At 51.4% G+C, this 275276-nt stretch overlaps 13 protein-coding genes and 3 long non-coding RNA genes across 30 annotated transcripts; 10 read left to right on the top strand and 6 right to left on the bottom strand.

The window, feature by feature from the left end:
* Positions 1–37972: 37972 nt before the first annotated feature.
* On the bottom strand, positions 37973–59949 carry PNPLA1 (patatin like phospholipase domain containing 1). Its single transcript, XM_066335579.1, has 7 exons — positions 59748–59949; positions 56627–56859; positions 54578–54643; positions 52982–53194; positions 52510–52559; positions 40147–40198; positions 37973–38065 (listed from the first exon to the last, which is right to left on the bottom strand). The coding sequence occupies exons 1-7, from the start codon at positions 59947–59949 to the stop codon at positions 37973–37975; spliced, it is 909 nt and encodes a 302-aa protein (XP_066191676.1).
* Positions 59950–64040: 4091 nt separating this feature from the next.
* Positions 64041–68922, bottom strand: LOC136371432 (protein BNIP5-like). The gene is made up of 6 exons (XM_066335524.1): positions 68701–68922; positions 66916–67637; positions 66261–66386; positions 65750–65811; positions 64750–65007; positions 64041–64523 (listed from the first exon to the last, which is right to left on the bottom strand). The coding sequence occupies exons 1-6, from the start codon at positions 68730–68732 to the stop codon at positions 64479–64481; spliced, it is 1245 nt and encodes a 414-aa protein (XP_066191621.1). The 5' UTR covers positions 68733–68922; the 3' UTR covers positions 64041–64478.
* A 3741-nt stretch (positions 68923–72663) lies between these two features.
* Positions 72664–78973, bottom strand: ETV7 (ETS variant transcription factor 7). 2 transcript variants are annotated; one of them, XM_066335641.1, is made up of 9 exons: positions 78617–78973; positions 77084–77288; positions 76753–76870; positions 76310–76474; positions 75958–76065; positions 74918–75097; positions 74513–74655; positions 74069–74169; positions 72664–73624 (listed from the first exon to the last, which is right to left on the bottom strand). In XM_066335641.1, exons 2-9 carry the CDS (start codon positions 77150–77152, stop codon positions 73513–73515), a joined length of 996 nt encoding a protein of 331 aa, XP_066191738.1. In that variant the 5' UTR covers positions 77153–77288; positions 78617–78973; the 3' UTR covers positions 72664–73512. The 2 variants fall into 2 exon arrangements, with proteins under 2 accessions (XP_066191738.1, XP_066191739.1); XM_066335642.1 differs by lacking the exon at positions 77084–77288.
* Positions 78974–79653: 680 nt separating this feature from the next.
* Positions 79654–110057, top strand: KCTD20 (potassium channel tetramerization domain containing 20). 4 transcript variants are annotated; one of them, XM_066335992.1, is made up of 9 exons: positions 91605–91764; positions 101055–101251; positions 101892–101926; positions 102029–102171; positions 103193–103295; positions 103796–103916; positions 104841–105038; positions 105493–105603; positions 106902–110057. In XM_066335992.1, the coding sequence occupies exons 1-9, from the start codon at positions 91754–91756 to the stop codon at positions 107192–107194; spliced, it is 1212 nt and encodes a 403-aa protein (XP_066192089.1). In that variant the 5' UTR covers positions 91605–91753; the 3' UTR covers positions 107195–110057. The 4 variants fall into 4 exon arrangements, with proteins under 4 accessions (XP_066192087.1, XP_066192088.1, XP_066192086.1 ...); XM_066335990.1 differs by lacking the exon at positions 91605–91764 and adding an exon at positions 79654–79812 and having other exon boundaries at positions 101892–102171; XM_066335991.1 differs by lacking the exon at positions 91605–91764 and adding an exon at positions 84390–84464 and having other exon boundaries at positions 101892–102171.
* Positions 110058–110871: 814 nt separating this feature from the next.
* On the bottom strand, positions 110872–126371 carry STK38 (serine/threonine kinase 38). Its single transcript, XM_066335988.1, has 14 exons — positions 126176–126371; positions 124314–124446; positions 121778–121829; positions 121511–121633; positions 120924–121007; positions 119925–120048; positions 119374–119528; positions 117695–117797; positions 117097–117158; positions 116443–116560; positions 115964–116087; positions 115191–115286; positions 114849–114943; positions 110872–114034 (listed from the first exon to the last, which is right to left on the bottom strand). The coding sequence occupies exons 2-14, from the start codon at positions 124442–124444 to the stop codon at positions 113904–113906; spliced, it is 1398 nt and encodes a 465-aa protein (XP_066192085.1). The 5' UTR covers positions 124445–124446; positions 126176–126371; the 3' UTR covers positions 110872–113903.
* A 12448-nt stretch (positions 126372–138819) lies between these two features.
* On the top strand, positions 138820–144899 carry SRSF3 (serine and arginine rich splicing factor 3). The gene is made up of 6 exons (XM_066335613.1): positions 138820–138955; positions 139725–139932; positions 140791–140925; positions 143150–143188; positions 143749–143835; positions 144101–144899. The coding sequence occupies exons 2-6, from the start codon at positions 139727–139729 to the stop codon at positions 144126–144128; spliced, it is 495 nt and encodes a 164-aa protein (XP_066191710.1). The 5' UTR covers positions 138820–138955; positions 139725–139726; the 3' UTR covers positions 144129–144899.
* Positions 144900–153219: 8320 nt separating this feature from the next.
* On the top strand, positions 153220–154424 carry LOC136371495 (uncharacterized). Its single transcript, XR_010745352.1, has 3 exons — positions 153220–153359; positions 153569–153709; positions 153887–154424. It is a non-coding gene; the product is annotated as an uncharacterized lncRNA (long non-coding RNA).
* Positions 154425–158849: 4425 nt separating this feature from the next.
* Positions 158850–161217, top strand: CDKN1A (cyclin dependent kinase inhibitor 1A). The gene is made up of 2 exons (XM_066335611.1): positions 158850–159263; positions 159986–161217. Exons 1-2 carry the CDS (start codon positions 158858–158860, stop codon positions 160033–160035), a joined length of 456 nt encoding a protein of 151 aa, XP_066191708.1. The 5' UTR covers positions 158850–158857; the 3' UTR covers positions 160036–161217.
* Positions 161218–161653: 436 nt separating this feature from the next.
* RAB44 (RAB44, member RAS oncogene family) lies at positions 161654–178170 on the top strand. Of its 5 annotated transcripts, XM_066335608.1 has the most exons (18): positions 161654–163684; positions 165072–165314; positions 165398–165512; positions 165749–165920; positions 166145–166288; positions 166785–166875; positions 166988–167083; positions 167371–167561; positions 167903–167951; positions 168086–168142; positions 168248–168342; positions 168811–169892; positions 173148–173690; positions 174175–174256; positions 174587–174701; positions 175514–175615; positions 176462–176538; positions 176989–178170. In XM_066335608.1, exons 1-18 carry the CDS (start codon positions 163478–163480, stop codon positions 177074–177076), a joined length of 3549 nt encoding a protein of 1182 aa, XP_066191705.1. In that variant the 5' UTR covers positions 161654–163477; the 3' UTR covers positions 177077–178170. The 5 variants fall into 5 exon arrangements, with proteins under 5 accessions (XP_066191705.1, XP_066191707.1, XP_066191706.1 ...); XM_066335610.1 differs by lacking the exon at positions 168086–168142 and having other exon boundaries at positions 168811–169190; XM_066335609.1 differs by lacking the exon at positions 168086–168142.
* Positions 178171–181663: 3493 nt separating this feature from the next.
* Positions 181664–205784, top strand: C25H6orf89 (chromosome 25 C6orf89 homolog). 3 transcript variants are annotated; one of them, XR_010745361.1, is made up of 8 exons: positions 181664–181763; positions 185141–185347; positions 186721–186886; positions 198385–198539; positions 198854–198975; positions 200077–200169; positions 200871–200994; positions 201378–205784. XR_010745361.1 is itself a non-coding variant. In XM_066335710.1 (8 exons), exons 2-8 carry the CDS (start codon positions 185159–185161, stop codon positions 201461–201463), a joined length of 969 nt encoding a protein of 322 aa, XP_066191807.1. In that variant the 5' UTR covers positions 181664–181763; positions 185141–185158; the 3' UTR covers positions 201464–205784. The 3 variants fall into 3 exon arrangements, 2 of the variants coding, with proteins under 2 accessions (XP_066191807.1, XP_066191809.1); XM_066335710.1 differs by having other exon boundaries at positions 200043–200169; XM_066335712.1 differs by lacking the exon at positions 181664–181763 and adding an exon at positions 184229–184797 and having other exon boundaries at positions 200043–200169.
* Positions 205785–205888: 104 nt separating this feature from the next.
* On the top strand, positions 205889–214197 carry LOC136371564 (peptidase inhibitor 16-like). The gene is made up of 6 exons (XM_066335713.1): positions 205889–206222; positions 209578–209815; positions 211038–211250; positions 211832–211941; positions 212215–212303; positions 213240–214197. Exons 2-6 carry the CDS (start codon positions 209663–209665, stop codon positions 213368–213370), a joined length of 696 nt encoding a protein of 231 aa, XP_066191810.1. The 5' UTR covers positions 205889–206222; positions 209578–209662; the 3' UTR covers positions 213371–214197.
* Positions 214198–217919: 3722 nt separating this feature from the next.
* LOC136371562 (peptidase inhibitor 16-like) lies at positions 217920–226098 on the top strand. Of its 4 annotated transcripts, none has more exons than XM_066335707.1 (6): positions 217920–218642; positions 221030–221248; positions 221499–221608; positions 222400–222488; positions 222884–224401; positions 224756–226098. In XM_066335707.1, the coding sequence occupies exons 1-6, from the start codon at positions 218490–218492 to the stop codon at positions 224893–224895; spliced, it is 2229 nt and encodes a 742-aa protein (XP_066191804.1). In that variant the 5' UTR covers positions 217920–218489; the 3' UTR covers positions 224896–226098. The 4 variants fall into 4 exon arrangements, with proteins under 4 accessions (XP_066191804.1, XP_066191803.1, XP_066191806.1 ...); XM_066335706.1 differs by having other exon boundaries at positions 217924–218642; positions 224753–226098; XM_066335709.1 differs by lacking the exon at positions 222884–224401 and having other exon boundaries at positions 217939–218642.
* Positions 226099–228769: 2671 nt separating this feature from the next.
* On the bottom strand, positions 228770–231631 carry LOC136371496 (uncharacterized). Its single transcript, XR_010745353.1, has 2 exons — positions 230673–231631; positions 228770–230597 (listed from the first exon to the last, which is right to left on the bottom strand). It is a non-coding gene; the product is annotated as an uncharacterized lncRNA (long non-coding RNA).
* Positions 231632–248721: 17090 nt separating this feature from the next.
* On the top strand, positions 248722–253415 carry LOC136371608 (uncharacterized). The gene is made up of 2 exons (XR_010745377.1): positions 248722–249370; positions 251662–253415. It is a non-coding gene; the product is annotated as an uncharacterized lncRNA (long non-coding RNA).
* Positions 253416–253467: 52 nt separating this feature from the next.
* Positions 253468–265469, bottom strand: MTCH1 (mitochondrial carrier 1). Its single transcript, XM_066335791.1, is given in 13 exon segments — positions 253468–255103; positions 255532–255607; positions 256301–256368; positions 256561–256608; positions 256951–257044; positions 260120–260179; positions 260965–261016; positions 261765–261822; positions 262099–262176; positions 262579–262685; positions 264014–264098; positions 265229–265402; positions 265404–265469. Coding segments are annotated over 13 exon segments (1041 nt in total). The 3' UTR covers positions 253468–255028.
* Positions 265470–266871: 1402 nt separating this feature from the next.
* Positions 266872–274616, top strand: FGD2 (FYVE, RhoGEF and PH domain containing 2). 2 transcript variants are annotated; one of them, XM_066335620.1, is made up of 16 exons: positions 266872–267180; positions 269043–269274; positions 269349–269429; positions 269736–269884; positions 270191–270347; positions 270469–270607; positions 271120–271178; positions 271519–271665; positions 272043–272135; positions 272442–272521; positions 272598–272628; positions 272732–272824; positions 272991–273116; positions 273305–273451; positions 273833–273976; positions 274101–274616. In XM_066335620.1, the coding sequence occupies exons 1-16, from the start codon at positions 267116–267118 to the stop codon at positions 274332–274334; spliced, it is 1977 nt and encodes a 658-aa protein (XP_066191717.1). In that variant the 5' UTR covers positions 266872–267115; the 3' UTR covers positions 274335–274616. The 2 variants fall into 2 exon arrangements, with proteins under 2 accessions (XP_066191717.1, XP_066191716.1); XM_066335619.1 differs by lacking the exon at positions 266872–267180 and having other exon boundaries at positions 268500–269274.
* Positions 274617–275276: the final 660 nt, after the last annotated feature.

The raw sequence follows: 275276 nt of genomic DNA, 5'->3' as shown, positions 1-275276 counted from the left end.
CAGGTTCCCAGAGCCACTCACTCTTCTGCAGCTGTTTTCTGCCCTCTTGTGAAGCTCTGCAGAAATCCACAACTCTGCTGAGCCACATTCCCTCATTTCCCAGGCAGAGACGAGAAAAGATGGTGACTGGCCCCAGCTCACATCACTAAGGATTTCCTGAGTGTGAACAACGGCTTTAAGGACCTCTCCCAAAGACGTACATTGTTCCCACTTCTGCAACAACCCACACTGGCTCAACCCTGTCTGAGCTGCAATCACCACTTTGCAAAGCCCTGAGCAGATTCCCCCTTGCACTACTGGCCTTGGCAGAGACAAAGCTCTCATTCTCTCCATCCAGCACAAGATCCCATGGGAATAAAGGATCAACAATCCATGAATTCTAAATGGCTGAGCATCTCCACAGCTCTTACTGCCAACAGCTCCTCAGGTGCACAGGCCAGCGCACTGCAGGGTTCATCCCTCCCTCCCCTTTTCCTGACCTTATTTTGGGAATCACCTCCATAGGACACTGGGACCTGGTGGTTTGTCCCAGGGGACAAGGCTGGGAAAGGACAGGGATGCAGTAGGCAGCCTGAGGCTCAAAGTGTTCCTGTCCACTAAAGACAACAGTCATTTGTTCAGGAGGAGCAGGAACCTTTGGCTCTGATCCACATTTGGTGCCAGTGTCGGTTGAACCAGCACTGCCCAAATTTCTGTTTCTACCCTGTATTTCCCCTCTTGGCTCCACAGAGGGACAGACGGGATGTGACTCATGCAGACACTGAGAGCACGGACAGAAGGGGAAGTTGTGTCTTGCTGTGCATGTTGCCCTCCAAGCACAACCCCTCCATCTGAACCTTGCCATCTGATCAACAAGTCATCTCCTTGTCCAGGGAAAGCAGGACAGCTTGGACAAACACAGTCCAGCCAGCCAGGTCCCTCCATAAATCCATAGCTGCAATTCCCTTTGTCTCAAACCTGCAGTACTGCCCCCCTAAAGCAGCAGAACTGAGGCACAACAGGGGCTGTGACACAAAAACCCCCGGCCCTGTTAGGGACCAGCAGACTCACCCACACGCTGTGGCTACAAAAGCCCCCCAGGTCAAATCCCACACAGCATTCTGTGCTCTCCTTCTCCAAAGTGCCAGTGACAGATGCCAAGGCCTCCCTGGGGTCCCTTTCATCTTGCCCAGGCATGTGATGCTCTCACAGATTGTGACTGCTCCCATCAATTCCTTGACTCGGGCGGAATGACGCGGTACCAAGCACCAGCTGCACAGCCCCCTGGCTCCTAAACGCCAGGGACAGAAGGAAAACAAACTCCATTTGCTCTGCTCCAGTCACTTGTCACAGCCATTGCAGGACTGCTCCTTAAACGCAGTTTTTCTCCTGGATTGTGTTTGTATCTAACAGCACAACACCACCACACTGAGCCTTTTTCCTTCCACGAGCTGCTTTTCAGCACTCGGGCTCTGAACCCCACAGGTGCTGCCAGGGATCTGCTTGTGTCGATTCCATTCCAAAGCTGACAGTTGGATCCAGGGAGTCCAGAGCCACTTGCCAGATGGCACGGCCACCCCGTTCTGCTCCCAGACAGACACTCAGCCACGCACAGCCCAACCCACTCCGACAAGTGAGACAGGAGGAAGGTCAAACCATCTGTCTGCCGAGGGCTCAGTGCTCTGTTTAAGGACAAAGTGTATAAAAACTGGAAATCGGATCTTAGATTTGCCCGTTACACAAGTGCTTTAGTCTTGCTTCTGCCCAGTCTCAGAGAACTGGGAATCTTTTGGGTGCTAAAGAATAGGAATAGGCCTCAAAATGCCCTCAAACCAATGCTCCCTCTTGTGCCATATGATAGTCAGACTCAACTCTATTCCCAGAACAGGAAAAAATATTCTGTTGTTTTTTACAATTTAAGTTTCTGAAGCTCTTACTGCTAAAATATTTTGAATATTTTCAAATATTCAGTTGACATCAGTTTCCATCCATTCCCAGAGCAGCAGCTGGTGCCTCTCATTACAAGCAGCTGGATTTCATGAGACTGTAACTGTTGCCAAGAGTTTGGGGAGCTCTGAGACACATGGACACATCCACTCAGGCTTATTAATTCCTTCTGCAATGGAGACCTTTATTTTTCCTTTAAACCTCTAGCTTCTACACAGCTAAACCATATCTTGAGTGCCCTGGTTTGAACTCCCAGCAGAGAGTGCTTTGAACTAGACAGCTGGACTACAAAACGTCCCTCTGAGCTCTCTCATGGTCAATTTTCCTAAGTTTCACTAAGTTCTCCAGCCACACTGGAGTTCCCTGTGCTCCCAGCTGTGCCTGCATCCCACAGGGCTCCTGCCTGGCTCTGCTGTGTATTTATTTCAAGACCAGTTTGGACAGGGCTTGGGGCAACCTGAGACAGTGGAAGGTGTCCCTGTCCATGGCAAGGAATGGAACAGGATGAGCTTTGAGAGACCTCAAAGTTTTCCCACCCAAACCATTCTGCAGTTCTGTGATCTGCTTTTCAAGGGTCTCTCTGGCAGAACAGGGTGATCCTAAGGGCCCACATGGGCTAAGGAATCTCTTCTAGGATGAAATGAAGTCGTGCCTGCCCAAACACCTTCCAGCTGAAGGGGATCTGCTCTAATATCTCCTTGTCATCACCCTATAGCAAGAAGCAGAATGAGATGAGCACTGAGGCCTCTTCCCACCCAAACCAGTCAGGGATTCTCTAAATGCTCCAGGATGTGGGGCCACCAGCACATGGGGATGTTAGTGACAACAGGCCTGGCTTCATCATCTGTGTCAGACACGGTCTGGGCTGTGCACAGAGAATGTAATAAAAGAGGGGAAAAAATCCAAAAAGTTCTTGATCGCAACTGAGACAAATTACAGAGCGCCACCCGCACATCCCAAGGCCCCGGGGCCGATGCGCAGGGCCGCGGGTGGCCGCAGCCGCCATCTTGGCCAAGGGCAGGAGTGAGGGCAGGAGGCCCCGCCCCTCGCGCGGGGCTGGGGGCGGGAACGGCCGCGCCTCAGAGCCGGGAACGGGAATGGGAACGGGAACGGGAACGGGAATGGCTGAGCCTCAGAGCCGGGAACGGGAACGGGAACGGGAATGGGAATGGGAATGGGAATGGCTGAGCCTCAGAGCCGGGAACGGGAACGGGAATGGGAATGGCTGAGCCTCAGTGCCGGGAACGGGAATGGGAACGGGAATGGGAATGGGAACGGGAATGGGAATGGGAATGGCTGAGCCTCAGAGCCGGGAACGGGAATGGGAACGGGAATGGCTGAGCCTCAGAGCCGGGAACGGGAACGGGAATGGGAATGGCCGAGCCTCAGAGCCGGGAACGGGAATGGGAATGGCCGAGCCTCAGAGCCGGGAACGGAACGGGAATGGCTGAGCCCTCAGAGCACCAGGAGCAGTTGGCTCTTGGAGCGCTGAGGACAGTGGGCCCTCACCAAATGCACCTGAACCCAGGAAAAAGCTATTAATCCAGGGAATAGTGATTAATCCAGGGAATAGATATTTGCCAGGAGCACCTGAAGCAAGGCCAGGCTGGACAGGGCTTGAAGGAACCTGGTCTAGTAGAAGGTGTCCCTGCCCATGGCGGGGGTGGAATGAGATGAGCTTTAGGGTCTCTTTCAGGCCAAATTATTCCATAACCGTATGATTCCACAATTCTTTAGGAGCATCATCCTCCTGCTGCTGAGCAGCAGCCCCTGCACCAGAGACTCACACTGCCACTTGGGTGTAAAACAACTTGGCTGAGCTTTTTCCTTTTTTCCCGAATGTCCTGGAGTGACTTTATGATGCTGAATTGTATCCTCATTTGTCTGTTTTTCCTCCCAAATTTGCCCTAAACCAGAACGCCAAGTCACCCCGCAGTCCAGGTGTGCCTGTATACCTCAGGGCTCTCACTTGGCTCTGCTGTGTAACTATTTCAAGGCCAGCTTGGATGGAGCTTGGGGCAACCTCGGATAGTGAAGGTGTCCCTGCAATGGAAGGAGTGAAACTGGATGAGCATTAAGGTTTTTCCAGACTAAACCATTCTGAGATTCTGTTCTCCACTACTGACATCTCATAGTGATATAACAGGGTGATCCTAAGTGTCTGGCTAGGCTAAGGAATCCCTTCTGCCCAGGCTGAAATAAAGCCATGCCTAGCAGAAGTCCTTCCAGCTGAGGGACATCTACTCCAACATTTCTTCGTGCTCTCAGCCCAGGGGTGCAGCTGAGCAGGAAGGTCTGTCCTGCAGAGCCTTTGGCTGGGAGCACAGGGCGCTGCTCCAGAGGCAGGTGAAGTCACCGTGCCGAAGTCACTGTTCCATCAGTCAGGGCAGCTCACGCTGCTGTCCTGGGCAGTGACATCATCGCCTCATGTCCCTGGAGGAGGTGTTTGTCATGGGAACAGGGAAAAGGTTTCTCTCTCACTGCTGAATGTAGCAGGAATTCTGGAGAGGGCTCTGTGTGTGGCCTGAAGGAGCTCAGCCCCTCCTGACTGCTGCCTTTTGCCCTGAACCCTGGCCAGCTAAAGCTGCCTCAGCCAGGGAGGTGCATTTTGAGCAGCCAGACACTGTCTAAGGGGACCAAAGCTGTGGCTGTGTGTAAAACCATCCAGGACATGGCTTCTCCTGCTTTCCTCAGGTGCAGGAGATGCTATTTCTGGTGCAGGGGGTCTGTGAGGGCAGCAGCACATCCACAGCTCCCGGCTGTGATCCTGCCTGCACAGCACCAGCTCCTCCCTGCCCACGGAGCTGTTGGTCGAGGTCTGTGCCAGTGCTTGACGTCTGACAGCTGCACGTTGGGTTCTGGGCTGATTCGCTGTCCCACAGAGACAAATCCCTCAAAGTCTTTCTCTTGGGAGGATTTGCACATCAGAGGTGTAAGGGGGTTAGCAACGCACTGCATTCCCAGAACGGAGCTGCCCCGAGGTCACAGCTTGGTCATTGCAGCAGATCCCTGAGGGAAATGCTTTGGTGTCAGGTCACTGTTAACTACTCCTCCTCGGGGAGGTGAGAGAAGCTCCTGGCAGGTGCCAGCCTGTCCCTGCTGTGTCCTGGCTGAGCAGTGAGGTGGCTCCTGGGTCACTGGAATCCCGCAGGAGGAAGACCCTCGTTGGGCTATTGCCCTGCATTGTCAGGCACACAGATTGCTTTGTTTCATTTGCCTCATGGAGCTTCACAGTGGCCCACACGAGGTGGTCTCTTTGCCCACGGCCAAGCTCGGCCTTGTCCCCAAAGGTGGGATGAAGAAACGAGGGACAGATGAGCAGGGTCCCTGTGCTCGCAGTGGTTTCTGACCCGGTGAAGGGGAAGTGCCAAATGCCAGGAGGCTGCTTGGCCTGGTGAAACAAGAGACTGCAAACACAGGGCATCACTCAGGGACACACACAGCCTGTGTCCCAGCCTGGGCCAGGGCAGAGAGGGGCCAAGAAAGAGCTTCTGCATTTCCACAGCAGCATTTCCCAATCACAGTTTATGCCACCTGGGTCACTCCTACTCAGATCACCTGGGCTGCTTCTTTCCAAGCCCCACCTTTTTGGAGCCCAGGTACCTCACTCTGACACAAACTGCACCCAACTGCAATTTTTTCTAACTCCTTGCTCCTTTTGGAAGACACCAGGGACAGTCCAAGGCTTTGAACGCCAGGGAGACGTGGCACTACCTGCTAGGAGGGAATAAGCAGGTGCAGCCTTGGCTTCCCTCTGCTTTTCCATCATAAACACTGTTTCCTTCTTGGTGCTGCAAGATTGGGTAAGAAGGTAAAACAAAGGGATCTACAAACTAGCTGAGTATTACAGAGGTGCAATTAAGAGTAAAACATGGCCTGTGTGGCGTGATCCATGGGTTTGCTTTGGGATTGGAGTGCCGCAGGTCTCCAGCTGTATTTGGAAAGCAGTGCAGTAATGTGTCACATTACTAGTTCCCTCCTGTGCTGCTGCCTGAGGGCAGGAGGCCTTGAACCCAAGCCTTGAAGCACTGGGAATGCAGCTGCTTCTACAGGACCAGCTCTGGTGTTTTCCCCAAGCCATGGAAGTGGGCAAAAAGGTTTTCCTTCCACTCAGGAGTTTTGTGTGCCTCACCCATGGGTTCCAAATGCCACTTCCCTCCTGCACCAGAAGCTGCTTCTGAAGTTGACTCTTGTCATTGCAGTTACTTCCTAGGGGATCTTTGCACTAAAGAGTAGATGGAAAATTATTTGCAGTGCATTTGTCCTCTTGATTAGGCATGGAAAATCTTCCTTCCTCTTGTCTCGAGTCTTCGAGTTTTATTTTGCTGCTCAGCAGCAGGATGTGCAAGGTGTGTGCAAGGAGCTCGGTGCCTTGGCTCCTGGCTGGTGGTAGACACTGCTCCCGGGTGGAATTGGGGCTGGATTATCCCTGGGCTGGCGCTTTGGGGTTAGTGGAGCCCACAGCCCTGCCAGCCCCAGCGTGTCCCGCACAGCGGCTCCGTCATCCTCAGGGCTGTTCTGCAGCCCCCTCCCAGAGATCAGGGCTGTGTCCAATCCCTCCAGCACTGCCCCAGCACACAGCAAGAGGGAGAGAGGCATCTCCTGGTGCCTTTGGAAGCATTTTGCCAGAAGATGTTGGGTAGATTTCCGCGTTTATCGGGAGAGGGGTGTCCAAGATGTTGTTTGTGCTGGTCACTCGCCTCTGTCTTGCCCAGCTCTCAGCACTGCTTTTCCCACGAGCAGCTTCCCGATGTCACACCCAGCTGCAAAGCAAGGAAGGCTTTGCATTTCTGCGTGGATGCCCAAAACATCCCTGTGTTTGTCAGAGTTTTTGCCTCCTTCTTTCCTGCTTCATCCACCTGTTGCTCTACTGAAACCTCAGCCATGTAGCAGGCAGCTGATACCAAGAGTTGTTGCTTGGACTCTGTATTTTTATCCTTTTGTAAGCAAACTCAGGCCCCAAAATTGTGAAAGAAGGAAAACAACTTGGGTGGTGATTTCTTTAGTAACCCAGTCACCATCTCCAAATTCTGTTGTGATTTCTTCAGTAATCCAGCCACCTTCTCCACTCCCTGTGATGGGCTTTGGCAACCTGCCGCAAATGGGGCAAGAGAGTTTTGAGCAGCAGCTTGCAAGGCTCTTGTGTACCAGGGAATATTTGCAGAGTCCTAGTGGCCAAGAGGCTGGAATTTTGTGCTGGAACTCCAGGGTGTCACTGCAGCAGTTCAGCACTTTGAGAAGCAGATTTCCCTGCCAAGGACTCAGTCTGGGGGCTCACAGGATCCCTGGGCTGCTCCCCCAAAACATCCGTGTGACATGTGGCTGTCCCCATTGCCTGGGGCTGCCACCGCTCACCTCAGGCACCCTGCAATGCAGTAATGTTGTTTTAATGAGCATTAGGACATCACATCATCCACTTCTGATACTGCTCCTGTTATTTGGGATTGTAGCGCAAGGGATTTATATTAAACAGAGGCATATAAGACACTGAGCGTGTGGTTGGAAAGAGAACCACAGCGGAGGGTTGGCTGCCTCTGGAAAACCCACTGAAGCTGTTGGGCAGCTCTTTTCTTCTTGTTGCAGTGCTTGGAGTTAGCAGAGATGCTGAAAATAAGTGGAAAAGAGGGAAGACCTTACTCTATACTGTTTAGAGGCTGTAGTTTCTTGATTGCATACGAAGCTGGAGTGTTTTCTGCTTTGCAGAACTTGTCTCCTGACATAATGAAATCTGCATCCAGGATCTATGGATCATCTTCAGGATCAGCTGTAGCTACAGCTGGCTTGTGTGGATGTGATATGGGTAAGGGCTACAGATTTCTGTTTATTTTGTGTCTAAAGAAATGGACTGTCTGGGAATTTTGGAGTTTCAGATATTTCTGATTCATTATCAGAGGTTAATTCCTCAGAGTTTTTTCTTTATTGGCTTCTCGAAGGGTGGAAAACATGGGTAAATTAAGCAGCACAGAGAAAACAGAGTAGATATAGTCATTGCATCTTATTAACTGGAATTAATGGCAAGCATGTCTAATAGGCAAAAGAGAAGTCCTCTCTCTGATAAGGCATTTGGGATTGTTGGTAGATTCCCAAAACAGTGAGGGGAAAGAAATCACATTAGCTAGGCATAGACACAGAGCCTTTGAGAAAATGTTTTACAAAGGATTCCTGTCAATTTTCTCCAGTATGTCCAACAACTTTTAAGATGCCTTGTGCAGAAAATGGGGAGAAATGGGGAAAGAAAACAAAATACTTCTGCCTCCTGCAATATTGAAAGTCCTAGGGAAAGTTGGGTCAACACATTGGAGCCCTAATGACAACAATGGCTCTGAGGGAGCATTCAGCAGCAGGATAAAGTACCCCTTTCCCAGGTGGAAGTGTAGCTCAGAAAGTACTGAAATAACAATATAAGGGATGTAGAATGATGGTTTTGCTTTGCTTTGATTTCCTTCAGATGAGGTCACAGAGTATGTATTCCGTCATCTGAAACCCACTCTCTGGGGACTGGCCCCTGGAGGAGGGATACAAAGACTCATAAGGGACACCTTAGAGAAATTCCTGCCTCCAAATGCCCACGAGCTGGTGTCTGGAAAGCTGCACATTGTCCTCACCCGCCTGCACGACTGGAGAAGTGTGACAGTGTCGGAGTTTGCCTCCAAGGAGGAGCTGATTCAGGTGGGAGCAGCCACAGCTCCCCTCATGAGGGAGGAGCTGGGGGACATTTTCTGCCTGGCCACGTCCCACAGCACTAAATCACAGAATGGGTTGGGTTGGACTGGGCTTTGAAGCTCATCCAGTTCCAGCCCTGTCATGGGCAGGGACATATTCCACTGTCCCAGGTTGGTCTCAAGCCCCATCCCACCTGACCTTGGACACTTCCAGGGATCATTACCCAGTGGTGCCCAATAACCCAGCTGGGAGGTCCTGTTTTGGCATTCCCAGCTGAGCCACCACTCCCAAAAGCAGCAGTTTCCCTGGCTCTTCTGTCACCTCTGTCCTCCCCATCTCACCCACAGGCTGTGCTGTGCAGCTGCTTCATCCCGGTGTATTTTGGCTTTTCCCCTCCAGCGTTCCGTGGGGTGGTGAGTAGCTTTGTGGTCTGGAGACCGTGTCCCAGCTCAGGCCCAGGGCCCCTCCGGCCTCTGTCCTTTCTCCAGTGGTGGCATTAAGGATGTTTCCAGCTGTGTTTGCCACCAATGTAGCTCGAGGCTGGCTTCCCCCAGTGTCTGCAGAGGGCCCCAAAATCTGACCTGGCTGCAGACAGGACTGAGCTTCTCACAGAGCTGTCCATCTTCTCCTGTCCCTGGGGTTGCCTCAGCTCCCTTCTGCTGCACTTTCCTCCCAGATTCCTTGCAGTGTTGTGGCTGGAAGGGAGGAGGCCGGCTGTGCGCCTGGAGCAGGGGAGCAGCGGTGGGGCTGTTCCCTGGAAGGGGATCTCTGGAGCCCCAGGAGCTCAGCCTGGGGTGCGCCTGGTGGGGCACAGGGCCCACATTTGCCCGTGTGAGCAGCACTGCTCTCTCTGCAGAGGGGCAGGCTCAGGGCTCCCTGTTGTGTCCCAGCGCTACGTGGACGGGGAGCTGGCCATGTGGAGAGCCGACTTCGTGTCCCGCAGCACCATCACCATCTCGGCCTTCGCCGGAGAATACGACATCTGCCCCAAGGATGGCCCAGCTGCCTTCTTGACCTTCCAGCTCTCTGACTGTATCTTGCAGATCTCAAAATTGAACATCTGCCGCTTACTGTACATTTTTCAGCTTCCCTCACGTCAGGTGAGCTGCTCCTCCGGGTGGGCAGAGCCACGAGCCCCCCGCAGCAGCCCGGCTGCCCTCAGTGCCACCTCCCCCACAGGTCTTGGAACGCTTTTATATCCAGGGCTACCAGGACACGGTCTCCTTCCTCAAAAGGCTGAGTAAGTGGCTGGGAGTGGGGACAGGGAGGTCGGGGCTTCCCTTATGTCGTCACTGGTTTGCTGACACAAGGTAAGAGATGCTGCCCCAGAGTGACTGGGGCAGAGAAATGTCTGTATTCGAGGATGACTTGACTCCTGGCCTCTCCTGAAGCTCCCTCTGGAGCCACACTCCCCTTTTCTCTGCCACACTGGGCATGACAGAGCTTTTTCCCAGGGAACTCGGCTCCCAGGATCTCTAGACAGAGGCACGGGCTCAGGTGCCCTGGGTGGGGTTTGATAAGCCCCTGATGCACAGAGCAGCAATGTCTGGTGATCCCTGAGCCCCGGGGTCACCAGTATCCCTGACCTACAGCCAGCCCAGATCATGCCTCACACTGCTGCAGACCTGGCAGTTGAGCAACAAGCAGTGAGAGCTGGAATCTCTTCCCACCAGGGGATTTCCAGGTGAATTACTTCGAGGGCTTCACCCTTTGCTTGGCCAATGAATCAAATCAGGAGGAGGAGGAGACCCTGCACCTGAAGCCACAGCGGAGGGTTCTGCACTCCAGAGCCACGGATCATGAGGATGACACCCAAGGGAATCCAGGGATCAGCCAGGCAGGGCATGAAGAAGAATAGGAAGCCCCACGCCACCTTCTCCACCCCCAGGAAGGTGAAGAAGCAGCACTTCCTTTACCCCATCCCTTTTCAAGTGACACTTGCCCTGTCAGGGCTGTCAGTGCCCAGAGAGCCTCTGGGGCAGGTGGGAACATCAGGAATGGGAGAAAGTTCCCTCTCAGGTCAGGGGTCACGAGTGAGGCCTCACACTGGGCCCTCACCCTGGATTTGGGTGAGCACTGAGGACTTCACTTGTGGCTGGGTCAGAAGGGCTCTGTGGAGAAGGAGCTCTTTCCATGGAGAAGGCCATGCACTCACTCACCTTGTGAGGTAACAACAGGTTCTGCCCACACATCCCTTCATGAAGGGTGTCTCAAGGGTTCAAGCTGCCTTTGCTGTGCCAGCCAAGTCCAAACTTCTCCTTAGCAACTCTGACTGCAGCCACAGAAGTTCTTAGTGCATGGAAAGCAGATTGTAGCTGAGGGTAAACCTCTTGCTGTATCATTTTCAAGCAACACAAGGCAGGTGTAAATCCAAAACCTATCGTTTTCCTGCAATCCTGTGCAAAGTTGTGCCTGCTCTCATTTTAGTTTTGCATGGAAAACCAGTGAGTCCTCAGCATTTCACTTTGCAGTTTATTGTTAGTAGAAAATACAAAGAAGCTTCTGATGAATTGCAATATTTCATTTTAATCTTTATTTTCTCTTTCCTTCTGACCCTTTCAACATTTCAGAGTTCATCAGCTTAAGAAAGATTATGAAGCTTTCTCAACATGACAATTATTTAAAATGCAGCCACATAAATTAAATGAAAAGTGAAAAATGACACAATCTGCTATATGTAGGAAGCCCACAAGAGATGAGGAGTGGAAAGGGGAAAGAATAGGACCATTACCATTCCAGATCTGAAAAGAAAAGCTTGGAAAACATCAAGTGGAAGCAGGAAAGATGCTTCCTTTGAAAACAAACCCACTCTAGACCCACTAAGAAATGCAGTACAGTGTTAGGCTGTAGAAGTTGCTGCCCTGGTTGCTGGTTTTAAAGGCTCCATCAGTCTGAGCTCCGTGGAGCTTTTGGAAGCAACAAGGTGGGAAGGAGCTTTCTTTGGATGTTGGGCAGCTCTGGGCTCTCAGGAGTCTCTGTCTTTGTTTTTGTCTCTGGGCTGCAACGTTTTTGACCAGCCTCAGGTGCAAAATTCCTCCTGTGGGAGGAATCAAGTCTCATTTGTAAGGGCAGAGAGCAAGCAAGGGGCGAGTCCAGGCTCTCAGCCTCCAGAGCAGAAGCACATCAGATTTTCTGGTTCTGGGAAGGAGAAGCCCTGCTGGTGAAGGCCAGGAAAAGGCTCTTTCCCAGTTTGTCTGTGCAATGCTGGAATGTCACTGATGCTTCTAAAGCAGCAGGGGGATCAACTTGTGAACAACTTGTTCCTGGTTTCTTGAACAAGCGACATGTCCTGAGGACAAGTGTCTGGAGCCTGCAATCCCACAAGGCTCAGGCTGCATTAGCAGGTTTTCCACAAGGCCTTGCCTCTTATCCATGTGCCCAGCAGGACACAATTGCACGAGGAATTGCACCTTCCTCAGCAGCCAGACTGCAAAGAGAGGCTGGCATAAAGAACCTGCAGCCACCAGCCAGAGGCACAGGCAGGACTGGGCACGTGCTTGGCTTTGCTGGGCTCACTTCCATGGATCAGACTCTTCCCTCTCCACCCGCAGTGGCATCCAGCTCCAGAGGGAGCTCTGCTCTCTTGGCTTGTCTCCAGACTCTCATCCCATCCACCTCAGGCTGCACATTTCTGCTGAGTTTGAAGCAGAATGAGACAAGCAACAGGACAGGGCTACAAGGGTAATATTTTGAGGATTCCAAACCCCACTGCCCTTTAGACAACGGGAGGAAGGGAAGCAGCTCTGACCAGGCACTCGAGTCCAGTTTGTCCCACAGGAACTGCCAGAGGTGTCTGTCCCACTGACCAAGGTGGTTTTATTCCCTTTAGGGCCAGCTCGGCCACAGAGGAGCATTCCTGACCCCGCTGCTGCCTTTGGCCCCGGTTCATGCTTTAAAGAGGCAATGAGCAGCTTGGAAGCCAGCCTGAAGGCTGAGCCTGACCTGCCCCGAGGAGCACATGGACTGTGGCAGCAATGTCACAGCACAGGCAGGGCCACAGCCCCCACGTGATGCCCATGAACCACCCCTGGAGGAGACTTTCCAGGCCGCTTCTCTCCCGACTGGCTGCAGCTGGCCTTCCCACTTGGCTTCCTGGGGCTCAAACAAGCTCCTGCACAAGAGGATTCCAAGCAATGCCAACCTCTGCCTCTATCCATTGCCTCTGCCAAAGCCTCCATTGCCATTGGCTCCAAGCTCTTGTCTCCAAGAGGAGACAGCTCCTGCTCTGCTTGCTTGAAAAGATGGGGGATGAATAAAGCCAAACCCAGCTGCTTTGAGTATTGAATCTTAAATTCTTATTTCTTGCTCCTTCCAGCAGGTTCAGAGCAGGCAGGTGCTGTGCTGAAACTGTTTTAGTTTGGGGGCTCCTTGCAGACTGATGTTTGTTAAAGTTCTCAAAGTTTTACTCCCTGTTTATGATCAAGCACCACACGGGGCAGGTGGGATACACTGGGCCCTTCAAACTGTGGCTCCTCTTTGTGGCTGAGGTTTGCAGGTGCATTTAGTGGATTTGGAAGTCCAATTGCTGGATGAGAAATTTCCCGGGGGATTTCAATGCCCATTTGAACAGGGTACCTGCCTCAGGCTGACTGAAATGGTAATCTGGTGCCTGGAGGTGGGGATGGTGCTTGCAGCAGTCTGGAGGAGCAGCTGTTGGATAAGTGGCAGGGAGCAGAGGTGCAAAAGCAAATGCTGGGCTCATTGTCCCTGCCTGGGGAGGGCTGGCTGTCTGCCAGCCTTCCACTTTGCCCTGTGGCAGAACAGCTGGATTGGAGCCACCTGGCTTTGGCTGCAGGGCTTGAGAGGCATAAATCCATCCAGATGGATGGAAGTCAGGAGGAGACAGGACCCAGTGCAGAGGGGATCCATCAAAATGGGCCAGAAAGTTTTAACCGGACTGGAGCACCTTCCCTATGGAGACAGGCTGAGGAAGCTGGGGCTGCTGAGCCAAGAGAAGAGAAGGTTGTGTGGAGACCTCCCAGTGCCTGCAAGGATCTGAAGGGGCTCCAGGGAAGCTGGAGACGGACATGACAAGGCTCAAGGGCTTCCCACTGCCAGAGGCCAGGGCTAGATGGGATATTGGGAAGGAATCCTTCTCTGTAAGGGTGAGGAGGCCCTGGCACAAGGTGCCCAGAGCAGCTGTGGCTGCCCCTGGATCCCTGGAAGTGTCCAAGGCCAGTTTGGACAGGGCTTGGAGCAACCTGGGACAGTGGAAGGTGTCCCTGCACATGGTAAGGGATGGAACAGGGTGAGCTTTAAGGTCCCTTCCCATGCAAACCATTCTGGAGTTCTGTGATCTGCTTTTCAAGGGTCTCTCTGGCAGAACAGGGTGATCCTAAGGGCCCACATAGGCTAAGGAATCTCTTCTAGGATGAAATGAAGTTGTGCCTGCCCAAACACCTTCCAGCTGAAGGGGATCTGCTCTAATATCTCCTTGTCATCACCCTATAGCAAGAAGCAGAAGCAGATGAGCACTGAGGCCTCTTCCCACCCAAACCAGTCAGGGATTCTCTAAATCCTCCAGGACGTGGGGCCACCAGCACATGGGGATGTTAGTGACAACAGGCCTGGCTTCATCATCTGTGTCAGACACGGTCTGGGCTTTGCACAGAGAATGTAATAAAAGAGGGGAAAAAAACCAAAAAGTTCTTAATACCAACCGAGACAAATTGCGGAGCGCCACCCGCACATCCCAAGGCCCCGGGGCCGATGCGCAGGGCCGCGGGTGGCCGCAGCCGCCATCTTGGCCAAGGGCAGGAGTGAGGGCAGGAGGCCCCGCCCCTCGCGCGGGGCTGGGGGCGGGAACGGCCGCGCCTCAGAGCCGGGAACGGCAACGGGAACGGGAACGGGAATGGGAATGGGAATGGGAATGGGAATGGGAATGGGAATGGGAATGGCTGAGCCTCAGAGCCGGGAACGGGAACGGGAACGGGAATGGGAACGGGAATGGGAATGGCTGAGCCTCAGAGCCGGGAACGGGAACGGGAACGGGAATGGGAACGGGAATGGGAATGGCTGAGCCTCAGAGCCGGGAACGGGAACGGGAACGGGAATGGGAACGGGAATGGGAATGGCTGAGCCTCAGAGCCGGGAACGGGAACGGGAACGGCAACGGGAATGGGAATGGCTGAGCCTCAGAGCCGGGAACGGGAACGGGAATGGGAACGGCTGAGCCTCAGAGCCGGGAACGGGAACGGGAACGGGAATGGGAATGGGAATGGCTGAGCCTCAGAGCCGGGAACGGGAACGGGAATGGGAATGGGAATGGGAATGGGAATGGGAACGGGAATGGGAATGGCTGAGCCTCAGAGCCGGGAACGGGAACGGGAACGGGAACGGGAACGGGAACGGGAATGGGAATGGCTGAGCCTCAGAGCCGGGAACGGGAACGGGAACGGGAATGGGAATGGCTGAGCCTCAGAGCCGGGAACGGGAATGGGAACGGGAATGGGAACGGCCGCGCCTCAGAGCCGGGAACGGGAATGGGAACGGGAACGGGAACGGCCGAGCCTCAGAGCCGGGAACGGGAACGGGAATGGGAATGGCTGAGCCTCAGAGCCGGGAACGGGAACGGGAACGGGAACGGCCGCGCCTCAGAGCCGGGAATGGGAATGGGAACGGGAATGGGAATGGCTGAGCCTCAGAGCCGGGAACGGGAACGGGAACGGGAATGGGAATGGCTGAGCCTCAGAGCCGGGAACGGGAACGGGAATAGGAACGGGAACGGCCGAGCCCTCAGAGCCCTGGGAGTAGCCATGAAACCCGGGAATCGCGGTTAATTGAGGGAAATTGAGGCTCACCGAGTAGCGCCTGGAGCGAGCCCAGGCTGCACAGGGCTTCAGGGGAACGTGAGGCAGTGGAAGGTGTCCCTGCCATGGGCTGGCGATGGAATGAGATGAGCTTTAAGGTCCCTTCCAGCCCAAACCATTCCATGCTCGCGTTGATTCCCAAGGCAGTGACATCGCCTCATGTCCCTGGAGGAGGTGTTTGTCATGGGAAGAGGGAAAAGGCTTCTCTCCTCAGTGCGGAATGTAGGATAGGATGAAGTTTGTGTGCCACACTCCTGACTCCTGGTCGAATGAAAGAAAAGTGCGTTGGGACGTGCTCTGGGAAGTTCTTAGATCAAAGCCACAGAAATACCAATTAGTGAGGCAAGGTCCAGGGTGCATGACTCCCACACTTTTCTTTCCTACTTAAAACAAAGGCTGTCAGTGATACCAGGGGCAGAAATGTCGCTCCTGTTGTCACCTCTGCTAAACCCTGTGTCCTGGTAGGAGGGCAGGGCTGGCAGTGTGCTCCCTGGGCCAGTGTCAGCCCTTCCTGCTGAGGAGACAGCGACTGGGATGTGGTGAAACACTGAGCAGCCAGGACACACCTGAGGGCCCAGGTGAGCACACCCAGGTGAGCACGGCCCCAGTGTGGGCAGGTTCAGACCCCTGCCAGGGCCACTCCTTCATTCTGCTCCTCTTCCAGTGCACTGAACTGGGGAGGTGCCATGGAAATCCCTTGATTGATCACGAGCTCTTCAGACACAAATAATAAAACTCAGCTTTCATGAAGGAGGGAAACAAACTGGGGTTTGCTAAGATTAGACTCTTATGTGAGAAGATTTCAACCCAAAATAGAACTGCTGTTTTGGCTTTCTGCATTGGTGCCTTTCTGCCCCTCAGTCCATTTTCTCCCTGTGCTGCTGCTGTAGGGAATGGTCAGATTCCCTGTTTTGGACCCTGCAGCACCTCAGGGTGTTTCCAGTTTTCCGTGGGAGCAGGAGGCACTGAGGGCAGACTGCTGTGTGTGGAAGCAGGACTGGTGAATCCTTTGGTGTTGGCAAAGTCGTGCTGATGGAAATGTGAAGGCAAAGCACCCTTTTGTTCCAGGAGTTATGACACAGAGGATGCAGCCTAAGGCAATCCCTGCTGACTGGGAGAGGGATATTCTGCCCCTGTGCTGGAAATCTCCCAGGAGCTTTGCTTTCCTGGCATCCACAAGCCTTCCCCACTTGACCAGCTTGCAGTCAGCAACCTTTTCTCCAAGTGCCTTTTGCATCAGGCGTGTCAGGGGACCAAATTCTTCCTGGTCTGTGGGGACCTTCTCAGTTGTCCTGGGGCTTTGAGATCCCTATTGGGCACTGCTACAAGTATGGCTGGAGCAGGAATTCTGGAGAGGGCTCTGTGTGTGGCCTGAAGGAGCTCAGCCCCTCCTGACTGCTGCCTTTTGCCCTGAACCCTGGCCAGCTAAAGCTGCCTCAGCCAGGGAGGTGCATTTTGAGCAGCCAGACGCTGTCTAAGGGGACCGAAGCTGTGGCTGTGTGTAAAACCATCCAGGACATGGCTTCTCCTGCTTTCCTCAGGTGCGGGAGATGCTATTTCTGGTGCAGGGGCTCTGTGAGGGCAGCAGCACATCCACAGCTCGCGGCTGTGATCCTGCCTGCACAGCACCAGCTCCTCCCTGTCCACGGAGCTGTTGGTCGAGGTCTGTGCCAGTGCTTGACGTCTGACAGCTGCACGTTGGGTTCTGGGCTGATCCGCTGTCCCACAGAGACAAATCCCTCAAAGTCTTTCTCTTGGGAGGATTTGCACATCAGAGGTGTAAGGGGGTTAGCAACACACTGCATTCCCAGAACGGAGCTGCCCCGAGGTCACAGCTTGGTCATTGCAGCAGATCCCTGAGGGAAATGCTTTGGTGTCAGGTCACTGTTAACTACTCCTCCTCGGGGAGGTGAGAGAAGCTCCTGGCAGGTGCCAGCCTGTCCCTGCTGTGTCCTGGCTGAGCAGTGAGGTGGCTCCTGGGTCACTGGAATCCCGCAGCAGGAAGACCCTCGTTGGGCTATTGCCCTGCATTGTCAGGCACACAGATTGCTTTGTTTCATTTGCCTCATGGAGCTTCACAGTGGCCCACACGAGGTGGTCTCTTTGCCCACGGCCAAGCTCGGCCTTGTCCCCAAAGGTGGGATGAAGAAACGAGGGACAGATGAGCAGGGTCCCTGTGCTCGCAGTGGTTTCTGACCCGGTGAAGGGGAAGTGCCAAATGCCAGGAGGCTGCTTGGCCTGGTGAAACGAGAGACTGCAAACACAGGGCATCACTCAGGGACACACACAGCCTGTGTCCCAGCCTGGGCCAGGGCAGAGAGGGGCCAAGAAAGAGCTTCTGCATTTCCACAGCAGCATTTCCCAATCACAGTTTATGCCACCTGGGTCACTCCTACTCAGATCACCTGGGCTGCTTCTTTCCAAGCCCCACCTTTTTGCAGCCCAGGTACCTCACTCTGACACAAACTGCACCCAACTGCGATTTTTTCTGACTCCTTGCTCCTTTTGGAAGACACCAGGGACAGTCCAAGGCTTTGAAAGCCAGGGAGACGTGGCACTACCTGCTAGGAGGGAATAAGCAGGTGCAGCCTTGGCTTCCCTCTGCTTTTCCGTGATAAACACTGTTTACTTCTTGGTGCTGCAAGATTGGGTAAGAAGGTAAAACAAAGGGATCTACAAACTAGCTGAGTATTACAGAGGTGCAATTAAGAGTAAAACATGGCCTGTGTGGCGTGATCCCTGCATTTGCTTTGGGATTGGAGTGCCGCAGGTCTCCAGCTGTATTTGGAAAGCAGTGCAGTAATGTGTCACATTACTAGTTCCCTCCTGTGCTGCTGCCTGAGGGCAGGAGGCCTTGAACCCAAGCCTTGAAGCACTGGGAATGCAGCTGCTTCTACAGGACCAGCTCTGGTGTTTTCCCCAAGCCATGGAAGTGGGCAAAAAGGTTTTCCTTCCACTCAGGAGTTTTGTGTGCCTCACCCATGGGTTCCAAATGCCACTTCCCTCCTGCACCAGAAGCTGCTTCTGAAGTTGACTCTTGTCATTGCAGTTACTTCTTAGGGGATCCTTGCACTAAAGGGTAGATGGAAAATTATTTGCAGTGCATTTGTCCTCTTGATTAGGCATGGAAAATCTTCCTTCCTCTTGTCTCGAGTCTTCGAGTTTTATTTTGCTGCTCAGCAGCAGGATGTGCAAGGTGTGTGCAAGGAGCTCGGTGCCTTGGCTCCTGGCTGGTGGCAGACACTGCTCCCGGGTGGAATTTGGGCTGGATTATCCCTGGGCTGGCGCTTTGGGGTTAGTGGAGCCCACAGCCCTGCCAGCCCCAGCGTGTCCCGCACAGCGGCTCCGTCATCCTCAGGGCTGTTCTGCAGCCCCCTCCCAGAGATCAGGGCTGTGTCCAATCCCTCCAGCACTGCCCCAGGACACAGCAAGAGGGAGAGAGGCATCTCCTGGTGCCTTTGGAAGCATTTTGCCAGAAGATGTTGGGTAGATTTCCGCGTTTATCGGGAGAGGGGTGTCCAAGATGTTGTTTGTGCTGGTCACTCGCCTCTGTCTTGCCCAGCTCTCAGCACTGCTTTTCCCACGAGCAGCTTCCCGATGTCTCACCCAGCTGCAAAGCAAGGAAGGCTTTGCATTTCTGCGTGGATGCCCAAAACATCCCTGTGTTTGTCAGAGTTTTTGCCTCCTTCTTTCCTGCTTCATCCACCTGTTGCTCTACTGAAACCTCAGCCATGTAGCAGGCAGCTGATACCAAGAGTTGTTGCTTGGACTCTGTATTTTTATCCTTTTGTAAGCAAACTCAGGCCCCAAAATTGTGAAAGAAGGAAAACAACTTGGGTGGTGATTTCTTTAGTAACCCAGTCACCATCTCCAAATTCTGTTGTGATTTCTTCAGTAATCCAGCCACCTTCTCCACTCCCTGTGATGGGCTTTGGCAACCTTCTGCAAATGGGGCAAGAGAGTTTTGAGCAGCAGCTTGCAAGGCTCTTATGTACCAGGGAATATTTGCAGAGTCCGAGTGGCCAAGAGGCTGGAATTTTGTGCTGGAACTCCAGGGTGTCACTGCAGCAGTTCAGCACTTTGAGAAGCAGATTTCCCCGCCAGGGACTCAGTCTGGGGTCTCACAGGATACCTGGGCTGCTCCCCCAAAACATCCGTGTGACATGTGGCTGTCCCCATTGCCTGGGGCTGCCACCGCTCACCTCAGGCACCCTGCAATGCAGTAATGTTGTTTTAATGAGCATTAGGACATCACATCATCCACTTCTGCCATTGCTCCTGTTTCTTTGGGATTGTAGCGCAAGGGATTTATGTCAAACAGAGGCATATAAGACACTGAGCGTGTGGTTGGAAAGAGAACCACAGCTGAGGGTTGGCTGCCTCTGGAAAACCCACTGAAGCTGTTGGGCAGCTCTTTTCTTCTTGTTGCAGTGCTTGGAGTTAGCAGAGATGCTGAAAATAAGTGGAAAAGAGGGAAGACCTTACTCTATACTGTTTAGAGGCTGTAGTTTCTTGATTGCATACGAAGCTGGAGTGTTTTCTGCTTTGCAGAACTTGTCTCCTGACATAATGAAATCTGCATCCAGGATCTATGGATCATCTTCAGGATCAGCTGTAGCTACAGCTGGCTTGTGTGGATGTGATATGGGTAAGGGCTACAGATTTCTGTTTATTTTGTGTCTAAAGAAATGGACTGTCTGGGAATTTTGGAGTTTCAGATATTTCTGATTCATTATCAGAGGTTAATTCCTCAGAGTTTTTTCTTTATTGGCTTCTCGAAGGGTGGAAAACATGGGTAAATTAAGCAGCACAGAGAAAACAGAGTAGATATAGTCATTGCATCTTATTAACTGGAATTAATGGCAAGCATGTCTAATAGGCAAAAGAGAAGTCCTCTCTCTGATAAGGCATTTGGGATTGTTGGTAGATTCCCAAAACAGTGAGGGGAAAGAAATCACATTAGCTGGGCATAGACACAGAGCCTTTGAGAAAATGTTTTACAAAGGCTTCCTGTCAATTTTCTCCAGTATGTCCAACAACTTTTAAGATGCCTTGTGCAGAAAACGGGGAGAAATGGGGAAAGAAAACAAAATACTTCTGCCTCCTGCAATATTGAAAGTCCTTGGGAAAGTTGGGTCAACACGTTGGAGCCCTAATGAAAACAATGGCTCTGAAGGAGCATTTAGCAGCAGGATAAAGTACCCCTTTCCCAGATGGAAGTGTAGCTCAGAAAGTACTGAAATTACAATATAAGAGATGTAGAATGATGGTTTTGCTTTGCTTTGATTTCCTTCAGATGAGGTCACAGAGTATGTATTCCGTCATCTGAAACCCACTCTCTGGGGACTGGCTCCTGGAGGAGGGATACAAAGACTCATAAGGGACACCTTAGAGAAATTCCTGCCTCCAAATGCCCACGAGCTGGTGTCTGGAAAGCTGCACATTGTCCTCACCCGCCTGCACGACTGGAGAAGTGTGACAGTGTCGGAGTTTGCCTCCAAGGAGGAGCTGATTCAGGTGGGAGCAGCCACAGCTCCCCTCATGAGGGAGGAGCTGGGGGACATTTTCTGCCTGGCCACGTCCCACAGCACTAAATCACAGAATGGGTTGGGTTGGACTGGGCTTTGAAGCTCATCCAGTTCCAGCCCTGTCATGGGCAGGGACGTATTCCACTGTCCCAGGTTGGTCTCAAGCCCCATCCCACCTGACCTTGGACACTTCCAGGGATCATTACCCAGTGGTGCCCAATAACCCAGCTGGGAGGCCCTGTTTTGGCATTCCCAGCTGAGCCACCACTCCCAAAAGCAGCAGTTTCCCTGGCTCTTCTGTCACCTCTGTCCTCCCCATCTCACCCACAGGCTGTGCTGTGCAGCTGCTTCATCCCGGTGTATTTTGGCTTTTCCCCTCCAGCGTTCCGTGGGGTGGTGAGTAGCTTTGTGGTCTGGAGACCGTGTCCCAGCTCAGGCCCAGGGCCCCTCCGGCCTCTGTCCTTTCTCCAGTGGTGGCATTAAGGATGTTTCCAGCTGTGTTTGCCACCAATGTAGCTCGAGGCTGGCTTCCCCCAGTGTCTGCAGAGGGCCCCAAAATCTGACCTGGCTGCAGACAGGACTGAGCTTCTCACAGAGCTGTCCATCTTCTCCTATCCCTGGGGTTGCCTCAGCTCCCTTCTGCTGCACTTTCCTCCCAGATTCCTTGCAGTGTTGTGGCTGGAAGGGAGGAGGCCGGCTGTGCGCCTGGAGCAGGGGAGCAGCGGTGGGGCTGTTCCCTGGAAGGGGATCTCTGGAGCCCCAGGAGCTCAGCCTGGGGTGGGCCTGGTGGGGCACAGGGCCCACATTTGCCCGTGTGAGCAGCACTGCTCTCTCTGCAGAGGGGCAGGCTCAGGGCTCCCTGTTGTGTCCCAGCGCTACGTGGACGGGGAGCTGGCCATGTGGAGAGCCGACTTCGTGTCCCGCAGCACCATCACCATCTCGGCCTTCGCCGGAGAATACGACATCTGCCCCAAGGATGGCCCAGCTGCCTTCTTGACCTTCCAGCTCTCTGACTGTATCTTGCAGATCTCAAAATTGAACATCTGCCGCTTACTGTACATTTTTCAGCCTCCCTCACGTCAGGTGAGCTGCTCCTCCAGGTGGGCAGAGCCACGAGCCCCCCGCAGCAGCCCGGCTGCCCTCAGTGCCACCTCCCCCGCAGGTCTTGGAACGCTTTTATATCCAGGGCTACCAGGACACGGTCTCCTTCCTCAAAAGGCTGAGTAAGTGACTGGGAGTGGGGACAGGGAGGTCGGGGCTTCCCTTATGTCGTCACTGGTTTGCTGACACAAGGTAAGAGATGCTGCCCCAGAGTGACTGGGGCAGAGAAATGTCTGTATTCGAGGATGACTTGACTCCTGGCCTCTCCTGAAGCTCCCTCTGGAGCCACACTCCCCTTTTCTCTGCCACACTGGGCATGACAGAGCTTTTTCCCAGGGAACTCGGCTCCCAGGATCTCTAGACAGAGGCACGGGCTCAGGTGCACTGGGTGGGGTTTGATAAGCTCCTGATGCACAGAGCAGCAATGTCTGGTGATCCCTGAGCTCTGGGGTCACCAATATCCCTGACCTACAGCCACCCCAGATCATGCCTCACACTGCTGCAGACCTGGCAGTTGAGCAACAAGCAGTGAGAGCTGGAATCTCTTCCCACCAGGGGATTTCCATGTGAATTACTTCGAGGGCTTCACCCTTTGCTTGGCCAATGAATCAAATCAGGAGGAGGAGGAGACCCTGCACCTGAAGCCACAGCGGAGGGTTCTGCACTCCAGAGCCACGGATCATGAGGATGACACCCAAGGGAATCCAGGGATCAGCCAGGCAGGGCATGACGAAGAATAGGAAGCCCCACGCCACCTTCTCCACCCCCAGGAAGGTGAAGAACCAGCACTTCCTTTACCCCATCCCTTTTCATGTGACACTTGCCCTGTCAGGGCTGTCAGTGCCCAGAGAGCCTCTGGGGCAGGTGGGAACATCAGGAATGGGAGAAAGTTCCCTCTCAGGTCCGGGGTCACGAGTGAGGCCTCACACTGGGCCCTCACCCTGGATTTTGGTGAGCACTGAGGACTTCACTTGTGGCTGGGTCAGAAGGGCTCTGTGGAGAAGGAGCTCTTTCCATGGAGAAGGCCATGCACTCACTCACCTTGTGAGGTAACAACAGGTTCTGCCCACACATCCCTTCATGAAGGGTGTCTCAAGGGTTCAAGCTGCCTTTGCTGTGCCAGCCAAGTCCAAACTTCTCCTTAGCAACTCTGGCTGCAGCCACAGAAGTACTTAGTGCATGGAAAGCAGATTGTAGCTGAGGGTAAACCTCTTGCTGTATCATTTTCAAGCAACACAAGGCAGGTGTAAATCCAAAACCTATCGTTTTCTGCAATCCTGTGCAAAGTTGTGCCTGCTCTCATTTTAGTTTTGCACGGAAAACCAGTGAGTCCTCAGCATTTCACTTTGCAGTTTATTGTTAGTGGAAAATACAAAGAATCATCTGATGAATTGCAATCTTTCATTTTAATCTTTATTTTCTCTTTCCTTCTGACCCTTTCAACATTTCAGAGTTCATCAGCTTAAGAAAGATTACACAGCTATTTCAGCATGACAATTATTTAAAATGCAGCCACATAAATTAAATGAAAAGTGAAAAATGACACAATCTGCTATATGTAGGAAGCCCACAAGAGATGAGGAGTGGAAAGGGGAAAGAATAGGATCATTACCATTCCAGATCTGAAAAGAAAAGCTTGGAAAACATCAAGTGGAAGCAGGAAAGATGCTTCCTTTGAAAACAAACCCACTCTAGACCCACTAAGAAATGCAGTACAGTGTTAGGCTGTAGAAGTTGCTTCCCTGGTTGCTGGTTTTAAAGGCTCCATCAGTCTGAGCTCTGTGGAGCTTTTGGAAGCAACAAGGTGGGAAGGAGCTTGCTTTGGATGTTGGGCAGCTCTGGGCTCTCAGGAGTCTCTGTCTCTGGTTTGCAGCTGGGCTGCAACGTTTTTGACCAGCCTCAGGTGCAAAATTCCTCCTGTGGGAGGAATCAAGCTTCATTTGTAAGGGCAGAGAGCAAGCAAGGGGCGAGTCCAGGCTCTCAGCCTCCAGAGCAGAAGCACATCAGATTTTCTGGTTCTGGGAAGGAGAAGCCCTGCTGGTGAAGGCCAGGAAAAGGCTCTTCCCCAGTTTGTCTGTGCAATGCTGGAATGTCACTGATGCTTCTAAAGCAGCAGGGGGATCAACTTGTGAACAACTTGTTCCTGGTTTCTTGAACAAGCGACGTGTCCTGAGGACAAGTGTCTGGAGCCTGCAATCCCACAAGGCTCAGGCTGCATTAGCAGGTTTTCCACAAGGCCTTGCCTCTTATCCATGTGCCCAGCAGGACACAATTGCACGAGGAATTGCACCTTCCTCAGCAGCCAGACTGCAAAGAGAGGCTGGCATAAAGAACCTGCAGCCACCAGCCAGAGGCACAGGCAGGACTGGGCACGTGCTTGGCTTTGCTGGGCTCACTTCCATGGATCAGACTCTTCCCTCTCCACCCGCAGTGGCATCCAGCTCCAGAGGGAGCTCTGCTCTCTTGGCTTGTCTCCAGACTCTCATCCCATCCACCTCAGGCTGCACATTTCTGCTGAGTTCGAAGCAGAATGAGACAAGCAACAGGACAGGGCTACAAGGGTAATATTTTGAGGATTCCAAACCCCACTGCCCTTTAGACAACGGGAGGAAGGGAAGCAGCTCTGACCAGGCACTCGAGTCCAGTTTGTCCCACAGGAACTGCCAGAGGTGTCTGTCCCACTGACCAAGGTGCTTTTATTCCCTCTAGGGCCAGCTCAGCCACAGAGGAGCATTCCTGACCCCGCTGCTGCCTTTGGCCCCGGTTCATGCTTTAAAGAGGCAATGAGCAGCTTGGAAGCCAGCCTGAAGGCTGAGCCTGACCTGCCCCGAGGAGCACATGGACTGTGGCAGCAATGTCACAGCACAGGCAGGGCCACAGCCCCCACGTGATGCCCATGAACCACCCCTGGAGGAGACTTTCCAGGCCGCTTCTCTCCCGACTGGCTGCAGCTGGCCTTCCCACTTGGCTTCCTGGGGCTCAAACAAGCTCCTGCACAAGAGGATTCCAAGCAATGCCAACCTCTGCCTCTATCCATTGCCTCTGCCAAAGCCTCCGTTGCCATTGGCTCCAAGCTCTTGTCTCCAAGAGGAGACAGCTCCTGCTCTGCTTGCTTGAAAAGATGGGGGATGAATAAAGCCAAACCCAGCTGCTTTGAGTATTGAATCTTAAATTCTTATTTCTTGCTCCTTCCAGCAGGTTCAGAGCAGGCAGGTGCTGTGCTGAAACTGTTTTAGTTTGGGGGCTCCTTGCAGAGTGATGTTAGTTAAAGTTCTCAAAGTTTTACTCCCTGTTTATGATCAAGCACCACACGGGGCAGGTGGGATACACTGGGCCCTTCAAACTGTGGCTCCTCTTTGTGGCTGAGGTTTGCAGGTGCATTTAGTGGATTTGGAAGTCCAATTGCTGGATGAGAAATTTCCTGGGGGATTTCAATGCCCATTTGAACAGGGTACCTGCCTCAGGCTGACTGAAATGGTAATCTGGTGCCTGGAGGTGGGGATGGTGCTTGCAGCAGTCTGGAGGAGCAGCTGTTGGATAAGTGGCAGGGAGCAGAGGTGCAAAAGCAAATGCTGGGCTCATTGTCCCTGCCTGGGGAGGGCTGGCTGTCTCCCAGCCTTCCACTTTGCCCTGTGGCAGAACAGCTGGATTGGAGCCACCTGGCTTTGGCTGCAGGGCTTGAGAGGCATAAATCCATCCAGATGGATGGAAGTCAGGAGGAGACAGGACCCAGCGCAGAGGGGATCCATCAAAATGGGCCAGAAAGTTTTAACCGGACTGGAGCACCTTCCCTGTGGAGACAGGCTGAGGAAGCTGGGGCTGCTCAGCCAAGAGAAGAGAAGGTTGTGTGGAGACCTCCCAGCGCCTTCAAGGATCTGAAGGGGCTCCAGGGAAGCTGGAGAGGGACATGACAAGGCTCAAGGGCTTCCCACTGCCAGAGGCCAGGGCTAAATGGGATATTGGGAAGGAATCGTTACCTGTGAGAGTGGGCAGGTCCTGGCACAAGGTGCCCAGAGCAGCTGTGGCTGCCCCTGGACCCCTGGAAGTGTCCCAGGCCAGGTTGGACAGGGCTTGGAGCAACCTGGGACAGTGGAAGGTGTCCCTGCCCATGGCAAGGAATGGAACAGGGTGATCTTTAAGGTCCCTTCCCACCCAAACCATTCTGGAGTTCTGTGATCTGCTTTTCAAGGGTCTCTCTGCCAGAACAGGGTGATCCTAAGGGCCCACATAGGCTAAGGAATCTCTTCTAGAATGAAATGAAGTTGTGCCTGCCCAAACACCTTCCAGCTGAAGGGGATCTGCTCTAATATCTCCTTGTCATCACCCTATAGCAAGAAGCAGAAGGAGATGAGCATTGAGGCCTCTTCCCACCCAAACCAGTCAGGGATTCTCTAAATCCTCCAGGATGTGGGGCCACCAGCACATGGGGATGTTAGTGACAACAGGCCTGGCTTCATCATCTGTGTCAGACACGGTCTGGGCTGTGCACAGAGAATGTAATAAAAGAGGGGGGAAAATCCAAAAAGTTCTGAATAGCAACAGAGACAAATTACGGAGCGTCAGCCGCACATCCCAAGGCCCCGGGGCCGATGCGCAGGGCCGCGGGTGGCCGCAGCCGCCATCTTGGCCAAGGGCAGGAGTGAGGGCAGGAGGCCCCGCCCCTCGCGCGGGGCTGGGGGCGGGAACGGCCGCGCCTCAGAGCCGGGAACGGGAACGGGAATGGGAATGGGAACGGGAATGGCTGAGCCTCAGAGCAGGGAATGGGAACGGGAATGGGAACGGGAATGGCTGAGCCTCAGAGCCGGGAACGGGAACGGGAATGGGAATGGCTGAGCCTCAGAGCCGGGAACGGGAACGGGAACGGGAATGGGAACGGGAATGGGAACGGGAATGGCTGAGCCTCAGAGCCGGGAACGGGAACGGGAATGGGAATGGCTGAGCCTCAGAGCCGGGAACGGGAACGGGAATAGGAACGGGAACGGCCGAGCCCTCAGAGCCCTGGGAGCAGCCGTGAAACCAGGGAATCGCGGTTAATTGAGGGAAATTGAGGCTCACCGAGTAGCACCTGGAGCGAGCCCAGGCTGCACAGGGCTTCAGGGGAACGTGAGGCAGTGGAAGGTGTCCCTGCCATGGGCTGGCGATGGAATGAGATGAGCTTTAAGGTCCCTGCCAGCCCAAACCATTCCATGCTCGCGTTGATTCCCGAGGCAGTGACATCGCCTCATGTCCCTGGAGGAGGTGTTTGTCATGGGAACAGGGAAAAGGCTTCTCTCACCAGTGCGGAATGGAGGATAGGATGAAGTTTGTGTGCCACACTCCTGACTCCTGGTCGAACGAAAGAAAAGTGCGTTGGGACGTGCTCTGGGAAGTTCTTAGATCAAAGCCACAGAAATACCAATTAGTGAGGCAAGGTCCAGGGTGCATGACTCCCACACTTTTCTTTCCTACTTAAAATAAAGGCTGTCAGTGATACCAGGGGCAGAAATGTCGCTCCTGTTGTCACCTCTGCTAAACCCTGTGTCCTGGTAGGAGGGCAGGGCTGGCAATGTGCTCCCTGGGCCAGTGTCAGCCCTTCCTGCTGAGGAGACAGCGACTGGGATGTGGTGAAACACTGAGCAGCCAGGACACACCTGAGGGCCCAGGTGAGCACACCCAGGTGAGCACGGCCCCAGTGTGGGCAGGTTCAGACCCCTGCCAGGGCCACTCCTTCATTCTGCTCCTCTTCCAGTGCACTGAACTGGGGAGGTGCCATGGAAATCCCTTGATTGATCACGAGCTCTTCAGACACAAATAATAAAACTCAGCTTTCATGAAGGAGGGAAACAAACTGGGGTTTGCTAAGATTAGACTCTTACGTGAGAAGATTTCAACCCAGAATAGAACTGCTGTTTTGGCTTTCTGCATTGGTGCCTTTCTGCCCCTCAGTCCATTTTCTCCCCGTGCTGCTGCTGTAGGGAATGGTCAGATTCCCTGTTTTGGATCCTGCAGCACCTCAGGGTGTTTCCAGTTTTCCTGGGAGCAGGAGGCACTGAGGGCAGACTGCTGTGTGTGGAAGCAGGGCTGGTGAATCCTTTGGTGTTGGCACAGTCGTGCTGATGGAAATGTGAAGGCAAAGCACCCTTTTGTTCCAGGAGTTATGATACAGAGGATGCTGCCTAAGGCAATCCCTGCTGACTGGGAGAGGGATATTCTGCCCCTGTGCTGGAAATCTCCCAGGAGCTTTGCTTTCCTGGCATCCACAAGCCTTCCCCACTTGACCAGCTTGCAGTCAGCAGCCTTTTCTCCAAGTGCCTTTTGCATCAGGCATGTCAGGGGACCTAATTCTTCCTGGTCTGTGGGGATCTTCTCAATTGTCCTGGGGCTTTGAGATCGCTGTTGGGCACTGCTACAAGTATGGCTGGAGCAGGAATTCTGGAGAGGGCTCTGTGTGTGGCCTGAAGGAGCTCAGCCCCTCCTGACTGCTGCCTTTTGCCCTGAACCCTGGCCAGCTAAAGCTGCCTCAGCCAGGGAGGTGCATTTTGAGCAGCCAGACACTGTCTAAGGGGACCGAAGCTGTGGCTGTGTGTAAAACCATCCAGGACATGGCTTCTCCTGCTTTCCTCAGGTGCGGGAGATGCTATTTCTGGTGCAGGGGCTCTGTGAGGGCAGCAGCACATCCACAGCTCCCGGCTGTGATCCTGCCTGCACAGCACCAGCTCCTCCCTGCCCACGGAGCTGTTGGTCGAGGTCTGTGCCAGTGCTTGACGTCTGACAGCTGCACGTTGGGTTCTGGGCTGATCCGCTGTCCCACAGAGACAAATCCCTCAAAGTCTTTCTCTCTGAAGGATTTGCACATCAGAGGTGTAAGGGGGTTAGCAACACACTGCATTCCCAGAACGGAGCTGCCCCGAGGTCACAGCTTGGTCATTGCAGCAGATCCCTGAGGGAAATGCTTTGGTGTCAGGTCACTGTTAACTACTCCTCCTCGGGGAGGTGAGAGAAGCTCCTGGCAGGTGCCAGCCTGTCCCTGCTGTGTCCTGGCTGAGCAGTGAGGTGGCTCCTGGGTCACTGGAATCCCGCAGCAGGAAGACCCCCCTTGGGCTATTGCCCTGCATTGTCAGGCACACAGATTGCTTTGTTTCATTTGCCTCATGGAGCTTCACAGTGGCCCACACGAGGTGGTCTCTTTGCCCACGGCCAAGCTCGGCCTTGTCCCCAAAGGTGGGATGAAGAAACGAGGGACAGATGAGCAGGGTCCCTGTGCTCGCAGTGGTTTCTGACCCGGTGAAGGGGAAGTGCCAAATGCCAGGAGGGTGCTTGGCCTGGTGAAACAAGAGACTGCAAACACAGGGCATCACTCAGGGACACACACAGCCTGTGTCCCAGCCTGGGCCAGGGCAGAGAGGGGCCAAGAAAGAGCTTCTGCATTTCCACAGCAGCATTTCCCAATCACAGTTTATGCCACCTGGGTCACTCCTACTCAGATCACCTGGGCTGCTTCTTTCCAAGCCCCACCTTTTTGCAGCCCAGGTACCTCACTCTGACACAAACTGCACCCAACTGCAATTTTTTCTAACTCCTTGCTCCTTTTGGAAGACACCAGGGACAGTCCAAGGCTTTGAATGCCAGGGAGACGTGGCACTACCTGCTAGGAGGGAATAAGCAGGTGCAGCCTTGGCTTCCCTCTGCTTTTCCATCATAAACACTGTTTACTTCTTGGTGCTGCAAGATTGGGTAAGAAGGTAAAACAAAGGGATCTACAAACTAGCTGAGTATTACAGAGGTGCAATTAAGAGTAAAACATGGCCTGTGTGGCATGATCCATGGGTTTGCTTTGGGATTGGAGTGCCGCAGGTCTCCAGCTGTATTTGGAAAGCAGTGCAGTAATGTGTCACATTACTAGTTCCCTCCTGTGCTGCTGCCTGAGGGCAGGAGGCCTTGAACCCAAGCCTTGAAGCACTGGGAATGCAGCTGCTTCTACAGGACCAGCTCTGGTGTTTTCCCCAAGCCATGGAAGTGGGCAAAAAGGTTTTCCTTCCGCTCAGGAGTTTTGTGTGCCTCACCCATGGGTTCCAAATGCCACTTCCCTCCTGCACCTGAAGCTGCTTCTGAAGTTGACTCTTGTCATTGCAGTTACTTCTTAGGGGATCCTTGCACTAAAGAGTAGATGGAAAATTATTTGCAGTGCATTTGTCCTCTTGATTAGGCATGGAAAATCTTTCTTCCTCTTGTCTCGAGTCTTCAGTTTTATTTTGCTGCTCAGCAGCAGGATGTGCAAGGTGTGTGCAAGGAGCTCAGTGCCTTGGCTCCTGGCTGGTGGCAGACACTGCTCCCGGGTGGAATTGGGGCTGGATTATCCCTGGGCTGGCGCTTTGGGGTTAGTGGAGCCCACAGCCCTGCCAGCCCCAGCGTGTCCCGCACAGCGGCTCCGTCATCCTCAGGGCTGTTCTGCAGCCCCCTCCCAGAGATCAGGGCTGTGTCCAATCCCTCCAGCACTGCCCCAGCACACAGCAAGAGGGAGAGAGGCATCTCCTGGTGCCTTTGGAAGCATTTTGCCTGAAGATGTCGGGTAGATTTCTGCGTTTATCAGGAGAGGAGTGTCCAAGATGTTGTTGTTTGTGCTGGTCGCTCACCTCTGTCTTGCCCAGCTCTCAGCACTGCTTTTCCCACGAGCAGCTTCCTGATGTCTCACCCAGCTGCAAAGCAAGGAAGGCTTTGCATTTCTGCATGGATGCCCAGAACATCCCCGTGTTTGTCAGAGTTTTTGCCTCCTTCTTTCCTGCTTCATCCACCTGTTGCTCTACTGAAACCTCAGCCATGTAGCAGGCAGCTGATACCAAGAGTTGTTGCTTGGACTCTGTATTTTTATCCTTTTGTAAGCAAACTCAGGCCCCAAAATTGTGAAAGAAGGAAAACAACTTGGGTGGTGATTTCTTTAGTAACCCAATCACCATCTCCAAATTCTGTTGTGATTTCTTCAGTAATCCAGCCACCTTCTCCACTCCCTGTGATGGGCTTTGGCAACCTGCCGCAAATGGGGCAAGAGAGTTTTGAGCAGCAGCTTGCAAGGCTCTTGTGTACCAGGGAATATTTGCAGAGTCCTAGTGGCCAAGAGGCTGGAATTTTGTGCTGGAACTCCAGGGTGTCACTGCAGCAGTTCAGCACTTTGGGAAGCAGATTTCCCTGCCAAGGACTCAGTCTGGGGGCTCACAGGATCCCTGGGCTGCTCCCCCAAAACATCCGTGTGACATGTGGCTGTCCCCATTGCCTGGGGCTGCCACCGCTCACCTCAGGCACCCTGCAATGCAGTAATGTTGTTTTAATGAGCATTAGGACATCACATCATCCACTTCTGCCACTGCTCCTGTTATTTGGGTTTTTAGATGAGAGATTTATGTCAAACAGAGGCATATAAGACACTGAGCGTGTGGTTGGAAAGAGAACCACAGCCGAGGGTTGGCTGCCTCTGGAAAACCCACTGAAGCTGTTGGGCAGCTCTTTTCTTCTTGTTGCAGTGCTTGGAGTTAGCAGAGATGCTGAAAATAAGTGGAAAAGAGGGAAGACCTTACTCTATACTGTTTAGAGGCTGTAGTTTCTTGATTGCATACGAATTTGGCGTGCTTTCTGCTTTACGGGACTTGTCTCCAGACATAATGAAATGTGCATACAGGATCTATGGATCATCTTCAGGATCAGTTGTGGCTACAACTGGGTTGTGTGGATGTGATATGGGTAAGGGCTACAGATTTCTGTTTATTTTGTGTCTAAAGACATGGACTGTCTGGGAATTTTGGAATTACAGATATTTCTGATTCATTATCAGAGGTTAATTCCTCAGAGTTTTTACTTTATTGGCTTCTTGAAGGGTGGAAAACATGGGTACATTAAGCAGCACAGAGAAAACAGAGTAGATATAGTCATTGCATCTTATTAACTGGAATTAATGGCAAGCATGTCTAATAGGCAAAAGAGAAGTCCTCTCTCTGATAAAGCATTTGGGATTGTTGGTAGATTCCCAAAACAGTGAGGGGAAAGAAATCACATTAGCTGGGCATAGACACAGAGCTAGCAAGAGGAAATGTTTTACAAAGGATTCCTGTCAATTTTCTCCAGTATGTCCAACAACTTTTAAGATGCCTTGTGCAGAAAATGGGGAGAAATGGGGAAAGAAAACAAAATACTTCTGCCTCCTGCAATATTGAAAGTCCTTGGGAAAGTTGGGTCAACACGTTGGAGCCCTAATGAAAACAATGGCTCTGAGGGAGCATTGAGCAGCAGGATAAAGTACCCCTTTCCCAGATGGAAGTGTAGCTCAGAAAGTACTGAAATTACAATATAAGAGATGTAGAATGATGGTTTTGCTTTGCTTTGATTTACTTCAGAGGAGATGACGGAATATTTCTTCAGTCATCTGAAACTCACTCTTTTTGGACTGGCCCCTGGTGGAAGGATACAAAGACTCATAAGGGACACCTTAGAGAAATTCCTGCCTCCAAATGCCCACGAGCTGGTGTCTGGAAAGCTGCACATTGTCCTCACCCGCCTGCACGACTGGAGAAGTGTGACAGTGTCGGAGTTTGCCTCCAAGGAGGAGCTGATTCAGGTGGGAGCAGCCATAGCACCTCTAATGAGGGAGGAGCTGGGGGACATTTTCTGCCTGGCCACGTCCCACAGCACTAAATCACAGAATGGGTTGGGTTGGACTGGACTTTGAAGCTCATCCAGTTCCAGCCCTGTCATGGGCAGGGACATATTCCACTGTCCCAGGTTGGTCTCAAGCCCCATCCCACCTGACCTTGGACACTTCCAGGGATCATTACCCAGTGGTGCCCAATAACCCAGCTGGGAGGCCCTGTTTTGGCATTCCCAGCTGAGCCACCACTCCCAAAAGCAGCAGTTTCCCTGGCTCTTCTGTCACCTCTGTCCTCCCCATCTCACCCACAGGCTGTGCTGTGCAGCTGCTTCATCCCGGTGTATTTTGGCTTTTCCCCTCCAGCGTTCCGTGGGGTGGTGAGTAGCTTTGTGGTCTGGAGACCGTGTCCCAGCTCAGGCCCAGGGCCCCTCCGGCCTCTGTCCTTTCTCCAGTGGTGGCATTAAGGATGTTTCCAGCTGTGTTTGCCACCAATGCAGCTCGAGGCTGGCTTCCCCCAGTGTCTGCAGAGGGCCCCAAAATCTGACCTGGCTGCAGACAGGACTGAGCTTCTCACAGAGCTGTCCATCTTCTCCTGTCCCTGGGGTTGCCTCAGCTCCCTTCTGCTGCACTTTCCTCCCAGATTCCTTGCAGTGTTGTGGCTGGAAGGGAGGAGGCCGGCTGTGCGCCTGGAGCAGGGGAGCAGCGGTGGGGCTGTTCCCTGGAAGGGGATCTCTGGAGCCCCAGAAGCTCAGCCTGGGGTGGGCCTGGTGGGGCACAGGGCCCACATTTGCCCGTGTGAGCAGCACTGCTCTCTCTGCAGAGGGGCAGGCTCAGGGCTCCCTGTTGTGTCCCAGCGCTACGTGGACGGGGAGCTGGCCATGTGGAGAGCCGACTTCGTGTCCCGCAGCACCATCACCATCTCGGCCTTCGCCGGAGAATACGACATCTGCCCCAAGGATGGCCCAGCTGCCTTCTTGACCTTCCAGCTCTCTGACTGTATCTTGCAGATCTCAAAATTGAACATCTGCCGCTTACTGTACATTTTTCAGCCTCCCTCACGTCAGGTGAGCTGCTCCTCCGGGTGGGCAGAGCCACGAGCCCCCCGCAGCAGCCCGGCTGCCCTCAGTGCCACCTCCCCCGCAGGTCTTGGAACGCTTTTATATCCAGGGCTACCAGGACACGGTCTCCTTCCTCAAAAGGCTGAGTAAGTGACTGGGAGTGGGGACAGGGAGGTCGGGGCTTCCCTTATGTCGTCACTGGTTTGCTGACACAAGGTAAGAGATGCTGCCCCAGAGTGACTGGGGCAGAGAAATGTCTGTATTCGAGGATGACTTGGCTCCTGGCCTCTCCTGAAGCTCCCTCTGGAGCCACACTCCCCTTTTCTCTGCCACACTGGGCATGACAGAGCTTTTTCCCAGGGAACTCGGCTCCCAGGATCTCTAGACAGAGGCATGGGCTCAGGTGCCCTGGGTGGGGTTTGATAAGCCCCTGATGCACAGAGCAGCAATGTCTGGTGATCCCTGAGCCCCGGGGTCACCAGTATCCCTGACCTACAGCCAGCCCAGATCATGCCTCACACTGCTGCAGACCTGGCAGTTGAGCAACAAGCAGTGAGAGCTGGAATCTCTTCCCACCAGGGGATTTCCAGGTGAATTATTTCGAGGGCTTCATCCTTTGCTTGGCCAATGAATCAAATCAGGAGGAGGAGGAGACCCTGCACCTGAAGCCACAGCGGAGGGTTCTGCACTCCAGAGCCACGGATCATGAGGATGACACCCAAGGGAATCCAGGGATCAGCCAGGCAGGGCATGAAGAAGAATAGGAAGCCCCACGCCACCTTCTCCACCCCCAGGAAGGTGAAGAACCAGCACTTCCTTTACCCCATCCCTTTTCAAGTGACACTTGCCCTGTCAGGGCTGTCAGTGCCCAGAGAGCCTCTGGGGCAGGTGGGAACATCAGGAATGGGAGAAAGTTCCCTCTCAGGTCAGGGGTCACGAGTGAGGCCTCACACTGGGCCCTCACCCTGGATTTGGGTGAGCACTGAGGACTTCACTTGTGGCTGGGTCAGAAGGGCTCTGTGGAGAAGGAGCTCTTTCCATGGAGAAGGCCATGCACTCACTCACCTTGTGAGGTAACAACAAGTTCTGCCCACACATCCCTTCATGAAGGGTGACTCAAGGGTTCAAGTTGCCTTTCCTGTGCCAGCCAAGTCCAAACTTCTCCTTAGCAACTCTGGCTGCAGCCACAGAAGTACTTAGTGCATGGAAAGCAGATTGTAGCTGCGGGTAAAACTCTTGCTGTATCATTTTCAAGCAACACAAGGCAGGTGTAAATCCAAAACCTGTCGTTTTCTGCAATCCTGTGCAAAGTTGTGCCTGCTCTCATTTTAGTTTTGCACGGAAAACCAGTGAGTCCTCAGCATTTCACTTTGCAGTTTATTGTTAGTAGAAAATACAAAGAAGCATCTGATGAAATGCAATCTTTCATTTTAATCTTTATTTTCTCTTTCCTTCTGACCCTTTCAACATTTCAGAGTTCATCAGCTTAAGAAAGATTATGAAGCTTTTTCAGCATGACAATTATTTAAAATGCAGCCACATAAATTAAGTGAAAAATGACACAATCTGCTATATGTAGGAAGCCCACAAGAGATGAGGAGTGGAAAGGGGAAAGAATAGGACCATTACCATTCCAGATCTGAAAAGAAAAGCTTGGAAAACATCAAGTGGAAGCAGGAAAGATGCTTCTTTGGAAAACAAACCCACTCTAGACCCACTAAGAAATGCAGTACAGTGTTAGCCTGTAGAAGTTGCTCCCCTGGTTGCTGGTTTTAAAGGCTCCATCAGTCTGAGCTCTGTGGAGCTTTTGGAAGCAACAAGGTGGGAAGGAGCTTTCTTTGGATGTTGGGCAGCTCTGTGCTCTCAGGAGTCTCTGTCTCTGTTTTGTCTCTGTTTTTTCTGTCTTTGTTTTTGTCTCTGGGCTGCAACGTTTTTGACCACCCTCAGGTGCAAAATTCCTCCTGTGGGAGGAATCAAGCCTCATTTGTAAGGGCAGAGAGCAAGCAAGGGGTGAGTCCAGGCTCTCAGCCTCCAGAGCAGAAGCACATCAGATTTTCTGGTTCTGGGAAGGAGAAGCCCTGCTGGTGAAGGCCAGGAAAAGGCTCTTTCCCAGTTTGTCTGTGCAATGCTGGAATGTCACTGATGCTTCTAAAGCAGCAGGGGGATCAACTTGTGAACAACTTGTTCCTGGTTTCTTGAACAAGCGACATGTCCTGAGGACAAGTGTCTGGAGCCTGCAATCCCACAAGGCTCAGGCTGCATTAGCAGGTTTTCCACAAGGCCTTGCCTCTTATCCATGTGCCCAGCAGGACACAATTGCACGAGGAATTGCACCTTCCTCAGCAGCCAGACTGCAAAGAGAGGCTGGCATAAAGCACCTGCAGCCACCAGCCAGAGGCACAGGCAGGACTGGGCACGTGCTTGGCTTTGCTGGGCTCACTTCCATGGATCAGACTCTTCCCTCTCCACCTGCAGTGGCATCCAGCTCCAGAGGGAGCTCTGCTCTCTTGGCTTGTCTCCAGACTCTCATCCCATCCACCTCAGGCTGCACATTTCTGCTGAGTTCGAAGCAGAATGAGACAAGCAACAGGACAGGGCTACAAGGGTAACATTTTGAGGATTCCAAACCCCACTGCCCTTTAGACAACAGGAGGAAGGGAAGCAGCTCTGACCAGGCACTTGAGTCCAGTTTGTCCCACAGGAACTGCCAGAGGTGTCTGTGCCACTGACCAAGGTGGTTTTATTCCCTCTAGGGCCAGCTCAGCCACAGAGGAGCATTCCTGACCCCGCTGCTGCCTTTGGCCCCGGTTCATGCTTTAAAGAGGCAATGAGCAGCTTGGAAGCCAGCCTGAAGGCTGAGCCTGACCTGCCCCGAGGAGCACATGGACTGTGGCAGCAATGTCACAGCACAGGCAGGGCCACAGCCCCCACGTGATGCCCATGAACCACCCCTGGAGGAGACTTTCCAGGCCGCTTCTCTCCCGACTGGCTGCAGCTGGCCTTCCCACTTGGCTTCCTGGGGCTCAAACAAGCTCCTGCACAAGAGGATTCCAAGCAATGCCAACCTCTGCCTCTATCCATTGCCTCTGCCAAAGCCTCCGTTGCCACTGGCTCCAAGCTCTTGTCTCCAAGAGGAGACAGCTCCTGCTCTGCTTGCTTGAAAAGATGGGGGATGAATAAAGCCAAACCCAGCTGCTTTGAGTATTGAATCTTAAATACTTATTTCTTGCTCCTTCCAGTAGGTTCAGAGCAGGCAGGTGCTGTGCTGAAACTGTTTTAGTTTGGGGGCTCCTTGCAGACTGATGTTTGTTAAAGTTCTCAAAGTTTTACTCCCTGTTTCTGAGCAAGCACCACACGGGGCAGGTGGGATACACTGGGCCCTTCAAACTGTGCTCCTCTTTGTGGCTGAGGTGTGCAGGTGCATTTAGTGGATTTGGAAATCCAATTGCTGGATGAGAAATTTCCCAGGGGATTTCTATGCCCATTTGAACAGGGTACCTGCCTCAGGCTGACTGAAATGGTAATCTGGTGCCTGGAGGTGGGGATGGTGCTTGCAGCAGTCTGGAGGAGCAGCTGTTGGGTAAGTGGCAGGGAGCAGAGGTGCAAAAGCAAATGCTGGGCTCATTGTCCCTGCCTGGGGAGGGCTGGCTGTCTCCCAGCCTTCCACTTTGCCCTGTGGCAGAACAGCTGGATTGGAGCCACCTGGCTTTGGCTGCAGGGCTTGAGAGGCATAAATCCATCCAGATGGATGGAAGTCAGGAGGAGACAGGACCCAGCGCAGAGGGGATCCATCAAAATGGGCCAGAAAGTTTTAACCGGACTGGAGCACCTTCCCTATGGAGACAGGCTGAGGAAGCTGGGGCTGCTCAGCCAAGAGAAGAGAAGGTTGTGTGGAGACCTCCCAGCGCCTGCAAGGATCTGAAGGGGCTCCAGGGAAGCTGGAGAGGGACATGACAAGGCTCAAGGGCTTCCCACTGCCAGAGGCCAGGGCTAGATGGGATATTGGGAAGGAATCCTTCTCTGTAAGGGTGAGGAGGCCCTGGCACAGGGTGCCCAGAGCAGCTGTGGCTGCCCCTGGATCCCTGGAAGTGTCCAAGGCCAGTTTGGACAGGGCTTGGAGCAACCTGGGACAGTGGAAGGTGTCCCTGCCCATGGCAAGGAATGGAACAGGGTGATCTTTAAGGTCCCTTCCCACCCAAACCATTCTGGAGTTCTGTGATCTGCTTTTCAAGGGTCTCTCTGGCAGAACAGGGTGATCCTAAGGGCCCACATAGGCTAAGGAATCTCTTCTAGGATGAAATGAAGTCGTGCCTGCCCAAACACCTTCCAGCTGAAGGTGATCTGCTCTAATATCTCCTTGTCATCACCCTATAGCAAGAAGCAGAAGGAGATGAGCACTGAGGCCTCTTCCCACCCAAACCAGTCAGGGATTCTCTAAATCCTCCAGGACGTGGGGCCACCAGCACATGGGGATGTTAGTGACAACAGGCCTGGCTTCATCATCTGTGTCAGACACGGTCTGGGCTGTGCATAGAGAATGTAACAAAAGAGGGGAAAAAACTCAAAAAGTTCTTGATCGCAACCGAGACAAATTACGGAGCGCCACCCGCACATCCCAAGGCCCCGGGGCCGATGCGCAGGGCCGCGGGTGGCCGCAGCCGCCATCTTGGCCAAGGGCAGGAGTGAGGGCAGGAGGCCCCGCCCCTCGCGCGGGGCTGGGGGCGGGAACGGCCGCGCCTCAGAGCCGGGAACGGGAACGGCAACGGGAATGGGAATGGCTGAGCCTCAGAGCCGGGAACGGGAACGGGAACGGGAACGGGAATGGGAATGGCTGAGCCTCAGAGCCGGGAACGGGAACGGGAACGGGAATGGGAACGGGAACGGGAATGGGAATGGGAATGGCTGAGCCTCAGAGCCGGGAACGGGAACGGCAACGGGAATGGGAATGGGAATGGGAATGGCTGAGCCTCAGAGCCGGGAACGGGAACGGGAGTGGGAATGGGAATGGCTGAGCCTCAGAGCCGGGAACGGGAACGGGAACGGGAACGGGAATGGGAATGGGAATGGGAATGGCTGAGCCTCAGAGCCGGGAACGGGAACGGGAACGGGAATGGGAATGGGAATGGGAATGGCTGAGCCTCAGAGCCGGGAACGGGAATGGGAACGGGAATGGGAACGGCCGAGCCTCAGAGCCGGGAACGGGAACGGGAACGGGAACGGGAACGGGAATGGGAATGGCTGAGCCTCAGAGCCGGGAACGGGAACGGGAACGGGAATGGCTGAGCCTCAGAGCCGGGAACGGGAACGGGAACGGCCGCGCCTCAGAGCCATGGGAGCAGCCGTGAAACCAGGGAATCGCGGTTAATTGAGGGAAATTGAGGCTCACCGAGTAGCACCTGGAGCGAGCCCAGGCTGCACAGGGCTTCAGGGGAACGTGAGGCAGTGGAAGGTGTCCCTGCCATGGGCTGGCGATGGAATGAGATGAGCTTTAAGGCCCCTGCCAGCCCAAACCATTCCATGCTCGCGTTGATTCCCGAGGCAGTGACATCGCCTCATGTCCCTGGAGGAGGTGTTTGTCATGGGAAGAGGGAAAAGGCTTCTCTCCTCAGTGCGGAATGCAGGATAGGATGAAGTTTGTGTGCCACACTCCTGATTCCTGGTCGAATGAAAGAAAAGTGCGTTGGGACGTGCTCTGGGAAGTTCTTAGATCAAAGCCACAGAAATACCAATTAGTGAGGCAAGGTCCAGGGTGCATGACTCCCACACTTTTCTTTCCTACTTAAAATAAAGGCTGTCAGTGATAGCAGGGGCAGAAATGTCGCTCCTGTTGTCACCTCTGCTAAACCCTGTGTCCTGGTAGGAGGGCAGGGCTGGCAATGTGCTCCCTGGGCCAGTGTCAGCCCTTCCTGCTGAGGAGACAGCGACTGGGATGTGGTGAAACACTGAGCAGCCAGGACACACCTGAGGGCCCAGGTGAGCACACCCAGGTGAGCACGGCCCCAGTGTGGGCAGGTTCAGACCCCTGCCAGGGCCACTCCTTCATTCTGCTCCTCTTCCAGTGCACTGAACTGGGGAGGTGCCATGGAAATCCCTTGATTGATCACGAGCTCTTCAGACACAAATAATAAAACTCAGCTTTCATGAAGGAGGGAAACAAACTGGGGTTTGCTAAGATTAGACTCTTACGTGAGAAGATTTCAACCCAAAATAGAACTGCTCTTTTGGCTTTCTGCATTGGTGCCTTTCTGCCCCTCAGTCCATTTTCTCCCCGTGCTGCTGCTGTAGGGAATGGTCAGATTCCCTGTTTTGGATCCTGCAGCACCTCAGGGTGTTTCCAGTTTTCCTGGGAGCAGGAGGCACTGAGGGCAGTTTGCTGTGTGTGGAAGCAGGACTGGTGAATCCTTTGGTGTTGGCACAGTCGTGCTGATGGAAATGTGAAGGCAAAGCACCCTTTTGTTCCAGGAGTTATGATACAGAGGATGCAGCCTAAGGCAATCCCTGCTGACTGGGAGAGGGATATTCTGCCCCTGTGCTGGAAATCTCCCAGGAGCTTTGCTTTCCTGGCATCCACAAGCCTTCCCCACTTGACCAGCTTGCAGTCAGCAGCCTTTTCTCCAAGTGCCTTTTGCATCAGGCGTGTCAGGGGACCAAATACTTCCTGGTCTGTGGGGACCTTCTCAGTTGTCCTGGGGCTTTGAGATCGCTGTTGGGCACTGCTACAAGTATGGCTGGAGCAGGAATTCTGGAGAGGGCTCTGTGTGTGGCCTGAAGGAGCTCAGCCCCTCCTGACTGCTGCCTTTTGCCCTGAACCCTGGCCAGCTAAAGCTGCCTCAGCCAGGGAGGTGCATTTTGAGCAGCCAGACACTGCCTAAGGGGACCAAAGCTGTGGCTGTGTGTAAAACCATCCAGGACATGGCTTCTCCTGCTTTCCTCAGCTGCAGGAGATGCTATTTCTGGTGCAGGGGCTCTGTGAGGGCAGCAGCACATCCACAGCTCCCGGCTGTGATCCTGCCTGCACAGCACCAGCTCCTCCCTGCCCACGGAGCTGTTGGTCGAGGTCTGTGCCAGTGCTTGACGTCTGACAGCTGCACGTTGGGTTCTGGGCTGATTCACTGTCCCACAGAGACAAATCCCTCAAAGTCTTTCTCTTGGGAGGATTTGCACATCAGAGGTGTAAGGGGGTTAGCAACACACTGCATTCCCAGAACGGAGCTGCCCCGAGGTCACAGCTTGGTCATTGCAGCAGATCCCTGAGGGAAATGCTTTGGTGTCAGGTCACTGTTAACTACTCCTCCTCGGGGAGGTGAGAGAAGCTCCTGGCAGGTGCCAGCCTGTCCCTGCTGTGTCCTGGCTGAGCAGTGAGGTGGCTCCTGGGTCACTGGAATCCCGCAGCAGGAAGACCCTCGTTGGGCTATTGCCCTGCATTGTCAGGCACACAGATTGCTTTGTTTCATTTGCCTCATGGAGCTTCACAGTGGCCCACACGAGGTGGTCTCTTTGCCCACGGCCAAGCTCGGCCTTGTCCCCAAAGGTGGGATGAAGAAACGAGGGACAGATGAGCAGGGTCCCTGTGCTCGCAGTGGTTTCTGACCCGGTGAAGGGGAAGTGCCAAATGCCAGGAGGGTGCTTGGCCTGGTGAAACAAGAGTCTGCAAACACAGGGCATCACTCAGGGACACACACAGCCTGTGTCCCAGCCTGGGCCAGGGCAGAGAGGGGCCAAGAAAGAGCTTCTGCATTTCCACAGCAGCATTTCCCAATCACAGTTTATGCCACCTGGGTCACTCCTACTCAGATCACCTGGGCTGCTTCTTTCCAAGCCCCACCTTTTTGCAGCCCAGGTACCTCACTCTGACACAAACTGCACCCAACTGCGATTTTTTCTAACTCCTTGCTCCTTTTGGAAGACACCAGGGACAGTCCAAGGCTTTGAATGCCAGGGAGACGTGGCACTACCTGCTAGGAGGGAATAAGCAGGTGCAGCCTTGGCTTCCCTCTGCTTTTCCATCATAAACACTGTTTCCTTCTTGGTGCTGCAAGATTGGGTAAGAAGGTAAAACAAAGGGATCTACAAACTAGCTGAGTATTACAGAGGTGCAATTAAGAGTAAAACATGGCCTGTGTGGCGTGATCCCTGCATTTGCTTTGGGATTGGAGTGCCGCAGGTCTCCAGCTGTATTTGGAAAGCAGTGCAGTAATGTGTCACATTACTAGTTCCCTCCTGTGCTGCTGCCTGAGGGCAGGAGGCCTTGAACCCAAGCCTTGAAGCACTGGGAATGCAGCTGCTTCTGCAGGACCAGCTCTGGTGTTTTCCCCAAGCCATGGAAGTGGGCAAAAAGGTTTTCCTTCCGCTCAGGAGTTTTGTGTGCCTCACCCATGGGTTCCAAATGCCACTTCCCTCCTGCACCTGAAGCTGCTTCTGAAGTTGACTCTTGTCATTGCAGTTACTTCTTAGGGGATCCTTGCACTAAAGAGTAGATGGAAAATTATTTGCAGTGCATTTGTCCTCTTGATTAGGCATGGAAAATCTTTCTTCCTCTTGTCTCGAGTCTTCAGTTTTATTTTGCTGCTCAGCAGCAGGATGTGCAAGGTGTGTGCAAGGAGCTCGGTGCCTTGGCTCCTGGCTGGTGGCAGACACTGCTCCCGGGTGGAATTGGGGCTGGATTATCCCTGGGCTGGCGCTTTGGGGTTCGTGGAGCCCACAGCCCTGCCAGCCCCAGCGTGTCCCGCACAGCGGCTCCGTCATCCTCAGGGCTGTTCTGCAGCCCCCTCCCAGAGATCAGGGCTGTGTCCAATCCCTCCAGCACTGCCCCAGCACACAGCAAGAGGGAGAGAGGCATCTCCTGGTGCCTTTGGAAGCATTTTGCCTGAAGATGTTGGGTAGATTTCCGCGTTTATCAGGAGAGGGGTGTCCAAGATGTTGTTGTTTGTGCTGGTCACTCGCCTCTGTCTTGCCCAGCTCTCAGCACTGCTTTTCCCACGAGCAGCTTCCCGATGTCTCACCCAGCTGCAAAGCAAGGAAGGCTTTGCATTTCTGCGTGGATGCCCAGAACATCCCCGTGTTTGTCAGAGTTTTTGCCTCCTTCTTTCCTGCTTCATCCACCTGTTGCTCTACTGAAACCTCAGCCATGTAGCAGGCAGCTGATACCAAGAGTTGTTGCTTGGACTCTGTATTTTTATCCTTTTGTAAGCAAACTCAGGCCCCAAAATTGTGAAAGAAGGAAAACAACTTGGGTGGTGATTTCTTTAGTAACCCAATCACCATCTCCAAATTCTGTTGTGATTTCTTCAGTAATCCAGCCACCTTCTCCACTCCCTGTGATGACCTTTGGCAACCTGCCGCAAATGGGGCAAGAGAGTTTTGAGCAGCAGCTTGCAAGGCTCTTGTGTACGAGGGAATATTTGCAGAGTCCTAGTGGCCAAGAGGCTGGAATTTTGTGCTGGAACTCCAGGGTGTCACTGCAGCAGTTCAGCACTTTGGGAAGCAGATTTCCCCACCAAGGACTCAGTCCGGGGGCTCACAGGATCCCTGGGCTGCTCCCCCAAAACATCCGTGTGACATGTGGCTGTCCCCATTGCCTGGGGCTGCCACCGCTCACCTCAGGCACCCTGCAATGCAGTAATGTTGTTTTAATGAGCATTAGGACATCACATCATCCACTTCTGCCACTGCTCCTGTTATTTGGGTTTTTAGATGAGAGATTTATGTCAAACAGAGGCATATAAGACACTGAGCGTGTGGTTGGAAAGAGAACCACAGCCGAGGGTTGGCTGCCTCTGGAAAACCCACTGAAGCTGTTGGGCAGCTCTTTTCTTCTTGTTGCAGTGCTTGGAGTTAGCAGAGATGCTGAAAATAAGTGGAAAAGAGGGAAGACCTTACTCTATACTGTTTAGAGGCTGTAGTTTCTTGATTGCATACGAATTTGGCGTGCTTTCTGCTTTACGGGACTTGTCTCCAGACATAATGAAATGTGCATACAGGATCTATGGATCATCTTCAGGATCAGTTGTGGCTACAACTGGGTTGTGTGGATGTGATATGGGTAAGGGCTACAGATTTCTGTTTATTTTGTGTCTAAAGACATGGACTGTCTGGGAATTTTGGAATTACAGATATTTCTGATTCATTATCAGAGGTTAATTCCTCAGAGTTTTTACTTTATTGGCTTCTTGAAGGGTGGAAAACATGGGTACATTAAGCAGCACAGAGAAAACAGAGTAGATATAGTCATTGCATCTTATTAACTGGAATTAATGGCAAGCATGTCTAATAGGCAAAAGAGAAGTCCTCTCTCTGATAAAGCATTTGGGATTGTTGGTAGATTCCCAAAACAGTGAGGGGAAAGAAATCACATTAGCTGGGCATAGACACAGAGCTAGCAAGAGGAAATGTTTTACAAAGGATTCCTGTCAATTTTCTCCAGTATGTCCAACAACTTTTAAGATGCCTTGTGCAGAAAATGGGGAGAAATGGGGAAAGAAAACAAAATACTTCTGCCTCCTGCAATATTGAAAGTCCTTGGGAAAGTTGGGTCAACACGTTGGAGCCCTAATGACAACAATGGCTCTGAGGGAGCATTGAGCAGCAGGATAAAGTACCCCTTTCCCAGATGGAAGTGTAGCTCAGAAAGTACTGAAATTACAATATAAGAGATGTAGAATGATGGTTTTGCTTTGCTTTGATTTACTTCAGAGGAGATGACGGAATATTTCTTCAGTCATCTGAAACTCACTCTTTTTGGACTGGCCCCTGGTGGAAGGATACAAAGACTCATAAGGGACACCTTAGAGAAATTCCTGCCTCCAAATGCCCACGAGCTGGTGTCTGGAAAGCTGCACATTGTCCTCACCCGCCTGCACGACTGGAGAAGTGTGACAGTGTCGGAGTTTGCCTCCAAGGAGGAGCTGATTCAGGTGGGAGCAGCCATAGCACCTCTAATGAGGGAGGAGCTGGGGGACATTTTCTGCCTGGCCACGTCCCACAGCACTAAATCACAGAATGGGTTGGGTTGGACTGGACTTTGAAGCTCATCCAGTTCCAGCCCTGTCATGGGCAGGGACATATTCCACTGTCCCAGGTTGGTCTCAAGCCCCATCCCACCTGACCTTGGACACTTCCAGGGATCATTACCCAGTGGTGCCCAATAACCCAGCTGGGAGGCCCTGTTTTGGCATTCCCAGCTGAGCCACCACTCCCAAAAGCAGCAGTTTCCCTGGCTCTTCTGTCACCTCTGTCCTCCCCATCTCACCCACAGGCTGTGCTGTGCAGCTGCTTCATCCCGGTGTATTTTGGCTTTTCCCCTCCAGCGTTCCGTGGGGTGGTGAGTAGCTTTGTGGTCTGGAGACCGTGTCCCAGCTCAGGCCCAGGGCCCCTCCGGCCTCTGTCCTTTCTCCAGTGGTGGGATTAAGGATGTTTCCAGCTGTGTTTGCCACCAATGCAGCTCGAGGCTGGCTTCCCCCAGTGTCTGCAGAGGGCCCCAAAATCTGACCTCGCTGCAGACAGGACTGAGCTTCTCACAGAGCTGTCCATCTTCTCCTGTCCCTGGGGTTGCCTCAGCTCCCTTCTGCTGCACTTTCCTCCCAGATTCCTTGCAGTGTTGTGGCTGGAAGGGAGGAGGCCGGCTGTGCGCCTGGAGCAGGGGAGCAGCGGTGGGGCTGTTCCCTGGAAGGGGATCTCTGGAGCCCCAGAAGCTCAGCCTGGGGTGGGCCTGGTGGGGCACAGGGCCCACATTTGCCCGTGTGAGCAGCACTGCTCTCTCTGCAGAGGGGCAGGCTCAGGGCTCCCTGTTGTGTCCCAGCGCTACGTGGACGGGGAGCTGGCCATGTGGAGAGCCGACTTCGTGTCCCGCAGCACCATCACCATCTCGGCCTTCGCCGGAGAATACGACATCTGCCCCAAGGATGGCCCAGCTGCCTTCTTGACCTTCCAGCTCTCTGACTGTATCTTGCAGATCTCAAAATTGAACATCTGCCGCTTACTGTACATTTTTCAGCCTCCCTCACGTCAGGTGAGCTGCTCCTCCAGGTGGGCAGAGCCACGAGCCCCCCGCAGCAGCCCGGCTGCCCTCAGTGCCACCTCCCCCACAGGTCTTGGAACGCTTTTATATCCAGGGCTACCAGGACACGGTCTCCTTCCTCAAAAGGCTGAGTAAGTGGCTGGGAGTGGGGACAGGGAGGTCGGGGCTTCCCTTATGTCGTCACTGGTTTGCTGACACAAGGTAAGAGATGCTGCCCCAGAGTGACTGGGGCAGAGAAATGTCTGTATTCGAGGATGACTTGACTCCTGGCCTCTCCTGAAGCTCCCTCTGGAGCCACACTCCCCTTTTCTCTGCCACACTGGGCATGACAGAGCTTTTTCCCAGGGAACTCGGCTCCCAGGATCTCTAGACAGAGGCACGGGCTCAGGTGCCCTGGGTGGGGTTTGATAAGCCCCTGATGCACAGAGCAGCAATGTCTGGTGATCCCTGAGCCCCGGGGTCACCAGTATCCCTGACCTACAGCCAGCCCAGATCATGCCTCACACTGCTGCAGACCTGGCAGTTGAGCAACAAGCAGTGAGAGCTGGGATCTCTTCCCACCAGGGGATTTCCAGGTGAATTACTTCGAGGGCTTCACCCTTTGCTTGGCCAATGAATCAAATCAGGAGGAGGAGGAGACCCTGCACCTGAAGCCACAGCGGAGGGTTCTGCACTCCAGAGCCACGGATCATGAGGATGACACCCAAGGGAATCCAGGGATCAGCCAGGCAGGGCATGAAGAAGAATAGGAAGCCCCACGCCACCTTCTCCACCCCCAGGAAGGTGAAGAACCAGCACTTCCTTTACCCCATCCCTTTTCAAGTGACACTTGCCCTGTCAGGGCTGTCAGTGCCCAGAGAGCCTCTGGGGCAGGTGGGAACATCAGGAATGGGAGAAAGTTCCCTCTCAGGTCAGGGGTCACGAGTGAGGCCTCACACTGGGCCCTCACCCTGGATTTGGGTGAGCACTGAGGACTTCACTTGTGGCTGGGTCAGAAGGGCTCTGTGGAGAAGGAGCTCTTTCCATGGAGAAGGCCATGCACTCACTCACCTTGTGAGGTAACAACAGGTTCTGCCCACACATCCCTTCATGAAGGGTGTCTCAAGGGTTCAAGCTGCCTTTGCTGTGCCAGCCAAGTCCAAACTTCTCCTTAGCAACTCTGGCTGCAGCCACAGAAGTTCTTAGTGCATGGAAAGCAGATTGTAGCTGAGGGTAAACCTCTTGCTGTATCATTTTCAAGCAACACAAGGCAGGTGTAAATCCAAAACCTATCGTTTTCTGCAATCCTGTGCAAAGTTGTGCCTGCTCTCATTTTAGTTTTGCATGGAAAACCAGTGAGTCCTCAGCATTTCACTTTGCAGTTTATTGTTAGTAGAAAATACAAAGAAGCTTCTGATGAATTGCAATATTTCATTTTAATCTTTATTTTCTCTTTCCTTCTGACCCTTTCAACATTTCAGAGTTCATCAGCTTAAGAAAGATTATGAAGCTTTCTCAACATGACAATTATTTAAAATGCAGCCACATAAATTAAATGAAAAGTGAAAAATGACACAATCTGCTATATGTAGGAAGCCCACAAGAGATGAGGAGTGGAAAGGGGAAAGAATAGGACCATTACCATTCCAGATCTGAAAAGAAAAGCTTGGAAAACATCAAGTGGAAGCAGGAAAGATGCTTCTTTGGAAAACAAACCCACTCTAGACCCACTAAGAAATGCAGTACAGTGTTAGGCTGTAGAAGTTGCTGCCCTGGTTGCTGGTTTTAAAGGCTCCATCAGTCTGAGCTCTGTGGAGCTTTTGGAAGCAACAAGGTGGGAAGGAGCTTTCTTTGGATGTTGGGCAGCTCTGGGCTCTCAGGAGTCTCTGTCTTTGTTTTTGTCTCTGGGCTGCAACGTTTTTGACCACCCTCAGGTGCAAAATTCCTCCTGTGGGAGGAATCAAGCCTCATTTGTAAGGGCAGAGAGCAAGCAAGGGGCGAGTCCAGGCTCTCAGCCTCCAGAGCAGAAGCACATCAGATTTTCTGGTTCTGGGAAGGAGAAGCCCTGCTGGTGAAGGCCAGGAAAAGGCTCTTTCCCAGTTTGTCTGTGCAATGCTGGAATGTCACTGATGCTTCTAAAGCAGCAGGGGGATCAACTTGTGAACAACTTGTTCCTGGTTTCTTGAACAAGCGACATGTCCTGAGGACAAGTGTCTGGAGCCTGCAATCCCACAAGGCTCAGGCTGCATTAGCAGGTTTTCCACAAGGCCTTGCCTCTTATCCATGTGCCCAGCAGGACACAATTGCACGAGGAATTGCACCTTCCTCAGCAGCCAGACTGCAAAGAGAGGCTGGCATAAAGCACCTGCAGCCACCAGCCAGAGGCACAGGCAGGACTGGGCACGTGCTTGGCTTTGCTGGGCTCACTTCCATGGATCAGACTCTTCCCTCTCCACCCGCAGTGGCATCCAGCTCCAGAGGGAGCTCTGCTCTCTTGGCTTGTCTCCAGACTCTCATCCCATCCACCTCAGGCTGCACATTTCTGCTGAGTTCGAAGCAGAATGAGACAAGCAACAGGACAGGGCTACAAGGGTAACATTTTGAGGATTCCAAACCCCACTGCCCTTTAGACAACGGGAGGAAGGGAAGCAGCTCTGACCAGGCACTCGAGTCCAGTTTGTCCCACAGGAACTGCCAGAGGTGTCTATGCCACTGACCAAGGTGCTTTTATTCCCTTTAGGGCCAGCTCGGCCACAGAGGAGCATTCCTGACCCCGCTGCTGCCTTTGGCCCCGGTTCATGCTTTAAAGAGGCAATGAGCAGCTTGGAAGCCAGCCTGAAGGCTGAGCCTGACCTGCCCCGAGGAGCACATGGACTGTGGCAGCAATGTCACAGCACAGGCAGGGCCACAGCCCCCACGTGATGCCCATGAACCACCCCTGGAGGAGACTTTCCAGGCCGCTTCTCTCCCGACTGGCTGCAGCTGGCCTTCCCACTTGGCTTCCTGGGGCTCAAACAAGCTCCTGCACAAGAGGATTCCAAGCAATGCCAACCTCTGCCTCTATCCATTGCCTCTGCCAAAGCCTCCGTTGCCATTGGCTCCAAGCTCTTGTCTCCAAGAGGAGACAGCTCCTGCTCTGCTTGCTTGAAAAGATGGGGGATGAATAAAGCCAAACCCAGCTGCTTTGAGTATTGAATTCTTAAATACTTATTTCTTGCTCCTTCCAGCAGGTTCAGAGCAGGCAGGTGCTGTGCTGAAACTGTTTTAGTTTGGAGGCTCCTTGCAGAGTGATGTTTGTTAAAGTTCTCAAAGTTTTACTCCTTGTTTATGATCAAGCACCACACGGGGCAGGTGGGATACACTGGGCCCTTCAAACTGTGCTCCTCTTTGTGGCTGAGGTTTGCAGGTGCATTTAGGGGATTTGGAAGTCCAATTGCTGGCTGAGAAATTTCCTGGGGGATTTCAATGCCGATTTGAACAGGGTACCTGCCTCAGGCTGACTGAAATGGTAATCTGGTGCCTGGAGGTGGGGATGGTGCTTGCAGCAGTCTGGAGGAGCAGCTGTTGGATAAGTGGCAGGGAGCAGAGGTGCAAAGGCAAATGCTGGGCTCATTGTCCCTGCCTGGGGAGGGCTGGCTGTCTGCCAGCCTTCCACTTTGCCCTGTGGCAGAACAGCTGGATTGGAGCCGCCTGGCTTTGGCTGCAGGGCTTGAGAGGCATAAATCCATCCAGATGGATGGAAGTCAGGAGGAGACAGGACCCAGTGCAGAGGGGATCCATCAAAATGGGCCAGAAAGTTTTAACCGGACTGGAGCACCTTCCCTGTGGAGACAGGCTGAGGAAGCTGGGGCTGCTCAGCCAAGAGAAGAGAAGGTTGTGTGGAGACCTCCCAGCGCCTGCAAGGATCTGAAGGGGCTCCAGGGAAGCTGGAGAGGGACATGACAAGGCTCAAGGGCTTCCCACTGCCAGAGGGCAGGGCTAGATGGGATATTGGGAAGGAATCCTTCTCTGTAAGGGTGAGGAGGCCCTGGCACAAGGTGCCCAGAGCAGCTGTGGCTGCCCCTGGACCCCTGGAAGTGTCCAAGGACAGTTTGTACAGGGCTTGGAGTGGATGGTCCCCCTGCCCAAGGCAGGGGGTGGAACAGAATGGTCTTTAAGGTCCCTTTTAGCCCAAACAATTTCATGATTTTATGGAATAAGCCTCCATGGTTTTTTTAGGAAAGTTATTCCAGAGACACTATTCCCAGGTCACTGATTTCAACCAAAGATGGCAGAACACAGGATACTGTTGTTTCACACAGCACTCGTGGTTAACTTTGAGTCTGCTTGCATAAAAGCTCCGTCCCCCTACTCCCCACACTCATTCCTGCAGTCTCCATGGCCTTTTGCATGAAACTTCCCTCTGTTCCATTTTCCTTTGTGTAATTTATCAGGTTATTTACTCTAATAAACAGCTGCTGCTGTTGAGATCCATTTGTTGGCTGTAAGGAACCACCAAACAGGGCAGACACAGCTGGGGCAAAGCCAACCCACAGCCTCTGATATGCAGCATGGATTTGGGATAATTAAGAGTGCTGCAAATCCATTCTGTGTGCAGACCAGTGACACAGCGTGTCTTTGCCTGGGCCATGCTATGTGTGTGGCTGTGAGTTACAGACAATTGCAGGAGAACTCGTGTATTTGTGAAATGTCAGCAGATTCAGCCTGCAGGACTTGGGAATAGGGGGAAGTTGATCTTTAGTTTTCTCCATCCTTCTTCACAGCTGCGAGTTCTAGGGGGATCCAAAAGCACTCCCACCTCCACAGGCAGGAGAAGCAGGGCTATGGAGAGGTGTGAAGCTCAACAATTGATAATTGTTAAAAAACCTTAAGGGAACTATAGAAAAATTAGTTCCTGCCCAGTGTGATGCTCCCTAAGGCTTCTCTCTCTCTCTGAGGACTCTCTCTGGAAGTTTTTGAGTGGGAGGAAAACACTTAAAACATGGCATTTCCTGGCAACTGCCCACCCTGTAATCTGCATTAAAGCAGGGAAAGATGCTGCTGGTGGGGAGGAGATGGAGTGGGCAGGGAAAGGGCTGGGCTGTGAGGTCTGCAGGTGAAGCTGCCCGTGGCCCCTGCTGTCTAGGGTGGGTCCCAGGAGCAGCACTGGAGCTTTGCCTCAGCCATTGTGGAAAAGCAGGTGAGGCCTGAGTAGGGGCACTGCAGTGGCAGCACTGCAGGCAGAACCAGACAAGTTCTGAAGGAAAAAACACTCCCCAAAAATTCCCTTGAGAACCAGCAGCCATGCTGGTGTGTGCTGGTGTTGCCCACCACCAGGGCCCCACCGGGACAATCCTTGTTACCTGTGGGAACAAGGTGAGAGCTGAGACAGGGCTGAGGTACTGACAGGGATGAGCAGCCCCAGGAATGTTTGACTCCAAAGGGTTTTCTCACAGCTGAGGAGTTTGCAGCTGCCTCACGGCGGAATCATTTCGAGTCTCTTGGGCAGCTGCACAGGAGGGAACTCACAAGCAGATTTTGACGGGTTATGCCTTAAATCCCTGAGAGCTTAGTGCCAGAACATCTCTCGGGATCTTGGTGAGTGTGCCTGGTGTCCTGCCAGGACAGAGCTCAGCAGATAAATATCTGGAACACAAACGTGTTGCAGTAGGGAGGTGGCACTAAGCTGGTTTGTAACTTCTTTGAGATATCAAAATAATATCACGGGGATAAAAAACCAGCTACTTTTAATGTGAGCTACTCCACATTTGGAGTTTTTAGTCACACTCAGCATCAGTGACCTGGTGGGTGAAGTTCCCAAAGGTTTCCCTGCTCTGTCCCCTGCTCTCTTTATGCTGAGGGTCTGCAGCCCCCCTAGCCCCTCACCTCCTCCTGTCCATGGCTGTCTTAAGCAAACCAGGCACCAAGGTTTGGAGGAGCTTGTGGAATCGTTGTACCAGGGAGCTGACACCTTCCAGCAGCCCCCACACCTTCTTCACCCTGCAAAAGCAAAGTACATGGGCTGAGTTTAATGATGGCTATAGGCAGCAAGGGGGGAGGGTGTTGATGGTAAATGCACACTGTAATAGTCTTTTCCATAACCAAGAGATCCTGTGGCTTTCCCACCAGCCTTACCGACTCTCCCTCGGATCCAAGGGAACACCAAATCCCTCCATGTGTCCCTTCAGCTGCCCTGCCACTGCTAAAGGCACAGCCCCTGGTTTGTGTGTCATTCCCTAAGGCCTCTGTTGGGAAGTCCTTACCCCTTCCTGAATAAGGCTGGGAGCCTGTAAGGCTGCAGCAGGACCTTGGCCAGTGGGTCCTGCAGTCCGTTCACCTGCTCCTTCTTCCACAAACCTGCACCAGGAATGACAGCACAGAAGGAAATAAAAAGCAGTAATTACAAACAATGAAATAAATGCAATAACTCCTCTTGTCCAGGTACTGAAGCCCAGGCCAGAGTCCAGCTGGAGCCATTCTTACAAAGTCTTTTTGCAACAGAAATATTTACTCTAATAAATAACTCAGTAATGTCCTAAATATAACACTGCTGCTCTTGAAGGCTGCACCAGCCCTAAACCCAAGCTGAACACCTCAAATCCTCTACCTGGCAGGAAGTAGGGGGTCAGGCACTGAGGGACCCTTTTGTACAGGCCAGGGTGTGTCCCATTGGGTTTTCCAGAGTCATTCTTCCCGCAGGTGCTGCCGAAGCGGAAATTGCCATCGAAGTAGTTAAAGCCAAAGGCATCTGGGAGACACAGAGAGAAAGGGATGATGTTTGTCTGTGTCACACCGAGGTGCCCCTCAGGTCCTGGGGTGCCACTTACTGTTCCTGTACAGGAAAAGGGCAGTGTCCTGGTACCCCTGGGAGAAAATGTCGTTCAGGACCTGCAAGGAGAAACACTTGAGGTCACTAAAGAGCCCTGACCCCAATACTACAGGATCTATTCAGAACTGTTTGGCTGTGGAGGGTTGGGATGGCCCATTTGGGAAGGGAGCAAACACTGGTTGGTTTCCAACCACTACAGCACCAGTTAGAGAAGCACAGAATATTTGGGGTTGGAAGGGGCCTTAGAGATCACCTGGTTTTGTCTGGTCCTTTGGAGGTTGTGGACCTCATCCCCAGCTGGCCACCCATCAACAGTGTCCTTTCTCCAAAATGTACTGCAAAAACAGCGGATGCTGCCCCCTCCCTTTGAAATCCCATTAATTAACAATGGAGATTGAGCTGAACCTTAAATCTTGAGAAGGCAGGAGCAGCATTAATCTTTTCACCAAAACTAAGCTGGGAGAAGTCGTGGCGGGCTCACCATGGTGCTGGGTGGAAAGAGAGCATAGCTGATCCTGCACAGGTTCTCTATGGAGATCTGGATGCTGCCATTGAAGATCTGGAAGCAGAAGAAGATGGCGGGGCAGTCGCGGGGGCAGATGTCCAGCTCTCCGGTGAACGGGGACACGGTGATCACGGGCTCCTCCAGGCTGGACACGGGCTGCAGGCCTGTGAAACCTCCGTCCACGTAGCGCTGGGGGAGCAGCACAGCGAGGGTTGGCTTTGGGGACCTTTGCAGTGTCACTGAGTTGGGAGCCAGCAGCTGCACTGGTGACACTCCTGTCATGAGCCCATCCCAGCTTGTCCTCCCTTCCCACTTCCAACAGCATCTTGTCCCACCTGTGCTCTTTATCCCTTTGCCAGCTCCTTCCCCTGCCCTGCCTGTGGCACCCAGCCAGCTCCTTGACCAGGCACTGTAATCCACAGCAGTCATTAAAATGGAAATGTAATTATTTTCATTCATAAAGCTTTGTACAACAATTTTTGGCAGTCAGGAGCCAATTCAGACATCACCAAATGCACAGTGTTGTATAACTTCCAAGTCCTGAGCTTGAGCAGTAGGGCCCTCACATTTAATAATTGCCTACAGACTCATGGGGGATTACTCACAAGGCAAGGAAAATGTCAATTGCTCTATTCCGAAAGGAATCTGGATTTACAACCCACCTTAGTGGGATTGGAAGTTGCAGCTGATGGAATTAAATGTTGATGAAATAACATTGCAGAGGGGCATCACAGAGCAATCACAGACATGGGGATGGGTTGGGTGGGAAGAGGCCCCAAAGCTCATCCAGTGCCACACCCTGCCATGGGGAGGGACACCTCCCACTGTCCCAGGTTACTCCAAGCCATGTCCAACCTGGCCTTGGACACTTCCAGGGACCTTAGAGACCCTTCCAGTGCCTGAAGGGGCTCCAGCAGAGTTGAAGAGGGGCTGTGGACAAGGGATGGAGTGATACAAGAAGAGATGGAGTGATGTAACAAGGAGCAATGGCTTCCCACTGCCATTAGGGTTAGATGGGATATTAGGAAGAAATCCTTCCCTGTGAGGGCTGTGAGGCCCTGGCACAGGTTGCCCAGAAAAGCTGTGGCTGCCTCAACCCTTGGAGGTGGATGCACTGGAAAACACTGAGCTCCTCCTTCCCTTCCCTCAGACAAGCAGAGCATGGAAATGCTCAGGGCTGGGGGAGGATCCTCCCACGAGCTCCGAATGTCTCAGCAGTGCAAGTCAGCACCTGAGCCAAGGGGTGAACCTGCACTGCAGACGGGCCCTGCCCGGGACAACTGGGTTGTGTCTCAAGGCCCCACTGTGGGTGTCCTCTTATCTCACTCAGACATCAACAACAACAAGATCCACACTCTGTCCATGGGCAAAGCAGGAGAGGGCTCTCCAGATGGCAATTCCACCCAGCTGTCGTCTTAGGATGAGGTGAAGAATAAGCTGAAGGCATTATCATCTTCCATCAACTAAAGGAAAAGCCTGGATGCACCTATCCATGCCTGGTCAGAGGAATGTAAAGTTCAAATCCAAGAACACCCCTCTGGGACCATGTGTTGTAGTGGAAACATCACTCACCACTCCTCGGTAGGATGGAGGGATGAATCCACAGTAAATTGGAAGAAAGCAGCTGCAGAGGAGAGCCTGGGGAGAAGAGGGATGGCAGAAGTCAATGTTCCTGTCAAAGTTCTTCTGGACAAAAGCTGTTGATTTGGTGCCTGAAAATTCAGCCTTGACAAAATCTGGAACCAGGCTGTTGGTGCCACCTGGACTTTGCTGGGGACTGTGGCAAGAAAGGCTTCAAGAAAGGGAAAACATCTGATTTCATTGATGTGGAAACACTTCTTTGGAGCAGGGCACAACGCTGCCTTTTTTTAATTTTATACCTGCCAGAATTAATAGTTGTAAATAGACATGTCTATGTCTGTTACAGTTTACGACAGGAAAGAAACGACACTCAGCAGTCAGGTTGTGAAGTGAGCAGGGAAAGAGGAAGTTTATTATGATTTGGGGTTTAAATAGGATTTGGAATTTGATGAAGGATTGGGAGATGAGAGGAACACCTCTCTGACCCCAGTGGTCAACTCAGAAGTCCATCACAGGGAGAAATATGAAAACAATCTACTTTGTTTATGTTACATGTGTGAGAAACTCCAGTTCAAGAATGAAAATCAAGGTGGCATATGTCCAACACTGCCCTTTGGTGGTGGCAAGCTGAAGCTTTGGGGCCAATTTTCCATCTTTACAGGTTTTTGGACAAAACCAAGACACCCTTGTTGTCCTGATTTTTCAGCCTTCTGATTGTTTTTCATTTCTACTGTAGTTTCTCACACTTGTGACAAAAACACTGATATTTTGTAAACAAAATGCTCTTTCTAGGGGGAAGGACAAATTGATAGACTTCTGAGTTCACCACTGGGGTCAAAGGGGTGTTCCTCTCGTCCCCCAATCCTTGACCAAATCCCAAAAACTATGTAAACTGACATTCCCATAATAAAGTCCTTTTTCTCACTCTCAAGCTGACGGGTGAGTGTGGTTCTTTCCGTGTCCTCTTGCAACATACCCTCACAAGGCATCCTCACCCTGCTGGGATTTGTCAGTGGAAATGCCACTGCTGGGGCGTTTGCAGCCATTTCCCACCAGTCTTATCAGCTGGGAATGAGCACCCTGGGCTCTTGGGCTACCTAGAGGAGGCACCATGGGGTGAGTTCCATCATCTCCATGGAGTTTCCATCCTCTACTGTCTCCCTGGGACAAGGGACCCAGGACCTCATGGTCAGCTCTGTTAGGACTTTACCCCAGGATTCTCTCCCCAGCAGATAATTTACTGGTTAATGAGCTGCTTGTTGTTCAGCAGCAGCTTTGTCCAGCTCTTTCCTCCCAGGAAAGTGCTGAGGCAACAAGGAAAACCATTGCCAGATGGCTGAGGAGAGACCTGTGGGAGAGCTGAGAGGTCACATCAGCACTGACAGAACTCTTTGCAAAGTCATTATTAAAGCCCCGACATCAGCTCTATAAGGCTGGAAACAAACCTGCTGCTTTTTTAGCATGATTTATTCCATCTGATCCTGGAACTCCAACCCTCCTCCTTGCCCCTAAACCCATGGAGCCCACTGTGGTGGGACCACAGCTCTGGCAGAGCCTCCTGGCTCCCTTCCCATCTCGGGTAGAGAACAGTGCTATTAAAGCCACCAACACCTGGGATATGTCACACAGAATCACAGAATCATTAGGTTGGAAGAGACCTCCAGGATCATCGAGTCCAACCCAACCCTAACCTCAACTGCCACATCCAGTCTTTCCTTAAACGCACACAGGGACGGTGAATCCACCACCTCCCCAGGCAGACCATGCCAATACTTTATTGCCCTCTCTATAAAAAACCTTTTCCTAATATCCAGCCTGTATTTCCCTTGGCGCAGCTTAACACTGTCCTGATGTTCTGTCAGTGCTGCCTGGAGAAAGAGGCCAGCCCCACCTGAGCACAGCCACCCTTCAGGGAGTTGTACAGAGTGAAAGGATCACCTCTGAGTCTTCTCTTCTCCGGGCTAAACAAGCCCAGCTCCCATGTCCATCCCAGGCCGTCAGCAGAGACCTTCCCACGGCACCAGAGGAAGGTCTCCCTACCTGAATGAGCTCCTCCTTGGAGCTGAACTCCGAGGCCATGACGTTCTGGCCGTCCACCACCCGTGTCAGGGAGATGTGCAGCCTCCCCGAGGCCAGCAGGTAGGAATCCTCTGGCAGCATCCTCTGCAGGACAGTCTTGAGATTGGCCAGCAGGCTGCACTTGGGAGAGAGGGGGCCCAGGATGGTTTTCCTGACCTCCGTTGCCAGTGCAAAGAAAAATTCCTTTAGGTCATCTGAAACAGAGGCGAGGGAAAGATGGAGACAAAGTCAATATCCCTGCTGCACTAAGAGTGTATTTTAAATCCTATTTTTAACACTCCTCACCAATAAAGTTTCTTGCAGCCCCTCTGTGTTACCCCAGGATGATACTGCTGCTACAGTGCAGGGCAGGAAGGGGGCCGTGACCCCCAAAATGTCTCCAAACATCATATCTTTGTGTGACCCCACTGGTGAAATCCCCACCTGCACCAGAGAAGGGGCCTCAAGATGCTCTTGGTTGGGATTAGGGAAAGGCTCCAGAGAGCCACAGGAAGGGGGACACTGAGTTATCCATGACAATGAAGGATTGGGAGATGAGAGGACACACCTCTCTGATCCCAGTGGTCGACTCAGAAGTCCATCACAGGGAGAAATATTTAATATGAAACACGACTTGCACAGCAATTTCCTGCCTTCCACCTCTGATTTTCCAAGTGGGCAGCCCCAGGCTTTACAGGGAACTGGGCTGACTCCGTGGTGAGGATGAGGGGCACCTCTTCTGCTCGGGGCTTTGCTGCAAGCTGGGTGTCCTGGCTCCACATTGCTGGGATTCCTGGATTCCTGGGTCCCCTGGAGACCTCCGGGGAGGTGTTAGTAGCCATGATATGTGTCTGCACATCCCAGGAGCTGGGTTAAAGCAGCAGAGCCCTGGAGCCCCGGCCGAGAGCTCAGGAGACTCCAGGTTTTAAAGATTTCACAATGATGGGGAGGAAGAGGAGTGCAGCAAACTCTCTGCAGGCAGCCTGATCCCACAGAGGGAATTTGGTGCCTTTGCTGACATGAGGGAATATCCCACCCTGGGCGAATATCCCACTTGGGGGTTTAAACTCTTGCAGTGAAAGCTTATCCAGCACCAAAGAGCTGTCCTTGGACCTGGCTGGGCGCCCTGGGACCAGCAGGGGCCACGGGCCTGGCTCAGCACCAAGGCTCTGCAGGGGCAGAGGGTTCCGTGCCGTCTCCTGGGATTGTGTGGACGGACAGACGGATTAGGTGGAGTGTCCTGAAGGCACCTGGAGCAGCCCGGGCATTAAGAGGGGTTATGAGAGGGATGCTGAGGCCACGGCGGGCAAACGATTAGCGCTGGGCGGGTTTGCAGAGAGGGGATGCTGAGAGAGCCGGCCCTGCAGGGAGGTGGGGCACGGCCAGGTCACTGTCTGGCTGCTCTGTGTCCTGGGAACGGGGGAAGCGTGGGGAAAGTGCCGGGTGAGAGGTGAGAGCCCAGCCCAGCTTTGTGGGGTTGGCTCTGGACGGGGTTTGGACTCGGAGGAGTGAAGGATGAGCCTGGCAACAATGTGACTGTCCCTGTCTGAACCAGCTTGGTGACAAGCGTGTCCCCACGAGGTGACTGGTCACGGAGGACAGACAGCCTGGCTCTGGGAGCTCAGAGCTCCTCAGCCAGCCCGCGGCAGGGCACGGGCACCTGGCTGCAGCCTCCCCAGGGACAGCAAACACACCCAAACACTTCTCACCTTCCCTTTGCCCCTGCGGTCCCCATAGGAAAATGACAGAATGTCTTACATCCATTTTCCTTGTTAGAAACCTGACCAGAGGCATCACTATCCAAAGTCCCTTTTATTCCTCTAGGGAAGATATTTTGGGCACAAGGTCACCTCAGCACCTCTAAGTGGATGGTGCCTTCCTCCTCCAGGGAAGCAGATGCCCAGTTCAGGACTGGGCCTCCAGGAAGAGCAGTTGCCAGATGTATTTTTACTGCTGGACAGCCCCAGCTCCATCCATTACAACAGCAGGAGGAATCAGAAATTTTAGGGCCCTTGCTTGTTTGTGGAGGAGTTCATCCCCATGTGGGCAGAAATGTTCCTTTCTGCCTTGTCTAAACATATTTGCCAATGTTTTGAATTATTTTTAGCTGCAGAAGAACAGTTCCAGCATCCACCAGAGGTTTCAGGAACCGTACGTTCCCTACCAGCTTCCTCCATCATTTTTTGGTCCCAAAAATCTTCTGCTCCTCCTAAATGTCCCTATTGCTTAAAGCAGAACTTGGATCAGGCTTTAGAGCCTTAAGTCTTGTGTACACTTGTTTACACATGGACACTAATTGGAAATATGGGAGGATGTGATTATTAAAAGTGGATTAACTACTCTGAATTAATTCTACACATGGAGGATCTTGTTGCTAGAGAGGCCTGTTTCCACACTGTTGTAAGAGGGTCAGAGGAAAACCCCTTTAGCAGCAATAGGAGGAATCCCAGCCCTGGGCTGGAGCAGACTGCTGCTCCTCCAGGAATGTCCTGCTGACAAGGCCTTGGGCTTTAGCCACAGGGAAAGGTGCACCCGGAGCTGGGAATCACACAACATCTCCCCTTCTTCTGGAAAGGTTGAGTGGGATAAACCAAAGTGACATGCAGACAAGGCTGTCAGTCTATAGATACCTGTGGGACAGCCACTTGTGTCCCTTCATAGCTACACATCCCAAGAAACCTGATCCATAGGGAAAAAAGGGGCTTTGCATGAGCAAATCCAGCCCCTGCGGCCGCACAGACTGGCTTTGGGCCCCATCTCAGCACCCCTCAGACCTCAGAGCAGGAGATCTGCTCCTCCAGCAGGAGCAGGAAAAGGAGCCAATGGAATACAGGTACATCCAGCTTCCCCCCTGTAATTTCTGCCCACCAGCTGAGGCAGGGAACACTCAAGGCTGTAAGAACCGGCTTTTTCAGCTCACACCTCCCAAAACTGCACCGCGCCGGCTGCCAAGGGTGGCACCACCTTGGGTTTCTGTAATGCCTCCTGACAGGGCGAGGAGAGTTCCAGCAGCCCCACCACCCCTCCGGCACCCCGGGGCATCACCCCAGGGGTTGTGGAAGCAAGGAGCTCCCGGGAGGACTCGGGGCCGGGGGTCTCTTACCCAGGCCAACCCCACACACGACGGCAGCGGCGATCAGCGACCCGGCCGAGGAGCCGTAGACCTTGCAGGCAGACTTGAGGAGCTCGGGAGCCAACTCCAGCAGGGACTGCACCACCCCGACCTGGTACAGGGCCAGGAAGCCACTGCCCGAAAAGGAGAGTGAGAACGGGGTGCTGGAAGCCCGGAGATCCTCCACAGCCATCTCGGGATCCCGGCAGCGGATCTGGCTCGAGGGCTCAGGTTGTCCTTCTCCACCAGGTGAACCTCAGGCTCTCTTCTCCTCTGCTGCTTCCAGGCTCATGTCTGGCTGCAGAGGAGTCCAGAAGACGGATTTTCTGCCTCCTTTTATGACAGCTCCCCGAGGCGTTGAGATTCGCGAGCTATTTTAATTGCTGCCTGTGCTAAAAACAGAAATTTTCCCCTGATCAAAACAGCTCTTATAATCCTCAACCACAGCCAGCTTGGATGCTCAGGGCTGAATCAGGGCTCCCCTCTCATGCCAACGAGTCTGCAGTGCCCCAGGAGCCCTCCCAGAGAGGGTTCTGATGTTGTTGTGCTCGTCACACTTGGAAACGTCTGTGCAAAAATTCCTCTTTGCTTCATGCTTTCTTCATCAAAGGGTGTTTTCCTAAATTGGATTCTCCATCAATCCCGGCTTAGGCACAGCTCAGTACTGAGTGAGTAAAGGCTTGTATAAGACACTTAAAGCCAGAGGGTGTTACACAAGGGGTGGATGCAGGGCGTTACGTTAGGTTACATTTGGAAATATTCCTCACACTTGCTCCCTGTTGGAAGGGGTTTGCCCCTTGCCTGACTCTTGGACATTGTTTGCATGGGGCAAAAACCAAAGACCTGGATTTGTCTTTCTCTCTCCTCTCAATGAGGCCTTACAGTAGCACCATGTTACCCAAACCTGTGGTTATTGAACCAGAATCAAGCTGCCTGTGGGCTGTCTGCATTGCCTGGGGGATAGTTATAAAACCAGGGAGAAATGCAGTGGATTTCTTGTCTTCTCAGCCTTAATGATCCATTGCTGCTGCCAACATACAGAATAAAAATTGCCATTTTAACAGATGTATTTATTAATTACTGGTAAATATTGTGTCGTTTCTGTTGTCCAAATCCATCGAGCCGCACACTGAGAGGAAACATTCCGTGGGTTAGAATTAGGGCTGTGTATCCAACACAACGTGGGCATGTGGGTAAGAACAAGGCTCTCCTTCCCTGTGTCCACACACCAGCCTGGCCAGGACAGTGCAGGGAACCACAGCATGGTCCAGAATCCTGATACCACCTTTGCAGTGCTGTTTCACCCCCAATTTTCATACCTTTCCCCTGCCTTCTCCAGCCATGACTGTGTCTCCAAGACAGGAATTGGAGCAGAGTCCCCCACACTGACATTCAAGGTGTCCTTGGGTTGAAGTGTCACCAGGAGCTGCCCATCAGCAGGTGGACATCACCTGGAACCCCCCAGGTAAATGTCACAGCGTGGCCAGGGCTGGTCTCTGGTGCTCCCTGGATGTCAGGACACACAGGAGGAAGTTGCCAGCTCCAAGATATATCTAATAATGAGTGGGATTATTCTGGAGGCGAACAGCTGCTGAATTAGGGATTTTAGATCCACAGCCTTAGAGGAGCCCCTAATTTCGTGTCTTTCCAGTATCTGATGTTTCTCATGATCCTCTCGCTGGGTGAGTCTCCCACACACCCCAGCCTCTCCACCAGCCTCCTGGAGATATCAAAGCTTTGATCTGTGTGATTCATGCCACTGGCTCCTCCAGCCCTTGGGAAAGCAAATCCCTTCATTTAGAGGATTTTCTTCCAGCACTGGCAAGTTCATTACAGATAAAACTATCACCTGTTGCTGTGACTGGTCCAGGCACGCCAGGGCACTGGAAGTGCAGAGGGTTTGTGCTCTGGAATGAGTTGTTCCCGTGTTCCCTGTGCATTAATTGTTCCTATTGTTTGCCTCAGGCCCCCAGGGACTCCGACAGGTTCTGCATAAAGAGGTGTAGGATGCTCCTGCTCCACTCGGCCCTTGCACCTCTCAGCCCTGACTGCCAAGGTTTGTGAATGGTATAAATGATCCCACGGCAGCTGTGGGAGCACACTGCTCTGTCCACACAAAGCTCTGTCCTGCACTTCAGTCACGGGGCTCCTCCAGGAGGGCCAAGGTGCCAAACCTCCCCTGCACCCTCCGAGCTGCCAACACCAGGAGACAGCATCCAGGAGGCATCGTCCTGCCTGGCTCAGTTCCGTGCTCCCGTGAGATGAAACCTTGTCATCATCCTCTTAGTGACAGCAAATTTTGCATTAATTGGCTCATTAAGTGGCGGGCTGATTTGCTAAGCTGCCCTGCCCCCCCGGGCACTCCAAAGCAGGATTAGTGGGGACTGCCAGCTTGGGAGACAGGATCCCTGCAGCAGCCGGGGCTGGTTTGGGGAGAAAGGCTCACGTGAGCACTGGGTGGGCTGGGGGCTGTGCAGGGCTGTGCTTTGCCCAGGCAGGATCAGAGCCCAGATGGCTGGTGTCCGTCATCCAGGGATTGTCGTGCAAGGCGATTGCGGTGGGAAGCCACCACAGGGTGTTTAGGGAAGGATGAAGGTAATGCTGAGAGCTGGAAACAGCTCAAACCCCCAGGACTAATAACTTGCCCTTCTTAAAAACCTTCTTAATATCTTCAGGGGCCACAGGCAATCGGGTCCCAATTTTATAACCAGGAGATTAGTCCAAGGTGCTGGAATTTCTCATAGGAGGGGACCTGGGCTCCAAAAGCCACCAGCCCCGGGGTGCTGCACTGAGGCAGCTGTGGCTGCTCCCAGCCTCATCCCACCACACCCAGCTGGAGCAGCATCCCTGCACACTAGGTTGGATTTTTTGGGAGCAGGACCCTCTTGTGCAAGGTGCTGGGGAGGTTTGGCTCCTCGCTCCCCCAGGCTGCCCCAACAGGTGGGAAAAGGTCCAGTGAGCTGAGAAGAGTGTTTGGTTCAGCTGAGGTATTGGGGATAGCACAGGAGAAGGGAATGGGAGTTTTCCTCTCTGATGTTTCACCTGGCAGGTCCATCCCACGTGCTGATGGAAGATGATATCCTCTGGGACACAGGATATTTGACTTTCCATCAGGAAGTCAGTGAGGAGACAGAGCCCTTTTCTGCTCCATGCAAATCCCAACCCATCCCTGGCAAAACAAACTGGGGCATCCTGTGACCCCGTGAGCACATCCCCAGCACATCCCCAGCACATCCCCAGCACAGCCCCACGGGCTCCGGGCAGGGAACGGGAATGTTGGGACTGTTGCAAATGGACGAGGGCGGTTTCAGCCTCTCCCACAGTCAAATCTCCTGGGCTGGTTCCCAGCCAAAAGGGGTTGTGGTGCTGACACTGCACTTGTTGTTGGCAGGACCCAGGAGTGGGATTTAATATTTTCCGCACTCCTAATTACCCCGGGCAGAATGAGACAGAGCCGTGCAAGGTGTCCCCCCTCCCTCAGCAGGCAGTGACTCAATCCTGTCAGACTGTGTCAAACACAGCCCTGGAGGCCTTAGGGACATGCACCTGGGTGGGGAAGGGCTGCCTCTGTCCTGCGAGGGCTCTGCTTCCCCATTTTCATTTACTTTGGGTTTTACAAGGACCAAGAAGCTCAGCTCCTCTAGGACAGGAGGTGCTGGACAATTTGGGGAATTGTCACCCCAAATGTGGCAGTGACACAGACCCACACATTTGTTTGTCACCACCACCAGCTTCAACACACTAGAACATCCCTCCTGCACAATGCAAACCCCAAAACTTCATCTCCTTCACCCCAGGCCAGGTCCAACCTTGCAGAGGAGATGCTCCTGCTGGTGCCACCACACCAAGCTCTGGCAACCCCACCCTGCCTGAGCTGCCTTAATCCATGGCCCTGCTTAGGGGTCTGGGCAAAGATCAGCTGGAAACATTCCCAGTGATTAGGGTTTAAATCGCTTTGGCATTTCTCATCTCCTTAGAGCTCACAGGTGAGACCCCGGCAGCTGTAAATCCCCTCAGTCCTCCAGGATGTTACAGCTCCTGCACCACTTGGGAATGAGCTTTACCCAGTTCTTGGTGTCAGATCAGGCTGCTCTGGGTAGTAAATCTCCTTCTGCTGGAAAGGGAAGGCCTGTAAATTGTAAAAATGGCAGGACAACACTGTGTATCTGCTCTCAGAGTCCATTGTGCCACTTGGAATCTGGCTGGAAAGGAGCAGCCCACAGCAGCTGGAGCAAAACAAACATTATTTTGTCTATAACACGACTCCCAGCAGACAAGCCTGGCTGGCATTTAGGCACCAATTTATTTGAGTTTTAGAATATTTTTTTTTCCAAACTGGATTCTTGGCTGGTAGCAAACTACAAAATTATTATTACTACAAAAATTACGTTCACAAATATTTTGAGAAAAAGAGGTGAATAAATACACATGTACAAACAGCAACAACCCCTGAGGTTCAACACAAGCACTTGGCAGGACCTAAAATACAAATACGTGGTGAAATTTGGGCTCTGTTTGATTTACAGACTCTTCGCCCCCAGCCAGGTGGGGTTCAAGCATTTCACACTGCTGGCGGTGTCATGGGGGTTTTCCTTCAAAGATTTGAAATCCACAGCTCTGAAGTTCACCCCACGTCCAGGTCACCACCAGGGATTGTCCTCCCACCATTAAATGTCCATCCTTGAGTTCCCAGGCACCACAGGCCCCTCGCAGCAGCCGCTGTCAGTCCGGGCTGTCACAGTGATCTGTCCTGAGCTTTTCTCTCTTCTGCTGAGACAGAAGGATACATTCTTAGAATACTTTGGATTAGAAGGAACCTTTAAAGCTCATGCAGTTCCATCCCCCTTTCTTGGGCAGGGACACCTTCCACCACCCCAGGTTGCCCCAGCCTGTCCTGGAGCTCCTCCCCAGATGGCCAGCCACAGCCTCCTGAGGCACTTGCTCTGACTTGCTGCTGGGAGCTCAGCCCCGGGCTGCTCCTCCTCCTCCTCACCTGGAGAATTTTGCCGTAGGGCGCAAGGGAATCGTCCAGGTAGCGGCTGCCGAAGCCCATGATCCTGTTCACTGCCTGGCTGCAGATCCCCGCCACCGTGGCCGTCAGATGGACCGTGTAGGCAAACTGCATCTCCTGGGGGTTCACGTTGGGCCTGCTGGCTGTCAGCTCCCTCTGGACATAGGCATCAGCCAGGTTCTTGAAGGAGCTGTAGGACATGTCCCTGAAGAACAGCTGCAGCCGAGCGTCCTCCCTCACCTGGGTGGGACACAAGGGAGTGTAGCAATGGGCTTTTTTTGTCTCCTTTGGAAAAGCTGCTTGGGGAGAATTCAGGCAAAGCAATTGAGCTCACGTGTCACACACAACACGGCTAAGGTCAGCAGAGAGGGGCAAGAAGGGCCTTTGTATGACATCAGTTCCAAAGAGGTTTATTTCAGGCACTGAAGGGAAATCAGGAATGAAGACCAGGCCGTGTGCCTAATGAAGATAGGCCTTAATAGGGGTCAGGAACCAACGGTCTGAGGGCAATACAAGGGTCAGGGCAAAGGTCAGTGACCTGTAGGGAAAACAGGACCCGGAGTACCACAGCCAGTGGGGAAATGGGGAAAGGAGAAACCAGGACACCCAGAGCCCAGGGCCAACCGCAGTGTGCAGAGAAAGGTCCTTTCTTTCAGTCCAGACAGGGAAACTCTGTGGTGTTTCTTTCCAGGGGAGGACCCTGGGGAATGGCCCAAGGGGTTCCCAGGACTCCACAGGTGAGTGAGGGAACAGCTCCGTGTGCCACTCTCATGCTGACACCTTCACTGCACACCAGACTGCAGCTGGCGGAGGCCAGACAGCCAGGCACGGTTACACCCAGGAAAGGAATTAAAAGTTGCCATTTCCTGGATTTTTTTTCCTGCCCCAGGGAAATCGATGGTGTGGCAGTATTTATTTTACAGCAGGGCAGAGCCTGGCCCAGATTCCCTCAGCCCCATCCAGCTGTCCACAGCTCTCTCACCTGCCTGTCCAGCTCATCTCCTGCACTCCGGAGCAGGGCAACGATTCTCCTGATGGCTTCATCTGGAGAGAGAGACACCAGGTTATCTGCAGCCCTTTCCCCAAGCCTCACACAGCCAGATGCTCTGTTCAGTCCCCAGGGAAAATTCCTTGAGCAATGTTTATCCACCTCCATCCTTCCAAAACCCATTTCAGCATATTGCCAAGTGCCTTGTTACCCTCAGCCAGCAAAAATACTCTCTGCTTCTGAATTTTGTCTTTTGTGTGGCGTGGTGGAAGGTGTCTCTGCCCATGGCAGGGGGGCTGGAATGAGGTGTTCTTTAAAGTCTTTTCCAACCCCAAAACCATTCTGGGATTCTGTGACTCTCCCTCTCCCCCAGTCAAACCCTGAAAATCTCTCACAAAGTCTTCCTCCCCCTCTGGGGGTCAGGAAAGCCCCGGGCTCAGGACTGGAGCGGGGCTGGATCCCATGGAGGGGACAACTCTCGTTTGTTTCCGAGGCCAACACTCACCGACCCCTTCGGTGCTGGGGGGCTGCGGGGACTCCCCACGTTCTCCTGCTCTGCCGCCGTGGCTCTCGCTGTCCTGCCCGTCCTCCTGGGCCACCAGCGTGTAGCATCCATCGGGCTGCTCCGCCTCTGCCGGGACACAAACACACAGCCACGGTGAGGATTGGTTTGGGCAGCATTGACCCACACGGGGCAAAGCCTCCTGGCCCGGGTCTGCGCATCCCGGGGGTGAAGGAGGCGGCAGAGCAGCCACCACCTGCCCCAAACCGGCCGGAGGTGCTGGGAAATGGCCCAGCAGGGTTTTGGCATGGAAGGGCCAAGCTGGGCACGGCTGTCCCAAGGGCAAAGCCCAGGCAGCTTAACGCTGGCCCTAGAGTGGCTTAGGATCTAATCTCAGGTCTCAAACACAGGTTTTAATTAAACCACCGTGACCCTTGGTTGCCCGAGGAGGAAAGCTCGTGTTTGGGTGACAACTGCCGACAGCTGATTTGGGGTGAGCTGTGCTCAAAGCACAGGCAGAGCGACCCTTCCTGCGGCAGCAGCTTGGCATTGGAATCTCCAAACCCTGTCCCTAGAAAACCCCGGGAGAGGGTCAGAAACCATGGGCCCGATGGATTCCCCCAGGGCAGCCCCAGGTGGGTGGTGGCTGGGCTCTCACCTGGTGCTGCCGGGGCCAGGACGTGCCGCAGCGGCAGGCAGCTGGGCCGTTTGCCCCTCGGGCCAGAGCCCGGCTCTCCGCGCTCCTCCTCGCCGTGCTTCTTCAGCGAGAAAACCTTCTTGAGGCTGGGTTTCTTCTTCAGGGCTCTGCCCAGCGCTGGGGACGTGCTTGAGTCTACTCTGTGTTTTTTAGCTCCTTCTGGTTTGGAGTCCTGAGGAGCTTTGACATCTTTGTCCTTTGCTTTTTCCTTCTGGTCCTCGGGGCTCTTCTTGAAGAGATTTAAGAAACCTTTCAGCCAGGTTGGTTTTGAACCCGAGTGTTGCGATTTGCTCTGGGAAGAGTTTTTTGTGCTTTTCCTCTTGACCTTCAGCCCCTCTTTAGGCACCTCGTGGGGAGTTTGGCTGTCGTCACCCAAAACCTCCTCCAGGTCTGGTGCTTTGAGTCTGTCCTCCTGCTCCTTCCTGGGGCTGGGTTTGGCACCTGAGTACATGGAGAAATCACTCTCGGACCTCTGTAGCCCATCCGTTTTCCTCCCTCGCCCTCTGTCCTTGTCCTGAAGGGTTTTTTTGGCCACCAGTGAGTTTTCATGGCAGCTCAGGGAGCGCTTGACATAAATCTCCAGCACTTTCTTGGCCTCTCGTCTGTCCAGAGAGAGGATCTTGCCCAGTGGCTCCCTCCCCACATCCCACTGAGGCATCTCCTCAGCCGGAGCTTGTGTGGTGCTGTGGAGAAAAGCAACATTTTCAGTCTGGTTTTTGCCTTCCCCAGGCCACTGCACAGTCGGGTTGGGCTGGATGGAAACCTCCCCCACACTGGCACCCAGGGGTGCTGTGGGTGCCCAGGGTTGTTTATGCCCCTGGTTAATGAGCAGACAGTTTTATGGTGGTTATCTGTGTGCTCCTGATGCAGACAGCCCACATGGGGTTTTACAGCCACAGACTCTTTGATAAAGGAACCGAAACTGTGGAGAGGGGGGAGACAGGCTGGGTTTAGAGGAGGAGCCTGGTCGTCACCCAGGGGGGTTTATCCAGCAAGGACATCCCCCAGACACCATCCCATTATCCCATGGCAAGGTGTTCCCACATGGCAACGAAAAGCAGCATCCCAGGAGCAGCCAGTGAACCACAGGACCCAGAATTTAGAATATTTCCCCTTAAAGTATTGGCTGCTAAAAATCCTTCCAGCCCCTGGAGAGGCCAAGGGACGTGTGCTCTTGGAAATGGCCTTGGACACCTTGTGATGACACAGCCCTTCTGAGAGCTGCCACCAGCACAGGGCTGGGAATGGAGCTCAGGGCACCAATCCCCTCCTTTCCCACCACCCTTTTCCTCTACATTTACAAGCAAAATTCAACCAAAGGCGCTGCTATTGGAAAACCAGAGAGCCATGATGGTGTCTTGCGCTGGTTTTACCTCCAAAACCAATTTCACCCTTCAAAGAACCAAACCCAAACCAGACTTCTCCAGCCCTGAACAGCACACAGGAACCAGCAGGGAAATCTGGCACACTCGGCTGTACAAAGCACCCTGGAGCTGGGAATCAGCCCCTGCTCAGTCCCAAAAGTCATCATCACCACACACAGCACCCCCACCCACCCCACCTCGGCCTCCTGTTGGGATCAGAAAGGCAAGTTCCCTTCACCCAAGCCAACACCAAAGCCCACCAAACACTCAATAAAAAAATCATTCCACTAAATTTAATCATGGCAAAGCCACGACCCCCATCCCACTTTGGTTGGTTCCTACATTGACCACAACTCTGGTTATTTGCTGGTTTGATTTTTACCTTTCCATCAGTATTTCTGCTCCTTTGGACATAGTTCAAGACCAGCTCCTGGGCCACGGGTGCTGAGGGATCTCAGGCTCTCCTGGGAGGTGCCTTTTTATACTCGAGCTGGTGGCTGAGTTAAGTCCTATTTTTAGCAGCCATTCAGGTAGGAGAGCAGCCAAAGCTTCCGCCTGGGATCCCCAATATCACCGCCCTCGTGGTGGAGACCAACGGGCGTGAGTTTCACTGGAGGAGAAAACAACTTCCTTATGACAAGTAGCAGCAAAACAACATAAAATCACCCGTCACCTGCTGTAAGCACTGCCCTTTGAGACCAGCTATCTCAGGCAGCTGTTTGCCTTTCGGTGTGGTTTGGTTTATTGTTTTTTACTGGGTGTGATGCCCAAAATGAGCTCTTATGGGTTGTTTCTATGAGGGGAAGTCACAACTTTCTCTCTCGGATGAGTGAGGTTTCAGTGCAGGATGCAGAGTGCCCTGCTCACATCCCTGGAGCTCCCAGGCGGCTCCTGTGGGACCACAGACACTGTGGGACACGGTTCTTGCACGACCCTGGGCACGGCTGGGCTGGAACATCCCTGGAAGCCACCCCGAGGTCCTTCAGACAGCCCGTGCTTCCACCCTAAAACAGGAATGAGCTCTTGCCCCAAATCCTTCCCACTCCCGTGGCTCCTCACCCAGGGATGGGAAATCTCCCACCAGGCAGATCTGCCCCACCCAACACCTACAAAGTGCAAATCCGACACCAAAAGCTCCGTTTGGCCACCCTGGTGCCCCCTCCCGTGGTTGTGGCATCCTCGGGCAGGTGCTTCCCACTGTTCCCCATCGCTGCTTTGCCATCTGATGGCTAAATTCCGCACTGCAGCTCTCAGGGATGGGGCCGGGCCGGGCGGCAGCTGCAGGCACACGGGCTTTGGAAAACCCTTTTTGGAAAACCCCTCGGGAAGGTTTCCACCGGAGCAGCGCTGCTTTCAGCTGGAATGATGCTCCGCCAAGGTGTCTCCTGGATAAAAGAAAAATTTTGTTTTCCTGATACAGAGTTCAGCTTGCAGTCAGAACGTGTTTAATTGCTCTTTCTATAAATCCTCCATGCCGTAATCTCCTGTGACTGGGAGAGATCCAGACCACAGCTTTCCATTTTTCCTGAGCCCACACGGCTGAGTCAGAGTTTATTGATTAGGAATTACTTGGCTCAGTTTTTCAGCAGTCCCATCGACTAATCAATGGGTGAGGAGCTTCCAGGCTGCTTCCCAGCTCTTGTCCGTATCCTTCCACAAGCAAGTGGATTCCAGGGGGTGAGGAGGAGTTTCAGAATCTATTTTGTTCCATAAAACAAAAAGCCACATCCACTCTGGCCATGGGAATCAGTTTGGCCATTTCCAGTTTGGAGATGTTTCCACTGGAGATTACCCAAGGCTGAGTCCAGACACCTGCTCATGATTCAGCTGGAATCAGCATTGATGTGTGGCCTCTTCCAGACACAGGCAGAAGATGGGAGAGCCAAACTCCGGGAAAAATCTTCACCTGAAATGTGGTTCAGGATCAGGACCTTTATCCAAGTTCTGGGATTTGGGACGTGTTCAAACCTAACGAGAGAGAGGCACAAGAAAAAGATGCAGGAGGCTGAGATAAACCAAAATCCCACTACCAGAGTGGGGAAAGAGATCTGGACCCAAATTTTTCGTCCAATTTTCTTATTGGTGCTGGGAGAAAATGAGGAAGCCAGCAGGAAATGCAGTTATGGGGGAGGAGCACCCAGTGCTGGGGTTAGCATCTTCAGGCCGGTGATGTTGGGGGAAAAAGCAGAACTAAAGCCATGGGAACACAGCAGGGGATAACCAGCTTCCGTGCCAGAAATTGCCTCAGAAGATGGAAAAAAAAAAAACCCAAGGGAGTGACATTCCCCACGTGGAGCTGCGAGGTGCAGAGGGCAACAACAGGCAGGGTTCAAAGCACCCGGATTCCTTGGAAAGGCACACGATGAGACTGAGCATCAGGAAAACTCAGCAGGAAGCTGAGACTATCTCAGATGCGTGTCTAGAGGGGTTGGGAATCACCCACCTTGGAGGTCTTCTAGGCTTGGCCAGCCAAAGCCAACCTGACCTGGTGTAGGAGGCCACTGGGGTTTATATTCACCACAAAGGTCCCTTTGAGCCATCAAGCAGCCACCTGGGCACAAAACCACAGCAGCTGCAGGTCTGATCCACGATGGTGGCGTGGAGGGAAGAACCTGACCCATGGCAGGGGTGTGGAGGGGAACATCTGAACTGTTGTGGGGATGCTGAGGGGAGAACCTGACCATGGCAGGGTTGTAGGGGGCAGCTCCCTGCCCCAACCCACACATGACCACAGTGGAAACCTCTCAGCCCAGTTCTGCAGTTCCTCTGATCCAAGAGGGTGGTGGGCACCAGCCCCAAAGCCAATCCTCTTTTCCTCCAGCCCTGGGTGTGGTTTGAGCTGCTTCCCCCAGCAGATGAGCTGTGTAAAACGCCCTGCCTCAAACAGCAGCAGATGTGGGGCTGCTGAAGGGTGGCTGATGTTCTCCAGGGAATGAAGCACCTGGAAACCTCTGGGGAAGCCCACAGGAGGCACCTGTCTGTGTTTCACAGCCCCTGAACTCCAAAAGTCCCCGGCAGCCGTGTGCTGCCCCTCCCCACACCAAACTCCCTGGCACAATCCATGTTATTCCATTGTTTACTGACAGGGATGGGTTCCTGTTCCAGGAAAGCTGCAGGTTTACAGCCCTCCTGCCCCTGTCACAGGGAAAGACAAGTATTTCTTCAGGAGGTACATTAAAGCTTCCTAGGACAAAGCTCCTCATTCCAATCTATCCTTACAAAAGTGCCCTTGGATTGTCACCCCCCAAGACCCCTCTGGAGCTGCTCAGGGAGGCACAAGGGGGGTTGAGGGCTTTTGGCAGCTCCCCAGCCAGGAAAGGAAATCCCCAGCCAAGCCCAGAGTGATCTTTAGTCATCACAGTAAACACAGGTGAAGAGAGGTCACATCGCACACTCCCTGCGAGCACAGCACAAGAACCAGGGCCACCAAATGTCACCTGCTCCAACAGAACAAACACACAGGTGGAAGAGGCAGTGGGATCCTCAGGAGCCGTCAGGGCTGTTTCTGTTGCAAGAAAGTGGAGTGGAAAGAGGAGATCAGGAAAAATGCACTCACAGGTGCCTATCCCAGGAGTGGAACAGGCCCCAGATGTTGCAGTCCCCAAGGAAGGAGATCTGCTGTCCCACCAAAGCTGAAGGATTTCACCCAGAGAAAGATTTGGTTTGACTCTTCCCTGGGACAAAAAGCATCCTTTGTGGAGGCAAGGATGAGGTTCGGGTGATTCACTGCACCTTCCTGCTGTGGAGCATTCCCAGGCTGCTGGGTGCTGGGTAACCTTTAGCCCCTCTTAGCAGGGACTGTGGCCTCTGCCTCGCCAGGATCTCCCCCAGGCTGTGACCTCACCCTCATTTGCCCCACTAGAGCTCCTCCTTTCCTTCTCCTCCACCTCGCAAATTTTCAAGCACCTCTGTTCTGCCAATCAGCTGGTGATTTTTTTTTTTTCTGGAAGTGAATCTCCTCAGCCAGTTTTCCAGAGATGTTGCACTGCTGCAGCTTTGCCATGGATGGCCACCACCCATCCCACCACTGTCCTTTACTGACTAAAGCCCACTGGCATCTCCAGGCTGCAGCTGTGAAGTAGTTTTACAGGACCAAGACCAGTTACAGCTAAAGGGACTGCAATTTCAGGTTGGCAGTAACCAGTTTTGGTGGAAACCTCATGGTGCAACCATGTGTTTGTGCTGTGCTCACCCGTCAGCTGCTGAGCAGCTCAGACTGGTGACCTCTGGCTTAGGAGCTGCCAAAAGACGTTGGGGACGAGATCTGGTTGCCCACAGGAGCTGGTTTTAAATGAGGAAAGCTTGGATTTCCCCATTCCAGACTTTCAAACTGCAAGAAGTGACGTTTTCAGCCTCAGCATTTTATTTCCTCTGTGGAAAGCAAAGTGAAAATAGTAGTGGGTATTTTCTGTTTTCACACACACAGAGAAACTCTGTTAACTTCAGGTATTCCCGCTTCAAACTCAAAGCAAATAACCACATATCTGACCACGGGTAGGCTCATATTTGTTACTGGCTTTGTTTCTTTTCACATTATTTAATCCCAAAATAATTACAGAAGCCATTACCTGGAGGGAAAGGAGTTAAAGTGAGTACCAGCTACGGGCAACCTTAGAGCCTGGAGCTTCAGCCAGGCCTGATCCAGGCAGCTATTTCAGCACACTCCTGACCTTAACACCAGGAGCAACCTCACAGGAGACAGTGAGATTGCAGCATGCACCATATTTGCAATGCCAGTGCATGTTCAAGCTGGGGAAAGGCTCAGGTTCAGAGCAGGACACTCACAGCTGGGGACAGCACTCGCTGCCAGAGCAGAGCAGCAGATGCTCAGCCTGCAGCTTGTGCTCTGCTCTGCTCAGCATGAAGAACAGAGGGATCTTTTCCACAAGTTTAGACCTTAAAGACAAGCGTCAAAATTTCAGAGCAAAAATATCACATTCTCTCCTGAAGGCCAGGAAAGGAACCAGCAGAAGAGCAGCCCACACGTCCACCTGCACTTTAGGAGCTGGGGGACAGCTTCTGGGTGTGTTTTGCTAATGAAGCCCCAGACATGTCCCAGCTTTGGCTCTCAGCAGGGTTTGAAATCCAGGCCAACTCTGTGGCCTTTTGTCCAGGAGAGGCAAGAGACACTAGCACTGCCCAGCAAAGCACAAGTCTCTCTGTGATGCACTGAAGTGAAGCCTCCAAAGATTTACTATGGTGAAACCTCCAGTGAGTCTTCCTTCAAATCTTCATGGTCCTCATTCTCCAGCTGCTCCAGTTTACTGGATTTCTCATGGACAACCTCCCCAGGAGTCTTCAAAAACCTGAAATATGTTTTTGTGATGACTTTAAGGGCACATCCAAACCCAGCCCCAAACCAGACTGTAAATGCTGGAGCCTTTGCCCTCAACAAGGCCAGGTTGGATGGGGCTTGGAGCAGCCTGGGACAGTGGAAGGTGTCCCTGCCCATGGCAGGAGGTGGAATGGGATGAGCTTTAAGGTCCCTTCCAACCCAAACCCTTCCATAATTCTGTGATCAGCCGAGCTCTGGAGCTCAGAGGGGATTTTCCATCCCTGGGCTTTGCTGAGGATCCCAGGAAGCAGTGAGGTCCTAGCTGGCACAGGACAGAGCCTGGACACAAACCCACTGGGGTATCTGCAGGAGAGGATGCTGCTGGATGAAGCAGCTGCCAACATCTGGAGCTCATCACCTTTCCATGCCCCATCCACGCTGTCCTGGACTCCTCATTTCTCTGCTCTGCCCTCACCTGAACAACAGCTTCTGCCCTGGCTCCTTTTTGATGATGTTGAGTTTGTAGTAGTGTCTGAGCGCTCGTGACATCTTCTCATAGGTCATGTTCATCCGGTTCTGGAAGAAGAACAGAACCGTGGGGTGTTGACCAAAAGTGAGCAACAACACTTGGTTTGGGTCTGTGTGCAGCAGGGCCACATTTGAGGTGGTTTGGGGCATTGGGGGTCTGTAGTGTGGGTCCCTGACCCAGGCTGGCTTCATGCTTTGCTTTCCAAGGGATGAGAAAGTTTCTCTTTAACCACCAGGCTGGGATCACTCACTAACCCTGCACCCCCCATGTCCCCCTCCCCAGCCCCTGGGCCATCAGCTCTAGGGAACAGGTCATGAAAGGGACAAGCAGAAGCCCAGGGATGCCAAATTAATTCCCAGGGATGCCAGACTCACTCTCAGTTGCAGTTACCTTGTGGTTGCCCCAGAGCTGGGCGAGCCCGTTGGGGTTGACGACGCGGAAGACTTTGGCCTCCCTGTCCTCCCACCTGATGTAGGGCTCGTAGCGGCGGTCAGACAGCAGCTGGTACACGTATTCCCACAGCAGCCTGCAGTCTGAGCACGGGGAATGGTGTGCACAGAGCCCCCACTGTGCCCAGCAGCAGGACCGCACGTTTAGCGGTGACAATAAATGTGAGCAGAACCCAGAGCTCACACGCGGCGCTTTTACCGTGAGATCTCAGAGCAATTATGGGTTTTTCAGGTGGGGGAAATTGAGGTGGAAAAGCATGGAACGAGGAGAAGGGAGACAGATGGGCAGACAGGACAAAGCACCAGCTCATTTCCCCAAGGAACAAGGCTATAAATTCATAATTACCTGCAATTTTCCCATCCACTGGGGCCGACAGGGTGGTAGGAAAAGAGCAGATGGCACCTGGCCTGCAGCTACTCTCTGAGCTGTGGTGGGAGAGGTTCAGTGGCTGCGTGTGCCTGTGGAACAGGGGCTGCTCTGCACGGCTCAGCCACGAGGAAACAACCTCAGCACTGCAGTCTGCACCTGCAAAAAAACCCCTAATAAGCACCCTGTGGCTCATTACGGCAGCTCCCAGGCCTTGCAAAGCCCTGAAACAGGAGGGGAGGGACAGCCTGGGGTGGTTATCAGCCTGGGACCAGCTCAGGCAGAGGAGGAGGGTGCTGAGGAAAGCCTGGGATTTTCCTAAGGCTGGAGCAGCAGAAAGTCCCGGAGGGTTAGAGGAGATGCCAGGTGAGGTAAGGGTCAGATGCAGAAGAAAAACTGGAACAGGAAAATGCCCCAGAGCACAGGCACCCCCTAGTAAATTATTGTGGGGACTTAATATGTTCATTACCTTGCACATGAACCAGCAGAAGAGCCCAGGAAAGTGCTCCCAGATCCTCCTCCACACACATCCAGCCTCTGACACAATCCAACCCCACCCTGACTCCTACCTGGGCCCCCGAAGGGCACAAAGAAGCCTCACTGGCCCACACCAGCCTCACTTAGGCCCTCTCCCCACCCCACCCACTGACCCAGAAGCTCTGTGTAAGCTCAGCCCTTTCCCAGCTATGTTGCAGGACTAGTCTCCAGCAGGGCTGTGCCTCTGCCTGGCTGTTGACCCTCCCTGATCCAAATCTCAACCTGCAGGCAGACTTCTCAGGGTAGTCATAGCCCTGCCAGTTTGCCACAGACCCCCTGGTGCTGCCTAGCATTGGTTCTGACCTGCTGCATCGCTTCAAACTTCCCAGATGACCTGCACTTTGCTGGGCCTCTCAGCTGGTGTGGGATGGTTTCAGCAGCCTGAGCTCCAAGGCCCAGGTGTGTGCAACCCACTGGGGCTGCAGGCAGGTTCTGCCTGCTGGATACTGCCCTTCTCCCAGGGTATTTTTCTCCCAACATACCTTCCTTTGTGCTCCTGGCTTCCCTGAAGGGTGAGTTCAGCAAGGGGCTACGCACCAGAGCTCTTCTTTGAGTCTTAATGAACTGGAGTATTTCATAAAGCACATCCCCTACAGGGAAGGAAACTCTGCTCAGACAACTCTGGATAATAATCCCTCTCAGGTAATGTTGCTGAGATTCTGAACTACACAGGATGGGGTTATTCCCCATCCCACAGCCTTTGCAGTCGAGATGGACCAGAGAAAGGAGGAGCTGTCCTCATCTCCAGCACAAACCCTGGTCCCATCGAGCCCTCTGAGCAGAGCACACCGTGTGCTGGGATGATGCTCACAAACCCCTTGCCCTGGGTCTGACCTGAGCTGGGAGCTCGGTGTCTGAAGTCATCCTTGGTGAGGATGCACAAGGCTTTGCCGTTCATTTCAAACTTGCTCTTGTCTGTGGGCCGCAGGGAATATTCCTTCTCAGCCCATTGCAGCCAGTGGGTCACATCATCCTTGCTCCACAGGGAGGGCTGGATTCCTGAAACCAGCAGCAGCCTCTGAAACAGCTCTGTCTCTGTCCTCAAAACTGCTGAGTGACAGGGTGGGGCTTTTTCTCCATCACCAAACTTTCCCTGTGTATTAAGCACTCACAGGTCAAAAGCACCAGAAAGGGAGAAAATGAACCCTGACAAAGCCTTGTCTCCCTTTTGCCAGCAGGGAATGGCCCCTGGGTGGGACACTATGGCTGTACCCACCTTCTCCCACCCCATGGAAATTCCTTTTTGAGCAGAATTGACTTGCTCAACCTCTACTCACTCAGCCTCCCTGGAAGCCTGAAGATCTCCCCAGTGCTGATGGGTGAGGCTCTGGCCTGGGATGGGGGTGGTAAGGACACTGCCACCACGGGGCTGGAAGAGCTGATGGCCACTTTGCCCTGGGGAAGAGATCAGATACATCAGTGGGGCAAATTCCCACCTCTGGTCCTGCCTTTGCTTTGGTGATGCCTCCACCTGCTCCAGCATTTCCTAACTGGTTTCTCATAGCGATATGCTGTGCTGTGCTGTCTGCAGCTCTTCCTCACACTTTTCCTCATCCCAGCCCCAGGATGAGTCCCTGGTTGCTCAAGTCAGCACTAGTAGGCAGAGACCCCTCTCTTTCTCCAGCTCTTTAGCACAGGAACCTGCCCTCCTTCAGGCTCTGGGTGGGGGTTATCCATCCCCACGGCTGCAGGGAAGTAGAAGATGGAGCTAAGACAGAGCCTGCAGTGCCTGTGCTGGCTCCCTCTTCCTGCAGGATCCTCTGATGCTCAGTGGATGCTCAAGGTTTTAGGAGAGCACTTCAGTTCTGTAGAGCTGTGAAAATAAAGCTGGCAGCAGTGCTTTGATTTTATCTTGAAAACAGCATATGGAGAGAGATCTCTCACTCAGTCCCCAGTGATCAGTTGAGCGTAATTGGAAAAGGTCATCCCATGGTTTAGGGAGATGCAAGCTCCTCTTGCTCACTGTCCATGGAATTCTGGCCCCTCAAGTATTCCCTTTCCCCCTCAGAGCATGTGAGCCAGAAGGGAGCTCAGGTCTTGCTTCCAGCTACATCTACATCTTGAAATATTACTGGCAGCCAAGCAGATAATGTTTCCCCTTAAAAACCTATTAATGTGAATCCCAGCAATTTCTCAGCTTCACTCACTGGAAAATTAACAATTTTGCTGTCAAATGGTATTTTCTGAAGCAGTTACCAACGCTGAGCACTTCAGCCTCAGGTGGGGTTTTGCAGGTGATTTAGAGCAGCCACCCCTCGACTGTGTGTGTGGGCAGAGGAGTTGAGCCCTCTGAAAGTGAGGGGGGAGGAGATGGGAGTTGGACACATGTAAATGCAAAGCTGAAACTCTCAAAATCAGGAGAACAGGAGACAGGAGCAATACAGTGCATCACTCCAGGGAAAAATGCTTCCCTGGGAATTTCAGCAGGAGGAAGGCAGCAGGCTGGTGATGGGGCTCTTCAGCAGAAGGACAATTTGGTGGTCACTGGGTTGGATTTAGCAAAGCAGGCATGACACTGCACAAGGAGAACAGTGAGACTCCAGAATAAACTCTGAGCAGGCTTTGCAGCAATGCAAACTGTCTTTCAGATTCGCTCTAAGCAATAAGCTATGGGGAAAATAAAAGTGAAAGAAATCAGCAGTGTATTTTGTCTAGAACTGTCTAAAAGTTATTTAATTTTCTCCCATCGGCGTGACTCTCTTACAAACGAGATTTACAGTAGAACCAGAACAAATCTGGTATTTTTCTTGCTTCCAAAGATTTCTAGGCCTTGAGATACATTCTGAATTTTTATTACGTTATACTAATTTTACATTCTTGCTTTTATCCCTGCTTAGCTGCTTTCAGACTTTTCTGAGATGGCTTTTCTTTGCTTCAAGAGGAAATGCTATCCTTGGGGTTTTTCGAGTGGGAACATGAGAGAAAGGGGGATGAAAAGGAACCCCCAGATGTGTGAGAGCAGCTTTTTGCTCAGAACCAAACGGGGCGAACAGAGCCCCCGGCCGCTCCGGGCTGTGCGGGGCCGTTCGGAGGTGGGCTTGGGGGTCACCCCGCAGGACACGAACTCCTAACTGAGCAGGAGAAGTCCCGAGGGGGGACGGGGAGCGGGGAGGGCCAGGGCCGGGCCCGGGCGGCTCCTACCTGCATGGCCGGTGGCCGTGGGCGGCCGCTCCCCGCCCGGTGCCCGCCGGAGCCCGCGGCGTCCAGAGCGCTCCGGTGCCGTCCCCGCGGCCGCTGCGGCGCGATCCTCGCTAAAACCGAAATCGAAAGGAGCCGGAGCCCCGGGAGGCCGGAGAGCGCCGGGGGCAGCGCCGGGGGCCGGGCCGTGCTCCCCCCGCCGCTGCCGGGGCCGTGACCCCGCGGCTCGGCCCGCTCCCGGTTCGGCACCGGGAAACCTCCTTCTGCCCGGCCCCCGCGGGCGGACAGGCGGCCGGGGCACGGAGGGATCCCGGGACACGCCGGGAGCCGCTCCAGCACCGCCGGTCATCCTTTTTCTCGGCCGGGGCAGCGCTGCCGCGGGAGGGGCCGGGCGGGGCGGGGGAAAGCGGCGCACCGGCCCCGGAGCCGCGGGAGGAGGGAGCGCACCTGGAGCGTGTCCACCTGCCCCCGAGCACACACTGATGGTAGACACACTCCTTGTGGGGGACTGGGAGGGGATTGGGTGGGCTTTGAAGGGACTGAGAGGGATAAAAAGTATACTTTTACCAAGAAAAAGGGCACTGGGAGGGCACTGGAGCGACTGGGGGAGTAATGGGGTAGACTGGGATGGACTGGGAGTGGAATAGAACTGGAGGGCATTGGGATAGACTGGGATGAGCTGGGGGTGACTGGTATAGACTTGGAGGGGATTTGATGGGATTTGAGAGGAATTGGACAGGACTGGGGAAGACTGTGAGGCACTTTTACGGACAAAAAGGGCACTGGGAGCGGACTGTTAAGGCACTAGGGTAGACTGGGAAGCGCTAGGACAGGATTGGATGGGACTGGGAGGGACAAGAGGGGTACTAGGGCACTTTTAGGAACAAAAGGGGTCTGGGAGCCACTGGGGGGCACTGGCATGGACTGGGACATACGGGGCTGAACTGGGAGGAGACGGGGCTGGACTGGGACATACGGGGCTGGACTGGGAGGAGACTGGGCTGGACTGGGAGGGCTCCGCTCCCGCCGGCACCGCCTCCTGGCGCCCCACCCCCTCACGTTCTCTCCATTCCCATTGGCCAATTGGGGAGTCAATCACGGATCTAGTCCAATCACGTGGCGGTGTGGGCGGTAGGCGGGGCTAAGCGGCGGGGCCCCGCCCACCTCTCGCCTGAGGGAGCGGCCGCGGCGGGGACGCGGTGAGTGAGGCCTGGGGCGGCGGGGGGGAGGCCCGGGACCCTGCGGGGCTTTGGGGGACGCTTCCCACTCTCCTCTGAGCTTCTGGGGATCTTCTCCGTCCTCTCTGTGCTTTGAGGGCGGTTACGGGCCTGGGGGCGCCCGCAGTGCGCTGTGTGTCCGGAAAAGGGGGTTGGGGGGGTGTTTCCCGGCCCAGCGGGCATAGAGGAGGGTGTGGGGCCGAGAGGGGCCTGGGGGTCACAGGAACTGTGGGGAACGGGGCTGAGGGGCTCGCTGCGGGTCGTGGGGGGCTCCGGTGTTGTGAATGGGCTTTGGAGAGGGCTCGGGGTATCTGTGGATCACAGGGGACTTGGAAGGGTGTCAGAGGACATGGATGAGGGGGTTGGGGAGGGGTGTCTGGCCCTCACAGGGGATGTGGGGCTGAGGAGGTGTCTGGGGGTCACAGAGGATGTGCCTGAGTGGGCTGTGGGGCTGAGGGGATGTCTGGGGGTCACAGAGGATGTGCCTGAGTGGGCTGTGGGGCTGAGGGGATGTCTGGGGGTCACAGAGGATGTGCCTGAGTGGGCTGTGGGGCTGAGGGGATGTCTGGGGGTCACAGGGAGCTCTGCTGTTGTGAATGTGCTTTGGAGGGGCCTGGGGGCTGCTCTGGGGATGTTTGGGGATAGCATTTTGTGTGCACTGGCCGGGGGTATCTGTGGGGATGGGGCTTCTGCCATCTTTCTAGCGTTTACTTGCACAGGGAGTCTTTGGAGTGTCTCCGACCCTGTGTTTAGCAGGGGGCTGGGATTGTTATCCCTAGGTTAGCAAGAATCCTCGTTTCCCAGCCACATTCACCTTTTCCTGGGCTGTGTGTGGGGCAGGACTGTGCCCAGTGTCCTGTGGGGAGGCTGCTGCTGTGCCCAGAATGGAACCAGCCTCCCCTTGGGGTGCTGGCTGGTCACACAGCACCCTCCTACACCTGTTCTGGGGCTGTAGGCTGGTGCAATGTTATCCTTAAACATGTTTTTAGGCTTGAGTTAGCTTTCCTTTTCCTGCCTCCTTTCTGGCCCCACTGCTTTGAAAGGAGCAGGACTTTCTAAGGGGTTTTCCCCCAAATGGGTGAGTGGGTGAGACCTGAGCTCATCTCAGCTCATAGGCACATTTTTGTGTCTTCTGTGATCCTGCCTGTCTCTGTACTGCCATCTCAGTCCCCTGAGGCTCTTCAGGGAAGGGGTGATAATGATGCAAACAGTCTTGGGTATGAGGTTTAATAAGACCAAGGTCCAGGTGCTGCATCAGGGTCAGGTGAACCTCCAGTATCAATCCACAGGGGTGAAGAGCTGGAGAACAGCTCTGGGAGAAGGGCTTGGCCATGGGTTGCTTGGCCATGTCCTGGTCACATGCATTGAACCCAGAACCCCCAGAGCCCTGGGCTGATCCCCCAGTGTGGGCAGCAGAGGGGGGATTCTCCCCTTTGCCCTACTCAGGTGAGATTCCACCTGCAGACCTGCCTCCAGCCCTGGGGTATGGCACAGGAAGGACATGAAGCTGCTGAAGGAGACCACCAAGATGATCAGAGGGATGGAGCAGCTCTGCTGTGAGCAGAGGCTGAGGTTTGGGATGGTTCAGGCTGGAAAAGAGAAGGTTTGGGGTGGCCATTATGTCAGGAGCTGAAGGGAACCTGCAGAAAGATGGAGAGAAACTGTTTACAAGGGCCTGGAGTGACAGGACAAGGGAGAATGGCTTCACCCTTACAGTAGATCTAGGTAGGATATTGGGAAAAATTTCTTCCCTGGCACAGGGTGCCCAGAGCAGCTGTGGCTGCCCCTGGATCCCTGGGAGTGTCCAAGGCCAGGCTGGATGGGGCTTGGAACAACCTGGGACAGTGGAAGGTGTCTCTGCCCCTAGCAGGGGGTGGGACAGGATGAGCTTTAAGGTCTCTCCCCACCCAAACCATTCTGGGATTCTGTAAACCTGAGAGGTTGAGGACCTCTGTAGGGAGAGTGTTTTGAATTATTTTGCCAGGGTTGCTGTAACCCAAGTAGTGTTGTAGCTGTAGATTATGGCTTTAAGCCAGAAAGTTCACCTGTGGTCCCTGTGAGAGCCTTATCCTCACCTCAGTCCCTGTCCTTCCTGCTGGCATTAGCAGCAGTCACACACAGTTCATTGGAAGGAAGTTGTGTCTGGGAATCAGTGGGAAGGCTGAACTTTCCCTGTTCTGGTGGGTCCTTGTTTACCCTGTGCAGGGGCTGAGAGGCTGCACTGCTCAAGGCTTTGAGGGTTATAAATACCTCAGTGCTCAGTTCTCAGAAGTGTTTCCAGTGATCTGAGCGTCAAAACAGTGAATTATTGGGGTCAGGAACTGTGGGGTAGTGTGTAGGCAAAGCTGCTTGCTTATTATTCTCCAGACTGATTTCCATGTGCCTTTGTTATTACTCTGTTTAGGGAAGCAGTCACCTTTTGCTAAAATAAATACACCATTTATAGCATAACTCTGTATTTACATCACTAACAAATGCTCTTCTGCAAAGCAGGTTGTAGAACAATTGTCTTTATTTCCCATAATAACATCCATGTTCTGATCTTATGGCTGAGTGCAGCAGTTGATGTAAACCAAGTGAAGCCTGTGCAGATGACTGTGTCTAGACTAACTTCAGCTTATCTAAAAGCACATAAGGACAGGTTAAAGTAAGTTCTGCTGTCCTGGAAAAAGAGGTGTGCTGATTTATTGGTGTTTGTTTCAAGACAGACTAATTTGCAGCACATGAAATGCTTTTTTGATATCTTTTGATTCTGCTGCCAGAATCAAAGGGGTTGAGTGTTTGTTTGATGTGAGCTTGAGAGGAATGATCTTTCTGGTAGGAGTTGATTACATCATTTTGTTTTGGGGGAGCTTTCTGTTTTGTAGTTACTCTACAGATGAGTGGAGTTCATGAGCTCAGTCAGGCTGCAGGGGCAGCTGGAAGAAGCTGTAGATGAAAGAACCAAACTGGTTATTTCTCTCCTTCTTAACAGCGGTGAGAAGCAAGTAGCAAAGTCATTTGAGCTGTTTGATGCTCAAAAGTGCATGTACCTACAGGCAGAGAAAGTGGTTATGGGGTTTTCTTGGGGTCGTTTATTTTCTGGAAAGGTTTTGAGCCAGTTCTTGAAGTAGCAGATAAGGTAGTGATTCCAGAAGCCTCATCACTGGCTGTGCTAACAGAAATGTATCATCTAAGATCCATCTTGGGTTGTTGGATGTGTCCAGTATAAAATCACTCAAAGTTACAGTTTGTTTTCCTGTGCTCCAGAGGTGGCCTTACCTGAGCTCTACACACCAGCAATTGATATTTGCATCCCCAAAGTATTTTTAACCATCAGACTTGAGAAACTCTCTTACTTCAGCTGATTTGATCATAAATCTGATCTTACCTCAGTCTCTTTGAAGTACCTTCATGTTTTGGCATGCTCAGTCCTGCCTTCTCAGAATCCAAGAGGTTTCATAACCACTTGCTTGGAGTTCAGGATATTGTAACATTTTTTCTGTGGTGGCTCAGTCTGTACAGGTCATGAGAAGTCAGAATCATCATTTCATTTTATTAGCTGATGCTTTCAGCCCCGAGTTTGGGCCATGCCAGGATGTGTTTGTCACTCGACCTCGTCTTGAACTCATTCCATGTGCCCCTGACAGGCAGCCAAGTGTTCAGTTCACTGTGTAGCAGTAACAGTCAGGAGAATCAAAGCATAATGTTGCCTTAAAATCTTGCTATTAATTCTACTTAAACACCTGAAAACCCATTAGGAGAAAATTTGGGTGTAGGGACAAGTAAATAACATTTGACCCTGTGTAATGAATTCGCTGTAAGGTTGCAGTGCTGTAGTCAACAGCACCTTTGTCCCCCTTTGCCAAAAGCTGTGATCACCAAGGGACATTGACCAGGCAGTGGGACTGGATTAATAATTGCATCACAGAGTTGAAGAGTGTGTTTGGAAAGTCACTGCACGATGAAAAGGCCAACTCAGCAGCCAAATAACTGGGGGAAGGAGCCTTGCAGCACTGCTGACATAGCACCTGTGTGCTCTGGCTTTGGGGCCTGTGCTTGTCAAAGCCACTGTCAGGAACTCTTCCTCCTTCTAGGAAGTCAGATCCTGCCTAATAAATACCAAGTGAGTCTCCTGAAAGCTTCAGCTTGGGGTGGACTCTGGAACTGCTGTGTTCTGCTTGGAGATCCCACAGGAGTGTGGGGATAATGAGCTCTTTCTTTACAAGAAAAATGCTGAATTGGTGCTTGCTGATAAAGGTCACTTGGGCTGTCTAAAGGATCCCTTGATTTTTAAATGAGTTTCTTGATAAAAAGTGAATTTAGCCAGAGGATCAGTGCATTACTGGCTGATTTAACCCACATCCAAGCAACATGACAAACACCTTTCTGTGGGCCAAAATGTGAAAGGATGGGGAGCCATCAGCCTTTTTTTTCTTCACTTTATTCATAAATAGCATAACCAGAGCTAACATAAAGCTCAGAAATTACCTGTTTGGTGTCATTAATATTTTGTGGAAAGTGTGAAGGCAGTGTCTGGTGAGGCCTGGCCAGGCTGCTGCTGAAAGCCCCTCTGATTCCAGGTTCCTGAGCCCAGTGTCCCCTCGGATCCCATCATGACAGTCGGGTAGCGCCGCTGGAGCGTCTTTGCCAAGGTTGGTACAGTTTGGGCTCTGGCTTTTGGATGGCCTTGCCATGTGAATTGCTCACTGAACAGCCTCCCTGTTGTGAGCCATGACAGTGCAGAGAAACTGGGGTTTGTAACCCAGCCACTGGGGAGGGGATGTGTTTTGGGAGTGTTACAGAGCAATAATCACAGGTACTGAAGGAGCTGAAGTCCTGGAGCCTGCCTTCTCTGTGTTATTTCATGAGTTTTCACAACCATTTCTCCTCCTGTGTCTTGCTCCAGTTTTAATTTGCAGTCACAATGTGTCCTCCAGCCTCAGCAGAGACTTCAGACTGGCCCCTGTGGACTTTGGATCCACTTTTTGGAGCACAAAAGAGGACTAAGGACTTTTGAAGGGCAGCTGGTCCATAAGCCTGAAACTGAGAAGGAAAATCAATGTCTGTTAGTCTTGGAAGCAGCATTTGAACATGGGCTGTAATTGCTGAAGCTCAACGTTCAGTAATTTCTTTTGCAATTTGTGATTGGTTTTTTTTTTTTTTTTTTTTGTTTCTTGTTGCCCTCAACCTCAAATGTGTTACAGGCAGCTATTGAAAATGGTGTTAATCCATGAATTGCTCCTGGGAGGAAAAATGTTCAGCCATTGCTTTGGTTTTTGCTCCTGAACACACAAATACAGAAATACCCTTGCGAACTATAAAATGTAACAGTCATATGTATCCCACTGTCAGAGAGACTGAGAATTACTCAGCTTTTTACTGCGAGAATAAAAAGCTGCCTGAGATTCAATACAGAAATAGCCAAAACAAGCAATAAAAAAGAGATGATGGAAATGGACTGAAGACAGAGAAATGAGAGTACAGCTCTGTGTCAGGTCTGCCTCTGCAATTTGTGGACAAATAGTCTAGATTAGAGTGTATTAGTCAGCCCTGCTTTCAGTGACAACAGCATGTGTTCCAAGAACTGAGGAATGAATGCATTTCCCCACCAGCTCCCATAAAACAGTGCTATGTCCCTGACCCCTGTGGGGTGTCACAAGTTTAGTCCATTGAATCAGGAAGTTTTCAGAAGGAGGCAGAGTTTGGCAGCCATAAAAACAGAACTGACCCTTGTACAGTGGTGAGAAGCAGTGTGTAACAGTGAATGATTGCTGCTGCCACGTGGTTTGTATGCAAAGTTTTGGCTACACAGCTTTGCAAAACAGATGAGGAAGATGTAAATAACAAGGTCATGTTGAATGAAAGAGGAGTTTTCAATAAATGTAATTCCTGGACTGGGAAGCATAGCTGAGTGCCTTGGAGCCCAACGCTGTGGCTCACTGTGCTGGTCACGTTTGCTGCAATGAATCTGTGAGTCCACGTGATGCCACTGGATCTCCTGTAAACTGTGAGGATTAAGCATCTGCCCCAGTTTGAGCAATATGCTCAGTTTAATAACCATTCACATTCCTTTTTTCCAAGTGGCGCCTGTTTTATAACTGAATGACTGCAGTTCTCAGGTTATTCTGGTAATTTGGATAAACTGGAGTGAGAGGTGCACAAAAGATGTGAGCAGGGAAAAGGCAGGAAGAGAGAAACTGATGGCAGCAGCAGCAGAGTTTCTGGATGGACTGGAGATGAGCAAGGTGCATTTTCCAAATCCCTCAGTTCATGTGCTCAGTATCGTCTGGTAGTTCAACATGACTGGAACAAACAGCGGAGAAAAACAGAATAAGGTAGCTTTAACCTCTGTGAAAGTGAGCTCATTTCTTCTTCCTCTGGGCAAGTGGCTTAAAAATCGTGGTGTTACATAATCTCTACCCACAGAAAAGCTTCTGTCTGTCTGGAATGTTATCTGCTGTGGCAGTTGGTGGTTATGAATGAGTTCCCAAATCCATTGACAGAAATGCTCCAGCAGGCACTTGCAGATTCCCTGTAGCCTAATGCTCGCTGAGAAGCCCTTGGTCAGATGGCAGGGGCTGATACAGCCTCAGGAGAGGGATGTGTACATAGCAAAGGCCTTTAAACTGACAGGGGTTTTGGAAAGAACGACTTTACTGCCTGTGTTGGGGAAAGGAATCCAACTAAGGAATAGAAAAGAAATAGAGATTATTAAAATCTCAGATTTTGATTTGCTGTTCGAATTTCATTTCTTAAATCCATGGAGTTTCTCTCATATATATGAGCACAACCTCGCCTTTTTCTATAGGATCTAATTTTCCTTTTTCCTTTCAGACTCACCAAGTTACACATATGAAAAATCATAAGATTATTCAGTCATGTGCAAATCAGATGATTCAGGTGCATTTGAGAAGTGGTTCAGCTTTAACCATAAGGTTTTGCTCCATATCCAGGCTTTGCTGAGATCCATCCTAAGCATGTGTAAATTAGCTAATGTTTGAGTCACTTGGGAGAGGCCGGTTTTAGCTTTTACTCTAAATGCTGCTGATCTCTGGGCTCAGCTGTGCTGCCCAGCCATTTCCAAGCTCCCCCTGAGTGCAGTCGAATCCATCGATTTGGATGCTGCACTAATGGAGAACAATATTGATCATGAGCATTTCTTGGGCACGTGGGAGAGGAGCTTTCTCATTCCCAGCATTCTGTCCTGTTTCACATCCAGTAATGGGGTGGATGTGTCTGTCCCTGCCCAGCTCAGGCTGGGGGTGAGGCTGTGGTGGGGAGGTGCTGGGACAGCTCTGTCCCTGCTCTGTGTTCTGGGGGTGGAAGTCCCCTGGCAGGGCTGAACCAGGGGAAGGAAAAGAGCAGGATGAGTGGATTTGATGTTGATGTGCAGGTTTGTTGTCAGGCCCAAGGAGTGATAAACTGGGCTAGAGGTCAGCTGGGGATGCTGTGCACAAGATACCGAAGTGAAATCAGCCTAATGATTTCTGTTACCTTGTGCTGGCTGAGCAAGGGGGAAACTGGGTTTGTTTATTGAAAACTGTAAAGCTGTGGAGAGCTTTTTGCATTAGTGCTGTGCCATATTTAAATGGTGTCCTGTTTGTCAAATGTCCCTATTACAAAATGTTCTTTGCCAAGATCATGGGTTCTCCTTTTTAAAGTTGGTTTTGAAAATCAGTTGTTTTCAGAAAAATGGTTAGTATGCCATAACTGTGGCACCTTTATGTGTCTTGACTTTGTGCTGTTAAGTCATTCCAAGAGCATTTTAAAGGTGGTATGAATAGCTATAGGAAATGCCACTTCACCACTTGGAGAGTGGAATGATTGCATTTCTGAGAGGTGAAACAATTCTTAATGCAGAAAATAGAGTGTTCTCCAGCCTCTCACCCTGTGTGCTGAAGACACTTAGTGCTAGCTTTAATTAGAAGGCTGTCACAGCTGAAGTAAAAATAACTCAAAACAAAACCTCCCGTGAACCAGACTCAGAGCCATGAGCCTTAAAGCCTTTACTTGTGGAGCAGCTGGAGCCCTGACAAGGAGCATTCCAGCCCCTGGTGCTGCCCAGGCCGTGTCTGGCACATGGGGCTGGAGGAAACATTAATGTTCCCCTGCTGGGACTTCTGCTTAGGGGAGAGGTGCTCCAGGTTTAGCAGCAAGAGGTGATGGATGTCTTGTGTCTTCAGCCAGACTGACAAAAGCCTTCTCATTTCATGCAGGCCATCTTAAGAGCTCTAAAATGTCACAGTGTGCTCACCTCTAGCCAGGACTGAGTTGAAATCCTTGGGTTAGAGGGGACTTCTTTTGGGATATTTATAGACCCTTTAATTAGCAGACTCTGCAGGAAAACCTATCTTCTTGTTAAGGATTTATTAAAATCACACATGAGCTCTACTGCTGGAAGATGTTAATTAGTATGAGAATCTCTTGGATTATTCAGCAGAAGAGTGAATATTCCTCACAAGGACAGGCTTTGAAGACCATTTGCTTGAAATAAGAAACTTTTTAGAAGTCTTGGCATTTCTTTTGCATGTTACCTTTGAGATAAACACAAAACCAGCTACAGTTTTGGCTAGAATATTGCTGGGTTCTTGCTTGTCAAGGTACAAACAAGCCAGAGAGGCCTGTTCTGGAATGCACTTCAATTCTAGAACTTTCTCTTTCAAGAGTGACCTTACCCAGTACCCAAATGGGCATCTTACCACTAACATCTCATTATGTGTGTTGAAATAGGCATCTTCTCTGCTTTTTCGATTTTGTTTTGGTTTTTTTTTTTTTTAGTGGTATTTTCCCTTTTTTTACTCAGTCAAAATATGGCTCCAGTTCCTGGCTAGTTTTGCTGTAGCACAGCCCCAGCCAAATATTTTTGTGGAAGAATTGTTAGTCATAGAAGGAAGAATGTAATGGAATATTCTTAGAAAGTGTTATAACTATGTGTGACATGTAAAATATTTATCCAGGCATGTAAACAAAGCAAGGGGTGTCTTGCCAATGTCCCCTTGTCAACCTTGGCTGGTTTGAAATCATGAACTGTTTTTCAGTCTTGAAAATAAGGTATCAGGTTCTCTGCTGACATGAATTACCAGAGTGCTAATGGTTGGCCTCACCTAGATGAAATTGTAGCCCCTGCTCTTGCCTTCCTCAAAATAAATCAGGAGGTGTTTTCCAAAGAGCTGTAATTGTGCTAAATAGAACTCCTGTGTTTATTTTGGTTTCTGATTACTCAGTATTACTTACAGTTACTAATGCAGCTGCACCGTGAAAGGAGCCTTATGTTTGTTTTGCTTTTTCTTATTGTCTGTATCTTAATGAGAATTAAACCATGTGTCTGATTTGGAGAGCTCTGTTCTTTCTAAGGACAACACTGATAATGTTCTCTTTGTGCCTCAGCTCACAGGAGCATCTCTGCCCTTCAGCAGGAAAATTCAGCTGTGCCTTTATCCGAACAGGCTTCCAGCACCTGCTGTGGTGAGATAGGGCAGTGCCCCGTGGGATGGCAGATAGTGCCCCTGGCAGGGACCCCGAGCCAGCCTGAACCCTCCAGAGCTGGGGGAAGGTCCCCAGTGCTGCCTGAGGACTCCTGAACCCTCCAGAGCTGGGGGAAGGTCCCCAGTGCTGCCTGAGGACACCTGAACCATCTCAGATCCAGGGAAAGGTCCCCAGTGCTGGCTGAGGACTCCTGAACCATCTCAGATCCAGGGAAAGGTCCCCAGTGCTGCCTGAGGACACCTGAACCCTCCAGAGCTGGGGGAAGGTCCCCAGTGCTGCCTGAGGACTCCTGAACCATCTCAGATCCAGGGAAAGGTCCCCAGTGCTGGCTGAGGACTCCTGAACCATCTCAGATCCAGGGAAAGGTCCCCAGTGCTGGCTGAGGTCACCTGAACCCTCACAGTGCTGGGGGAAGGTCCCCAGTGCTGGCTGAGGACTCCTGAACCATCTCAGATCCAGGGAAAGGTCCCCAGTGCTGGCTGAGGTCACCTGAACCATCCCAGAGCTGGGGGAAGGTCCCCAGTGCTGGCTGAGGTCACCTGAACCATCCCAGAGCTGGGGGAAGGTCCCCAGTGCTGGCTGAGGACACCTGACTTTGCCAAACCTGGTTCTGCCCTTCCACAAACTGCTGCTGGACCTGGAGTCTCAACCTGTTTCTCAACGTGGCAATATTTCCTTGCAAATTTAATTGCATGCCATTGCAGCCTCCGTGCGTTTGTTTCTTGAGTTTGCTTGGAGTTTTTCATTGTTAATATTTTGAAAGCTCCTGTAACTGCATCCAACTTTCAAAAATGTGCCACCTATTGTTAGTTTGCCGGGCTGCTGCCGTGTAATTGGTTGGAAATGAATGGCAGTTGTAGGGCAGAGTTGTAGCCGATGAGCTGGGAATGAGTGAGCAGTTACTTGTTGGGATCCCTTCCAGAGAAGGAAGGTGGAGTTTTGAGCTGCTCGCAGCCTTTCTAAAATAAGAGTCAGAGGAAGTAGGTGCTCTTTGCCGTGGGTGAAATGTCAGATAACTTTTTGTAGCAAACCAAAAGCTCGTCAAGGAGGAGAGGAATTTTGGTTTAAGGATATTGTCTCTGCTGAATTTTTGATTTTTATTTGATTTAAACTTACATAATTCAAAACACACTTTTAATACACCACTGCTCATCTTGAGAGATCCACAGTGGACAGTTGCTGTGCTAAAAACAAACATGAGCTTTAAAACAAACATTAGCTCTAAAAACAAAAAATAGCTTTATAAAAACGAATGTATCAATTATACATATGCAAGTTATGTAAATTACATATAAAAACATATCAATCTATTCTTTCTCCTGGTGGTTGCCACCAGCCTGACTTGGTGTGGGACAACACCTCTTGGTGATAAGAGGTTCTTGCTGTTTACCTTCCCCCAGCCTCTTTTCCAGGCCACAGGTGCTTTATTGTACCTGTGTCTAGACAGATGTGAGAATTGGGCATTAGAGAAATCAAATCTTGCCCCCAAACCAAAAGTAAAAACAAGTTTTTACATACAGAAGTTAGTAAATTAGTGACTTGGATGCTTTTTCTATGTTGAATTTTTTTCTATATTGTTGTGCTTGCGTTGTTTTTAATTAAGAGCTCTCTGAAGGCATCTTTCATTCAGACTTGTCAGGACATGTGCTTTATCACTGGCATGAGTCAGAAGGAAAATAGTTTCCTGCCTGTTTAGACTCTCTTTGCATTAAAAATTATATATTATTGATGATATGTGATATATTTAATTCTGTTGTTTTGTGAAATTGCGTTTGGAGCAGTCTCTGAGCAATCCAGCTGTATCTGAGGGAAAAGCAGTAAGAAATAGAATGGACTGATTTAATACTTGAGCTGACCGAGGGGAACATTTCCAGGTGCCATAAACGTGTATTGCCATGGCACTGGAGCACTGAGGGAAGGTGTTGGTTCCTATTGAGGCTCTTCAGCAATGCTCTGATGTGTCACAATAACTCATTTTATCCTCAGTTGCTGTCAATTTGTTTGGGCCCAAGTCCTCGGGCTCCTGGGCTGGGGAATCTATGTGCACATACTTTATGTACATAACCAAAAATTCTGGTGGCTGATTCCCCTCTCTGCCTGTCTGAGGGATGTGTGGCAGGAGAGCGTTTCACCAAATGGCCTCAAGGGTTTCATAAAATTGAGCCTTTTCTACCACACAATTCTTGCAAGAACGTTCTGAATGAGGAATCTGGAGAGAGAGAAATATTCGGGAGGCTTTTACTGGAGACTACCTCACAGATTAGATTCCAACTTTCCATGAATCAGCTGGAGGGACTTTTAACCTGAAATATTTACATGAATCAGCCGCCGGGGCTTTGGGGGAGTGACCAGCGCTGCTCCAAGAGTTTAAACTGCAGAAGCTTTGCTGTGCCCCGGTGTTTCCCTCTGCTCCAGCAGGATCCCGGGGTCGTGGTGCCGGGAGCACTGAGCACGGATGAGCCGGCAGTAAGTGAGGGGTGCTTGGCACAGGGTTTGCTCCAGAGTTACACCAGCAAATGTGGGTGATCAGTTCTGCTCAGAACTTCTGGTGGTTGCAGGTGGATCAGATTCTCTGCTAGAGCTCCCTCAGAAATACTCCTGTCCTTACGCTGTTCGTTGCAGTTTATAATTGGAAAACTGGACTTGTCATGATATAAATGCAGCAGTTGAAATCGTGGGAATTTGGAGCCAGCCATTTGATTTAGCTGCCTAAGAACAAAAGTTGAGAAATAAAAGCTTTTTTTAATTCCAAAGGGATAAGGCAGCTCTTGCTTTTGTGCTTTGCTGAAGTGAGTGGGATTTTTTGAGAGCTTTATAAATACTTTTGCAGCAAATGGTAGGACAGAGAACACAGCCAAACTCTGTAGTCTGCTGCACTTATTCCTGTTGCAGACTTTCACCTAAATATTTGTAGCTTAATTTAGCATAGGTGAAGAGAAAGTGTAACTCACAGGTGTCAACTGCCTTAAAACTTTATTTAGCTCAGTATTGTTTATTTTGGCAGGGAACATTTGTTTTTCCTGTCTCTGGACAAAAATACCCTGCAACAGCTCATCTTTTGCCACATTTTTTTCCCTTCTCTCTAATCAGATCTGCACACTCCAACTTTCTGCCAAGGAAGGAGGTGTGTATTCTATATGGGCATGGCCAGCTTTATTAAAAGTGCTGAGTTTAATCAGATAGCACTGGCAAAGCTGCCACTGCCAGAGTGGCAAGAAACTCTTTATGAGGATCAAATATAATTTTTCAGATGACTGTCTTTATTCCAGTGTTGTGAGGAAATACCCTCTCCAGTTTGCTTGGGTTTGTTCTCTACCATGAATACCCTGGGCCTCAGAGGGAGGGAAATAAAAAAAGCAGTAAATTGTTGCTGTGGTGAGGAATTTTGCTCCCGTGGCAAATGCTGGATGCATTTCATCTGTTCTGTTGATGAGGCTGTCATGGTGTGACCTTCCTGTTTTGGGAAAGTTTGTAATAGGTTACATCCAGTTAATAAATCTCCATTATTTTTCTGCAGGTCTCAGTCTTGGTGATTGTAAATGGGCAAAAGAAAAGCTGCTGTCAGTGTGGGGCACTGAGGAGGGGTCAGTTCAGTGCATAGACTGAGCCCTGGTGGTGGCAGGAGGACCTGATGACCCCCAGGTCTTAAATCAAGGTGTGCAAGTGCAGTGTTAAACCCTTAGACCCATACTGCCAACTGTAGTTTTGAATTACATTTGTAGAAACAGTGGATTTTTGTTGAGCCTCAAGTAAATGAGTAAGTCAGTAAACTTTGCTAACAGTGCAGCACTATGCACAGAATGGGAGAAACAATCAAGCATTTCATCAGCCTCCTTGCTGTCTCTTGCCAACATTTTCGGGCTGTCCTGCAATTGCATCAGGCCTGCTGGCCATTATTTTCCATCTATCATTTGAAGCCAGATGGAAAATGAATCCTCTGTATATTGATAGAGTTATTTCATAACAAGGGAAAAGCTTTTTGTCATGTGCCTGTGCTGGTTCAGCCTATAAATCAGCTTTTATTGTCTGCCTGTGTTTGTGTTGGGAAAATGAAATGAGGAGCAGTAGGAGGTTTGTGAAAAGCATGTGAAGGCTACAGTTAGATGTTTTTCTCTCTGGTGCAGTCCAGGTGAATGCACTTTTGTGGTGTTCTCCAGTGCACCAGGTGTATCTACAGGTGCCAGGGAGTGCCAGCCCCACACCTGCCAAGTCTCACCTTGCCCTGAGCATCTCTGTTGGTTCAGGTGCACAGGGCAGTGCTTGGGGCTCAGCCTGGAAATGCATCTCTGGTTGGGAGAGACCTGAGGAGCCAGGCTGGGAGAGTTGGGGATGTCCAGCCTGGACAGGAGAAGGCTCCAGGGACACTTAGACCCCCTACCAGAGCCTAAAGGGACTCAGGAGAGCTGGAGAGGGGCTTGGGACAAGAGCCTGAAGTGACAGGACAAGGGGAATGGCTTCCCACTGCCAGAGGGCAGGGATAGATGGGATGTTGGGCAGGAAATGTTCCCTGTGAGGGTGGGGAGGCCCTGGCACAGGGTGCCCAGAGCAGCTGTGACTGTCCCTGGACTCCTGGGAGTGTCCCAGGCCAGGCTGGATGGGGCTTGGAGCAGCCTGGGACAGTGTCCATGGAAGGTGTCAGTGCCTGTGGCAGGGGGTGGCACTGGGGGGGATTTAAGGTCCTTCACAGTCACCGAATGAACCATCTGATCTAAGTTTTTAATAGAGGAGAACATTTCACTTTTTCCCTTTCTTTCTACCAGTTGAGTTCCTATCAGTCTGCACACCCCCCTGGAATGCCTCCCAGCGACTGGGAAGCTTTTATTGCAGGTGAACTGAGCTGACAGACAGAATTGTTTGGTTTTTCTCTTTTTCTCTCTCCCTGGGAAAGTGTTCATCTGATAATCAGAAGCAAATAGTTACTGGGAAAATTAGAAGTTGGATTGCTGCCTACTTGCCAATATTATAATTGTTTATACCAAGTTTGATGTCTGCTTTTTTATTTAACCACTGTTACCCAGCCCAGGGGAGATCCATTATCTCCATGCTGCATTCCCTGCTGTGGTTTATACCTTACAGTGATTCCCCTAATGCTTAGGTACAGGAAACACTTCTCCTTATTTACCTTAGCCCAGGAGATTGCCCTTTTTCTCTCCAAAGTAGAAAGTCAATCGTTGCTAATTTCTTTCTCTGCTTTTATGTTTAGAAGAACTTTCGGTATATTCTAAGGTGACCTTTTAAGAATTTATGCTAGTTTTGGCTGATATAAAGTTAATTTTCTTCCTAGTAGCTTACAGGGGGCTGTGATTTGGATTTTTGCTGGAAAAAAGAGATTGAGAACACAGGGGTGTTTTAGTTTTGCTGAGCAGGGCTCTCACAGAGCCAAGGCCTTTTTTGCTCTCCACCCACCGTTGGGCTGGGGGTGCAGAGGAGCTGGGGGAGCACAGCCAGGCCAACTGACCCAGGGATGGATATTCCACTCCTTTTGGCATCATGCTCTGCATATAGAGCTGGGGAAAGGAGGACCAGGGGGGATATTAGGAGTGATATGTCTTTATTCCCATGTGTTGGAGCCCTGCTTTCCTGGGCATAGCTGAACACCTTCCTGCCAATGGAAAGTGGGGAATTAATTCCTTTTCTACTTTATTTGCATGCACACCTTTTATAGAGCTGTAGAATGTCAGAATGGTTTGGGTTAGAAGGAACTTTAAAATTCACCATGTTCTACCCCCTGCCATGGGCAGACACCTTCCACTGTCCCAGGTTGCTCCAAGCCCCATCCAGCCTGGCCTTGGACACTTCCAGGAATCCAGGGGCAGTCACAGCTGCTCTGGGCACCCTGTGCCAGGGCCTCCCCACCCTCCCAGGGAAGAATTCCTTCCCAGTATCCCATCTAACCCTTCTGGCAGTGGAAGCCAGTTCCCTTTGTTGTGTAACTCCAGTTCTTTATGAGCAGTCCCTTGGAGCCCCTTCAGGGGGCATCCTAGAAGCTGCTGTGAGGTCTCCACACAACCTTCTCTTTTCCTTTACCTGTTCAAATTGTCTGGATCTCAACCCGCCATTTACGCCTCCGGTTCTCTCCCCACCCCAGCAGGGAGCAGTGAGGCCATGGCTGTTTGGGGCTCAGTTGCCATCTGGGGTTAAAGCAGGACACAGATTGAAGCCAGGCTTTAGCCACTGTGGAAAGACGTGCAGTTCCATTAGAAATCCATCTTGTCCTCAGTGTAGGACTGCAGAATTAGGTCAGGCACACCCTGCGTCCGCGTGTTTCCTGCTTGCTCATATTTCTGAGAATAATTGGACATGGGAATGTTTTTGTAGACTTAAAGCAGTGTTGTCACCTTAAAAATGAGTTGTTGGGAGTTTTATTTCGGTCGTGATGGTTAGGCTGTGGTTTAGGAAGACGGGAGGATTGTTCAGCAGCTGATTCACTCACTGCTGGTCCTTCCTCACCGTTTGCAAACCAAATGGTGAAGTAAACCCACTCATTTCTACTATTTTTACTCTCTTACGCCTTCTGTCTTGCCCTGCCAGATAACACTGAGACCCTGTATAAGCTGTCAGGTCCTGTAGCAAGGGCTTTACTCCTCAATGGATTTTGGCAGCTAGGCTTTTCATGATTTTTCTTCAAAATTTTTGTGAAGTTCTTCACACCTAAAATACTCTATAATGGCCCTTGAAAAAAAATTTCAGTGATAAGGAGGATATCTTCATAAAAATGATAAAATATTGTGTTTATGTAATACAGTAAATAAAAAGTAGAAACCAGCACATTTGTATTGATGCTTTTGTTTTCTCTTGCTTAGTAAATGTGCTGTATCTAAATGCTTTTTCTGTTCTGGCTGCATTGCAGTATTTGAGTTTCATTTCCCAGCACACATCACCTTGTTCATGGTGCTCTGTGCAAGTGAAGCCATTCAGCTCTACCAGTAATGGGGTGAGACTGTATGCATTGGGAAGTGGCTTTGGATGTGCTTTAGATTCCTTAGGGTGGGGAAGGATAAAGTGCTGAAGATGTCTCAGCCTCTTTACATTCCAGAGCACTTCCTTAAGGATTGCAAAGAACAGGGATCAGCCTCTTTATCTCTGCAAAGCATTTGCAGCATGAATTGTTTGTACCAATGGTGCATTGCAAAATTAAAGGGTTTCCATTTTGTGATTGAAAACAATTTAAATGTGACTTCCATGTTTTTCCTTCAACAAAAGACAAGGCTCTAGACAAGTTCGAACAGAGATGATTTCATTGAGACCACCAGCACAGGGTCTGGAGAGCAGAGATGTTTGTGCAGTTGCACAGCTCATTCTTGACATTGTGTTCCAGAGGAAGGAGGGGCTCACGTGCTCCAAGTATGGCAAAACCAGAGCCAGATGGGAATTCTGGTTTTTTTTGATTCTGATACTGATTTCCTTTAAAAAAACTAAAATCCCAGCCTTTCTCTGGCTGGAGAAGCTCTTTCTCTGACCTTTAGTGCTGAATGTGACGTGGGGCTTTTGCTGCTCCTGAGTGTCCAGCTCCCACAATCCAGTGTGAGGCTTCAGCTCTTCTGTGGACTGATCCTTCAGGATCTGAGCACACAAACAGGTCCTATAGAAGGGTGCCTGTTCTCTACTGAGCCATTCTGTGGTACCAGCCAATTTACACTTCCCAGAGGGTGGAAACGTGCATGGAAGGAGTCCTCTAAGGAGGATGGTAACCTGGGAGTGTTTGTTCTGCTAGCACAGGGCAGCTGCTGGTGCAGGGAGCTGAGTAGGGAACGTGCTCCAAGTCAGAGTAATACCTGAGTAGGCAGTGGGCTGCTCTGATCCTGGGGATTAGGTCTGTGCCTCTGTGTCCCTGTTTTCTCTCATAAAACACTTCCCTGCAGTGCTTCCCAGGGCTCTTAGGAGCAATGAGCAGTTAATATTTGTAAAAAGCTTTGAAGCTGAATGGTGCTAATTATTATTTATAGGCATTCATTCTCACCACGGGTAGTTCTCCTTGATCCTGGGTATGAAAGGAAACCAGGACATTTGTAAGCTGGTCAGGCAGGAGTTTGGCCTTGAAGTCTTTATGTACTTGTTTCCCCACTGGGTTCTGGGTGTGTTTGCAATATATTTGTCACGTTAAACGACCAGTTTGGGGATTTATTGTACCAGCCAGATGTGCCAAAAGATCTTTTCTCATTTCCCTCCATTCTGCTGACACACTATGTGCAGGATTTTGGCATGCCAGGAGAGGCCAGGAGACAGGGAAATGCCATCAGCCTGAGCTGGGTCGGATGATCAGCAGGACTGGATGTTCCATTTCCAGGAAAGAGGAAAGTCAGATCTTATGCTCAGGAGAGCCACCACATTGCAAGGAGCAGCTGTTTTCAGCAGGTTTTCTTGGTGCTCAGCTTTGTGTAATAGAAAAGGAGGAGAAAGATGTCAAACAAGGTATTTTTCCCTGACAATCCTGCTTAGCAGATTAAGCAGCAGAAGGGGGGGAATGGCAAGGGAAAATTGGTGTGTTGTAGTTCCTGTGTCACTGGTGATAGTTCTGTAAATAATTTCTGAGCTGCTGTAGTTAAGGACTCTGCATTAATTCAGGGCTTGAGGTGATGAACAAAGATTTCAATATTCACCCCACCCAGTTTGGTTGTTGTGAAATTCAGTCTGTTGCTGTTTCCTGCTATTTGACATCACTTAAATGGGGCTTGTAAGGCAGAGCTCTGGGGAAGTTATGGAGTCTAAGTGTCCCTGAATAAAGCTGCTCTTTGCCTTCATATACTCTGCTTATTCATCTGATTTCCTGCCTAATTTCTCCTCTCTGCTGAGTAATGCATTAAATAATCAAGAGATTGTTCAGGGGAGGTTGTTGGCAGAGCTGCAGCAATTGAGCACTCCTGGAAGAAAGAGGCCCAAGAAGTAAATTTTATGCTTATCTTGTTTTTCTTAATGGAGTTCTTGTCAGGTCACAGAGTCAAATTCTGTTCCCTGGTGAGTGTGGTCACACCAGCTTTGTCAGGGATATTGTTTCAACATAGGATGGTTAATGCAGGGGGAAAAGAGTTCCTGAGCCACAGCCCAGTGTGGTGTCTGTTCCTCTGAGCAGCCTGGGCTACTGGGAAGTGTCCCTTGAGATGCTTTAAGGTCCCTCCAACCCAAAGCATTCTGAGGCTCCTCCTGACAGCCAGCAAATCTCAAGAGTGACTCCCCTTAAGGGCTTTCCCTTAGGGTTAGGATTATATATCTGCTTGACAAGGGTATCCTTTTCCTCATCTCAAAGTCCTTTTCCCTAAGTAAATCAAACTGCATTTTAAAAAACAGGTTTTGGCTTTCAGTGCAATTACCAAATTTTAAAGCATTCTGGCTCAGATTGCAGACTGCAGAATGTTCTGAGTTGAAAGGGACCCACAAGGATCATTAAGTCCAGCTCTTCAGTGAATGGCCCATGCAGGGATTAAATGTCCAGCCTTGGTGTTATCAGCATCATGCTCCAGCCAACTGAGCTAATTTCAGGGTCAAAACATACAATGTAATAATTCAGCAAATGTGTTTGAAATCACAGTATTAGTTTTGTAAATACTTTAACATTTTACAGTCTTGAAAAATTCCATTTCCTCACAATAGTTGCAGTCCTGTGAAACAGGGGAATAGTTGACATTGTCAATTTTGGAATTGATTTAAAGGCTTGGGGGGACAGGGAGGGTTGGGCTTTTTTTCTCCTCTAGGGTGTTTCAGAGTATGTAGGTTTTCATATTTAGATTTCCCACCACACTCCTGTGTCCCACTGCCTGGCACTGCTGGACTTCCTACCACCCCTTTGCTGCTCTGACACAGGGGAGAAGAGGTTGTTCACACAGAGTTTGTGTTACTTTTGTTCAGGTAAAAGACTTGTTCAGGTGTGACCACATCCATCCCACTGAAGATGTGAGGAAAGGTTTTTCCCCCAGAGAGGCTGGGCCCTGAACAGGCTCCCCATGGAATGGGCACAGCCCCAGGGCTGCCAGAGCTCCTGGGACAGGGTGGGATTGTTGGGCTGTCTGTGCAGGGCCAGGAGCTGGACTCAGTGATCCCTGTGGGGCCCTTCCAGCTCAGGATATTCCGTGATTGTCCCTGATCACACAGTTCAGTTGTGGGTGATCCTGTGAGCAGCAGGGAGGTGAACTCTCATACTGATGTTCTCCTCCAACTCAAGATATTCCATGAGTCTGTCCCCAGGTACAAGGCAGCATTCACAGGAGTTTCTGGTGGGACTGCTGAGGGCTTTCTCCAGTGTCCAGGCAGCCAGGACAGGAAAGCACTGGAAGGTGTGGGGAGGGGGAATTTTCCCACACTGGGTATTTTGGTGAGAGCACAGGCAGTGCTCTGGGTGCTGTTCAGGTTGCTGGGACTGAGATGACCCTTGGGGGCTCCTTGTGTCACTGCACTGCCAGCCAGAGCCTTTAAAAAAAGAACTGGATTTGTTGTTGCCAGAAATCTTCCTTTGAATGACCATCACATGATGTGTAAGCAGCAGATTTTCTAAAAATATACAGATATAATAATGCTAACAACTTAAAATTGGGTTTACAGAACAAAAGGAATGAATTGTTACTCCTTTTTCCAATTCTCATTAAGAATAAAATGCTTAATTCAGACTGCCAGTAACAATGGTTTGAAACCCACCACTGAACTGCTCATTAAAGCTTTCACCCTCAGCAGGTGCTGGCCAGAAAACTCAGCAACTCTGACTTGGCATTTTGCTGTTTTATTAGTGCTGTTTTATGTGCTTTTTCTCTGCCATGGCAGTGTTCTGCCAGGCGTCAGAGATGGCACCCACAGGCCCTGCAGTCTTCATTCAGCCAAGGGAAAGACACAGGACAATTGTTCTGCAGGGGGGAAACTGGAAAAATTCATTAATGAGGAAATTGGTGTTTTATGTTTGAGAGAGTGAAAGGAAAACACTTGAAGCCAAGAGAGGAGAGCTGGTTCTTATCCAGGGCAAAACAAATGCCAGAGACAATGAAGGAAAGAGACAGCAAAGAGATCTGATCTGTTAGGAGGTACAAAGGAGTGAAGTGGGTCTTAAAGCCAGAAGGAGGAAGGAATTGTACTTGGAATAAAAGGAAGCCTGTCTCTGCATTTGCAGGAAGAGCATTCCAGATCTGAGGGGCAGTGGTTAAAGCATCGTGTGTGGGGTTCCAGCCATGGCTGTTCTGCACTGTCCAAGTGTTTGTTGTGGGACTGTAGTGGGTTAAATACTGGGGGGAGCACTGTGTGACAGCATGGCATAAATCAAGAAGGAAGAACCAAAACCAAGCAATGACTGGGAGCAGGGAACCTCCTGGTCAAACCTCAGAGTGGTTAAGAGGCAATGCCTGAGCTGTTAGCTGGGAAAACGTTATATTTCAGGCTGTAACTGTGTTATACAGCTCATTTGGCCAGCACTGGGAGTCAGGAATGTAAACATTTTTAAAAGGCTGTAGAGGTCTGGAGGAGTTGCATGAAAGGTATTTGCAGGAACACACATGGGATCTAAAGACATCAGTGGCTTTAGACTTAGCTTTAAAAAAAATGAAAATCTATAGATTAAATAGATTTAATAGACTCCTGATTACTTTAAAATCTTATTTTTTTGCCTCTTCCCAGGTGAGAGTAGGGGAACAACTAGCACCATAAGCCTCTGAAACACATTAAATAACTTAAGAAATGCCTTTTGAGCCTGAGGGACCTTGTGTGTCTTACCAGATACAGGGATTTGAACTTCATTGCTTGGGAGTTTCTTCCAAAACTAACAACCTGCATTCTCCCTCCAGCTCTTCTCTGAGGAAACGGCACCAACTCCTCACAGCACGGAGGCCCAGCATGAATGGCAACTGTGCTGGGGGCCCAGACTGGTTGAGAAATCCAGACTCCAGTTGTCCTGTGGAAAACAGAACTCTAGCAGCCCAGGAGTCAGAAGAAAGTTCTGTGGTGATAGGAGGTCACAGCCCTGCAGTTCCCAGGACTGAGGGTAAGGATAATGCCCTCAGCCTTGTAATCTTGAAGGGAGATTATTTTTTGGGCTTTAAGGGGTGTTTTGTTTTGGAAAATGTTCCAGTATCACAGGGCAGTTTGCACCGGGGAGTATGTGCCCTGCCTGTGCCAGGCTGCTCTAAAGGACACAAGTTCACAGCAGAGTTCAGCATCTTGGCAAGACCCACGGGAGAGCCCTGGCCAACCCGGGGCTGGCCCTGATCAGATTCACTGCAGGCATCTGGGCAGCCCTGTGTGCCCACCACAGATGGCACTGGGCACTGCTGCCTTACACCACTCTGGTGAGGTGTGTGCTGCTGCTCAGCTTCCTGGGGCAGTCCTGCCAGCAGGCTGGCTCTGGATTTCTGGCCTTGTTTGATTCCTGTGCTCCTGCCCTTTTCACTTGAATCCATCTTGCTTTAATGAGGAATGTTAAGCACCTTGGCTCACCAAAACATCCAGCTGCTGGTTCAGTTCAATAACAGCCTAGTTTTGTGTCATATAACATCACCCTGACAGTTATGGCATCCTTAATTATTGCATGACTCAGTTTTCTCATTTCAGTAGGAAGTGTTACTATGAATTTATGTTTTTCAATAAATTCTGTCCTCCCTTTGCCATGTGTTTGTGTCCCTCAGGTTCGGAGTCTGAATGCCGACACAACACGTGCCCAGTAAGTCCCCAGATCAGTAGCATGCTGTCTGCTCCTGAAGAGCCTCACAACTGCCATATCCCAGATGGAAGCAAGAGACAGCTGGAATATTTTAATACCCAGGAACGCCATGGATGCTGTGCATTGTCTTCAAGCAGCAGTTCCCAGACAGTAGCTCCAGAGAAAGTGACCCTGGTGGTGGATGGCACCCGCTTTGCAGTGAATCCCCAGATCTTCACTGCTCACCCTGACACCATGCTGGGAAGGTGGGTCACTTCTGTTACCTTCAAGGTACCTCAAGACAGTCTGCATTTTTTTTAATGGAATAAACATGTTTGTTTTGTGATCTCACCTGTACACACGGTGACCTCAGCCAGAATTTGGCTGGGAGTGAGGCCCAGAAGACCTGACCAGATGGAGAGTTGGTAATTCTCCAGATAAGTCTCCCTTTGGTGCACGTCCATCAAAAAATGCACACTTCTAGCCAAAGATGGTCTCCTTTTGCCTTCTCCCCAAGTGTTTGCCTGGTCTGTAAGCTGTACATCTGTCCTCAGCTGATAACCTTCCTCCTGAATGGGGAGTATGATAATGCTCCATTCCCTCCCACTGCCAACTCTTGATACTCTCCCAAAAGAGAAGTTACTCAGCTCCTTCTGAGTGGTTGAAGCCTGTTGCTGCACCAAGAAATCCTTGTGGGCCGTATTACCAGCACTTTCCTCCCTCTCTGACCAGAGGGTCACTGACCCTTGCATGGGTTATTGTGTAAAACAAGACACCTAAAGCCACGTGGAGTTATCTGGTGTAGGTCAGTGCAAGGACTTTATTGCCAGGGGATTCTCTGCCCCAGGACTGAATGATCTGTTCCTTTGGCTTGTTCCTTAGAGTGCAGTAGTCATAGCAACAGGGGCCAGGCCTCCCTGAGCCAGCTCTTGTCCTTATTTACTGAGGGGGAGATTGGAGGTTTAAGTTACTGTATCTCTGCCACTGCTGGCCTTCATCGCAGAATCATGGAATGGCCTCAGCTGCAAGGGACCTTAAAGCTCAGTTCATTCCACTCTCTGCCATGAGCAGGGACAGCTTCCACTATCCCAGGTTACTCCAAGCTCCATCCAGCCTGACCCTGGACCCTTCCAGGGCTGGGGCAGCCACAGCTGCTCTGGGCAGCCTCTGCCAGGGCCTCACCATCCTCACAGAGAAGAAGTTTTTTAACCTCAGTGCACCTGTTTGTCTCTGAAATAAATGCATTTCCATGTTCTTGTGCACTTACACAGTTCTTTACCTCTTCAGAATGTTTGGGCCAGGCAGAGAATACAACTTCACCCGGCCAAATGAGAAGGGCGAGTACGAGATCGCCGAGGGGATCAGCTCGGCCGTGTTCCGCACCGTGCTGGTAAGGGCAGCCCTGCAGCTGGGGAGAAAGGAGAGAAACTGTTGGTCACATGTGCACAGCTGAGCCATCTCCAGCCAGCTGCACTCCCTGGGACATTCTGGTTTTACGTTTTGCATTGTTATTTCTAAAAGAAAAATATAAAAAGTCCATGTTTCAGGTATTTGCTTACGTTGCCTTTTACCTTTTCTGTGTCCTGCTGTTGTAATTCTTGAGCTGTGTCCTTACTTTGTGTTTGCCTATAAATACATATTGCATATGAGATGTTATGAAACCCTGTGCCATGGGGAAGTTTTAACTGGAGCTCATCATTTATCAGACCTTAGAGGATCTGCAGAAAGATGTCAATTCTCAGACAAGCAGGGCTGTTTTACTGTGCACAGAGCTAGAAATAGTTTCAATATCTCTCCAATATTAGTAAACAAAATAAATAAGTAATTAGGAATTATCATAGTCCAAGGTGTTCTTAATTTTTATCTCCAAAACCTGTCCTTTATTAACAGGATTATTACAAAACTGGAATCATTAACTGCCCTGATGGGATTTCCATCCCTGACCTTCGAGACACATGTGATTACCTCTGCATAAACTTTGATTTCAACACGATCAAATGTCAAGATTTAAGTAAGTATGGAGAGAAATCAGCTTTTAGGAGATGATCTCCAGGGTGTTCAGCACTCTGATCCTGATTCAGTGCAGTTCTTAATCTTGTGCTTTAGTTTAAGCATGAACATGGGGATTTCACTGAGGCTCAACATTTAAACAGCTTTCTTTTGGCTGCTTCAATCCAAAGTGAAGTGGCCGAATCCTTCAGAACACAGGCACTTTGCTCCTAAAGCAAATTCCAAACATTTTAGTCTCTTTTTTCTAACAGAGGCTGAGCAGAGCTTGCTGTTACTTCCAACAAAAATGAAGGCTAAAAGCAGGATTATAACCCCTATCCAAAATGTTCAAGAGAATCATGAATAATTTAACCTAAAGGCTGATGGGCAGAGCAGGAACCAGGGATACCAAATCTGGAAAGTAGTAGAATTCCTGGTAATGAAAGGATTTGACTGGGAGCAGCTTTTTGGTGGGCAAGAAGAAGTACTTTTAACACAGGCAGATCTGTGAAAGGCACTTTACTGAAATGGGGTGTGTGGTATCATAACACAGGCTGTGGGTGGAATTTCCTGCCCTGTTCTCTGGTGAGTGATCACAGAGAAGGCAGCAATATGTATTTTCAAGGGCAGAGGTTGTTGCTGGAAATTCAAGTACCATAATGAATTAATTATTCAGTCTGTTACTGTTTCACTGTATTGATTGGAGCTTGGTGGGTTTTTAATGGGAATGGAATGGTTCTGCAGTGCAATTTGCATCCCATTTGAAATGCAGCCTGCACTTCTGACTTTGCCAGTTCTGGATCTGGAGGCTGTCGATGTGTCTGAACATATGTTGAGCATTTTGTCTGAAGGAGTGTTCTGGCTGTGCTCTTGGATGGATCTGGGAAGTGCAGAGCTGAGATATTTTCATGCTGTAGCAAAGCTGCTGTGCTCTGTGTCTCCTCAGGTGCTCTGTTACACGAGCTCTCCAATGATGGGGCTCACAAGCAGTTTGACAGCTACCTGGAGGAGCTGATCCTGCCCATCATGGTGGACAGCGCCAGGAAGGGGGAGCGGGAGTGTCACATCGTCGTGCTGACCGATGAGGACACCGTGGACTGGGATGAGGATCATCCACCTCCCATGGGAGAGGAGTATTCACAAAGTAAGGGCTCTGCACTCTGTTCCACACACACCCAGCCATAAGGAAGGGACACATTCCCAAACTGGCATTCTCCAGGAGGAGATGCTGGCGTGTGGAGCCCTGATTTGTGTGCTCTGTATGAGCTGGGTGCTGCTGGAGGCAGGATGCCTGGCTAGTTAGAACTGATTCCAGCACACTGCACTTTTCCTTCTGTTTCTGCCTCCCCCTCAGCCCTTTTCTGGCTCATTAGTGAAGGAATATTCTTTGCTTTACACTCCCATCACCACCCAGTCTATGGAGACTGTGATGTGGCTCTCTGCCCTCTCACAAAGAAGAGCAATTAATCTCAGTGAGGAAAACAGACACCTGAAGTAATTCTTGGAATCCACACCTGGCTTTTGGCACAGCAGGACATGTCAGAAGCAGGGAGAAGGTTTGTCTTTGTAGATTCTAATCACCTCTTTTATTTCTCCAGTCCTTTACAGTTCCAAGCTGTACAGATTCTTCAAGTACATCGAGAACCGGGACGTGGCAAAAGCTGTGTTAAAGGAACGGGGCCTGAAGAACATTCGCATTGGCATCGAAGGTAAAGTGCTGCTTCAGCAAGGGAGGTGCATAACCAGGGGACTGCACAGTCAGTAAAGCCTGCTTTCTTCAGGACTCCAGGCATTTCCTGTTTACTCTGTATTTTACATTTATCTTTTCGAAACTAGTTAAAACTCAACATATTTTTACTTTATCTCTACCATGTTTCACTGAAATTGGCCAGGGGGCTTAAAAGTTAAAGGAAAGTAAAAGGTACATGGATGAGAAAGATTTGTCTCCTTAGGAATGAGTAAACAGGAAACAGGAGTCAAATATTTCCACCTGCTGATCCAAGCATTCCCATAGGGAGCTTAGGGAATGCTGGGCTCTGTCCTGGGAGACTTATTGTTATAGTAGCTGTGTTTGCTGACAGAATAGCTGGTGTTGTGCAGCTCCTGCAGACTGACTACACACAGTGCTGCACTCTCTTGTCAGAGAATCATGGAGTTACTTAAGTTAGAAAAACCCGCTGAGATGATTGAGTCCAACCATTAACCCACACTGCTAAGACCACCACATCCCCAAGTGCCACATCCAAACATCTTTTAAATCCCTGCAGGGATGGTGACTCTACCACTGCCCTGGACAGTTGCTGGTGAAGAAATTTTCCCTAGTATCCAATCTAAACCCCTCCAGCACAGCTTGAGGCTGTTTCCTCTTGTCCTGTCCCTTGTTCCCTGGGAGCAGAGCCTGATCCTGTCCTGTCAGGGAGTTGTGCAGAGCCAAAAGGTCCCCCCTGAGCCTCCTTTTCTCCAGGCTGAGCCCCTTTCTCCCATTCCCAGCTCCCTCAGCCACTCCTGGTGCTCCTGACCCTTCCCAGTTCCAGAACTGAACACAGCAGCACCCAGCACAGGGGGACAATCACTGCCCTGAGCCTGCTGGACAGACCATGGCTGGTACAGCCCAGGTGCCCATGGCCTTGTTGTCCACCTGGGCTCATGTCCAGCCTTGACTCCTCATTTTCTCCTCACATAACCTCATGACATCCTCAGAGTCCTGATTTATCTGCCACTTCTTCCTTCTCATCCTCTCTGGCTCATCTTTTGGCACATGGGGATGACCTGCTCCTGGAGCTTTGTTTTCCTTCTTGAAGGATGTCCAGTCTTCCAGGACTCCTTTGCAGGGGAAAAGAGAGCAGTCTTTTGCAAGCCAATAATGCCAAATGTGGAATCTCCTGAGCTCTGTGTGTGTGTCCCACCCTGACCCCACAGTCACTGCTACCTGGATGTTCTGGGATCCCATTGTCCCTTTGTGAGTCAGAGAGGTGCAGTGGAACTGAGGAGCTGTCTGTGCTTCCAGGGTATCCCACCTGCAAGGAGAAGGTGAAGAGGAGGCCGGGTGGCCGCTCTGAGGTGATCTACAACTACGTGCAGCGGCCCTTCATCCAGATGTCCTGGGAGAAGGAGGAGGGCAAGAGCCGCCACGTTGATTTCCAGTGCGTTCGGAGCAAATCCCTGACAAACCTGGTCACCGTGGGGGATGATGTTTCAGAGGACCACGAGGTGATAATGCATCACCCCCCACAAGTGGATGAACTGGACAGGCTGAACGCCCCCTTCTCCCAAATGGTTGTTAACGATCTACCGGATTAGTGTGGCTCAGGGGGGAGAATCCTGCTGGAAGTGGGAACCTCTCGCCGTGGTTTCATCCCAGGTGATGGGACACAGACTCCTGCAAGGTGCTTTATCCTCCTTCATGCTCTTAACTACGTTGTCGTATTTCAAGCATGTTAATAAAGAGCCACACTCCATAGTCTTAATTGTGCAATCAAAAGCAACGTCTCCTCAGACAAAAAGAAATGACTTGTTGTTTCTACTACAAAGGCTTCTGGATTGTGGGTGCTGAATATTTTATCTAAACTTCTGAAGGAAGAGCACAAGTGTGTAGAAACGTCTTGTTTGACATGAGAGAGGAAATTCTGGGCCTGTCAAGACAAAGCCGTCCTTTACCATTAGGCACGGCTTTGTTTTTGTGAGTTACAGAGGAGTGAACATCAAAGCAGGACAGATGATATTCTGTATCAACCAGCAGAAATGTAGCACAGTGTGACAGCAAAACCCTGAGCGTGGAGGAATCTGTTTGCACTGCCACCTGGCTTTGGATCCAGCATGGTGTACTACTGCCCTAGGGAAGGAGGAACCAGTTCCATAGGAAGTATATGCCTGCTCACAGGAATTCCCCATCTGTATTTCTCCATGAGATGGAATCATTGTTTTTAGGGATGTTTTCTCTTATGTTCAGTAAAATGAGTAGATCGTGCTGAAGGAACACCCAAAAGTGACTGTAGCTGTTCTTTTACCAATAAAATAAATCTGTTAATAGCCAAATAGATGTAAGAAGCTTTCTAGAGGTGACTGTGCATGCTGAAGACTTTGTCTTCTCCATCCCCCTGCTAAGACAAAGCCAGTGGAGGAGCTCCCAGTTTACTACCTGAGTAAAATCCTTGGTCTCATCAGCCTTAGTCAGTGAAAATTGCTGTAGACTCTCCAAGGAGCTGCTGCTGCAGCTTTAAAAAGCCAATTACTTTCTTCCCAATTTGGAACTGACTGGACCATTTTGCTGTTAGGCAGGTAAGAAATACCAATAGTAAACCAACACAGTAGAGAAAAATGCACATATCTGGGAACAACTCTCCTTTGCTGCTCTGAGTGTATTATCCTGATCTGTGTAAGGCTCTGGGAATTTGGGTTCAGGGCCAACAAAGCTGTGTCTCTAAGAACAGGCACACTCCAGGCTGGTTTAGCTCAGGTGGGTTGGAGCCTCACTGGTCCTGCTCCTGCAGCTCTGAGTTCCCTGTGGGAGTTACATGTGGGAATTCCCTGTGGGAGTTCTGTGTAGGAATGGCTTAACCCCTGATGAGCACACAGTGAGTTCTGCACTGCCCCAGCTGAGCTGAGGGCACCCACAACAGGGGTGCCTCATAAAGCCATCCCTTCTGATGGCTCTGTAAAGGTTTGTACCCAGAGATTTTAAACGTGGTGCTTGTGCAAAGAACAGCTGAAACCATCCAAGAAGAAAGAGGGACAGAGCTCCTCACAAAGCTGGGCAGGTCAGTGCTGCTCTGGCAAAGGTGTTGATACCTGGATTGCATGGGTGTAGAGTTACCTGGTCAGACTTGGCAAAATTGAGCTGTGGGTATCAGCCTGGCCCTAGAAAGTTTAATCCTTTTTTGGCAAGCCTGCAACATCAAGCAAATTTGTGGTGTTCTTCTCTTGACTGCCAAGAGCATGGTGGATTGAGCAATGAAGTTTGCTGCTGGTTGCTGGTTAATGTTTGTGGTTTTCAGTGCAAGTAACATAACAAGATCAAGCAGAAATTTTTGGTTGCAAGTAACAAATCTCTGCCAAGGCACATTTTAGTTTCCATTAGTATAGATACAGGTTCCATTCTCTCGGTGTTATTGTTCTTAGTTTGTTTCCCAAGTGCAGCAAATTGATCTCATCTAAAAAGAAGTGCCTATGGGAAGATTTCAGGACCTCCTAAGAGTCCCAGGTGTTCAGATGCCCAAATTCCACTTGACTGCTTTTGAAAACTCCTCCCTCTGTGTTACTGGGTCAGTAGAGAGAAGTGTCCTTTGGTGCCTGCACAGAGCTGGGGTGATGTGCAGACACTCCATTGTTGCTCCAGATGAATTGCTATTCATGTGGCAGAGAAAGGAGGAGACATGGACCATGAACCTCCACCAGGGGCCAGACCAGCCCCACTCCTTGCCTTGGTGTTGAGCTGTTCCTCAGAGCCCAGCAGTGGTGGAACTTGTCCCCAGGCTCTGTGATTATGTTTTCCAGTGTGTATTTACTTCCCCAGCAGTGTCAGGTTTAAGTCAGTGCGTGTTGGTATTGCCCAGCTGAGCTGGAATTGGAGGTTGCACACATTCTGCTCTAAGGACTGAAATGTGGCTGTTGTCAGGACTGTGTCAAGGCAGCAGGTGCTGAGAATTGCAGCTCAGTGGCACCTTTTGGGATCTGACAGCTGAAGTACCATATCCAGCCAAACCAAATCCTACCCTGTGTGTCCCTGAGCCCAGGGTCAGCTCAGCCTCTGGAAGCCTCAGGCAGTTTATTAAACTGCACCAGACCCTCTTGGGAGTTACAGACTGTCAGTGCCTGTAGGAGCTTGTGGTTCCCTGTGCAATCAACTGGACCTTCAGCATGGGATGGGCATTATCCAGCTCCTGGATAAGGATTTCCATGCAGTTTTTACCACTTACCCACTGTAGTTCATTGGCTTTCCCAAGTAGTCATTCATTTTGGATTTAAAACTTTGTTAGTAGAGGGAGTTCCATTGGAACACTGAATCAAATTTTAAAAGTGTTTGCTTTTCCTCCTCTCACAGTCACCTACTTCAAGTACAAGGTCAACTTTTGTCTTACTCTAGATGTACTGAAGTGCTCCTGTGCTGTGTATGAACCCCAGATGTATGGTTTCTTTTCTGTATTAAAGTATAAATTATATGTGACTTGTTTGGCTCCTTTAAAAATTGTTTTAAATGTGGAGTAGAAGAACAGGCAGGGCATAGAGAGCTACAAGGCTTTTCCTTGCTTCATTAAGTTCAGGTTGTGATTCCAAAGTCTTAGGAGTAGTTTGGTATCAGAGCCTGGTTTGGCAGGGAAGTGTTCCCACCATTAGGGCTGAGAGGACCTTAAAGTTCGCTTCATCCCTACACCTCGTTGCAGTGATGTTCTAAAGGCAGCACAGACACTCCTTGACCCACAAACTGCAGCATCTCTGACCAGCCCCAGTATTTTTAGTCAGTGGTGTGAAAAGTGCTCTTCACTTCTACCTACTTGTCTTCAGAAGAAAACAGCTTTGGAGCAGATCTGATTTCAATTTCCATCTTCAGCCTTGGATGTACTTCCAAGATGAAGTTTGGGAAGAGTTTGAACAAGGTGGGATTTGTATGAAGACCTCACAGCACCTTCCACTATCTGGAGGGGCTACAAAGAAAGTGGACAAGGACTCTTCATCAGGACCTGGACAAGGGCAATGGCTTCCCACTGCCAGAGGGCAGAGTTAGATGGGAGATTGGGAAGGAATTGTTCCCTGTGAGGGTGGGCAGGGCTGGCACAGGATGCCCAGAGCAGCTGGGGCTGCCCCTGGATCCCTGGCAGTGCCCAAGGCCAGGTTGGATGGGGCTTGGAGCAACCTGGGACAGTGGGAGGTGTCCCTGCCCATGGCAGGGGGTGGGAATAGATGAGCTTAAAATCCCTTCCAACCCAAACCATTCCAGGATTCCCTGATTCCTGTTTGTAAACACAACGTACCAACAAGAGTGTGTTTACTAAGAGGATTTTATTTACACATGACAATGAGATCGCTCCATAAAAAGTGGACTACACCTGCCAAATTGTACAGTGCAATTTTGTAACAGCTTTTAAATATTTACAGAACGCTTTTTCAACTTAGAGGTTAAGGCAGAGTCAGGGCACAGTGATAAGAAACACTTAGTGCAGCTTTGTGCTAGGCATGATACAGAAATGAACTGGCAGAATAAGGTATTCAGATCCACTGGAAATTCAGATTGGAATTACTTCTACAAATCCAGCAAATACATCTTATTAAAACAAACAAACAAACAAAGAAAAAAAAGGAAAAGAGGTTAAAGATACTAACAACTTCAAAACACAAAAAAATGTAAATGTAAAAATGTTTGGCTACTGTGGGAGATGTAACAGGCACACAAAATCCTTGCTGTTAGCAGTGAAATGTGGATCCTGGGAAGGAGACACTGTAGGAGACACTTTTTTTTTTCTTTAATGTTGGTAAAAAAGGAAAAGGATGCAGGCTTACAATGCACCTGGGATACAGAACCTCCCACTGCAAAGGTGTGTCCAACAGCACTGGATTCAAAGCCATCCAACTTTTGCTGGAAGACAACAGGAATGAGGTACCCAACTGCTCCTCGTGCCTTTGAAAACTTCACCTTGGACTCCAGTGCCACACATGAGGGGTCCCACTTCAAACACAGCACTAAAAATGCACAATACAAAGTACTAGAGAGTTGGTTTTTTACAGCAACTTATCACAACTAAAAATTGTTTAGCTTCTTCATCTTTGGTATTTATAAATAAAAATGCTGGTCCCTTTCAGTAAAGGGCTAAGAATGAAGCTATTATCTCAAAATCATTTGTTTCTAATCCACAGCAGTTTCAAAGGATTTTGATTTTTGTTTTTATTTTAAGGCAGTAACTAAGCTGTTAGGAATCGAAAAAAAAAATGGTCTTACATTAATTCCAATGGTTTATAAGGCAACATTTTCAAATGGCTAGAAGAAACTTCAGGATAAGGATGGAACAGTTTGAGAAGGTGGTATCAGTCCTTCATGCAAAGTCCAAAGGGAGCAGAATGTGATCTAGGGACGAGTTGATGAAAGCCTGATCCTCTAAGTCATTCCTTCCGTTAGCCCTTATTCATCTGAGGGAGCCCTTCAGACTACAGAGATCCTGGGACTTGTAATTAAGGCTGGTTTTGCACTTCAGCTTGGTAGGATCCAACTGCTGTCTGAACTGCTTATGGCAAGTTACAAACTCGTAGGACATGTCCAAAAAGCACAGGGGTGGTGAGGGGAGGACCCTGACGAGTTCTGTACAGTGCTGGCAGTCCCCCACCAGTCCTTCGGATGGCACTCGAGACAAGAGACATCTAGGTAAACATCCCCTAAAAGCACCTATATAAAAAAAGTTCTACTACAAATCCATTTTGTTTCATTTTTCTAATCAAGAAAGTCAGGACTAAACAGACCTGGAAGCCTTTTTTTTTTTTTTCCTGTGAGACATCACTGGACCTTTGTCTTGTCTGTACTCTGGAGTTGAGTGTCCAGCACCAAGAGAAGTTTGCAGGAATCCAAGACAATTCGAATTGAGACACACTTTTAGAAACCTCATTGAATTGTATTTTTAATATCTGATAGTAAATTCCAGACTGGAACCATGCAGGCCAGAGGGTTAATGCCACCTGCTACTGGAAGTGCAGAGTTAACTACAAATGGGCACAAAGTGGAGCTTGTGGTTAGAACAAGGAACTAGGAAAAGCTCAGCTGAGGCAGAATCCTCCCTCCCAAAATGCTGTCATGTTCTGACAGGCTGAGGCAGGGAAAGGCACTATGGGGCTCTCCTGGAGAGACCCTGATCAGAACTGAATGGACATTTTTATAAATTAGAGTAGGCAACAATCAACAAGTGGACACAGTGGGGTCCACTGCCCGAAAAGTGACCCCATGAGGCAGCACCCATGGAACACTCCAGGTACAGATGGTACAGCATCACAGCAAGAGCAGCTCTGTGAGGGAACACCAGGCAGGCCTCCATCAGCAACATTCTGATCCTGTCCTGCTCAAAACCACCAGCAAAAAGGCCACAGAAGATGGGTTTTGGCCTTTAAGCCACTGAAGATGCAGCAGAGCTCAGAGAAACAGCTAAGAAACAGCAGCAGCTGGCCCAGCTGTGCACAACTTGCCGACCAAGGATCCGGTTCCTGGCATTTCCCTCCCTCTGCTCTAATTCCAGACCCACTTATGTGACCAGCTGTAGTTTATCTGCATCGTTTATGGATCCATCCTGACCTGCAGTAACCAAAAACTCAGTACTCAGTTGAAGAAATGGCCCATTTCTCCTCTATTTAGGAAAGAAAAAGTGTTACAAAATCTTTTAATTTAGAAAAAAAGTACTAAATGGCTTGAGGGTCACTTAGTACCAAAAGTAAAGTGCACCAGAACTGGAGGCCACAGTGACAGAGCTGAGAAATGCCATTGAAGAGGCTTCCAAGGAGCATTATAAAAACTACAAAGTAAGGTTAAGGCAATCTGAGTTGTGTCCTTCTCCTAGACAGTTTCCTGGAGAGTTGTCTGTCTCAAGCTTCAATTATTGCTTTGTTTCCTCTGTCCTGGAGTCCTCAGCCACTGGGCAAACAGTGCTGGCAGAATTGGCAGAGTGAGTTTGTCACTTAATGCAGGACTGGATGCAGTCCTATAGAATCCCGTGCTTTGCAATGCCAAAGGGAAAGTTTGCTCTCACCTCCCAATGGACTGGACAGTCTGGCAAAGAATATAAAAAAAAACCTCTTGTTCCTGAAGCAGCAAAAGGTGCTGGCAGCAGAGATGATACAAACGTGGAATTTTTCAATGGTGCAGGAAAAAAAAAATCCTTAGTAACAACCAGGTGTGTAACAAAACGGAGTCCTGAAGTCTTCTCCAAGAGTTGATAGCCCTCAAGTTTTCTTTCATAAAAAAGAACAAGTTCTTTTATGGGTATAAACCCAAAGTACAGCAACAGAATTCCACGGCTCAGAAGTCCCAGGTAAAGCTGTGTTACTTCCCTCCTTTCATATAGGATGGAATTGCTCCTCGGGCCGTGAGGCCCTCAAAACGCTTGTAGGTGTAATTGATAAAAACCCAGTCTTTGTTCTTGTAGTCAGTCTCTGGGTGGTTGCTTGTTGCCACTGGGAAGACATAGAAGAAATAGAATTATCCTTTGGAACTGCAGAGTTTATTTTCATTCAAAACACTCACTGGATGAATGTTTCTAAAGGTACAAAATATCCTAAACACGGGATGCAGCTTCATGCTTCAACCCCAGGAAAGAACTGCTGGGACACAGGACATGGCACAAGCATTTTAAGCTAAAAGAGAGTAGATTCAGACCACATAGAAAGAAGACATTTTTTTACAATGTGAGCTGTGAAATACTGGCACAGGTTTCCCAGAGAGGTGGTGGATGCCCGAATCCCTGGAAGTGTTCCAGGCCTGGCTGGACAGGCTTGGAGCAACCTGGGCTAGTGGAAGGTGTCCCTGCACATGGCAGGGGTGGAATGGGATGAGCTTTAAGGTCTCTTCCAACCCAAACCAGTCTGGGATTCTGTTTTTAAACTCATGGAGCAAATATGTGACTATGCTGTGGTCCTTCAAAGATTCACACCAAAACATCCCCTTCAGTTCCACCTTTCCCTACCCCTACTCCACGTGCCAGCAGGAATCAGCACCGAGGGGAACTTGCAGCATTGGGCTCTCAGGCCCTGCTGAGATTTGAACTTTCTGGAAGCTCTGAGAGCTGCCCTTTCTCAGGCAACTCCCACATCATTTATAAGCCTGCATCTCCTGGAGCCCAAATTCCAGTGTGCACCCCCTGCACCACAAGGCTTCCAACCTGTTTGGTCATGACAGAAAAAATCTGCATGTAGTAAGATCTGACTAACAGGAAGGAATATTCTACAGAAGAGGAAGGTTTACACAGAGAATCAAACAATCATCATTTACCTGTTGGTTTAAGGATATCAGATTCTGGAAATTCATCAAAGTTTGAGGTATCATCAATGCTTTTAATTTCTATTGAAATCGCAGCAGGTCTCTCTCTGCCAAGAAGAGCAGATGGAGCATTGAGATTTCAAAGGCATACAAAGCAGCATTCAGCCACCTTCCATTTCTTAACATAATCAAGACTGAAGGTACCTAAATCTCAACACGCTCCAGGTATAGAGCAAAATGCTCTCCCCAACAGCTGGATATGGTAAATGCCAGTCAGCTGCTCCCTGCTGCAGACCAGGGCTGGCCTGAGCAGTCCCTAGAGAAGAGCAGTTGCTTTTCTGGAAAGCATCTTACCTGATGTGCTCCCAATCAACCCCTTCAAAGAATGGGTTACTCTTTATTTCCTCCACACCAGATGCACCAATTCTGTGCTCCCATTCACAGCAAAATCTGGGATGGAAGGAAGAATGAAAATGAAGGGAGAATGAAAAGGAAAGCATTCCATCCAGAAATGGAACAGCTTTCTGAACTGATACTGCTGCAGTTTGTTAACATATAAATGGAGCAGACTAAGAACTTCCACTGGAAAACCAACACACAAAGTTATGTGCAGGAATGTTGTGTCCAATGCCACAGTTAAGATGTGCTAGTCCTTCACAACAGGATAACGTGACCTTTCTATTTCAGGACCAGAGTAGAGCAGGAGAACATATAAGGCCTAAAAAGCCAAACATTTATACTTCTGTCCTGAGAATAGATACTGAAGTACAAATGAGTCAGCCAGCACTGGGATACATTTGTATGCTCCAGTGCATACAAAGGCAAAGTCATTACTGTTGCAACAAGTCAGCTCTGTCAAAAGGATTGAACTTGTGTCCTTCCATGAGAAGCTTGCAGGCAAAATAAGGAGCAGAAACATTTTGCCAGAGTAGCAGCACTTCCATGGGAGTTCCTTTTTAGCACAGTTTAGTCAGAGAACCACTAAATGGCCTGAGAGACGAAAGTGATGCATTTGATGTAACTGTAGCATCAGGGTTTTTCCATGTAAAACAAGCCATGAGGGGCACAGAATACAGAGACAAGACAAGAAAATTAGTGCTGTATTAACCAAACCATGGAGCTGGCACCTTAAAATAAGATCCTTTGCTTTATCAGAGATTGGAACCTCTGGAGGAAATGTCAGCGTCTCCTTCCAGTTCATCACTTTCTTATACGTCTCTTGAGGAGTCTCGGAACAGAACGGTGGATAACCTGAAAAGAAACAAAAATACAACCTTGGATCAAGCAGAACTAATTCCTGAAGTCAGAACACACCTCAGAGACCAGGCAAGGAGTGGATGCTCTGAGAACTTGACCCCAAGCACAGAAATAAACTGCCCAGAGCAGTTGTGGCTACCTCAGCCCTGGAAGTGTCCAAGACGAAGTTGGACAGGGCTTGGAGCAACCTGGGATAGTGGAAGGTGTCCCTGCTCATGGTAGGGATGGGACTGGATGAGCTTTAAGGTCCCTTCCAACCCAAACCACTCTGGTTTGAATACAGCTATGAATACAGCTGCTGTCCTGCTCCACCATTCCCACCTACAGACCTGCCCTGCCTGTTCCTTACCAATCAACATCTCATACATGATGACCCCCAGGGACCACCAGTCACACAGCTTGTTGTATCCAGTCTGCATGAAAACCTCAGGAGCAATGTAATCTGGAGTTCCCACCGTAGAAAAAGCCTGGAACAAACACCATCAGTTATGCATCTGTAGGGAAAACTGCCTGACATGGACATGGGAACTTACACAATAGCAGTTATTTTGAGAAAGACACCAGATTGTCTCTGAGATCCTTTAGCAAAGGTGTTTAAAGCCTTTCTTCCAAGATATGTAGAGACAAAAATCAACATCGTCATGTGAAAGAGTCTTAAAATAGCATCAGGAAAACAGGGAAGGGTATCACTGTCCTGGAATGGGTCACTTAGGGCTGCTGACCCATTCCATTGTGAGACTGGAAGTGGCAAGAACTGATGGTTTTGGCAGAGAGACTTCAGATTTCCATGTAAATAATTATGGCAGTGCTATCTCTAGCACATATGTCACCAGCTGTTCAGCAGATGGATGAAGGACAGACTAAAGTCATTCCTTTTCTTTTTAAAAACTGCCTGAATCTTTTCCTGTCAGGATTGTCCAGAACTCAGATACATTAAAAACTTCCATGTAAATCCATGTTCCACCTCAGCAGGAACATTTCCAAGCAGGTGGAACCTACTCACCAACTGCCGTCGATTCCTCTTCCACGTCTCTGCTTTCCTTTTGGAATTCATGTTCTGGAAAGCTGAAGGAGATTCAATAGCTGTCACTGAATCCTGCTGCTCATCCAATATATTTTTTACCCCCAAATCATTACACTAAAGATCTCATTTAAGATGTGTGTCAATACCCCAAATATAAACCTCTCGGCAACTTCCAAACTTTTGAAATATGGGCAGCATCTAATCGAGCCTTTTTTAGCAAACCATGCCTTCAGGGTTGATGTAACTCCTCAGAGAATAATCCTGGATGTCAGAGACTGCTGGTTTATTAATTTCAGCAACACTTGAGATGCAGCCAGCAGCTACCAACTCACTGAGTTCTCATTTTATTACACATGCAAAGGGCTACAGCAGAGTCTGTTTCAGAGACAAACTTCTGGAAATCAAAATGGGTTTAAAGTAACTGAAATTATTTTTATTTCACAGAAAATGAAAATACACCTCAGGATGTACAGTTGATTATTAGACTCCCCACTGCAGCCACACCCTCACACTGAAATGAGTTGTGTCAGGACCCAAGAGCAGCCAACCAGATATCCTTTGGAGCTAAAGAACTTACTGAAGTCACTGGGAAGACTGTGATTCAAGTTCCTGTAAAATTCTGTCCTGTGGGCTTTCTTCAGTCCAGTACACAGACCAAAATCTGAGAGTTTCACGTGGCCCTAGAAATAAACAACAACAACAAAAAAAATTCCAAACCCAATATAAGACATTATCACAGTAAATCACAGCATCAGCAAGGCTGGAAGAGAACCCAACACCAGCATCAACACCTCTAAATGATGTCCCCCAAGTGCCACATCCAGATGTCTCTTGAATACTTTCAGAGACTGTGACTCTGCCAACTCCCTGGGAACTTATTCCAATGCCTGACCACTCCTGCAGTGAAAAAAAAACCAATGTAGTATCTAATCTGAACCTCCCCAGCACAACTTAAGGCCAGTTCCTCTCATTCTTTCAACTGAGACATGGCAGAAGAGCCTGACCCCTACCTGGCTGCACCTTGCTGTCAAGGTGAGCAAGAAGATCCCCCCTGAGCCTCCTTTCCTCCAGGGTGAGCCCCCTCAGGTCTCTCAGCTGCTCCTGGTGCTCCAGACCCTTCCCCAGCTCCATTCCCTTCTCTGGACATGCTCCAGCCCCTCAAAGTCTTTTGCCTTCTTTGTTTAAACCTAGCACTGGATGTGTACAGGGAATGAAGCCATCAATACTTCCATTGCTACCCACAGAGAAAGCCCAGTGACAATTTACTTCAGGAAACCTTTGCTCTGCAAGTTCCCAAACCCTTCAGCATGAAAGGAAAGAGAGGCAGCTGCAGTCCCTGGGTTGTGTATTGACCCCAAGAGAAAAAACCACCTTCAGTTCAATGACTGAATCTGTCCTGGTGCATAACGTGACCACACTGACTATGTGCAATTTTTAGAAGTGTATATATATAATATACTTCCTTTTTAAAATCCTAATGTGTTCATGTCTAGATGTAAACATTCTGAATTGGACAGACTATTTGGAGAAGCTGTGGCTGCCCCATCCCTGGAAGTGTTCAAGGCCAGGCTGGACAGGGCTTGGAGTAACAATGGGACAGAAGCAGGGGGTGGAACAGGATGAGTGTCAAGGTTCCTTCCAACCCAAACCATTCTGGGATTCTGCAGTAATTCCAACAGTGCATTCCACAGCGATGGGAAAGTCATTATTTACTGCTGGCAAACTCTTTCCAAGAAATCTTGATTTTAGGCAAACTTGGAGCGAGCAATAGGAGGACACTGAAACAACCAGGCTTTCTGCAAAGTGCCTGCAATAAGCAGGTAGCCTGGGCAGCCCTCAGGAGTACACCCTGATCCTGAGGGAGATTCTCCACTCTCAGCCTGGCTACTGGACACAGCCCCTGTCCTTCACATTTGGTACGACCAGAGCTGGCAAGTGGGAGTGTAACAGATGTGAGAGGAAAGGGAAACAGCTTTGCCTAAGAGGGAACTGAAACCATGTGCTTTAAACTGCATCTGAAATAGCCCAAAATAGTTTAAACAGCTGTCAGAAGAGCTCAAGGTCTGAGTGGAGCTGGGGTCTTTCCTCGCTTTTGGGGATTTTCCCCTGGCAATTTGGCAGATACGCCCTCAGAAGGAAAGAACAGGGCTAAATACAGAAGCACCATCTTCTTCCACAACTGTCAACACCCCTTCAGGTCAGTATGAACAATCACAAGGCCTCTCTGCTCCTCCCCAGCCAGTGGCCAGCCCATACCTTGCTATCCAGGAGGAGGTTGTCTGGTTTTATGTCCCGATGGATGAATCCCAGCTGATGGATGGAGTCAATGGCAAGCACGGTCTCAGCAATATAGAACTGTGTCTCCTCTTCTGTCAGAGTGTCCTTCTTCATCAACAGTGTCATCATGTCACCTGAAAAGCCCTCAGAGGTGAACACACAGGCTCCACTCTCACGAAGTTTGAAGATATTTATAGAATAAATTTCTGCTGCATTCAGCTAAAACCAGCAGGTTAGAGGTTGCCAAACGTGGATATGCTGGGGCTCTATAGACAGCCAGGGCATAGCAAAGATAGGAACTAGAAGAATAAAGTTTAAATACCTGCAGCTTGAATACACAAACAGGAAACCTCAAGCCTGCCAAACACCTCAGTACCCTAAAAAGCAGAAATCTGGTTCCCTCCCAGATGTACAGTACAAACAGCACTGCAGGGTACCCACGTGCACTCTAGTCCCAGACTGCATTTGTAATGGAGAAATCAGCAATTCCCAAACAAAAAGTGAGCAGCCCTTGCATTCCAGAGAGTTACCTCCAGGCAGGAACTCCATGATCAGGTAGAGGTTTAGCTTGTCCTGGAAACTATAGAACATCTTCACAACCCACAAGCTGTCTGCCTCCACCAGGATGTCCCGCTCTGCACGGATGTGGCCAACCTGGACACACACAGGGCACTGGGTCAGTTTCAGTAAATGCATTTATTTCACAGGCACTTCAATTATTATCCTGAACAACATCAAATATTGTGAAGACAAAAGTCAAATTTTTCTGCACAAAGGTGGAAACACTATCAGAACTTCAACATGTGGTTGATTATATACATATATTTTATACCTAATATATATATACACCTAGTATATAAAAATTATATTTATATATACAATAAATAAATTATATTAAATACACAATATTTATACATTCGTATATATTGTGTACATGTACTATATATAATATATATTGTGTATATACGTATAATGTATATATTTTTATATATACATATATATGTGTATAAATACTAAAATGTGTATATTATATAAATCCTATATACAAAAATCTCAATTCTTTACAAATATATCTAATCATTAGATCTCTTTTTGAAAACACAAGAGCTTCATCCCAGTGCTGAACACATGACTGTCACACATCATTACATATCCAGAAGTACTAACAAAATAAAGCCTTAAAAATGTTATATGCTGCTCCTTTTTGTCTCTGAGTCTAAATTCCAGCAGTTGTATCTCTTATGTTTATATCTGATCCTGTAGGTCAGAAATGTAGTAAAACACTGGCCTTGAAGTGTGCACTGAATGATTTGCACAGGACTCTGTGTTGAAAGAGCCAACTAGAAAAGAAGTCCTTGTGATTTCAGAGATTTTTCAGACTTATTTCCTCTATAAGAAAAGCCCAGTATAAAATACCCAGAATTTTTAGCTTCTAAACTAAAGCACAGATGCTTATTCCTCCTCTGCCCACACCACAGTGATCTCCCAGAGTGATCCATGGTACAATTCCTGCTCAGGGTGTTCCTCACCTGCTCCTTCTCCAGCATATCAGCCTTGCGTAGGATTTTCATGGCATAAACGTGCCCCGTGTCCTTCTTCTGGACCAGCCGCACCTGGGGACACACAAAGCCTGGATCAAACCCAGCACAGCTCTTGACAAAGTTGCCTTCCATTTCATGAAATTGTCTCAGGTTATTAAACATGAGAAGCATCACATAGAGCACAGGAAAGTCCGGTTAATACTAGGAGCTGTTATTTTAACAGAGAGGACACTGAGAGATTCACACCTAAAGCAGCTGGTCCAAAGCCCCTTCTCTGAAGGCCACCAGAAGAGACTTGGCAAGGCCCTCCACCTCTCTCTAAGTCCAGCCCCAGAAGTTCATCTTTAAAACCCACTTCAAACCTGTACTCAGCTGGTCCTTTTCAACATCACTCTGTTTCCTTTAAGCACAGGATGTCTTGAGCATTTATTAGGTAAAAAACCAGCTGCACCTGACTGTTCAGCTAAAGCAAATCTGTGGTTGTCACACTTACCTTTTGCTTGTATAAATGAGCAAGTCTCTAACAAACACAGAGCCAGTTAAAAACACATGGAGTCATTTTTTTCTGGACTCACCTCTCCAAATGCTCCTCTGCCTATTACTTTTAGAGACTCAAAGTCCTCCAGTCCAAGCCTGGTTCTCTTCAGGCGAAGGAACTCCGTCTCCTTTTGTGCATGGGCTGACCTCCTGATTCTTTTCTAGAGTTTAAGAGACCCCAGTGAGAGTTCTGCAGGTGGGTTCCACAGGGACCACAGCAATTCCAAGGAAAGATCCCAGATCTCCATTTAGAAAAGAAAATTTCTTGTATTTAACCATTAAGATAGTTTTTCCATATTCATTACCTCTTCATCTTTTAGGCCTTCTTCTTCCATCATTTGTTCTAGTTTCTTTTGTCTAGAGCAGGGACAAATTAGAAAAATAAAGGTTGAATCATTAACCTTGCTTTGTAATCAAATTAGAAAAAAGCCCAGGTTGAATCATTAACATTGGTTCTTAACAAGGTACCCATGTCCATAACCTCTGGTCTGTGCCAGCAAGTTACCAATGGAAAGATGGACAGGAGAGACTCAGACAGGAAATTAATTTTGAAGAATCTACTATCCAGTTTTATAATTCCAACCTTGTCCTCTCTGGTTTTAATAAACGAAACCTGCCTTGAGTTTCACAAGTTATTCAAGTGTACATTTTTGCTGTACACAAATACAGATCTAGGTTCTCTTCTTGTCCCTCTCTGACAGCTGGGCAAAGTCACTTCAGGCCAGAGCCATAAGAAGCATTTAAACACCAAAATTTCACTTATTCCAGGGAGAAGTGGTATTCAAACACATTAAAATTTTCTCTGCATCTCAAACTATTCACATGTGAGATGAGAAAAGTTATTTCAGATTTCCTAATCCCTGAGAAACTCAAAATATTTGGGAAGAGGAAACTTGTCTGTACACATTCTCCCCCTTAAAGAATCAGAAATATTTACAGCCTTAGTACAAAATGATTCTTTGGGAGAAAAAAAAGGAGGAAGCAAGATTTTAGAAGGGGAATGACTTGAAGGGACACTTATAATGATTATCCTCTGGGAACTTTTTCCCAGTGCCAGTCCTATTAACAGCTGGCTGAACTGGGACTGGTGGTTTGGGACATTACAAATGTACTAAAAAAATACTTTCTCTTTCTGCAAGTCATTCTTTGCAAGATCCTCTTCCTGTCTCCTGGGGCTCTCCACGGCTGCTGCGACATGATAATATTTGGGGTTATCACTTCAGAATCAGTCATAATGAAAATGCCCTTTCAAGTTCCAGTCCTGCCCAGTCATCCCAATCCACACTGAAACCAGCAACTCCAGTAGCAAAAGCTGTGCAATGCACAGAATTCAATGGCTCAGCAGGACTGAGTGGTGCCAAAGCCATGCTGAAATTCCCCCAAATATCCCTAATAGGGTCAATCTGCACTTCAGGGTACAGTGTTAACACTATTTAAACTCCAAATTACACACCCACAGACATCTGTTGTTACAAAAACATGTAAGTTATAAAGTCCAGTCTGTTTGTTCAGACAAGGTCTTGATCCTAAATAGAAAAAAAAAATTGAGATTTTGGGAGTACAGAACAGTGCTCATAATAAGTAAATAAATTTTAAAGGCAAGAGCTGTGTGACGAGAAAGAAATTAAATAAATCAGTGATATTTTCTGCCTGAACTGGACCTCAGTCTCTCTTTACTCATTTGAAGCTTTGAAAAAAGTATCTTTGCACATTAATATTTATTTTTAAATTGCTTCCTCGTTTCTGTAAATCTTATAGTGAAGAGGCATTGGGAAGCTGCTCAGAGCTTTGGCAGCAGAACCAAACCAACACTGAACCATTTTCCAAATTCTGGTTATAAACTCCATGGCAAGCTGGGAGAACAGCAGGAGTCCCTTGAGGGGACTTCTTATGCTGCAACTTGAGGATATTCAGCAAATTAGAGGGTTCCAGCCAAAGGAAAGTCCCACAGCTCAGTCCAGGCCTTTGTTATACCGGACAGGGGAAGTTAAAGAGGTGCCCCAGGTTGAGGTCAGTGACAGGAGCACTGAGTGACTGCTCACAAAACCCCCTCCCTGGCTCCTTGCATTGTCTCCTCTGAGTCCTGCCCATGGCTCGGGGCAATCCCAGCACAAATACAGAGAAAGGATTGGGAGCAGCCTTGGGAGAAGGAACTGGGGGTGCTGCTGAGGCCCAGCAGAACATGCCCCAGTCCAGACCCCACTGAGCCCAGGGTGGGCAGCAGGGCAGGGGGGATTCTGCCCTGCTCAGGTGAGACCCCACCTGCAGAGCTGCCCCAGCCCTGGGACCAGCACAGGAGGGACCTGGAGCTGCTGCAGCCAGGCCAGAGGAGGCACCAGGATGATCAGAGGGATGGAGCAGCTCTGCTGGAGTCAGGCTGGGAGAGCTGGGGGTGTTCAGCCTGGAGAGGAGAAGGCTCCAGGGAGAGCTCAGAGCCCTGCCAGGGCCTAAAGGGGCTCCAGGAGAGGGACTGGGGACAAGGGATGGAGGGACAGGACACAGGGAATGGCTTCTCACTGCCAGAGGGCAGGGTTAGATGGGATATTGGGCAGGAATTCTTCCCTGTGAGGGTGGGGAGGCCCTGGCACAAGGTGCCCAGAGAAGCTGTGGCTGCCCCAGACCCCTGGAAGTGCCCAAGGTCAGGCTGGATGGGGTTAGGAGCCTGGGATAGTGGAAGGTGTCCCTGCCCAGGCCAGAGGATGGAACTCAATGAGCTTTAAGGTCCTTTCTAACACAAAGCAGTGATTTTATTATTTCTGCTTTGGCTCAAGAAAACGAAATTCATTCAATATAAATTCTGGCTCTTCTCCAGCATGGAAGGGAAACAAGAAGGATTTTTACCTCATCTCTCGCTCCTCGTGCTGGGCAATGAGGTTGCTGTAGAAGTTTTCCAACGTCACCTTTGTCATCGTGACTCTCTCCTTGGTGTGGTTACTCATGGATGAACACGGCGTCGGGCCTGTCATGGCCATGGCTGGTAGCAAAGGAGAAGGGAGGAACAGCAAACATTATAAATGACAAATAATCCTCAAGCACGTGCCCAAACCCATTAAGTGATGCTTAATCGCAGAATTCAGATTTTAACAACAAATATCATCGCTCTAAGCTAAGCAGGGAAAAGTCTTACAAAATAAAAGGTACAAGTCAAACTTCCTGTTTTGAACATTTTTGATCTGAAATTAGAGGGAAGGAAACTTAAGAAACTTTGTGCCTCAAAAACCACAATTTCAGCCAGTACTGCAAAGATGTTTATTGCTCCCACCACATTTTATCTTTAATGGATGTTGAAAATTCAGGAATATCACACTGAAGCATCTAATACAGAAGTTATTCTTCCCATAACCCCTGCAGAAATAATTCTACCAGTTGCCTACTGGCTCTTCTGCTCTGAAATTTATCTAAATCCTGAAAGTCATCCCAATAAGAGACCAACTGAGGAATGAGCAAAGAGGGCATTTAGTTGCCCTTAAGCACTTTCACTAGATGTTTTCTCACAGAAATTTGGCCAAATCCAGAGGATCACTGCCTTTGAGCAAGCTGTAGGTTAAAACATAGAATCCAAACCCTAGCCTAAGTATGTGACATATTTATTTCTAAGATAGATATACATAAAGTAATATCCTTTCTGTTTCTGAGAATACAGTAAATAAATATTGGAGCGTAGCTCCCCCAATCAGTAGCAGTTTCAGTGTATTTGCCACCCCAGCTCCTATTCCTGATATGCATAAAAAACCCCACAGATTTCAAATGTACAACTACACTTTACCCTGGTCCTCCTGGGCACCACGTAACTCACAGTAAGGTAACAGAGTTTTGCAACTATTACTAGAAATTGCAGACAAAGTAGGTGAGACAGTTCCCATTTTCACAACCCCGGGCACTACCAACACACTCAAATGACTCTTTCTGTTCACTTTTTGCAGATCTTTACGAGGCATCACCACGGGGCCCTGCAAAGCACCTCCTTCCCAGACAGCAGCTCCGTGTGTGCTGCCTTCACAGCTTCCTCGGGGGACAGGAGCTGCTGAGGATCCCGAGATGGAATTATGTCTTTATTGAGGTGGGTTCACAGCTTTATGGAAGAGCAGCTCGGAGTGACACCCAACGAGTGAGGGGGTCACACTCCCTGGCTATGGGGTTACACCCCGGAGGTGAGTGGTTACACTCCCACAAATGAGGGGTTGGACACCCAGAGATGGGGGCTCGCAGCCTGAGGTGGTGAACGGGACGTGTAAAAGCCATGGGCGGTTTTCACTTCCTAAAGAACAAACCAGGAAAATTATCTGACAGAATGGGGTGGGGGAAAAAAAAAAAAGGAAACGAGAAAGTATCGGTGCCAAACCACCTGTGGGTGCTGGGGGGCCGTTCCCCGGGGATGGACGCTCCGAGCCCACCCATCCCCGGGGGCCGCGGGACGGAGCGGGGCTGGAGCTCCCCGCACCGAGGCTCGAGCGGGGAGGTGACAGCGGCGTGGCACCGGGGTGGCGGCCCCGCGGCGGAGGGGCCCGGGAGCGGACAAAGGGGGCCCGAGGCAGCAGCAGAGGAGGAGCCGGGGATCCCCACCGCCCCCGGGCCCCGGAGCCCGGCCGCCCGCAGCCCCACCGCAGCCCGGGGCAGCAAAGGGCCCGCGGGGACGGAGGGAAAGAGGAGGGCGGGGAAGGGATGCGGAGGGCGCCCACGGGAACGAGGCGGGAGCGGCTTACCCGGAGCCCCCGGGAGGGGCGGCAGGAGCCGCAGGCGAGGCGGGGTCCCGGCGAGGCGGCTGCCGAGAGCCGGCTGGGGGGCTCGGGACCGGCGGAGCCCCCGCGCCGCTGCCTCCGCCCCCGGCACCGACACGGACCCGGCCGGGACGGGCGGCCCACGGACCGCTACGGCAGCGCAGGCGCCCCGCGGCCGGCCCGCCCCGCCCGGGAGGAGCCCCGCGCCCGCCCGCCCCCGCCGGCAGCGCCTGCGCCGGGAACCGCCGGGCACCGCCGGGAACCGCGCCGGGCACCGCGCCGGGAACCCCCGGGAACTGCCGGGAACCGCGCCGGGAACAGCCGGGCACCGCGCCGGGAACCGCGCCGGGAACCGCGCCGGGAACCGCGCCGGGAACCGCGCCGGGAACCCCCGGGAACTGCCGGGCACCGCCGGGAACCGCGCCGGGCACCGCCGGGCAGCTGTGGCCACCGCTGGGCACTGCTGGGCAGCTCTGGGCACCGCATGGACGGGACAGCGCGGGCACGGCTGGAGGGCTGCTTGGCACACAGCTGTACGGGCGCCGGGTGCGCATCCACACCAGCCCTTGCTCCCCCCGGTCCGGGCAGAGGCAGCGGCGCTGCGAGCTCTGCGGTGCTTCTAGGATGGTGCTGGGGTAACTCCTCCCGGCCTGGCTGCCTTCACAGCTTACCGCCTTCCCACAGTGGTGCTGTGACCTGCAGCCTCCCAGCACACGGCCTGAGGAGGTTGGTTTCTTCCATCCCCATAGAAGTTATCACCCAATGCTCACAGGAGCAAGGCGTGCCCAGAGGCCACCGAGCCGCCAACAGTCACCTCTGCCTCCCAGGGATCAAGGAAACAGCCCCTGAGCCCCAGAGGAAACTGCATCTACAAGGGCAGAGAGGCTGATCCACTGTGCGCTGGGTAGGACAGGATCATTTCCCAGAGCTCTGAGCTGGCACATCAAGTCTTCGGGGCTCCATCCTCAGACTCCTGATGAGGAAGAGCTCCCACATCCCAGCTCAGCAGACTCATTGTACAGTTTGGGCTCTAAAACCCGTTTTAATCTCACTCTTTCTGGCTCATTGGGAATATCTGAAACCATTGGCTTCAATAATGGTTTGACTGGCCCTGGGAATCTCATAGGGAGCTGTGAGGGATGACATAACGAAAGAAATATGATCCCATACTCACCCCAGATGTGTGGAGACATTGGGAAAACGCCTTTTTGCTTCATTTTATTTACATTTCTGCCAAAAAAAGTGCAATTAAGAGGGTGAAAAGGTGTTTTATTATTGATATTTAATCACTGAGGACTGCAGTCAACACAGTTGAACTCTATCAGCAACAGAGGCATTTCCAGATTTAGAACAGTGTATAGAGTCCCTACACGATGGAAATGCTGATATATTTTTAACACACATGACAGATTTCATTTCTGAAAGACTGACTTTACAGTTAAACTGGACCTTGCTTTGCTTAGACAGAGATGGTCAGTTTGTTATCAAAGGTGAACAGCAAAATCCAGCGGTCCCTCTCAGGAAACACAGGTAGCCTCATCAATCTGTTTTCCTGCTGCTGTGGGAGCTCTTGGAGAGGATTTCACCCGAGGAAAGAAAAGCAAGTCTGGAACAAAAGGCTCAAAGATGAACCCTGAAAGCTCATGCTCACCTCTTCCACCAGCAGAACAAGGTGGATGTCTGGGGCTTTGGCTGAATGGGGATCACATGTTTTCCCAGCTTCTACCTGGGAAAACAAAGGAAAACCTGAGAGTCCGAGATGCTTAAAACAGTCTGCATGCTGAAGGAGCAGGAAAAACCCTTTGTAACTACAGTATGAGAAAAGTGATAACTAGAGCAGAGTGTGGAACTACTGCAGGCAGGTGCGAATGGAAGAGAACCTGTATTCAGAGGTAAAGTTCTTCGAGAGTCAAAACATTAGGCTGTGAATGAGCTTGTGAATGTGCAGATTAATGACCCAAACTTCCTGCTACTGTGAGCTCCAGGAGCTGCCTGCGGCATCCCTGTGTCACTGTTAGGGACACGAAAGGACGAAGCAGGCAGCAGGAGATCAAGCAGGAAAACTCTCTACTTTATTTTCTGACTCCATCTTAAATACCTTTTACCAGCAGGCCAAAGGTTGGCTACACAGGTAGCCACCTCTTCGACCTCGTTGGTGAACATCACCATCAATCCTCTTTCTCCTCCCAGGGGAGAAATGTGTAAACAATTTTTAAAATATACATAGTTGACTTGAAGCTGCGTGAGAACAAATGCAAACAGTAAAAAGCAGGCAAACTCGAGGCAACATCCCTTAAGACATCCAAGACACACAGGGAGGGAAGAGAGGGGACCCATCCCACAGTCCCAGTGCCCAGATGGGAGAGGACATGCTCTGTGTGAGGCTCTCTGAACACCTGCAGGACTGAGGGCAGTTTAGGGTTTTCATTTTGCTGTTCACCTTTGCTCTGGAGCTATTAAGCAAGGGACAGACGGCAGGGCTGACACTGCTGAGAATAGTCCAAGGGGATCAAAAAGGTGCTGTGGGTTCCAGTTACCTTTTGGGATCCTCTCATCCAGCTGCTTCAGCAGGAGGAAGCCTGAGCTTCCATCGGTTCCAGCAGCTGCTTCATCAGGCTTGAAGCCTCGTCGCTGTTGAAATCTGAGGGATTTTGGCTGTTTTGCACATCCCACCCGGGATTTGGGGCTGGGGTATCCCTGCTGCTGGGCTGTGCACGGCCCCCAGGGCGTGGGGCAGCCACACCAGGGACTTCAGCCCTTGGACCACCCTTCCTTTGTCCTTTGTGAGCTGGTCACTGCCCTGCTGCTGCAAGGGAAGGAACACGGGGTCAGGATGGGAGATGCTGATTTGCATCCACAGATCCCAGGTTCTTCTCTGCACTGAGGAAGGAGCACTGGAAGGCCTCAGGCTCCAGCAGCCTGTCAGGAAGTCTAAAGAATCCTGCAGATGGGAAGCTGAAATGCTGTGCTATTCCCAGAGGTGTACCTTGAATCTCCTCTTTTTAAAGAAGGGTAAACTGAGGAGATTGACAATTTGGTCTTTCTCAAATTTAGATTCTTTTCAAAAGTTTCAATAGCAGAATAAAGCTCCCTTTCCACCACCTCAGTGTTACGACACTCTTGGATTTGTTTCTTTCCTTCCAGAGTTGTAACTGGGGAGTAATTTACCTGAAATCACTGATGCCTGTGAAATAAAACCAAACTCCTTTTTTCTTCAGATACACCAGAATTTTTGAGTCAACTCTTGACTGAGCAGGGCAGGCTAAATCTCAAATGCAAATGTTTCAGAATTCCAGGCTGCTCAGATAAGATCTAACCACAGCTATAGGCTCCCACTGCAGATTTGGATCTGAATGGGAACCTAAATATGGAATTTCAGCCTGTGCCATCTCCATGGCTTCTGTTGAACATCCTTATGTGATTTGCTACACTGTATTTCAAAGTGACAACTGAAATGGTCCATGTTACACATCTAAAAATGCAATTGGTCTAATTTTATACTGCAGAGAGGCTGAGATAAAATGATGCTGTATCAAATACATGGAATTTTTCTTCTGCCATGCCTGGAGTAACCAAGAGCAATGCAGAACACAGCCCATGAAATCAAAAGTGAGCAGTTTTCTGATGATAGCAATGAAGTAAAAAGGTAACATTGCTTACTTTTCAAGGTCTTAGCACATTGCAAAACAGGCAAAAAAAAAAAAAAAGAAAAAAAAAATTGCCAAAAATGTAACTGTCTGCAGAGATCTCTGGGGCAGGAATATTTTCTCTCTTCTTTAAATCAGCTCCACAGGACCAGAAGCTGCTGTGTGATCAGAAATCTTTCCCTTTGTTCTTGCTTTCACCTGACAAAATGAATTTCAGCCTTTAAGCAGGGGTGAGAGTGGAGCTCCATGCTGTGCTAAAACATCCCAGGACCACCCACATCATCCCAGACCTGTGGATTTGTAACATACACAGGAAAGGATGGATAGGACTCACAGGATATTCCTACATTTCCTTGCTTGGAGTCCTAAATCTCCTTTTGCACTGTTGCCTCTTGATACAACATTTTGAACTCTTGTGCATCTTCAAGCACAGAAAATTATTTCAGGACTTGGAAGAGACCCTCCTGATAAAAACAAAAGCTTCACAGCAATTTGACAAAGATCAGGATTGCTGAAAATCATGAAACCTGGAAGGTATTTAAGGCTGGAGCAGGAATATCAAGTTAAAAGGTGTTCACAGCCCTGGGGTTTGGGCCTTCAGTAACCCCACCTCTTCCATGCTGACACCCAAATATCCAGAATTATGTTAGACTGATGCTGGATTTATTTTTTGTGGAGATGTGAATTTCTGGCTTAGGGAAGGGACAAGTAGAAGATCTAATTGTGCAATGATTATTTTAATCTATGTTACAATTTCTTCCAGCTCTATATCTGCTCATGGCATTGGTACACCCATACCTACCCACCCCTTCAACTCCATCACATCTTTATTGCCAGGTCTAGCCCTAAAATTTCTTCATTTTTTGCACTAATAAATGTTTTAGGATTGGCTCCAGCCCTTTAGCCCTTTATCCATTTACCAGCAAATTCTGTATTAATTGTTACCTCAAAACCTGGAGGGACCACAAAACAAAAGTTGCAGCATGTAAATTGTTATGTAAGAGTAGTAAAGACAGGTTCTTGTACAATTTTTTTTGAAGGAATAATTCTTTCTGTGCAGAAGAAATTTGGGATAATAAAAAACTCAACACCTCAAATGATTTGTCTTCATACTAACTTGTGTATTGTTAGTGGCTGGCTAAAAAAGCAAATTATACTTCAATAGAACATAAATACACAGCAATTCCGCATTTGCTTGTAACAAGCTTGTTCTTAATAAGCCTGCCCCAGTAATTTGTGAGTAATTTTCTTGGGCAATACGTTGAAATCAAACTAGATGTGAAATAACAAGTGGGTATTAGTTCTGATGAAAAACGTGTATTAAATGCAGATACATGCACATAAATATACATAGAGATGTGTGTATTGAATGCTGAAGGATATTTTAAGTTATGCTAATGCAGAACTGCTCAGACACAATAGCAAAATGACACTTTGCTGCCCTGATCAATAATAAACTCTACATTAATTAAAAGCATCTCCCAGTTACAAAAGGAGCATTGTCCACTTACTGCTGGTGGAGTTTGGATCCCAGTGAAGTCCTGACCTGCAGAGTCTCCTGCCAGCCCCGTGGAGATGCTCCAGTGCAGTGACACCCAGTGCCCTTGACCACCTTTTAGAGCAGCCCAGAGAGCTCAGGAACAATGGGAATGGGCTCCACAGCACTCTGTGACTAAGACCTTGTGCCAGGGAAATGAGGCAGCTCCAGCAATAATAAATCTTGGATTTTAAAATATTCAGCTGTGACTAAGGAAAAGATCACAGCTTTGCAGGCAGATTCTTCTTCTTTTGCAGTCTCTCCTGTTTTGTGAAGACTTTTGATCCTAACACAGCTTTCCTGTGCCCCAAGATGATGGGCAGGGGATATCCAGCTGTGCCAGGGTTGATCAGGAAAAGTGTCTCTGGTGTGGCGATAGATTTTCTTCCTTTCCTGTACTTATGGCTCAGGTGTGGGACCCTGAGTTGGGTCGGAGGAATCTAAATTAACAGTACTGGTGACCCCTGCAATGTACAGTCAGCAAAACCCAGTTACAGAATCACAGAATCACTGAATGAACTAGGTTGGAAAAGACCTTTAAGTTCATCTTGTCCAACTTATGAGCTAACACCTCCTCATCAACTAAACCACGGCACTGAGTGCCATGTCCAGGATTTTTGGAAACACATCCAGGGATGGTGACTCCACCACTTCCCTGGGCAGACAATCCCAGCACTCAGTCACTCTTTCAGTTAAGAATTTTTTTTCTGATGTCTTAACATAAACTTCCCCTGGCTAAAGTCTGTGTTCTCTTGTGTCAGCAGCTGCCTGGGAGCAGAGACTGACCCCAGCCTGAGAACAACCATTATTCAGGGCATTGTAGAGAATGATAAGGTCACCCCTGCATCTCCTTTTTCCAGGCCAAACAACCCCAGCTCCCTCAGCCATTCTTCATAGGGTTTGTGTTCCAAGCCCTTCACCAGCCTTCTTGCTCTCCTCTGGACATGTTCAAGCAAGTTCAAGTTACTCACAGAAAATCTCAGGAGCTGGTATAAGTAATAAATCCCAGAATAGTTAGACTGGAGGGAACCTTAAAGCCCAGCATCCCACCCCCTGCCATGGGCTGGGACAGCTCCCACCATTCCAGGTTGTTCCAAGCCCTGTCCAACCTGGCCTTGGACACTCCAGGGATGAGGCACCCACAGCTTCTCTGGGCAACCTAAATAAGATCTCACTGGATTTTAGTGTTCAATACAAATTTAATTTAAATCTGTTGATTGTACCTTGAAGAAATTTGTTTGAAATCTTGGAAAATAGGAGAAACATTAAACAATAAAAGTGCAAACGGTAGTACAGGTAAAAAGCCAAATTCTGATATGCTTTGAAACCATACAAGCTGACAACACACAAGGTTATATATTCACTATATGATCTCTGAGCAGGTAATTTCAGTAGAATTTGGATAGTCAGGTTGTGGCTGGATCATTTGGCTGAAACTGCTTAAGAGGACCAGTTCCTGCTTCTCAAAGTGAAAGACAGCGAATGTATTTGTCATCTCTGAGGAGCAATTCTCTGGGAAGATATGAAAGATCATTTGCTCAGTGTTTTCTGAAGCCACAGATTCCTTTCCCAGAGGCACAGGGCTGTGTTCCTGATAAAGCCAGGCTCAGGTGGATGCAGACATTGTCCTGCACAGACAGGCCCCTTGCAGGGCTCCACAGCCTGGTCTGTTCTTGCAGCTTCCATGGATACCAAATTGCTTTTCATTATGTTCCTCAAGGCAGCTTATCTGAGCCCTGCTATGTCTGAGACACCCAATAAACATTCCTGATTTCATTACCTGAGTCCTGATCGTTAAGAAGAGTGTCACCATTAGAGTGTGTCACCAATTAAAGCTGACATTCATTAAATATTGGTACCTCAGGGCCCAGCTTCACGTCTGAGTCTCCAGGGCAGCACTTACGCTGTGGTTATACCAAATTATCCCCTGTGGATCCCTTGGTTACATCTTCAGGGATTAATAAACATTGACTAAAGTCCTGTGTAAAACAAATCTGGGACAATTCATCCATGAACTTTTCAAGTCTCCATTGTACAATGGGCTTTCATCAGATGCAGTTATTTGTAAGAAAACCGAGGGACCCCTATAATAATATGGAGCTGGACAGAGCAATGACACGTCCAGACTGTTGCAGTCATCATGTCCTTCTCCCCTTCTCCCACACTTTTTATGCATCTACAGCAAAGCTGACATTACAGGTCACACAAAATATGTAAACAATCTTGGTCTTAAGGTGGCTAAAGTATCAGAGCCACAGTTCTGGGTATCAAACCTCATTATTGCCCGGAACACCTTAATGTCAGAAGTTAAGAATTTCTTCTGTGCCACAGAGGCCTACAGGCCAAAGGGCTCAGTCTGGAATTGCTCAGCCTCCAATAAATCGTGTCTTCATTCCTGCAACAGTTATTGGCATCTCCACTGGAGGAACATCAGCTGAGTGACCACAGCAGAAATGGCAACGTGGGATCAGGGCAGGGGCACTTGGAGAGTGTTCTGGTGGTCACACCACACTGCCAATTCCACTGGCCATTCCTTCCACCCAAGGGCTTGGGAGAACTCAGAATAACCATGGTCCTCACTTTGTGACATCTCTCCGAGGTGGCACTGCCGGGGTTACCCTGTATCCATGAGAGATACAATTTTTTAAAGCATAAAATGTTCCAATCACACACTCCAGCCAGGCACCCAGGAGAAAATGTTCCCGGCTGTAATGGGGTCAGTGCTAATGTCACAAAGGAAAATTGTACCACCGGCGCTCCCAGGTGATATTTTTAGCTGGGATGAGTTAAAATCTGTGAGAGCCCTGGGCGGTGCAGAGTGGAGTAGGAGCCCGTTCTGCCGGGGAGGTAACCGGGGATGTGGGCAGAGCAGAGCTTGGTCCCCTTGGGGCCTCTCTCGCAGCGTTCTTGGAGCCATCAAAGGTTTCAGCCTTGGCTTCAAAGCCTTCGCTCCCTTCCTCTGGCTCAGCCTGCTCTCTGCATGGGAGGGGCGCTCACTGTTACCTTCAGCGGGAGTTTTGGAGCAGCAGGATTGTGCCAATTATAGTTTCCCAGGGAGTAATTCTTTTGTTTTGCTTTCCAGTGCTTTCCCCGGGGAGCCAGGTGGGGGAGGAAGGGAATACGGCCTGCTGCAGAGCAAGAAAGAAAAAAGGGAAGAGAAAGCCTGGAGGCCCAGATGAGGGGGAAGAAGGAACTGGGGGAGGGAACAGAAAGCAAAGCAAATGTGCAAATAGCCTCGTTAGGTAAGGGGGATCCTCTGGCCTGGGATTTGAAAACTTAATTAAACAAAGACTGTGCTACATCAAAGGGATCCTCTGTCTGTAGGGAGACGAGCTGAGAGACCTGAGGAATTTTGGGCTGGGAGACCTGAGGAATTTTTTCCGTGTACTATTCTCTGTTACTCACCAATAACAGGAGGGTGGGCTCCAGAACTCTTCCTGTTTCCCTGACGAAAACATCAGCTCTTTTATTTTATTATTATTATTGAGTTGCGGTTTGTTGGGTTGTTGTTTTTCTTTTCCCGTTACTGCTCTTAGCCCAACAGACCCCAAATCCTGTGAGCTGCTGTGCCGTGTTGGAAAGGCGGGCACCGCCCTGCCCAGAGGAAACGCTCTGACCACACTCACAGTAAATAGAGCTGCTGGAGGAGCAGCAGCTGCCGAAGGGCTGTTTGCTCCCTGGCCTCCCTCGCTCCGAGATGGGAGGAAATGACATGTCACAGCAAACCACGAAGATTTTGGCACCATCACACTTGCACTCGAGGTGGGACAGGGGCCTCACCAGCTCTCTGTCCCTGGGGAAGGAGCCAGCAGACCCATGGCTTCCATAACCATTCTAAGAGGTGACGTTCAGCTCCCAGGAGTGAGTTCCAGGATTCCCCTCCCTCTGGGTGCTTTTAGCTCTTCTGTGTCACCTGGGGACAGTCCTGTGCCATCTGGAGAGGTGCCAGCAATCCCATTTGGGAGGGGGGCAAACTGTTCCAGGAGCAGTTTGAAATCCTGGCCCCTGTGCACTACGTACTGCGTCATTCCACAGAAAACTCCCATCTTCCAGGGAATTAAAATTAGAGTTGAACAGCAGTGACTCAGGCTCACTGTTTTCATTTTCTATTTTCTGATTTCAAGCCAGATCTACAGAAGCTCTTGGGACTCACAGCTCTGCCTGAACATGGTAGCAAGGGTGAGTGTTTTGTCCTCCAAAACCTATCCTGAAGCCAAGACTGGGGCTGATTCTCTTTTCTGCCCAAAATAGTCTCCAGACGGAATATTTCATGTGTGCAAAACAAATTCAGGTGAAGCTGAGACAATGCCTCGGGTCCCTTTTTGCTGCTTTTGTAACACCCAGAGAGCTCTCTGAGCTTATCCCAGGTTCCACAGTGTTGCAGAAGTCTCCTGAAGACCTCACCTGAGTTAAGACAAGGGATGTCTCCCAGTGCCATGGACCCTGCTCCACGAAAAGGAACTCTCTGGGATCTGCCCCTGCAAGAGAATGTCACTGTGGTGCCAATAGCTTAGACATGAGACCCCAAGTGGGTTCCTCTTTTTGTGCTAAGCAGTGGCAGAAGCCTCACACCTTGCAAAGTGAGGATGAAGGATGAGCAATTAAATGTCCTCCAAGTAAAGAAACATCACACTGATTAATCCCCAATGCTGTGCTCCTGCTTGGTGCTGTGTCTTACTTTAGGTCTATGATATATAAATTACAGTCTGTTGTTTCACTCTCTCTTTACATGAAGTCTGAGGTAGAGATAAAAGCTTTCACAGTGTAAAGACATACGTTTTAAAAGTAAGGAAAGAAGGGACTTGTACCCTGTAAACATAAGCGTGTGTGGGAATGAGCTGACGCACTGAAATATATCGGAAGAACAGGCTTGTGTAAGTTTCTTTTTCTGCAGAAAACAGCCTTCAGCAGGGCTGGTTGATGGGCAGGATGTGGAAATGGGGCAAATCCACAGGAACCTCATGGCAGCAGACTCAGATGTGCCTATGTGCAGTCGGTTTCTGACTGAAGATGTGTCCCCTCCACCAGTTCCTGTTGTGTTCGATCAGTGACGTTTCCCAGCAAACCCTTTCTTAGGGGCAGAACCGTGCCATGAAATAACTGGTTTTGTTCATGTCTGGTTTTGCCTGAGGAGCAGCTCTAAGAGATCCTCCTGCAGATAGAAGTATTCTCCAGTAAATATTTTCTGTCTCCTGAGGTATCCCAGAGCTCCAGGACCATTTGAATAAGGCTGTCAGTCACATGGTGGGATTTGGGGGTGTCCTGTCAAGGGCCAGGAGTAGATTTTTGATGGTTCTTGTGGGTCTCTTCCAGCTCAGGATATTCTGTGGTTCTGTGATCTCTTAAATTTGGCTCACACAGCTGAGGTTTCTTCGAAATCACAATGTGTTCATTTTCCTCTGTAAGACTGAAACCTCAGAAACCATGACAACAGTTTGACTAGAACACCTTACTCCAGATCAGTGTGGTCTTGGATCCTGGTCTGGGAGTGTTATAAAACATTTGACCAATGCTGTTGGACACAAGTGGTAAAAGCCAGCAATGCAGCAGGATTTTCCAAACACTCACAAACTTGGAAGAAGGAGGGAAGTAATGTAGCACAAAGCTTCGACATGTGTGACATCCAGAGGGCTGGCTTGGGGACCAGCACTGGGAGGACAATCAAACTGCTGACTTTGGAATGACCCCAGTGTTGTGTGGCTGTGCTGGCACATCCCAACCCCTGGGAATTTGGCTGAGCACTCTGACCTCTGCCTTGTGTCCTGGTGATGGGCCATGTTTAGTTTCTGAATAATGCCAAAAGCAAACTGAAAATGGAGTATGTTTGGATGACATGATTTTCGTGGACTGTGATTTATAAAATGTGGTGACAGGCTTAACCCCAGGGAAGAAGTGTTTGAATAGAGCAGGTAACATGTCCTAGGTGAGTGCTGAGTGCTCTGTTTGCTTTGCAGCAGGTGAACTGACTTCTGAATAAATCCTTTGTTCCCAAGTCTGTCGCCTGGAATTATCTTCATACATCATGTGTAACTTTGGTATGAAATTAAAAGTTATGTTAGGATGACAAGGTAATTTAAGTTGCTCTCTAATATTTGTCCTGGTTTTTTTTTCTCTTTTTAAAAATACCCATTATTGCAAAACTTAAATAACGTTTGAAATGTACATTATATGATGTGAGGAGGGTCTAGGAATGCTGCAAACCCCCTTGGAGAAGGGAGGGGAGTGCTGGAAATCACCGTCTCAAAGTGAACAGCTCCAACCTTCAAATTATTTCCTTTGTTTGTCTTGCCTCAGGAAATTAGCCATCAGCTAATTTAGATTACAATGGATTAGATTTCCTTAATTAAAGGCAGGTAACTCTCAGATAACTGTACACATAATAAAGATACCTTGGAGTTTTCATTACCTCAAAATCATTATTGTGTTTCTATCTCTTGGCCAGTTTTGACCCTTGGAGGATTTTACTGAGAAAAAGCTGTTAAGAGTAATGGGGGATTCTGCAAAAGATTTTTGAAATTTCCGATTTATTATATCAGCTGGTTGTTTTTAATTCCAATTGGGTTTCTGGAATTCTGATAGACAAGGACACCTCCTCCTCTGCACAGTTCCTGCCTGGAAAACAGTCAACGAGCAATAATTTGTACTCAAAATGCCTTTTTGTGTATGATACGATTTAAAGTGTTATTAATTATACCTGTACCAGATAAATTTGCCTTCTCTGGCCCATGGCAAATGGTTGAAGTCTGGATTAAACCCAGCCCAGCTGTGAAGGGAGGTTTTTGGGAGGTTATTGCAGCAACAGCCCTGGGTGAGTTTCTTATATTACCTGATAATCGAAATCAGGTTTGTTGTCTAAAGCAACCCCTTTGGAGGAAGTTATTTGTTTAATTAGAGGTTAAAACCCATGTTGTATGTACAAACGTCATGTATGAATGAGAGTTTGGCAAAGCACGTCTGTATCTGTAACTAAAATTCCTCCATTTAAATCCTCTCGTTTTCTCAAGCACAAAAAAAAAAAAAAAAAAAAAAAAAAAAAAAAAAAAAAAAATTAGTTCCGTCCTTTGTGCCTCAGTTAGCAAAACCCGGACATAAAATTTACCAAAATCTTTGGCTTACAGCAGCTTGCTCAGCACACGTATTTAAAGCCCACGGGGAGAAATGGCTTTGGGGGAACTGACGCGTTCAGAGGTGTAAGCCCTACCTGGATATACCTGGATAGACCTCATCGGGCAAGAGACACAAGGAAATAAAACTTTATTTTTCACGTTAGGCAGAAAAACCGCAGCTCTGGAGCTGTTGCTGATTTCAGGCCCGGGCGGGGCCGCCTCAGCGCTCCCGCCATTGCCACCAAGAGCCCACCCACCCGGGCGTGACGTCACCTGTCAATCAGCGCAACGGCAGCTTCTGATTCGCTGTTGCCTAGCATCACGTGGGAGAGCACTGGCACTATATAACAACGAACGGGGCCGTAGTCGGCCGCCATTTTGTCCAGTGAGGGAAAGTGGAGCTGGGCGCACGCTGAGGGTCGAGTCGGCTGAGTTTAGCGCGGGCTCCCTTGGCGCGCCCTCCCTCTCAGCACCGGTGAGGATCTTCACCCCGGAGGGCGGGGGGGAGGCGGCAGCCGCGGTCTCGGTGCCCGGCAGGGCGGATGGAAGCGGCGGTGGCGGCAAACAAAGAGCAGCCGCCATTTTGTAACGCCGGGCCTGGGGCGGCGGCTGCCGCGGCCCTGAGCGGAACCGGGCGGGGAGACGGCGGGAAGGCCGCGGGTTGCCGGGAGGAACCCGTTCTCGGTCCGCTCCCCGCGGCGTGCGAGGCGGGGCGGGAGCCGCGGGGGCGATGTGGCGGCGTTCCGCCCGCCAGTGGCAGCGCTGGTGCCCCACGCTGTGCCGAGGAGCAGCTCCGGAGCCAGTCCCCGGGCATTGCCCGCCAGGCGCGGCGGGAGATGGCGCTGCCCGCCCGGCCCCCTCCCGCGTTCGTGCGCGGATCGCCCTGCTCCTAATCCCGCTCCGGGAACAATGGGGCCTCCCCCGCGCAGCGCCCTCTGCAGACCCCCCCACGCTAAGCAGGAAGAGGCCTGCAGGGTCCTCCCCCCCGCACATCTGAACCGTAAAAGTAAACCATTTTCCCCGAAACAGTGAATTTTAATCACAATGCGGCATAGCAGCTCTTTTTTTTGTTGGGTTTTAAGTCTTCTCCCACCCCGCCTGCCCCTTCCAAACAACGTCTCCATAAAGAGCGTATCTCTGCTGAAGCTTCAGGGAGAAGCAGCCAAGAGAGTGACTTTTCCTTGGAAGTGAACGAGCAGATGCCCAGTGTTAAATATATGTGAACTTATTTTCTCTTGTCCTAGCAATGCATCGTGACTCTTGTCCGCTGGACTGCAAGGTCTACGTGGGTAACCTTGGAAACAATGGCAACAAAACAGAATTAGAACGAGCTTTTGGCTACTATGGACCACTGCGCAGTGTATGGGTGGCGAGAAATCCTCCTGGTTTTGCCTTTGTGGAATTTGAAGATCCCCGAGATGCAGCTGATGCAGTAAGAGAACTAGATGGAAGGTAAAATGTGCTTATGTGCTTGGCTGGTCCAAATATGAGACATTGTAGGAGTGATACAGTTTTAAATTTTAAATTGCTTGAACTGGAGGATTAAGACCTTGACACATTTCTTATGCAGTATTTATTTATATGGTACTGTAAGGGTGTTCTTACAGTGCAGCAATAGAATCCCAGAAAGATTTGGGCTGGAAGGGACCTCAAAGCTTATCCAGGGACACCTTCCACCATCCCAGGCTGCTCCAAGCCCTGGCCAGCCTGTCCTTGGATACTCCCAGGGCTCCAGGGATAGCCACAGCTTCTGTAAGACCTTCTCACCCTTACAGGGAAGAGTTGCTGCCCAATATCCCATCTAACCCTGCTCTCCTTCATGAACAGTGATGTAATGGTTAATTTTGCACTTCACAGTCGAACTCCCAAGTTAGAAATTGCTTGCATCTCTTTGAGTGTGTTAATTAAATTACAGATGGTGTTACTATAAAGAGGTAAAATTGATCGTGGAGACTCTCATTCACTCTTTCCCTGCCTGCTTTACTGGCACAGCAGTTTTGAGAAGCAGCCAAACTTTTTATCTGCCAAAGAATCCCAGAATGGTTTGGGCTGGAAGCCCATCCAGTTCCACCCTCTACCACGGACAGGGACACCTTGTGCTAGATAGACCAGGTTGTTCCAAGCCCTGTCCAACCTGGCCTTGGACACTTCCAGGGAAAGGTCCACCACAGTCATGCTGGAGTGACTCTGGGCACTATGCTTTGATGACAGACCATTATTGCCCGTATTGTCTCTTTCCCTTTTCTGGATGCTTTATTCCCTGCTGCCTTCTCCCTGGAAATGCTGACCAGTGTCGCCCTCTCTTCCCAGAACCCTGTGTGGGTGCCGCGTGCGAGTGGAGCTCTCCAACGGGGAGAAGCGGAGTCGGAACCGTGGCCCCCCTCCGTCGTGGGGCCGGCGCCCTCGGGATGACTATCGCAGGAGAAGTCCCCCTCCTCGGCGCAGGTACCTGGGCACAGCACAATCCTAGAGCTCTTGGCACAGTTACCACGTAGCATCCTAGAAGCAGGCTTGTTACAGGCATGTTGATGGATGACCTTCATCTATCTGATCATGATTCGGAAATGACAAATGCTAAAAAAAAAAAAAACAAAACCCAAAACCCCAAAATCAACTCCCCACAAAATCGAGGTGAACTTGAGTTGTGTTGAATGTTGTTGGCTTTTGTCCTTAGGTGACTGTGCAGTTGGTAGTCAGTGTCCTCTGTCCTGGGCTTATCCTCCTTCCTCTTAAAACCTGCTCATCTTCGAGTCACACTTTCCCTTTCTTCCCCATACTTCAACTTAGGCTGTTCCTTTCCTTTACTCCATAATGGCAGAACATGACATACAGCAGTTTAGCATTTCCATACCAATGGGTTTTTCCACTTTGTTTGCAGAACTTAAATACTTCCCAAGCAGGCAGCTGTTTAATGATAGATTAACAGTTGCTCTAAACATCTGGAATCTTGACACTTTAGTGTTAGCATGGAAATAAAGCATCTTGTGACGATTCTGTCACTTGAGGTTTGCAAACCCAGCTCTAGCATATATAACAGGATTTTTGGGAACTGGCACATTCTTGGACTCAGACTAGTTTGTCTGGCAGTTTAAGTGTGCACCGTGGTTTTTACAGGACTGAATTTACCTCTGGCAGGTGAGTGAAGTCCTCCCAAGCCAGGGTTTCGAGCTTAACCCTTTTGCTGTTGAAAAAAAAAAAAAAAATAACACATTAGGAGTATTTGTTAGCTAATAGATGGTTGTACTGATGGCTTGTTTTTCATTTTTTTTATGCTTTTTGGTCCATCTATTAATAAAAATGAACCCGTTACAGAGTCACCATCATGTCTCTTCTCACCACCCTCTGAGTCTGCATTAGCCAGCCAACTAGCCCTTTCAGCGTCATGTGACCAGCGCGCCCCATGCAGCTTGGCTGGTGTCGTTTCACATGACCCAGGCATGGCCAGTCGTCAGGTTGCACCGCCCTTTGGTTCCCGAGCATGCTGTTTTCTCTCAGCCTTCTCTCCAACCTTAACCAAATCGGCAGCAGCCACCTCGACCGCCCACACATTCCCGGCCAATCAGCTCAGCTGTTTATTTACCAAATGTCTTCACAACAACTACAGCAGCAGCCTTCGGCTAACAAAAAAGCAGGAAAAATCCACAACACCCCCTTCGCCAACCAACTAAATACAACGCAACATCTGGCAAAACCTTTTCAGCAAATTCTTCTTGGCAGTCAGTCCGGCAGCCTCACCTCACCATTTCTAGCTTGTTGAAACCAAAGACTTGTAAGTTTTTCCTGCTTATACAGTTTACTGCTGGTTAAAATAAGGAGTAAGCGGCTTATAAGTAATTACTTTTCTCAATCAAAGGCTGGCTGTGCATAATTGAGTGGTAACGTACATATGTTGCTTGAGAAAACTTTTAAGGGTGATATGAAAGCTCTTACACTGTGAATAATGTAAAAACCAGGATATTTGCATGTGAGATGCCAAACTAAATTTTTAATAAGGCTCTAACAAATGTAGCTTTTCCTTGCCAGAAAAATCCTATCACCTTTAAATGGTTTTACTAACAGTTTTCAAAACTTAAAACAATTACTTTTTGGGATGAACTGGGCCGAGCTAAGGTTATATTTTTAATTTTTTTATTTTTTATGAGAAAATAGTCTAAACACACTCTATAGCATTAAAAATGACAATCACAAATATGCAGTTCTAATGTAGCACTTAATGGCATCAATATTGACACTGAGCGCATTTTCACTTTTTTTTTTTTCCACTTGATATCTCTTATGTCTTGTTACGGACCTTTTTGGCTTGCATGGGTTCCAAAACATTTGCTCTGTGCTATTTTTTTTTTTCTTTTTTTTTTTTTTTTGGAACCACCTGTGGGACTTTGGTGTGGTGTTCTGGGCAGTGTATTTAGTTGAAATGGAAAGTGTTGCATTGGACAACTCTGCTCTGACGCATTCTTAGTTAAGTGAATTCATGGTTGGAAACGTGCTGTTCACACTGAGCTTGGTTTTACTGCCTAATCTTTCCATGCCTTTTACTGGATGATGGATGCCAGTTATTCTTGGCACGTTCCCTGGGCCCAACAGTGAGTTTGACAAGTTGGGAAATGCCTCACCCCATTAAAGCTCAACGAATGGATAAAGTGCCTCACATTTTGTTTTCTGGTTCTAGATCACCACGAAGGAGAAGCTTTTCCCGGAGCCGCAGCAGGTACGAATCCCTTCCCTGCCCCACGGGCTGCTCCAGCCTGGAGGGTTGAAAACAACAGCCCAGAACAGCTCCATGTGTGGGCTGTGCTCTGCTCAGTCAGTAGTTTGGTAAAAAAGAAACAGATTTCCTTCTGTCTCATTGCTTGCCTGAAATTCTTGAGCTGTTTGAGGTTCCAGGGATAGCAGTGGGAGGATACTGAGAATGGAAGTAATTTCCTTTCTGCAGCTGCCTGCAGTCTTCTGTCAGTTTTCCCCAGTGTTAATCTGCTTCTCTCTCACAGATACTGTGAGCATAGTATTGTTGAGCCCTGAGGTGGGAAAAGACCTTTAAGACTGAGTCTAGCCATAAATCAGAATGTGATTAGGTCAGATTCTGCAAAAGAAGTCTTCAGCAAAGTACTGCATGCCTGTTTACGGCAAATTATAAGGTGTTGGCTCAGGCTGATAATTCTTCCCTGGCTGAATAGTTAGAAACCTCCACTCCTGAAGGGGGAAGCTCCTCAAGGCCTCCTTGGCCTGATTAAGCTTTGCTCTGATGATGTGCTGTTGTGATCTGTACAGGTCCCTCTCCAGAGACAGAAGAAGAGAGAGATCACTCTCACGGGAGAGGAACCACAAGCCTTCTCGCTCCTTTTCCAGGTCTCGCAGGTAAGAAGAGCCTTCAGTGTTTGTGTTCTGAGTCAATGTGAAAATGACTTTCTGCTGGAGAATCACCTCTGGTGTCATAGGAGACATCTTGATCCTTGGGATTAAAGTTTTGGCTACATCATAGGAGATTCTTCACCTTAAATAATAACATACTCTGTTTTATTAAATGAACAGTATTTTTTAAGTGCTTAATTGTGGCTGGGGGGCTTAGAGGAAAATCTGCTCCTGCCACCTGATCCTAACCTTAAACCTGTCTGTTCTTCAGTCGCTCCAGGTCAAATGAGAGGAAATAGGACTGTGGGAAGGAGCTGTGTACAGGAAGTCATGAGATCCGAGGCCAGGAGTATGTACAGAACATTGTTTTGTTTTGAAACTTCATAAAGCTTGGTGCATTTTTAAAATGTTTTAGCTGTTGAACTCGCTTTGTTCCTTGTATCTTGTAACAGGTGGCAAATGTAAAGATGTGAATCTGTATATGGTTCTGAGCAGATCCTATGATTTGTAATATTAATGGTTTTCCAATGTACCATTAGACATGGGGGGTGTGTGTGTGGAATGGTAAACAGTCTGTGTTGTGTCGCTGGGAGCTGGGCTGGGGGTTGCTGGGGCTCAGCTTGAGGAAGTGTGCAGGGTGGTGTGTTCCTTGTGGGATCAGGCCAGGAGCAGAGCAGGACATGAGTGCTCCATAGCCCAGGTCTGGGAAAGAGAGTAGTGAGCCAATGGCACAGGGAGGGAAAGGGTTGGGGGTTGCAGATTCATCCAGCTCCAGTTCTGACTGAGCTGCTTTATATTCCATGAAATAAAACTTTTTAGCTATAGGGTCAGTTCATTTTGTACTTGGTGTGAGTCGAGTCCTTAATTAGCTGATTGTTGATTGACCATGTATTCCAGAAGCTCTGAATAGACCAAATCCACAGCAGAACTGACGCCTGGAGTGGATGTGTTGTGTCTAATGGTACATTGTAAACATTAGTAATTAAAACATTTCTTTACTGTACAAGAATTTTCATGTCACTTGTAAAATGTCTTTTGTGAGATCCTTGGGATTAAAGTTTTGGTTACAACTCGTTGTTCAGTATTTAACTCGTCCCTGACTGTGAGAGTCACCCCACCTGGCTGTAAAGCTGTGTAATGTCTGCCACAGCTGTACCTGCTCCCCTGTCCCTGCTGAGGTGCAGGGTGTCCCTGCTCCATGGCACTCGGAGCCCTGTTTTACAGGTTCAGCTGCGGTGGTCAGTGGCTGATGCCTCCTGACTTCTTGCCTAACAGTGAGCCCTGTAGTGATTCCTTGGAAAACCAGCTGGGGGTGCAAAGGTTCACCATGGGCTTTGTGTGCCTGCTGTGGGTTGGGAACAGCAGTTAGGACGAATACCTTATCTCAGTTTGGAAATTGCTGGTCTAGAAACCAAAACTTATCCTGAAGATTCACTTCCTGTAGAAATGCAGCATGGCTGGAGAGCGGGTGGAGCTCCCACACTGCCCTTGGACCTGTAACCCAGAGAAGATGTGTTCCATTGGTTCAGTGGTGTGGTTTAGATTAAATCCCTCATGATAAACAGTGGTGGAGTTTCCTTTGCTTGGTGGTTTCCAGGCAGGGACAGGGTGATGGTGAAGCAGTAAGGGAGGGATGTGCCAGTGCTGCCCCCTCGGCTTGCTGAGCTCAGTGTCTGGATTGATTTATTTTTTTAATGACTTGGTGTTATTTATGGTTGGACTGTGTCCTGAAGGTCTCTTCCCGCCTCAGTGACTCTGAGGTTCTGTTGATGAGTTGAAGACCGTGTGTTGCTGTGTCTCCCACTGGTGTCACAGAAAGGCAGAGTGGCTTGGTTGGTGCTGTGAGAGACGCTCACAGGCCGAACTGCTCTTGCCTAGAGCGGGATTCAGCGTCTCTTGCGGGCCCCGTTTCACCTGCGCAGGGTGAGGGAGCAGCGGGTGGGGCCGGACCGGGCCGTGCAGTGCCGCCGGAGCCCGGCAGAGGTCAGCGCGGCTCCTCCGGGCCGGCCCCTTGGCCCTCCAGCCGCCGCAGCCCAGCTCCGGGCGGGGCCGAGGGGCTGCCCGGGGCCCTGATCGCTTCCCTTCCCTTCCCCTACGTGCTCTGGCAGGGTCCCATGTGCACAAGGGTCACAGCTCGCGGTGCCTCTGCCAGCACAGACCTTCCTCCTGTGGTTACCTGCAGGAACAAGGAGCCTTCAGTAGTTCAGCTACTGCAGGGAGAGAAATCTGAAGTGCCAGAGACAGTGGGAAGCAGGTTGTGGTTTTCATACACAACAGAGTCTTGCGGAACTGGAAGCATTTCAGTTTCAGGTTTCTGACGTCTTTACTCTTCAGCTGAATGAAGAAGTTGCCCCTTAGATCAGAAGCGTGCTGGTTTTATATAATCTGATGGAGGTTTGAAGGGGAGCACAGTGAACAGCTTCTAGAGAAAGATGGGAAATGTGTAAATATGTATGAACACTGCCCTTCCCACATTGTATAAGTAGCAAGAGCTATTTTTGATATACCAGCGCATTTGTGGATTTCAGGCGTCCCCTTCCTTTCTGAGGGAGTGACCAGCCTGGGAGTGTTGTGTTTAAAAAGTTTGCTCTCAAATTAAATGTACCAGGAAGTGTTGGTGTTCTAAGGCTCAGAGACATCTCTTTGCCTCTCCCCAAAGATTCTGACTCCAGGAAGAGTCAGCAAGCTGTTTGTCCCTGCCAGAGTAGGACAGAGGGACAGTATCCAAGGCTCCTTGGCAGAACCTCAGCCACAGCCCTGCTCTGGAGACCCCTGGAGTGATGGAGCAGTTGCTGCTGCCTGACACCTTCCAAATTGTTTCAGGGCCTGGTTTCATGGTTCTGACAGTAATGATTTACACTGTGTTTCTAATTTAGGGAGAGGTTTAACTGCCCCTGCTTCAGGCAGAAGCATCCTGGGATTAATCCTCAGAGGTCCTCAGCAGTGTCTGAGCACATCCCAATTATTTCATACACTCTCCCTGGGGAGAGCATTGTGTGCAAATGGGTTTGCAAAGAAAAGGATCTTGTTTTTTTTTTTTTCTTTTTATGTACATGCTGCTCCTTGTTTATAACCAAAGATCATGTTAAGAATGTGCCTTGCACTTACAAAGTGGAGAGGTTAAGGATGTCCTTGCTTTTGTTGGGATTTGTTCTGCTGGCCTTCAGACAGGGTTGAGCTTGGTGAGGAGCTGTGATCATCCCAAACACTGACAGTGCTTCTGGTTGAGCTCCTCCATGTGCAGGATGACATGTCCATGTACATGTGCTAGTTGGGACAAAAACTGGAGAACAGGAAGGCTGATAGATAATGTTAGAAAAGCAAGAAACAAAATCCCTTGAAAAATAGATCAGTTTTTGTTTGATCCACTGAAATTCGCCCTGTTGTAAGGTACCTTACCCTTTGGGAGCTGACCCTGTTCAGAAAACTGAAGGGAGCCAGTGTTTATCATACCTAGTGTCGATTTCAAAGCTGAGCCTTGGGAAGGATTGCTGCTTCCCTATGCCAATTCCCTGTCCAGAGGTGCAGCCTGGCAGTTCCCGGTTTGTTCTCTATTAAATTTAAGAGCAGAAAAGAGCTGCAGAAGTTCAGAGCCAGATGTTACTGTGTGATAGAAGAGCTTTTTCACTCTTGGACAGACAGGTGTGCTGTGTTACCTCCCTCATCCTCCAAACCCAGTCTGGTTCTGGAGCTTTGCTCTTCTGTCCTCATTGTGGGAGCTGCAATGTGTTACTGCTGGAAGAGCCTTGCATTTCATCCTCTGCCTTTGCATTTCCTTCTTTTTTGAAGTCAGAGAAACCAGAGAGACACCTCACAGTGCCCATGGATCTTCTGCAGCAGCCTGGGGCAGGTTATACCTCACACCTCTGAACCTCCTGCTTTGGTGGGGCTCTGCCAGCAGAACCACTGGAAGGACTTTTTGACCTATAGATGTTTTCAGGGTTTTGTGTTTCTTAATACAATCATGGAATCACTAAGGGTGGAAAAGCCCTCTAACATTGAGTCCAACTATTCCCCCAGCAGTGCCCGAGCACTTCTGCAGCTTTTTACTGCTGTTATCATCTCTTTTCAGTTTCCAGTTTTACTTTCATATGCCATGATCTCATCACCATGAGCTGCCTCAATGTCTCCTGATACACAGACCCTCAGAGTGGCTGAATGCAGGACAAAATTATTTCTGCTGGATTTAATCCCTCTCCCTGTACCCGTGTTCAAATCCTGCCCCAGAAATACTGTCCCAAAACCTGAGCTACACTCACCACCTGAGATCAACCTGCTCTGGTGTTGTTGTAGTGCAGAGTCTCTTGGCTGGGAAAGGAAAAAAAAAAAAAAAAAAGGTGAAAAAACTGGAGCATCAACCCCTTTTGCAAACAAAAGGCTGAAGGGCAGGAGTGCAATTCCAGTTGCTCCGGTTCAACCTTAACTCCTGCATGGGGCGATGGCACAAGGCCGGGACCTGCCGTAAAGAGGCGGCTCCCCACTGCCCTGCTGCTGGAATGCAGCTGCCTCCAGAAAAAGGCAGAATAAAGCCAATGTTTGCTTGGCCATGCTTTGCATTAACCAGTCAGGGGCTTGCTGGAAGCAAGCTGAAGCCTTACTCCAGGCTCTCACATGAGAAGTGTTCTGACTTCCTCGAAACACCATCGCTGTCTGGGGTTGTTTTTTCGTTTCTGCAGTTTCACTAGGGCATGGCCATGAGTTCCTCTGTTAATGCCTTTCAAGCAAACACGGCTGGGGACTAAAATAAACATGGGATCCAGACAAATATAAAATAGACATGCAAGAGGAACGCTATGTTCGTTCCCAAGTGATTCATTTGGCAATTATTTAATAATTTAGTGGCTGACATAATTTGGAGTTGAACAGATCTTCACATTGATTCGAGTGGTGTTTCTGCTTGGTACTCTAGGTCATTTTAGCCGTCAGATTTTCTGTGGGAGTGATCCCACTTGGGAAAGGGAAGTGTATGTCCATCCCATCTGGATCCTTTCACCATGCCCAGCGCTGTCACTCCACAACCTCCCTGACTGTGAGGAGATTCCCCGTGCTACAGTCACACTGTTTTTCCTGGGCATTTTGCTGGATAACACAGAGGTTGTGATGTGCCCCTGCCTGATGCCAGCCCCAGAACAGCCCGAGGTGTGTGACAGCCCTGGGCAGCCCCAGCGCTCGGTCGGGACCCGCTATCGGGGTGCAGCAGTGGTATCAGGGTGGGGCACTGTCTCACCCGGGCTGTCACTTGGGAAGATCACCCCTGCCAGCTGTGAGAGAGCCATTATCTCCTCATGGGCAGAGGCTGCTTAGTACACAAATATTAGAACATGAATATTCAAAAATACTCAGCAGGAAGCCCCGGCGCTGTCCCAGCCCTCCCTGCTGACGGAGGGTTTGCTGTCAGTGTTTGATACAGTGTTTCCAGTCAGTGTTTCACGGAATCCCAGACTGGTTTGGGTTGGGAGAAACCTTAAGACTCATTTAGTTCCATGCCCTGCCATGAGCAGGAACACCTTCCACTATCCCAGGTTGCTCCAAACCCCATCCAACCTAGCCTTGGACACTTCCAAGGCTGGAGCAGCCACAGCTTCTCTGGGCTTGGGGCCTCAGCCTCATCGTAGGGAAGGATTTCTGCCCAACACTGGTGTTATTACACCTCCTGCGCTGAGTGCTGCTCTTCCTGGTGCTGAATTGATCAGCTTTTCATGCACTTGTACTATAAACTTTGTGGGAGGAGGTTGCCCCAGCTGGGGAGATAAGCTCCAGGTGTGGTTGGTGCCACTCCTGCCAAGTTGTCCTTGCAGCTGCCTGGCTGACACGTGCCGCTCAGAAACTCGTGCGTGAAACTCCGCCAGATTTGGAGTCAGGAGTTCCCCTGTGCAGGGAATGTTTGACAGGGAGCCGTGGGGTACTTTCTGATCTACAGACACTTCCATTATTTCATGTTTCATAGAATCATGAAATCATTTAGGTTGGAAAAGCCCTCTGAGATCACAGAGTCCAACTGTTTCCAAGCACTGGCAGGTCCAGCACTAACCCATATCCCTAGGTGCCACATCTACACTTTTTTTAAAATACTTGCAGGGATGGTGACTCTGCCACTGCCCTGGACAGCCTGTGCCTGTGCTTGACAACACTTCTGGTAAAGGAATTTTTGCTAATATGCAACCTAAACTTCTGGTGCAGTTTGAGGCCATTTCATCCTGTCCCTGTTCCCTGGCAGCAGAACCTGAATCCCTTCTGGCTGCCCCCTCCTGTCAGGCAGTTGTGCAGAGCCAGAAGGTCCCCCCTGAACCTCCTTTTCTCCAGGCTGAGCCCTCCCAGGTCTCTCAGCTGCTCTTGGTGCTCCAGACCCTTCCCCAGCTCTGTTTCCCTCCTCTGGGCACGCTCCAGCCCCTCAAGGTCTTTCTTACTGTGAGGGGCCCAAAACTGTACACAGTACTCGAGGTGTGGCCTCAGCAGTGCCCAGCACAGGGGCAGGAGCACTTCCCAGATTTACAGCATCCCTCTCCCTTTGTCTCCCTCCTGCTCTCCTGGTGGATTTACAATTGATAATCTATAAATCAGTGTTCTGCAAAGCTGGGGTTTGTGGAGAGGTTGGGAAGGGCTCTGGTGCAGCATCGCTGCTGGTGGGTGAAGTACAGAACGTTTTAAACCCTGTTTCCAGCCTCTGTGGCACTGCTGACCACAGCTCTAAGTTCCACCAAAATTTTTTTTTTCTGAAACTGAAAGAGAAAAGGTTTTATTTTGGCACCTGGAACTCCCCGACTTTAATCTCTGTGGATCTGGGCAGAGCCCCTCTAGTGTGTGGAGCATGTCCACTACCATGGCCCAGCTCGGGGCCTGTGGAGTGAAAGCTGCTCCTCCATCCCCACGCCCGGAAATCCTGCTCTGCCTGACTGTGACATGTAGGAGGGAAAGTGCAATCGACCCTTACCCTGGCGTCAAGGTGGTGGCTGCCATATCATCACCCCTGCCTTTATTGCCATCTCAGCTGTCTCCTCCCATTACCTCTGCTCCGCCCGGGGCTGTGCACGAGTCACCGCGCAAGGCAGAGCTCTGTCTGTCCGTCTGTCTGTCAGTGGTCTGGGTCCTGGTCCTGCCCTCCTACAGATCCCATTTCATGACATGTTCGGGGGCTGCCTGCCCCTGGCTCTGCCCACGCCCAGCCCCACTCCTCGCCCCCCAGCAGAAGGGCAAAGTGAATCACGCTGCTGTGCTGGAGTGGGGCATTCCCGAAAGGTGTGACTGGAGATCCCAGGAGATGGTGACACACGCTGAGCCAGCGGCTGTTGGGATGGGCAAGCGGGCCAGCATGCACGTCCCAGAGCCCAAGTTTGTGTGGGACAGCCCCAAACTCCCGGCATCTGAGAGTGGAGATGCCCCATCCTGGTGTCTGGGTGCTCCAGGCAGAGGGTGCCCCATGGAATCGGGGTTGTTTCAGTGGAAGTGCTTAGTGAGAGCTTCCCATTCTCACCTCCTTCTCTCGGCTATAAAGGGCCAGATCGAGCTCCCAATGGATTTCAAACCATCCCACAGCTTGGAGAGCAACAAATCCCTCAGCAGCAGCACCGTGCCACACGTGCTGTGCGTTGGGAAGAAGTTTCATCCATTGACAGCTCCCCTGAGCTGAGCTGCACCGAGGGCTGGGCACCTGTGAGCTGCATGGACAGGAGCAATCCTGCCCCACACTCCCTCTACCTGCTTATCCTGCTGGGTAAGGTCCTGCTGTTCCTCCCTCTGCCCTCACTGAGATGCCCGTGGGGAGCTGCTGGCTGCTAAACAACCCCCAGTGGGCGTTTTGGATGGACCCGATTCCCTGCAGGAAGCTCTGCAAGAGGCTGGAGCCGCCCGCCTCGGTTCCCAGCGGGGTTTCTGTGTCCCCTCCGGGCGTCTGCCCCGTCCTGCCGCGCTCCGGGGCCGTGGGCAATGAGGTGGAGCAGCAAGGGAATAAAGGGACAGCCGGGTGCAGGGTTTGGAGCCAGGTACTGCAGCCGCCCGGCCGTACACGGAACAATGAGGCCTTTGCTGCCAGCAAAAAAACCCCACAAAGCTTCCAAGCTGCTCATGGAAAGTCAGTGAAGCAATTACGTTAATGACTATGAATGGGGCTAAAAACAATCTTGGATGAAAATGAGTGAGGGGCTGAATGAAGCGACCAATTCATAGCCCGGCTCCCGCATCCAGGAATATTTCCAGTAAGCAAAGGCCTTGTTTTAGGACTGTCTCATCCCCTATTTGTGCTTGGTGGGACTCTATTTCCACTCTGCTGAGTCTGGTGTCTCATCAAAATGCCTTCATAAATGGGGCAAACAAGGGCTGGATATGGCAGGGGAACAGTCAATTAACACGATCCGAGTTCTTTTAGGGGCAGAGTTAATCAAGCATTCAGCGTTTTGTCATTCTTGTCTTTCTTTCCTGGGAAAATCCTATTAGTATAAAATCACTTAATTGGGCACTTCAAAGAGCTGATGGGAAAACAGGCTTCGCTGGGATATAAACGCCCTCCAGCCGAACACTGGGTTCATTTAGACTTCTGCTGGAGCGTGAGGGTTTCATTAAGAGCCTTCACGATTCCCACTTAAAAGAAAAAAGCTTGTTAGCAGAGATAATAAAAAAAAACACACAGAGAAAAACCTCTTGGTGATTTGAATCTTGCTGAAGAGGGTTTTTAGTGCTGGAATACTCAGGACTTTGTCACTGGCAATCTGTTGTCCTGAATTGAGCAATTTCCACCTGCCTGGGATGTTCTGGCAAATAAAAGATGTTTGAGGAGGGAAAAAAAAATCACCTCTGTGCCAAATGGAGTGGGACACAGCCCTGGCTGGACTTTTAGGGTGTAGGACGGTGTATTCTGCAGGACTCAACCCCAACCCCATGTGCTCATCTCTCCTCTCCATGCTGGGCCAGAGGTCCTGTGTTGGTTCCCCCCATTTTCAAGGTGCTTCCCTGGATTGATATTCACCTTTTTGCAGAATTTATGTTTATCTCACCTTGAAAAGTAAGTGTGCCCTGATCTCTGCCATTTCCATTCCAAAAGACCTGAGGGATGCTCATCTGCCCAAATACTGGTTGTTTTTCTCTCAATGCTGGTTCATCTAACAGGTATACTACTTCCCTGCCTAAAAAAACCCCTCTTCACACGGTCCTTTGACCACTAAATCTCAAACCCATGTAAAATCCCTACACACAGGAATTTGTGTGCATTTAAAACAGTCCTGATGGGCCCGGAGTGGACCTCCGTGTGTTACTCCTGTAATCACAGTTCCATGGAGCCACATTTCCCCATTCTCCATCCTATCCAAGGCTGGAGCATTCCAGCCCAGATTCCTCCAGCCGACCTAAACCATTCCCTGCTCCACGCTGGAACCCGCACCCGTGTCCCCGTGGCTTTTGGGGGTGCTGCTTCCCGAGTCAGAGGAGGACACGGGACAGAGATGAGACTCGGAGTCAGGAGCGATGTGCCCAGGCACGTTCCCTGACGGATCCCTGGATGTGCCGAGGATGGGCTGAGTCACACTCCAGCTCTGCCTGCCGTGAGTAATGTTTGCTTCCGTGTCTGCAGAGCCTTCCACTCCCTTCGGCTTCTGCGGGACCCACCTGGGGAGATCCCCTGGGAATGAAATGCTCCCGAGGGCCGCCTGCCTGAGGCTGCTCAGTATTTGGGTGCCCCCGCTGTTTGGAAGGAGGTTCCTTTGAAGGCTGTAAAATATGCAGTGGTTTAATATATTCCTTTTGCTTCCAGGCACTGGGACGGGTTATTCAAGGAAATTATAAACACGGATTCTCCCACGACCACACCCATCCCGGGTGGGGGTTTGGGACCCTTGGGGAGAGGGAGCCTGGAACAGGGGAGGTGACAGATCCCACACTATGGCTATAAATGGTGAGAAGGAAATGGCCCATCAGCCCTCGGCGCTGATCCTGGTCCCCAGTCCTGTATCTGCCCTCCTCCTCCTCTTGTGGGATCAAACACCATGAATCACCTTTGGGATTTTCTATTTTAGTTCATGTATCGCCTTCTTAATCACTTTCCCCCCACCCCCCTCCCCTTTTTTCTCAGTTAATGCCACTGCAGACGTGCCCATGGACTTCCTGACCCAGACCCTGACGCCGTCCCTCTCCCCACTTCCCATTTCCAACAACCCACTTGGCTGAGGTCTCCTCCCATGCCGGCGGGCTGGAGCTCCCCTCTCCCGGAGGAAGGGAAGCGAGAGTGAGGCAGAAACCTGCCCGTACCCCTCCATCCCAGGGTGTGGGGAGTGAGCCCTCACCCCACCCAAAAATCACTGAGAGAACTACAGAGTTTCTTTCCTAAAGGAGAATCTACGTCTGATTGATTTTCTCACTGGTTTAGTCCTGGGACGGATCCCTGGTGTAAGTGGGATGTTCCCAGCAGTCAGGCTGGTCGGTTACCTCACTTTTTGAATCCCTCACTCTTGCATCAGTGGCTGTGGGGCCAATCTGGGTTGCACAAGCTCCTTCTTCTGCCACTTCAAAAAGCTGCAGGTTTGATGTTCCCATTTCCTTCTGTGCACTGGGCGGGCAGGAGGGAGGGGGCCTTCTATGGAAAAAAGGGTTGTGTTCTAAGCAGGGAGCATCCTCAGGTAAATGCTGCTTCATCCCAGAGTCACAAGTGGCACTGGAGCTGCACTGACCCGGGTGCTATGGCAGATTGCATCCCTCACATCCAGAGGGAGCAAACCCACACCTGCAGCTGGAGCAGAGCCAGAGCTTGGCATGAAATGATAAACCACCACCCAGCGCCACAGCTACCTCTGCAGCGAGGCTCTAAAGGCTCCTTGCACCCAGGAGCAGAAATCATTCCCAGATGGAAAAACCAATGACAGCTGCCCTGTCCCAACTTGCCCCCTCCTCTCCCTGCCTGTTACAAACAGAAAGACAGGCTGAATTTTGGAGCCTTTAAGTCCAGACTGCAGCTTTCCAGGATGGATTTTCAGGAGTGTGTAGCATGAATTTAGGATGATTTCCCATTCCCCATGCCCCTTTCACCTTTCCTGTCTATCCCACTGTGCCTGTCTAGAAGCAGCCACGGGGCTGAGCAGCCACCGCTGATAGGAATCCCAGCGCCTTGGCACAGCCCAGCTCCACAGAATGAAGACGAGTGATTGCAAAATCCTCCTGCTGCAGCCTCCAGCCAAACATGCCCAAACATATTTTCCAGCTGCTCTGGCCAGTGAGAAGCTACTGGTCCAGATGGAAAAAGCAGGAATGGTCTGCACACCAAGGGTCCTCTCTCAGCACCCCAGCACCTGCTGCCTCCAGGGGCTTTTGAGGAGAGCCGGCATTCCCAAGGGATCACTTTAACGCGGCCTTTGTCACTCGGCATTGTGCCTGTCACCTCCTTGTGCCCACGGGAGCAGGTTGTGTTTGTCACTGTCTGGGCTGGGAGGGGCTGCAGGACACGGCCCCTGTGCCCCGCCAGGCTGGCTCCAAGGACATCCATCCCCTTCCCTTCTCCCTGCAGGGCAGCATGGACCCACAGACATCAGTGATCAGGGCAGGTGGCCTCCAGCCCCGCAGAGTAACCCCAGCAGAAGCTGCCCTGGCTTCACACCTTTCCTGCCTATGGGCTTGGATGCATTTTCCAGCTAAGCCACAAATCCCCTCAAATCTTCGCCACAGGTTCCTGCAGGACATGCACAGACTTGTTCCTCCTCCTCATCCCTGCCTGGACATCTGCGGGACTCAGAGCAGCAGATCCTACTCCAAACACTTTTCCACCCACAGCGGGTGCTGGGGTTCAGCTGGTGGAGCAGAGCCAGACCTGGGGATAGACAATCCATTGGAGAGGCCGGGGGCAGCCCGGGATGGGTTGGGCAGTGCGTGGGGGCCAGGGAGGCATCATCACCGTGTGGTTCTCAGGTTGCACCTCGAGGGGCTGAGCCACCCCTTCTTTAACCATCGGTCTCCTTCTTACAGTGGCAGCCTGGGTGGGACAGCCTGAGGGGGACGGGACCCCTTCGGGCCGGCTGAGCTCCTGCATCCCCCGGCTGGAATGTGGCACCTCTGTATCCATTGCCGGGGGCTCCTTGCGTCCTCTAACAAGGAGGTCTCTGCATCCCTCATGGGGCGTCTCCCTGTCCCCTGTCGGAAGGGGGTCTCTGAATTTCCTCATGGGGGAGTCCCTGTATTCCCGGACGGGTGATGATCCCTGCACCTCCCAGCACGGAGGGCCCTGTATGTCCCGGCTGAGGTTTCCCTCTGCTCCCCGATGCCGGGTCCCCGCACCCACCTAGGAAAGGCTTCCCCTATTCCCTGATGGGGGTCCCTCCATCCCCTGCCATAGGGGCGGCCCTGCCCTCCCCAAGGACGGGGGGTCCCTGTAGCCCCTGACACAGGACCCGCCCTTCCCAGGACGGGCTCCCGGTGCCCATGGCCCTGGCGCGCCCGGGTCACCCCAGCCCCGCGCACATTCCGGGACCGGAACCGGGCTGGGAGAGGAAGGGGCGGGGGTGGGTGAGCGGGCACGGGCAGTCCCGGACCGGCGGCGGCGGGGGCGGTCCGGGGGGAAATCCCGGGCGGCGCCGGGACTGGAGCGGGCCCCGCCCCGCCCTCGGTTATAAAGGCGGGGCCGCGGCGCGCACCGACAGACGCGGGCAGACGGCGGTGAGTGCGGGCGGGGCCGGGCGGCGGCCGAGCCGGGCAGCTCCGCTCCTGCGCCGGCCGGGGAGCGAGGGGAGGCGGGCGCCGGTTTCCCTGGGAAGCGCCGTAACGGGGGCGGCTCCGCCTGGGGCCGTGTCCACAGCGCTGGGAAGGGAGCGGTGCCGTGCCGGGGGCCGGGGGCTGTCGGTGCCCGGGGCCGGGGGCTGGCGGTGCCCGGGGCCGGGGGCTGGCGGTGCCGGGGGCTGGCGGTGCCCGGGGCCGGGGGCTGGCGGTGCCCGGGGCCGGGGCTGTGCCCGGGGTTGGCGGTGCGGAGTCCCCCCGGGGGATGCGGAGTCCCCGGGCTGGGTCGCGCTCGCCCCCCGGTGGTGATGGCGGCGGTGCGGGACAGGGTGCGGTGCGGTGGGGTGCAGGGTGCGGTGCGGTGTGGGGTGCGGTGGGGTGCAGGGCGCAGTGTGGGCGCAGTCCCGCCGCCGAGCATCCTGCGGGGCCGGCGGGCAGCGGCCACCCCCGTGCCGGAACCCCCCGGGGCCGTCGGTGTCATGAGCCGGGCGTTCTGTGCGCGCCATCAGCGGCTCCAGCCGCTCCCGGGTGCGGGTGCCCCCAGCCTCCTGCTCGCCCGGCCTTCCCCAGGCTGGAGTGACTGTCCTGGGTGCCGCAGGTGTCTGTGGAGCCCCGCTGGGTGTCCCCCAGGGGTTCTCTCATCACCCAGCTCGGCTGGAAGAGGTTTTAATGTGGCCGTGCACCTGCCGCTTCCTCGGCCAAATGCTGGGGTTCCCGGCCGGCTGCCGGCAGCCGCGGAGCTCTCCCTGGGCAGAGGTCGCTGGAAGCGGCACCAGCCCCATGGGAGGGGACGGGGACCCGGCCCTGGTCCCTCCCTCCTCGGTGGCTTTGGCAATCTTGCGGCCGTGAGTCAGGGCGAGCGCGTTATCTCGAGGCTCCAGGGTGGCACCTGAGTCGCGTCGGTGACCTGAGGACGGGGACATCGGCTCGTGACGCAGGCGGGGAGCGCCGGGGGTGTCTGCTCAGGGGCACTGACCGTGTCCCTCTCCCGCTACCTGCCCGGGCTTGCCTGGACATGCTGGGACTTGCCTGGCAGTGAGGTCACCCTTGTCTGTGCTCAGACTGCCCAGAGATAGGAAGCTGGATTGCTATTTTTACTCGGGGATGCGGAGTGTGAGCACAGGGTGCCCCTGGGCTGGGCACTCTCCGCTGGCACACAGTGCTGCTGCCGTGCCTGGTAATGGGACCATCGAATCCTTAAGGTCGGAAAAGACCTCCAAGATCCTCGAGTCCAACCACTGACCGATCCTCACCTCGGCAGCTAGACCAGAGCTCTGAGTGCCACATCTAGTCGATTCTTGCGGAATGGGGGGAAGACAATGTGGCACAGGCAATCCAGAGGGGCTGCAGGTGCTGAATTTGTGGAGAAATCTTCCCTGTAGGAGGCTGAGAACTCACTTCTTGGGGAAGTTCAGGGATGGGGAGGATCTTTCGTGGCCTGGCTTTGGGAGTCCCAGATTAGGTGGGAAATGGGAGCTATGAATCTTCCTTTTTAAAGCTGATATCATGAGTGTGATTTTGCTTAGCTCTGAAAACTTAAATCTCAGGGCAGTGCTGACTCTTATCAGCTGGACTCGATGATCTTGGAGGTGTTTTCCAGCCTTAACAATTCTGATTCTGTGTCGAGGTTCCTCAGAAGTGGGGCTGTAGTGAGGGGTCCTTTAGCCCCACACGTGTGTCAGGGGAAGGGCTGCTCGGATGGAAAGGCTTTGTCACTTACCGGGAAGGTCAAGGCTTTTGGCACCGATTTGAAAAAAAACAAACAAGGTCTTGTTTCTGGTTACCCAACAGCTCCTTGCAGATAAGGAGGGTGGTTAACAAAGTGGTCAAGCTTGTGGCATGTTCTTGCAAGGTTTCCTTACCACTGGGTCTGGGTTCTTGGGGTGAAGAAACTGGCCAGAAAAACATCCTGTTGCTTCACTTGCCCGTGTGCCAACTTGCCCCTGCCTGCTTGGAAGTGGGAATGAGCAGGTCGGGCAGTGTCTGGGGATGAGGGGAGCATCATCCTGGTGTGGCTCTGAGGCTGGCACCCCGAGGGGTGTTGTGGGTGGAGGTGCTGGATGCTCTGACCTGGCAGAGCTTTGCCTGCTGGAGAAGGAACAGGGAGTGTTGACATCTGTGTCACACTGGGCTGTGTGTGACCTCAGCCATGCTCAAGCCTCTGCTAAAATCTCCAAAGTTAGAATCCAGAGGTGTCAGTCCCCTCTGGGCTGCCTCACTGCAGACCCAGCCCAGCTTGTCCCACCTTGGCTACCGTGTGCTTTGCCCTGGTGGCCAGCACCCCCCTGTGTTTGTTCCTGTCATCCCAGCCCCTGTAACTCACTCTGGTTTCCCTGCAGCCGCCACAATGCCGCTGTCCCAGAGCAGGGCTGGGCAGAGCCCGTGCAGCAGCAAGGCCTGCAGGAACCTCTTTGGCCCCGTGGACCACGAGCAGCTCCAGCTTGACTTTGAGGACAAGATAAGACAACAGCTGGAAGAAGCTCAGCAGCGCTGGAACTTCAACTTTGAGACAGAGACTCCCTTGGAAGGGCCGTTCAAGTGGGAGAGGATCCTTGTGGCTGAGCAGCCGCCCCAGGAGGTTCACAGCCTGGTCAGGGCTGTCATCAGCAGTGACAGCAGGAGCTCCTTGGCCCACAGGGTCCCCCCCAAGGACCACGTTGGCAGGATTTGCCCCGAGGAGTCTCAGCAGAGCTCGAAGGTCTACAAGGCTGGTTCCCTGCAGAGTTTGAAACGTGGGCAGACCACGATCAAAGGTGAGCACTGGGGGTTGGTGTCACTCCCCGGGGGCTTGGTGGCATTGATGTCATGGCAGGACAGACAGAGGGGACTTGGCTGCCAGAGCCCTGCCTGGCTCTTGGGCGTGGGGAGGGATTCCACCCTCTGTGGATCTCTCCTGGGGAAGCAGAGCCCATCCCCCAAGGGGATAAAAGGCCACCAGCTGGGTGCCCTTTGGCTGCTGGGGTTTGTGCAGGGGACTGGCATTGGGCCTCTGGGTTTTGTAGCTGAAGGTGTCCCCAAATTCATCACCTTCAGTTCCAATGGCCCGACCCAATCACAGAATCACAGAATATTAAGGAGTTGGAATGGGCCTCAAATATCATCTTTAAGGCCCCATGGGCAGGGACACCTCCCACTAGAGCAGGTTGCTCAGAGCCTTTATCCAACCTGCCTTTGATCATGTCTGGGGTTGGGGCATCCAGAACCTCCCTGGGCAACCTGTGCCAGTGTCTCACCTCCCTCACAGTGAAAAATTTCTTCCTATCCTCCATGGTCTGGGCCTGGAGTGGAGCTGCAGATCAGACAGCGACAAGAGATGATGCAGACTTCCAGCTCTGCTCTCCAGCAGCTTTGCGTGGGGGCTTTAGGGTGAATGCCACCTGGGCTGATTTTGGGGTGCCTCCCTGGGGACATCTTCCTGCCCTGCTGCTCCCAGCGGGCTGGAGACACTTCCCAACCCTTTCCTTCTTCCTTTCAGACTTCTACAGTGCCAAGAGGAGGATCGTCCCTGCCCGGCCCCGGCCGTGACTCGCTGGGGCAGCTCTGAGGCCGGGGTGAAGGAGGCTCCCCTGCCCTGTGCTGTGCTCATCTGTACCAAGCAATGTAGAGTCCGTAGTTCCCTATTTATGAATAGTTCTGGGGTCCTGAGGGACCTTCACTGTGTGCAATGTAGAGGAGGAGCCCCGTGGCGGGGCTGGAGGAGGACTGAGATGGGCCTGGTGGGACTGAGGCATTGCCCTGCCTGCAGAAGTGTCCTCTGCCCGGTGCCTGTGGCTCCAAACACCGTCCTTGTGCCATCCTGCTCTCCAGCTGTGGTCTGTCCCTTGCCTAGGGGCCGCTCCTGGGGGACACTTGTGTCCCAGCCACCTGGTGGCACCAGATACCTTTAAGGCAAGTCGCTGGTGTGGATTGCAGAGCCCTGGGACACCCTGGCTGCTGGCACATGGGGGTGGCCCTCTGTCCATGTGTGAGAGCAGAGGGATGTGGAGGCTGCTCCTTCCCACGGCTCTGGGGAGAGGAAGCTGTTCCCTGGACAGCCCTTCCTTGGGGTGACTCACTGGGAGCAGCCCCTGGGGACCAGCACTGCCCCTGGGAGGCTTTGGGACCCCTGCACTCTGCTGGCCCCAAATCCCACTTTGTCACCTTGTTGTTGGCTTGTTAGTGGTGCTGCTTGTGCCCGCATCCCTGCTTCCCTCGACACTGACACCACACTGGGGAGCCCCTGCTCTGCCTCTGTTGGGCTCCTCCAGGAAGAAGTCCTGCTCACCAGCAGGGATGATGCTGAAATAAGGAATTGTAGCTTGTTTTCCTGGACTTTTTCTCTTTTGGGGCTGGCAGGGAGAGGATCCTCACCTGGCTCTGCTCTGGGACCAAGGGGTGGCCTGGAGCAGAGGCTGCTCAGTTCCAGCACTGAAGGATGAGTCCCTGAGGGACTCAACACTGTCAGGTCTCGGCACTTTCATGGGGTTCATCTCCTGCTCTGCTGGATTTGGACCCAGGAAACTGGTGCAAGACGGTCCCAGGAAGGAAAGGGACAGGGTTGATCTCCCACCTTGCACCACAATGCACTTTGCTGTCGGTGAAGCTGCCAAGCTCCCAGCACTAAATGTTTATTTATATTTAAAAAAATGCTATTAAGTGTATGTGGGGAAAGGGGAAATACCTGTTTGTCTCTAAGAGTTAACTCTGAATAAACACTTGTGCAAAGGAGTTCTGGTTAATGTGGGTGATTGGGAGCAGGGTCTGGCTGGGGGAGGAGGGTGTTCCAGAGGCTTGGGATCCCTCTGGGGGTGCAGCCCTGAGCTGGGGTCTGCCTTTGTGAGGGCTAAGAGGGATAAAGCCTTGCCACAACCTCTGTGCTTGTCCCCATACCCTAGGGACAGTGGTCTGGTTCTGCCACCATGTCCCCAGCAGAAGCCAGTGCCACCCTGGGATGTCCCCGGAGGGCCCCTGTATGCCAGTGGCTCCTCTGTTGCCCCCATCAATCCCCCTTCCCCACGGTGACCCTCAGCACCCTGTGCAAGTGGCCATTAGCCACGGGCAAGCTGCTCCCTGTCCCCTTTAAAGGGTGCCCAAGCCACAAGGGTGACCCGTGCTGTGGGATGGGACACAAGGGCATGTGGTGGCACTGCTGCTGGAAACGTGCAGTGGCATTTCCTGGGTGGGACTGGGACCCCCTGGGAGTCAGGGCTGTCTCTACCACTGGCTGCTTCCTTGGAGGCTGAGCAAGGCTTGGATTCAGGTTCTGGTTAATGTGAGAAATCACCTGACTTGCAGAGGACCCAGATGGAAAGAAATGGCAATGAACAACCTCGTGTCATTGATCAGCTGAGGATCCCTGAAGCATCTGCCCGTCCCTGGAGTGTGGGGTGACATCTGTGCAGGCCCATGGCCCCTGACACACACTCAGCCTTTGAGCTGCTGACTCAAACCCTACAGCTTTAGCCCCTGTTATCTTTCCTCTTACATCAGTGCTCCCAAACCCCCCTGGCTGCTGCCAGCAGCTCCCCTCTGCTGTCACCTCCAGGAGCAGTAGCAATGAAGGAAATGAGCAATAGCAATGAGAAATGAATCAGTGAAACCTCCTTGTCCGTGTCTGTGGCTCTGGGGAGAGGCAGGGTCTGGCTCTGCTGTGCCAGAGGGACTTGGTCCAGGACTTGAGAGTCCCTGGGACACCCTTTGGGGCAGGAGATTCCCCAGCTTTGGGACACAAAACAGCGACGGGCTCCCAGCAGCTGGGGAATGGATGGAAACCACCCACTTTTGACTGAGGCTGTGTTTTGCTGCTCTTATCCCAGGCTGGCCTCAGCACAGAGCAGGGATACTGAGGGTCAAATCCCTACAGAGGAAGGGTCAGGTGCTTCCCTTCCCTTGTCCACATTCAATCCCCTTTCACTGACACCTTCCAGCATCTCATCGGGGTTGGATCATGCCTGGGTCGTGCCCTCCCTCCCAGGCTGAGCACAGTTCTCCTGCTGGAAGCACGATGCCAGAGTCTTGCTGGGCAGAGGGCACAACTCAAGCTCTCCCAGGGATATTTAGGATTTTCCCTTCAAAAGGGAAAAATTTTCTCCTCCAATCCTTGGGGAAAGCAAAGCCCAAATCCAGCCTTGTCTGAGCAGCAGCAAACACTGCAGAGGGCTGCAGGGAAGGGACACCCTGAGCCCCCCAGCCTGGCCAAGGAGATGCCTCAGTTTGGGGGGAGCAGCACCAGCTTTGCCCAGGGTGTGGAGAAGAACCAGCTGAGCTTTTAGCTGGCCCATAAATGCCCTGATGGAGCAGATGGACCTGAGCTGGCTGCTGCTTCGTTAGGTAAATCAGCAAATGAGCAGGGTGTGAGTGGTTCCCAGTGAGGGATTTCACCAATTTAGATGGGCAGAGAGTTGGGGCATCAGCTCCCACCCCACAGCTCCTGCCCTGGGAGTCTGGGCTCAGCTCTGCTGTAAGCCAGGGGATATTTGTTCCAGTTATGCTCTAGAGATAACAGAGTTTCCTTTTGCCTGAGTTCTCTTCACGCTTTGCAGTTAAAGAGCAGGAAAAATGCCTGTGGTCCATCTGATCTCCCTGTCCCCTCCTGAAGCAGAGTGTCTCCAGCCCATGGGCAGTCAGTGAGTTGGTGCTGAGTTTAAAGCCAGTTTTATAATTCAGGCAGGAGCCTTAAAAAAACATCAGGGAACAGCACAGGGGGGACATGGTCAAATTCTGGGGCCAAAGAGCCTCCACAGAGAGGATTTTCAGGTTGTTCTGTCTTTGGTAGAATGTTATAATCCAGGGGTTAGAGATAGTCTTGTATTTTGGGTTATTTGGAGTCTTAAAATAACATTTACTGTTTGTCTGCTGTTCTCCCACGCCAAACCCTTTCCCAGCTCGGGATCATTGCAAACCAGAACAGGACTTTGCTGCACTTCCAGTGGCACTCACAGTGCCTTTGCAGAGCTGCCCCGGGCTCTGGGGGCTTTGGGGCTTCTGGATGGGTCCTTCCCACACCCCACTTGCAACGCAGCAACAGGAAATGTGTGAGCACCGGCAGTTGAGTGTCAGAACGGAAAGTGCCTTGAGTAAGAGAGAGGACAGCAGCGGTGGCTCGGGCGCCCTCGGGGTGGGACCAGTGTCCCCTCTGTCCTGGGAGCCCCTGGTGTGCCCCAGCACTGAGAGCCCCTCTTGGCACCAGGGGAGGGTAAGTCTTGCTGCTCTGGGGATGGCTCGGGCATCGCCATGAGAAACAGAAAAGTAGGGAAATAGAAAGGAGGGAAATAGGGGGTTTTCTTGCTGTCGGTGACCCAAGGGGGCTTTTTTTGCTGCCTGTGAGGGACTGTGGCTGAGGGCCCTTTCTGAGGGCTGGGAGCAGCGCAGGGTGCTGTGGAGGGAGGCAGGACACTGGGAGCTGGTGATGCCATGGGAGGCCCTGCTTGGCTGGGGGGGGGGTCCACAATTCCCATCCCCATCCCATCCCATCCCATCCCAATCTCCTGCTTGTTCAGTGCTTCCATCATGCTGTGGGCTCAGCTCACCTGCCCTGGGGCTGGATCAGGTAACCAGGGGCTTTTCCACACCTTAAACAACCCCCTGCCCCCCAGAGCTCCCAATTCTGCTGTCTTAGAGTCTGCGACCACCAGAAAGGTGTTTGTGGTCCTATGGGACTCCAGCACTCCACAAGACCCTCTTGCTTTAAGGGGCTGGGGCTGGTTTAGGGCCCTGTTCCCATTTCTGGGATTTAGCAGGATCTGTTTCTCATGGCAAAAGGAAGGGGGCAGAGGCCTGGAGGAGCTCCCCAGGCTGGCAGTGCAGAGCTGGGCTCAGCACGGCCCCGGCTCTGCGTCACTGCTCCCCAGGCTGTGGTTTCCTTCCCTCGGGGCTTCAGCTTTGCCACACAAAGAGCAGCCTCCCTTGGGGATGGCATGATGGCTGTTGGTGACACAGCCACCCACCCAGGCTGGGGACACTGGGGACAGGGCACTGGGGGTCCCCAGCTCAGGCCCCACAAGCCTGGGCGAGCAGCAGCGTGATGGAAACCTTCCGGGGACTCATGGCCTCTGCCCGGAGGTGACTCACAGCTGTGAAAACCGGGGGAGGAATTTTAAAAGCTGCTGCTGAGCTCCGAGCAGGCAGGTGGAAGCAGCACGTCTCACTCAGACCTCCAGCATCACCTTGGCTGGTCCTTTGCTGGTGTCACCTCTTGCCTGTGTCACCTCCTGGGAGGCCCTTGCTGGTGTTGTGCATCCTCCACAGCTGGGGAAGAGCGTGGGGAGATTTGGGATGGGTGCTTGGCTGGTGGCAGGAGAAGCTGTTGAGCAGCTGGGAGCTGGGCTGGGAGCCTCAGGATGGCTGGGAACCGCTGGAATGGCTGGGAGCACCAGGATGGCTGGGAACCACTGGAATGGCTGGGAACCCCTGGGATGTCTGGCAGGAGCAGCCACTGCTGCTGCGGATCTCGGCTCCATTTGCACCGTGCAATCAGGAATAAGGGCTTCTCTTCCTGTTGCCAAACCCTCCTCAGCAATCCAAGCCCTTGACAGCACCAAAAGGAGTTTCCAGCTCGCTCCCTGTGCTCTGTGTGCCCCCAGGCTGGAGCAGAGGTGTCTGCCCAGGCCGGGGCCATGTCCGAGCGCCGGGCGGCCGCCAAGGGCCGGCGCTTGGGCTCCAGCCGGCGCAAGCAGCTCCGTGAGGGCTCCGGGGAGGGCCCAGCACCAGCGCCCAGCCCCGCTGAGGAGCCACCCTGGGCATCTGAGATAGTGCAGAGGGTGCAGCAGCTCCTCGGTGACAGGGACACGGCGCAGGCAGCAGTCGTCACCCGCTCAGACATGCAGGTGAGGATGGGGTTGTGTCCTGGGCTCCAGCACTGCTGGGGATGACTGGAGATGGTTCTTACCCTGGTTTGCTCTGGGTTTAGAAATTGCAGGAGGAAGGTTTGCCGTGCAGCAGGGAGGAGCTGGAGCTTGTGTTCGATGGGCTGGATGCTGCTGGCACCGGGCGCTTGGGCACAGAGGAGTTCACGGCTGGGCTCCGTAAGTGCTGACCCTGGACACAGTCCCGGGGCTCTCCTGGGGGAGATGAAATGCTGCTTTTGCTGTGTGGCACAGGATGAATCGCCCCCATGAGCAGCTCTCAGCCCTCGGCTCGGCTGGTGCGGGCTCCTGTTGTGCTGAAACGCTTTGTCGAAGTGGTGGAGGGGGAAGCGCTGGGGTTTGGGTTATGCTGCTGCCCTGCCTGGGCACTGAGGATTTGGGCTATCTGTCAGCAGGGCAGTTCCTGAGCTCCCAAAAAGCTGCCAGGGAGCACCGGCGGCGGAAGACGGCGTCGCGGAGGGTGAGGCTGGTGCTGCCCGGCGCGGCGCTGCCAGAGGGGGACAGCGAGGAGCGCAGACACTTCGCCGCCTTTATGGAGCAGCTGGGCACAGACAACCTCTCGGAGGAGTAAGTGCCCTGCCTGGCACCCATGGGTGTCCTGCAGGATGGGTAGAGGGGTAAGGCTTGGGGCAGGGAGCTCAGAGACGCCTTGGAGGTGCCTTTGGCCTGAGCGCAGGAGCAGGGTCACAGTGACCTGTCCTCACACACCTCAGAAAGGGAGTTAAGTGACATCTGGCCTGGCTTCGGGGTTTCGGGGGGATGCTCACCCCGAAACACCCCCGTCCCTGCAGACAGGAGATCTGGCAGCTCTGGGTGAAGCTCCGGCAGGACGAGCCCCAGCTGCTGGACAACCTGGAGGGTTTCCTGGCCAAGATGAGGCACCGCATCCAAGAAGCCAGGAGCGAGAAGGAGACTCTGGAGCTGACTCTGAACAAGTGAGTCACCCCAGGGACAGCGCCCAGGGATGGGACAGGAGGGACGGGGACAGGGATGGGGCCGTGCAGAGAAACCTGGGTGTTCTCAGCACGTCCAGCAGTGGTCGGAGCAGAGGTTTCGCTAATGTTTGGGGTCGGGCTCCCTCTACAGTCATGGATGGGATGGCAAAAGGGCCCGGCTCGGACTGCCGGCCACATCCGCGCTGGGTGACACCCGCCGGGCAAACCCTGCCCGGGGGTCCTGGGGACAGTGTGGGGGGTCCTGGGGGCAGTGTGGGGTCCCTGGGGACAATGTGGGGTCCTGGGGACAGTGTGTGGGCTCCTGGGACAGTGTGGGGGACCGGGGACAGTGTAGGCTCCCTGGGGCAATGTGGGGTCCCGGGGACAGTGTGGGGTCTCAGGGGCACTGTGGGGTCCCGGGGACAGTGTGGGGTCCGGGGCCCGCAGCCCCTGTAGCGGGCTCTCACACCCCTCCCCGGCCCTGCTGTCCCCACAGGCGTGTGGCCGAGCACGACAAGGACGTGCAGCAGCTCTGCGAGGTCCTGGAGCAGCAGATCCAGCAGGAACAGCTCCGGCTGCAGCAGCAGGTGGGTCCCTGGCTGCTCCTGTCCCCTTGCTGTCCGTGCCAGGGGACAAACCCGGCAGCCCAAAGCTTCTCGGCAGCTGCCGGTGGATGAGTGGGTGTCCCTGTGCCCCCAGAGCGTGTCCCGGAGCCAGCAGCAGGACGAGGAGCTGCAGCGAGTGCTGGAAGCCAGCGAGAGGGAGGTGCAGCGCTTGGTCACGGCGCAGACGGAGGTGGGCTGGACCCGACCCCCTTTGGTGTGCCAGGGGTCTCTGGGCTGTGCTGGAACAACCCCACGGCTGACCCCGCTGTGTCCCCACCAGCCCTGTCACACAGGACCCTCTACCCCACATTGCATCCCCACACTCCCCTCCACCCCCAGAGGACACAGGTTGAGTTTCCCACCCACCACCTTTGGGGGAAGGGGTTGTAATTCAGCCCCGGGTCTAGAGCAGTGGGTCTGGATTATAGTTTGGGGGGATTTTGGCGGGCTCTCAGTGTCCTGGTCGCCATCCCACAGCTGGAGCGACGCTGCCGCAGCATCCAGAGCTCCCAGCAAGTCACCAGCATGGAAAACCAGCAGCTGCAGGAGAGCAACCAGGCACTGGAGCAGCACCTGCAGCACCTGCACCAGCAGCTGCAGCAGACCCAGGGCCGCCTGAGGACCATGAGGAGGGCTACAGTGGTTTGGGAGCACACAGTGGAGCCCGGGTGAGCAGCTGGGTGACCATGTGTCACTCGTGTGTCCCCACGCTCATCATTTCCTCCTGGATGGGCCTCAGCCACCACGGTGCTTCAGTGCTCCCCGTGGTGCAGGTTAATCATGGTTTGGTGTGCAAAGCATCGGAGGAAAAAGCAGGACTGAATGTGTCCCTGCAGGGCAGTGCCAGAGAACGGGGGTGTCCTTCACCCAGAACGGCTCAACAGGACTGAAACAAGGATTGAGGGCTTTGCTGACCTGCTCTATCCCTACCCTGACAGCCCTGCTGCAGGGGTGGATGTGCTGAAGAGGAGGGAGTTCCCATTTTGACCCTTGTGCTCTGTGTTTGCAGGGACAGAGTGTTGGCAGAGTTACCCATCGAGGTGCCAGTGTCCCCACAGGTACTTCAGCTGGGTGTGTGGGGACAGGACAGGAGCTCCAGTCCTCTGTTTGGGACTGCAGAGGAGCTCAAGAGCACAGGGTGCTCCTGCAGCAGTGGCTCCCCTAAAAGCTCTCTCAAACGGGGCTGGTGCAGATGCTTGGGAAGGGAGGGGGTTGCAGCACCTTACTTCTGGTATCCCCAGGATTTTGGGTGGGCACAGCTGGCTACCTGCTGGAGAACTCCACATCCTTTCAGGTGGATTTTCTCCCTCACCAAGCATTTTCCTCTCTGCTCTTCCCACCCTGTTTCCTGCAGCTGAGTCCTGGGAAGAGCGAGAAGTTCCGCTCGGAGATGCGGATCAGGCTGGGATCCCAGAGCGGCGAGGGCAAAGCCAAGAGCACCCACCAAGTGTAAGGGGTCCTGCTGCTCCCCTGTGTGCCCCTGGGAGCTGGGGCTGAGCCCTCCCTGCACCCTGCCCAGGCAAACAATGATATTTTGTCCTTTGGGCACTCCTCTCCCACCCACTCATCTCTCACCCTGGAGCTCACCTCTCTTAACTCAGCTCATCACTGCCTTGGCTCAGGAACTTGCTCTACCTGGCTGAGAGTTGTCTTTTTCTGTCTGATAATGTCAATATGGGTACTGGGAAGAGGCCAGGATGCAGGCTTGGGTCTGCCTGCATCTGCTTCCTCCTTTCCCCTGCCCCTACTGCTGCCTGTGTGAAGTCCAAGTGCACCCAGAGGGGAAATAAAATCAGGTTTGGAGAGGGATGGGGTGATGCTGTAGATCAGAGACCCTCTGGGACTGACTGGGGATGGGAGGGAGCTGGGGCCTGACCTGAGAGCTGGTTCATTGCTCCTCTTTTCTGCCCTTTCCAGGGTTTGGGAAACGCTGCCAGCAGAAATACACATTTCAGGAGCCCCACGGAAAGCCAGCTCTGCAGAAGAGGACCCCTTCCCAGAACCTCTGAAAGAGGAAGGTGTCTCTGACCAAAGCTCTTTGCTAAGAGAGATGAATGATGCAATAGCAGCTCTGAGCAAACATCTGAAGGAACAGGCAGGAGGTGCACCCCCTGCCCTGGCAGACACTCCCTGGGACAATCCTGAGCCCCAAACGGGGCCAGAGGCAGCCACAGCCCATGGAACAACCCCTGGGGTCCTGCAGGAGACCCTCCCTGGCCATCACCAGCTGCTGGAAGGAGACGTGCAAGAGGGACCAGCCTCAGCTGAGCTTCCTGCTCTGGATGTGACACAGGCTGGTGCGTCCACAGGAGCTGGGCAGTGCACGGCTCAGGAGCCAGGGGCAGAGCAGGGAGAGAGCCCAGAGGAGGCCCAGAGGATGTTATTCCTGCAAGGAAAGGCTGCTGATGTGGAGGAGATGGTGCTAAATGTGGCTGAGCACCTGGGAGAGAGCCTGATGGAGGTGGAGGGAGCAGGGTGGCTGCAGGAAAAAGCTTGGGCAAAACCACAGCTCCTGGGAGAAGCTGAGGAAGTGGAGATAAGGCAGAGGGAAGATTTGGAGGCAGGTCTGGGGCCACCTGAGGCTGGGCAGGAAGGCACAGCAGTGGGACAGTGCCTTGGCATGGATGAGCAGCAGCCAGGCAGGACACTGGGGGAAAGTGGGCACGCCCCGGGCACGGCGCTGCAGGAACGGGCTGACCCTGGGAAACTGGAAACTGAGCTGGGAGAGCACCTGGAGCCAGAGCCACCATCCTGGGGTGAGGCACAAGTGGAAGCAGCCCATGGGGGTGGTGTCCCTGTGGTGACAGTGGCCCCTGGCCCAGGAATGCTGGATGAGGAGCATGCCAGGATGGAGGTGCAGCCCCGGGGAGACACCACGGACTCCAAAGTGCTGGAGGTGCTGCCAGCCCGAGCTGAGTGTGCAGGGAGCAGCAGAGCCAGGGGCGAGGAAGAGGAGGTGGAGGAAGCAGAGCCCGGGGAGGCAGAGCAGCAGCTGCAGGGTGAGTGTGCCAGGGGTGGTGAAGGGTGGAGAGGGAGCGTGGGTGCTCTGGAGCCACTGGCAGCGGCTGTGCCACAAATCCACAGCCAAGGAGGAGTGGGAACAGACCTGGAACTGATGGAGGCCCAGAGCAGCACCAACATGGAGCTGCTGGCTGAGGTGGAGGCGGATCTGCAGGTCTGGAAAGAGGCTGGATCCCCAGGGACACAGCAGGGAGGAGGTGTGGATCCAGGTGTGCAACTGGAGAAGGATAAACCAGAGGCAGGGCTGGGAGAAGAAATGGGGGCTGCTCCAGTGCACAGTGAGGGTCCTTCCTCAGCAGAAACACCTGTGGGCAGCACAGACTTGTGTGGGCTCTTCCCAGTTAAGTCTCAGGCACTGGAACTGGTAGAGGCAGACCTGCAGCTCTGTGAGGGTCTCAGCCCAGAAACCCCCCAGGGAGGGAAGGGGCCAAGAGCTGTTCAGATTGAGGAGGATGAGGAAGAGGATGGGGCACAAGGGCAGGGTGAGCAGGGGCTGCCACATGAGCCTGTGCTTCATCTGCAGGGAGCAGGGGTCTCCCAGGGAGAGGGGGCTGGTGAAGACAGGCAAGCACAGGAAGAGGCTGAAAGCCTGGACACAGAGGAAGATCAGAGCAGTGGTGCCAATGTGGAACTGATTGCAGAGGGGGATGAGCTCACACTGACCCCAGGAGAGAGCACAGAGACAGATCTGCAGCCCTTGGGTGAGGCTGGATCCCCAGGGACAGAGCAGGGAGGGAGTGTGGATTCAGAGATGGATCTCCTGGATCAGGGGGATAAAGAAGAGTTTTTACAAAGGGAGGCAGAGGATGCCCAAGAAGATACGATGTCCCATGAGGGTCTCATGGCAGGGGCTCCATGGGGAGGGGAGGGTGAAAGAGCTGTTCAGCTGGAGGAGGAGGAGGCCCAAGGGCAGGGTGAGCAGGGGCTGCCTCAGGAGCCTGTGCTTCATCTGCAGGGATCAGGAGATGGAAATGGTGCAGGGACTGGTGAAGACATGCAAGCACAGGAAGAGGCTGAAAGCCTGGACACAGAGGAAGATGAGAGCAGGGGTGCCAATGTGGAGCTGATTGCAGAGGAGGATGAGCTCAGACTGACCCCAGGAGGGAGCACAGAGAGAGATCTGCAGCCCTTGGGTGAGGCTGGATCCCCAGGGACAGAGCAGGGAGGGAGTGTGGATTCAGAGGTGCATACCCTGGACCAGGTTCATAAAGCAGAGTTAGTGCAAGGGGAGGCAGAGGATGCCCAGGAAGACACGCAGCTGTCAGAGGGTCTCACCTCCAGAGTCCCATGGGAAGGAGAAATTGGAACAAATGCTCAGATTGAGGAGAAGGATGATGGGGTCCAAGGGCAGGGTGAGCATGGGCTGCCACAGGAGCCTGTGCTTAATCTGCAGGGAGCAGGGGTCTCCCAGGGAGAGGGGGCTGGTGAAGACAGGCAAGCACAGGAAGAGGCTGAAAGCCTGGACACAGAGGAAGATGAGAGCAGGGGTGCCAATGTGGAGCTGATTGCAGAGGGGGATGAGCTCAGACTGACCCCAGGAGAGAGCACAGAGGCAATTCTGCAGCCCTTGGGTGAGGCTGGATCCCCAGGGACAGAGCAGGGAGGGAGTGTGGATTCAGAGGTGCAGCCCCTGGACCAGGAGGATAAAGAAGAGTTTTTACAAAGGGAGGCAGAGGATGCCCAGGAAGACACGCAGCTGTCAGAGGGTCTCACCTCCAGAGTCCCATGGGAAGGAGAAATTGGAACAAATGCTCAGATTGAGGAGAAGGATGATAGGGCACAAGGGCAGGGTGAGCAGGGGCTGCCTCAGGAGCCTGTGCTTCATCTGCAGGGATCAGGAGATGGAAATGGTGCAGGGACTGGTGAAGACATGCAAGCACAGGAAGAGGCTGAAAGCCTGGACACAGAGGAAGATGAGAGCAGGGGTGCCAATGTGGAGCTGATTGCAGAGGAGGATGAGCTCAGACTGACCCCAGGAGGGAGCACAGAGAGAGATCTGCAGCCCTTGGGTGAGGCTGGATCCCCAGGGACAGAGCAGGGAGGGAGTGTGGATTCAGAGGTGCATCTCCTGGACCAGGAGGATAAAGAAGAGTTTTTACAAAGGGAGGCAGAGGATGCCCAACAAGATACGATGTCCCATGGGAGTCTCATGGCAGGGGCTCCATGGGGAGGGGAGGGTGAAAGAGCTGTTCAGCTGGAGGAGGAGGAGGCCCAAGGACAGGGTGAGCAGGAGCTGCCACAGGAGCCAGTGCCTCATTCCAGTGGAGTGACTCTGGATCGGGGAGAGGTCAGTGGTGCTGGTCTACAACCAGGGGAAGAGGCTGAAAGCCTGGACACTACTGAGCACCAGAGCAGTGGTGCCAATGTGGAGCTGATTGCAGGGGGGGATGAGCTCAGTTCAGCCTCAGCAGAAAGCACTGAGGCAGATCTGCAGCTCTTGAGCCAGGCTGACTCCATGGGGATAGGGCAGGGAGGGAGTGCAGATTCAGAAATGTGTCCCCTGGATCAGAATGAGGAGGATGAGAAGGATGGGGTACAAGTGCAAGGTGAGAATGGGCAGCCACAGGAGTCTGTGTTTGGTCCAGTCAGATCACGAGGCCCACAGGGAGAGGAGGCTGGTGCAGGAATCCGGCCACAGTTGGATGCTGAAAGTCTGGACACACTGGGGGCCCAGAGCACTGATGCTGATGTGCAGCAGTTCACAGATCAGCAGAAGGCCAAATCAGGCTCAGGAGGGAGCACGGAGGCAGATCTGACACCTCTGGGTGTAGCTGGGATGTGGGAAGGGCAGCAGAGCCCCACTCCAGGTTTGGAGGCAGTTCTGGGTCCATCTCCCACTGCAAACCCATGGGAAGGAGCTGCTGCTGCAGATCTGCCCACTCCAGCTGAGGCTGCTTTGTGTCCCGAGCCTGTCACTGCTGCACAGGGCTCTGGTCTGGAAGCAAAATTAGAAGCAGGCATTGGTCCTGAGGGGCAGATTCTGGAGACACAGGAATTACTGCAGGGAGAGAGGGCTCCTGCAGAGGGGAAGCCTCTGGATGGAGCTCACAGTCTGGAGGTGGCACAGGAAGAGAGGCTGGAGGCAGGGGCAAGGAGTGGAGTGAAAACTCAGGGTCTAGCACTAAACCTGGGCCATGATGACGCTGTGTTGGCCTCCCTGGTCTCCGAGGTGCCGTTACAAATCAGCCCCCTAAAGCTGGAAACGATGATGCAGGAGGATGTTCTCATTCCAGATGTGTGGCGGCTTTGTGCTCCGGGACAGGCAGCCCAAAGGGAGCTCCAGAAGCAGGTTTCAGCACAGGGACATGAGGGGAGGCCTCACACAGTGACCCAACAGCCAGAGAGGCAGACACCACCCACGGTGGGAGCGGAGCACACGGCTGCTGGACCTGCTGAGGGTACAATGCCACCAGCATCAACACTGCACACCACAGCTCAACCAGAACATGCTGGGAGTGATCAGCTGGGGATGGTCCTCAGAGATAATTCACTGGGGCGAAGGCAGCTCTTGGGAGAAGAGAGCAAAGACTTTGGTGTTGGTCAACAAAAGAAGATTGGTCAGAAAATGAGCCAGGAAGGCGAGCCCAGCCCAGGAGAGCCAGGGGCTGTGACTGCAGCTGGGGCAGGAGCTGCCCTAAGGGGTTGTCCTAAAGCTCCCCTGGACCCAGATCACCTCTACAATGTGCTGTTTGTTGGGGACTCCCACGTGGGCAAGACGTCGTTCCTGTACCGTTTGCACGCCGACACCTTCAACCCCCACCTGGCTGCCACAGTGGGTAGGTGTGCTCCTCGCTTGGATCACGGCTGCAATCCCCTTCCCTCCACCCCACAATCCCCTTCCCTCCACCCCACAAGCTGCTGGAGGTCATCACGTGCCTGTTACAGCTCATGCCAAGTGTGTTGTACCAGTCCCCAGGGGCCAACCAGAACCACCAAGTCCCCACGCCTGGATGCTCCTGGGCAGGAAATGCTGCTCCTCTCTGTCCTTCCTTGGGCACCAGCGACAGTGGCCCAGTGGTTTTCTCTCTGCTTTGCCTTTCAGCTCAATTCTCCTCTCTTCACCAACATGGTTTTATTGATCATGAGATGAGAGACATTCCCAAAATCCAGCGATCGAACATCTAAAAGCCAGAGGTTCACTTGGGACCAGCCCCTGGAGCTGCTGCCTCAGACCACCCTGCACCATGTTTCTTCTCCAACCATCTTCTGTCACAGGGCAGAACTCCAAAGTATCAAAATATCCTCTTTTGTGTCTTCCAGGGCTGGATTATCAGATCAAAAACCTCGTCGTGGATAACAAGTGCTTTGCTCTCCGCCTGTGGGACTCAGCTGGTCAGGAAAGGTGAGGTGCTGTGCTGCTCAAGGACACAACCTGGGATTTTCCCCTGTAGTTTAGGGGCAATGAATATTCTTGTCTTTGCTAAGCAAAGGTGAGGTTGCTCAAGGAGGGACTCTGTACAGTATGTGATCTGATAAAGCATAATAAAGAAAGTAATTAAGATAAAACTGGCACTCAGGCTGTTCCTATTGCCCCCGCCATCAGGACAAGAGCCAGATCTGGGACTTGCCTGTTTTACAGACCTGCAGTCCCACCTTTCCCGCTAGGATTTCCCACCACTCCTAGGCAGAACCTCCTTAGAGCATCCTGGTGATCCGCCCCAAATGCCCGCAGGTACCGCAGCGTGACCAAGCAGTTTTTCCGGAAGGCGGACGGGGTGGTGCTGATGTACGACATCACCTCCGAGTACTCCTTCTCCGACGTGCGCTACTGGCTCAGCTGCATCCAGGTGGGGGAGATACCGAGCTCCTGGGGCTGACAGGAGTGGCCAAGCCCTTTGGAAAGGGTCACTCTGCATTGCTTTCATGATAAAATCATTTTTTTCCTGGAGGATTTAAGTCAGATACAGACGATTTTCACACGTTGGCGGTGTTTCCCAGAGTAATTTAGTGATAGCAATAGTAATATTATTAACAGATATATTCAATCTATTAATATTTATATTATATAATATTACATTTAATATATAATTAATATAAACAAACAAATAATATTAACAGAATAGTAATTTAGGTAATAGCCCCACCAGTAGGGTAATGATCAACTCTTTAAACAATTAAAAAACTACTGCAAAGGAATGGAAAATGTTGCTTTTACATCAAGAATAGTCCACTTTGAGTCCTGGGGAATGGGAGGTGATTGAAGACTTATTAAAAACTTCCTTTCAGAGATTTCCAGTTGACACAAAGCCAGTGTTTAAAAATGCTGGAACAAAATAGGATATTGCCTTGCTTGGTGCCTGTAAATCCCAGCCAGAGCACCTTCAGAGGGCACTTCAGCACAAAGTGAATTCATTGCAAGTGTAACTCATCCAATGCTCTGTCCTGTTAATAGACATGGGCAGATGATTAAAGGAAAAAAAGAAAAAAAAAAGTAATTTCTTAAATGTTATTGAACTTATTTAAGAATTTAAAGTTTCATTATTAACCCAAATCCATGGATGCCAGTCATGGTGTTCCAGGATGTGTGTAGACAGTGTGGCCAGCTGGGATTCAAGGAAGATTTTGAAGCTGTCCTGATCTTCCCTTCTTTCTCACTCAGGAAGGAGCAGAGGATGGAGTTGCAGTTCTGCTCCTTGGGAACAAAACCGACTGTGCTGCCCAGAGACAGGTCCCTACCAAGGAGGGTGAATGCCTGGCCAAGGTAGGTGCTGGTAAAGCCACCCAAGTGAGGCAGGGACAGCTCAGGATGGACACCACCAGCCTGAGGAGCTGGAGAAAGGGGAAAGCCCCTTAATTTACCCCCCATGCATCAGTGGTTGACAAAATGTTCTCTGAACCCATCTCTCACCCTTCCCCGTTGTTGCTTTCCCTTTGCTACTTTAATTTTGCCTCAGCACCAGTAAATTGGTTTATTGAACTAGATTTGGAGTAAATCAAAACTAGATTTGGAGTAAATCAAAACATTTTCAGCTCCACTTATCTTTGCTGCGAAGTGTTGAGTATCTGCCCAGCATCATAAAAATAATAAACTCATGGAGTACTATCCTGGTTTAAAGATACTGAAATGATCCAAGTTTGATTAGTCTCTTCAAATATGGATGGCTAATAAAAATTAGGTGAGGAGAATGAGGAAAATCTCACCTTTGCTGACTTAATTTTAAAGTTTATGGGATTTGACCCAGAATACATGGACCAGTTTTACAAATGAAGATGAGGGATAGGTGCTTATTTTCCCAAACTGGTAGGAATCAAAAGATTTTGGAACATCTAGTTGTGCCTCTCTCTGTGTTTGCTCCCAAAACCAGAAGGCATGACAAATTTTTGTCTGCACAGTTAGCCTTTTCCTTGGTATTAAAAGCTGGTGTCGTAGCAACCAGAAAATGTGGATTTCACCCTTATGTTCCAGTAAATAAGTTATTGAGTTATTTGTTTCCTTGAGTTATTCCTGTTTCCCCTTGACTGAGACTGTCCCATAGCTATTTATTACCACATGAAGCTATTCCAGTGCAAGAACATTACATTTCTATTTGGGCTCTGTGTCTTCCAGGAGCATCAGCTCATGTTTTATGAGTGCAGCGCTGCCTCGGGCCACAACGTCTTCGAGTCCATGGTCAGCTTTGTCAGGTGAGCTGTGTGCTTGGGTTTTTCCTCCAGCTGTCCTCAGTTTCATGGGCTCCCTCCCTGCTTTTTTAACTCCAGATGTTGTGATGTCACCGTCACCAAAGACTCCATGCCCAAATGTCAGGGGAAAGTCAGGGCAGCACATGCTGGGATGAGCACTTAGCACTGCCCTAACTTGTCTCCTGAACAACCAGCATTGCAAGGAGGTGAATAAAACCCTTTTGGGGATGCTGCTGATTTCTCCCTGGCTTGATTGAGACAGCTTCTGTCTGTGATTTGATTTAGGTTGGACTTTTTAGCAGCATCCACAGCTCTCGGATCACGTGGAACTGGAAGGATCCTGACTCCTTTCAGCCATGCTGAGCCTCTTGTACCAAGGCTTCTCAAGTCAGACAGCACAGCAATATAAAATATGAGGGAAATACCCAGCTAATTTGCTTTCTTTTCTCCCAGGTTGCTCAAAGTTCGTGAAGATGAATTGAAAAATAAGGCAGAAGAGGTACCAAAGGCACCCCAGATGAAAAAGGGCTGCTGCTGGTGATGGACAGATAGGCCTCACACTGACCTGAAAATGCACCAACAGCCAGAAAAGCATAAAAACAGTCCTTGGACACCTTCTCCTTTCCTGTGTGTCTTTCTTGCCCCGTCTTCCTTGGATGCTGAGAGCAAAAGCTGCTGTGGGGTATCCCCGGCCATTACCCCTGAGCACACCAGCCCTCCAAAACACTTCTCAGGGAACATGACTACTTTCTTTTGGAGACCAAAAACAGGCCAAGAAAAGAGGCAGAAAGGGAACCTAGCTGGGTGTAAGATGCTGCAACAATACTGGAAGCAGCAGAGAGTATCCCAAGCCTTGGGATAGATTAAAGGAAAACCTGAAGCCATCCAAATGTATAAAAGAAGGGGGTTTAGTGCTGTTGGTGTTCTGGGCTGTGGGGACTTCTGCTCTGGCCTTGCAATCTGACTGGCTTTATCAGGAACAATGAGATATTCAATATATTCTAAATGCACTTAAATCTCTCCAATGAGACAAGGTAAAGCTAATTTTTCCTTTTCCTGGTTAATCCTGCCAGTGAGCAGTGATGGGGCTTGACAGAAACTACTGAATGTTTTGCTCAAAATAAATTCAAAAGCCCCAAGAGCACGCCCAGGATAAGGAGAAGATAAATGCTTGCAAGAGTTTTTTTGGGTTTTTTTGTGTTGTCCCCAGAGCAGAATTCTTGACTCTTGCAGCAAATCTCAGGCTGGGCAGAGAAGAACGAGCTGCTGCATCCTGCCCTTGTGCTCTTTGTGAAGCACTGAATTGGTTTTAAATCCAGCTTGAAAAATCTAAATAAATATGCCACAGTTTCAAGGGTTTTTAAAAATCTTTTTACAGCTTGATTGAACTATATTTTTGCAGAAAAAAAGGACACACAGACTAAATAAATAAGAATACAAGTGCTGTATTTTATATGTCCTATGTGAATTCCCAGCAGTTCCAAGTGTATTTAAAGACTGTGCTTATGTGCAGAGTTTGGGGAAATAATTCTGCCTACTTGAGTTTGCTTTTTGTTGACATTATTATTTATATGTACATAATGGCAAAGCACAATAGAAGCCAGTTTGTGCTTTAGAAAAATAAAGTGACAACAGGAGTTGGGCTTCCAGCAACACTTTATAGTTTCATATATAATTATATATAATATATATATCAGCTTCACCAGCCAGGGATCAACTTTGCAGTGAGCATGGAATTTCGGAGTCTTTTAGGGATGATTTATTTCTCCTGCACACCCCAATTTATCACTCCAGTACCTCTGTACCCTAAGTCTCCATCCCTGTGTCTCCCCCCAGCCTACCTCAAGTCATTTTCCTTTGGCCCCATCATTAAAACACTTTATTTTCCTAATGCAATATATTTAATGATCCCATTCCCTGTCCATCCCTTTTTACTGTATTTCTTTATTCAGTATTTTTAGTGATGGAGCAGCTCCTCAGGAAGGATTTATGTGGCTCAGCTCAGAGCTGTGCCTGGGTTTGGTATTTGGGGATACCTGGAATGGCTTTTTCCCATTGTTTGGGACCCACTTTACTATTTCTTCTTTTATTTAAAAATAATATAAATCCAAGTGTACTTTGTAAATTTGATCCATAAGAAGAGAAGCACCATTTCAGCCTGATTAACCCAAAAAACTTCTTTCTACTGGGTCTGTAGCACTTCCCCACGTAAAGCCACCCATCAGATCAGCTTTTCCTTTTGCCTAAAAATGCTGGGATTGCACATGGAAGATGCTGCTTGGCCGAGTGGCAGCAGGATTGTGCAAGAAACCGTTTTGTTTAATTCCAAAATGAAGAGTTGAGGCCGCGGAGGCTGAATTTTCCCATTAGATGGCAGCAGCTGCAGCAATTCATCCCCACTGCACTATTGCTGCGGCAGGGAAGGACCAGGGAGCTCGAACAGGGCCCAAAGCGGGAGCTGAAAAACAAAAGGCTTCCCAGAACAGCAGGAAGAAAGAAAAGTCTATCTTATTCCCCCGGAAATCATCTCTAGAAAAAAGGATGGAATTTGTGCCCAAAGCATGAGTTACTCCACTCCAAACCTCCCTGCCAAACTTGGAAATGAATTTTTCATTGCCAGGCGAGAAGAAACACCGGGCAGGCAATAAATCACACTGGAAAACATGGGCAGCATGTTTCACTTGAAAGCATTTTTCACCTTTAATAATTCACATCCCAGGAAACATTCCCACTCTGGGATCAAAGGCACCGCTCTTTTGCAAGCCATTAAACGCCTGCACGAGTATTTGGAGGAGGATCAAGGCCTGGGATATTAATAGCAAGAGGGAAATGCATACTTGTTTGGACCACAGGATGTTTTGGGGTTTTTTTTAAATCAGGTGTTTTCCTTTCAAGCTGTTTGAAATTCCTCAAGGCGCTCCTCAAGAATTAGAGGAGCTGCCTCAGCCAAGCCAAGATTGGGAAGGTCTCAGATGGATAGCAGCCCAAAGTCAGTGGGCATTTACCACCATCCTGCTTGGATGAATCCACCTTGGAAGCTGAGAACCCACACGAGCTTCTGACAAGTTAGAACAAATCTTCAACCACAGCTCTCTGTGCCCCAGCCACGGGATTTGGGTTTTTCCCAGGAGTGTCTCCCAGTATTTCACCCCATTCCCCTGGAAAGGCAGTAAAATTGAGATGAGGAGACAATCCCCGGGCTGGGATTGACAGGGCAGGAAACCCAAACCTGAGTAGAGAGGAAGTTCTTTTTCTTGCAACATTTAATTCACCTGCAGGAAGTTGTTGTGCCCGAGAATTTAAACAAGGCTGAAATTTCAACAAAGTTGTTCTAAAGGGACCTGGTCTAGTGGAACAGGGGGAGTGGAATGAGATCTTTAAAGTTCTTCCGACCCAAACTGTTCTAGGACTCTATGAAAAGGCATCAGAGAGATACCAAAAACACCCATCACACCTACAATCAAGGGCTGACTGAAAATATGTTTAATTGCAGTTAAGGACTGAAGCTGATATCTGAGAGTAGAGCAAGGCTGGGACCCCTGGCTCCTGTATTCTCCCAAGCATGAAAAATTCCAGGGGTGCCTCCAGGGACCTTCCCTTGCCCCATCTCCAGCCCTTTACTCCTCGAAGCCTTTCCCACAATTTTTAGGGCTTTCCCACATTTTTTTTTGGGTCAACTGTGTGCTCAGTGCTTGTCACTTGACCTGTGGGAATGGGCACCCATGTCCCCTGCAGGACTGGGGATAAGTGGGGTTCAAAGGGACACTGTGTGGGTCTCCCAGGAGATGCTGGAGGGTCTGTGGGGTGATACTGGGGACTAATGGGGTGCTGGGGGGTGGAGGGAGGTGTTAGGGATGTGGTGGGATGTGGCTGTGAAAGATTTTGGGGTTTCTGGAGGGTTGAGGTGTGCTGTGGGCTCAGGAACATGCTGAGGCTTCTTCTGGGTGCTGTGTGGGATGTCTTAAGGTGCTGGTGGGGGCCTGGGGGCTCGGGTGTTTCTTGGGGAGGTCTGTGAGTGCTGGGGCATCAGGCAGGTGTTAGGGGTGGTCTTGAGGTGTTTATGGGCTCAGGTATCTACTGGTGAGGTGTCTGTGTGTAAGGATGGAGTCAGGCTGAAGGTAGTCTCGGGGTATTTATGGCCTCAGATGGGGGCTGGGAAGGGTTTTAGGGGTCCTGAGGAGCTCTGATGATCCAGGGGAAGCTCAGGTTGGTCTAGGTTGAGAATAACCATGGAACTAAGATGGATGTTGGAAAAGGAGGTCTCCATATTCTGGGCTGAAACATGTGCAGCCGTCTCAGTGGGGCATCAGGGATGCTGTTGGGGGCTGTTGGGGGTTACCAGGGTGGTTGGGGGTCCTGGGGGATGTTTGTGGCACTGCGAGGCCCTGGGCTGGATGTTGGGGGGTCCTGGGGGTTGTTGGGCGTCCTGGGACAGTGTTTGGGGTCCTGGGGGCTGTTTGGGGTCCTGGGACAGTGTTGGTGGTTCCAGGGCAGTGTTTGGGGTCCTGGGACAGTGCTGGTGGTCTAGGGCAGTGTTGGGGGTCCTGGGACAGTGTTGGTGGTCTAGGGCAGTGTTGGGGGTCCTGGGGGCTGTTTGGGGCAGTGGAGGGGCTGATGTCGGGGAGATTTGGCGGGTGCTGAGGCTTCGGGCTGAGCAGGGTGTTGGGAGTACCGGGCAATGCTGGGGCCGGGCCGGGCTGAGGGCCCTGGGTGGTGTGTGGGGGGTTCCAGGCTGTGTTGGGGTCCCGGGCAGGCAGTGTTCCCTGAACGACGTGGCGGTCCCGAGGCGGTGCTGGGGGTCCCGGGCCCGTGCTGAGGGTCCCGGGGCGGTGTTGGCATTCCCCAGGCCGTGTTTCTGTGGCGGTGCTGGGGGTCCTCGGGCAGTGTCGGCATTCCCCGGACAAGGCTCCCCGGGCGGTGCTCGGTCCCCGGGCAGTGTCGGCATTCCCCGGGCGGTGCTCGGGCCCCGGGCGGTGCTGAGGGTCCCCGGGCGGTGTCGGGGGTCCCTGGACAGTGTCGGCATTCCCCGGCGGTCCCCGGTCCCCGGTCGGGGCCGTGCCGGAAGCCGGAAGCCGGGCCGTGCCCGCCCCGCCGCGGGAGGAGCCGCAGCCGGGGCCGGAGCCGGAGCCGGAGGCACAGCCGGAGCGGAGCGGGCGGGCGGGGCCGCAGCCGGAGCGGGAGGAGCCGCGGCCGGAGCGGGAGGAGCCGCCGGGCGGGACACGAGCGGGGTGAGGCCGCGGGCGGGGGTCGCGGTGCAGCCGGGGCGCGGCCCCTCAGCGCGGGCTCGGCCTGGGGGCGCTCCGCGGCGTGGGGAGGCCGGAGCCGGCTGTGGGGGTTGGCGGTGTCCTGCTGCAGTTTATTGATTGATTTTTAAGAACAACCCCCTGGCTGGGGCTCCTCTGCCTCAGAGCAGCACGGGCGAGGCCGCGGGGCCGTGGCCGGGTGAGGGGTTCTAGGCTGGGACCTGCTCAGGGCCAGGGGGCCGGCATCAGGAGCGCTAAAGCAGATGGAATGTATTTTTACATCTCTATCTATATGTATGTACATCATTGTAGGTTCACCAGCAAGGCGAGCCAGCTTTCCCTTTTAAAGACTCCTCCAGCAGCGTTTCTGTCTAAATATTTCTCTTCTAAAGCCTTGGCCTGAGTGCCCTGATGTCTGTGGGCAGAAATGGGCTGCCAACCCTGCGAGCCGAGTGCCATCGCTGCCTCTGTCTGTCGGGAGAGCTGCTGATTCCTGCCGGGCTGGTGGAGTTCATAAAAAAACCACAATAACATACGGGTTCCTCCTTCCAAGGCCTCTCTCTGAGGGGTTTGCAAGGGATGAGCCCTGCTCGGTGTGTGTGGTGGCAAAGAGGGTACAGCAGCCTGTTGTTAGTGTTTTGTCGGTTGTATCGGAGGGATGGGAGAGGAAATAATGGGTTGTTATTTGTTTTTTAAGGCCTCGTCTGTTCTCCCAGCAATGTGGGAGCATTAATGCTTTATTTCCTAGCTGGATGATTGAGTTACTCTCGAATTTGTCAAGGAGCTGGATTGGGTTTTTAGTGTCTGTGATTTACAGGGGTTGTCTACAAAGGTGTTTGCTCAGAGTGGAATGTCAATGGAGAGGAGTAGGAACTGGGATATAGCTCAGTGTTGTATTTTAGCAGGATTTTTCTAAGGATTTGTATTTAACTGGGATATATCTCAGTGTTGTATTTTCGCAGGATTTTTCTGTTGTTTGGAAAAAGGGAAACCACAGTGTTTGACAGCATTTCTGTGGGGATGTTTGTTATAAGTGGTTCCAGGCAGATCCTGCGAGCAGGAGAGGCTTGTTGAATCTGCTGGAATTCTGCACGGGACAGCTTCACAGGGGAAAGCTTTGGCACTCGGGAGCCAGAGGACACTAGATAATCTTTCAGACCACTTAGCACACCACTTACAGTGTCCAGGCAACTCGAGTAACCAGAAAAGCTGGAGGGGGAAAAAAAAAAAAAGCCTTTAATATCCTGCAGATGTGCTGGCTCTTGCTTGTTCCATGAATCAGGATATTGCATGAATGAAAGAGTCAGTAAAGCAATGGCTTGTTTTTGTCGTCACATGAGTGGCAGGTGCTTTACAGATGAGAAGAAAAAGTCCTTGTCTTGGAGAGGTTAATTTGAGATATTATTGACCCAACCTGCTTTGCTGGCCCATGGGGCTCCTCAGGTGGCAAGATCTGGGACAAATATTTGCATGGTACAAGGAATGTCAGTAGGAGAGGGCCAGGAGCTAATTAACCTGGCAATGTAGCGCAGTGTGTTCTTGGGGTTGGGTTTTAATTTGGCATTTTTTACCTTTTTGGTGTTTCTGTGACTGTGGCTAGAAATTTGACGCTGATGTTAATATAATATCTGACATTAACTGCTGGAGTTGAAAGCTTAGGCAGCTGCTGACCAAACAAATCGGGGTTATTTTAATTTTCCTGACCTGATGCTCCATGTGACCACATAAACAAGTGTGCAAGGGCAGAAAAGGGGGGATCTTGTGGGGAGAGGAGCAATCACTGAAGCTGGTAGTCCTGTAAAACCTGGAGATTTTTTTAAGGTACACCCAATGTTGCGATAAAAAGAAGATATTAAAATTGCCCTTGCTTGAGTTATGATTTGTAGGAGCCTGTGGTTTAGGGGGAGAGCTGTCAGCCAGTTCTTTAAAGGCAAATCAGAGCTCAGATCTGAACTTCATCATGCCTCTTGTTCTGTCCATACATAGAGTTATGGCTGATGTGTGCTGTGGGAGCAGCCAGAACAAATTACAGCTGAGTAAAGCTGAGTTTAGGTGGCTTGTTTCTCAGGGCTGCTCAGGTGAGCAGAGCAGGGCTGTGCTTTCCCAGGCAGGCTGTGCTGGGAGAGCTGTGCAGAGCCCTGGGAGCTGTTACAGCTCTCACAGTGCAGGGACACTATTTGGGGAGCAAAGGGGTGAATTGGATGAAGTGGATTCATGAGCTGGTTGCTGGGGCCTGGAAACCGTAGAGCAAAATGGGGACGGGGATATGATTTCAATTTTCAGCTGGGATTATCCATTGTGCTTCTTGTGTTTTTATGTGACGATCCTCAGGCTGTGCTCTCAGGGCAGAGCATTGCTAAACTCTCACCCAGCTGGCCCACTTTGATCAGGTTAGTGCAAAGCAAAACTCTACAGATTCTGCCTTTTCGCCCAGGCAGTGGGAAGAATTTTTACAATGTGATTCTCACATTGGCAGTTTGTACCTTGTCCAGCAATTTCTTTACATTTTTTCTTGAGCCCATCAGCCGCTCTCAAAGAGGCCTTTGTGGCAGACAGGAAATGGTAGAGAAATACACTTTTTTTTTTTTTTTGCAACTTAATGTTGATCTGTCACGAGTGTGCTCTTATAAGTGAGAAATAATCTGCTGTCAAATACCATTTTGTCACCCAGCACAATGCAGATCTTGCTGGGATGTTTAGTTCTGTGGCATCCCTGACCTGCAGGCAGACTTGGAGAGGAAGGTGGGGGCTTTGTTGCCTGCAGAGCAGCTGCTCTGACGTTGCTGTTACTCAATAATCACTTGGCCTGGACATTAGGTTGCGAAAATTTAAACAAACTATAAACGGCTGAACTTTGCCCCACACATTCTGCTTGTTTCTCTGTCCTGTCCCTCTTGCTGACGGGGGATTTAAGGAAAACAAATCTGGGTTAAAATAAGCACTGCAATGATAGCGCGGGAGGGCTTAGCGGGGCTGCTGCGTGTGATGATCAGCTTTGTGTTGTTGGCTTTTGTACTTGGTGAGCAATTGCTTTACGGGATGGATTCATTTGGAATAGATGAATAAATGGAGTTGCATTGATTTCTGAGAAGCTTTGTTCATTTACATAAGCTGCAAATCTCAGCCGGTTCTGCTCTTGTCAGGAAATTTCACGGCTTCTTTGAGTCGGTGGGAGATCCTGAACCAGCAGAGATTATTAGGAGTGCAGCTCAGTGCTGTGCTGTTGGCTGGGAGCAGTTTTGCTCCAGAGGAGCCTTCCTTCTTCCTGGGCACTGCCCCATTCCTGGGCTGGCTGTGCACACGCTGCTCTTGGGTTGTGTTCCCACAGTTGATTCCTATTAACGCAGCCCATCTCTTCTCAGGGATTTCTCCTTGAGGCCATGGAGCTTTCTGCCAACGAGCTCAGCATCTATGACAAGCTCTCCGAGACCATTGATCTGGTGAGGCAGACTGGCCACCAGTGTGGCATGTCAGAAAAAGCCATTGAGAAGTTCATCAAGCAACTCTTGGAAAGAAACGAACCCCAGAGGGGCCCTCCACGGTACCCTGTCTTAGTGGCTGTCTACAAGGTAAGATGACTTTTGTGCATGAACACAGTGTTTGAGGGTCGGGGTTCTCCTTTGCACCTGAGCTTTTTATTTCCCATTGCATTTTCTTGATGAATTTTCCAGGATCTTTATTGAAAAAGCTGTGAAGTTTAGCTTCCTTCCTTCATGCCCTGTGCTGCTTTGAGAACAGGAGACGGCTGCCCAAGTCTTGGAATTGCTCATGTGTGCTGTAAATTTACATTGTCAACATCTTCCTCTCCCATGAATTATTAAATAATGAGATTTGGATGGATTTTTCAGACTAAGATTCCTAGTGGTGGCATCCTGAATGGAAATGTGAGGAAGGAAGGAGATTCTTGAAGTTCAGGGCTGAGTAATGAACTGAACATGGCTCTGTTTCTGACCCTGCCACAAACTCCTACATGCTTTTATTATACTTCTGGTCTCTGATAAAAACCTATTATCATCATGCTTGATGGTAGAAAAATGTTTTAAAAGCCTTAACTAAAAGATTCTGTAAAAACTTTTGCAAAGTGGGTGAAAGGATGCTATTGTTAGGTAGGTTTGACATCATTCAATCCCAGACTGGTTTGGGTTGGAAGAGATCTTATTAAAGATCATCTAGTTCCAAGTCCTTACCATGCACAGGACAGCTTCCACTGGATCAGATGTTTGCTTCAAGTCTAAAAAGCTTCCCAATGACATAATATTCAGTAATACTTTAGTGTCATCTCTACAGATCCATTGCAATGGGTTTTATTTGGAAAAAATTCAAGCTCTCTTCCTCATGTCCTATAAAAAGCTGTAAAATGAGGCAGGAGAACAGGAAACTGCAAATTTGAACTTTCAGCTTCTGTTCATGTTTTTGCTGTTGATTCAGTTTGACTTTGGCCTGGAGAGAAATACGTCATGCCATCTCTTTAAGGCTTATTTGGGATTCTGGTATGGAGGAGGGAGCTGGTGCCAACTCTGCCAAAGTGTTTCGAGGCTTGACGGATGTTTGCAAAAGCCACAGGGTTTTCCTTGTGTAAGAGGCATGGCAGGAGTGCAAGCTTTTATTTGATTAGGTAGGGAGGAAAAGGATCTGTAGATAGTCTCATTGATCTCATGCTGGATTGTTTGCACTGCTAAAATACAGGAACAGAGTCGTTTGTGTGGCTTAGGTTTGAAGGCTGCTTAATTTCATCCTTGGACAGCCCTAATAATAAAACCGGGTGTCAGCTCCGTGTACATAAATAGCACTGCAGCTGAACGAGGAGACACAGCAGAAATAAGAGTGTTCATGTTGTGGTGCACAGCCACAGCCCTTTGATAGCAGCAGAAGGTGTGTCCCGGTGTGAGGACACCTCAGCTGCCTGCAGTGTGATTAACTCCGTGCCTGTTTTCCCTCGCAGGGCCTGCTCACCCTGGGCTTGGTGTTGCTGACTGTTTACTTGGTGATCCAGCCCTACAACCCACTGCCACCCGAAGCTCCACTCTCCAGAGCCCAGGCCTGGGGCTCCCTCGTCGGGCACATCCGGCTGCTGTCCCTGCCCATTGCCAAGAAGTACATGTTGGAGAGTAAGGAAGTGTTTTCCCTGCTGTAACATAAGCCTAGCAAGAAATACCAACTTAAATACCAGCCATGCGAGTCACTCGAGTGTCTCCAGGGCACCACAAATGTGTTGCTGGCCTGGCATCCTGGTTTTGTCTTTTCCTACCACTGTACTTAAAAATAGCATCCTGAGTTCTAGCTTCTCTGGGACTGAAGCATATTTTATCTCTTGACTTGATAATTTTGTTCTTGCACGTTCTCTTTTCCTTGCTTTTAACGCCTCGGGTCTTTCTTCCACAAGAGTTCCCTTTCCTCGAGAAATTTTTGCACTTCTGAGAACCAGAACTAAGTTAGCTCTGCTGGGGAAATGTCACCTTTTCTTGGTTTTTCTCAGTAAGGCAAAACCAGTTTCTCAACCAAATCTTGATATCTGTGAGCAAAGTGTAAAAACCTCAGCTTGTGGCCTGGTTTAAGGAAAAGGCAGTTTTTGCCAAGTGGCATATTGGGAAAGGCCTGGGAGGTTGAGTGCTGTCGTGTTTACGTGACATTAAGGGCAGTGTGTGTATGAGGAAGTCAGATAAGAGTTCCCTGTGAGGTGATCTCATCACAGAAGAGCAACATCATAGATCTTCCTAAAATGGCATAATAGAAATGGAAAAGTTTGGCTGTTTCTCATTCTTGGTTAATCATTTCACTGACTTTACCCACTGGCAGGTGGGTGCAGGCCTGGGCTCTGCCTCTGCTGGAACACAAAGACTGTCAGTGGTGATAAAGCTGTTAATTATTTTGAGCAGGGATGTGACACAATGTTGATCGTCTGGCAGCTCACTGTAAAAACAAACTCCTGTAGCCGTGCCCTTGTCAGGTTTATATTTAGCTTGGGCACCTCATTGTGTTGGAGTTGTCTGTGTTGGCTCTGACCTTCCTGCTGGAGATAAAAAGGGCTCCCTGAAATGCCAGCACCATTCTGCATTCTCTCCCTCCCTGTTTTCTGATGACTTGGGATTTCTGTTGATTCCAATTTGTATATGGGTGGGACAGGGTATCCCTCATTGTTCCTCTTCTTCCTTATACATTGGGATAACTCTGGGAGTGAAAAACAAAGGTGGGGAGATGACTCTGATAAGCACTTGACGTTAGGAGCCTTCTTATCTATTGCATTCCAGCTTTTCCACGGGTGAACATTCCCCTGTATTGAGATAGAATCCAACGGGAACTTTAATGCTCATTTCACTTTCCACAAGGGCCAGGAGTGACAGGACAAGGGGCAATGGCCTAAATTTGAAGAAATTCTTCCCTGTGAGGGTGATGAGGCCCTGGCACAGCTTGCCCAGAGCAGCTGTGGCTGCCCCATCTCTGGATGTTTTCAAGGCCAGGTTGGATGGGGCTTGGAGCAACCTGGGATAGTGGAAAGTGCCCCTGCCACCCCATGGCAGGGGGTGGAGCAAGGTGAATTTTAAGGTCCCTTCCAACCCAAACCATTCTGTGGTTCTACTGTATTTGTTCAGGCAGATTTTGTCTAGAAAGCTGACAGGTTCTTCCTTCAGATACCACAGGGTCCCTTTGGATGAGAAGAGCCCAGGGAGGTTCCTTGGCACAGCAGAAGGTTTGTAGGACAAAGGCTGCCTGACATCCTTGAAAGAAATGAGCATCTCCTTGTAATGATAAATAAGAGCAGGAGCAGTTCAGGCCTACCTTAAAAAAATCCAGCTGAATGATGAGGAGATGAGGAAACATCCAGAGGAACAGGGTAAAAGGGAAAGATGGATGGATGGAGAGGAAGGATGCAGTGTTGTTATTTAAATGCACATAAAGTCCCTCATGCCTCTGTGAGTCCTGTAAGTCTTCAGAAGTGATGAGCAATAGGGTGGGCAACAATCCAGTTCTGGGGAAAAAAGGAGAGGGGGGAGGCAGCTCCTGCTCTCTTTTCCACAGGATTAGGTTGTGGTGGAAGCCACAGCATGTCCCTGTTAACAGATTGGCTGGGGTTGGCTGGAGTGACTTTGATCCTGCCTTGGCAAAAGGAACTGGACGAGACCCTGACTATTTGAATGGGAGAGTGCAGCACCCAGCCTGAACCTTGGCTGGGTTCCTGTGAGAATCCCTCATGTCCTGGCTTCCCAGCAGGCAGCTGTGGCCACTGACACTGTCCCAGTGACACTGGTGTCACCATCACAGCTTGCTGCTGAGAGGACCCTGATGAAACCATCCAGCAGGGATCTGCAGGAGGGAGTTCCATGGCTTAGGGCTGAGTGCTCTCCCAAGCCCTTTCAGTTCTGCTTTATGTGTGTTGTATTATTTTGCCCCTAATTCTGGCTTTGTGGTCTGCTGAAGAGAAGGGGTAAAGCTGCATCTCGTGTTTGTTTGTTGATGAGAGTCTCAGTCCAGGAAGTCTTGCAGGCAGGTCTGGTGTTCTCTGAACACAGGATCCCAGAATAGTTTGGGGTGAAAGGGACCTTTGCAGGTCACCCAGTCCAGCCCCACTGCCAAGGCAGGGTCACTTGGAACAGTTGTGTTTGGAATGTCTCCAGGGGGAGCCATGACCTCCCAGGTTCCAGGGCTTTGCCACTCTCCCTGGAAAAAAGTTCTGCCTCATGTTGAGGTGGAACTTCTTGTGTTTTAGTTTGCGACCATTGCTCCTCGTCCTCTTGCTGGGCACCATGGAAAAGTCTGGCACATCTTGGCATCCCTTGGAGATATTTATATGCATTAATGAGATAGAAGGGGTGGTTTGCACTGTGCCTGAGCAGCAGAGAAAACCACTAATGAAGGGACTTGACGTACAGATTCTTTTTCCTTTCCCTACGTAGGTCCTGGGAAGAAAATTTTGAGGGGGCTGAGGATTGAGCTTGGAGCTTTCTGTGCTTGGGCACCAGTTCAAAGCCAGCTGGGGCTGTTCCTGTTGAAAGCCACCTGTTGTCAGCTGGAGGCTGCCGTGGCCCACCGGCAGCGTGGGCGCACGGGTGGTCTGGCTCCTTCCTCTGTGCCTGGGCAGGCAGGGGCAGCCTGGGCTGTGCTGCCCCTCCTGAGCTTTGGGACAGCTTTCCTGTGTCCGGGGTTAAGGTTGGAGCTGGGTCTGCTGGGAGGTGTGGGCTAAGCAGCCAGGTTTGTGTTGCAGAACAAGGGCAGCTCAGTTGCTGGGTTTCCCCTGAGAGCCAAGGGCTCCAGTCAGAGTGGTGGTGAGGCTTTGGGAGGTGCAGAGGTGCAGGATGTGCTCCCCACTCCCTCCTGCTCATGGTGACCTGCCCTCCATCCTTGTCCCTTCCATCCAAGAGCTGTGCTGTGGGTGACAAGGGCAGCCGGTCTGTCAGTGGCTGTGGGTGGACCTTTGAGCAGCCGAGGTGAGGAGCAGCATCCACAACACTCTCTTGCATTGTTTATAGGATTGAGTCCAAAGTAAATTTCCTTTTTGCCTGTCTCTGTGCTCTTTCTTGCTGACTTTTTCCCCCGGATCAATTCCCGTGTTAAACCTTATGTTCTCACCCTTTGTTCCTTGATAGCTGACTCTTAGACCCTTGGGTCTGTGCCTCTCTCTCTTCCAGCTGTTTTCCCAGGGCAAGGTCCCTGTGGCTGGAGAAAAGGTCTGTGGAAATGTGGTTTGCATTTGCTCTTCCTGAGCTGGTGTTTATGCAGAGCTTGTGAAAGCCCCAGTGCTGGGTCACATTGGCTGCTCCAGGCCTGTGCTCTTGGCACATCAGCCCTTCATTTGTCACCCCAGAGAGGCAGTGGGCTGCCACACTTCTGGATCTACCTGCTCTAAGGAACACAGTGTATTTTGATGGGCACGTGGCTTAACTCACAGCTGGCTAATGCTGTTCCATGGAAAAAGTAGGACCTGTTCATTCTGGATTCATTTCTCAGTCTGGGATAGACAAGTCCCTCTGTGTTTCAGTTCTCTGGTGCGAAATAGGGATCTGAGTGCTCCTCTCTGCCCTGCAAGCATTAAAAAATAATATATGAGCTCTAAAAGTATGCAGTAAAGCCAAATAAAAAGGGATTTTCTATTCTTTTAATAGAAATTTTAAAACCACACTGGTGGTCACTCTACCTGACTTTTTTTCCCTTCACAAATGTTTCATACATATAGCTTTGTTAATATCTAAATACGATTTTTGATGTCAGCTGGTTGGTAACTGTTCCCTGCCAGCCATGTGATGATGTGATGAGCAGAGCATTAAGCTGCTCTCACATTAACTCATGTGTCTGCCCATGGTAAGTTCAGTCCTTGCAGCTTAAAAACCTCACCAGAGCAGGTCTGTCAGTGGGGAACAGGCTTGGCCCAACGTGACAATTTGCACGTTGTACTGGTGGCAGGGGTTGTAATGACCTTGAGGAAAATCCAGCTTTGCTTTTAATAATGACACTTAGTCCAGGGCACACTCATCCTGCACAGCCCAGAATCAGCTGGGTCAGTAACTGCCCAGCACACCTGAAATCAGACAAAAGCACACATGGATCTCAGTGCTGGAAACGAGATCCTGTGCAAGTTTTCCCCAGCTTGAAGAAGAACTGTTAAATACTCCTTTTTGCCTCGACCAGTAAGGCTAAAATCATGTTTACAGGTTTCTGTGTAATTATTGTAGAGAAAGGAGCCCAGCTGGAGGAACAGTGTTTAGCAACACCTTGTAAATGGCCTGTCAGTGTGTTACTAAAGCCTGCTGGGTGCCAGAGCTATTTGTGGGGACGGGTCACAGCAGGCTGGGTTACTGGGGGAGGACAGCAGCTGGTTACTGGGAGAGGGCAGCAGCCTCTGCCTCTTGGCTGGCCCACCTTGGGTTTAGCTGGAGGCTTGCCTTGGCACTTGGCCAGCTCCTGTCTCTTCTGTGATCTTAACCCTTTGCAGGCAAAACACTTTTCCCTATGCTTCTCTCACTCCAGCCCTGGGGCGTTTTTATCCTTGGCACAGCTTTGTGCAGAAGGGAAGCATCCAGCCTGCCCGACTTGCTGCTTCTTGGGAGTAGTGTGGGCACCCAGTGTTCATCCAGCCTTTCCCTGTGAGCTGAGCACCCAGTGTTCATCCAGCCTTTCCCTGTGAGCTGAGCACCCAGTGTTCATCCAGCCTTTCCCTGTGAGCTGAGCACCCAGTGTTCATCCAGCCTTTCCCTGTGAGCTGAGCACCCAGTGTTCATCCAGCCTTTCCCTGTGAGCTCAGCACCCAGTGTTCATCCAGCCTTTCCCTGTGAGCTCAGCACCCAGTGTTCATCCAGCCTTTCCCTGTGAGCTTTGCAGCCCATGCTGTGTCTTACCCGTGGTGCTCAGGCATTCCTGAGCCCAAGGAGCATGGGCCTGCTCTGGATGAAGGGTTGCACAATAAGACTGCTTGGGAGGTAAGGCAGATCTGATTTCTAACTTGTTGCCTCTCCTCTTGCTCTCAAAGGATGTTACTTTTTTTTTTTTTTCTTTTTTTTTTTTTTCCCCCTAAGCAAAGCTGAGCTGGTTTCTGCTCTTGTTTTCCTGCATGTTCTTATGCACCTGCTTTGGGGGCTGAAGCATTTGGAGGTGGTTGTGGGTCACAGCCTGTGCAGGGCTCGCTCCCATCACTGCACAGCTGCCAGTTTATCTGATCTTCTGTGTGTGTAAACAACCCTTTTATGATATAACCTGAGAGCAACCAGCAGACATGTGTTGGCTCGTTCAAAGGGGAGAAAACGGCTGACTTTGCAGGGCAGGGTGGTGCCAAGCTGTTCATACTCTCTGTTACTTTGGCCTTGGTTCAGCCAGTGGGCTGTTTATTTGGGTTTGCTGGCAGTAAACTAACCCCAAACCATTGTGGTGCTGTGGAAATGCTCTTCCTTTTACTTCTGTATTGTGAAGCCTCCAAAATTTCTTGTTTCCTCATTTGCAGAGTGAATCCTTACCTTGGATTTGCTTCCCTGGGAAGAGCATTTGCCATAGGTGGCCTCTTGTAGAGGCATTTAGCAGCCTGGCAGAGCCCTCTGTGCACTTGTGACACAGACGTGTCAAACCTTTTACAGGCTGAGGCCACCATCAGGCAGGTGACAGCAGCTGGGAGGGATTTGTTTCCAAAGCTGTTCCTCGGAGGCAGATTGCTCATGCAGCACAAGCTGTCGCTGGGGCAGGTAACCAGAGGTGCAGCTGGAGTGGCCTTTGGATGCTTTCCTGGCAGCTTGGTCCCTGCCTTCCATTTTTGAGACTGGTAGGTGCAGATTTCTCCTGGAAATAATGTTCTTTTGCCCCTGTGGACAGCGAATTCCTCTTGGGCTCGGCTCAGCAGACTTGATTTCACAATGTCTGGTTGGATCAAAATCATTTTCATGCTCTGCCCGAGGTTGACTAATGATCCCTGGGCTGGTGGAGCAGCCGTTACCCATTAGTGGGATGAACGAGTAGTTCTTCAAGCTGTTGATTTCTACCCAGAACAACAATAAAGGGCTTCTTGATGGGGTTTTTTTGAAGCTGTTATTTTGTTCCTAGCTGTTCCTAAAAATGCTGTGAACTGAACTGGGAGGTGCTTTTTTCTCATGACATAAATATATTCAGTATACCCGGAGCTACAATAGTTCAATATGAGGGAGGGGTGAGGATCTTGTGCTGAACAGGGACACTCTTTGTAGTGTATATTTAAAACCCCACTGTGATGCAGTCCTTAATCAGGACTTGCAGGCTGTAATTAATAATACTTATGTTTCCTGCTTGACTTACTTAAGAATCCATCAGTTTAGCCTGAGTTTGACATGACATTATAAATGATCAAATTAATTTTTAGTCTAGTGAAGAATTTCAGCAAGATGGAGTTTAGGAAACATTGCCTGTGCAACAAAGTGCTCCAAATGCCTCTTCCAAACTGTGCCACCTGGTGACTACAGAGTTTGGAATTCCTGCATCTGTAAAATAAGAATGATGGGATTTACCTGTGTCATAGATTGTGATCATCAATTGATGCTTAAATTGTTCCACTATCCCAGGTTGCCCCAAGCCCCATCAAGCCTGGCCTTGGACACTTCCAGGGCCACAGCTTCTCTGGGCAACCTGTGCCAGGGCCTCCCCACCCTCACAGGGAAGAATTTCTTTCCAATATCCCATCTATCCCTGCCCTCTCACAGTGGAAGTCTTCCCCCTCATCCTGATACTCCAGGTCTTGTCCCAAATCCTTCTCCAGCTCTCTGGGATTTCCTTTAGGCCCTGGAAGGGGCTCTGAGGTCTCCCCAGAGCCTTTTCCTCTCCAGATGAAGAGCCCCAGCTCTCCCAGCCTGGTTCCAGAGCAGAGGGGCTCCAACCCTTGGAGCATTTCTGTGACTTCCCTGGGACTCACTCCAGCAGCTCCACATCCTTCCTGTGTTGGGGTCCCAGGGTGGAGGCAGCTCTGCAGGTGAAGTCTCACCTGAGTGGGGCAGAGGGGCAGAATCCCTTTCTAATGAAACACCCAGGTTTGTAAAGTGGACCTACAAGAAAGGACAGAGAAATGTCTGGGGAATATTCAGTGCACAGCCATTCTTGGGAGCCCCGAGTTCATCCAATGCTTGCTGAAGTTGCTTGAATATTCCTGGATTTGCCCTAGTGAAGTATGTGGTGGGTCTGGGGAATTTCTCATCCTCAGAAAGAGGGGTCTGGGATTTGGAACCAGCCTTTGCAGGTTGTGGAGCTCCTCAGTAGATTAGCCAGTCCTCTGGGGAGCTTCCACAGTTAATGTGGGTGATGGACACAGTACCTGGGGGGGCTGTGAAGTCCTGGGGCTCTTCCCTGGGATCAGACTTCCCTGTGCAGACCTGGCTGGCACTTGCCTGGTGGAGATTGCTTCAGCCTTGCAGACCCCAGTGCTTGGTGGGGAAGCCAGCAAACTGCCTCAGCACCTGCAGTGCTACAAGCAGGAGGTTTTGTGTTTTGAACACTTTGTTAGGGTCAGGAGCAGCCATTGGCTCTGTATCCTGCAGGAACAAAAGTTCTCCCTGCTAGAGGCTTCCCTTTGAACCTGCTGCACTGGCAGATTGATCCTTCGCCCTCCATATGGTCCCTAAAGAGAGCAGAGCTTGCTGAGATCCTGCCCTCACATCCATGTGGGCAAGTTTCCATAAGTTAATTTGCTTTGCTGTAACGGGCAGAAGCAGGGCCAGCTCTTCTCAGGATCCTTGAGTTTACAATCTGGTCATCCACACCCAGCATCTCTGGGGCTGTGCACACACTCCCCTCTCTTGTGCTGGGGGCAGCCAAAAATTTGGGAGATCCTCTGTGAAAACAGCCAAGAAGGGCGGGGTACTCATTTTAAATTGATGGTGACTTGAATATTATTTTTCTGCATAGTGGAAAGTATAGTCATAAACTCCTTGTAGCATTAATCATAGATGTGTTTTATGGGAAGATTGTTATCTCGGTCTGTGCTGTATTAGCAGCTGAAAGTCCCAGCCCCGGCTCTGCTAGGAGCTTTCCTGACACGAGGGAGAAGGCAGCTCTTGTTCTGGAAAAATAATAACACATAAAAGGGAATGTTAGATGGTTATGGCCGGTGGGGAGCTGGAGTTCTGTTGAACAAACTGAAGGCAGCCCCTCAAAAAGGGGTGAGAAAGCAGAGAGAAGTTGGCCACACTTCTGTCGTGTAATGGATAGTTGGATGTGTCACTGCTACAGCTGCTCTCCTGCGCTCCAGCTCCACAGGGATAATTGCCCACGCCCAGCCCTTCAGCGTGTGGATGGCAGTGGATGGGACCGTGGTGTGAGGGCTGTGCTGGGATGAAAAGAGCATCTTCCATTTGCATCCCTGAGCAGCCGTGTGTGTGCACAGACAGCTCGCTCGATTTTCACCGGAACAATCCCCAGGGTGTCTGGGCAGGCAGGGTGATAATGTAAAAGGAATGTAGGGAGGGTAAGGAGAGAAAATCAGCATCCTGGGTAAAATCCTGCCCTGGTCCCCAGTGGCAGCTGACTCCTCTGTGCACCATCTCTCCTCCCGCCCTCCCTGGGAAGGGCAGGCGCTGCCTGTACTTGTCATGCCAGTCACACACATGCTGGTGCACAGACTAACACCCTCCACAATAAATCTAAAAGATTAATTACTAGGAAAAAAAAAAATCCCACAACCCCACTTGCAGCATTTGAAATGCATCTCAACCAGTGCTCTGCTCTGGGTATTCATGGGGAAAAGAAATCACCTCCTGAATCGAGCAATTGAGAATGCAAATATCCCAGCCTGGCTCAAAAGAGGAATCAGGCTCTGTACTGTCAAGCTGATTAGCGTCCTGTTCCGTGGGGTACTGCCCTGAGCCCAGAGGGAAAATTTGGGGACAGCTATGCTTAATGCTTAGGGATGAGGTTTCTGAGTTTTGCCCAGAGAGAAATTACAGTCTTCCTACGCCCTGTCTGATGACAGACCATAGAGATGTTTTCTTGTTCTCTTCACAGCGACTGCCCTTTCTCTGGTGAGATCTTTCAGCCTTTTGTTTCCTGTCACTGACCAGCTGTTTTTTGTGAGTTGGGTTTTTTTGTTGTTGTAAAACTGAAGCTTTCTACAGGCAGCGGAACAAAGATTTTCTTTTTTCTCTTGTGAGCAGGGAGGGAAAGTACGTCGGAGCAGTTTCTCATGGGAGTGGGACTTCTGCTTGCAAGAAGGATTTTACACTTTGTTTTGCCTTTTTTCCCCTTTCCCTGAAAGCAGTGTAGATGTGTCTTCCAGAAAGACTAGGAATTACATCCTGATCCCTTTCAGTCCATATCCCAGCAGTAGGGTGGGAAATGCAGCATTTGGGAGTTGGAAATACTCAGCAAGAAAGAAGCAAAATGAATCCCAGTCTGTTCCTTGTTGTTAGATCCCAATGAATGTAAATCCTCTGTAACATTCCTTGTGGCCGGTTGCAGATGTCAGAGGGGGGAATAAAACAAGAGCTCTCCTATGAAGTGCTGTTCATCCCTTCTTAGCCCTGTGCAGGAGTGTGAGTGTGGCTGGAAATTGCCGTGGCAGTGACAGGCAGATTGTGCATGGGTTTTTCCCCCAAAAAAGCTGCTGTGCATCCTTGTTTCCCAACCTTTTTCCAATTGATTTTTCAGCTGGACTTCCCTCTTCTTTTGCCCTTTTCCATCCCCTTAATTTCCTGAGTTTGCCTGCAGCAATGTCCAGGAGACTTTGGAGCTGTTTTGGCATGTGCTGGCAGGGTGGGCCTGTTGGTGAGGACAGATCCCTGGATATTTCACGTGAGATGTGTCCCAGCCTTGGGTTTTTCCTGACCCACCCTGACAGATCAGGCCTGGGATGGCTTTGCTGCCACTGCCCAAGTTAAGCCTCTCCCGTTGGATTAAGGCTGCAGAGCCAGGGCTGTCACTGCCATAAAATCTCTGTTTGAAGTGGAATTTCCATTAAGCTCTCCCATTTCTCACAAGCTGCTGCTGTATCTCCAAATATAAAATTTGTGTTGGGGGCGTTCAGACTGGGTATCAGGGAAAAGTTCTTCCCCCAGAGGGTGCTGGGCACTGCCCAGGTTCCCCAGGGCATGGTCCTGAGGCTGCCAGAGCTCCAGGAGTGTTTGGACAATGCTCTCAGGCACAGGATGGGAGTTGGGGATGTCTCTGTGCAAGGCCAGGAGTTGGAATTTGATCTTCATGTGGTTCTTTGATTCTGTAAATTAAAACCATACCCTTTCAGTGTGGTGGCTGCTCTGCATATCCTTTAGCATAGAAATGCTTGGGGTGTTCAGCACTGTCCTGCTCAAGTCCCTTCTCTTAATGTTTCTTTGGTTTTTTGGGAGGGCTGTTAAGTTTGAGGCTGGATATAGGCATGAAGTTGTGTTTTCATGTAAAAATTGAATTTTTGAAGATTTAATCATATGCAGTGTTTATTGTAGGCCTGTTCAGCCTACAACTGATTGTGGTGTAACAACAATTTTTGGAATTTAGAATGAATGTGGCTGTGGTTCAGGGTTTACTTGTGCTGGGACTCCTCTCCCCATTTCCTTGTCGAGTCAATGCATGGGATGAATGAAAACAGCAGCAGCATGTCTTGGTGAAATCTGACATTTCCTCAGCATCTTCTGCACATCAGAGACTGAGCAACCATTGCCTGGAGCAAAGTATTTCTAAAGTGACACAGTGGTAAAGAGGAGGGTGATGATTTCAGGTATGTCCTAGCAGGGTTCATGACATCAGTGCTAACCATGAGGGAGTTACTCTTTCCAACCTGGATCTTTTTTTGTTTACTGGGTGTTATGTCCTTGATAACACTTTTGGGTTGCTCTTTTGCTTATGGACTTGTTTCAGTTTAATTACACTACATACGATGGTTGCCATCCTTCTGTTGCTCCTGGAAGGGTAGCTGAGCCTGTATGCCTCATGTACAGAGAGAAATGGAATTTTCATAATCTCTCCCATTGCTCACAATCTTTATCTGTATTTCCAAAATGTGCTGGAAACATTCCCTCCAGTTCCCTGCCTGGTGAAGTTTCTTCTTTTTGAGTTACAGCCATCAGAAATTACAAGAAATCTCAGTGTTTCATGCTAGGAATAATGAGTTTATCATTGAATTTGTCTCCTTTCCATTCCATTTTTGGTTTTACTAAACAGGTTTCCCTTGTTTCCTCTCCAGAATGCCAGGACTGGTGGGCAGCAGGTTGCAGACAGAACACTTCCGCACTTCCTGCAAACTGCACAGTCTGTTCTGCTGTGAAAAGCCTTCAGATAGTGACAGACTTAAGAGAGCTATCAGAAAAGCTCCAGAGGCATCAGCCTTTTCTAATCAAGGTAATGCAGAGATTTGTTAGGCTGGGTGATGAGTCCAAACTCTTGAACAGTACAGCCCCAAACCCTCCCCAGTATGTTGACCCATGAACTCAATCTGCTCATTCAGGACATGTGTCTAAGAGGACATTTCGCCCCAGTGTAAAGATGTGGGAGGAGAAAAATCCCTGCATTGTTCCTCTGACTAATGATCATTGTATTTGAACACTTAGCAATCCACATGGCTGTTACTCTTGGATGTGTTCTAGTGGGAGGGAAATGGAAGCAGGGAACAGCCCTGGGGGCACAGCTTTTATCTTTGTTTCATGTTCTTTAAGACAGGGCAGCATCTCTCCTATGAAGAACTGAAACATTTTCAGTCCCAGGATCCAGAGCTGGCAGAGGTTATAATAGAAGAAAATTCAGCTGAATTATGGAGCTGTCCATTTTTCTTTCCCTGGTGAGTCAGACAAAACAAGTGATGGATGGACACATCCTTTCTGCAGGGGTGCTCAAGCTCTGTCTCTGTGAACCAGCAGTGCCTGCAAGGTGCAGTTTGTAACTGGAGGGAAGGTGTACAGGAGTGTGTTACAGGCTGCTTCTGCCTGCTGCCACTGGCTTGTTCTGAGGGCAAGACTTCTGCACCAAAAATGGAGAGTTGTGGCTTGGTCTCCAGATATTGCTCCCATTATAAGATAAAATTATCCCAGGGACTGCCTGGTCCTGTTCTTCAGGCTGTAAATCATCTGGGCTGTGACCTGATCACCTGAGGCAACTGGTTCACATTTCTGTCACCTCTGTCTGCTCAGTGGAAATCATCCACCACTGGTGCTGACTGAGAAGAGATGCCATGACTTCTGCAAACACTGGAAGTGATGGAAAGTCAAAGAATCATGCAATCTGTGTCTGGTCTTGTGCAGAAAATAGGGCAAACTCTAATACTGCCTCTGTTAACCAAAAACTCTTTGCCAAAGCCTTTAGTGTGAATAAGATGTGTGAACAACTCAGAGCTCTCTAAGGTCTCAGAGCAAGCACTGGCAGAGGGATGGTCAGGGTACAGAAGAATTAATCATGTCAGTCCCCTAGACAAGGATGTAAAAATAACAAGCCCCACCTGGCCTTTTCCAGTTACATTTCCTGGTCTAGAGAACAGCCTTGGATCCACCCCTGCCTCACCATGTGGGGTCAGTTATGGTTGTGTATAATGCCACCTCTGCATCTTTTGTAGTCAATGGATCTGGTCAATGACTTGGATCATTTTAAGGGGAAAAGGGGAGGGAAGTGAAGTTCAGGTATCCATCAGGATCTGTTTGTTCTCTGTACATGGTCCTGGTGCAGGAGCCCAGAGGAAAGTGGGAGGGAGCACAGGTTTAGAGGCTGAGGTTGAATTTTGCTTCTGGCTCCCAGGGCTAATCTGTCATGCTGTTTATCAAGCATCAATGTGGCAAGAATTTTATCTGGAAAGTAGCTTTTAAATGCAAACATAGCATTGTATGATGATTCTTTAATATGGGCTGGTTTGTTTAGGAACAAGTCCATGAATAAATCTCGGATTCTGCAGGAATTTTTCCCCAATTCCTCTTTGCTGTCCTTCCCCAAGAGAGTGTCCCTGGAGAGCTGCTTCCTCATCCGCCATCCAGATTTGGGGAATAAGGTGAGAAATTCATTCTAGAGACATTTTTTTCCTGTCTGTGTGTTGTCTCTCAGCAGCTCTGAGTTTTTGTGAGAATTGTGGGGTATTTTTAGCTGATACAGTGCTGAAAAGGAGCATTTGGGGTTGTATCAGTTCTGTCCATCTCTGTGTAAAGTGGCATCTCAAGGTGGCTGTGCCTCCCAGCAGTTGTGGCTAGTTTGGGGCAGGAGATACCCTGTGCTCATCTCCTTTGGCAGCTGGAGATGTCACTGAAACAGAGGGACTTTAAAGATCATCTTGTTCCAGCACCCCTTGGCTGCTCCATTCATGTGTCTGGCCTTGCTCTATAGCTGGGTGAGGTCTTTTTGGGCAGTTGGGCAGAATTGATTTAAGAGTTGCATTTTAGGAGCTGTTCCTGGCAGTGAGTCTCACTCGTTCTGAGACACTTCAGGCTTCTGGCCTGATCTCCTCCTCTGTATTTTCCTGAGTTTTGGGGATGTGCAGGCTCTGCTTTGCCTTGGAGGAGAGGAGAAGTCTTGCATGCAGCTAAGACTGCACCTTGCTTCTCAGCTGAGATTCTGTGATCCTCTGGTAACTAGGGGAGCAGAAAACATTGTTTGCTCTGTTTTACCTGCCTCCAGGGCAGTGACTTGTCCCTGCTTTGGGCAGACAGAGCCAAGGAAAGCTGGCCAGGCTTTTGAAATCCTCTCCTCCCATCCTAGAGCTACAGCCTGCACAGCCTCTTTGCTGTTGGGAGTGGGCAGCTCACCCTGACTGTTGCACCTCTGGACGCGTGCAGAGGACACTGTGAGATCTTCAAGGTGGAGCTGGAAGCTGGAGATTTGGGTGAGTACCAGAGCTGTGACGTGCAAGGATTGGGAGAGCCCTTGGAATCAGGAGACTGCTTCCAGCTGGGTCTTTTCTGTCTGACACCTGGGATGGTGGTTTGTGCCATTGTCACCTCCGGGCTGGTGTGTCCCTGCTTGTCACAGCGCAGGGAATGATCCTTCTGGGCTGGGAGTTTATGGCCTGGAACACCAACACTGGGATACCAGGAGATGCTCAAAGCTCAGCAGTGTGGGTACACAATAGGTATTACAAACCCAGTGCCCACTGAGGGAAGTGTCTTTCCAAAGAGCTTCGGCATGACCACATCCCTTGGTGGGAAATGGGAGCAGCCATTAGGGATGGGCTCATCTAACAGAGCCTCTCCATTGCCTCTTCCCAAGGTTATGCCAGCGCAGATCACTGGACAATGAACTTCGTGGCCAGAGGGACAGAGCCAGCTGTGGTTTGTGATGGAGCTGCCAGCTAAGGATGGTGGGGTGGGAAAACAGAGCTGTTCCCAGGACAAGAAGACTTTCAGCTTTGAAGGCAACGTGTTGAGAGGAGCGAGCCGGGGCAACTGGGGCAGGCAGCTTTGCCACCCTGCATGTTTACAGTGTTTTAAAGTGACTATTTTCCTGACCCTTGAGGTAATCCTTTGCCTTTCCTCAAATGTATTTTGGGAGAGAAGCTCAAGCTATTTATGACCCTCCCTGTCCCCTCAGGTAAGCCCTGGGTTTGCAGCAAAGGGGTTTTTTTTCCAGGAGCAGCAGATGGATTTCTCAGGATGAGATTCACCTTGTGTTCTTTGTGGATTATGGCACTTCTGAAACTTCCTGGGGGGGTTTGGGAGTGGATGGGGTGTGTGACATTTCTGTGTACATTCCTCCTGAGGAGGAAGCTTTGGGCCTGTGTAGTCAGGCCAGTTCTATAAAGGGAATTAATTGGTGATGTGTCTCAGCCCTCCCTCACGTTGTGAGCCCTGCAGAGCTGATCTTGGCTCCCAGGCTGGGGAGAGCCTTGAGCCTGAGGGCAGAAACTCTCACCCACTTGTCCTTGTACCAAAAGAATCTCTTCAGGCCTCTTTGTGTTGTGATCACCCTTCTGCAGCTCTCTGTCAGCAGGTTGTGAGTGAGTCAAATGATAATTGTGCTTTTCTTCACCTCCACTTCCTTTCCTGCAAAATCACCGCACACGACACACGTGTTAGTGGTGCTGGCAGTGCAGGAGTTCTGGATGGAGCTGGGGCTGGGAGAAAGCAGCTCTGTCCAGCTTTCACCTCAGACACCAAGGGCTGCACAGCCGTTCTCAGCTGCTCTTTGTTTTTGGAGGTACTGCCTGCGTTCCCAGCTCACGGTACCTCTGGGAGCACCTGAAACCTCCCTCTTCCCTGGCATATTTTTGCATTGACTCCTTCCAGACCTGGAACTCTGTCTTCAGAATGAACGTTGGTTTTTCCTGGGTCCTTTCCAAGCTGCCTTTGCGTGTTTCCTGCTGCTGGAGCAGCGCTGTCTCCAGTGCCCTGAGAGAGGCTCGGGTTCGGTGTTTGCAGGCTGCGGATGCTCCGGCCCCTTCCAAGTCTGATCCTTTGGGTCTGATCCCACTGCTGAAGATCATTTACAGATGTGTCAGGCTGAACTCATAGGCCAGGGCTGGAGTTCAGGACATACTCTCACACTTGTTAATATGGAGTTGGGAGGGGTTTTGGTTGACAGTGAGTTAACTCTGTTCTCAGGAGCAAGAGCCTTTTTCTCTGTAAATATTTTAGGTACATGTAAAATGACAGATTGGGAAAATGTCTGTCCAGCCTTTGTTTTTGAGGAGAATGGGAGCAAACATTGTGCTAATCTGATTAGGAGCTGACAAAAGCTGCCAAATGGGATGACCATGTCTGGCTCCTGTACAAGAATAAGGCAGAGGACAGTTCCTGCTCCAAAGAATTTAGCCTGAGGCCTTGACACTACAAACATTTCTATGCATAACCCTTGTTTTCCTCCTGTCAAAACAATGAGAACAAGCCCAGCACCTGTGTCAGTCTGTGCATGGCCCTCGGTGCTGGACACACACCAGATCTAGTAGAACCAAAGGGGGAGAGTCTGGCTCTCTCAGGATGGAAAAGGAGTAATATAATTTGTTACAAAGTATTAAAGGGAATTGGACTAATAAAACTTCCATTAGTATTCTCACTGCTTGGAGTGTATTTCACACTCACGACACTACCTTCAATCTTGTACATGCCAAGACACACACACACACCACCCCTCTCCCTCCTCTTAAAGCCTGAGTCTTAGTTAATGGAAATTTGGGAGTTCGGTGATGGCAGAATTAGGGCCTCATTAGTGACTGTTGCTGTTTACACTTTGGCAGCTTCTCAAATCAAATTCAAAGGCTGACAAGGTTACTTCACCTCTTCCTGGTTTTGTATCTGAACCATTTTTGTAAAGCATTTGCTCAAAGATGCTGCTGGAGCCATTCTTGCTGAGATTGCTGTGGTTCGGTGACACTGTCACTGCTAAGTGTCCTTGACTGTAACTTCTGAAAGAGCTGCGGAGACAATTCCCAAGCGTCTGTGAAATGCCTGGATTTTGAGAGTCACACTTAAGCCATTGTGGCTGTCTGCCTCTTTCGGGAAGAGGAGAAAATGGATCTATTTACAGTTGCTGTTTGGACTGGGGGGAGAAGGGGGAGGAAGGGGCAGGTTTGTGCCTGTTTAGCAGAAGTGTTCTCACGTAGTGCTTCTCCCTTCCTCGAAGAGTTGCAGCTGGTTGGACAGGAGCTGGTGAGTCTGGCCTGTTTGCAGAGCAGCCTTCCAAGTGCACTTTATGGGCTCTGCATAAGTTTCCAGCTCTGTCTCAGCAATACATTGCATATGTCCCAAGCTCGCTCCCTTCGGAGTTTACATCATTTGTTTTTAAGCTCTCCGGTATATTTTCTCTTCCTCTTCCAAAAGCTGTAAGGAATTAGCTGCTAAACTAAAACAGGAGGGCAGTTCTCCTGCTGATAAAGAGTCGGTTTTGGCCGAAGTGCAGAGTCCCAGTCTGCAGCACAGCTTCCAGAGCAGCTCCTGTCTCCAGCTGCCAGAGGAGTGGTGCTCACACCTTCCACATCCCGTGGTGGGAAACCCGGAGGAGGGGCCACAATGGCAAAACTGGGATGGCCAAAGGGAGGTTTTGATACCTTTACTGCAATTAAGCTGTGGTCATCTTCCTCATCCAGAGCTCCAGCTTCACAGAGTCCCTGGAAAGGCTGCAGGACTTCCCTAGAGAGCCTGGTGGTCCTAGTGACCTGCTGAGGTGGAACTAGGGGAAAACAGGGCTGTTCCTGCAGCTGTTGAGGTTTCACAGCCATGATCCCAGATGAGTCACAGAGAGGGTGTCCCACCGTGGTCTCCCTCACCTCAGCTCCTCTTTTGCACTCTTTGTGCTGGTTTGGACAATCTCCCACTCCCACTCTGCCCAGTTCACATGGGTTCCCAGTCAACACATTTTAAAATCCTTTTTTGTGCTTCAGAGCTCATTGCCTGTGAGCCGGGAGATGGTTTCCTCCTCACCTCACATCCCAAAAGCTGCAAAGCTGCTCTGAAATCACACCAGAAATCGGTACTACCCACGAGCCCAGTGGGCAGAGGTGAGGAGGGGTCACCTCTGCACTTGCCAGGCTGGAAGGATGGGCTGTCCCCATCAGCTGGGCGGGAGGATCGTGGTTTAAAGCTGCTCCCCAAAGCAGGGGTCACTGAACGGTGCTGTCAGTCAGTCCTGAACTCAGGGTAACTGAAAGGAGGAGAAAGGATTATGATGATTTACTTCAGTACCAGGAAATCAGCGGCCCCCACGGGAGCAACGCTGGCAGTTTCTATTGATTCTTTTTTTTGCTTTCTTTGTTCCTTTTCATTTTTTTCCCTGCCCACTCTTATTGCACACATTGATTCCCCTGAGGGGTCCCTTTGCAAGGCCCTGGAGAGCTTTGAGTCAGATTACCCGTGAGTCTCCAGACTTCAGCTTCTCCCACCAGGCCTGTTTTTGCAATGTTCTGGAGGAGAAGCTGGTTTGTCTGGACTGGATCAAAGCACCCTCCTGGGTGGCCTCCTGGGCTCCAGCAGCAGCAGGAGAGCATCTCATGGTAGAGATGTGAGCTCTGTAAACACCTGTGTCTCAGAAAAGGGGGTCCTTCTGCCTTGAAACCCTCTTGTTCCCTCCCTCTAGAAGGGAAGTTTCCCTTCCCCACACCCCAGTCCCAGGTCCACGTTCAGCCTTGTGGCCCCCAAGAGAACTGAACATTCCTGGGGTGAGGCCGTTTCAGTGGGTGCACAAAGAGCTTTTGCTTCCCGCAAACCAAACTTTCTCCTCTTGGTAAATTTTATAGGTAGAACTCGATATCCTCCTCTTCAGGAACCTCCTGCTTGTAAAGGGCAGATTTAGTGTCCTGCTGAGTTAGACAAGGGAGATGCTGGACTTCCCTTTGCTTTGGAGATTCAAGCAAATGGCAGGTGATTTCTTTTTAGCATTATTTCCTTGTCTTGGGGTGGGGAGCCACATTCTTAAGGCTCAGAGGTGCTGGGAAGTAAAGCTATATATGCATAAAGACTGTTTCAATGCTGAACACTAAATTCAGTAATGGATTAAAAAAAAAAAAAAAAGAATGTGAATATGCACTTAATGCAGAATTTTATGGATGGTCCTAATTTAATATATTGCGAACTTTGTAAATACTTGGGAAAAGCCTGTAAAGTGTGTAAATAAATGAGATTTGTATGTAAGAAGAATAAAAATTTTTTTAATTTTTGCAATTAAATACAAGTGTTAATGACCCTTTTCCCTTTTCCTGATTTTTATTTTCATATTGCATGTCAGCTATTGAGGGGTTATTTAACCTTTTCTAGGGCACTTTTTCTAAGGGAAGTGTAATTTTAAATGAAAAGGCAGAACACTTTTGTTAGAAAAATGTCATAAGAAACACTCCATGAAAAAGGAGCAGTTTGGGATGTGTTCTGTGGGTTTTAGCCTGGTTCTCTAAACAAAGTTGGTGCAACAGCTCTGCCTGTCCCTCCTTTCTTTTCTTTCCAGTAACAATCTCCATGTTTCCTTCACAATTCAGTTGATTTTAGCCAAACTTTGAGGCGTGGAAGACGATAAACTCCTCCAGAGCTCATAAATCCGGGCGAGTAGGGAGAAGAGAGAGATCCAGTTACTCCCACACCAGTGCAGGAGCCTTGTTAAACACCGACCAGCCCCACTGGAGATCCTCAAGACGTGAGTCAGTAGAAGGCCAGGCTTGGTCACCTCTGTGCTGCAGAGTGGGACCTCTCTGGAGCCACCAGGCTGGAGCAGACCCTGTCAGGTGTTGGTGTGTGGCTCCTGTCCCCGTGCAGAGGCTGCTGCTCCTTGAGGTGTGGGGACGGGCTGTTCCTTGAGTGAGCAGAAGGAAACTGCATTCCACATACCCTGTCAATGCAGAGCTGATGGTCTGGTTGTTCCAGCCAGCCCTGAGGGCAGACACAGACTCCCAACTTCCCTGTTTGGGGCAATTTCAGCTCTGTACCCCGTTCTTCCTCTCCTGCTGCCCCTTCTCCTGATGGTTCAGGGAGGAGGCATCACGCCTCGGCTTGCCCCTGTTCCCGGCGGGTTTGGGGAGCCTGGGGGGCTGCTCCTCAGGGGCCAAATGCTGTCCCCCAACACAGCCACGGGGCTGGCCGAGGTGGGCTCTGACTCTGTCTGGGGAGTTGCTGTGCTGCAAACTGCTCCCAGCAATTGCATCTTGCTGCCTTTGTTTCTAAGGCAGCTGCATTCCAGGGATAGAGGAGGACCTCTGTGAAAACAGGGCTTTGTCAATTGCTGTGCTATTATTGTTACAGATTGTGGGTGACACTTTGGTGGATATTTACTACAGGGCACCTGTGAGGAGGGGGAAGTTGATGAGGTTTTCTATGGGCAGCTAGAAGTGGCCTCATGGTCACAGGTCCTGATTCTCCTGGGGAACTTCAATCATCCTGGTATGTGTTGGAGAGACAACATAGCTTGGCACATGCTGGAAGTCCAGGAAGTTCCTGCAAATCATTGAAAATAACTTTTTGATACAAGTGGTGGAGGAGCCAAGGAGGAGAGGTGTGTTTCTGGACCTTGTACTACCAAACCAGGAGGGACTGGTTGAAGATGGGAAGGTTGGGGAAAGCCTTGCCTGTAGTGGATAAATGTTATGGTAAAACTCAGGATCCTGCGTGGGGAAGCAAAACAGTAGCAGGGCTAGAACCCTGATTTTCCAGAGAGCCAATTCAACCTTTCCAAAGACCTAATTGGAGAAATCCCATGGAATAGCACTCTAGAAGGGAAGGAGGCCCAAAAAACCTGGTCAATATTCAAGAATCCAAACTCAAGACCATCCCCATGATCCAGAAATGAAGCAAACGGGGCAGGAGACCTGCATAGAAGAGCAGGGAGGTTTTAGCAATTCTCAAATGGAAGAAAGAAATTTATGGGATGTAGAAAAAAGGGGCAGGCACGTGAGAGATCTTTAGGAACATCTTTGGGGGATGCAGGGATGCAACAAGGAAGGCCACAGTCCACTTGGAATCGAGTCTGGCAAGGGGTCTCAAGAACAAGAAGGGCTTCTCCAGCAGCAAAAGGAGTATTAGGGAAAATGCAGGGCTGCTGCTGAGTCCAGGGGTTGTCCTGGGCACGGAAGACACAGAGAAGATGAAATTACTCAACATCTTCTTTGCCTCAGTCTTTACGGCTGAGAGCAGCCCTCAGGAATCCCAGACGCTAGAAGAGATGGAGGATGAAGAAAGGAAAACTTCCCCTTGGCCACAGAAAGTTGAGAGAGATCAGCCAGGCAGACTTAATACCCATAAATCCATGATGAGATGTACCCACAGGTGCTGAGGGAGGCAGCAGAGGTTGTTGCTTAGCAGCTCTCCATCATCTCTAAAAAACCCTGGAGAGCAAGAGAAGTGCCCAATGACTGGAGAAAACTCCAGTTTTTTTCTGGAAAAAAGTTTTTTTCTCATTGTTAACTCTTGTCTTCAGAAGGGGCAAGAAGGAGGATCTGGGAAACTCCCAGCCAGTCAGCCTCTCCTTCATCCCTGGAAAGGTGATGAAACAGCTCATTCTGAATATCACCAAGCACCTGAAAGTAAAGAAGGTTATTGAGAGTGGTCAGCATGGATTCACTGAGAAGAAATCCTCTTTGACCAATCTGATGCCTTCTATGGTGGCAGGCAGGATGGATTGATAAGAGGAGAGCAGTGGGTGGTGTCTGCCTTGACTTCAGCAAGGTTTTTGACAGTGTCCCGTAACATCCCCATGGATAAGCTCAGGAAATGTGAATTGGATGAATGGACAGTGAGGTGGATCAAGAACTGGCTCAAGGGCTGAGCTCAGGCTCATGAGCAGAGCAGAATCCAGCTGCAGGCCTGTAATCAGTGGCGTTCCCCAGGGGTCAGTACTGGTCTTGTTGGATCAGTCTTACCCAACTTGTTTGTCAACAGCCTGGATGAAGGGTAGAATGGACCCTGAGCAGGTTTGGTGATGACACACAACTGGGGGGGTGGCTGATCCACCTGAAGGCTGGACTGCCATTCAGAGGGACCTGGACAGGCTGCAGAGTTGGATGGAGAGAAACCTAAGGAGCTTCGATGGGGGCAAATACGGGTCCTGCACCTGGGGAGGGATAACCCCAGGTACCAGCACAGGCTAGGGGTGACCTGCTGGAGGGCAGCTCTGCAGAGAAGGACCTGCAGAGGTCTATGAGTTGACCATGAGCCAGCAGTGTGCCCTGGAGTCAGGAGGGACAACAGGATTCTGGGGGGCATTGGGAAGAGTGTGGTCAGCAGGTCAGGGAGGTGATCCTTACTCTCTGCTCTGCCATGGGGAGGCCACATCTGTATTCAGTCCTGGTCTCCAAGTTCAAGAAAGACAGGAGTTACTGGAGGCCATAAAGATTAAGGGGCTGGAGCATCCCTTGGATGAGAAGAGACTGCTGGAGTTTGGCCTGGTTAGTCTGGAGAAGACTGAGAGCAGATCTCATCAATCCATATAAATATATCCAGGAGGTCTCAGAAGATGGTATCAGACTCTTTTTAGTGGTGCCCAGCAACAGGACAAGGAGCAACAGCCATAAATACAAAACACAAGAAGTTCCACCTCAAGACAAGAAAAAAAGCTTCATTCCATGGAGGGTGGCAGAGCACTGGAACAGGTGCCCAGGGAGTTACGGAGTCTCTCACTCTGGAGACATCCCAAACCCACCAGGATGTGTTCCTGTGTCACCTATTCCAGGTGATCTTGCAGAGGGGTTGGACTAGATGATTTTGAGGGTCCTTCCAAACCCAACTATTCTGGGATTCTGTGATTTTGAGAAAAGGCACAGGAAGTAGAAGAGGGGACCCATAATTGAGGGCTCAGGGGATGGATGGTTGAGGTTTGGAGCAGCAGAGGTTTGGATGAAGAATGCCAATCCAGGGATTAGGATTCAGGCATGGGGAGTGACCATGCATGTTTGTTGGCACCAGCCCCAGTGCAGCCTCTCCATCAAGGCCGATATGTGACACGGGTGTGTCCCACGTGGCTCCAAAACTCTAATAAATACATTTCCTCCCCAATCTTCAAGCTGTTGGGTGTTCCTGGCTCTTGGGAGGTGCTTTAAATCTGACTGCCAGAGCTGTGGGCTGCTGAGAGCAGAAGCTGCCTGCACGATGCTGAGCTCAGGTCTTCCTCCCGTTCTCCTGGTGCTCTCAGTGCTGGAGCTGAGCTGGTCCCTGAGTGATGAAGAAAAGAAGATCATCTTGGATGAGCATAATAAATATCGCTCCCAGGTCTCTCCTCCTGCCAAGGCTATGATGAAGATGGTAAGTGGCTTTTCTTACAGAGGAATATCAGGGTCTTTCGTCCAAGGCTCGATCTTAGTGCAAAGAGGAATCAGATTGTTCCTTAGAGAAGGCAGAGCAATTCTTGTGTAGGGTTACAAGTAGGTGTCAATGGAGGAGTTCCCTAAACTACCTCTAAAGAGAAGAGTTTCCTTTCCCTTTGGAGTTGTCTTAGATCATTTTCTGGAAGTTCCTAAGTGTGATGTGAGTCCCCAGCTGCTGTTGCATGAGCGTGATGCAGCTCTCAGTGACATGAGTGCCTGCTGGAGCTCCCTGTGATGGCAGGAGGGGCAGGTGAGACCCTGCCCTGAGCAGGTGCCATGACCTGGAGACTGCCAAGAGCTGCTGGGGGAATCCTGCTGTGTGGGACATGATGCAGTGCTCTGCACTTGCATCAACTTCAAACATGTCAGTCAAGTCTGTCAGTTATTTGGGCCCATCATGCTCCTACTCCTCCCTGTGCCTTGTGCAAGGCTGCCTTGGATGTGAAGGATCCCCTGTTTTGCTTGAGGAAATTGAGTCAGGTCCCACATCACATGTGGCTGCAGTGGGAGCAAAACTGAGCTCTAGAACTGCTGGTACTTTTTGTCTTGTTCAGACTCTTGATTTGATTAGAAATTGGCTATCAAGTTTTATCTTGCACCACATGTGATTTTTCCTCACTGTTTACGAATCATGGGAAGGAGGAGAATGACAACTGTTTATCCTGGAAAGTTGGAGCCCTTTCCTCCTTGCATCACAGTGTGCTTGGACAACACCTCACCAAAGTTGCCTAGGCTGAGTAAAGCCTTTGTGGGCTGATAAATGGGAGCTTAACAACCAAAGCCAAAAGTTAAATTCAGGGAGAGGAGGCCTAACCAGTGGCTGCAGACTCAAAGGGTACAGAGGCAGAACCCTCAGCACTCTGATGGTTTCTCCACACTGAGTTGAGGATGGTCCATGGTGGTGTTAGATGAGCTTCAGGAGTGGTTGTGAGGGTCGTGCTGGTGCCCTGACCTTCTCCTGTTTGACCCATAAGCCAAGGCTTGTTCCAGGACTGACCATGGAGCTCCTCTCTCTTGAGGACTGTGTTGGGTAGGGGTTTGAATTTTCCTCATGAATGGGGAGACTGTGGCCAGGCAGCACAGGGGTCCTTGGTAAGTGCCTTGTTCCTGTTGGAGAGCCCAGTGTCCCTCTCTGTGTGCTGACACTGAGCTCTTTTCAGAGCTGGGACATGGACCTGGAGGTTGGTGCTCAAAACCATGCAAAGAATTGCATCTGGGGCCAGAACGGGGGCCTCGGCAGGGCAAACCTCTTTGCTACAGCTTCAACTCTGGACGTAAAATCGGCCATTGAAGAATGGAACAAGGAGAGCAAATTCTACAACTTGACAACATCCACGTGTGTCCCCGGGCAGATGTGTGACAACTACACCCAGGTACCAACTGCTGGCGTGGAGGGGCTGTTGGGACAGGAGCTGTACCAGCACTCCAGCTCCTCTCAAAATCTTTGCAAAAGGACAGAGAACCAGGTGGGGTTCACAATGATAGAGGCGGACCTGGGCATGGTATCAGCCGTGAGCAGCCTTTTGGAGAAGACCTTTTTTTGAGACAAGCTCTACAGCCCCTTTTTTGGCTGCTCAGCAGAGCTCAGTGCCACCTTGTCTTGGGTTAGAAGGATGAGGTCTGAGTATTTCTTCACAGCTTGGGTGGGAGCAAGGAGGAGAAGAGATGGTGGTGGTAAATGGATGGATGGATGGTTCCAACACCAAAGCAGAGGTGGTGATGCTCTGCCTGGGTAGACTGTATGGTAGGAAATGTGTGGCACTGGAATATATGACCTTGGGAAAGTGGTTCAGACAGGGGCAAGGGGGAGGATCCTGTATGCCAAAGCAACATGGGGATGTGGGATCTGGAGCACATGCTGGGAGATGAGGAAGATGTTGGAGCAGCCCTTAAGGCCAGGAGAGAGACTGCCTTCACCCAATCCCCTCCCCTTCAACCCTGGTCTTTGCCTTAGGTGGTGTGGGCAGAAACAACTCGCGTTGGCTGTGAACACAGTTTTTGTAAGAAGGTCGATGGAATTGAAATAGAGAATCTACAGCTGCTTGTTTGCAAATATTATCCCCCGTAAGTTCCAGGCCCCAGTGCCCATCCCCTGCTCTGTTCTGAGGGGGGTGAGGGATCTGCTCCATGCAGTTGTCTGCCATGGCTTTAGCTGCCTTGGGGTCAGGCTGGTGAGTAAATGGCCCTGACAGGCCGTGGCAGGAGACCAAGACTTGTTCTCTATGTCCATCCCAAGTTTTGCCTTGGCTGGGATATCCCAGCTGAATCAGCCCCTCTCTGGGATGGGAGTTTCCCCTTTCCTCACGCCTTCTTTATCTTGGCATTTTCTGCTTTCAGGGGTAATAGAAAAGACAAACTGCCCTACATGGAAGGACCCTCGTGTGAAAAGTGTCCCACAGGCACAGTCTGTGAAGACAACCTGTGTGGTGAGTGAGCAGAGCCGTGTATGGCCCTGGAGGGGTTGTTGGGACTGAGACCCTGGGCTGGGTCTGAGCTCGGAACCCTCCTGGAGTTGTCAGGAAGCCCTTGAACTGCACTTCCACGGCTGGACCATGAGACATGAGGAGCAATTCCTGCTCCTAACAGAGGTCAACTGCCTCAATATGAGGAGGATTGGACAAGAGCCTTTGAACCCCGTTAAGGCAGTGTTTTTTTGCCCCTTGTGGGGCAGGAGGCTGTGTGAGGGACATGAGATGTCCCCAGGTTGGGAACCCCAGCGTGGGAAAGAGTCCACTATGACCTGAGAGGGGTCAGCTGCTGTTTCAGCCCCTTGTTGGTTTCTGCTGGTCCTGCTCAGTGCAGGGATCTGCTGAGGTGAGCCAGCCCTGACCTACGGCACTTTTAATCTCTGCATCTCTTTCATCCACCACAACAGCCCTGCCGAAACTCACAGCCACAGCCAAACCAGAACCCACAGTACCAGTACACACTAGAGCCAAACCAGAACCCACAGCATCAAAGGCCACCATAACCACAGCCAAGCCACCACCCACAGCCACACTGCGAAACACAGCCAAGCCCAAACCCGCAACACTCTTACCCATCACAAGAGCCAAACCAAAACCTGTCACCACGGTCCCAAAGGATGACCCCAGCCAGGCCAGAACCCATCACAACTCTGGCTAAGCCAGTATCTGCTGCTGCAAAACCAGCATGTGCCACAGGAGCTAAGTCACAACAGAAAACTGCCATGAGCACAAAGCCAGTGCAGAAAGACCTGCTAAGGCAACTGGGATCACTCTTTCCTTTTAGCCCATGTTAGACTCATCTCCAGAGGTAGAGGCAGCCACTGGAGAGCCTCTTATCTCCTTCACTAAAGAGGATCTTCTCCTCTAACTTCATGTTTTCTTCTTTTCCCTCAGTACCAGCAAAATTGGAGACAAGGCTGGACCAGATAAGTGTGGATCCGCCCAAAGGTGGAGCCCCCAGGACCTGCTTGGGGCTTTCGCTCTTCCTGCTCCCCAGTGCCATCCTGGTGGGCCTTCTGCTCTGAAGGCTCTTCCTCAGCTGTCCCTGCACCCCTCACCAAGGCTTCTGTCAGCGCTGGTGGTTCCCCAGCCCTGGTAGGCTCAGGAGACTCCTTGGACAATTCACACGCTCCCTCCTTACGCTGCCTTCTCTGCTGCAGCCCCAGGGGAACTCTGTCCCCTTCCTGAGGAGACCTGAGGGGCAGGAGGGTGTTTGCCATGATGCTGGTGACCTTGGACGCTTCTCCTTTTTCCTGGCTTCTGTTCCATTTCCAGGTTGGAAGTGTTGAGCTCTCCCATTCACCCGCCTGTGTGGCCGGCAGGCCTCGCCACAGTGTGACCCTGGGGACAGCAGGGTGACTTGGGGACAATGAGACGTGGTGGTTGGCTTTGGTGTTTGTAGATGAGACGTGGTGGTTGACTTTGATGTTTGTCAGGATGAGTCTAGCAGAAATGCTTTTTTCCCTCCCAATGTGTTTCAGTTTTGGACATATTTTCTCTCTTTCCTTCCTTGTCCAAATAGCGTGGCTGTTTTGAGGATTTCTGTTTCCACCTGGTCCTGGTGTAGCTCTGGCCAGTATTACCCAGCTGTTCTTCCCTCTCCTCCTCACACTCTGCAGCCCTTGTCTCCTCCCTCTCTCTAGCATGTCCCATTCCTCAGTTACTCCAATGCCACAGATTTATTTTACATGTGTGTTAGTTGTTTGCCTGCACCTGTGTGCACACACAGAAGAGAAACCTTCAGAGCTGAGAGAGGCCACCAGGCCTTTAAGTAGCTCTTCCCTGCATGGCATCATTCTTTGTATAATTTCAGTGTATTAGCATTTAAATACAGATCCTGCTTGATGTGTAACTTGTGTGTGTGTGGTCAGGGAGAGCAAATCCCCACACATGTTGGTACAATCTGAGCTCCGAAGATACAAGTGATGCCATTAGAGGTCACTGGTGGCTCTGCTGCCCAGCAGCACCAGCTGTCCTGCAGGAACCCAGCTGCCTGCAGGGTGTTCTCAGGTCACTGGCCAGTCCAGCCCAGCCAGGCAGTGACCAGCAGATGGCACTGGGAGAGGCACTGCTGAGAACTGGGCGGCTCAACTCCCTGCCCGCACTTCTGAGCTTTATTTCACCGCCAGCTTCACATGTAGTTAAGGATCAGATTAAAAATAACCTCGTGCCCAGGTGCTGTGGCTGCTGCACTCTCTGCCAGCAGGCTGAGCTCCTGCTGCTGAGCTGCCTTCGGGGCAGAAATCCATCCCTGCCTTATGGACAGATGACAAAAATACAGCCCCAGAGGCTGCTCCTCACTCAGGTGAGGGGAGAGGGGTCAGAGCTGGGAGAGCATTTCACTGTAGCATTCCCTGAAAATTCCCTAGAAACACTACAAGGAGCAGAAAACCCTTTTTCTTCCCAGCAAGATCAGGGCACAGGGGCAAGCCCTGATTTGTTGCAGTGCTGGATCCCCCACCCTGCTGAGTGCCATCGAGGCACCAGGGTGCTGCTGGTTAACAGCTGCCAACATAATTCCAGAATTCCAGGACTGAAGTGTTTTATCACTGGTGTGGGGCTAGAACCTTATGAAAACTCTTTCAGTCATGTTTTCCTGAAGGTTTTGACTTGTGGGGACAGGCTGTTGTGCAAGGGCCTATTTATAGAGTTCCTTGCAGCAGCAAACTCCAACCCAGAAGGAAATCCGCTTTCCTCTTGCCCTGGTCCCAGGACAGTGGGGCTGAGCCTGCCCACACAGGCATTTGGGGGCTTTGGCTTCATCCTGAATCTGGGCCTTTGGGCAAGGGGCAGGCTTTGGTGTGGTGCACGGGGAGGACACAAACATTCAAGGGAGGCTTTGGCAGCATTTCCATTCCATTTCTGGGGTTGGCACAAAGGGTGACCCTGGCACACGGTGACCCTGGCAAAGATTCTGCCAGGTTCTTACAGCCCCATGGCCCTGTGTGGTGGGAGCAGGAGAAGACATTAACCCTCAGCTGGGCTGACTTGGGTTCAGTGCTGGCATTGATGCTGTTTTAGGAGGTCTGGCTTCTTTTTGAACCTCACCTGCTTGGTTCCCTCCATTCCTGTTTCCAGCAGGGACAGGGAGGTGTTTGCTGCTGGTTGAGCCAGAGAATGTTGCTTTGCTCCAGCTCCTGAATCTCCTGTGAGTGCAGTGGGTCACAAAGGTTGGGGTGAGCTCATACACCCTGCTGGGGGATTTGCATTTGGGGTTATGCTGCTGGCAGGTGCATCCAGCTTCCACATGTTCCCTCAGAGTGTTTGGGCTGAAAGTGTTCTCATGCCACAGAGTCCTGTGAGGGTCTGGGGAGGACCCACCCTTCTGGATCTTGCTTCCTGGCTGCTTTTTACTAAATGGTGTTGCCCATCCATGCCATTGCAACCATCTTCAAAACTAAAACAGGAGGACAGTGCTCCTGGGTATAAGGAATCGATTTTGGCCAAATCTGCCAAGCCCCCGTCTGCAGCACGGCTTCCAGAGCAACTCCTGTCTTCAGCTGTCAGAGCAGAGTGGTGCTCACACCTTCTGCATCATCAGAGTGGGATACCCAGAGGTGAGGCCACAATGGCAAAACTGGGATGACCAGGAGGAGGTTTTGAGACCTTGGGCAAAGAGCTGCAAGTGAGCTCTGGTCATTTTCCTCATCTAGAGCTCCATTTTCACAGATCCTTAGAAAGACTGCAGGAGGCTGGGACTTCCCTAGAGAGCCTGGTGGTCCTAGTGACCTGCTGAGGCAGAACTGGAGGGAATGGGGCTGTTCCTGCAGCTGTTGAGGCATTGTGGTGACAGACACAATTGGATAAGTCACAGATGGGGTGTCTCACCATGACCTCCCTGACTTCAGCTCTCCTTGGCACTCACTTGTACTGGTTTGGACGATACCCCCGTCTTTCTCTGCCCAGCTCAGAGAGATTCCCAGTCAACACTTGTGTCCCAGCATTTTTAAATAATAGAATGGATGAGTAGTGTGGAAGATGATAAACTCCTCCAGAGCTCATAAATCTGGGCGAGTTGGGAGAAGAGAGATCCTGTTACTCCATTAGACACCGACCAGCCCCGCTGGAGACCCTCGGGACGTGAGTCAGTAGAAGCCCAGGTTTGGCCACCTCTGTGCTGCAGAGTGGGGCCTCTCTGGAGCCACCAGGCTGGAGCAGACCCTGTCAGGTGTTGGTGTGTGGCTCCTGTCCCCGTGCAGAGGCTGCTGCTCCTTGAGGTGTGGGGACGGGCTGTTCCTTGAGCGAGCAGAAGGAAAGCTGCATTCCACACACACTTACCTAATGCCGGCTGGACACGAGTGTGTCAGCTCCAGGGTGGGGCTTGGACCTTGCACTGCTAATCTTGGTGCTTCAGACACTGGCTCCAGAAGGAGCCGTCGGAGCAGGTTGGGAGTTGAGAAATGGCCCTGCACTCCTCTGGTAGCTGCTCTGCACTAGCCAAAGGCATCAGCTCTTACTCATGTTTCCCCATGAGCCACATGCCCTGGTGATGACTCCTCCAGGGATGTTTGCTCTTCCTCACAAGCTCTGTGTATCCCATTTTCCTTCATCCTTGTTGCCACACTACCTCCTGCAGGGTTCAGCCAAGGTGCTGTAGTGCCAGGGGCTATGGGGAGCTTGGCCCTGCATCTCCTCCTTCCCAGTCAGATTTGGAGGGACCAGCACCTGCACTGGTCTAGTGGAAGGCGTCCACTAGAGGAGCTGGAATGAGAGGAGCTCTCAGGTTCTTCCCAACCCAAACCATTCCATGGCTCTATGATTCTCAGCACTACCTTGTTCCTTGTGAGCCAGGCCACGGTGAGCTGGCCAGCAGGAGCTGGAGCCTGTGTTGATGTTTTCCAGATGTTTCTCCAGGTCTCCAGAGATACAACAGCAAATGTATTGAGGTGTCTCTGTCAAGAGAGAGATTTGTCTTAGCAGTACGTGGGAATCTCTGGTCTGACCATGTGAGTTGAAGACCTGGTGAGATGTTGGCTTCAGACCTCACTTGCAGGAATTGTTGGACAATTGAGGGTACGGCTGACCCCAGAGCCAGTGAAGGACAAGGTAATACACAGAGCTAAGAGATCTGGGGAGCAGAAGGAGAGCTGTTGTGGTGAGAGAGGTGATCCGTGTGGTCCAGAACCAAAGGAAAACCGACAAAGCATTGCCTGGGGAGTGGGGAGGGGAGGGGGGAGGCAGAGCCGGCGGCGTGTGATTAACTTGGCTCCGCTCTCCAGAGCTGCCCACCCGCTGATCCTCTCGAACAGGCTGCGATCCCAGCGGAGCTCCTGGAGCCGGGCCGGCCGGTTGCACAATCGCAGATGGGGAGCCGAGGCTGGAGCAGCGCGGGGGGCTCGGCCAGAGCGGCTGCGGGACACGGGGTTGAGCCCTCCAGGTGTCTGCACAGCCTGGGCCCGCAGAGCTGATGGTCTGGTTATTGCAGCCAGCCCTGAGGGCAGACACAGACTCCCAGCTCGCCTGTTTGGGGCAATTTCAGCTCTGTACCCCCTTCTTCCTCTCCTGCTGCCCCTTCTCCTGATGGTTCAGGGAGGAGGCATCACGCCTCGGCTTGCCCCTGTTCCCGGCGGGTTTGGGGAGCCTGGGGGGCTGCTCCTCAGGGGCCAAATGCTGTCCCCCCAACACAGCCACGGGGCTGGCCGAGGTGGGCTCTGACTCTGTCTGGGGAGTTGCTGTGCTGCAAACTGCTCCCAGCAATTGCATCTTGCTGCCTTTGTTTCTAAGGCAGCTGCATTCCTGGGACGGGGGAAGACCCGTGTAAAAACAGGGCTTTGTCAATTGCTGTGGGATTATTGTTACAGACAGGAGAAATGGGACAGGAGGTACAAGAGAGGACCAGTAACAGAGGGCCCAGGGGACGGCTGAGGTTTGGAGCAGCAGAGGTTTGGATGAAGAATGCCAATCCAGGGATTAGGATTCAGACACAGGCTGTGTCCCTGGGAGAGGACCCTGCGCGTTCGTTGGCACTGCTGCCTCTCCATCAAGGCCGATATGTGAGATGGGTGTGTTCTACATGGCTCCAAAACTCTAATAAATACATTTCCTCCCCAATCTTCAAGCTGTTGGGTGTTCCTGGCTTTTGGGAGGTGCTTTAAATCTGACTGCCAGAGCTGTGGGCTGCTGAGAGCAGAAGCTGCCTGCACGATGCTGAGCTCAGGTCTTCCTCCCGTTCTCCTGGTGCTCTCAGTGCTGGAGCTGAGCTGGTCCCTGAGTGATGAAGAAAAGAAGATCATCTTGGATGAGCATAATAAATATCGCTCCCAGGTCTCTCCTCCTGCCAAGGCTATGATGAAGATGGTAAGTGGCTTTTCTTACAGAGGAATATCAGGGTGTTTGTCTGGTCCAATCTTAGTGCAAAGAGGAATCAGATTGTTCCTTAGGGGAGGCAGAGCAATTCTTGTGTAGGGTTACAGTCAATGGAGGGGTTCCCTAAACTACCTCTAAAGAGAAGAGTTTCCTTTCCCTTTGGAGTTGTCTTGGATCATTTTCTGGAAGTTCCTAAGTGTGATGTGAGTCCCCAGCTGCTGTTGCATGAGCGTGATGCAGCTCTCAGTGACATGAGTGCCTGCTGGAGCGCCCTGTGATGGCAGGAGGGGCAGGTGAGACCCTGCCCTGAGCAGGTGTCATGACCTGGAGACTGCCAAGAGCTGCTGGGGGAATCCTGCTGTGTGGGACATGATGCAGTGCTCTGCACTTGTCTTTGCAGGTGAAGGTACTTTTATTTATTGCAGGGAATATCAACTTGTCAGTCAATGTCTTTCAGTTATTTGGGCTCCTAATCCTTGCCATGACTTGGTGTCTTGGAGATGAGGGACTCCCTGGGGTTTTTTGGGGAAATCAAAGTGGGACCTGTAGTAAGACCAAAAGCAAGCTTTGTGCTGGTGCTGCTTTTTGTCTTGTTCAGACTCTTGACTTGATTAGAACTTGGCTATCAAGCTTTATCTTGCACCACATGTGATTTTTTTTCCCTTCCTTTTGCAAGCCACACAGAGAAGGATAATTGTTTATCATGGAGAGTTGCAGTCCATTGCTCTTTGGGTCACTGTGCTTGGAGGACCCCTCCCTGCCTGGCCTGGGAGTTGTCCAGAATGAGTAAAACCTTTGTGGACTGGTAAATGGGAGCTTAACAATTAGAAGAAGCAAAAGGTTAAATTCAGGAGAGCAAGCCTGACCAGTGACTGCAGACTCAAAGGAGACAGAGCCAGAACCCTCAGCATCATGATCCCATCAATCCCACCAGGCACAGCAAACTCAGAGTATCAGGGCTCTGGAGCCAAAGTCTTAGAGGAGCCTGAGGTTATCTCTCAGGTCCTTAAGTCAATGCAGTTCCAAACCTATGGAGGTTACTCCTGGCTGAATCTTTGATTGCAGCCTCTGTGCTTTGAGATGCTCCCTCTGCAGCTTCTGCTCCTGCTTAAACACACAGGATCTGCTCACAGCCTGGAGCCAAAGGCTTTTTCATTTTGAAGCCCAGCAAATGTTTAGCTCACAGCAGCCCTGACGATTCCTCGGTAGAGGTTTTCCATGAGAACATTTTCCTCACCTCCCTCCTGGGACCTTTGCTTGGGCTGTCTTTGCCTCTGTGTTCACCTGCTGCCGTGGCACTGTGCCTGGCTGAGGTCACTCCGTGCTTCCTTTTGGGACATGGGGCTGGTTGCTTTGGAAATATTTCGTTGAAGGGGGAGAATGTGTAGCCTAAAGCCACTTCACTAATGAGGCAAATCTGCAGGTGTGAGTCCCCAGTTTATGGAGCCCAACTCTGTGCCAGAGGGAGAGGGGTGTGTGCTCCCCAAATTGGGTCTCTAGCCATCTCTGTCAGCATGGCTTGGGGCCATGGTGGGAAGTGAACCAACATTCTGTGTCCCATCCAGGTGTTTCCTCTCTCCAGTGCCTTTGGGCCTGTCCTCATGCCCTCAACACCCCAATAGAGACATGCCCTCCTGTCTGGCACCCTTTGGATCCAGCCCTGGCTCTGTCCAGGAAGGTTTCCCCTCAGGACCCCCTGTTTGCAGGGCTGCCTTCCAAGCTGCTCTCTCCATCAAGGATGATCCAAACAGCTGCAGTGTAGGATTCCCCATATTCATGTCTGAGAGAAAAGCTCTCCACCTTTTCCTCCTCCTCCTCCTCCTCCCTGTTCTCCTCCTGCACGTCCCTGTGGCCAGGGGCTCAGCTGGTGGCAGAGCTGCTGCTGCTCCAGAGGGGTCTCCTGGCTGGCAGCCAGGCGGCCACGTCTCGGTTCCAGGCAAACAGATGATGTGTGCTCCCAGGCTTTGTACAGCTGCCAGGAGAGATGTGTCCCATTCCCCTCCTATCCCCACCCTGGGTGAGGAGGGAGGGCCCCAGAGCCCTCTGGTGTGACCAACAGTGGGTTTCCTCCCTTTCTCCACAACTTCATGGTTTCTCCATTGCTGAATTGAAGATGCTTCATGATGGTGTTAGAGGAGTTCCAGGAGAGGTGGTGAGGGTCGTGCTGGTGCCTTGACCTTCTGTTTGAACCATAAACCAAGGTTTAGTTTGTGCTGGGGTTGACCACGGAGCTCCGCTCTCCTGAGGACTGTGTTGGGTTGGGGTTTGAATTTTCGTCATGAATGGGGAAACTGTGGAGGGGGGTCCTTGGTAAGCGCCTTGTTCCTGTTGGAGAGCCCAGTGTCCCTCTCTGTGTGCTGACACTGAGCTCCTTTCAGACCTGGGACAAGGAGCTGGAGGCCCTTGCTCAATCCTATGCAGAGAAATGCATCTGGGACCACAACAAGGAGAGGGGCCGACGGGGAGAAAACCTCTTTGCTATGGCCCCGACCCTGGAACTAGAATTCGCCGTGGAAGACTGGAATGGGGAGGAGAAATTCTACAACTTGACAACATCCACGTGTGTCCCCGGGCAGATGTGTGGCCACTACACCCAGGTACCAGCTGCTGGGGTGGAGGGGTGGCTGCTCAGCAGAGCTGAGTGCCAGATTTTCTCAGTCAGAGAGTTGAAGTCTGAGTGTTTCTTCACAGCTTGGGGTGGGGCACAGATAGTGGTGGATCCTGAATGCCAAAGCAATATGGGGATGTGGGATCTGGGGCACACTCTGTGGGGTCAGCAGGCTTTAAGGCCAGGGGACAGGTTGCCTTCACCCAGTCCCCTCACCTCCAACCTGCTCTTTGCCTTAGGTGGTCTGGTCAAAGACGCATCAGATCGGCTGTGGGGCACATTTTTGTGAGAAGATCGAAGGAATTGAAACAGAAAACATGCACCTGCTTGTTTGCAACTATTATCCCCCGTAAGTCCCGGGCCCTGCATGGATTGGTGCATCTCAGTGGGGTTTCTGTGCTGGAAATGCCCTGGCTTCCGTCCTTATGTCACAGCAGGGTTTGTCCTTGGTCAGAAATAGAAGTTCTAAATAATGCTTGTGTTATCTTGGGTTGGTCCCAGAGTAAGGAAGGGTTGTCTGGAGATCCTGGCCCATGATTGTGACTGCTGAAGGCTGGTTCAGCTCCTGACACACACCCAGGGAGGGACCTTCTTCCCCAAGAGCTGCTCAAGGCTGAAGTGGCAGTACCTGAGGCTACAAACAGCTCCCTGCCCTTGGCCTTGCTCTTCCCCACTGGCAGCAGCCATTGCCTGGGGTGGAGAAGCCCTTTTGCAGCCACAGGAAGGGTTGGACGTGGGAGGAGAGCTGGGTATACCCCCTTTCCAGCCCTGGGACCAGCCTTGGCACCACTTGCTTGGAGCTGCTGCCAGCACCAAGAGTGGCTGGTGGCTGCAAACCTTCCTGGGGGTCTGTAGCAGAAATGAGACAGAATTCCCTATCCCAATGCCCATCCGCTGCTCTGTTCTGAGGGGGGTGAGGGATCTGCTCCATGCAGTTGTCTGCCATGGCGTTAGCTGCCTTGGGGTCAGGCTGGTGAGTAAATGGCCCTGACAGGCCGTGGCAGGAGACCAAGACTTGTTCTCTATGTCCATCCCAAGTTTTGCCTTGGCTGGGATATCCCAGCTGAATCAGCCCCCTCTCTGGGATGGGAGTTTCCCCTTTCCTCACGCCTTCTTTATCTTGGCACTTTCTGCTTTCAGGGGTAACATGAAAGGCAAAAAGCCCTACGTGGAAGGACCTTCATGTGAAATGTGTCCCACAGGCACAGTCTGTGAAGACAACCTGTGTGGTGAGTGAGCAGAGCCGTGTGTGGCCCTGGGGGGGTTGTTGGGACTGAGACCCTGGGCTGGGTCTGAGCTCAGAACCCTCCTGGAGCTGTCAGGAAGCCCTTGAACTGCACTTCCAGGGCTGGACCATGAGACAGGACAACTGCCTCAAGATAAGAAGGGGCTGGTACCCTGTTAGGCAGCATTTTTTGCCCCTTGTGGGGCAGGAGGCTGTGTGAGGGACATGAGATGTCTCCAGGTTGGGAACCCCAGCGTGGGGAATGGTCCAGGGTGACCTGAGAGTGGTCAGCTGCTGTTTCAGCCCCTCATTGGTTTCTGCTGATCCTGCTCAGTGCAGGGGACCCATTGAGGTCAGCTGAGCCAGCCCTAACCCACGGCACTTTTCATCTCTCACCAGAACCCGTTGTAGAAGAGACCACTCCGGCCTCTGTGACAGCAAAGGCAAGGCCATCTACCCCAGCCACAGCCAAACCAGAGCCCACAGCCAAACCAGAGCCCTCAGCTAAACCAGAGCCCACAGCCAAACCAGAGCCCTCAGCTAAACCAGAGCCCACAGCCAAACCAGAGCCCTCAGCCAAACCAGAGCCCACAGCCAAACCAGAGCCCACAGCCAAACCAGAGCCCACAGCCAAACCAGAGCCCTCAGCTAAACCAGAGCCCACAGCTAAACCAGAGCCCACAACCACAGCCAAACCAGAGCCCACAGCCAAACCAGAGCCCACAGCCAAACCAGAGCCCACAGCCAAACCAGAGCCCACAGCCAAACCAGAGCCCACAGCCAAACCAGAGCCCACAGCTAAACCAGAGCCCACAGCTAAACCAGAGCCCACAGCACCAGTTCACGCCACAGCTGAACCAGAACCCACACCAGTGTCCACCACAGCCAAACCAGAACCCACAAAGCCAGTGTCTACCACAGTCAAGCCCAAACCTACAACTGCACTCCCAACCACAGCCAAGCCCAAACCCCCAGCACAGGTACCCTTCAGCACAGCCAAGCCAAAACCTGCCACCGTGCTCCCAACAACAACCCCAGCCAGGCCAAAACCCACAACACCAGCAGCCACCACAGCCATGGCCAAGCCAAAACCCACCATGCCAGCAGCCACGAGCACTGCAGCCAAGCCAAAGCCCACCACAACTAGGGCCAAGCCAACACCCACCACACCAAAACCCACCCTAACAACTACTGCCATTAAGCCAAGAACCACCACCAAACCAACACCGACCACAACCACCACTATCACCACACCAAACCCCACCACAACCACCCCTACAGCCAAGCCAAAACCAGCCACAACTATGGCCAAGCCAACACCCACCACACCAAAACCCACCCCAACTGTAGCTAAGACAAAACTTGCTATAGCCACAGCCAAAACAACTCCCACCACACCAACATCTACCACCACTTCTGCCAAGAAAACACCTGCTGCTACAATGCCAGCACCTGCCACAACAGCAAAGACACAACAGAAAACTGCCCCAACCACAAACCCAGAACCAGAAGGACTTGATCCTACTGAGGGAACAGGATTCACTCTTTCCATTGAGCCCACCTTAGACCCAGATTATAAAGTGTCTCCAGAGGCAGACACTGGAGAGCCTCTTAGCTCCTTTGGTACAGAGGATCCAGCTTTATTAGAAAGCATGGGCACAGCCTTCAGCCCCAGATCAGGCCCAGAAAGAAAGAAAGGTATCAAAGAGGATGAGAAAGATAAATCAGCCTTTTCTAGTCCATCTCCGTCCCTCAGCCACGCTGTTCCAGGGATGAAATTAGCTTTCAATAGAGCTGAGCTCATAACCCCCTCCAAGTCAGTGGTCCTCAGCCCTGAAGAGCCCACGTTCTTGCGCTTAACATCATCCTCCAAAGACAAAAAAGGGCCGAGTCCCCATTTCCAGACCTCCCTCTCAGGTAAGGCAACTGTGGAGTCAGCCCTGGCATGGACACTCAGACATTCAGGGATCCCCAAGCAGCATGGAGAGGGCTTGGGAGGAGCAGTGTCAGACTGGTCCTTTGGATCCTCCTCTTGTATGTGGCACCAAGCCTTTTCCTCACTCTTTGCTCTAACCCTGAGGGGTTGGTTGGATGTCCCTGAAGCATGGTCCCATTCACAGCCTGCTCCCACTAACACACAGCTTCCCTGGACCAGAGCTCTGCTACCTCACAGTGCCTCGGGGCACGTCATGGCACACCTGCATGAGTGGGAGTTTCTCTTCTGCCAGATTTCCCCCTCTAATTCCACATTTTCCTCTCTTCTTCCAGCAGGTGCCCTGGACACAGAAGAACTGGGGACAAACTCAGAGCAGACAAGTGTGGATCCGCCCAAAGGTGGAGCCCCCAGGACCTGCTTGGGGCTTTCGCTCTTCCTCCTCCCCAGTGCCATCCTGGTGGGCCTTCTGCTCTGAAGGCTCTTCCTCAGCTGTCCCTGCACCCCTCACCAAGGCTTCTGTCAGCGCTGGTTGTTCCCCAGCCCTGGTAGGCTCAGGAGACTCCTTGGACAATTCACACGCTCCCTCCTTATGCTGCCTTCTCTGCTGCAGCCCCAGGGGAACTCTGTCCCCTTCCTGAGGAGACCTGAGGGGCAGGAGGGTGTTTGTCATAATGCTGATGACCTTGGACGCTTCTCCTTTTTCCCGGTTTCTGTTCCATTTCCAGGTTGGAAGTGTTGAGCTCTCCCATTCACCCGCCTGTGTGGCCGGCAGGCCTCGCCACAGCGTGACCCTGGGGACAGCAGGGTGACTTGGGGACAATGAGACATGGTGGTTGGCTTTGGTGTTTTTAGGTGAGACGTGGTGGTTGGCTTTGATGTTTGTAGATTGAGACGTGGTGGTTGGCTTTGGGGTTTATTTCCAGCAGAAATACTCTTTTCCCTCTCAGTGTGTTCATCTCAATTTTGGACAAGTTTTACCTCTCTCCCTTCTTGTCCACAAAAGTGGCTGTTTTGAGGATTTCTGTTTCCTCCTGGTCCTGGTGTGGCTCTGGCCAGTATTACCCAGCTGTTCTCCCCTCTCCTACTCCCACTCTGCAGCCCTTGCCTCCTCCAATGCCAAAGATTTATTTTACGCGTGTGCGTGCACCCAGCTGCAGGCACAGAAGAGAAACCTTCCGAGCTGAGAGAGGCCACCAGCTCCTTCGTGTAACTTTTCCCTGCATGGCTTCATTCTTTGCATCATTTCAGTGTATTTGAATTTAGATACAGATTCCTCTTGATGTGTAACTTGTGTGTGTGTGGTCAAGGAGAACAAGTCCCTGGGTGTACTGGTACAACCTGAGCTCCAGAGATAACAAGTGCCATTGTCAGAGGTTTTTGGTGGCTCCTGGCCTTGTTGCAGGACCACTGGTGTTGTGTGGGCCACGGTGTTTTGTTACCCCACGTCTGTCCTCCCTTCACCTGAGGATTCCCAGTCAGGTGTGTTAAACATGTGACAAGCTTTGCAGACAGGTGGAAGGAAGATAACGGGGAGATACAGCCCCTTCTCTGGTCATTGCAAACTTTCATTTCTTACTGATGAGGTGGAGGATGACCTGAAGGCCATTATTCAGGTCCTCCACTGCTGCTCTGTCCTGTGCATCCTCAGAGCATGCACTGAATAAATCCTGTTGTGAAAGTCTGCTCACTGTCTCTCTGGGGGATCTGGACACCTGGGAGCCACTTATTATACCTGTAAAATGCTCTTAATTATGTGCTTACATAGAATTGCTAAAAAACAACATGACTTCTGTAGGTCCTGAAGGGGTTTTTTGGCTTTCCAAAAGCATCCATGTGCTGCTTTTTGTAAGGGTGTAACTTAATGTTTTTAAATCTGTGTAAAAGCAGCAGGAGGCCATGGGGATTGAGGATGACGTAGGGAATTTTTCTTAAGCATCCAGCTGAGTGTAAAGTAAAAATGTGTCCCCACCAGGAATTCTTGGGCAAGGGAAGCAAGAGAAAAAGATCTCAGAGCAAAAAAAGAAATAAAAAACGATGGCTGGAGCGCTTCTGGTTCCCTGTTTTAGGAAGCCCAGCACATGCCTCTTACACCCTAAACACACAAAAATTCATCTCTGTGGCACAGAAAAAAAGTTAAAAAACAGTGTACATCCCCAGCTTCTATGTTTATGTAGAATTTCACTTCAGAACATCCATCTGGGAGCAGCATGAAGGGAAAGGGCCTCAAGAGGCAGAACCAGCATTGGAGTGATTGTGGTATCTGACTTTGTCTTTTGCTTTTCCCCACCCTCCTGCCCCTGCAGCTCCACATTTCCCTTCTCCCGAAGCCCTGCTGCAGGAGCCCAGCAGCACCAGCTGTCCTGCAGGAACCCAGCTGCCTGCAGGGTGTTCTCAGGTCACTGGCCAGTCCAGCCCAGCCAGGCAGTGACCAGCAGATGGCACTGGGAGAGGCACTGCTGAGAACTGGGCAGCTCAACTCCCTGCCCGCACTTCTGAGCTTTATTTCACCGCCAGCTTCACATGTAGTTAAGGATCAGATTAAAAATAACCTCGTGCCCAGGTGCTGTGGCTGCTGCACGCTCTGCCAGCAGGCTGAGCTCCTGCTGCTGAGCTGCCTTCGGGGCAGAAATCCATCCCTGCCTTATGGACAGATGACAAAAATACAGCCCCAGAGGCTGCTCCTCACTCAGGTGAGGGGAGAGGAGTCAAAGCTGGGAGAGCATTTCACTGTAGCATTCCCTGAAAGCTCCCTAGAAACACTACAAGGAGCAGAAAACCCTTTTTCTTCCCAGCAAGATCAGGGCACAGGGGCAAGCCCTGATTTGTTGCAGTGCTGAATCCCCCACCCTGCTGAGTGCCATCGAGGCACCAGGGTGCTGCTGGTTAACAGCTGCCAACATAATTCCAGGATTCCAGGACTGAAGTGTTTTATCACAGGTGTGGGGCTAGAACCTTGTGAAAACTCTTTGAGTCATGTTTTCCTGAAGGTTTTGACTTGTGGGGACAGGCTGTTGTGCAAGGACCTATTTATAGAGTTCCTTGCAGCAGCAAACTCCAACCCAGAAGGAAATCCGCTTTCCTCTTGCCCTGGTCCCAGGACAGTGGGGCTGAGCCTGCCCACACAGGCATTTGGGGGCTTTGGCTTCATCCTGAGTTTGGGCCTTTGGGCAAGGGGCAGGCTTTGGTGTGGTGCACGGGGAGGACACAAACATTCAAGGGAGGCTTTGGCAGCATTTCCACTCCATTTCTGGGGTTGGCACAAAGGGTGACCCTGGCACAGGGGTGACCCTGGCAAAGATTCTGCCAGGTTCTTACAGCCCCATGGCCCTGTGTGGTGGGAGCAGGAGAAGGCCTTAACCCTCAGCTGGGCTGACTTGGGTTCAGTGCTGGCATTGGTGCTGTTTTAGGAGGTCTGGCTTCTTTTTGAACCTCACCTGCTTGGTTCCCTCCATTCCTGTTTCCAGCAGGGACAGGGAGGTGTTTGCTGCTGGTTGAGCCAGAGAATGTTCCTTTGCTTCAGCTCCTGAATCTCCTGTGAGTGCAGTGGGTCACAAAGGTTGGGGTGAGCTCATACACTCTGCTGGGGGTTGCATTTGGGGTTTACACTTGCATTTGGGGTTATGCTGCTGGCAGGTCCATCCAGCTTCCACATGTTCCCTCTGAGTGTTTGGGCTGAAAGTGTTCTCATGCCACAGAGTCCTGTGAGGGTCTGGGGAGGACCCACCCTTCTGGATCTTGCTTCCTGGCTGCTTTTTACTAAAAGAAGGTGCCTATTCCTCCCTGCCATTGTGGTAGGGCTGATGTGGCTCCCCCATTGCCATGTGCTGTGGGATTCTGGCCAGTGAGTCAGGTGGGTGTCCCAAATATCCATGGGTGTAAGCTTAGCCAGGCTGGTCACCCTCCTCCTGGGCAAAGCTGCCCCTTCCTTTGTGCCAGGACACATTGGAGCAATTAAACATTACCTGGGCTGGTTTTTAGTCCCTGATGGGATTTACTTTGGTTACTGGACCCTGGAAGTCACTGTGTTCTCCTCTTGCTGGTATAAACATCATAAGCATGTTTATAGCAAGGACTATTCAGGGGCAGAGGGAAGCCCAACCTGCAGCCCTTGAGCTGACTGAGGGGTCATGTTGGGCTTCATGTAAGAGTTGTGCTGAAAATTTGTGTCAGGAAAGCACCTGCTGACAGCCAGCACAGATGGTCTCAGCTTGGCCAACTCAGTCTGCCCCACATCCTCATCCTGTGACTTCCCTTTCACACCCAGGGTTTTGGTCAGTCAGGAACAGTGACCACCCTTCAAGATGTACCAGTTCACCAGTCACACTCACTTCAGGGCAATAAAAAGACTATTTTTTAAGAAGTCAAACCAAGTTTATTTTCACAAGGGAGTATCTCCAGCAATATTTTATTCATGGCTTCCAGCTCACACAGTTCCCCTGTTTGAGATTCTCTGAGTTAGTATCAATGCCATGGAGGGGGACTGAACAGAGTCCATCTGGGAATTAGCTCTTTTCCAGGGGACACCTCTCCAAATGAAGTGGATATGATGCCCTGTTCCCATGCTTGTGGTGCTATTTTGGTACCTTCCAAGCAATCTGTGGGCAGCAGCCCTGCCCCTAAGCGAGCAGCTGGAGGATAATAACGCAGCTCAGAGGCCCGAGCTGTAGTTTTGCACAGCAAGTCGCCAGGACTGCTGAAAAGCCAGATTTATGGAGAGAGGGCTGCATTCCTTCGCCGCTTGGAGCTGCAGCATCCCCACCCACCAGCTGTGTCCCAGCCTCGCTGCAGCTACGCCCTGTCCCAGCAGAGGGGCTGAAATGAGCTGCTTCATTCTGGGGACTCCCACGGCCCCGGCAGCCAGGTCTGGCTCTCCCTGTGCTTTTGCTCAGTGTGAAATTTGTGGGCTCCAATTTCTCGTTGCTCTCTGCCTCCCACTTCATCTGAGAAGGTGTCCTCTGCTTGCCCTCGCTCCCCGGTGTCTCGGATCTCACGTCTCCCTGGCAGTGAGATGGTCGTGATAATGGCCTGAAATGTCCTTCCTGATGCAGCCCTGATCGTGTTACAGCTCCACTCGTGCTCTTGATCCTACTTACTCTGGAAAACGGCAGAGGGAGAGTCCCATCTGCTCCTAAGAAAGGGAAGAATTAACAATTCCCTGTCCCTTGCCAAGGGCCAGAGCTCTGAAGCGTGAGGATTTCTCGCATGTCTGCTGTCAGGTGACAGTGCCTGGGAGAACCCAGAAGGATCAGAACCTGCTCCCTTTGGCTCATGTCTCCTCCCTACCTGTCTCCACTTCAGGACAAGATTTTAGTCTGAATCAGTGGCTCAGCCTATGTAAATACCCAAGAGCCCTAAACTTCCCTGACAGGGTTTGCATGTGAGCGAGTTCATTTGATAAGGGATTATCAGATCAGAAAGAACCACCCTTTAACTCTGTTCCATGGGACAGGCTGGGAACTTGTCCAAAACAAAATGCACTTCCTGAGCAGGGGCCAAGCAGCCAAATCTGATCAGCTCCCAGGGCTCTGAATCCACAGGCTGAGCTTGCCCTTGGGTCTGGCTCTGAACTCAAATTTCAGAACCGGGCACAACAAAATTAAATCCGGAGCTCAGATCTGTCCCATTTATACCAAAGTATCTGCGCCCCTCCAGACCTGAGGACAGACCAGAAAAGATCAACACACTTTAACACTTTACAACTTGAGTCCATCTCCTGCAAAAAATTCATAGACTTGAACACTGGGAGCTGCTGTGCAAACTCATTTCCCTGGTTCTCTCACACCTTAAGGAGAGGTGGGTTCCCTGGAAGCAGGTGGCTCCATGCTGCAGTGCCTGAGGCATGAAGCAATTCCTGGAAGAACGCAACTCTGGATGCTGTAAGTGAAACACCCACTGAGTTGTTTAACAATGCCACGATTCGGTTTTTTTTGGATCCTCAACAAAAGCAGCGATGCCTCGGGAGCGCCTCCGGTGGTTTTGCTGCTCTTTAAGGAAGGCAATAGACTGTATAGTTATCACCTGAAATGGGATCAAATCCCTCCCACCAAACTATACAACCTACTACCTCACCTCCAGAGAGCAGGACACACGAGCACGGGCAGGGATTTGCTGTACTTGCACCACCTGCCCCACGGAGCTGGTGTAGGAGTGGAGGAGCAGACCTGAAGACTTGACTGTCTCCTTAGGAAAGACAGTAGATTGTATAGTTAGCTCAGAGGGAGGACCGGACTCCACAACTATTCAATCTACTACCTCAGCCTCAAGGACAGCTTGGGACTGTGGCAGCCTAAGGCACTGAGATGATCCTTATCCAGGGATGAGCCGTATCCAGGCACTGGGACGAGCCTTATCCAGGTGTTGGCTGCTCCACGGGTCCTGCAAAGAGGAAAGCATGAAAAATCAGAATTTTTGACGGCAGGCAAGAGGAGTCATATCCATATCCAACCTTGTCCTGGAGCTCTTCGCCCTCCTTCAAACCTCCTTCAGCCCACTTGGACTACACCTTGTGCTCAGCAATCACACTGGCTGCAGACTTCATGCACCCAAGGGTGCACAAAAGCAGCAGCCCTGCCCTTGGAACCCGGGGCTACACATGGAGATAGCAGAGCTCTCGGGAAGCTGCAGCAGCGCCAAGCACACCCAGCCAGGCTGACCTCACCTCCTGAACACACAGTGTATCTAGAACAAACCTGCCAGACCAGATAAGAGAATCCATCAATTTAGCTGCTGTGCACTCCAGGGAATTGAGCAGATTAGAAATAACTAAGTACAAGGAAGCTTTTAGGCTGCAAATGTAATGGTATCGAGTACATCAAGGCAGATCTTATTTCCTAAACAAATGAGTGCAACATGCAGCCGTGCTGTTCTCTAATGCTCCAGCCCAGCCAAGCAGTATTAGCATGGATCTGAGACAGACTGGCTTCCCCCCAAGCCCTTGGCTCACCTTCTGAGGCTTCTTCACTCTCTGTACACCCAAATACAGAGGCGAGGTATTAATCTGGTAGTTTGAAAGAAGCGTGTGAGGCTCTTTTGCAAGGAGAAAGAATTCCCCTTGGAGATGAAAGCAGCCCTAACGACGAGGGAGCCACGCCAAGCAGGCTGCATCTGCAGCCCAGCACAGACCCAAAGGAGAACTTCCCATGGGAGCTCAGCAGGAGATGTCCCCAGCCTCCACAAGCATCTGCTGGAGCGGAGAGTGGAGGGGGCTCAGGCAGAAGTCTCCAAAGGGATAAAAGCTGCCTAATGCTTTGTGCTTCCACAGCTACCAGGCAACAGCCTAAATATTCCCAAAGCTTTGGTGAACTGTAGCTGCAGTCCTTGTGAGAGTTTAGGATGGCCTCAGGTACAGGGGTATCTCTGCAGCAAGGTTTTGGGAAGTGCCCTCTTCCCTAGAGCTCTGCACAGGGTCTTCTCACTGGCATTCAACGCAGTCCAGGTAATTCTCTTAATTTCCTTTGACAAGCTGGTCCTTCACAGGGAATGACCCACTGTGCTGGACCATCTGGCCCAGGCATCTCCTGGAGTAACAGGGTATGAACAATGTCAAACCCTCAGTGTGGCGGAACTGAAGTGCTCGGCCCATCCCCGGTGCCAAGTGCATCCCAAACAGCCCTCTGATGGGAAATGCTATTTCTCCTGGTTTTATCAGCACAGAAAATGATGCACAGGGGATGCACATCCCTCCTCAGCACACAGCCAGAGCTTTGGTGAGGCGACAGCCAGGCTTAAGGGTCCGTCAAGGTGTGTCACTGCTCAGCTCCTTGGGGATAGAAGGGTTAGTTTAAACTAAAATGTTTCAGCTTCCCAAAAATTAAGCTGCTGCCACAAGCATCAACCAGAAGGGTGTCAAGAAGGCCAACAGAGATGCTGTACTGGTCAAGGATTGGGAGGGTGGGTGATCTAAATGATTCCTGGGTGAAGCACAGAGGCAGAGGATGCTCGTCTTCTCCAAACAGACTTCTAGCAACTGACCTGGAGGAACAATTTTTCCTCTTTCCCAATCTGGTAGTTTATGTTACTTGAAGCACATAAGCCAGATGTATCAGGCAGGCATTTGAAAGGTCACTCTTGATACCATTGCAGACAACAGGAATTTGGGCCAATCTCAAACTGTCAGTGGGAAATTACATTAAATAACTCTGAGTTCACATAGACGTAATTATACATGGAGAGAGAAAAAAAAATTCCCTTCTGACTTCTATAAGTAAACCTGAAAACAGAAGACTTAATTATAATAATTGTCTTAATGAGTATAGGTTTTGGGAATACCCAGCTGCTGACTGTGGAATCCTGATTTTAGCAGGATCTGTGAAGAAAGGAGTCAAACAGGAGGATTTATGGATCAAACAGGGGGATTTTTTATGCCCAGTAAGGATGACTAAGAGCATCCTACCCTTAGTATCGCTGTCACACTTGTTTGTCCTACACAAATTGCAATGACAGGAATTCCCTCTCCTCATGGCCCGAGGTCTAAACCATCAAGACAAAAGACGGGGAAGGCAGGAGATGTGCCCAAATTTGCCTGGATGTGATGTAGCTATGCAAAATTCTGGATAAAACAGCCAACAGGGTCTGTAGGAGTCAGAGACCCACACCCAAAGCCTCTCTCTGCCTTCTGAGATTAAACCCAGTTTTGAAAGATTTCTGGGTACTTGATTGCAAATAAACTCTTCAAAAAACACCACTTTCTGCGCAGGCCTTAAGGTAGTGGCCCTGTATTTTTTACTTTCCAGATTCATATGTATCCCTGAAAATTGATAAAATCGGATTTCTGTGAAAACACTTCATCAGTTTCTGCAAGTCACTGCACGAAGGTCCCTGTGCACAGCGTGTCATTGCATGGTCCCACTACCTACAGGTGCTTGGAGGGGTGAGGAAAATTGGCAAGTTAAGGGTATGTTTTTTTCACAGCAAGATCCTCCAGGCTGGAATAAAAATGGCATTTCCAGTCCAGCTTTCAGACTTGTTTTTGGGATAGAGAAGTGACTTAAACTGCTCTTTATTTATCAGGGCTCAGGGTGGCTTATGATGACTCCAGCAGAAAACCGAAGATGATGTCCCCCAAATTTTGAAACATCTTTACACCAGAGATTCCTGAGCACGGCCAAGTGTCCTGCATTTAAAAGGAGCTCACCTCGGAGAGGAGCTGGAAAGGCTCTGAAGCCTTGAGGAGCTGATCTGGCTTATTAAGGAGCACTGAATGAAATGGAGGAGGGGGGAGGAGGAAACCAAAAAAACAACAAAGTCTCTGCTTTAAAAGAGACTTTCAGCCTTTGTGAAGCCCCAGTACCGTGTCGGTGCCGAAACGTGCCAGAGACAGGGAAGGTTTCCCAGCGGGAAATCAGGACCCTGAGTCTCCAGGAGGATTTTCAGGCTCCTGGAGCTGAGGCAGAACCAGCCCCTGGAACGGCGGCGTTGGCACAAAATGGCCGAGTGTGGCCATTTTGTTCCCTTGGCTTCACGTCCTCCCAACCTGGCCGGGATGGAAAAATAAAAACCCAACAAAAAAACACAGAGACCGAAAAAATATTTGAAAATCAACCCCAAAAGAAGCCAAAAGAAGTGTGGAAGGTTTTCAACGACTCCCCAACATTGTGGGGACCCACAGCGCAAATTGGAGCTGCTGATCCGCCCGGCAGCGAGGAACCCGCTCCACAAAAAGCAGAAACCAGACCAAAAACCCATCTTGGACACACCCTGTGCCACGGGAAAGCAATAAAAAATGTCATTTTCCAAACTAGCCATGAAAACAAGTTGTTTATAGCTTCTCCCAGGCCAGGCAAAGCTCTCAGCAAAGCAAGGCCGAGCATCTTCGCAAACACCTCCAATCCTAAAGTCAATGTTAAATATCACACTTTGAAACAGTTCATCAAAGGCACCGTGAACAGGGAAAGAGAAATGGAAGTAAAAATATTTACAGATCAATCCTGCAACAGCCTCTGTCTCTCAGCAATGCTTTTACTCCACACACTTTAAATGACATAGGGAATATTTCACATCAATTTTGTAATCGCATTTATTATTAAACAATTAGCAGGTATCTTTATAAACAGCTGCTCATCACTTAGGGGTTGTCTTGAGTCCAATCAGAGGTTTCTAAACATCTGGATCGTTATTAATGAATCTGATACTGTTATCTATAATACAGGCACCTGAAACCTGCTTGTTATATGACTTAACTTTTATAAACCCTTCCTAAACGCATTATTAAAGGTGGCCACAAAGGTAATGGTTTTTCTAAATGTTTGTGTATTTTCCTTGTAAATTTGTATATACGTCACCCTCTCCTGAAGCAAAAAAAAAAAAAAAAAAAAAAAAAAAATCCCAGAATTTTTGTCATAAAAGATAGGCGCTACCGATATTTCACAGAGCAATTTCACTAAATAGTAAAAATAAGATGAAAAAATATCTTTCAGGCTTATTTTTACCTGTTCTGCACTCAATTCTATAGGTTAACTCAAAAAGCTAAAGAAAGAATAATTTTTTTTCTGTAATACTCTATAAAACCTGTTCTATTAATACTGTTAACCTTCTCAATGTTCAGCTCCTAAGCTGCTCGTGAAAGGTGTGCTGGTAATGTTCACCTCTAATGTAGATTTGGACCAAAATATTAAATTTGCACCGTGAAGCACCCGCCCAGCATCCGCCTGTGCAGCCCCAGCTCCAGGACCACCATGGCCCTGCTATTCTCTCTATTGTCTGTTTGCAAACAAGCCAAGGGGATATGGAGGCAAATCAAATACCTTTCTGTGCAAGGAAAGCCATTTCACCTTTCTGCTTTCCTTCCCAGCTCCACTCTGGAAGTGTCTGCTTCTCTCCACATGTCTGGAAAGCCACTCAAGGAACGGCAGGACGATCATTCCAACACCTTATCAGAGCCTGATCCCTCCCGTGCCACAGGGCAGGGATCTGCTCCTCGGAGTGTCCACGGACAAAGCGACGTGGCTACTAACGCCAAGACATCCAGGCAACTGAAGGAAATGCAGAATCACTTACCAAAAAAAAAAAAAAAAAAAAAAAAAAAAAAAAAAAAAAAAAAAACCAACCAAAAAAAACAACCCACTTTTATTTGGCGCATGTTCTGGTGTTTTTGCTCTGCTTCTGTACAAAATTTTACAGTAACGCCACCAAGTTGCTTTAAACTTTCAAGGCGTGTTCCTGTTGATGGTGTTTCTGTTGTGTATCACACCTTAACGTGTGCAGGAAAAACACAGAGTGCAGTAAACAGCTTGTGAGCACAGTACAGCTCCAGCCTTGGGAGAAAAGCAAGGGCTTAAAAAGCCAAGAACAGCTATTGCTTTAAATATTTAAATAAGATGTTCTTATTCCTGAGATGAAAAACTTTCAAGGCAAGAAGGCAATAAACAAAAAAAATCCCTAAAAAAATATCCTCCGGATTACATCAGCTAAATCCAGGCAGTGCCAGCTGGGTGGAAAGGTCAGATCCCGTATGCACCAAAAACAAGAGGACACACAACAGGTTAAAACGCTACCGTCCGGCAATGACCGGCTCTGGTCATACCAAGCCGATGTGTAAAACCATCCGCCCGTCCAAAAACAAATTAAGACAACAGTGCTCTCTGCTACTTTATAAATTCAGAAGAAAGGAGGGCTGTTTTATTGAATATAGCGAACAAACCTTTCCGTCCGGCTATTCCGTGCAGCCCCGCGGCTCTGCCTGCACCGAGTAGCCCTTACGCTGCTCATACAAAAGCTCAGTTTGGCAATTCCAGGCATTTTCAGTGCTCAACATACGCCAAAACTACCCACTCTCTGCCTTTGGTCTCGTTCCAAAATGTCTTTTTTTTTTTTTTCTTTTTTTTTTCCCCTTTCTCTCTCTTGCTACAGCCGGTGCCACGTAGAGACGGGAGAGTTGGGCTCGGACATGGCCGCAGCCTCCAAAAAAAAGCCAAGTCCCAGCGTCTCAGCTTCCCCCTTCCAGATGGGAAACAAAATGGCCATGGAGCAGCCATTTTGTTTGCTGCGGGATGGGAGGGAGAAGGGAAGGGAGGGGAGACGCAGGCCAGGCGGGAAGGATGAGGGGGGAGAGGGGAGGGCGTCAATTCGGCAGGAACCCAAAAGCTCTGCAGCCATGCCCGGGCGCGTCCTCCTTCCTCCTGCCGGCCCCGTCCACTCCCGCAGCAGGGCTGAGCCGGAGGGATGGACACAGGGCTGCTTTTCCAGCCCTCCCAAGCCGGCTGAGCCTGAGTTGTCCGGCCTGACATGGGTTACACTTCCCCCCCTGGGCCAGCATCTCCATCCCACCCGCAGGGTCCAGCCCGGCTGCTGCCTGGGCTCCCTGAGAGCTCCCGAAGGGAGCCGTGCAGGAGAGCGGAAACCAACCCGTAACGTCAAACTCCTGAACTTCCCTGGGCAGGAAACGGTGTAAATAACACCCGCAGAGAGGGGGAGAGGAACCCGGCCTTGGGGACAGCGTGGCCTCCACAGCCCGGATCCCAACGGCACCCACGGGAGCAGCAGTCCCACTTTCCTCACTCGCTCCCGTCAGGACGAGCCTGCCTCATAAACAGAGGCTCTCTCCAGCAGCATCTTGTGCCCACAAAAAGCCTCATGAGCTCCATGACTTTTATCTTCCTGCCCTTCCATGGAGCAGCCCCACGGCCACCCATCTGGGCAATGCACCCACGGCTTGACCCCCTTCTCCCAAAAGCACAGGGCTGAAGTCCCACTTAACATCCAACAAGACACAAAGTTGAATCCCACCCTCCACCACGGACCTTATGTTCCTCCAAAATCCTGAGCAAAACCCATGACAGGTTTTTAGAGCAAGGCAAACTACCTCACCAGCCTGCCTGGGAGTACCTGGCATGGGAAGACCCTTAGGAGGACACAAATCAAACACCCCCTGGGCCTTCTGCTTTTGTAGGTGGGACAAGCTGGGAAAGTCAGGAGTATTCCCAGGATTTAGGACTGGTAAGATCTCCCCATTAGAAGTCCTATCCCTTAAGGATGCAGGGAACTGGAAATGCCAAAGCCCAGCACAAGTTTCAAGCTGTTACAGGACCTGAAGAAAATCCCGTAAGGAAGGTTGTCAATAGGACGAGGCACTTTGTGCCATATTCACATGGGATAAATGTAAGCACAGGAGGCTGGACCTGCTCAGCTTTCTCAAGTCAGTGAGCAGGGTAATTTCTCTGCAAAGCAATTCAGAGCAGAAGCATAATGGCAACATCTTGAATTATCCTGTGAAAAAAGTTAAGTCTCGTAGATTTTTTTTTTAATAACTCCTGTTCCTCACTGCAATTTCTGGCAAAGTAACCTAAGATCTCCGGGTGAAAATTATTATGGATTTATTAGTAATTTGTTGTGATTGATTAGGCTCATTAAAATGTCCCTAAAAATAAGCATCACCAGTTAAAAACTCCACTGAGACCCTGCTCAGGTTATCCTGATTTCTGGTATGGGTTTGATGTGGAGCCACGTGGCCCCACAGGTAGGTTAGTGCATTTTGTATTAACCCCAGAGTCTGGGAATTCTGAAGATATTTGAAAGACTTAAGTCTGGTTTATTTTACTAGGTTTGAGAAGACAAGGCTTGCTCGAAAATACCTTTGCATGGAGAGAACAATGCATTTCTTGTGTAACACTCTTCCAGGGAAACTAGCAAGACAGGTTGGGGAATGATGACCAAAGGGCTCTAGAAGTGTATAGGAACAGATCAAGAATGGTCACACGCAGCATGTCAGGCTGAAGCTAAGAATAAAAACAAATTTCAGCTGCTCTGGCACCTGAAATTGGTTTTTATTCTCTCTTTTAGAAACCTCCAACAACCTGAGGAACTCCGTTTTTACCCTTATTCTGAGTGAAAATGAACAGAGCAGGATAAGACACATTTACAAGACACATTTACAGGATGGGGTGTTGTGTCTTTCCCAATAACTGGGCTCCTACATCAGCAGCACTTTCCTGGTGGTCCTGAGATTGAGAAATATGGAAGTGGGGACATGCATGGGGCTGGGATTGCTCCATCTATCAGCAGCACACCCCAAACTGCATGAAGCCCCACAGCACTAGTTGGTTATTCAACAAATCTTAGTTAAATGAGGGTACATGGAGGAAAAGATGGCAATACAGAGAATAAAAAACCAGGGATGTTTGGGAAGCTTATGAAGGGAAGAGTGTCTGATGCATAAGCAAGGGAATGAGACCAGGAATGCACAGGTTTTATGGACCTGGGAGGGAGCTGAGATGGTTTGTGTCAGGAGAGGGAGGTGTGAACATGATTAAAATGCTGGAGCTTCACAAAGGACAAGGGAGGAGTTGCTGAACAGGGATATTTTTGTAGCCTCCAATCTGGGCTGCTGTGGGCTCAGCAAACCGGTGGTGGATTAAGCTGTGGTCATGAGTCCTTTCTACAGGACAGGCCACTTGCTTTTCTGCTTCTGTGACCTCACCAGGGCCCTCATTCCAGGCACTCCCTTGACATTCCAGTGTTGAGCAGGGCTGTGGCTGCCTGGGCTGGTTGGAAGCCAGCAGACTGATAAGGCACGTGGCCCCATAATTAAGCCCCGTGAGATTCTCCTTCTCAGGGATGGATCCCTGCATGCAGGAGTTGGTTCTCATTCCATTTGAGAGCAGGTAAGGCACAAAGCGCCTTCAGGTCAGAGCTGGGTGGGGAGAACAAGCTTCCCCTTTTTGTTTGGGATCAGGGCTCGTGAGAATGGGGCTGTGGTGTTGTCATGAGTCCTGCAAGCCAAAGAACTCTACCCTTGTTCTTCAGCTCAGGGTTTTTTCCAACCACGCTGCAAAGCTGTGGAAATCAGCTGCTCATCATCATGTGTTGGAGTCGAAGGACTTCCTCAGCATCAAAGTTCCCCCTCTGGCTGTTTGTTTGAATCTTTTCAGGTCTTATCCTTCTGCTCTGATCCCATCCCAGTGAGCCTCTACAAACACAGCCACTCTGTCATTCCTCCTGTGCTCTCTCCTCCCCACACTGGCCATTTGCTCATGAAATTTAGAGTAGATGAAGATGTGAGTGAAAAGCCAAGGGGGTGATAAAAACTTTCCTTGAAAATGAGAAGTGGTTTTGGTTTTATTCCTTAGTTAGTGCATGTGGGTGAAGCAAATTGCCTCCTCTGAGTATTTGGATGGATTCAGTTCTTCTCAGGTTTGTCCAGTGCTACCTTCCCTCACTGGGCCTGAGCACTCTCTCGGGAGTTTTTAGGACTCCTCCATTTCTGTCTCATGGAAATTATGTGCATAAGGCAGCAGCAGCCACACAAAATCATTTGGGACAGAAAAAACCAGACTTAACAGCTGCATAGCTAAGCTCCTGCATCCAGCCTTAGCGAGTCACTCTGCCTCTGTTTCCTCCTTTGGGACACAGATATTCCCTACCTGGGATGTTGAGAAGGTTATTAGTTAATGTACTAATTAACCGAATGTGCTTTGAACAATGGAATTGCTTGAGGCAGTGGATCTCATGAAGGTCTAATTCTAACACTGGCTTTAACAAGATTGGGCTCCCAGTTCTTATCAGCTGGGACACCTTGCCCTGGGCCAGGGAGAGAAGAATTGAACTCCTATACATTATTCATACTGTTGGCACCTCTGAAGCACAAAGGCCGAGTCCATCCAAGCTCTTTCCTGCTCCCACCACGGATAAAGATGGAGCTGCCGCATCACAGACAGAGCTCTGGAGCTCCAGACCCATGAAACACAGAAAAACCCCAAGCCAGGGTTTTTGGCAACACTGCTGACCTCTTTAGTACGTGCCCAGCATTTTTGTGAATCTCCGTGACCCACATTCCATCCTGCTCTGGAGCTCTGCTCACACCCAGGGCAGCTGCTCCCTCTCTCTTCCAGAAGCTGGATGGTGGCAGAGAACTCTCTGAAGTGAGAGATGCCTTCTCTGTCCGTATCACTGGGACCATCCCAGGCTGCACTTGGAGCTGCAGCTGCCACAAATCCTGCAAGCCAAACCAGTTTAGACTTTGGCCAGTCCTGAGCTCATCCAAAAGCCATTTTGTGCAGCTTCAGGCACTTTATGTGTCTATTGAGGCAACTGAAGAGGGAAGACAAAACCCATAGTACAGATTTTAACCTACTGAAAGGTTCCAATAGAGATGTAAGCACTGGAGCTGATGAAGGTTGTTGGCCTTGAATTGATGTTTGGTATGACTACAACAATCCTGCTCAACCCTGCACTGCCTCAGGGCACCGAAGTTACCCTTTCAGAGTGACACCATCCCCAGGCCTGGGAGTGCTGGAGGAAGAGAAATTGTGACACTTTAGATTACTCAGGGAACTGAGTTTGATTCCCAAACGTGAAACTAAATTCTCCTTCCACACCAGCTCTGCGAGCTCTGAAACCCTGCAGGTTTGGCTGGTTCCTCCCCAGCTGGAACAGAAAATGCCAGGCAATGTCACAGCTATTTCTTCTGTGTCACACTTATACAATGCAAAGACCGAATCGTAAGAAGCTGAAAATCATAATTAGGCAAGCAAGAACTTACAGTCTGAAAAATTCCTCCCTCTTTAGTCTAGTCTGAGGCATGTATTGTATGAGACTCTTCAGAGCTGAGTTTTCAGAGCTGCGTTTTCAGAACTGAACTGCTTCCGAAAGCAGGGCCCCTAAAATAAGCAAGATTAGCAAATGTTCCCACCTCCAGCAGTTCTGACGATGACACCAACAGACAGATTTTCATCACCCTTTTGGCTGAGCCCTTCTGGAACTGTGGACATATTTTCTACAAGGCAGAATCCTCTAAAACTCCCCCTTTGCAACACAGAAATTGTACAGATTCCTGATTGCAGCCAAGTGTGACCACAGATCCAGCTCTCGGCCCTCTTTGTGGACACAAAAATGCTTTGGAGAAACAATATCAATATGGCTTTGCTAATTGATGGTCTTGTGCTGGCTTTGACCCATCAGTTGATTGACCATCCTCAACTGTCATTTCCTAAACCCATTTTTTTCCTGCTTGTTTATCTTTCCCGGCCTTATTTGCACACAGCCACCACCCAAAAAACCTCTGTCCAGGATTTATCACTCCTCTTTCAGTAGCAGCAGAGCACAGAACAATGTAGGGCCTATGCAAACAAGTAATGCTGGTTTTTTTTTTTGCTTTTCATTTATTCCTTATGGTAAATCAGTGCATTCCAAACCAAGCAAAACCCAGAATATTTAGGACTGAAGAGCAGCCCGGAGCAATGTAACAGGGGCTGAGGACAGGTTGCAGTTTAGAAACAAAGCAACAAGTAGCCCTTGAAAGCAAATGAAATGTTTAAGCTGCGCTGCATTCCTGAGATTGTTCCTGGCTGTGAAGACACTTTGGCACTCAGCAAATGGCAGGAGCTCAGGTGCCTGGATCCCTGAACAGCACAATGGGGGAGAATGAGCACGTAAAGTCCCGGGGCAGGGACCATCTTCATCTTTAGCAGACAGCACTTGGTGTGACAGATGCCCCAGGACACTCCAGTGACCACCAGTAAGAGCTGTTTCAGTGGAGGTGGACACTGGGTGCACAGGACACCGGGAATATTGTAACCTGTAGTTTTGTCCCAGCTCCATCACCAAGCTGGACTTTTCAGAAGACCCTAAAGGACCATGCCAGCTTGAGCCACTGCACTACAAAACAAAAAGTAAAAATTGATCCACACACCAGCTCCTCTTTTGATTTCATTTCAGCCCCGGCCAGCATCTTACCTGACATCTGTAACCCACTGCAGTGCTGTCGTGGTTTTTTGCATAGCTGGACAAAATTGCCAAGGAAAAGAAGCTGAAATGAACCCTCAGGATCCTGCAGCAGCACCTGCCAACTTTACCAGTGTTCTTACAGAGCAGGACTGAGAGCCCAGTCCCTCTCCGACCATGAGGGGACTGTGTGTCCTGTGCTCAGCCTCCCACGGGATGAGCAAGGCTTTGAAGCCAGACAGCCAAACATAATCCACCTTTACCTGCCTGTGGTAAAGCTGAGCTGGGATGAGCAGGCAGAGTCTGGAAAGCTGAGCTTATCTGTGTGTCACAGCGATCCCTTTGAACTGCTCCAAGCCCTTTGGAGAAGCCACCCTCACCCCGCGAGCAGCGGCTTTTCCTGGGCTGTTCTCAGGGTTTGGGGGGGCTGCAGCTCCCCAGGACTGCCCCAGCCCAGCAGGGAGCTCAGAGTGAGCCTTGTTCTCATGGGCTGACCAGAGTGAGCCTTGTTCTCCTGTCTGCCCAGAGTGAGCCTTGTTCTCCTGTCTGCCCAGGGTGAGCCTTGTTCTCCTGTCTGCCCAGGGTGAGCCTTGTTCTCTGTCCTGCCCAGAGTGAGCCTTGTTCTCCCATCCTGCCCGGAGAGGCTGCAGCACACAGGGATGGAAACAGTGCCCGAGAGGCATCTGCCTGCATTGGGGCGTGCGCGGCTGATGCGCAAGGATGAACAGATGGGTTGATTACACAGGGAGAAATGGACACTAATCGTATCCAGATTCACCAGCTGCAGGATTTCCTCCTGAGCCCTAAAGTACAGGAAGGCCGTACCTGCTTCGTTATCCTGGCTCTGTTCATTAGCCCTTTCCCCCCGCCCTGGGAACCGCATCTCCGCTAATCCCCTGGGCAGGGGAGGGCCTGGGCTGCCAGGCTGAGATCCAGCTGGGAACTCCTCCTGTGCTCAGGCTGGACACAGCCCCGGGGCAGGGGCAGCTCCTGGCTGCCAGCTCCAGCACAGCCAGGCTCCGGCAGCTCAGCTCTCCCTACTCGGTGGCTTTGTTGCCAGGCTCTCCCCTTGCTGCTGCCCCTCGAAGATTTCACAATTGGCAAGGTGAACAACAAAGGCTGTTGGGGTCTGACACATCATTCACAGTGTGTCTCCTCATCTCCGCTGAGATGGAGCTGCTCCTAGGGGGGAGCTTGGGGTGTGTTCACAGCACGTGGCTGTTGGGGACAAGGAGAGAAGGAGGTTTTGAGGATTGAAAACAGCAGAAGCAATTCCGCACCACGCTGTAGGATGACTGGCCAGACTGAACTGGGAGGAGATGTTGGAAGCCTCATCTGTGTTCTTATATCTGGGAGACTGAAACATGCCAAGTGGTTGGGTTTCATCACCTGCTTGGATTTTGTGCAGTGCCACCCTGGAGGAAGGAGCAAAGCCTTCCCAGACGCTTTCATCCATGCCCCTGTGCATTCATCCCAGCTCCCTTCGGAGGCAGTGGTGTGCTCCCGAGGCACAGCAGCTGGAGGGAAGATCCCAGGCATCCTCCCTTGGGGCTGCTCAGCTCCAAGGGTCTTAGCCCAACCCTCCTCCCACAGACAGGAGCTCGGGGAGCAGATGTGCACACACTGAGGCTGTCGATCACACTGCCATCAGCAGCCGCCCTGACTTTTGGTGGAGCCTCTGTTAAGAGTTTCCTGCTCAGAAAACTTTATAACCCAAGTTACTGCTCCGAGTTGGGCTTTTGGGACCTTCTCTCCCTGCATGCCCAGGGTGCCTCCAGTGCCACCCTGAGTTCATGTTTCTGTTGTCAAAATTGACGCAAGCAAATCAGGCTGCTCCCACCCTTGTGCCTGCTCCCACCCAGATTCACCTGGCTCCACATGCCAGGATGCCACGTGCTGCCCCACAACCCCTGTTCCCCTGCTCAGAGCTGATGGCCAGCACTGAGCAAACCAAGACTGAAGGATGGGAGAACCTGGACTCTTGGTGTTACTCCCAGAATCTCCCAGGCCTCGCAAAGCTGCTTCAGGCCTTCACACCTGGCTATAAAGCATCAGCACAGACAATCCCTTGAGTCCAAACTGGACCTGAAGATTGGGATAAAGGTGGCTGTGGCTGCTCTGCAGAGGCCTCAAGCAGGGGGAAAGAGGAAGAAGGAGAAAGGAGGAGGAGGAAGAAGAAGCACAATGTTTGTCATGGTCTTGCAGATGAGGAGAAACCTCCTGCCCAGCCCTGCAGGGGCCAGGGATGCAGGGCCACCTCCGCTGGGCTGGGCCTCCCAAGGATGCAGGATGGTGATGTGCTGGCAGCAACCACCGGAGAGAAAGGCACTGGTGGGGGAAAAGCCCAGGTGTGGGAATGAGCAGGACAGGTTCACCTAAAGCCACCCCCACAGACCTCCCAGAAGAGGGGGATATTTGGTTGCCATCACCTCAACAACACAGCCCCCACCCCTCTGCCTCCGCAGACCTTGCCTCATGCAGAATGTTGGTTGTCTCCTTTGCTGAGCTACTTCTCTTACATTTCCTGTGGCCAGGACTATCTGGAGAGCACCCTCAGCATGCCAGACCCTGCGTGTCTCATGGGCTTTTTCCAGCTGCAGAGCCAGACAGCACAGCTCAGTGCCCATGAGCAACCCTACAATAACAAACTGGTCACCTCCTAGCTGTGTCCTCCCAGACCTCACCTTTCACAGCAGCCAATTATCACCAAAGTTAAACAGTAGCTACGAGCAACTCCAACATAAAAAAAAAAAAACCAGTACCACAGAAAAAAAGCTAGAGAGAAATTAGGGGCTGAGAGAAGTGGCAGAGAGAGAAAAACGCTGCAGGGAGGAAAATAAATGGTATTGACTCTTCTGAGGCCCAGCTGTGGGGTGGTACAGAGGGTGAATCAGATCTGGCTGTGTTTGGACACCGTGTTCCCCACGGTGCATGAGCCTGCCAGCATTAGCTCGCCCTTGGATGGGCTTCTACAAGGATCTCATGAAACTTGTACCCCCAAATCACTTGGAACAATTAGTGGAAAGGCTGAGGGTAGAGCCCACAGAGGTCAAATTTGTCTCGTTGCCTTTTACCCCTTCTTTCCCCACCAGAATTGGTTCCTGGAGTGGTGAAGCTGTTTACATGGATGGTCCAGCACGGGGAAGTTTTCCCCCTCAGGTCTGGCCTGTGGAGACACAGAGCTCAGCATTTTCTGCAGCTGTAAATCAGGCAGTTCTCACCAATATAAATTTTGCTCTGAGTCGTAGGGGATTAAAAAAAAAAAAAAAAAAAAAAAAAAAAAAAAAAAAAAAAAAAAAGAGGAAAAAGAAAAAAGGAAATCACAATTCAAACTCTGTCTTCGCCAAAGTTGGTCCTTTTAAGGAAAGGAAATTTCCCAGAGCCACCCTCGACAAACCTGGGGGCCTGATCCTGCTGTGAGGAATGTCTGTGCAAATCCAGAGTGGCTCTGCTGCCTGCTGGGGGTTACAGCAGCTGAACGAGGCTCCAGCCTCAGAGCAAAGCTCCTGGTCTGCTGCCAGGAGATGGAGCAGAGCTCACACCAGAGCAGCCTGGGAGCAAACTGGGGATTCAGAGGCAATAAACAGCAGAAAGATCTGACTCCCCCTCTCAAGAATTCACCCTTTCTGCTGAGCCATGTTCTGGAAGCACGGGCCCTGTTTTGCTGTGAGCTGCATGGAATAAAACAGCTGTGTCCCTTGGCTGGATGGCTCTTCCAGGGGTGCCAGATGTTTTGCTTAGGACACGTCAGAAGAGCCTAGCTTGAGTTCAGACTTTTTTCCCTCTCAGGCTGTTTGCAGGAGCTTCAGTGGGTTTTGGGGTTTTTTTAATATTTGCTCTCCACTAGATTTTCACAGGAAAGCAATAAGATTGGGAACAAATTGGGAAAGATCTGGTTTCACCCCAGCCCCTTTTTGTATAAATAATCTGCAAGGGAAAAGCTGGAATGATGAGTAAAACACTTGTGCTGCCTTTTCACTGGAATTAAGGGTCTGGATGTAACCCGCTGTGTCCATGAGCTCTGCTGAAGAGACCATCCTGGCACATTTTGAGGGTCAGATGCCACTGCCTGACTGCCCCCAGCTCCCACAACACTGGAATTTCAGCTGCCAAACCAGCCCTGGGGTGTTGTCCAGGCAAGGTCCAAGGACTGGACCCCAGTGTCCCAGCCACCAAAGCAGAGTGCACGAGGTCACACAGCTCCCTGCAGGGTCAGGAAGATGTGAAATGCCCAGGACAACAGCTCTGGGAGGCTGTCACCACCCCGGTGGGTAAGGCAGTTTGGGAATGTCCCCAGAGCAGGGCTGATACACCAGGGCAGGCTGGAGGGTCACAGAGGCACAGAAGGGGCTGGGGCATTTGGGTGCTTTGTGGCCACTTCGAAGGTTTTACTGTAGGGCCATGCGTTGCTCACTGAAAAAAGGGGGTTTTTTTTCAGAGCAAGGAGGAGGAGCAGGGAGGCTGGGCAGCGGGGAAGAGGAGGAAAAATTTGGTGAAGGAGGAGGGGTGGCTTTCATGGCTCCGAGCGCCTGCAGAGTGCGCGGCAGCCGGGAAGGAGAACCCTGCCCTGCAAACAGGCTGCTTTTGTTGTGTCCCAACCGGGCCTAAATTAAGTTTGACAGAAAGAGGGCAGATTCCCCAGGGCCGGGGCGAGCCCTGGGCTCGGGCAGGGCCGGACTGCCCCTCGGAGCCTCGGCAGTGCCAAACCTCGCCCCGGTGCGAGGCGCGAACCCGCACGAGGCCGGAGGAGCCACACGGCCCAGGGCCATCCCGAGCCTTCGCTGGGCTTCCTCCTGCAACAGCCGGGAACATCCTGAGCCTTCGCAGGGCTTCCTGCAGCAGCACCCGGCCCGGCCCCGAGGCCACCGTGGCTCCAGGAAAAGCCGCTTCCCGCTGTCCCGCCCCGCTGCCGGGCATCGCGCCGCGCCCGCCCGGGCACGCCGTGCCAGCGTGGGGAACCAGCCAGCTTCTAAACAGTTAATGCTGACAAAACCAGGCAGCTTGAGTTCCCTCCTTCCCGGACCGCTCCTGGTGGAACTCACCCCCTTTCGAATGAAATGAAATAAAATTATCCTCCTGCTCTGACCTCGCCCCGGTGTCCTCCCCGCTGGTCTCTCGTCCTCCCTGCCCGTGCATCCGCTCTTGCCGTGTCCCCAGCCTGCGCTGGCGCGGTGGCAGTGCCTGTGCCCAGCGTCTCCCACCACGTTTGCTCCGGCTGCCATGTTGAATTGCAAATCCGACATGATTCGACACATTTTCCCCCGTCGGTGGTGCCCGGTGGGGAACTGAAGGGGCACCCGGGCAACAACGCCCAGCCCCGGGTGGCTCTTGGGGACGTCCCAGGTCGTGGGGCGAGGGCAGGGAGAGAAATCACCCTCCAGTTCTGCTCCAAATGCTGCACGTAGGGACCTGCCTATCTGCTATACATCCCTCTCTAGGAGACCGATTAAAGTCGGGTGTTTGAGCACCAAGGGCCAGAGGACTCGGCGGGAAGGGATTTCGGGGAGAAGGCAGGTTACAGCAACAACAAAGCAACGGAGCAACTGGAGGAACAAAACGTTATTTCAAATCAAAGGCAAAAAAACCCCAACCGCACGGACAAAAAAAAAAAAAAGAAAAAAACAACCAAAATTAAGAGTGAGGTTCAATTTCGTACCAAGGCAGCAAGAGAGACGCACCGTGGAAGAGAGTGGTTTTGTTGTTGAGTAGTGGCTGGATTTAGCTCCGCTTATCCGGACAATCATCGGGGAAGGATCCTTTTCCGAGAAAGGCCAGTTTGAGTGAGACAGCTTTTTTTTTTCCCTTCTCTCGCTCGCTCTCTCCCCTTTCCTTCTCCTCGCAGCTCGATGCCAAGAAATGGGCGGTGCCTGGATGCCAGGCTCCATCCGAACGAGACACCCAAGGCCAACGGAGGCTGGCACAAAGGCGAGCTGGCAGGAATTCCTGCACTCGGAGCCGCGCGCCTGCGGGACGAGCCCGCCGCCTCCCAAAAAACCAACCTCCGACACCGCCCGCTCCCGAAAGTTGCCCCATCAGCCTCCAAAACGCCCCACGAGGCTCAAGCACAGGGCGAAAAAAAAAGGACAAGGGGAGGAAAAAACTCCCAAGACCCCTCTTTGCGTCGATGCAGGTTAAACAAAAGGCCTGGGGAGGTGGATTATTTTTTTTCCGCCCTCCCCATGCTGCTTTTCCCGCCTTCCCATCCCTCTCCTCCCTCCTCTCGTCCTCCATGGTTGTCTCCCTCGCCTGCCGCCCCAGCGTCCAGGCAGAAATAAGCTCTTGGCTCTCTCCTTCCTAGTTTTAGCACGACAGGAGGTGGTGGGTTCTTGAATAGGAACACACACACACACAACACAAGAGGGACCCGATGGGGGCAGGAAAAAAAGAGGACAAAAAATATATATACACACATACAAACAACAACCCACCCGCCATGGAGGACGGTTGGGAGCAGTTGCTGCCGAGGGTGGCAGATTGGGGGTGGTTTGGGTGCCAGGGGGTATTTTTGGCCTTATTTTGTTGCTGCCCGAGCACCTGGGTCGTGCCGATTGTAAAAGGGAGTCACGGCGGGTTGGAGAAGGGAGCCGAGAGGGGGGCAGCTGGGGTTGGTAGCGCTGCTGGGGAGATGCCAAAAAACCAAAACAAAACACGTTTTCATTTTGTCTGCACCAGCCTGGGCGCAGGCGAGCACGGGAGAGAGGGAGGGAGAGGGAGGCGCACGCCAACAGAAAGCCGCCGTGCTCAGACGCGGGCCTGCGGCCACGTCCCTCCGCAGCCGCCCCAGCAGCCGTTCCCGCTCCCTCGTCCCCCTCTCCCTGCCCACCCGGCTTCGCCTGCCAAGTCCGAGTTGGCACAGCTCCCCCGGCTGCGCCGAACAAAGCCGTCACCCATCCCCGAGCCGGCGCTGACAGTAAGCAAAGTGACAGGCGCATCTTCCGCATGTTAATCCAAACGGCGAGAAGGCGAGCGAGCGGTGGAGGCCCCCCTGTGCCATGCACACACACCCCCCCCGCCACCGAGCCACCCACCCCACCCTTGGCACCCGACGGCCCCGGTGGCCTCGTGCGGGGATGGCGAGGCCCCCGCCGGCGGGAGCACCGAAGGCTCCTCGTCGGCGAGGTTTAAATCGAGCCGAAGCCCTGCTCAGCGGGCAAACGAGGCCACTCGGCATCTGCTGTACCTGTTCCCGCTGCCTTCATCTCGCCTTGGAACCGTGACAAGAGCGCACTCGCCTCTGGTGGGCTCTCAAAGCCGCGGGTCTGTAACCCTTTGCAGGAAGTTGGCACCGATCCCAGGTAGGACTTTACTCCCCGGCTCTCGCTTTCTCCCCCCACCTCCGCCTCCCGCTCCCTCCCCTCCGCTCCCCCACCCATCCTGTCCCTTGGGCCCCTCTTGCGTCCCCCAAAACAGCACCCGGCCCCTGCGCTGCTCACCCGCCTCGTTGGCCGGGGGGCGGCCGACGGCAGCTGGGCGCCCACCGAGCCCTCGTGCCCACCGCCCTTGCACACATACCCTGGAAGGATGAACTGGGCAAGACAGAGAACAACAACTTCCTGCTCTGGCTCCCTAAAACGCCTGTTTCCACGCAGGGGTTAGGCAGCGCGGCGAGACGGGGGGAGCTGGGAGGAGGTTTGGGGGTTTGTCGTCATTGAACCAGGCTTTTTTTCTTTTCCTCTTTTTTTTTTTTTTCCTTTTTTCTTCTACCCCCCCCCTTTTTTTTTTTTTAGCCTTTTCTCTATTTTTCCTGCCTTTCCCCTCTTTTTTTCATGCCTTTTTTTTTTTTTTTTTTTTTTTTTTGAAACATCTATTTCTGCCCTGTAGTCCAAACCCAATGCGAAGGGAAAGGAGGGGAAGAGAAATCAAATGGGAAGAGAATAGCTCCAAGTCGGCAGGACAATGCACGGGAAACGGGGAGATTAGTGTAGCTCTCGAAATCCATCACGCCCGCCCCGTTTCTGAACCGTTCGCCCCCGCGCCTCGTCTTTTTTAATTCTCCCAGCTCCTGAATTATTCCAGTCCACGAGCAGGAGGGGAGCGCACAGTCCGGAGTCCCTCAGAGCTGCCAAGAGCATTGCAACAGGAAAGAAAGGAAGCAGGAGAGGGAGAGCCAGGCAGAGCCCTCACAATCGAGCAGCGAGAAGAGCAAGGAAAAATTAACATCCAATTAGTGCCGTGTTTAACGAGGGAGACAGAGGCGGCTGTTGTTTTATTGCCCTGTTCTTTTCAGGCGCATCTGACAGGCAGCAGGGAAGGCACCCCTGCTCCGAGTGACGTCATCATATTTTATTTTTTAATTATTTCCCCCCCCCCCTCCCCTTCCCCCCCGTCTTTCCTTCTCTAAGTTTCGCACAGACGATCTCGGCCAGGGAAATTTGGGACTTTCTCGAATTCAAGCCACCGGCTCCCCCCCTCCACCTTCAGCCACCCCCCCGTCCACCGACAGCAACCCCAGAAAAACAACAGCGCCAACCCACCCCAAAGTCTTTGTTCTTCCAAAAAGAAAAGAAAAAAAGGAGGAAAGAAAAAAAAAAAAAAATCAGCGTTGGGATGAGAGCTGGAGGGAGGCTGGAGGAGGTTTCTCCGTGTGCGTGTCCGAGTGTGTGCGTGCGGCCGTCGCTCCCTCTCCCGTCCCTCTCCCCAGACGCTCCCTCGCCTTGTAAAACTTTGCTGCTTGTGACGCTGCTCCGGCCTCCTCTGGCAGCCTGACAAGAGCCGCCCGGCCGCAGAGCGCAGGCTGCTTTTCAGGGAGAAACTCCATTCCGAGGGATGGGAGCACTCACATGCTCGCAGCAAGGGCCGGCGCCTCGAGCCAGGGCCTCAGCCGCGGTGATGCCGACCCTCGCCACGCCAGCCCGGCCTGGGGTCACAGCAGGGGAACAGGGGCCGAGTTTGAAGCTGGGGAGACTTTCCCCCTCCTGTTTCTCCCCGGGATGGGGGCCCAGCACGGTGTAAGTGCCGAGGGAGGTGTGCAGGGGTCACGGTGGCTGCAGCAAAAGGAGTCTCAGCTGACCTTGTGCTGCCGCCTCTTTCCGAAAGACCCAGATCCCGTCAGGATGGGATAAAACACCACCAGCTCCCCCCGAGAGCACTGCCCAGGAGGGAACAGGGCAGCTCAGTGCAGGGGGATTTGAGGGAATTTACCCTAAAAAAAAAAGCCCATAGCAGGCAAGCAGGAGCATGGAAAGCAGCTTCCCCACATCCTTCCCATCCTCTTACCAGCTGTGAGTGATGGATGGAGCATTCATGGTCAGCATGGCAGGTCAGGCTGCTGCACTGAGCTTTGCCACCACGCTCTTTGTGGCCTCTTCTCGTTTCCAGATGGGATTTCCCTTATCCAGGGGGGTATCCATGAGAACCTGGCTCCTCTGTAATCCCCCATTTTGTGTGAAGGCCATCCCAGAGGATGGGGCTGTGTGAAGACAGGGACAGGTCCGGGGCCATCGAGCTGCTGGTGCCTGGGTCCAGTCCAAGTCCCCACCCTGAGCATTTTCTGGCACCAGCCGGCCCCACCACCCTGGGAGCAGGATCTCCTTTGTGAGCGTTAGTATTTTTTACATATATATATATATATTCTTTTTTTTTTAAGGAATTATTTGCCTACGTGGAGCTCGGCGCTGCAGGAGAACAGAGCAAACAGCCTTATCGAGGGCATCTGTGCCACAGGGCACTTCCTCATGCGTGGCTGCGAGATGGGGCCCTCCATGGCTGCGGGGGAGGGCTGGCAGCCCCCGGCCTTCCCACTGACCAGACACCAGGCATCAGGAGAGCTCTCTGGGATATTTCCCTCCCAGCTCCACGGCGGGAGAGCGGCACGGCCAGGAAGGGGTTTGGACTGAACTGAAGGGTCTTCAGCAGGATGGCTCTGCAGGGGAGCGGGGAGGATGGAACATTCGCTCGGAGCTCAGCTGCACTTCCCTGGGCACAAAGGCTCATCTTGCTGCTTCCCAGATCCTGCCAGACTCGAGCATCCAAGCCCAGCAGAGAGACAGACCAGCCTTGACCTGAGATTCCCTCTCCTGGCTACTGTAGCTGCCTCCCTTCTCCCCCGGGCAGCTGGGAGCAGATGAGGCCAAAGTCCCGGCAATCTCAGTTTTCCACTGGAGGCTGATAAACGGCGCGGGCACGGAACGGCAGCGATCCCCACCCAGCCTGGCTTTGTGCAGGAGAGTCAATATTTAAACCAGAGTTGGTTTCCTGGGCAGACAGGAGAGCGCCAGTGGGAGAAACCCCCGGCTCCATCCTGGGCGCCAGACCCAAACCTCCTCCTCCAGCCCTGCATTTGTTCTCCAGACCACATGTTCCACCCTGGATCCTCTCTCCTGTGGGAATGGGGCCCCATCCCCTTCAGCTGCGATACCTGAGCACCAGCTGCAGGGCCAGGCACTGACTAATGGGTAGTAATTCAAGGGAGAGAGATGCCCAGCCAGGGTTTGGGTTGTCTTCTTGCTTGTTCCTGATGCAGACATTTGTCCTTGTGGTTGGACCCCTCAAATGAAGCATGGGACAAGAAGAATCAGGCATAGAAAAATAGGAGGTGAGGAAATATTCAATCATCCTAAAAATGGCAGCCGCTTGCTTCAAAGTAAGGCAGTGCACTGAAAGCTTTGAAACCTGGTTTTCATTTAAATTGAGCAAAAACTACAGTCAACTGTTAGGTTTTCAGCCAAGTTTGTGGGCCCTGATGCACTGGGCAGAAATTATTGGCAGGATGCATCCACTGGTGCAGCTTTAGGTAAATCCCTTAGGTAAATTCCTTAGGTAAATTCCTCAAAGGACAGGAAATGGCACTTTTCCCTGCAGTGGCTGCAGTCAGGCTGTGCAGAGGCTGCAGGAGGTTTGACAGGCATGTGAGCAGCAGAAGGTGGCTTTATTTGGAGGGTAAAGGTACATGTTCCTGAGCAGGTGCTGTGTGACCTGGCAGATGCAATGCCCTGCGTTGGAGCAGGTCATAAAAACAAGGTGATAAAAGGCTGGTGGGGAAGGATGGAAGTGTGAGGGGGAATATGGGATGGCTGAGCCCAGTTCACTGATCTGACAGCAGCAGAGTCTCCATCACCCTTTCCAGAAGACCTCAGGGTCAATTTAAACTCCAAAAAGCTAATTCCACATATATTGTTTCAAGCATTCAAGCCTTCTGCGGCCTCCACCCTCATGCCAAGTGCACCCACTGCAGTTTGTTAAGCCTAAATATGCCCACCTTCCGTGAAGGTGAGGAAAATCAGGGGGAATCTGAATTTTATACAGCCATTTTAGCCCGATTTGGAGAAAATACCAAAAAAGTGCCTGTCTTAAACTGAAACCTTCCCTGAGGGAGCACATTATGCAGGAAAAAAAACCCCATCAAAAAACACACACCAAAAAAAAGAGGAAAAAAAAAAGGAACACCCAATAATTGTTTTATAACTGTATTTATGAGCATAATTAAATCCTCTTTGAAATCATCTCTGGTGTTAGGGAACAGGTCCATGCATTATTTAACTGTAACACAAACTGGGAGCGAGGGAGAACAGGCAGGACCGACTCCACGACACCAAAAGGAGCTGGGTGGGGGCTGCCAGTCCCAGCACGTACCACCACTGTCCTGCAAGCCCTGCCTGGGGGTGTGCACCGACCCTGCCTGCTGGAGAAAAATCCCGTGTGATGGCAGGTCCCCAGAGGACCAAGATGAGGTGGGACCCCAGCTGCTGCTGTTGCTGCTGCAGCACACGGGAACCTGCTCAAGGAATGCTAAACCTCTTCCCAGGGAGTGCAGCATCACCTCTGTGCAAAAGACTGCTTCGTGGGGAACTGAAATGGGGGAAATCTGCCTGGCTGCCATCACAGCACAGACTGGTGCAAAGAAACTCTTGTCTGGGGAGCTGAGCATCAGTCCTGCCCTGGTGCCACTGGTGAGCTCTGCTACACACACAGCCAGCCGTGCTGCAGTGAGCACCAGGAGCCTTTGGCCAGCCCCAGGTATATCCCTGTGCTGCAGACAGCCCAGGATGGCTGCCCCTGCTGCAGCAGAGCCCTTTGTGTGCAGCTCTCACATCCCGGCGGCTCCGTTTCCATCAGCGACGGCAGCAGGAGCCCAGCAGGGCTCGTGGTGCTGCAGCCTGGGAGATGCCCCTCGGGGCAGCCAGGCCAGTCCAGCCCAGCCCCTGCCTCCCCTGAGAGTGTGTGCAGGCTGCCTGCCCAGCCCACAGCTCTGCTGGGCGTATCCTAAACACAGCCCATCCCATGACTGAAATCCTGCCCAAAGCAGCGCCACTGGCAGTGCACGGCCCTTCCCAAGGGCTCTCTCTGTGTCCACATCCCATCGCTGCCCTGAGCTGGGCTGGACCTGTCTCTTTGGGACTCTGCTGTTCTTTGTAGTGAGACTCTGTTTCCCTTCCCTGTTTTGATCCTATAATTTCCTTTTCATGCCCATGGGAGGTGGGGTGCTCCTGGGTGTTCAGGTACCCTCAAACCTTAAATACAGATGCCAGGTTGACCTTGCCCATGTTGAGCTACCTGCCAGGCAAAGGTGCTCTCTCCAGAAAGAATGAGGCAGGAGGCTGTCACCTGGCATAACCTTCCCAGGGAGGTGACCTTGGAACTCCTGCTGCTTCCCAGCTCAGGCAGAACAAAGCAGTCTTTTGTCCCTGCAGCTCATGGCTGGCACCTTTAGTACCTGGGCATTTTCTGAATTCCTGGACTTCCCCAGCAACTCCAGGGCTACAGCCTGGACCAAAGGGACAATGCCTTTCTGCTCTCTCTGCTACACATCCCAGTCGAGACAGCCATGAGGATGGAGCTTTGGTCCAGCTGGAGCCTGAAGCCAGATGTCCAGAAGTCTGTTGCTGGCCTTGCTAGAGAGGAGGTGTCAGTTCTGGCACCATGGACTTTGGATCAGAAAATAGAAATATACAGATATCGAAACAAGCTTGGGGTTTCTTGAGGAGTCCGAGTCGGAAGCTCTCCCTGCCGAGGCGTCAGTCCATGGGGAAGGAGGCGGCTGGGATGGAGGCCCTGCGGAACAGCAGGCTGGAGCCACGGAACAGCTGCCCCTGAGGAGGAGAGCCCGGGGTCAGGGCAGCCTCAGACCTGGCCAGGGAACTGCAGCTCTTTTAGCACGGCCTGACTCCATGCCTGTGGCAGGGCTGCAAAGCCTGGGCACCCTGGGCTGCTCTGCAGGACAAAGTGAGGTTCCAGCCCTGTGGGGGCTGGAGCTGGGCATTTCCCCAGGGGTGACAGATGCAGAGGGGCACAGACTCTACTGTGTGCAATGCACGGGCTAAAAACTCACAGGCTGCAAGCACAGGGCGTGTAATGGGCAGAGCAGTACTGCCATGCTGGTGCCAGTGCCAGAGCAGGAGGGATAAAAGCAGGCCACAGAGCATGGCAAAGATGCAGCACAGGCACTTTTGGGGAATGCTGGAGACTTGGGGAAGGAGCAGAGGGAGCCCAAAGCCCAGCGTGTGCCTCGCTCCCTCACCTGAGCACTGAGGTACCTCCAGCAGTGGATCCAGGATGCAAAGACAGGAGCGTAGGGAGGAAGGCCGGCGCGCAACCTGCACGGCAACAGGAACAGCTGAGGTGGATGTGTCACCTTACCCACACAGGTAACAAAAGAGCAGCAGGAAGTGTGAATGAGGACACGGGGACAGTGTCCACACCGGGCTGGCAGCCAAGTGGCAGCTCGTTATTTACAATGCAGCAGATCTGTAATTTAATTACCCCTGGAGTGCACAAACAAGGAACATTACCTGAAGACGTGCAAAGTCCAGGACCGTATCTGCACCTTGAAAACCCTGCAGATACTGAGAAAACACCACACCAGACTTGCATCCCATCCCGTTCCCATGAGCACAAATGCAGAAGACTTGCAGCAGTGCGATTGGGAAGTCAAGTTTGGTCCTGCTCCTGTCTGCTCCCATCGCTGCAGTAAGAGCTCTGCTTCCCTCGTGCTGCTCCCTGGAGCCAGCACGGTCCCTTTGATCCCTGTGCCTCCAGCTTAGCTCAGATCGGACCACACCACCACAACTCTCCCGATTTCTCACCACCTGAGCTTTTCTGCTGCTTATGTCTGTGCCCTCTGATCTAAAATTATAAGCAACCTGGGACAGGAAACGAGCCAGCTCTGCGAGGTGCCACAGAGTTTACGGGGCTGTAGGAAAGCTTTACGGTCGTTAGCAGCCCATTCAGACAACAAGGGGCTGCAAGAAAGGAAGGGAAAGCTTTAGATCTCAGTGTGAAGGACATACCCACAGTTGTTCACTGCCATGAGATCTCCCACGAGAAGGAACGGGTAGGTCAGCATGCTCACAGCGATCTGAAAGCACAGAAAACCAGCAGCTTCTCTAACCCTCCCCGTGCCAAAACCGCTATTTCCAGCTTTTGCATGTTAGCAGAGATATCCTTGGGTAAGGGATGTCAAGTACAGACCAGCCTGTGCCCCCAGAGCATGAGCTCTCAGCCCAGAGGTGGCAGGAGGAGGGAAAGGACACGGTAGCTGCCTACATACCCCCATCACGAACTTGGTGTAGCTCCGGATCACCGATGCCTGGCTGAACTGCAGAGAGAAACCAAAGGTGGTGTGGAGCAGGGGGACGACACCAGGCTGGCACTGTGGTTTTGTGACACTCCCTGAGCCTGAGGCGAGGGGCAAGGGGCAGGGGACAGGCAGAAAGCAACGGAGAGCAGCTGCATTCCAGCTGAGAGTCTGAGAGGGCATTTGCTGCCAATCGTGATCCCCCAAAGTGCAGGTGAAGTACAGCCCTGAGCACACACAGTGCCTCCAGCACTCTCACACAAAGCCTGGGGTCTGTATTAAATGAACCCCTGCTCCCCTGTAACTCTCCCACTGCAGGTGCTTGGTCCAGACCCAAGCCCTCCCTCATGCACTTCCACTCACGTTGTCATCCACTGCGTAGGTGTTGATGAAATGAGCCAGGAGGTTGCAGCACCAGAGGAAGATGACATCCCCCAGGATGTGAGGGACTAACCCACTGCAAGGGCAAAAGGAGGGGTGTGAGGTGCAGGAGGGTCCCAGTGCCACCTCCCGAGGTGCCCAGCCCTCCTTTCCTCCATCAGCTCAGAGAACTCCACTCCGCCAAAATGAAATTTTTACTTTGGGAGGAACTGAAAAAGGAGATTTCAGGGAAGAGCTCTCTCAGCCTTCAAACTTGGTACTACACGTGCTGCTCTGGCTGGTTTTGGGATCCATTTTTTGGGTGTGACTCAAGTCCCCTTGTTCTGTCCCAAATCTCTTCCTGGCCCAACTCCTGCTGAGAGACCCAGGCAGACAGAGATGAAGTCCTTTCCATTTCTGAAGTTGCTCTTTTGGATGCAGAATGAGAAGTTCATCTCTTTGTGGAATCTCCCTTTTTTAGAAATCAGAATGAGAGGGGCTGTTCCTGCACAACCTGCTCCACTGAGAAGTGGGGGTAACTAGGGGAACACTCAGGTCCCTCTGATTTTTCTCAGGCCCTGCTGCCCCCAGGAGCACAGTTCTTTGGTTAATGCCTTCCACTGTGCACCAACACCACCAGCTTTTGCAGATAATGGCACTAAAACTTCAACAAAATGTTCCAGAGGGCTTTTTCTCCAGTTTGTTGGTGCTTCTGCAGCATCTGCTGCACCAGCGCAGGATTTCCTGCTTTAGCAGGGGTTGTTCCACTGCAAAAGGACCCAGGTGTGTGTCAAACCAGCAAATGTGGTCAGCTCTGAAAAGGAGCCTGTCAAGAGCCACAGAAATGCTTGCTGAGCTGGAAAAAGGCACCTCTAGGCAAAAAAATTTGAGTCACTTGTTTCTTCCCAAACATGACGCTGCCTCCTCGGAGCAAGGGACCAGTTTGTTTCCTGCTGTGGTTGCTGCAGCAGCAGAGCAGCAACCGGGACTGGTTTTGGGAACAACCTATGCATTGTTAAGGCTCCAGCAGCTCTGGGGATGCAGCTGAGGTCTCAGGGGCCAGGCACAGCAGAAACCTTCAACAGAAGATTCACTACCTTCAAAGATGTGATACATGAGAGCAGCAGACAGGACAAAGAAATCAAAGCTCTCTGGCTCCAGAGAGATGTTCTGCTTTGTGTTTGGCTTTCAGCCTTTGTAAAAACCATCCTTTCTCTAACTCAAAGTTAAGTCTGAAGCTCCTAAGCTGCTGCAGATACAACAGAGCTTAATGAAGTCCAGAAGCAAAGGGCTGGGCCAGGGCAGCCCCACAAGGAAGACCTCACCCAACTGCTGATAGAGCCACTGTTTATTCCACTTCCAATAAGGATCCCAACCCTCTCTCCCATCCAAGGTAACAACAGCTGCTGGCCCTGAGCTGGATGACTGGAAACCAGGAGTCTGAGAGCTGCAGGAAGGAACTAAAAAATGCCAACAAGCCATAGGCATCAGGAGGGAAAACCCCTCCTGGAATTCCAGCGCCACCTTTACTACTATTGACATTAAAAAGTGAGTGCTGCAATTCTCACATCTGCTCAGATGTCCAAGATCTGACCTGGGAATATTTTTGGAAGACAATGAAAAGCTGGAACTGCAGCAGGCAGAGGAGGAAGCCTGAATGATGTACAGTGATGTGACCCAATGGCAGCAACCCCACTGCAAGGGACCTGGGACAAGGCATCCTTGAGCTGACCAGGCCCAGCAGCTTTGGAGCTCAGGGAACACCTTCCTGGGCTGGCAGGAGCCTGTTGCAGATATGAGGGGAAGGGAGATAAATCCATCCTTGAAAAGTCTTTATCTCTAGCCAGGCACACACCCAGAGAGTATGTGCCACTGTTATTGCTGGGGGTGGTTGTAAGGCCATGAGAAACAAGTGCACTGCCATGATTTTAGGGCAGTGGATGTGCTGTGATTGCACCAGGAGGGCTGAGAGGAGAAAACCAGCAGTTTGGTCCTTCAGATGCAGTTTGTGCTCCCCTCACAGCAGTGGGATTTCCTAACAGGGTCACAGAGCATGTAGAACTTCAGAGCCCTCCTGAGACAATCTGGGTTGTGTTAAAGCCTTTCCTGTGAACTATTATGTTTCATTAGGTTACCAGCAGTGTTCCTTTCATGTGGAGGCTTCTTTCAGATCACTTCCCTGGGAGGTGGAAGGTTGTGAGCAGCCTGCTCCAGCCATGCCCCACTCACAGGGACCATCCCAGAGGATCCTGTATTTAATGGAGCAGATTTGGAGCTGCACAGCTCAGCTGAGAAGCTGTGGGCTGCCAAAGGAAGAAGCAGTGACACTCAATGGGTGGGGTCTCTGCAGACCCCTGGCCAATTCCCCTTGGGGAAGGATAGTGTGAGACCCCCCCTGTGATTGCTTGCCTCCTCCTGAAGCATTCAGGTTTCATCTGCAGGCCCATGTTTTGTGACTGCAGAGCCAAAGGCATCCTGAAAACCCCTACTGAAATTCCAGAGCTGCCTTTACTGTTATTGACATAATAAAGTGAGTTATCTCCCCACCACGAGCAGAGACAGCAGGTAGTTCTGCTTCTATGTAGATGTGAAAAAGAAAGGCAGAAAGCATTAATTAAGGGTTCAAGCAAAAAGGTGTCCACTAAACATCCATTTCAGTGATGCACCAATTTGCAATGCTCTGTAAGCAGCTGGAAACATCTTTCAGCTCCTCCTGGTCCAGGCACCACCACACTCCAAGCACACAGGTAAATCTGCTCATTACAAGCACCCACAGTGCTCTGCAGAGGAATATGATGCTTATCCAGGCCCTGGCTTTCATTTCAACAAGGGATCTCATTGTTGCACTTGATCTTGCTGCCTGTTGCACAAACAAAGGCTTTAAATGGCCCTTCAATGAAACACAAAGAAGCACCAAGGGAAACAGAAAGGTAAGAAAAAGTGCAGCTTCCTTTGGGCTCTGAAGGTTTGATTGAAGATAAGATCTGGGGCAAACATAATGGTCGAACTGGAGGTCAAAGGCACAGATTTAATCTTGGGAGTGATGTGGGAGAACCTTGGTCAGACAAGGTTTCAGCTCACTGTGAATCCAGCTGGGGCTGGCAGAGCTGCCAGGAGAGCCCTCAGTGCCTTCAGGCTATGGGAGAAAGTATTTAAGCAACAACTCACGTACACAAAGAATCCCAGGATCCCTTCTTCCTTAAATATCCTGCCAACGGCCCTGAACACACCGCTGCCAAGAAAGGAAAAGAGCTGTGAGTGTGCAGTTGCTCCACCTCTGCCCTGTGGAACTTCACATGCAACCTGCAGCCCCCAGCCATGGCAGCGCCTCCCCAGCCATCATTCCAGCAGAAGGCAGCCTGTTCTGCTTATTCTCCTCACACCAGGCAGGTCTGAGGGAAGGAAGGTCGTGCCTGTACTCTGCCAGTCTGCAGTGACACCCGGGAGAACACCCAACCTGCACACAGCTGTTCAGTGCTCAGGGTACAAGAGCCTGTGAGGCTTTGTGAGTTGGGTACAGATGTGGTGTGATATGGTTTGATTTAGCTGATTCTAAGCCCAAAAACCCTGCCCTGCCTTTGGGAACTTGAGCTGGCTGTCGTGGGCTGGCAGGAATCCTGTCTAGTGTGCCTCCACATCGCTCCAAGGGCAGTTTTGCCCTGCAGAGAGACAGCTGGTACTGCAAAAGGCTGGAAAAAATTTACAGACTAAGCAGGGCTGCAGCAAAGCTTTGTGTTATCCACTCTGCCTCCCTGCTGCCTTCCCTTTCCATTAACAGCCAAAGGAAAAAGGCAGGAGACCCGTTGTGAGATCAGCAAAGGGTGATACAGCCCCAAACCCCACGGGCATAAGGTGGAACAGAGGCACATCAGGAGCAGAACCCAGCCTTCCCACATCCCTTCAAGCCCCTAACCCAGCTCAGATTCACTTTCCAGTCTCTCAAGCCTCCTGGATAACCCTATTCCCCATGGCACAGGAGCACCTGGCACCCCTGACCCCAGGGGTGCAGCCACTCACCTGTATTTGACTTCCCGGCCTACGAATTGGACCATGCAGCGCATGGAGATCACTGGGAGGAAAGAAACACAGGGCTCATAGAGAAACAAATCCAGTTCAGGTTGTAACAGATGTGAAAGAAAATGAAACATGACCCTTCTGCTCTCCCTCAACTCACAGCATCTCCAGCTCCTCTCAGTGGTCATCAGCACTGCAAGACTCATTAGAAACTGGGGCCTTTCCTGAGCCTGTAAGTGGTGGGAAGGATTTCAGAGGATCACAGAGAGGTTTGGGTTGGAAGGGACCTGATAGATCATCTTTTTCCAAACCCCCTGGAATGGGCAGGGACACCTTTCACTCTCCCAGGTTGCTCCAAGCCCCATCCAGCCTGGCCTGGGACACTCCCAGGGATCCAGAGGCAGCCACAGCTGCTCTGGGCACCCTGTGCCAGGGCCTCCCCACACTCAAAGGACGGGTTTCTTCCCAATACCCCATCTAACCCTGCCCTCTGGCAGTGGGAAGCCATTCCCTGTGTCCTGTCTCTCCATTCCCTCATCCAAAGCCCCTCTCCATCTCTCTTGGAGCCCCTTTAGGCACTGGAAGGCTGCTACTGGCCCTAACCCCAGTGGGATCTCTAGGACAAGGTCCTGGATGAATGGGAAGAGAGAAACTCACTGCTCAGCTGTGCTAGTGCCTGAAGGCAAACCCCAGCATCAGCCTCATATGATAGAGAAGTATCATAAGCACCATCCCCCTGAGTGAGTAGGGTTTGGGGTGATTCCCAATCTGGAGGGGACTGCCATCCAGGGGACAGGACTCACCATGCAGCGGGTGTGAGACAACCCGGGACACACACTGCATCATCATCTCGTGGGATGTCTGGGAAGGGAGGAGAAAACACCTGTGAGAAAAGCTGTGCTGCTCCTCCTGCACGGCCCAGGCCCATTCCCTCAGTGTGGGGAAACCCATTGTGGGCCCCTCTTCTGAGATCTGTTCTTGTGGCAAACCTCTGTTCCTGTGAATTATTTCATGGATGGACACAGAATGGCCACTAAACACCACAAACTTCTCACCTCAGTTTCTCTCCAAGTAATCTCACCCACACCCCCAGGGACTTCCCCAACCACTCATTCATGGGCAATATCCATTCCTCACCTCTCTGACCACTTTCCTAAGCGAGGTTTTCACATCATCCTTGTTAGACACGTGCTCCATGTCTTCCAGTGGAAAAGCCTGAGTGGAGAGGGAAGAAACATGGTCAGAACTGATGGAGATGCTGACCCATAAGGTCTGAGGACAGGGGAAAACACAAAAAGCCTTGCTCTAGATGCAAGGACAAGACAAACAGAGAAGAAGAAACACAGGAGAAGAAAGGATGGAAAGTAAAATGGAGGAATAAAGGAGTTACAAAACTGCTGACAGAGGATACAAGGCAAGGGGATGCCAAATCAAATTAAAATGGCTTATAAATAAAAAAATGCTTTGGAGATAAGGGCACTGGAGGATTATTCCCTCAGGAGATGGTGCATCAGGGATGGGTGCATCAGTCCTCCTGTGCAGCCCTGGCTGGTTGCAGGCACTTGTTGCAGTAGCAATGACCCTGCAGGTGATTAACGGAGAGAATCTGAGCTTTACCTTCTTCACACTCCCCCTGGTGATGGTTGATAAAGTGCTTGAGATGAGGCGAGGAGTCAGGCCACGGAAGAGGCCTCTTTTCCCATCCACTTCCACGATGTGTCTGGCTGGGTGGGACAACACCAGGCTGCTGTCAGTTGGGAAGGGGACAATACATGGAGAGCACCCCAAAACCAGCCCCAGGGTTCAGCTGAAACCACACCAGGCTCAGATTTGCATGGCAGCCACTGCACGGCCCCACAGTAAGTGACTTATTGTAACAGTCCTGAATAAACTTCATGCCAGAGGACAAGAATTCTTACTCTCTGTCATCTCCCTAATTTGAAAGGACATATCCAATATTTGGGCTACTTTTTGTCTTCTGATGGTTTTGCTCACCTGAAAGGGCTCCAAGGCAGTTAGGACTGAACCTGGCAAGGGGGATCACCCCATGTGCTCTGTGCTGTCACCTCCTTCCTCCACGCCAGGAAAGTCTGACTCAGGGTTCACACGCATCTCACAAACCCATATTCAGTTCCTGCCACACCACCTTCTCCCAGGCAAACTTCCTCAGGTCTCCAGTTGCAAAGAAAGCCCAGAGATGCCATTTCTCCCACACAGAACGAGGTGGGATAGAACCCACTGTGTGCTGGTGGCTGCTGACTGCTCCTGGCCCCTGTCCTGTGCTGTCCAAGCGAAGCCAGGTGGGCTCTGCACCTCGAGCACCCAACACCACCCATCTGTTTGGAAACTGCATCTCCCAAAGGGCAGCACTGCAGCATTTCCAGCCCTGGGTGCCCCAGGATGGGCTCCCAGCACTCTCATCCTTCTCCTGTGCTGGTTCCACCCCACAGATACCACTGGCTGATTTTGGGATTGACCCAGCTCACTGCCAGGACAGTGCATTTCCTCTCCTCACAGCAAACCTGCTGTGACAGCAGGTCACAAAGTACTCACCCACCTCTCCCACACTGCTCCACCCGCAAAAAGAGGAAAACAATACTTTTTTTTTTTTTCTCTTCTAAACGTATTACCTGCCCTTTTCTTGGTATTTCTGTCCCTTTAGGGCTCCATCTACAACACAAATGAGCAGGGCAGGGGGCAGGTTATTCCAGGGCTGTTTTGGAGCAGAAGGAAAGTATTTTGCAATCTCCAAAACACACAAAACCCTCCTGCAACAAGCCTACACGACCTAAACCCCCCCAAACCCCTCCACCATGGTGCAAACCCAGAGCAATGTGCCACAGGAACACGATGCAGCACCAGCACTGTGGTCACCACCCTGTCCCCAGCAACAGGGACATAAATCTGACAGCCCTGTAAGGACTTGTGGTGGTTTATGATCCCAGGGGGATGTGGGAGTGCTGCTGGGGGTAAGCTCAGTCTGCCTATCAGCTCCCAGCTCCGATTCCCTGAGGGCAGGACCTCGTGCTGGCAGGGAGGGACAGTCACTCACCGTAGGTGAAGAAGCCAGGCAGGTACAGGACCTTCCTTCCCAGCACATTTCTGCCAATGGTTGGAGGTAGAGGCTCATGGCCAACCTGAGAGAGAAACCTCGTGAGCAGGTCTCTGTTCTGGTGTTCCCTAAGTCCCTGGGATGAACAGGATTGATCCCAGCATCCTCCCATGACTCTCAGACACTCCTTTCCCCATTTTATGGGGTCCCTAGGTTACAGGACATCCTCCAGCCTCCCACTTTAGGGAGACCCTGTTACTGAGATGGTCTTGGGGTTTCCTATCCCACCTTATACGGGAAGCCCCATGGCAGAGGGATAATTTTATAGGGGCTCCCAGATTACTGGGTGTCCCCATTCCCCATCACAGGAGGGGTCCCAATGCCCCACTACAAAGGAACCCCCACTGTACAGGGGGCCTCACCCCTCCATTATATAGTGTCCTCTAATCTCTGTTTAGGGTACCCCTGTTGTAGAAGGCATCCTCATCCTATTATACAGGACTCTATTTTTACACAGGGCCCACCAGTATATAGGGGACCCCATCCCCTTACATATGGGGGACTCCATTACCCAGATGTCCCTCATCCTACAAGTGCTCAGGGGGTCCCATTATAATGGGGGGCTGTTTATGCAGTAACCCCCAGTGCATGGAGCATAAAATAGGGCATATATGCATATATTATGCAGTAACCCCAGTGCATGGAGCATCCATAGGGCACAAAAGAGGAATCCACTTCCACCCTTTACCCTGGGCTCCCGATTCCCCATCACACACAGGGACTCCACCCCTTACACATGGGGGTGCCCCATTCTATAGGCGCCCCTCATTCTGTAGACGGCCCCATCGCACAGGGGGTCCCATTACAATGGGGGCTGTACATACTGTGAATATAACATAAGCACACGGGGGTTTCCATAGGGGCACTAGGCAGGAATCCACGTCCTCCCGTAACACTGGTGTCTCTATCCCCCATTACTCACTGGGACTCCATCCCGTTACATACACTGAGACTCCCCATCCTATAGGTGCCCCCATCGCACGGAGAGCCCCGTTACACGGCGGAGGGCTGTATGTACAGTGCCCCCAGTATGTCCAGAGGCCCCCACGGGAGCATTATCCACACTCCGTTATCCTGGAGTCGCGACCCCCGGTACACACGGGATTCCCAGCCCATTGTCCCCGCGCTCTCCCCCCGGCTCCCCCCCGAGCGGACCTGCACCAGCAGCTTGACGTAGAGCAGGGGGTGGCTGGCGGCGGCGAGCCCCGCGCCCAGCAGCACGAAGAGCCCCTCGGCGCCCTCAGGCCCCGCCGCGTCCGCCGCGCCCCCGCCAGGCGGCGACAGCGGCTCCGGGGGCAGCGCCGCCATGGCCGCCATGGGCCGCGCCTCACCGCGCCGCCGCGGCCGCCACCACCGCGGCACAGAGCGGGGGAGCAACCGCGGCGGGACGAACCATCGCGGAGCGGGGAGAAGGGCGGGGCTCGGCGTGAGGGGAGGGGCGGGCCGAGGGGCGGGGCGGGGCTCGGCGTGAGGGGCGGGGCTCGGCGTGAGGGGAGGGGCGGGGCTCGGCGTGAGGGGAGGGGCGGGCCGAGGGGCGGGGCGGGGCTCGGCGTGAGGGGAGGGGCGGGGCGAGGGGCGGGGCTCGGCGTGAGGGAAGGGGCGGGGCTCGGCGTGAGGGGCGGTGATGGCGGCGGCGGGAAAGGCGGAGCGGCCACGGAGAGCGAGCGAACCGAGGGGTTTAGGGATTTACAGAGTTGGCTGGTGGGGTTTGTGAGCACATGGCACAGGGGTTTGGGGAAAGGGGAGAGAGGAAATAGGACACGAGTTAAAGAGAGGGAGAGAAGAACAGGAAGAAAGAACGAAGAGGAAGGTAGGAAGGAAGGGAAGGGAAGGAAGGAAGGCCAAGAAATACAAGGAAAAGTGGGAAAAGGAAAGGAGATTTCCAGTCCTGCTTCCAGCATTGGTTAGTGTCCTGGGACACAAGCTCTGGGATGAGTTTCTCACATTCCATGCAAATTGGTTCTCGTGCACAGCGCACTCTTTCAGACCTTAATGGAAAAGTGTTGTCCTACTTCCACGTGGCCCCTTCTCCAAACACATCTTGTTCTTATGGTTATTACCAACAATCCTTGTCTGCTGTTACCAGCAGTCCTTGGCTGGCCCCACGGCCATTTGGTGTTTGAGACAGACACATCGGCCCTGCCGGGCACTGAGATATTAATTTTGAAGAATTAAGGACTTAAGTTAAACTAGATGTTGCTGACGTAGACTTCCCTTTACTAACTAGACATTGTTTAGGTAAACTTCCTTTTTTTTTAACATAAGCCGGATTTAAAGAACTGATAAATCAGGAGACCTGTCAACTTAATCAATAGACTCCAAGAACACAATGTGATCATATATCACATAGTCTTGAGAAAACAGGATCCAGGTGTCACCTGGGTTAAAAAGGTTAAAAAGGCAAAGCGAGGAAGACGCATCTTACTTCGTCATTTTGAGACCCCACCCCATAAGAAGGACCACCGACCCATTTCAAAGAACAAACTACGCATGCCTAATTGCTTTTTGCCTAATTACCATACGAAGTGGGGAATGGGATGGACCAGAGTTATGAATATGCATTTGTGTTTTGGGTATTCAACACTTTTGTACATAAAAAGACCCTGTGATCATCTGTAAATTGCGGTGTGTATTTGGGAGCTATCCCACACGCTGCCCAGCATCATAATAAACATACACTTTCTAACTTCAAACTGTTAGAGAGACTTTGTCCATCATAGTTGGATATTGGTATTAGATCAATATCCATATTTTTTTAACAAATCAATCCCTCCCAAACTGAATTCCCAGTGTTTTCTGAGCGTTTCTCCTACCCACAAACTGCTCTGCTTCCTCTTTCCCTTCCCTTTTGAGGTGAGCCCAGACACAAGCTCTGCTACCACAGAGAGGGCAACGGGCGGGCTTTGCCTTGTGCAAATCTTCGTTCCCAAACTGCAACCAGAAACACTTCAGAGCAGAGAGGGGGACAGAGGAAGGAGCTGCAGCCCCCAGAACCTGCCCCTGCAGCTCCTGGACACCCAGGAGCAGCTCCCAGCCCGTGCCATGGAGGGAAAGGTGGATAATCCGCAAAGTGTGGTGAAGCTGGTGGCTGTGTTTGAAGAGCACTGGTAAGGCAGGAGGGCTCTGGGTGCTGAGGGTTTGTTAGGGCTCCACGTGGAGTGGGTTTGGGAAGGAAGAAACCCACTGTGACGTGGTTTGCAGTCTGTGGAGAAGCTGACAAGATGATTTGCAATTCTTCACCTCTCGGGTCTGTCTTGGTGTCTTCCTCCCGCTGCGGGTCACGAGCAGAAATCTGAAAACCTCAGTGGGGTGTGAGTGGTTCTGCCTGGCTCAGGGTTAGGCTGTGGCAGCCCATTCCCCCACACTCAGCATCTTCACACTCAGCCTGGTTGATGCATCCTCCTGCTGCAAGGGAAAGGAATTATGGTTTGCAAATACGTAGGCAGGGGTTTTCACTGGGAATTAACTGCCTGGGTGTCTGGGAGGGTCCCAGCCTCGGACTGTCCAGTTGTTTGCAGAGATGTGGCTCCTAGGAAAGGAAACATAAAGCATTATGTTAAGGGAGAGAGAGTTCCTTTCATAAAACAGCTCCTTCCCTTGGAGTGTGAGCTGAGATCCTCAGATAGTGTGTGCTGGGATCTGAGCGAGGGGATCTGCCCTGGCTCTGGTGTAAAATAATTCTGAGGCTTTAGGTGAGTTATTGTCAGTGCTGTGCCTCAGTTTCTCCATCTGTCGGATCAAGATATGGAATCCTGCCATTCCTAGTACCATGAGATGCTCTAGTGAGCCTTGAAGAGGCTGGGTGGTTGGGCAGGTGAGTTTTGCAGCAATTCCTGAAGATGCTCAGGCATGAGATGTCCTTTCATTGCAGGAATTCCTGCATCTCTGCTGTGTGCTTTTCCCCAGACTTTGTGGTTGTCCCCGTTATCCCACAGTGATGTGTTGGAACCACTGCAGTGTTTGACCTGCCCCCATGTCACTGCTACAGTGTGTTTGTTGTTTGCCCTGGAGTGTGAATTTGATTTAGAGGAAATAAAAGTCACTTGGGACTTTCAGAGGAAGCTGGGGAACCAGGGAATGAGCATTTTGGAACAGACAATGGTTTGGCCTAAGTCAGCATAAACAGAAAGAGAGAAGTTCCCTGTTGGGACTCAACTGTAGCTTTAGACTGACACAGGTTTGGGAGGCACTGGGAGAGATGGAAAAAGCCTCTTTGTCTCTGAAGAGCTCTGCAATCCCCCTTGGACAGGAAGGGATTTGTGCATGGCTGTGGATGCACTCTCAAGTTCACAGACATCCTGAGCATGGGATGGAGCTGACAGCCTCTTCAGATGAATTTCTGCCCCTCAAGTCACCTCCTATCCTCAACTTTGCAGTTTGATGTCCAATTTCATGTTGTTCCCATCCTATTCATCCCACTCCTGTCTGCAGGCCAACAGTGGATGTCTTTCCAGTTTCTGCCCAGAGCAGTTTCCTGCAGGGACCAGCTCTTGGATGACAGACAAGTCACTTGCTGTCACCTTCATGGCCTGGCTTCTCCCTCATGCCTGCTCTGGACCTGTTTCCTTTGTCTTTGCCAGAAAAGGGAAGAGAGAACACCACCAAAAAACAACCTGTCTGCGAAACCACCCACACATGGCCTGCTCATGGCTCTTGGCTCTTGGGCTTCTCCCTGCTTTTCTCTGTGGTGGCAGCAGGCAGAAAGCCAGAGCTGTGCGTGGGATAAACAGCAGGATCCTGCTTTTCTAGAGCAGGAGAGGGACTGGGCACAGCGGCAGGGGGCACTGGGAGAAGAGAGGCTGCATCCTGGTGCCATGGAGGATGCTGAGGATGTTGGTACTGCAGGGCTGGAGCAGAGCAGAGCAGTGTCAGCACTGGGCAGCTGCTGCTCTTGTCCCTTTCGGTGGCTTTCAGCTGGGCCTGGGGGCTGTGCTGGGGGAATGGCTGAGCTGATCACATCCTTTTGTAGCAGAGACAGCAAATCTGCCCAGAGGGACAAGCAGGCAGCCAGCCAGCCCCAGCAGCTTCCAACATCCTCTGCCAGCCAGAGCCACTCCCTGAGCAGAGGAGAGAATGAGGAGGAGAAGGATCAGCAAGGTCGGCGTGGACTCAGCTTCAAATGCCTCCGTTCTCTGCGATCCAAAATCCGTGAGGATGACTGGAGGAGGCCACAGGGCCCAGGCCTGGAGCCTGGCAGCCAGGTGAGCTCCAGAGGCTGGTGGCTGGCTCAGGGTCTCATCTGTGCCCATGAGACTGAGCCCTGCTCTCCATGCAGGAACCAGAGGAAAAGAAAATTGCACTGGAGCTGCTGGAGACAGAGCAGGCTTATGTCAGCCGCCTCCACCTCCTTGACCAGGTGAACTGGGGAGTGGAGGGACCAGTGCAAGGGGATTTTGGAGAGATTGAAGCTGTAAAAATGAGAAACACATGGGCTACTGGTCTTTACAGCCAGAGACTGGGTCTGGCCTTTGCTTTTTCTACACCCCACACCTCTGTGAGGCACTCTTGTCCCAGCAAAGCCTTCCATTCCCCTCTCCTCGTGGGGCTGGGATTTCTCTCCTGAATAGTCAGGCCTTTCACTGGGTGATGTGGCAGTCTCAGAGAGGGAATGGGATCCTCAAGTGTCCCTCTGGCCCTTTTTGTTCACCCTTCTTTCTTCCAGGTATTCTATGCAGAGCTGATGAAAGAAGCCAAAACTGGGAAGACAGTCCCAGAGGAGGTGGTGAAGATGATCTTTTCCAACATCTCCTCCATCTACCAGTTCCACGCTGAGTTCTTCCTGCCAGAGCTGCAGAAGCGCATGGAGGATTGGTGAGCTGCAGGAGGGGAGGGCAGGACACCTGGGTGGCTTGGCCAGAGTGGAGGAGCAGCACTGAATTTGGGCACCAAATTATTTTGCTCCAAATGTCTTGTACTGGAAAACACTTCCTTAAAATGCTCAGATCAGAGTACAGAAAGTTGGGTGACATCTCAGGTGGTTTGAGGGTGAACAGCCCAGGCTGGCTACAAGGTGGGGACATTCCTGTTCTGGAGAGCAGGAAATGGTGTGGGAATGTAGCAGGTTGCAGCAGGAAGAACGGACTGGGGAAGCAGCTGGTCTGTGGTTCCCTCCTGCAGGAACCACAACCCCCGCATTGGGGATGTGATCCAGAAGCTTGCACCCTTCCTCAAGATGTATGGGGAGTACGTGAAGAACTTCGACAAGGCTGTGGAGCTCATCACTGCCTGGTCAGAGAAATCTCCCCCCTTCCAGGAGCTCATTGCTGACATCCAGGTAAGGGCAAGGCGGGGGAATTGCAGAGAGCTCCCAAAATCTCCTGGGAACGGGGGAACAGCAGAGGGTGGGAGCTGCCTTGGTCACTGTTCCTCTCTCCGTGCCTGCTGTCCCTGCCCAGAAGAGGAAGGTCTGTGCTAACCTGACGCTGCAGCACCACATGCTGGAACCTGTGCAGAGGATCCCACGCTACGAGCTCCTCCTGAAGGATTATGTCCGGAAACTCCCGCCCCAATCCCCCGACAGGGGCGATGCTGAGAGTAAGAGCTCTGGGTCTCCACGGCGAGGAGGGCGGGGTGGGTTTGTAGGGAAATAACAATCCCTGGTGTTGTACACGAGCACCAGAATGAAAGTCACTCAGCATCTGCCCTGTGCCCTTGGATAAACCTCTCAATCTGATCCTTTTCTTGCAGGGACAGGGATTAATCTGCCTTTTCAGGGGCTGGGGAAGGGAAGGATGGTGTATCAGGTGCCCACACTATCCCCTAAAGAGACCTGTAGCAGCTGGGGGAGCTTTCAGAGCCCTGTGGATAACACAGTTCCCAGTCCTGCTGGGATGGAGGGATAGAGTGTTCTGGCTGTCCCTCCAAGACCCCTCCATGTGCAGTCCAGCTGTACCCAAACTCCTACACAGCATTTCAGGGCCACTTTGGTTGTTCATAGTAAGGCAGCAGCTGCTACTCACATGCATCCATGAGGAACAGGGCCAGAAGCTTCCTCCCACAGCTCCAGAGCAGGTGTTTCACCTCCAGCCTGTCTGTTCTCATTGCAGAGGCCCTGGAGATGATTTTTATGGTGGCCAAGCACTCCAATGCAGCTATTGCCGAGATGGTGAGGCCCTGTCCAGCTGGAAATGCTTTGCAGCTCACAACACAGTTCTCCTGAAGGGGACAAGAGCCCTGTGGGTTCAGCTCTGGAGCTTAGACCCTGCTCTTGATGCCCAAGCCCAGCATCCCAAGCCTGGGGAAGTCACAACTGTAGGATCAGCTGGGATGTGGCCAGCTGGACAAGGCTGGGAGCTGCTCCCAAAGATCAGTCTGGGCCGAGAGAGCTGTGCCACCTCTCCCAGTACTCAGCAACTGGCTGGGAGGTGGGCATGGAGGGGGGCCAGCAGTGACAGGGTTGTGGCTGCTCAGCACCCCACAAAACCAGGTCCCTTTGCCTCCCCCAGGAACGGCTGCAGAACCTCTGGGTGGTCTATCAGAGGCTGGGCCTCGAGGATGACATCGTGGATCCCTCCAACGAGCTGATCAAGGAGGGACCAATCCAAAAAATCTCCACCCGCAACAACAGCACATCGGAGAAGTACCTGTTCCTGGTGGGAGCTGGGATGCCTGGGGCAAGGAGAGGGAGCAGATGAGAAGGGAGTGGGGAGAGGGGCAGCACGGCCTGGCCAGGGTGTTTCTGGGTCACCTTGACACAGAGGGGATGAATTCAGAGCTGGGGGAAGGTGGGTTTACCCCACTCAGTGCAGGGCACCCTGTGCTGGACACAGTCAGGAATCTGCTGATCCCTGGGATTTGCTTCACCTCTGCAGGGTGGGAGGGGGCTGAGGCAGAAACAGTCAGGTTTTAGGAGGGATTCTTCCCAAGGACCAGCTCAGCTATGGGGAGTGAAAGACTCCAGACCCCAGGGAAGCCCACAGCTCAGAGCAGGCTGTGCTGGGCTCCAACCCACCCTCTTCTCCCCTCCCAGTTCAACAACATGCTGCTGTACTGCGTGCCCAAGGTCATCCAGGTGGGCGCCGAGTTCCAGGTCCACCTCCGCATGGATGTGGAGGGCATGAAGGTCAGACAGGCACCTTGTCTTTGTGCTTCCCCCAGCTCCTGACTCCTCCAAAAGCCTCTGCTCTGGGGTGTGGCTGCTGCCTGAACTTCCTCGGGAGGGAGGGAGGAGCTGGAGCCAGGGACGGCTTCATGAGTGGGGTCGGTACTCTGATCCTGGGAAATGCCAGTGAAATCTTGTGCATGTGTGGGATCTGAGGGGCTGGAGGGCTTTTGCCCAAGGGAAACCCCTGTGCCCCACATCATGGAGAAAGGTCCAGGTGTGCTGGAAGTGGGTTCAGCTCTACATCCTTCCTCTGGTGTCCCACAGGTGCGGGAGCTGAAGGACACTGAGTTCCCTCACACCTTCCTGGTCTCGGGAAAGCAGCGGACACTGGAGCTCCAAGCCAGGTAAGGGGAGGGGTGACATCATGCAGACCCTCAGGGAGGAGGGACAACAGCTCATCCAGCTCCTTTTTGTACCCAGGTCGGAGGAGGAGATGAACACCTGGATCAAGGTACCACTAAGTGCTGGGAGAGGGGACACAGCTCCCCCATCCCAGCTGGATGCTCTGAGTCAGAGCACCCCCAGTGCCCCTCCAGCCCTGCCTTCCCCTCTAGGCCTTCCAAGATGCCATTGACAGGAAGGAGAAGAGGAGTGAGACTTTTAAGACAGCAGTCCATGGACTGGAGACAGACACCCCTGCACTGAAGGTAACCCTCCTGCTCTCCCTGTGCCCCACCTACCTCCAGCTGCTTGGGAGAACACACCTTGCTGTGCCTCAGTTTCCCAACTAAACCGACCTGGGGGAGGCTGAGGAGAGGAAGGAGTGAGGCCAGAGGAGCTGGGACCACCCAGACTATGTTGTCCCACCCCCAGACGGAGGAGCTGGGCCGCCGAGCCCCGCAGTGGGTGCGGGACAATCTGGTGACAATGTGCATGCGCTGCAAAGAGCCCTTCAACGCCATCACCCGCCGCAGGCACCACTGCCGAGCCTGTGGATATGTGAGTCCCCCCTTCCCTCCCTCCTGGCCTGCTCAGGTGGCTGCTGGGCCAGGAGTGCACCTCTCCCTACACCTTGTACCCCTTACCTAGGCTTAGGGCTGTTCCATCCCCTCAGCTCCTCATGGAGCTGTCCCTGGGTCCCCGAGCCCTGCCCCAGTGTCACCAGTGTCCCTGTCTGGTGGCTGCAGGTGGTTTGTGCTCGCTGCTCCGACTACAAGGCCGAGCTGCAGTACGATGGGAACCGCCCGAACCGCGTCTGCCAGGAGTGTTTCATCTTCCTCACGGGCCACACGGTGCTGGAGGACCGCGAGGGGAAGCACAAAGGGATCCTGGAGGTGAGCTCCGCCCCTCTGTGCCCGCCCTCCCCATCCCCTCTGAGCGCTGCCACCCACCCTGGTCCCTCGCTGTCCCAGCCTGGCCCTGCAGCCGCAGCAGGAGGGGTGGGAGTCACTCCCACAGCAGTCAGAAGGTGCATGTGTTGCATGCAGAGGTGCAGCTCCCTCGCTCGTGCTCCAAGCCTTGGGACCAAGCGCTCAGGGCTCCCTTCACCACAGGATGTCAGCAGCACCGTCACAGCCAGGACAACCCCTCACTTGTCCCCGCTTTGGGGGGTTTTCTGGAGTGGGCAGGGAATTCCCCAGGAAATTAGCTCAGCTCAGTGCCCTTTCTACCACCTGCACTGGGTATTGAGGGATCTGTTGGGTTTTTTTTGGCAGAAAGGAGCTGCAGAGGTGTCAAGCAGGAGTTTGCTCTGCAGTTCCCTGCAGCTGCTGGACAAGAACGGCAAGGGGGGCACGCGGGGCTGGTTCGTGATCCCCCAGGACGATCCCCTCGTGCTCTACATCTATGCAGCCCCTCAGGTGAGGCCTGGCTCGAATCCACCCCCAGGGGACATCCCGCTGTGCCCAAGGGACATCCCGCTGTGCCCAAGGGACATCCCGCTGTGCCCATCCCGTCTCCCACCGCTGTCTCTCTCCTTGGCAGGACGTCCGAGCCCACACCTCCATCCCCCTGCTGGGCTACCAGGTGCGGGACATGCCCCAGGGCGAGTCCCGGCACCTCTTCCAGCTGGTGCAGTCGCGGCAGGTGTTCACCTTCGTGGCCGACACTGAGGAGCTGAAACAACGCTGGATGAAGGCCATGGCGCGCTCTGCTGCAGGGATCACAGACCCAGAGGAGGAGGAGGAGGATGCAGGCCCCTGTGATGAAGCAGAATGAGGCCATTCCCACCCCTGCTCTACCTGGGAGGGTCACACCTCCCCTGTCTGCGCTCACTGCTGGCTTTGGGCAAACCCGGGACATCAACGCATCCTGGTCTTCTACCGTGAGCGGGGCAAGATTGGGACACGTTTTGCCACCACACGGACGGGCTGGATCCGCTTTCCCTGTCTCCTCGCTGTCCAGAGGCGCTGGAGCGGAGGGAGCGGGGGATGATTTCGGGGAGCCCGGCCCCGGGCGCTGTGCGGTGCCGCCCGCGGCCACGGGAGGGCAGCAGCGGCCCGTCCGCCGGGGGCTGCTCCATCGGGACAGCGCGGGACTGCGGCTGCCGAGATAAACCGCACCTGCGAGCCCTCTCTGCGCTCCGTGCTGCCTTGTTCGGGTGTCTGCTTTCCAGAGAGCCCCGTGGGACTGTCCCCGCGCCCGTATATGGCACAAATATGTCAGGGACCCAGCTTGTAGCTCAGCCTCACAGCCCAGTGCTGGATTCAGGATGTCCCTTTTCCAGCTTGTCACCACTCCTGGCCTCACATCGCAGTCCCATGGTGTGGGGGTGCCCCTTAACCACAGACAGCCCTCATTCCTGCCCATCCCAGACTTTCCCTGCACTTCCAGCCTTGTACCTCCCTCAGTTACATATTTCCCGGGGGAGAACATTCCGGGACAAAGTCATGTCCACACAGGTGCTGCTGTGATGCTGGGGAGACACAGGTCTCAGAGAGACACAGAGGGGATCCCCCTCTCCACCGTCAGCATAACGAGAAGCCCTGTTCATTTCAGTCAGTTCTTTAGGCTGCAGCCCCACACTTTTCTCTCTGCATCCTCTTTAGCTTCCCAAAAATATTGCCCAGGCAGAAGCTGCCACTTCTGAGCCTGCCAGGGACTCATACACAGAGCTGGAGGAGCCCACGATCCCTGGCAGGCAGGGCTTGCTGGCCGTGC

Source organism: Sylvia atricapilla, chromosome 25, assembly GCF_009819655.1.
Source record: "Sylvia atricapilla isolate bSylAtr1 chromosome 25, bSylAtr1.pri, whole genome shotgun sequence".
In the NCBI taxonomy this organism is placed as follows: domain Eukaryota; kingdom Metazoa; phylum Chordata; class Aves; order Passeriformes; family Sylviidae; genus Sylvia; species Sylvia atricapilla.
The sequence above is the reverse complement of the archived record's forward strand: the minus strand, read 5'-3'. Positions and strand labels throughout refer to the sequence as shown.

Bases quoted from the DNA above. Each gene is read 5' to 3' on its own strand.
- PNPLA1 (XM_066335579.1), bottom strand. From the start codon at position 59,949: ATGGCTGTGGAGGATCTCCGGGCTTCCAGCACCCCGTTCTCACTCTCC. The intron at 56,860-59,747 runs GTAAGAGACCCC...CCTCTGTTTCAG, and splicing joins CGTGTGTGGGGTTGGCCTGG to ATGACCTAAAGGAATTTTTC. The intron at 38,066-40,146 runs GTGCTTTGCCTT...TTCTTGCTATAG, and splicing joins ATAACTCCTGGAACAAAAGG to GGTGATGACAAGGAGATATT.
- LOC136371432 (XM_066335524.1), bottom strand. From the start codon at position 68,732: ATGTCCAAAGGAGCAGAAATACTGATGGAAAG. The intron at 67,638-68,700 runs GTAAAAATCAAA...TTTTCTCCACAG, and splicing joins GCAGAAATACTGATGGAAAG to CACCACACAAGCTCCGGCTG. The intron at 65,008-65,749 runs GTGAGAGAGCTG...TGTCCCACCCAG, and splicing joins GAGATGAGCTGGACAGGCAG to GTGAGGGAGGACGCTCGGCT.
- ETV7 (XM_066335641.1), bottom strand. From the start codon at position 77,152: ATGGATAACCCCCACCCAGAGCCTGAAGGAGGGCAGGTTCCTGTGCTA. The intron at 74,170-74,512 runs GTAACTGCAACT...TTCTTCTTCCAG, and splicing joins AGCTCTGGGGCAACCACAAG to AACCGGATGAACATGACCTA. The intron at 73,625-74,068 runs GTGAGGGCAGAG...AACATATTTCAG, and splicing joins GGGCAGAAGCTGTTGTTCAG to GTTTTTGAAGACTCCTGGGG.
- KCTD20 (XM_066335989.1), top strand. The intron at 101,252-101,891 runs GTAAGGATAATG...TGTGTCCCTCAG, and splicing joins TGCAGTTCCCAGGACTGAGG to GTTCGGAGTCTGAATGCCGA. The intron at 103,296-103,795 runs GTAAGGGCAGCC...CTTTATTAACAG, and splicing joins CCGTGTTCCGCACCGTGCTG to GATTATTACAAAACTGGAAT.
- STK38 (XM_066335988.1), bottom strand. From the start codon at position 124,444: ATGGCCATGACAGGCCCGACGCCGTGTTCATCCATGAGTAACCACACC. The intron at 117,159-117,694 runs GTAAGTTCTTTA...AATCTCCTTCAG, and splicing joins CAGTCTTCCCAGTGACTTCA to CTTTCCAGAACATGAATTCC. The intron at 114,944-115,190 runs GTAAGATGCTTT...TCTTCTTGGCAG, and splicing joins GTTGATTGGGAGCACATCAG to AGAGAGACCTGCTGCGATTT.
- SRSF3 (XM_066335613.1), top strand. From the start codon at position 139,727: ATGCATCGTGACTCTTGTCCGCTGGACTGCAAGGTCTACGTGGGTAAC. The intron at 139,933-140,790 runs GTAAAATGTGCT...CTCTCTTCCCAG, and splicing joins GTAAGAGAACTAGATGGAAG to AACCCTGTGTGGGTGCCGCG. The intron at 140,926-143,149 runs GTACCTGGGCAC...TTCTGGTTCTAG, and splicing joins AGTCCCCCTCCTCGGCGCAG to ATCACCACGAAGGAGAAGCT.
- CDKN1A (XM_066335611.1), top strand. From the start codon at position 158,858: ATGCCGCTGTCCCAGAGCAGGGCTGGGCAGAGCCCGTGCAGCAGCAAG. The intron at 159,264-159,985 runs GTGAGCACTGGG...TCTTCCTTTCAG, and splicing joins TGGGCAGACCACGATCAAAG to ACTTCTACAGTGCCAAGAGG.
- RAB44 (XM_066335606.1), top strand. From the start codon at position 170,009: ATGGAGGCCCAGAGCAGCACCAACATGGAGCTGCTGGCTGAGGTGGAG. The intron at 173,691-174,174 runs GTAGGTGTGCTC...TGTGTCTTCCAG, and splicing joins CCACCTGGCTGCCACAGTGG to GGCTGGATTATCAGATCAAA. The intron at 176,539-176,988 runs GTGAGCTGTGTG...CTTTTCTCCCAG, and splicing joins TCCATGGTCAGCTTTGTCAG to GTTGCTCAAAGTTCGTGAAG.
- C25H6orf89 (XM_066335710.1), top strand. From the start codon at position 185,159: ATGGAGCTTTCTGCCAACGAGCTCAGCATCTATGACAAGCTCTCCGAG. The intron at 185,348-186,720 runs GTAAGATGACTT...TTTCCCTCGCAG, and splicing joins TCTTAGTGGCTGTCTACAAG to GGCCTGCTCACCCTGGGCTT. The intron at 198,976-200,042 runs GTGAGTCAGACA...TGGTTTGTTTAG, and splicing joins TGTCCATTTTTCTTTCCCTG to GAACAAGTCCATGAATAAAT.
- LOC136371564 (XM_066335713.1), top strand. From the start codon at position 209,663: ATGCTGAGCTCAGGTCTTCCTCCCGTTCTCCTGGTGCTCTCAGTGCTG. The intron at 209,816-211,037 runs GTAAGTGGCTTT...AGCTCTTTTCAG, and splicing joins CCAAGGCTATGATGAAGATG to AGCTGGGACATGGACCTGGA. The intron at 211,251-211,831 runs GTACCAACTGCT...TCTTTGCCTTAG, and splicing joins TGTGTGACAACTACACCCAG to GTGGTGTGGGCAGAAACAAC.
- LOC136371562 (XM_066335706.1), top strand. From the start codon at position 218,490: ATGCTGAGCTCAGGTCTTCCTCCCGTTCTCCTGGTGCTCTCAGTGCTG. The intron at 221,609-222,399 runs GTAAGTCCCGGG...TTCTGCTTTCAG, and splicing joins GTTTGCAACTATTATCCCCC to GGGTAACATGAAAGGCAAAA. The intron at 222,489-222,883 runs GTGAGTGAGCAG...ATCTCTCACCAG, and splicing joins CTGTGAAGACAACCTGTGTG to AACCCGTTGTAGAAGAGACC.
- FGD2 (XM_066335619.1), top strand. From the start codon at position 268,516: ATGTCTTTCCAGTTTCTGCCCAGAGCAGTTTCCTGCAGGGACCAGCTC. The intron at 270,608-271,119 runs GTAAGAGCTCTG...TTCTCATTGCAG, and splicing joins CGACAGGGGCGATGCTGAGA to AGGCCCTGGAGATGATTTTT. The intron at 272,522-272,597 runs GTAAGGGGAGGG...TTTTGTACCCAG, and splicing joins ACACTGGAGCTCCAAGCCAG to GTCGGAGGAGGAGATGAACA.